Source organism: Bubalus kerabau, chromosome 5 (assembly GCF_029407905.1).
Source record: "Bubalus kerabau isolate K-KA32 ecotype Philippines breed swamp buffalo chromosome 5, PCC_UOA_SB_1v2, whole genome shotgun sequence".
NCBI lineage: Eukaryota > Metazoa > Chordata > Mammalia > Artiodactyla > Bovidae > Bubalus > Bubalus kerabau.
In genome coordinates this window covers 56,759,331-57,041,938 of record NC_073628.1, presented here as the reverse complement: position 1 = coordinate 57,041,938, position 282,608 = coordinate 56,759,331, and the positions used below count along the sequence as shown (strand labels likewise).

At 48.4% G+C, this 282,608-nt stretch overlaps 7 protein-coding genes and 2 non-coding genes across 16 annotated transcripts; 7 read left to right on the top strand and 2 right to left on the bottom strand.

Annotated features, from left to right (window-relative positions):
- Positions 1-6,039: 6,039 nt before the first annotated feature.
- KLHDC8A (kelch domain containing 8A) lies at positions 6,040-12,269 on the top strand. Its single transcript, XM_055583541.1, has 5 exons — positions 6,040-6,415; positions 9,023-9,187; positions 9,425-9,640; positions 10,212-10,313; positions 11,259-12,269. The coding sequence occupies exons 1-5, from the start codon at positions 6,040-6,042 to the stop codon at positions 11,450-11,452; spliced, it is 1,053 nt and encodes a 350-aa protein (XP_055439516.1). The 3' UTR covers positions 11,453-12,269.
- Positions 12,270-31,761: 19,492 nt separating this feature from the next.
- On the top strand, positions 31,762-50,963 carry NUAK2 (NUAK family kinase 2). The gene is made up of 7 exons (XM_055581741.1): positions 31,762-32,115; positions 41,077-41,197; positions 43,629-43,780; positions 44,076-44,141; positions 46,058-46,177; positions 46,624-46,756; positions 47,571-50,963. The coding sequence occupies exons 1-7, from the start codon at positions 31,870-31,872 to the stop codon at positions 48,665-48,667; spliced, it is 1,935 nt and encodes a 644-aa protein (XP_055437716.1). The 5' UTR covers positions 31,762-31,869; the 3' UTR covers positions 48,668-50,963.
- A 20,454-nt stretch (positions 50,964-71,417) lies between these two features.
- TMCC2 (transmembrane and coiled-coil domain family 2) lies at positions 71,418-109,370 on the bottom strand. 2 transcript variants are annotated; one of them, XM_055581738.1, is made up of 5 exons: positions 108,729-109,370; positions 96,830-97,342; positions 74,467-75,410; positions 73,008-73,143; positions 71,418-72,769 (listed from the first exon to the last, which is right to left on the bottom strand). In XM_055581738.1, exons 1-5 carry the CDS (start codon positions 108,933-108,935, stop codon positions 72,458-72,460), a joined length of 2,112 nt encoding a protein of 703 aa, XP_055437713.1. In that variant the 5' UTR covers positions 108,936-109,370; the 3' UTR covers positions 71,418-72,457. The 2 variants fall into 2 exon arrangements, with proteins under 2 accessions (XP_055437713.1, XP_055437715.1); XM_055581740.1 differs by lacking the exon at positions 108,729-109,370 and adding an exon at positions 107,663-108,171.
- Positions 109,371-129,671: 20,301 nt separating this feature from the next.
- Positions 129,672-187,792, top strand: DSTYK (dual serine/threonine and tyrosine protein kinase). 4 transcript variants are annotated; one of them, XM_055581735.1, is made up of 14 exons: positions 129,673-131,033; positions 152,843-153,228; positions 166,420-166,696; positions 170,504-170,736; positions 171,138-171,221; positions 171,880-172,056; positions 172,928-173,057; positions 173,412-173,568; positions 174,005-174,137; positions 175,745-175,858; positions 177,640-177,754; positions 179,137-179,271; positions 179,706-187,149; positions 187,602-187,792. In XM_055581735.1, exons 1-13 carry the CDS (start codon positions 130,769-130,771, stop codon positions 179,891-179,893), a joined length of 2,394 nt encoding a protein of 797 aa, XP_055437710.1. In that variant the 5' UTR covers positions 129,673-130,768; the 3' UTR covers positions 179,894-187,149; positions 187,602-187,792. The 4 variants fall into 4 exon arrangements, with proteins under 4 accessions (XP_055437712.1, XP_055437711.1, XP_055437710.1 ...); XM_055581734.1 differs by having other exon boundaries at positions 166,027-166,696; XM_055581737.1 differs by lacking the exons at positions 177,640-177,754; positions 179,137-179,271; positions 179,706-187,149; positions 187,602-187,792 and adding an exon at positions 175,048-175,143 and having other exon boundaries at positions 129,672-131,033; positions 166,027-166,696.
- Positions 141,251-141,323, top strand: TRNAC-GCA (transfer RNA cysteine (anticodon GCA)). The gene has a single exon. It is a non-coding gene; the product is annotated as a tRNA-Cys (tRNA).
- Positions 155,125-155,231, top strand: LOC129654432 (U6 spliceosomal RNA). Its single transcript, XR_008715497.1, has one exon. It is a non-coding gene; the product is annotated as a U6 spliceosomal RNA (small nuclear RNA).
- A 23,944-nt stretch (positions 187,793-211,736) lies between the features above and the next one.
- RBBP5 (RB binding protein 5, histone lysine methyltransferase complex subunit) lies at positions 211,737-251,444 on the top strand. 4 transcript variants are annotated; one of them, XM_055581730.1, is made up of 14 exons: positions 211,737-211,926; positions 226,603-226,628; positions 227,461-227,633; positions 233,822-233,962; positions 235,189-235,351; positions 236,485-236,594; positions 237,677-237,796; positions 237,884-238,037; positions 238,133-238,204; positions 239,138-239,255; positions 240,459-240,528; positions 240,900-241,129; positions 242,538-242,729; positions 249,419-251,444. In XM_055581730.1, exons 3-14 carry the CDS (start codon positions 227,491-227,493, stop codon positions 249,445-249,447), a joined length of 1,542 nt encoding a protein of 513 aa, XP_055437705.1. In that variant the 5' UTR covers positions 211,737-211,926; positions 226,603-226,628; positions 227,461-227,490; the 3' UTR covers positions 249,448-251,444. The 4 variants fall into 4 exon arrangements, with proteins under 4 accessions (XP_055437705.1, XP_055437707.1, XP_055437703.1 ...); XM_055581732.1 differs by lacking the exon at positions 211,737-211,926 and adding an exon at positions 212,154-212,317 and having other exon boundaries at positions 242,538-242,615; XM_055581728.1 differs by lacking the exon at positions 211,737-211,926 and adding an exon at positions 212,154-212,317.
- Positions 251,445-251,587: 143 nt separating this feature from the next.
- On the top strand, positions 251,588-254,124 carry TMEM81 (transmembrane protein 81). Its single transcript, XM_055581733.1, has one exon. The coding sequence runs from the start codon at positions 252,923-252,925 to the stop codon at positions 253,751-253,753; it is 831 nt and encodes a 276-aa protein (XP_055437708.1). The 5' UTR covers positions 251,588-252,922; the 3' UTR covers positions 253,754-254,124.
- Positions 254,125-261,572: 7,448 nt separating this feature from the next.
- Positions 261,573-281,982, bottom strand: CNTN2 (contactin 2). Its single transcript, XM_055583540.1, has 22 exons — positions 281,913-281,982; positions 276,300-276,444; positions 276,045-276,220; positions 275,794-275,889; positions 275,217-275,426; positions 274,841-274,940; positions 273,154-273,329; positions 272,749-272,885; positions 272,170-272,299; positions 270,619-270,769; positions 270,366-270,493; positions 269,719-269,894; positions 269,067-269,187; positions 268,296-268,454; positions 267,491-267,640; positions 265,295-265,365; positions 264,770-265,004; positions 264,309-264,421; positions 263,090-263,276; positions 262,675-262,787; positions 262,034-262,202; positions 261,573-261,682 (listed from the first exon to the last, which is right to left on the bottom strand). The coding sequence occupies exons 1-22, from the start codon at positions 281,980-281,982 to the stop codon at positions 261,573-261,575; spliced, it is 3,123 nt and encodes a 1,040-aa protein (XP_055439515.1).
- Between the last annotated feature and the right edge of the window lie 626 nt (positions 281,983-282,608).

Genomic DNA, 282,608 nt, shown 5'->3' with positions numbered 1-282,608 from the left:
GAACAGATGCAGATGATGGTTGTGACTGCTGACCCGGTGCCGCCCTGGCTCCACTCAGGTCCACCTGAGCCCTGAATTCTTCCTCGGGGCTGGGCAGGAGGGGGCTCTAATGAGGCTTTTCCAAGTTGGGGGAGGGATCGACCCTCCCCTTAGTCTGCTGTGGCCTCTGTCCTAATCGGATGAGTCATCCTCGTCCCCGGCTCCCTGAATCCAGCCCAAGTCTCAGATGAGGAATAAGAAGGTGATTATCTAAAGGAAGAGCACCAGCTGTTCTCCTGATCAGAATACTGTTCAGGCTGCAGTGGAAGAGATTCCAGTTAGCTAGGAGGAAATATCCTGTTCAAGACACAGACCCAGAAATGGCTGGATTTCTGGACAGGTGTGGGCTCTGGTGAGGTGCCTCCCTTGTGAGACTGGCGCCTGCTATTCAGGCTCTCTGGCCAGAAGTATGGAAACCTGCAAGGGGAAGAAAGCACACTACGCTTTACAGAGGACCTGCTGCCTGCCCCAGAGCCACGCCTGGCGTCTTGTTCCCCACGTCGTGCTACAAGTAGTTTCCTTCTTCCCTTTCTCACGGATGGGGAGCTGAGATTCAGGACGTCAGGGACTCATTCAAGGTCACACAGCCGGGAGTGGGCAATCCAGGATTCAGCCCTGTCTGTCTGACTCCAAAGTCCACACACCTTCCCAAGGCCACCTGCCTGCGGAGAGAGAACTGCACAGGGACGGAGACCGGCCCCAGGGGGATGCAGGCTGCCGTCCCCCAGCATCGCACCCGGGAGGGTAAACTGCGTTTCTGAAGACGGAGAAAGAAGCTACTGCGGCACGTAAGAGCCACACAACTCTCCTTTCCCCACTCCCACCACAGCTGTGGTCTGCACCCGGCACTCCACCAGCCCCCTGAGGCCCTGCACACACATACGTCACCACAGTATGCCTCGCTGGGACTCTGCCTGCTGTCCTGGGCAGAGACTGTCCCCTCACCAACACCCTCAGCTTCCCCACTACCTACCACAGAGTTCAGTGAAGGCCAGCCCCTGAATATCTAATAAACTCAATTGATGCTGAGTCAGACTGTGCAGTTTCTTGTATGTAAATTAGGCCTTAATAAACCCAAAACCTGGAGAAGGAGATGGCAACACACTGCAGTATTCTTGCCTAGGAAATCCTATGGACAGAGGAGCCTAGGAAATTCCATGGATGACCCCACAGTCCATGGGGTTGTAAAAAAGTCAGACCTGACTCGGCGACTAAACAACACCTGAAAAGAGACTTCTTTAAAAATATACTTAATAAGTATTTCTGAGGCTAAATACGCCTTCAACCAATTTGACTGAGGCATCAATATCACAATAATAAAGGCTCCTGAGTATCAAGGCTTCATGTTTAGAGACTTTCATGAACTTCCTCTCCCCACCTTCCTACCTTTCCAGTGCTACCTTATAACCAAGGCAAAAACTCAAACAGTATCTAAAAATGAAGAGAAACCCAGACCAATGCAACACAAAGTCTGAAAGCAAGAAGGAGTTAGGCTTCTAAATCCTTCCTCTAAAGAGGAAGAGCTTCCTGACAGGTAATGCGGTTACTCACTGGAGTGAGCTGGTGAGGAATCAAAGGGATCACTGGACCCCCACCTCTGCTTGGCACTGCGTAAGCCCCCAGCCTGGTGCACTCAGCCCAGGCATGGAAACGGCAGGTGACTCAGGGAATCCTAAGTGGCTGTTGCTAGGTTACAAGCTTCCTCACTGCGCACTCAGTGGAAGGATAAAGGATGTCACCTGGCTGGGAGGAAGAGCTGTGGGGCAAGGAGCGGGGGCGATGCAGAGAGGCCAGGACTTCCAGAACAAGCAACGAGGCCGTGGCCTGGAAGGCATCCTGCCTTAGTACTTTTCCAAGGGTCTGACTCCCTGGATCCCACAGCCTTCAAAGAGCATTATGCTTGCAGGACATGAACATTAGGTTAGAACTGTCCTATTCTGGGGGCTGACTCTGGTCCTTTCCCAGCTATGCTGCCTGGCCCAGACTGTATGGCAACGGGGAGAGGGTAGTCCCTGAAACCTCTGAGGGCCCCCGCTCCTTCCTTCACTGTAATTGGGCTGAAAGTGAGAGGAGAGAAGTTTGACGCCCTTAGTAATATACAATTCTTTCATTTGTGATTTAACTGGAATACAGTGAAAGGCACTGGATTTGGAATTCACCAACTAGACCCACCCTGAACGGCTCACATGGTCATAAGTCAATTACTTCGTTTCACTAAGGCTCAGAGTCCTCATCTCAAAAAGCAGATACTGATACCTAACTGACAACATTTCCTAGGGTTGTTTTCAAGATTATGGGAAAGCGGATGTGCAAGTTTATTTCAAGTTAGGCAAACATAAAGTAGTATGAGCTTTATATACCTGCTCACTGACCTGTCCCAGCTGGGGTGGGTGGGGCCACAAGAAGCCTTGCCTCACTGCTTTGGTAGAAGGCTCAGTGGGCAAAAGAGGCTGAAAGTGGACCCACCCAACAAACCCCTTTGAGGAATATGTACGGCTTTCTGCTGATCACCGTGTCCAGATCTTGTGCAGACAGTTTAAGTTGATGGTTGAGGGTTTGTTCCCAGTTCCTCTGGGCAGATTGTGACCTCCAGGAAAAAGAGAAATGTTTGTTGCTTCCAGTGAAACTTCATTAATGCAGATCACATTTTTTGGAATTTATGCATTCTTATTAAATAAACAGAACATTACTTTCAGGGAGGGGGAAATATTTCCCTTCCCCATCTTGAGTTCTTTTGGCTGGTCTAATAATTAAAAGGACACAAGATTATCAGCAGGGATAAAAAATTTAACTCACATATCCAGAGATCCCATAGAAATGGGACCCCCAAAGTGACCAGGGCAGGTTGTTTATATATCATTTTTAGACAAAGAAACACTATTTGTGAAAATTTAACAAAGGAATTCATGCCTGGTGTAGCAGACTAATAAAATAACAAAATTTGTTTATACAAATTTCTTAGCCTTGAATTCCCTACCTCTGGTGGTGAGGTTGCTTTCTCTCCTCTTGGTTTGGGTAGGGTACTTTGACATGGAAGATTTATTTCCCACTTTCATGGGTAAAGAAGGAGTTCAGAGTGTTTTCCAACATCAATTTTTTTCCCGCTGGCTGTTTCTTAAATAACTAACTTAAAACAGTCAATATGCCATTGTGGTATATCTCGGGGTGGCCTGCTCTGAGCCCCACCACAACCATCTTCTGTGAGGTTCTAGAGGTGCTTAATATGTAAGTACAGAGAACTCAAACTAAAAAGCAGTGGAATTTCTAAGCCAAGATCTCAAGATGTTAAGATGGGCCTATTGGGAGCTGTGACTTCCGTTTCTCACAGGAAGTCATTTCTCAGTGAGGGGCAAATTTCCTTTTTCTTGGTTTTGTTGACAGTAGTTGTAATAGTTACGGCATTAATGGCGATTTACCAGGCCCTTGCCGTGTGTCAGAAGCTGAACTGAACACTTTACAAATGTCTTCTCTTTTAATCTTTGCAAAAATCTACAGTGATGTATCTATACCATGGAATGCTACTCAGAAAGCAGTGAACTGGTGATACATGCAGCAACTTGGATGAATCTCCTCAGAATTATGCTGGGAGCAAAAAAAAAAAAAAAAAAAAAGCTAATCCCAATAATATTCTTTTTTTTGCAGGAGTTGGGGGTGGTGGTGGTGGACCATCACTGTGGGATCTTAGTTCCCCAACCAAAGACTGAACCCCAGGACCCAGCAGTGAAAGTGCCAAGTCCTAACCACTGGACTGCCAGAGAATTCTCTACATAACATTCTTGAAATGACAAAATTATGGAAATGGAGAATAGATTAGTGGTTGCCAGGGGGTGGAGAGAGAGAGGCAAGAGGGAAGAATGTATGGATATAAGAAGGCAACATGTACACCTGAAACTAACATTGTTGCTGCTGCTAAGTTGCTTCAGTCGTGTCCAACTCTGTGCGACCCTGTAGACGGCAGCCCATCAGGCTCCCCCGTCCCTGGGATTCTCCAGGCAAGAACACTGGAGTGGGTTGCCATTTCCTTCTCCAATGCATGAAAGTGAAAAGTGAAAGTGAAGTCGCTCAGTCGTGTCTGACTCTTAGCGACCCCATGGACTGCAGCCCACCAGGCTCCTCCATCCATGGGATTTTCCAGGCAAGAGTACTGGAGTGGGGTGCCATTGCCTTCTCCGGAAACTAACATGGTGTAAATCAATTATAGCTCAACTTTTTTTAAAAAAGGCAACATGAAGAGTTCTTGTGGTGATGGGAATTTTCTGTATCTTGACTGATAACTTCCATATTCTGGTTAGGATATTATTATACTATACATTTTGCAAGATGTTACCATTGAGGGAAGTTGGGTAAAAGGTGTTATTTCTTACAACCACGAGGGAATCCACAATTTATCTCAAAATACAAAGTTTAATCTAAACAAAATAAGGAAACTGAAGTTCAGAGTAAGTAGTTAAATTCTTTTAGAGTCAGAATTTAAATCCACGTCTGTCAGATTCCCAGGCCTGAGTGTTTCAAGACTTGGCTCTGTTCAGGAGAACTGCATAGGGGGACCCCAGAAGCCTGCAGTTCCTCACACCAGGCGGCTCACCGGCCTCAGGGGCACCTCTGTTACTGCAGACTGCTGTCCTGATAAGGCCATTGCCGGTCTTGAAAGAATTATTTGGCAAGCCCTGTGGGTTGGTGCTTGAGGGCCCAGGTTTGGTACCCAGGTTTTCCCTTCCTAAGGTGTGTGAAGAAGGATGATGTGGAAGGGACCACTCACGTGTTTGCCTTTCCACTTCTGTCTCTGGCTGGCTGTGTGTCCGCCAAACTGTGCATTTGTCAGTTTCTCTGTGGATATGACCATTTCCGGGTGGACGGTGTGGTGGCGATGTGTAAATTATGCATGTGTGCACAGGTTAGCGTGTACATTGTTCGGATGCCCCTGTGTCAGGTCTGGTGGTGTCACACACACATAACACGTTCCTATTAGGTTAAACCATCTGATAATACCTCCCCCATAGCAGAGCCCACTGTTGAGCCAGTCTGTCACGAACTGGGTTTGTGTATTGTAGATAAACCGGGTAATTGGACTCTCCGCCTCCTCACCCAAAACAAACACTCACAAACCGCCCACCCCGCCCTGGAGCGAGTCCCGGCCCGTCATCCGGATACTTGGCTCTAAGGCCCCGCTTTCCCTGAACAGTAGGCAAGGGGGTGCGCGCCTCCCGCCGGGCCCTTTCCCTCCCCCGCGGCCGTAGCACCGAGGCTTATGTAAAGCGGCCGCGGGGCGCACGCGGCTTCTCGCACAGGTGTGGCGGCCGCGGGGAGGCTGTGTGCGGGGCCGCCCCACCCCCGGCGGCGGCTCGGCTTCTCCTCCCGCTGCTCACTTGTTCTCAGCATCCGCCTGGGTGACGGCGGCGCGCGTTGGGCAGGACGGCGCGCCCCCTCCCCTGCGCCCCGCGCCGCTCTCGCGTAATGCGCTTTCCGCGCCCCGCCGCCCGCCGCACCCTCCGGCCTGGCTGTGTGAGCCGCGCGGGGCGGGGGCGGGAGTCGGCGGGCGGGGAGAGCCGCGGGGGACGGGCGGCGGCGCCCGGAGGTGTCAGCTCCTCGCTTCGCCCGCAGGCCGCCCGGCGCCCGGCGCGCAGGGGCCCTCCCGGTCTTCCGCGCGGCCCCAGGGTCTCGGACCCGCGGGGGACAGAGCGGTGCCGTGGAGACCCCGCCGCGTCTTCCCTTGAAAGTTGTCCGGGGCGGGGGGCTGGGAGGCCAGGAGGCCGCGCGCGGGGCCCCCGCCGCCCTTGATTCGCCCGGCTCATCCCGCGGGGCCGAGCGCAGACGTCGCCGGGCGGCCGAGTCTTGAGGGACCGAGAAGCGCTGGCCGGCGTCGGGGCCCTAGCCGGGGGGCGGGCGGCGGCGGACCCTAGCGAGATGGAGACGGCGAGGGGCGGCGCGGAGTAGCTGACCGACTCCCGGGCTCGCTCCGCGCTCCGCTGGGGCGCGGCGGGCGGGGCCCCCGGGGCTGCCATGGAGGTGCCCACCGTCAAGGACTTCCAGTGGAAGCGCCTGGCACCGCTGCCGAGCCGCCGGGTGTACTGCTCCCTGCTGGAAACCGGGGGACAGGTCTATGCCATCGGGGGCTGTGACGACAACGGCGTCCCCATGGACTGCTTCGAGGTCTACTCCCCCGAGGCCGACCAGTGGACCGCCCTGCCCCCGCTGCCCACGGCCCGGGCCGGCGTGGCCGTCACCGCCCTGGGGAAGCGGATCATGGTGATCGGGGGTGTGGGCGCCAGTCAGCTGCCCCTGAAGGTCGTGGAGATGTACAACATCGACGAGGGCAAGTGGAAGAAGAGGAGCGCGCTGCGCGAGGCCGCCATGGGCATTTCGGTCACCGCCAAAGGCGAGTGGGGCCAGGGCTGAGGGCGGGCGGAGGAGGGGTGGGAGGCCCCGGGAAAGGGGTGGAAGCCAGCCCTGGACTGGAGGCCACAGTCACATTACATGGGCACTGAAACTAAAGACCCGCTGGCCTGGTTTCATAGGTGGGAAAATTGCGGCTCAAACAAGTGAAGTGTGTAGTAAATCCACATGATGCCAGAGCTCCACTCCACCCCAGCAGCCTCCTCCCAGCAAGGTGGGCAAGCCTGCCCGAGGGGAGAGCCAAAGGGCACTCTGTCCATATCCCTGTGGATACCTTCATTCAGCAGAATGGTTGGGCCTCCCACCCACAGCAGCAAATCCCTTGAAATCTGCCTTGCAGGTACCACCACCTCCAGACACATATTTGGGGTCCTGGGCCTGTTCATGCCATCTTCATACCATCCCCAGGCCCCACAGGGAGGGTCTTGGGACCTGATTCCAGGACCTTCTCCCTACAGTCTGCCTCGTAATCTCAGAGGTACTGATGAGTGGAGACCAGAACGTTCCTGAGGTTCATGCTCCTGCGGCTTCTTGCCCAGGTTCACTAGGTTCTCAGGGCATGTGTGTGCTCACCACATAGCTTTATGCTTCTTATCTCAGTTTCTCCAAGCCCATCCTGTCTTTCTTTTCCGGCCTGGTATAGCCCAGAGCAGAGAAGGGGCCCTGGAAACTGTTTTTCTAAAACACAATTTTATGGGAAATGGCCCAGTAGGAGTTAGGAAACCCCAAATGTAGATCAGACAGGCTTAGAGGTTTGCAACCTTACCTCCTTCTCTTGCAAAATTATTTCAGCTCCCTGTCAGGTCTACTGTAGGTCAGAAATCAGTATTTCTTGAGCACCTGCCCTGTTCCTGGCACAGTTCTAGGTCCCAGGTGGGAAGGAAAGATGCAGAAGATCCGATCCCTGCCTTTAGGAGCCCAGGTCTTACCAATGAAGATCAGACAGAGAAACTCAAGAAGCCCTCAGGGCAGAGTAGCCAACAGAGCCTCCTGAATTCCCAGTAAGAAAGATGGAAGGCCTGGAGGTCCATGGTGAAATGGAGAGGGAAAGGGGAGCCCTTTATCCCCAGGCCTCAAGAAGTGGTGCTGAACGGTTAAGAACTAACATTTATTGAGTCCTTACCATGGGTGCTTAATAGGTATTAACCCCTTTGACCCTCAGAACTTGTCAGATGAGGCAAGTAGTACCACTGCCCTCATTTTACATCTGTGCTCTTTTAACTATGGCGCTGAACAGGCTCAGCAGTTAGTTTACTAAAAATGTACATGCTCGTGTGCCAGGCTTTATACCAGATTCTGGGGCCACAGATTAACAAATTTTCAGGATCTAACAATCTATTGAAAGAAACATACAAAGGTTATCCCAGTAACAGTGTGGGAAGCAGGGTGATGGCCGAAGGAGCCACCACCTTCAGCCCAGCCTTGCAGTCAGGGACACCAAGGTGATTCTGAAAGGATGAGTAAGAATCGGACGCAGGATTGGTAGTGTGGAGTGGAGGGACAGGTTCCCAGCTTCAGAGATATAGGTGAGAACAGGAATGGGACACGCAGAGTGTGCGTAAGGTGAATGTCTCTTTAGCAAGCCCCATCTCCTAGCCACAGGGTAGGGTTTGGATTTCTTTGTTTCTCTCTTTAGTAAGATTGGAAAGTAGAAAGAAGTACTCATTCCTGTAATTCTATTGAAAAATAAAAGCCTCGTAGAGCCAGAAGTGGTGAGGACTGGCCTCTAGTAGACAGAACCCAGAGCAGGGATGGGTCCCTGGGAGAAGAGGGCCTTGGAGGTTGGGTTGTGTCCTGAGCGGGCTGCCTGAGGTCCTGGGGTGAGGGGAGCTTGGAGGCTCAACGGCCTCCAGGTGTGCTGTGTCACCTGCGGCCACAAGGAGTAGAGAAGCTGTCCTTTCCTCAGAGTGCCCAGCTCGCTGCCTTCTCAGAGCTTCTTTCGTCCAAAGCCTCTCCCTCTTTCACCCCTAGCCCTATCCCATTCAGTGCAAACTGCCTCCTGGAGCCCACAAGCTTTCCTGTATGTCCAGGAGGATGGCCTTCCCCTATCCAGAGAAAGAAAGGGACAGCAGCGGGCCAGTGCCCCACAAGGCCAGTGGCAGCAGGGCTGACCTCATCTCCAGAGGCCCCCTCTAGGTCTCGAGTTCTGGTCTGGGAGTGCGTGGCATCAGGCTGCTCCTGGAGGGCGTCAGGGGAATACTGTCCCTCTTTGGCATCTCTCTGGCTGCCCAGGAAGGAGAACGGGGGGCGGGGGGGGGGGGGGGGGGGGGGACAAGACCTGCAAAGGGTTGTCCAGGCCTGGACTCCACCGCAGTCTACCTCTGGGCATGGCTTGGCATCTTGGGCTTAACCAAGGGCCAGGCACCAAGGAAGGTAAGGCACGTAGGCCTGACGTGGCTTCAAGAAGACCCTGGCTTGAGTGTGGCAGGAGCTTTTACTGGTGCCACCAACCCATTCTCTGGCAGAGCAGTGGTTGGGAACGTGCCCAGGCTTCAGTGCTGGGATTCAAGGGGTTGACAGAGCCTGGCCAAGGTAGCGGCTGAGTGCACAGGCCTGTCTCACGGTGTCTGCCGTGTGCCCTTTCTCCTAGATTACCGCGTGTACGCAGCAGGCGGGATGGGCCTGGACCTCCGTCCGCACAATCACCTCCAACACTATGACATGCTCAAGGACATGTGGGTGTCTCTGGCACACATGCCCACCCCAAGATACGCCGCCACCTCCTTCCTCCGAGGCTCCAAGATCTATGTGCTGGGTAAGGACATAGATGTGCTGTCTGGCCCATGTCCGTCTCTCCTTCCCTCCCGGACCAGTTCCTGTTGGAAGCAGTGTTTGTGTGCCCAGCATCTCCTGGGCACTGGGGGTTAATCACACTGCCCCCCACCCTCAGGGAGCTTCCTATGTGATCGAATAACAGTGAGAAGGGGGAACCCAGCCCCAGTCCCCAGGGGCTTACTCTCCTGCCCAACATGTGCCCTGCCCTGGCCTCCAGGAGGACGGCAGTCCAAGTATGCGGTCAATGCCTTCGAGGTCTTTGACATTGAGACTCGCTCCTGGACCAAGTTCCCCAACATCCCCTGCAAGCGGGCCTTCTCCAGCTTTGTGACCCTGGACGACCGCTTGTATAGCCTGGGGGGCCTGCGGCAGGGCCGGCTGTACCGGCAGCCCAAGTTCCTCCGGACGATGGATGTGTTCGACATGGAGCAAGGTAAGCTGGACACCAGGCCCTAGCAACCCACCTCCCTTCTGCCCTCCTCCCACCTTACACCCATCCCACCCATCTGCCCCGGGCCCGTTTACTCAGCGGCGTGAGCCTTTCAGAAGTCTGAATGCTCCTCTCCATTCAGGGCTACTCTTGGGATCAAATTCTTTCATCTGTCCAGGGCTCCCTCTGATTGGCTGGCTCTTTTTATCAAAGCCTTTCCCAGCTGTTGTTCCTTCTTACAACATCCAGACAGGGCCAGATGAGGGAGGGCTTTGAAACAGAGCATGCTGACTGGGACACTCTCTGCCTTTCCAGCTTAAAGTCCGTGAAAACAGGTGGGGCAAGGTGATTCATGATAAGAGCTGTGGTTCCTTGGCCTGCAGCAGGCATGGAGAGGGTCGGTTGAATGCCATTTCGCACGGCAGGAGGCGTTGTACATGCCCTGAGCATACAGGGCAGATGGAGTCAAGGTGCCGCCCAGGGTGAGAGCAGTTTAGCACTCATGTGTATTTGGCAGGGGCGGTCAGCATCTCATTCTCTCTGTGTTTCTCCTGACATCGCCCACGGCCTGCAGGGGGATGGCTGAAGATGGAGCGTTCCTTTTTCCTCAAGAAGCGGCGGGCAGACTTTGTGGCCGGCTCTCTGAGTGGTCGGGTCATAGTGGCTGGAGGGCTTGGTAAGGAAAGAGCTTCCAGGCTGTGGCCTGGTGCTCCGTGCAGTCTGGACGTGCATGAGCAGGAGAGGGTGCTGGCTCCGGGCACACTGCCTGCCTACCACCTGATTCCAAAGCACTCTCTTCCTCCCAGCCTCGACGTCCTGCCTCCATGGGTGGGCCTCGGATATGGTCTCTCTGTCCTCTTACACGGGGGAAACTGAGGCTCAGAGAGCATAAGGGACATGCTGAGAATCACATGACACAGGCCGGCTGAGCCTAGGTCCCCGGGGCCCTGTACGGGGAGAGCTGGAGGTAGAAGGGATTGGCTTTGGTCCTCTTTATCTTCTCCCTGGACTCTCAGCTCTATCAAGGAGTAGGAAAGCAGTCTGATCAAATCAGCTATTCTGATGAACTCAAGATTTGCTGGATGAGCCCTCCCAGACGTCAGGGAACTTTGATGGTGGGGTCCCACCGTCAACTAGGGAGAGATAAGTGGGCAGTGGGGCTCCTGGGAACCCAGAGTTTACTCAGTGTGGACAGATTCCCCGACTTTACCACGCAGAAAAGGAACTTGACGTGAGCTAGACCGTGTGAGCAGCTTTCTTCGTCACAGGCAGGAGAGAGGCAGTAGTGTCTAGAAACGTGTGGTAAAAGCAGGCAGTGGGGGAAGAAAGCTGAGTCTTTCATCTTGAGGGGATAGAAGGACCGAGATGGCAAGAAGGGCAGAATGGCTGTTTGACAGAGGGTGGGGAAGGCCTGCGGCCCAGGGAGTCCAGGATTCTGGGCTTCTGCCTGTGGTTCCAGAGGGAGGCGGGAGGGGGGTCACCTCCCCCGGGGCGGAGGGAGGGAGGGCGGGCAGTGGGTCACCTTCTGCCTGTGGTTCCAGAGGGAGGGCGGAGGGGGGCCTTTCCCCCGGGCGGGCTGGTGGCTGGACGCTTGGTGAGACCCAGCCCCTCACACTTTCAGGGAACCAGCCCACGGTCCTGGAGACAGCCGAGGCGTTCCACCCGGGGAAGAGCCGCTGGGAGGCCCTCCCCGCCATGCCCACGCCCCGCTGCGCTTGCTCCAGCCTCGTCCTCAGGAACTGTCTGCTGGCCGTGGGCGGCGTCAACCAGGGTCTGAGCGACGCGGTGGAGGCCCTGTGTGTCTCAGACTCCTAGCTGCCTCTGGGCCCGGCCACAGCATCCCGGACCGGACACCCGCTCTGAACAAGAGTTGGGGCCACTTGCCCAGGTACCGGCTCCTGTCCGCAGCCAGTGGGGTCAGGCCCTGGGGCTCTAAGTGATCTCTCCACCTCCAATCCCTACCAACCCGAGGAAGCTGGAAGACGTGTCTGGGATGCGGCCACACCTCCTCCCCACTGGAGCCGAGGTGACCAGGGCGGGGAGTCCTCACTTATGCTCAGGCAGAGAAAGGTACGGGAGCGTCTGCCACCTGCCTGCTGTGGGCTCACCTCTGCCATCTCCTGGGTTCTGACCCAGGGGATGGCTGCTCACTGCTGTCCTCTCCCTGGCTCTGCACCCGTCCGAGGGTCTCCTGGGATGAAGAACAGACATGGGCTGTCCCAAAGCCCTCTTGCCTCCCTTGGTCTCCATCTCTTCCCCGCTGGTGGCCGGCTGTGGGCCTGCCCCAAACCTCATCTGCTCAGCAAGAATGGCCCTGGGGCTGGAGGCGGCTGGATTGGGAGGGAAGTCGGGTTCACGGGGGCTGGCCCAGGTTGGCCACCCTGGCCGGAAAGGACCGGTCCCGCTTGGGGTCCTGGTGGGAATGTAACAATGTGGAAGGGTCAGACTGCCAGCCCAGGGTCTGCTCCCCACCCTTCTCCTCACCCCACTTCTCCTGCGGGCACCCCTCCCCCCGGCCCTTTGTCGCCGATGGGCTGTGTGAAACTCGCTCATTTACACTGTGGCATCCACATCCATGAAGGGTGGATTCGTCGCACTCTGGTTAACAGCAGCAGCACAATGATTAAAACCTATATTCCTATCTTCCGTGGCACCCTCATGCAGGGGCTGGGTGGATGGGGTCTGGCTACGTGGAGGGGACCCCATAAAGCAGTCCCTCTAACGTTCTCAGGCCACACAGGACCCTGAGGGGCCACTCGTTCTTGGCCGCTCACTCTGGGAAGGTTCCTCCTTCCAACCACCTCGCCCCAATCAGTCGCCTCACTCCTAGGAAAACAGCAAGCTTTCGGTCTCTGGAGTGCTGACGCGCCGTGGGCGTGCTGGGAAAAGGTTGTGCTCGTTAGCTGAGCTCTTTGTCAGGTCACTCTCAACCTGACCTTTGTCAGGCCTAGCCTCATTTCGTTCAGCTCATGCTCATTTCTATGGGGTTGCACAGAGTCAGACACAACTGAAGCGACTTAGCAGCAGCAGCAGCAGCATGCTCATTTCTGTTTTGCCCAGAGCAGAAAGAGAACGGCTCACTGGTGTGAAAACGTAAAGGATGGGCCTCCTTTTAGCTGGTACGGCGCCTCTTCCCGATTCCACGTTGTTTTTAAAAGCTGTGCTAACACCAGGACTACAAAGATGAAAAAAATACCTGCCCTGGAGGAGATGTGGGGGTCAGATAGCACTCACTACGCAAGGGTATCGTTATGTCTCTTGAGGCAGGAGCACCTGTCCGAGGGGCCAGGGGAGCCTCCTGGAGGAGGTAACCCCTCCACCAAACCTTCAGAGACAAGAGGAACCAGGTTCTGGACAGGATGGGGTTTTTCTTCCCTTTCTCTGGGCACCTGCTCTTCTTTACTGGGCCCTGGAAGGACACTGCCACCTGCTGACTAAGCTGTTCCTTCCCACCCTAGCATTGCATGGCAGCGGGTGCCGCCTGGTGAGCAGACGGCAGGAGGCCTTCCCCACTGCATCCAGACCCCCGCCCCATTTTAGTTTAGCCCTCTGAAGAGACTGTTAGGAAAGGGGGCTGTGGAAGCCAACACTGTGAGGAATGGATGGTACGTTATGCGGAGCATTGCCAAACCCAGCCCTGGCTGCCTCCTGGCTCTGCCCTGCCTCCTTCCCTCTCACCCCTCCCCAGGAAAGGTATTTACAACTGGGGCCCCTTCACCCTTTCTGATAAGAAGCCTAGCCTGTGTGTAGGGGGCTTTCCAAGCACCCCAAATGGGACCAGATGTGTGGATTGGACTGAGGCATTTCAAATAGTCAGGGTTCCTTGGGGGTACAGCCTGCTCCAAAGGTTCTTCCCATCATGAGAATAGGGGACTGACCGCTGGAATGTGAGGGCCGGCGGACTCAAGCTGGCGTCTGCTAGGACTCACTCACCTGTTGGAGTCCATGCTGGGAGGACTGGGGGAGCTCACTGAGGAGCGAGGAAAATCGGGGGTATCAGGAGCACGCGTCGCAGCTGAGCCCCGTGGAGCTGCAGAGAGCGCTCAGTGTCGGGTCCAGCGGCCTGGCGCCAGGCCTCGCCCGCTGCCCGCCGGAGCCCTTCTCATCCCCATACCTCTCGGGGCCCCTCCACCTGCTTATCTCCACTTCCCAGCCGGTAAAACAACAGCAAGGACAGTGCCATCTCACCGGTGCTTCCGTCCTCAGGTTAACCCTAGAGTAGCCAGTATTTTGCACTTGAGACAACTAAGGCTCCAAGAGGTTACATAAACTTGTCCAAGAGCACAAGCTAGTAAGTGACTGAACCAAGTCTGACTCCAAAAGCTGTGACCGCAGCACTGCGTTGCCTCAAACGGAATAGCACGTAGAAAAGGAAGACAGTCAGCTGCCCTGCACGAGGTAAGGGGTTCAAAATGGCAAATCTGAAAAGATAAAGACTTGGTTTCCTGAGGAATGAGTATTTTCTGTTGTTGGGGGAGAGACAGAAGTGTTCTCAAGCCACGGGGGACAGCGCACACACAGAGAATCCGGGGAGAGGCAGGCAGTGCCGGTCTAGGGGCCTTGCGTGCCTTGCGAAGGACTCTGGACTTGATCCACATGGGACACTGGGAGCAAATGAAGGATTTTGACTGGAGAAGCATCATGGGACCTTCTCCGGAGAAAAATGAAGTGAGTAAAATTACCAGGGCATATCTACAATCGCAGAGGACCCCAGTGGATTTCCCTGGTGGTCCAGTGGTAAAGAATCTGCCTGCCAACACAGGGACATGGATTCAATCCCTGGTCTGGAAAGATTCCACATGCCAAGAGCAGCCAAACCTTCAAGCCACCACTACTGAAGCCCACGCAGCTCAGAGCCCGTGCTGCTCACAGCAACTGGAGAGAGTCTGTGCACAGCCATGAACACACAGCACAGCGAAATGTGAATAATAATAATGTTAGGCAGTTAGAATAGGGAAAAGGAGTCCAAAAGACAAGGAAGAGAAAAGCCCGCGAAGATAGAACAGAGGAAGGTCAAAGGAAGGTCCGAGGACCGGAGTGAGCACTTCATGTAGAACAGCACTCCTGACTAAGCCCAATTTGCATAGTGCAGGCCCAGGGGGAAGGAAAACATAAAAAGAGAAGCCAAAGGGCTCCCCCCCTCACCCTGCAGGGTGCTCTTCTCCTCGTGTCTTTGGGTCGACATGCCTTCATGCCTTGAAGATGAATTTTCCTGCTATCTTCTAAATAAAATTGAGCTGTAACACTGATTTGTCTAAGAGCTATAACAAGGCCCGTTCAAGACCTGAGAGCTGTAACACGGTCTGTCCAAGACCCAAGAGCTGTGACATGCCGAGGGCTTTAATGTCCATCACTCCAAATCTTTGTTGTGACGAGACAGAACTGAGGAGCAATCACTTGCTTGACAATAATAACAATTTAAAAAAAAAAAAAAAGAATGAAGCCCAGTTGGTGTTGGAATCCTCAGAAAAACATGTGGGCCAAACCCTCCAGGCTCCTCTGGAGGGAAGTCTGCCTGCCGTGCAATCAAAGTGGCAGGAGGGTTTGGGACTGTCACGCGAGTGTATGTTCCTCGGTTCTTTGTCTCGTCACAACAAAGAATTGGAGTGATGGGACCACAGGGAGTAGACTAGTCCCTCCTTTCCATTGCTGCTTCTGCCCCAGAATTTCTTTCTAATGATCTCCTGCATTTGATTGAGCTTTCGGGCCCATAGAGACCCTCACAGGAGATGGGGTACCGTCGGCCTTTCCCAACCTCCATCTTGTAGAAGAGACTAAACCAGCAACCCTGTGACTAAATCCAGCGGCACAGCTAACAAGTGATGAACAGCTAACAAGTGACGGGAAGGAGATTCGATTTCAGCTTGGGGGTGGAGGGGCGTGCAGACCTCCGCCCCCACTGCAGGAAGAGATGGCACCCCCATCCCCACCCCCACTCCCAGTGTCTGCAGAGCAGGACCAGTGCTCAGGTCAAAGGCCTCCAACTCCAGAGAGCTGGAGAAATCTGCTTGGTGAGATCAAAGAGTTGCGTGGGCAGGCGCTTCTTGTTGGAATTAAACAACTGCAGAAGCGAAGGCAAGAGGCGGAGCACAGGCAGGAGCTGAAGAGGCGGCTCATAAAAGCACACAGACAGGTCGGGCAGATGAGTTTCCTAGGGCTGCCACAACAAAACACAGCAGACTGGCGGCTTCAAAAACAACAGAAATGTACTGTCCCACAGTTCTGAGGTCCGGAATCGGAGGGGAGGGGGAGTCTCCTTGCCTCTTCCTAAATCAGAGGACTGAGCTGGCCTGGGAAGGCTTCCTGGGGAGCCTGCTGTAGTAACTGGGCCTCAGGGGAAGCGGGGACTTGGTGCCAGAGTGCACAAGGGAGTGGAGAGTGATGTGAGAAAAGATCGGAAGGCAAGCTGGAGCCTATGCTGACCTTGAACGGTGGATGAGTGCCTCAGAAGAAGGGTGATGGTTCAGCCCCTCCAGGTGTGCCCCTCCCAACCCAAGGTCAGGGGGTGGGGGTAGGGGAGGGCCCAGGGGGAGCTGATCTCTGGGCAGGGGCCAGGCCAGCTGGCTTGAGAGCACAGTGTCTCTACAGAGCCTGAATTCTCCCTCGGGGTGTGACCCTTCGATGCTTAAAACTGTAGACTGTTTCTCCAAATATTCCAGTTCATTTGAGCTCAGCAGGCAGGTGTGTGAAGACGCCCGGTGTGAAGATGCCCTGGAGCCCACGCTCCTGACGGCACGGAACGGAGCATGGAGAATCCCCCGGCCGCAGCCCAGAGGCCAGAGTGGCCCTCTTTCCAAGAGCAAGGGAGCCTTTACAGATTGTCTGCACTTGCCATTTCACCCCAGACGAGCTTCCTGTGACCCCAGCCAGCAGGCTCTGGGCCAGCCTGACTCCTGCACACATGCATACTCACAAACATACACACATGCCCAAGCTCATATGCATAGACACACTCACACATACACACATCTTTCTCCCTTTTCCCACCCCTCTCTCTTTCATGCTCACACACACCTCAAACACCCACATACCCCTCACTCTAACACAGACCTTACACACGCACACATATTTACACTCACATAATCACTCATGCTCTTACACTCACATAATCACTCATGCTCACAGACACGGCTCACACACCTCCCTCTTATGCTTCAAGCTTGTCTCATACCCTTACAGTATGGCTCACACTCACCCGTGCCTTAAACTCATACTCACACACCTCAAACACACCTCACACTTTTACACAGTTGCATGCACCTCACATGCTGGTGCACACCTTTTCTCACACGTATTTACACTCTTACACACACCTTGCACTCATACATATAGCCCTCACACTTATGCTATGGTACACACCCTGGGAGCAGGTGGCTGGACTCAGAACCCTTTCCATGTGGATGGTGAGTTGCCAGCGCAGGAGCACCCACTGCTTCGACAGCCACCCTGCGCCCCCTCCAGACCCCCCTGCAAAGTTTGCTGCAAAACAGCCAGAGGAACGTTCACACCCTTGTTTCCCTAGGAGCTTGGGCAAGACTGGGATTCATCAGTTTTCCAGGAACCAGACCCAAAGGAGTCCTGTGACCTCCCCATTTTGTCCCGTGCTCCATAAACAGGGGACCAGGTCTTCCCTGAAGTTGAACGGTTCTATGAAGACCTACAAGACCTCCTAGAACTAACACCCAAAAAAGATGTCCTTTTCATCATAGGGGACGGGAATGCAAAAGTAGGAAGTCAAAAGATACCTGGAGTAACAGGCAAGTTTGACCTTGGAGTACAAAATGAAGCAGGGCAAGGGCTAATAGAGTTTTGCCAAGAGAACACACTGGTCATAGCAAACACCCTCTTCCAACAACACAAGAGAAGACTCTACACATAGACATCACCAGATGGTCAATTCCAAAATCAGATTGATTATATTCTTTGCAGCCAAAGAGGGAGAAACTCTATACAGTCAGCAAAAACAAGACTGGGAGCTGACTGTGGCTCAGATCGTGAACTCCTTATTGCCAAATTCAGACTTAAGTTGAAGAAAGTAGGGAAAACCACTAGGCCATTCAGGTATGACCTAAATCAACTCCCTTGTGATTATACAGTGGAAGTGAGAAATCGATTCAAGGGGTTAGATCTGATAGAGTGCCTGAAGAACTATGGACAGAGGTTCGTGACATTGTATAAGAGGCAGTGATCAAGACCATCCCCAAGAAAAAGAAATGCAAAAAGGCAAAATGGTTGTCTGAGGAGGCCTTATAAATAGCTGTGAATAGAAGAGAAGCAAAAGGCAAAGGAGAAAAGGAAAGATATACCCATTTGAATGCAGAATTCCAAAGAATAGCAAGGAGAGATAAGAAAGCCTTCCTCAGCGATCAATGCAAAGAAATAGAGGAAAACATTAGAATGGGAAAGACTAGAGATCTCTACAATAAAATTAGAGGTAGCAAGGGAACATTTCATCCAAAGATAGGCACAATAAAGGACAGAAATGGTATGGACCTAACAGAAGCAGAAGATATTAAGAAGAGGTGGCAAGAATACACAGAAGAAATATACAAAAAAAGATCTTCATGACCCAGATAATCACAATGGTGTGATCACTCACCTAGAGCCAGACATCTTGGAATGTGAAGTCAAGTGGACCTTAGGAAGCATCACTATGAACAAAGCTAGTGGAGGTGATGGAATTCCAGTTGAGCTATTTTAAATAATAAAAGATGATGCTGTTAAACTGCTGCACTCAATAGGCCAGCAAATTTGGAAAACTCAGCAGTGGCCACAGAACTGGAAAAAGTCAGTGTTCATTCCAATCCCAAAGAAAGGCAATGCCAAAGAATGTTTAAACTATCGCTCAATTGGCATTCATCTCACATGCTAGCAAAGTGATGCTCAAAATCCTCCAAGCCAGGCTTCAACAGTAGGTGAACCGTGAACTTCCAGATGTTCAAGCTGAATTTAGAAAAGGCAGAAGGACCAAATTGCCAACATCCGCTGGATCATTGAAAAGGTTCCTGAAAAACATCTACTACTGCTTTATTGACTATGACAAAACCTTTGACTGTGTGGATCACAACAAACTGTGGAAAATTCCTCAAGAGATGGGAATACCAGGCCACCTGACCTGCCTCCTGAGAAATCTGTATGCAGGTCAAGAAGCAACAGTTAGAACCAGGCATGGAACAACAGACTGGGTTTTAAATCAGGAAAGGAGTACGTCAAGACTATATATTGTTACCCTGCTTATTTAACTTATATGCAGAGTACATCATGCAAAATGCTGGGCTGGATGAAGCACAAGCTGGAATCAAGATTGCCGAGAGAAATATCAATAACCTCTGATATGCAAATGACAGCACCCTGATGGCAGAAAGTGAAGAAGAACTAAAGAGCCTCTTGATGAAAGTGAAAGAGGAGAGAATAAAAGCTTGCTTAAAACTCAACATTCAGAAAACGAAGATCATGGCATCCAGTCCCATCACTTCATGGCAAATAGATGGAGAAACAATGGAAACAGTAACAGACTTTCTTTTCTTGGGCTTCAAAATCATTGCAGATGGTGACTGGAGGTATGAAATTAAAAGATGCTTGCTCCTTGAAAGAAAATCTATAACCAACCTAGACAGCATATTAAAAAGCAGAGACATTACTTTGCCTACAGAATTCCACATAGTAAGAGGTATGGTTTTTCCAGTGGTCATGTATGGATGTGAGAGTTGAAGCATAAAGAAAGCTGAACTTCGAAGAATTGATGCTTCTGAACTGTGGTGTTGGAGAAGACTCTTGAGAGTCCCTTGGACTGCAAGGAGATCCAGCCAGTCCATCCTAAAGGAAATCAAGACTGAATATTCACTGGAGAGACTGATGCTGAAGCTGAAACTCCAATACTTTGGCTACTTGATGTAGCCAAACAGCTGACTCATTAGAAAAGACCCTTATGCTGGGAAAGATTGAAGGCAGGAGGAGAAGTGGATGACAGAGGATGATATGGTTGGATGGCATCACCGACTCGATGGACATGAGTTTGAGCAAGCTCCAGGAGTTGGTGATGGACAGGAAGGCCTGGTGTGCTACAGCCCATGGGGTCGCAAAGAGTCGGACATGACTGAGCAACTGAAATGAACTGAGGTCTTCCCTGCTTACTTCACATGCTCAGCACATGGGCTGAGCAAGTGTATGGAAAGACCCTAATGCCCCAGTCCCAGTTCCTAGTTTGGCCAGACAAGATGCTCCTGGATCCTGAGACTTCTATATTTTTTTTCATGCAAAACCTCCCAGCCACCTACCTCCTCTGAAGAGGAAATATCTGACAGATGACTCAGAAGGTCGGTGGGGTGAGGGGCTGGAGGCCAGAAATGTCTGAAGACTTGATGCCTAAGGCGACACTTTAGAAGTGATGGGTTTTCTGGGTGGCTTCAGGAGAGCTCCGTCTCTCTCAGGCTGGTGGGGTCACTCTCCCTTCCCTGCACCATCCAAGGTGCTGCCCCGAGGTGACGAGGTGGACTGGGAGCTCCAGGCTTGCCGCTGGCGGCCTTCTCACCTGCTGGGGCCCTAACTGGGCCATCCAGACCCTAGCCTGGGTCGGCTGCGGAGGTGCGGCCGTCCCAGGAGGGCAGGGCCCCGAGGCCCATCCACTATCTCCAGGAGTTATCCGCCTTATCTGGAGGGCCCGAGAGAGTGCTGGGGGTCTGGTCTCCCAGAAAGTTTCTCTCAACATAAAGTTGAGTCTGACTCTCTGAGGTCTCAACTCAGGTTAGCAATTCACATTCTTAACAACACATGTTTATCAGGGAAGAACAATTTCCAAAGCCTTTCCCAGCCTCCCCGCTCCGGATCAGCACCCCATCTGTAGAAGCAGGGACTGGATTGGAGCTCCCCTTCCAACCTGGTCTTACCTCAGATTTCAAGCCCCAGCACCTCAGGGAAGTCGACTCAACCCTGGGTGGAAAACGACCACCTCATTGCTTTCTTCCAACCTCCCTCGCCCGCAACAGATCGTGGCTGGATTCCCCTGCCTTTTGGGAAATCGCTCCCGTCTACAAGTTCACCTACATGGTTACAGAGCTTAGACACCATCCCCCAGCCTCCCTGGTCCTCCGGGTGATTCCCGGCCCCGGCTCCTAAGACCCTTCACCAAAGCCCTGCCCTTCCAGCCACCCCTCCTCACCTCTGCCTCGGGTGCCTCGGGTGGCCCCTGGGAGACCACTGGGAGCAGGCAGCTCCCCGGACCACCCCTGCCGTTCGCCTCTGCTCCCATCCCCAGCCCGGCCGCCCCCAGAATATAGAATGCCCCCTCCCTTGTGTACACCCACCTCACCCCCTGCACACAGGTTCCCCTCAGGACATGGCGATATCAGTAACCCTTGTGGGCCCACGATACTCTATGCCTAACCCTCGATAGGCACCCAGAGCCTAAGTGTGTAACTGAATGGAGTAAAAGTGCAGCCAGTGACTGAACTGAATGAACGTCAGACATCCACGAGCTCAGAGAGCACCAGCTTTGAGAATAACCTTTACAAAGCCCCCCAGCCTCTGAGCACAGATATCTGACTGTGCAGCAAGGAACCAGAGCTAGGAAATCAGCAGGATTTCAAATCCTCCTGCTTAGGGCTAGGTTCCCTCTGCCCTTTGCCTCAGGCTCTGACAGGAGTGATTGCCAGCCCGTTAACCCAGGCTGGAGGTAGCAGCCCCAGCGCCAGACTGTACAAGTGCCATTCAGGGCCAAGGGGAGTGGTAGCTGCTGCATCCCTTCCTGGGGGCCAGGGTCTGGTGCCCTGGTGAAAGGATGTGCTTGGCTAGGGGTGTGCATTCCAGGATCAGCTTGGGAGGCAAAGGGCTCAGGCCACGCTTGGGAGCCAAGCACGGGCAGATCCTCCTCCTGGGCACCCCGCCCACCCCTGCCCTGTGTGGACCTCCCGGGACCTCCCTGTGGCACAGGCCAGGAAGAGGGCCTTCAGCCCCTTCAAGGCAACAGCATTTCAGTGGAGCCTGAAATACCAAGTGCTGAGCACAGTAGGCACAGCCGTAAATCCCTGGCCACTGGGAAGCCTTTTCCAGCTGACAGAGAGCATCAGAATTCAGGATCTCCTCTGATGGACAGGAACCTAGCCTCGAGGGGATTGAGTCAACTGCCCCAGTTCACATGGCCAGCATGGGGTGGGGCTCCTCAGTATGGAAACCCATTCTCTGGCTGCCATTCTGAGTCTCATGAACCCCCTGCTTCATCTGGATCAACAGCCCTAGGGTCTAACCCAAGGCTCTGACTTCATAGGGTCAGTGATGGATCAGTCAAATATGGGGTGTGAAAGCATGGACCCCTGTCAAGGTAGGAGTTTATTTTTATTTTGGGTAGGAGTTTATTTTTATTTTCTTATTCTCCATCTCAGTCCATCAAGCATCTCAGTAACACACTAGGGTTGGTTGGTGGGAAGGATTCAAACTTGGTGACTGGATACCCAGCGGATGAATCCCATGAGAGCTTTTGCCCCAGTCATAACCGTAAGTGCCCCCCGCTACTTCCCAACCCCACAGCAATGCGAGTTACACAACCTCAGAGACTGAGAAAAGAACACAGAAGTGAGGGGCAGAAAAAGACCTTCTTATTCAGCCATTAACAAATGAGGTAAGGAGACCCCTTTCCAAAATACTGACTAGAAGTTCTAGACCTAAATCGACACAAATACCTACCCACCCCACCTCCCAGCTCGCAGAAAGAGCCCTTGTCTGCATTAAAAATCAGCAGTGAGAGTAATTCAAGGGCCCTCATTTCCCCCAACCCCAGAAAGGCTGCTCTTTCCCTCCCCCAGCACAGAGCTCCCGCCTCGGGCGGTTTCCAGGACCACTTCCCAGCACTGGGCTTATCTGACAGTTCTTTGTCCCAGATCAGATCAGCTGTAGCTCAGGGAGTCTGGTAAGCTCCCGTGCTGTCCCAGCTCCCATCCACAGAAACACATGCTTGGGTGTCTGCCAGAATGGGGGGTTGGGGAGGAAGGAGATTTGGGAGGACCAGAGTCCAGCAAAACCCCGAGTAGGCTGAAGAAACATCTGTCTGGCAGCTTCACGTCTTGTTTCATCCGACAGCCAGCCCACGAGGAGGTCATGAGGTGCATTTCAGGTTGAATGAACTATAACCTAGCTTAGGCTACTGGAGACTTGAGCCACTCAGGAATCCTCTCCGGGCTTCCCTGGTGGCTCTGCGGTTAGGAATCCACCTGCCAAAGCAGGAGACGCACGTTCAATCCCTGGTCCGGGAAGATCCCACGTGCCGCCGAGCAACTGAGCCCGTGGGTCACAACTGCTGAGCCTGTTCTCTGGAGCCTGGGAACTACTGAAGCCCGCAGGTCCTAGAGCCCAGGCTCAGCAACAGAAGGAGTCACCGCAGTGCGAAGCCCACGTGCCCCAAGAGAGAGCAAGCAGCTCCCGTTCGCTGCAGCTAGAAAAAGCCCGAGCGGCACCGAAGACCCAGCACAGTCAAAAAACAAGTCCATTAAAAAGAATCATCTCTAAGCCAAAGCCTGGTGGCTGAGAGTGCTGTTTTTGGAGCCAGATTGCCTGGGCTCCAATCTGGCTCTACCACTTCCAGCTCTGTAACCCCACAAGGGCAGTTACTTAATTTCTCTATGTCTCAGTTTCTTCATCTGTGCAATGGGGATAAGCATATGTTAGAATCTACATAGAACCGTGATCAGGAGTGAATTCATTCTTATGGTGACTAGGGCACAGTGAGAGTTATCTGTTCAAAGGGAAATAATTCTTTTTTTATATGATGTTATTTATTTTTGGCTACACCAGGTCGTTGCTGCTGCGCGGGCTTTTCTCTAGTCGCAGCAAGCGGGAGCTACTCTTCGTTGTGCTGTGAGGCCTTCTCGCTGCGGTGGCTTCTCTTGTGCCGAGCACCCTCTCTAGGGCGCCCAGGCTTCAGTGGTTGTAGTGGGCTTAGTAGCTGCAGTTCCCAGGCTCCAGAGCTCAGGCTCAATAGTTGTGACTCATGGCCTTAGTTGCTTCAAGGCGTGTGGGATCTTCCCGGATCAGGGATGGAATCTGTGTCTCCTGCACTGGCAGTTTCTTTACTACTGAGCCACCAGGGAAGCCCAAAAGAAAATAATTCTTATCCAGAGAGGTGCCAAGAGATAGGCTATTAGTGGCAGAGTGGAGCTTGGAGTGCAGGGTATCAGACTCCTGAGCCAAAAAATTGTGTCAGGGGTAGCAGAAGGAACAGGGCTCCTGAGTGTCCTGTAGTGAGGCAATCAGTTGCCTGGTGGGCAAAAAAAAAAAAAAAAAGGTGTGACTGAGATTTCTAATATGTTGCTAAATACCACAGGACAAGTTACAGCAGGGTCAAAACGTAACTCAGATTTTTTTCAATCCAAATATCTTGGTATAGATGAAGAAACTGCCCTCCAGAGAGAAAGTCCTCAGCCATGACCATACATGGATAGTGGTAAAAGGGAAGCGGGAATTCAGGACTCCTCCAGTATCCTTGCCTGGAAAATCTCACGGACACAGGAGCCTGGTGAGCTGCAGTCCATGGGGTCGCAAAGAGTCAGGCATGACTGAGCAACTAACACTTTTTTTTTCTGCCCATTCCACACAGCTTGCAAGGTTCCCCAACCAGGGATTGAACCTGGGCCTTGGCAGTGAAAGCGTGGAGTCCTAACCACTGGACGGCCAGGGAATTCCCTGGAACCCAGCGTGGAGTCTGTGCCAAGGCCACAGGTGCAAGACCTTTCACCAAGGCCACAGACACGGAGCCCAGAACCAACATCACCTCCGAAGCTGACTGAGCACCTTTGTAACTGTTGCCAAAAGGGCCTCTGATCATCACCCATCAGCTTCCTGACCCCAGACTCGGCAAAAGTGCCCACATCAGTACTCACCCTCTAGCGCCCTAACCAATCACCTATGCCAACTTTCCAGAGGGAATTATCTTTGTTTTGAGGCTATAAAAATTGACTACTAACCCACGAAGTGTCAGCTCTCTCTTGAGCCAGCTTGCTGTTCTAACTTGTGTCCTGTCGACTTCCCTGGGCTGTTAGGAGGTCAGCTCACCGTGCTCACAGCCCTCGCGTTACCTCTGCTCTTAATAAACCCACTCCTTTCTGCAATACCCGCGTTTGGACTGCCAAAACACCCAGGACTCCTGTTCATCTGTATGTATTTTCCCTGATGCTGCAGGTGGGGGACAGTGCAAGTTGTCTGGCCTGGAGAGAAGAGCTAGCTTCTCCTTGGTCACATCTTTCCTAGGCCTGGCCTGTGAATAACATTAAATTTTACATTTTAATGGATAGCCTGGGGACTGTTTTCAGAGTTGGTAGCACAAAGTTTCCCAGACTCCTGGTAAGGCTTACTAGAATTTAGGTTATAAGTAGCTCATCAGTTCCATCTTGTATTTCCAGAGCCTATTTGGGTCCCACAAGACAACGTGATTCTTAGGGACTTGAGCTGTGATGTCAGACTGATGGGGTTTGCCTCCCAGCTCTGTTACTTCTAGCTAGGGCTGGGTGGTCTTGGACATGATACTATATTGAAGGTGCTTAGAACCAGAACTGGCTCAATAAATGTTATATAGAAAGTAAAGTGAAAGTGAAAGTCACTCAGTCATGTCCGACTCTTTGCGACCCCATGGACTATACAGTCCATTGAATTCTCTAGCCTAGAATACTGGAGTGGGTAGCCTTTCCCTTCTCCAGGGAATCTTCCCAACCCAGGGATCAAACCTAGGTCTCCCGCATTGCAGGCAGATTTCTTACCAGCTAAACCACAAGGGAAGCATAATATTATACCTATTATTGTAGTTGCTCAGTATATATTTGTTGAATGAATGAATGGCTCATTAAATGAGCAAATTGCCTAAGCAGACATATACTTGTGGTCACAGCTTTTAGTTCAGTTGCTCAGTCAAGTTCGACTCTTTGCAACCCCATGGACTGCAGCACGCCAGGCTTCCCTATCCATCACCAACTTCCGGAGCTTGCTCAAACTCACGTCCATTGAGTTGGTGATGCCATCCAACCATCTCATCCTCTGTCGTCCCTTTCTCCTCCTACTTTCAGTCTTTCCCTGCACCAGGGTCTCTTCCAGGGAGTCAGTTCTTCACATCAGGTGGCCAAAGTATTGGAGTTCCACCTTCAGCATCAGTCCTTACAATGAATATTCAGGACTTATTTCCTTTAGGATTGACTGGTTGGGTCTCCTTGCAGTCCAAGGGACTCTCAAGAGTCTTCTCCAACACCACAATTGAAAAGCATCAGTTGTTCAGTGCTCAGCTTTCTAAAGAAATGGTCCAACTCTCACATCCATACATGACTACTGGAAAAAATACAGCTTTGACTAGACAGACCTTTGTTGGCAAAGTAATGTCTTTGCTTTTTAATATACTAGGCTGGTCATAGATTTTCTTCCAAAGAGCAAGCATCTTTTAATTTCATGGCTGCAGTCACCATCTGCAGTGATTTTGGAGAGCCCCCAAATAAACTCCACCTCTGTTTCCACTGTTTCCCCATCTATTTGCCGTGAAGTGATAGGACTGGATGCCATGATCTTAGTTTTTTGAATGTCGAATTTTAAACCAACTTTTTCTCTCTCCTCTTTCACTTTCATCAAGAGGCTCTTCAGTTCTTCTTCACTTTCTGCCATAAAGGTGGTGTCATCTGTATATCTGAGATTATTATTTCTCCCCGCAATCTTGATTCCAGCTTGTGCCTCATCCAGCCTGGCATTTAGCATGATGTACTCTGCATATAAGTTAAATAAGCAGGGTGACAATATACAGCCTTGACGCAGTTTTGAATCAGTCCATTGTTCCATGTTGGTTCTAACTGTTGCTTTTGACCTGCATATGGATTTCTCAGGAGGCAGATCAGGTGGTCTGGTATTCCCATCTCTTGAAGAATTTTCCACAGTTTGTTGTGATCCACACAGTCAAAGGCTTTGTCATAGTCAATAAAACAGAAGTAGATGTTTTTAGGGAACTCTCTTAGTTTTTCTAAGATCCAACAGATGTTGGTCACAGCTTTGGGCATTCCATAAAACATGCTAGGCTTAATTTTGTCAGCAGAAGGCAGCATTGAGTCAAGAATCTCAAATTTGTCAGCAACGAAGAATTCAGTCCCAGTCCTCTTTTGAGAGCCCACCTCCCAGTCTTGGAAGGCCACCACTAATGAGCAGGTTCATAATCAAGCAGTTCCACTAGCCCCTGAAAGAGAAAGGGCTATACTGTCCACCACCGGAGAGCGACAGTTACAGAGGGCTATAACTCAGAGCTCTGAGGAAGGGAAATGCAATGATTGTGGTCTCAGGCAAAGCAGTGGTAAGCTGAGCCCTCCAGCTTGCAGCAGCCCTTTTCCCAGAGGAAAGGAAAGGGGTCCAGATATCTATACCCAGATAAATCCCAAGGCAGGAGATGCTCTAGGGCCTGGGAACCCCCGCAAAGCTCAGCAGATCTACAGAGCGCTCAGCTAGCCCTCATCTACTTTTCTCCCCTACTGCTCTCTCTCACCCCACTACCCTATCCCTGACGTCTTTGATCACAGTTTACTCTCCCTTTGGTCCAACTGGCCTCCTGTGAAGCCTTCCCTCGAACCCCTGAGCCAGAATAAGACCCATCCTTTTAACTGTACATGGCATTTTGTGCCTGTCTCTTAAAAACAATACATACGTAATTTAAATGTATTATAGCTTGTTTTCATCTGTTCAAGAGAATGACAGAATTAACACTATAGATACAGGGATGTGAAATTTGTGATATCAGATGAGGCATAGGGCAACTGATTGCAAGAAGCTGCTTATTTTTTGGTTAACATATAAAAGCTTTTCCTTCATATTTTCTTCAGGCATTTAAGCGCTCCTCTTGTGCCCTAAATTTGTGCTAGTGGCCCAACCACCTATCTAGTTTTCTTATTTTTTATTTTACCTTTCAAAATTTTTATTGGAGTATAATTGATTTACAGTGTTGTGTTATGCACTGGTCTTGAGAGCCTTCCCACTGTCTGCTTTGGATTAGATGGTAAATTGTTTACTTATCTTATATCCCTTGCTAAACTGTAAACTTCCTGAGAGCAAGGAGCTAATTCTCGATCATCCCTCAAGAGTCACCTGAGATATATTTCTTTTCCAGAAGAACTGCTTTCCCACCACTCCCCACCTCACCCCCAAAGCATGGCCTTGATATCTCTCACCAGCCCTCCCACGGGCACCCTGCACTTCACCCATCACGGAGTCCTTACTCTGAGCCGTCTTAACGTCCGCTCCCGCTGATCTGGGCCCACCCAGACACAGGCACAGATTGTGAAGTGTGTCAGGGCTGGGACGGATGTGTGTTTCTAATTGTCTTCCCAGCGAAGCATCTAGCAGGCTCAGTAAACCATTAATCCCAGAGCCCCTCACACCATGATCACCAAGGGTAAGCTCCTGCGTGCCCACCTTCATCCGCGCCCACCTTCAACCGGAGGGCTCAGCTCAGCCCAGCCCAGCCGCCTAGGCACATCCACGCACATGACCCAGGAATTCCCGGCTATCTGCCTCAGCCGAGCTCCCTGACGTAATCCGATCCTCTGTCAGGCCTTCTCACTCTGTGACAGACCAGGTCTCCCTTCCAGGAGTCTGAGCATTGAGTTTCAGCAGTTAGGATCATTTCCGAGTCTCATGCTGTTCCGGCTCTATGTCTGTTTGTCTGCCCCCCAGCCTGTCTGCTGCAGACAGACAGCAGCCACGTGTATTCATGACTAAAGCCCAGCCAGCACCTTGTCTGGAACTGAGGCGGTCTCTTTTCTCTGAAGACTTTGGCTATCACAGCTTGCCGCCTAAAAGGGGATTCACATTCTGATCAAAGGAAGCTGAAGTAGGGGTGGGGAAGGTCCAAGGGGTACAGGGGATCCCCCCGCTATCAACCAGCACCTCATCCCCCACCCCTGCAATAGTCAGTTTAGGTGGGAACAGAGGGAAATCCCTCAAGTCTTTGAATTCCACTGTATATCCATTCTTTTAGTTCATAAACGTTTGCTGAGTGCCTTTTTGTGCCTAGCAATGGGCTATGTATTAGGGATACCTGGAGTCTAGATTAGGTCTAGATTAGTCTGGACTTCTTAGGCGTCTAGATCAAGCTTGAAAGGAAATTTTAGATTCATCTGTACAATTCTTTCACCTTACTTATGAGAAAATATTGATTCATCTGGCTATCTCACATCTTTCAGGTCTAGGCCTAAAATGCTCTGTCTGCAGGAAGCTGCCCAGATCAGGCTCTTCCAGAGAGGGCTAGAGGTGCCCTTCTGAAATACACCCCAAGGGCATTCTGTTCTTCCCCCATCATGGATACATCCACCTCTAGGATTTGCTTATTTCTCACTAGATTGAGAACTCTCTGAGGGCAGAAGCCACCCTGTCACCTTCGGATCCATAGGTAGTACCTAGTAGCCAACTGTATTTGTAGAATGACTAAGTGATGGGATCAAAGGCCACAGACACGGCAGGTATCAGTCAGAACTAGAACTCAGGGGTCCTAACACTCAGCCCTATGGCTGCTCTTATATTACCCATGCTTCCTCTTGAGAGCCCTTATCTATCTAAATGGCCCCAGCCAGCTAGATCCCAGGAATGGATGCTAATCTCATTGCGGAAAGGAAACAGCAGGTCGGGGGAACTTTCACCTGGACCTCATTCTGCTGCTGCTAAGTCACTTCAGTTGTGTCCGACTCTGTGTGACCCCATAGACGGCAGCCCACCAGGCTCCTCCGTCCCTGGGATTCTCCAGGCAAGAACACTGGAGTGGGTTGCCATTTCCTTCTCCAATGCATGAAAGTGAAAAGTGAAAATGAAGTCGCTCAGTTGTATCCAACTCTTAGTGACCCCATGGACTGCAGCCTTCCAGGCTCCTCCACCCATGGGATTTTCCAGGCAAGAGTACTGGAGTGGAGTGGAACCTCATTGTACTTTCAGATAATTCAGACCCAAAGGGGAGGCTGCAGAGAGGAGAATGCCAAACTGGCGACCACCTCCTGTGGCCCTCCAGATTTGGGGTTGGTTTCCTGAATAAGTGGATCCTCTGTAGCTACAAAGGAAGCCAAGGGCCCCCTTCTCCAGCCCTAACTCAGACTAGAAAGGACAGTGGACGTAGGAAAGTGGGCAGAGTAAATACAAAATTCAGTCACTGCGGGTCTAGTCCTTCTTGATCCTCAACCTGCCCTGAATACACAGCTGGAGGCAGCACCCTCTGGGGCTTCTGAATCCAGGCTCTGCCAGTTTCTCACCAGTCGTGTGGCCTTGGACAGAATAATACACCCTTCACAGGACTGGACTACTATGAAGATTCAAGGGGAAATGTTCCTTTCTCCCCATTGCATCCCACATTTAGAGGAAAGAGGAGAGCCTATGGATAGTCTCTTTTCACTCTAAATGACACTCACAATGGGGATTCTGGACTAAGGATTCTGCTCCAGACCTTAAAAACCAGGCTCAAAAACCACAGAATGGAAAACTTGAGCCTTTTCCAGTAAGTGGCCTGAGATGACCCCTAAAAATGGTGCACTATTCACTTAACCCAGAAAACCCCACAAAATCATGCAAATCAAGAGGTTCAAATCTTCGTGTTCACTTTAAGAACATTCGTGAAACTGCCCAGGCCATAAAGGGTATGCATATTTGAAAAGCCACCAAGTATCTGAAGGATGTCACTTTAAGGAAGCAATGTTTGCCACTCCGTCTTTACAACGGTGGAGCTAGTAGGTGTGCATAGGCCAAACAGTGGGGCTGGACGCAGGATCAGTGGCCCAAAAAGAGTGCTGAATTTTTACTGCTGCTGCTGCTAAGTCGCTTCAGTTGTGCCCGACTCTGTGCGACCCCATAGACGGCAGCCCACCAGGCTCCTCCGTCCCTGGGATTCTCCAGGCAAGAACACTGGAGTGGGTTGCCATTTCCTTCTCCAATGCAGGAAAGTGAAAAGTGAAAGTGAAGTCACTCAGTCGTGCCCGACTCTTAGCGACCCCATGGACTGCAGCCTACCAGGCTCCTCCGTCCATGGGATTTTCCAGGCAAGAGTACTGGAGTGGGTTGCCATTGTAATGCTTAACTTAAGGGCTTAGATGTAGATGCTCTGGTCATTGAGCAAATCCAAGTGAACAAAGCCCCCAAGATGCAATGCAGGACTTACAGAGCTCACGGTTGGATCAGCCCCTACATGAGCTCTCCATCCCACACTGAGATGATCCTTACTGAAAAAGAACAGATTGTTCCTAAACCAGAAGAGGAGGTTGCACAGAAGAAAAAGATATCCCAGAAGAAACTGAAGAAACAAAAACTTATGGCCTGGGAATAAATGCCACAAAAAATAAATGCAAATAAAAGTAAAAAAAAAAAAAAAGGAAAACTTGAATGGGCAGCTATTTACAAATTAAATAATAGGAGTGTAATATATTTTTAAATGAATGGATGTTTCCCTTTGCTTCTGCCTCCTTCCCTTTCTTCATCAGTTCTACCACATCCTGAGGAACTCACTCAACCTTAGAAGCCTTATTTGCTGAAGAAGTAGGAACTTCCCAGAACTGCATGTCTGGGATACACTTAAGGTTGATCCGACCGAAGGCAGAAGAACTCAGAACCCTGAAACGGCTCTCCCCTAACCCTCTAACTTGAGAGTTTGCTTCCATTCCAATCCATCCCTTATTCCTCCTTATGGTCACAGAGAAGTGGTCGAGTGACTTTATGGATTTTGACTTGGGAGAAGCAAATTACTCAGGATGGAGAAATCCTTTGGGGAACAGTATCATTGTCAGTATCATTGTCAGTTTGCCTCTTGCTAACTGAGAACAGCTTGGTGAAAGGTCAACAGGTGGCTCTAGGCAGTACCAAGAGCCTCTGAAAGGCACAGAGCAGTGCAGGGGCTCTCGAAGCTTCTTGGTCCCGGCAGCATCAACCGCAGCCCACCCCGCCCCAGCGGCCTCCCCGCGCGCCCCTTCCGCTGCAAGTCATCCTCGGAGCTCGGGTGGGCGGGACTCCACTGTCACTCTCTCCGCCGCGCAGGAGGAGCCAATGCCAGCGGCCCTGGTCACGCGCTCCGGGCAGCCCGGCCAATGGGCGCCGGGGGGCGTGGTCCTCCCGCGGGCTCCGGGCGTTTATAACCGCTTGCAGCCCCGCGCTGGCTCGCGAACGCAGGTGCAACCGTGGGTTCCCGGGCGGGAGCTGCGCAGGTGTCCGGGTCTTCGGGTGTGCTGTGCCGCCGATCCCCCTCCGCCCGCGCCCGCCGTCTGGCCATGGAGTCCTTGCCTTTTCCCCGGCGCCTCGGCCCTGCGCCCTCGGCCACTGCCGCGCTGGCCGCCGAGCTGGTCCGGCCCCTGGCCGACGGGCTCCTCAAGTCGCCCAAGCCCCTGATGAAGAAGCAGGCGGTGAAGCGGCATCACCACAAGCACAACCTGCGACACCGCTACGAGTTCCTGGAGACCCTGGGCAAGGGGACTTACGGGAAGGTGAAGAAGGCGCGGGAGACCTCCGGGCGCCTGGTGAGTGCGGCGCCCTCAGCGGCGCCGGCCGGCGGGCTCCGGGCTCGGCCACGCCTGTGGGGGGGGCGGAGGGTGGGCTGGGGGCCAGTGCCCTGCTCGGTGGGGTTGCCTGCCTTCAGTCTTCATCTTCGTGTGTGTGTGTGTGTGTGTGTGTGTGTGCGCGCGCGCGCGCTGATGGTGTTCTGTGTACATTTGTCTGTCCGTGAGTATAGGGACAATGGTCGTGGACCTGAGAACCCCCCGAACAACTCTTGTCAGCAAGTGATGGTTTCCAAAGTGAGGCAGGGTGAGGAGGCTCCCTAGAGATGAGACTTTAGTGGAATTTTGTTTGTAACAGACTATCCAATGTAGTAAGTAGCATGGGAAGAGGCAGTAGAAGGCACTTGATCTTAGGGGGGTAGTGCGTATGTGTAGCCGAATGAATAAAGGAATGAGGCGTCCAGTTCCTCAGTTCAGTTCTGGGAGTTTGGCAGCCCAGGAGACTATGGAGATATCCCTCCCTCCTGAGGGGCGTGGGTGGGTTTGACATTTAGGTCCTTGCCAGCTCTGACATTCAATCAAAGTTTTATTATGATGTGTTTTTAATTCTGGTAAATGTGAAACCAGGCTCTGGTGAAGGATCCACTGTGCCCCAAGGTGCCTTTGGATTTGGGGCCTTTTCAGGGATGTGTCCTGTTCATTTCGGATGTAGGTGTGTATAGGAGTAGTAATCTGTGGGTTGTTTAGTTGTTCAGTCATGTCCAACTCTTTTGTGGCACTATTGACTGTATAGCCCACCAGGCTCCCCTGTCCATGGGACTGTCCAGGCAAGAATACTGGAATGGTTTGCCATTTCAGTCTCCAGGGAATTTTCCCGACCCAGGGATCAAACCCGCATGTCTTGCATTGCAGATGAATTCTTTACTACCGAGTCACTTTAATGTGTGGGACCTTATGCAGTTTATTTTCTCTGCACTTAGTTTCTCCTTTTGCAAAAATGAAGAAAATATGGGCTCCCTCAGAGTTTCTATGAGGACTGAATGAGGTACAAATATGAATTTAAATTGTTTCCTGACAATAGAACCCGCATTGAGAACTGATTTGGAAAGACCAGCCCTAAAAGGATGGCAAGTTTGCAGAAGTTAACAGTGGTTCCCTAACCTGAGCTTAATGTACATTGGAATCACCTGGGTGCTTATTGAAGCCACTTCTCTGGTTCCGCACCAGGAGGATTTCATTCTGAAGATCTGGGATGGGGCCAAATAATCTGTATTTTTTTTTTTGGCCACACTGTGCAGTATGTGGGATCGGGGATGAACTCGTGTCCCTACAGTGGAAGCATCGAGTCTTAGCCACTGAACCTCCAGAAAGGTCGAAAGTGAAAGTATTAGTGGCTCGGTCGTGTCTGACTCTTCGTGACCCCGTGGACTTGAACCTGCCAAGCTCCTCCGTCCGAGGGATTTTCCAGGCAAGAATACTGGAGTAGGTTGTCATTTCCTTCTCCAGGGGATATTCCCAACCCAGGGATCCAATCCAGGTCTCCTGCATTGCAGGCAGACTCTTTACCATCTGAGCCACCAGACAAGTCCCTAAATAATCTGTATTTTAAGAAGCCTTGTAAAAGCAGGTGGTTTAGGGATTGTTGTACCAAATCCAGTTGGGTGCTGGTTATGAGACGTGCATGTATGCGTGGCCGTGGCTTGCCTATTGGCTGTGGCAGCAAGTCACCTCCCAGATTGTTTGCTTTTGCAGCCAGTAGCTGGTTTGAAATTCAGGAAGTCATTTCATTGGTGAAGGAGAGTGGATGCTGGGGAAAGGGAGTGGATTATGGCCCCATCAATAGAACCGAGTATGTTTTTCCTGCTAACACCTGGCACAGTCCCCAGGTGCCCACTGCCAGGTTACAGCTATTGGGCAATCATGTACTTCCTGACTTTCCTTTTCTTTCTCTTTCTATAAAGTGTGATGGCCCAATAAGCCTCCAGGCTTGAGACTGCTGGACCCAGGCTTTGTTAGGGGCTCAGCTGAAAAATAACTTCTTGTGGCTTGTGGCTCGTACCTCTTGTTGGGGGGCAGACTGGATTGGGGAGGAATGGGGTGGCCCAGAAACTGAGACTGAAATTCAGAAACCCCATTAAGCTCTTGACCTGGGTCACTGCGTGTGTATGGGTGTGTGTGTGTGTGTAAGAGAGAAAGGGAGAGATCATTGATTCTGGAATGAGATAAACCAGCTTTCAGTTTGCAAACCTCAGTGGCTGTAGGCAGAGATTTCAGCTCTTATTACATCAGAACAGAGAATTCAGAGGTGCTCCCTGGCTTCATGTCTCTTGTCTCCAGGGAGCCAAGATGAGTAGGAATGGGACCTGCTCCCTGATCCATAGATCACCCTGTACTTCTGCTGGCAGTTTGCTCAGGGCCTCCGACCTCCTTGGAGAGCAGCTCTACACGCTGCTAAACTCTGGTTTCTCTAAATTCTGGAGGGAAAGCCTCTTCCCCACTGCACCCCACTCCTGCCTCTGCAGTGTCCTCCCTGAAGAAAGACCGACCTGGTGTCCCAGGAGAGGAGTGTGGGAGTAGCCCACGACCTCCCCCAAAATGAACCAAGGTCTTTGGGGAGGAGGATCAGAGGAAAGCCTGCTGGGTGACTTCCGTCCCATTCCCAATTCCCAGCCTGTCTGATCGGATTCTCAGGGCCCGATGGGATTGTCTAGGGGGAGGGGCAGGTGGGCAGGACTAAGGGCTACTCCAGGAGGACATTAAAGGAAAAATAAATATTTGCTTTGGATCTTCTAGCTCTGAGTACATTCCTGGTATCCACATGACATTTCCTCCTGTGACTCTCCTAGCTCTGACGCCCTCCTGGGTGCCTGGAATGGTGGAGTCCACCACAGCTGTTAGGGTGGTCTGCATAGCGTTCTTACCTGCACGAGCAGAGGGGAGTCCCAGGGGAGAGTGATCTGGGCCAGGGGAGCTTCTGTCTCATTTTTATATTGGATTATTGCATGGGATTTCAAAATGTTTGAACACGACCGAGATGGTCTGATCCCTTCACTGACAGATGGGGAAACTGAAGCCCAGGGAGGGCAGGTGATATGTCCTGGGGCTGGTTACTGGCATGCCTGCAACATCGGCTCCTGACTTGACCACCCAGCGCGAGATGACCAGGACTGAGTCTCAGACTGGGAGCTGGCTCTGGGCTGAGCCCGGGCTTGCCTCAGTTTGCTTTGTCATTCCAGCAACTAGCTCCAACTGCCCTTCCCAGAGCTCCAGGCACACTGAGAGTGGGAAGAGTCTTCGGGAACAACCCGCACCCCTGCATCCTCACTGCCTGCGCCCAGGGATCCTGAGTGGGTGAACTACACTACATTCGAGGCTTTTGCTTTGTCAGGAAAACTGCTCAGCTCATCATCAGGGTGCAAGCATTCAAAATCCCGGCTCTGCTGCTTCCGAGCCGTGTGACCTCTCTGCGTCTCAGTTTCCTCATCTGTAAAGTGGGGATTATAATGACTCCTACCTCGTGGGGTTCTCCCAGGGTTAAATAAGGTGATGTGCATGTCAGCTGCCACTCATAGTCGTGTTACCCTAGCAGGGCTGGCTTTGTCACGGTCCTCCTCGCCCTCTCCTGGGGAAGGGGGAGTCCCTCCATCCTGGGTCTGTCCTGCCCTGAGGAGGAGAACGGCATGTGCTTGATTTCCTAAGCCCTTTGGTCTCTGCCTTGTTCAGAGTCCCAGTCTCTCCTTTAGCCCCTGATCCAGAGAAGGGCTGCCACCTGGCCGCGTGCCAGAGGCCTCTTCTGTGTGATGCTGCCCTCCCAGCGCCTGCTGCACCTGCCTGCTAAGGGGCAGGGAGAGAGACTCTGGTTGCAGGCGACTCCTGTTCCTGGGCTTTGGCCAAGCCGTGCAGGAGGGCTGGGCAGGGAAGCGCTTTGTCTGGCAGAGTGGGCCAGAGGGTGGCAAAGAAGGGGTGGGCACAGCATGGGATTTAGGGGAGGCGGCGCCCCCTCCCCTCAGAACCCATTCCTGGTCCCTGCCAGGTTCTCTGGAAGTCTTGGTGGGATGGTGAGCCACCCCAGGCCTATCCCCACTCTGCCAGCCCAGCCCAGCTTCTCCTCTGTAATCTAAATGGGTCATCCTCCAGCTCCTCAACCTGCCTCCCAGAGGCAGCTGCTCCGTGAAAGGCCAAAAAGGAGTCAAAGATCTTGGCTCCAACTCGGGCTGATAGCTATGACCAGAGATGCCCAGCTTGTAGCCTCTCTCTTGTCATCTGCAGCCAGTACCTGTAGGTCATCTTTTTCTAAGATCTTTCTGCCATCCTCTCCTGAATGCATATGATTCTTGATCTGAGTTCCTATGGGAATTAGAAGGAGAGAAGGCAGTGTTTAACCAATTGACCTCAGCACCCATCTGTCCAACATGTTTGTCTATCTGTAAGTGGGTTGATGGTGGCTGGTGGTGTACAGCCCAGCCCAAGCCAGGGTGTGGGGCATTCCCTTCTCCAGGGGTTAGAGGCAGGCCACAACATCTATAAGGACCTTTTGTCTTCTGAGATGGTAGCTTCTCCACGCAGCAACCTTACATCTTGGATCCTGACAGCCTGGCCTTGTTGAGGAATCTGGGAAGAGTCACCTTTCTGGACTTCAGTGTTTGCCTTTGCAAAATGGGATAGGGAATTAGCCATGCTGCCTTTCAGGCAGGCAGAGCCCCAGAGGCAAGAAAACCACTGGGCTGGTATCAATGGGAATTTTGCTCTGCAGGTTAACACGGTTATGGCATGGGGCCTCTGAATAAGCCCATTATAACAATCCTTGGCCAGCACCTTCCTGGCGTGGAAGCAGGTGGTCCATTTCTGAAGAACCTCATCAGAAAATGCTGGAGTTTAGAAGCGCGCTTAGAGATCCTAGTGTGCAAATTCACGAATAGTTCCTATCCTTTCTTTCTGGTGTGTTCTCAAACCTTTCTGTCTGCCTGGAAAGCCCTTGTTGCCCCCCTCCAAAAGCCTATGTGCCTTGGCCTGGTAAACCCTACTCTTCCTTCAAGATCTAAAACAACGTTTTCTCCCAGGGGTGATTGACCTTGCTCCTCCAGGCAAAGCTCTCCAGTGCTCTTGGAGCCCCTGGGCAGGCAGGGATCTCAATCACACTTGACTGGGTCAAGGGCCTTAGTGCAGGGACTGTCCAGTTTTTGTCTGAGTCCAGCACCTACTGTAGTGCCAGACATGTGGTAGGCGTTCAGCAAATGTTTGGAGAATAAATGCCCTTTTATTTTTCAGATGAGGACATTGAAACTAGCCAGACCAGTTAACCAGATCATTTAAGTGACTTGTCTTGAGTTGCATAGCTCCAAAGGGGCAAATAAAGATTAGATACCTGGGCTCTTGGAACCCCTCCACTGATCTAATGTTCACATTTATATTGTCATTATTGTGTTTCAGTTTCCTGGCCCTTCTGAGTAGGGTGGCCACGTAATATAACATCTCAACCTGAATACTTCGGAGAGTAAAAAGGGCGCTGTTAATTACACGGGATGAACCAGGATTGTCCGTACGCAGGTGGCTTTCCTGCTTCTGGGTGATCCATTCAGCGACTATCTTTCTCTTCCTTTACTCTGGTCACTATATTTTAATTCTAGAGAGTGGTTCCTCAACTATCTTGCACATGAGAACAAAGGTCCCTCGAAATGAGTTCTAGTAAACAAGGTTGACTCCACCCATGCCTCACAAAAAGGGCAGAAAATCTTATTTGGGCACTGGTCCCCTCAGTCCCAGGGATCAGCCCAATGACATAACCAATAAATATTTATTTGTGATTTGTGTTCGCCAGTAAACAGTTGTGTTTTCTGTATGCTGAACTCCTTATAAGCCTGAGCTGTTGCTGTAGCTCATATACTTTGACAGGCTCTCCAGCAGTTAGAGGCCTGTCTGGTGGGGCTAGGGTGGGTGGGGGAAGTGCCCAGGCCCACCAGGGCAGTGACACATTGCTCTTCTTATCTGTCACTTGCTTGAGGACTGGTGGGGGCTCAATGACCTAATCTGTTTCCTTCCTGGGAAGTGCCAGCCAAACTGTGGTCTGCTAAGACCTAGCATAGATAATGGGACCAGGGCATGAGCTGGCAGGGGGATGGAGCTGTCCATTGAGGATTAACAACTCTGGTTTTAATCGTAGGCTTCCAGAATGGATTTCAGGGTTCAACTTGTACACCCTCTGCCCATGCAGTGACTCCTCCTAGCACCCTTCAGGGCCCTTTCCTTTTCTGAGACCTCTCTTCTGTTAGGCTTGTCTTTAGAGCTCTGACTCCGCCTACAGTGATTTGCTCATTGTCTATGCCTGTGTGTGCACAGTTGTACATCTGATCTGTGCCTAGGTTTTGCATATGTATCTTAAATTCTCAAATATTTCTGTTTCAGTATCTAAGTATGTGATTTATATGTGATTTTCCTTTTACATAAGTAGATTCAATTTATGGCCCTTTATCTGAAGAGCTCGGGGTATTACCTGATTTTTAAAACAAAGAATTGAAAGAGAAAAGAACTAGTCCATAATATCTGTCCTTCAGGGGGAGAAAAAGGGTATAGGAGAAGTGATCAGGAACCAGGCTGTCGGTCGAAGCCTGTAGTTGGAGGAGGATTTAAGCCCCTCCCCCGTCCCCACCCCCTGTCCAGTTCTAAGCCAGGGATTTTTCGCTTGGCTCGCTCCTTTGGGTCATTTGGAGCGGGAGGGGTGGAGGGTGTGAGGAGACGCCCGGGGCGCAGCCGGCCCTGCAGCTGCAGCGGGGCCCCTGCGGGGGCGTGGGCAGGAGGCGCCATGGGGACCGCCCCTCGCGCCGCCATTGTCCCCCGGCCGCCCCTCTTTCAGGCTCGCCGGCCCTGGCCCGTTGCTGGGGTGACCGGCCCGGGCATTGTGAGCGCTCCTCTGCCGGATTGCGGCGGTTCCGCATTCCTGGCTGAGGGGACACAGGCCCGCGAGCGCGTCGGAAGCAGGAAGCCTTTGTCTGCCCGGAGCCCTGGGAAGGGGTGGGCGGCCCCGCCCCCGGGCTCCTTTTTCCGGCTCCTTTTGAACCTCGAGGGGCGGCAAACCCTCCTGGGAAATGAACTAGGGGCCGTTTTCCTTGGGTTTCTTACAACTCTCCAGGCTCCGGGGAAGGGGAAGTCTTGTGTCTGCCTCCCGTGCCCTCGCACAGGACCTGTCGGGAACGGTTCACCCTCCCCCGCCCGGCCCCGGTGCCCGCGTTGCATCTCCCATGGCCCGTGGCATTTATACAGTCATCTCACAGAGGCAGAGAAGGAGAGCATGGCAGACATACTCCTTAGTCCAGCCCATTGTTCTCACGGAGCTCCGAGGCCGCGGGAGGACAGCAGAGCCTCGAGGGCCGATTCCCCGACTGCCCACGCTCCACACCCGCGTTTCCTCTGTCACCCTGCTCAGTGTGGCAGGACAGAGGCTCGGGACCCGTCTGTGTCTAAGAGCTATGCTTAAGCGGCTTCTTGGCAGTTCTTTCTCCATTTCCTCTGCCTCACTCCACCCTTCCTGAACCCACTGCAGGTACCAGTCAGAGTTTAATCCTTATATGGCATGATCACCTTTACAGACAAGGTGGCAAAGCCCAGAGGACTCGGTTTAACTGTCTGGTTGTTTGGTGCTGGGGGAGAGACCTTACTATTCATAACTTTTTTGAGTGATCTTTTTGTAAGCTGGGACTTCCCTAGTGGCTCAGACAGTAAAGCATCTGCCTACAATGTGGGAGACCTGGGTTCAATCCCTGGGTCGGGAAGATCCCCTGGAGAAGGAAATGGCAGCCCACTCCAGTACTCTTGCCTGGAGAATCCCATGGACCGAGGAACCTGGTGGGCTACAGTCCATGGGGTTGCACAGAGTCAGACACAACTGAGCGACTTCACTTTTGTATATGGGGTAAGACATAAAATTTACCATTGTTATCATTTTAAGTGTACAATTCAGTATATTCATAGTGCTGCACATCATTACCACTATGCATTTCCAAAACCTTTTCATCATCTCAAATGGAAGCTCAGTATCCACTAGGCAATAACTCCCCATCACCTCCGCACCCCCACCCCAGCAACCAGTCTCCTGCTCTCTGTGCAGTGCGTTTGTCTATCCTAGTTACTCAGATAAGTAGAGTTGTGCAGCGTTTGTCCCTGTGTGTCTGGTTTCTTTCACTGAGCATGCTTTCAGGATTCTTCCGTGTTGGGCATGTATCGGTACTTCATTCTCCTTTGTGGCTGAATAATACTCCATTGTGTGAACATAGCATATTTTGTCTGATCAGTCATCCGTTAATGGGCCTTTGGGTTGTTTCCCACCTTTTAGCTAGAGACTGTTTGTAGCAAAGTTGAGGGCTGTGGTGGAAAAAGTATCAGACGTGGGTCAACAGTGCAAGCCAATCTGTGCCAGTGAGTGCCTGTGTGACGTTGAACAGGAAGGAAACTTAGCCTCTAGGAGCGCGCTTCCTCACCTGGAGATGGGGATGGTGGTGCTTTCCGCGCCTGCCTCTCAGGCTGGTTGAGAGGGCCAGCTCAGTGACAGCAGCAACAAATGGCTACTCAGTGCCTACTGCGTGCCAGGCGCCATGCTCGCCACCCAGTGGGGAGCAAAAGAGGCCCAGTCGTTTCCTCGTGGTGGACCAAGATAAATTTGCTTTGAATCACAAAGCATCGGCCTTACAAGTACAGATTGTAACCTACCGTCTTCACCTATCCATACTCTGAGTGAGGTCATTGATTTATCCTCATTCCTGCTACATAAGCCGCACCCAACCCAGGCAAGAATCTTCGCCAGAGAAGGTTCTCTCTAGCCTCCCTGCTGCCTGACCCAGTGAAGGGTGGAGAGGCTTCTCTGGGTGCAACCTATGGCCTTTGTAGCAGCTGGAGGCAGATCAGCAGGGTCAGGGCTCCCCCAGAGTGTCCTCAGGGATGCCTTTGCCTGCCAGGCTTTCCTCCTCACTCTCCTGTACCTTCTGTTCCCAGGTGGCCATCAAGTCAATCCGGAAAGACAAAATCAAAGATGAGCAAGATCTGATGCATATTCGGCGAGAGATTGAGATCATGTCATCACTCAACCACCCCCACATCATTGCCATCCACGAAGGTACAGAGGCAGAGCATTTGAAGCTGAGAGTGTGTGTGTGTGCACACGCGCAGTCGGAACAGATGACACACAGGAGTAGAAAAAGGCATGGGCTTTAGGCTTGGGCAGGAGCTGGATTTGAAGCCCAGCTGCATGACTTTGGGCAAGTAATTTAATGCAGTCTCTGGGTCTCAGTTCCTCTTTTGTAAAATGAGATAATCTCACCTGCGTCACAAGGTTGTTGCAAAGATCAAATTGAACGTCACCAAGTACTCAGCTCAGGAGAGGAACTCCACAGATTGGAGGCATTTTTGTTCTTAGGTTTTTCGTACTTAAACACTGCCTCCCCAAACCCAGTGAGAGCCTTGGCACTGTGGGGGTAGCTGAAACATACGGAGACCTGCACCTGTCTCCGGCGTGTGGGTGCTCTCTTTCTTTGTGCATCTCAAGAGCCAGGCCCCCTGTCCTCTGAATCATTCCCGCCGTGAGGCTGGTTCCTACCCGTCCTCGTATCTCACAGCCTCCTCTTATACTGACATCAGTGCCGGCTCTCCCCTCCAGCTGCCCTGCCCCCTGTGACCCAGACAACAACGTGAGCGAGAGGGAAAGACCGGGAACAGCCTCCCACACACTCCTGTCTGCTGGCAGCCTTTCCATGATATCAGTTAGGCAGGAAGCGAGGAATGGCAGGAGCAGCAGGGGGAGGGGGGGCGGCCTGTGGCTCTGCCCTCAGCCTGAATATTCCTGGTGGGAGGAAGAGAGGGCTCCTCTCTCAAGTTCTATTTAGAAGAAGGCTTAAGAGCAGAACCACTGCCATGGTCCCCTGGCCTGAACCTGTCCCATGAGGAACCCAAGCAAGTGGCTGAGAAGGCTAATTGTATGTCTGTGTATATCCCTCCAGGGGAGAGTGGGCAGATGATAGAGTATTGGTTAAGTCAGGTTAAGCTTGGTGGTTGGTGTGTGTGTGTGTGTATTCTTCCCCCCACCAGTATCCCCCATCCCGTATCTCCAGCTAGGTCTGGGAACTATTCTTTGAAGCTTAGGATGTAACTGCTACATATTGCACCTTCAGATTCAGGGGATGTTGGGGCATCATGGTTACTATGTAACTGGCAGAGCTCTCCCAGATCCATCCCCATCCACAGACTTCAAGAGATAGGGACTAAGGAGAAAGCTCCAGTCCTGGGAACTGACCTCTAACATAGCTACTCTCCAGAATGTGCCCTGGCTGGCTCCTGACCCCCAGTTCCGTGGCACAGAGTTTACACACACCCTGCAGGGTTGTAGAGACCCACAGGGTTGGAGTCTCTAGGCAGGCCCCAGAAGTCTGGGCCACGGTGCTCTCCTGGGAAAAAGCACAGTCTTCCTGGCCAGATACCCAACTGCTTGGGAGCTCAGACTTTCCCTGGGAGTAGCTTCCTCTCTCAACTCCTTCTCCCAGGCTAGACAGGAATCGCTCTGGGGTTGGCTGAGCAAGCCAGACTCATAGGACCCGCTTGACACAAAGATGCAATATCACAGACATGCATGTTTTGACACACACCCAGCTGAAGGGCCAGTTTGATGAACCAGCCGTTCCCTGCTTTTCCAGGAGAACAGACAAGGCCTGTGGTGGCAAGCGGGCCGCTCCCACACGTGGAGATGAGCCAGCTGGAATAGGCTGACCGCCAGGAGCCCAGCCAGTCAATTAATTATCAAATATGTATTGATTGTTTCTGTGTACAAGGCCCAAGCCTGAATACTCTGGACGGGAAATCAAAGAAGTTGAGAGTGATGAGTGTCTCAGCTCTCCATGGATTACACACCACTTTCCTATGCTTTTATCCCTCTTCTGATCTTCTGGGTATTATTTTTCAAGTCTATGCGTGAGGATGCTAGTAATAAATAAACAGTGGATACCGTCTGTGGAGTGCTTGCCTGCTTGTCGGGCTCCGCACCAGCTCGCTCAGCCAGCCTGAGAGCTGCCACTTGTTTGTATCTGTTTCTCGCCCCAGCCCTGTGACATTGCTATCATTATCCCTCTTCATATGAGGAAACTGAGGCGCACTGATTGAATAACTTCCCATGGTCACCCAGCTAGTAAGTGATGGGGCCAGGATTTGAATCCCAAACTTGTGTCCTTCCTGAGGTATCTGAAAGAGATTTGCTGAAGGTCACCAGGCAAAAAAGTACTGAGTTCTGAACCAGGGAGCCTGACTTCTCATTCTTATCCAGTGATGTCCTGGAATTCTTAGGCTAGTTTTAAGAAGGCTCAGAAGCCCGAACTTCCAAGGAGAGGGAGGTGAACCAGTCCTCTTGGCCTGAACTCATTGCTCCTGGAAGGTGCCGGGAGCACCAGCGGGCAGCATCCTACCCCCTTACAGATTCTGGTTTGGGGCCGGGAGGAGGGTGTGGGCCCTGGCGGGAGCGTGCCCTCCGCAGGGCCTGACTCTGCTGCCTCGCTCTGCCCCAGTGTTTGAGAACAGCAGCAGGATTGTGATCGTCATGGAGTACGCCAGCCGGGGCGACCTGTACGACTACCTCAGCGGGCGGCAGCGGCTCAGCGAGCGCGAGGCCAGGCGCTTCTTCCGGCAGATCGTCTCCGCCGTGCGGCACTGCCACCAGGTGAGCCGCGCCGGGCCGGGCTTCCCGACAGGCCCCGCGGCCTGCCAGGACCACACGGGGAGATGGAAGCAAAGGCGAGATGTGCTTCTCCACTCAGGAGTGTTGGCATCTCTGGCTTCATGTCTCTTGGCTGGGGTTGGAAGGACCTGTGGTTTGTTGCACTTGTACCGGTAAAGACGGGCTGCCTGCCTATCTGTGCTTACCCCGCCTTTGCTGCTTCCCCACTGTCTGGACTAGGTCTTCATGTCCGTCTCCCCTGATGGCCTTCCCCTGACCCCTGCCCTCCCTCTTTCAGAACGGGGTTGTCCACCGGGATCTCAAGCTGGAGAATATCCTCTTAGATGCCAATGGAAATATCAAGGTGAGCCTCACTTCTTGTGTAAAACTGCTCCCCCATCCCTCCCCAGACCGTCTACACTGGCCCCAGCTAAGCATCTTTTAGTCTCTAGGAGGTTCCAGGAGGAGCTGAGTCCCGGTAAGGACCTCAGCCATCCTCCATTTCAGCACTTCCTTCTGTGGGTTGAAAACTGCGGCCTCATGATAAGGAGTGTCTTGCACAAGGTCCCATGTCTAGCAAGGTCAGCTGGAACCAGTCTTCTAACTCCCTCAACATCACAGGGTTGAAGGAGTCTAGATCTAGGGTCGGTTGCTGCTCACGGCCTTGGGACTGGCAGGGAGAGGCCGTGGCCTGCGTGTGCCCCAGCTGCACGTGCACACAGAGACGCAGGCACACATACACTCACACGCGTGACGCAGGCACACATACACTCACACGTGTGACGCAGGCACACATACACTCGCACGCGTGTGCACTTTAATCTGCCACCATTAAGGAGCCCTTTGGCACCTTTCACCACAGCAAGCACTCCAGCGCCAGCTTCCTGCTTCCTTCTGCTGCTGAATTCCCATGGCTAAGTAGTTAAATTTAGGTCTGAGAAGTTCATGTTGACGTGATAAGCTCGGATCTCAGGGCTGGAAGGGGCAGACAGCAAGAGCCTGCCCTGCAGACACCTGAGAGGGCTCTGACTCTGCACTTGGACCCTCCTCAGAATCTTCCCGAACTCAGGTCACAGCCTCTTCCCCAGTGGCCCCTGACCTGTCCCTGAGGTGCCCTGAGTTCATTCTCCTTTCCAATTCCCGGAGTAGGTGGGGCTCGCTTTGATGCTGACCAGGGAGGGGGAGGCCAGAGCCAGTAAATGCACACAATCCAGGTAGGCATGAACTTTCCCATCTGTACCAGTCATCTGCCTCGTTATGGGCGTCAGTAGGTAACTGCTTGATAAGAAGCCAATAAAACCCATAAATGAAGGAGCCAGAGTTCATAAACAGCTCCTCCCCACCCTGGGCACACATGACCCTCTGCTGGGGAGGAAGGCTGGGAGCAAAAGGGCATAGGTCTCAGCCTCTGTCTGAGGAGAGCTGGGGGAAGGGTCTCTCTGAGGAGCGAGAAGATGGGCTTGAGGGCCCTCAAACCCTCAGTGTCAGAGGGCTCAGGAGGTCCTGTAAGAAGATTGCTTCTCCTGGGCCATAATGATGGCCCTAATCTTTGCTCTGCCTTCACTGTGGCTTCTCAGATCTCCTGGACTGACCCCAGCCCCACCACCACTTCCCTGCCTGGATGTGGGCCGAGATGAGCCCTTTGCTGGAAAGGCAACCCCAGCCCATGGGGTAACTGTGTTCTGAGGTCCTTGGCATTGACATGAGACGTTGCCTCTCCCCCTCCAACTGAGAGCCGTCTTTCAGTCATTAAGTGGCCGTTAGTCCCATCCATGGGTCACAGCTGTGCGAGGAGCTGCAGAAGGGGTCAGGGCAGGTGGTCCATGTGGGGAGCGTATTGACATGGCAGCATGAGGAGACAGACCTGATGAGCAGGGGCTTCTGTGAGTCATTGGAAATTGTACGGCTTTATGGGAAGAGGAGATCTCAGGGCAATGGAAGGCTTCCAGGAGGAGCCTTCTGGGTTAGTAGAACGTGTGTAGGCAGACTGAGCGTCCCTGGAGTGGAGCGCAGCATGAGCAAAGGGCCTGGGGAACCGTGAGGACTCTGGAGCTCTCCTCACCTCTGCCCAGGCACACCTCATTGACACAGCCTCTGAAGGGCTCTTTCTTCCAGGGCCTGAGCTGTGTTGGTGGTGCCCAGTATGGGGTAGAGGTCATGGGCACTGTTTCCTTCTGGCAGGGCCTGTGTTTCCTTGGAGTCTGGAGAGGGGCAGACCAGGAGCTACAAAACAATCCAGGCCTTGGTGTGACTCTGTCCATGTTTGACCCAATCCTACAGATTGCTGACTTTGGCCTCTCCAACCTCTACCACCAAGGCAAGTTCCTGCAGACGTTCTGTGGGAGCCCCCTCTACGCCTCGCCCGAGATCGTCAATGGAAAGCCCTACACAGGACCAGAGGTGAGTACCTGGCCTCCTCCTAATCTCTTGGCTTAGACCTTGAGAGAGGGATGAGCTGATTTTCTAATGATTCCCTTTCTCAGACTGCAAGACTCACTTCCCCGCCAGAGCAGTGTCCAGCCAGTTCTGTAGCTGGGAGTAGCAAAATTGGCATGAGAGCTTAAGTCCTCTGACCCCTGACAGCGTGGCTCGGTGCTCCTCACCTTCTGCATTCCCGTTGCCTCTGCTAGCCCCCAGCCAGCCTCCCCAAGCAGAGGCAGGTGACACCTCTCTCCGTTACTCCCAGTCCCGTCTACAGTATGGCCCTCTCGGCCCCTGGGTACTAGAAGGAGATGGTCCCTAGATGTTCCGGGCTCTGGGATCCCCTCCGTGGGTACTGAAGGGGAGCCTGGAGCCATTCGCCCTGCAGCATGAGGACCTCCTGGCTGACCCCGTCCCTCCCTCAGGTGGACAGCTGGTCCCTGGGCGTTCTCCTCTACATCCTGGTGCACGGCTCCATGCCTTTTGACGGGCAGGACCACAAGACGCTGGTGAAACAGATCAGCAACGGGGCCTACCGGCAGCCTCCTAAACCCTCTGGTGAGTGAGGGATGTGGGTGTCCTCATCCAGACCCTGGGTGTCCTTTGCTAATTCCTGGTGCAAGAATTAAACAGTGACAGTAAAGTGAAGCTTCCCTGGTGGCTCAGACTGTAAAGAATTTGCCTGCAAAGCTGGAGACTGGGGTTCGATCCCTGGGTCTGAAAGATCCGCTGGAGAAGGGAATGGCAACCCACTCCAGCATTCTTTCCTGGAGAATTCCATGGACTGAGGGAATTATCTGCAATTGCAGCCTGGTGGGCTACAGTCCATGGGGTTGCAAAGAGTCAGACGTGACTGAGCGATTTTCACTTTCACTTTCTAAGTGAAGACGGCAACCCAGTGTAGATGAAGGTGCCTTCCACCCCACCTCCTGCTCTCATCTCTCTGCCTCCTGTGTCTGTGACCTGCAAGGAAGGAAGGGCTGAGTCTTCCTTTACGGGCATGCTTATTTGGGACGTGCGTCCTAAAGCCTAGTTTAGATCCTATCTGCCACAGTTGTCTCATTTCCTACTGCGTTTGTCCTTAGAAATCTTTTTGTCCTTCTGTGTACGATGTATAAGGTGAGAAGAAGGGTGTGAGGGCCTTGGTTTACTCTTGAGCAGCGCAGCCCCACCCCCAGAGGCCTGCATTTCACGGGAGCAAAGGAGCAGACATGTAAACATGGCTGCGGGCCTGGAGACTGGGGAGCCCGCCTGGGGGCACAGCTGACCTGGGGGGGAGCCCCGTCTTAGCATCCATGGGGGGAGCCAGAAGGGACGCTGCGGGTGCCCGAGCTCGTGGCTACGGAGCTGAAGCCTCTCTCTCCCCTTCTAGATGCCTGTGGCCTGATCCGGTGGCTGTTGATGGTGAACCCTACCCGCCGGGCCACCCTGGAGGACGTGGCCAGCCACTGGTGGCTCAACTGGGGCTACACCACCCGTGTCGGGGAGCAGGGGGCCCCGCACGAGGGCGGGCACCCCGGCAGCGACCCCGGCCGGACCTCCGTGGCGCAGTGGCTCTGGCGCTCCTCCCGCCCCCTCCTGGAGAACGGCGCCAAGGTCTGCAGCTTCCTGAAACAGCAGGCGCCGGGCGGCAGGGCCCTCGCCCCTGACCTGGAGCGCCAGCACTCGCTCAAGAAGTCCCGCAAGGAGAACGACATGGCCCAGACCTTCCAGGGGGCCCCGGCCGCTGATGCCTCCCCTCGCCCTGGGAAGGGCGGCCTCAAGCTGCCGAAAAGCATTCTCAAGAAGAAGACGTCAAATCCCGCAGAGGGGGCGAGGCAGGGCCCTGAGCCCGGCCCCAGCCCCGCCAACCCAGGCCAGGCCGGCCCGCTGCTCCCCAAGAAGGGGATCCTCAAGAAGGCGCGCCAGCGGGAGTCCGGCTACTACTCCTCGCCTGAGCCCAGTGAGTCTGGGGAGCTCTTGGATGCGGGGGACGTGTTTGTGAGTGGGGATACGGATGCCGGGAACGTGTTTGTGAGTGGGGATACCGTGGAGCACAAGCCCCCTCCAACCTCGGGGCGGCTGCCGCATCGCAAGGGCATTCTCAAACACAACGGCAAGTTCTCGCACGCGGCTCTGGAGCACACAGCGCCCACCACCTTCGGCTCTTTGGATGAACTGGCCTCCCCACACCCTCCAGCCAGGGCCAGCCGCCCCTCAGGGGCCGTGAGTGAGGATAGCATCCTGTCCTCTGAGTCCTTTGACCAGCTGGACTTGCCCGAACGGCTCCCAGAGCCCCCACTGCGGGGCTCTGTGTCTGTGGACAACCTCCTGGGGCTGGAGGCACCCCCGTCGGAGGGCCCCGGAAGCCGAGGCCTGAGGCGCTGGAGGCAGGACCTGCTGGGGACTAGCTGCTTTTCCCTGCTGGACTGCCCGGAGGGGACAGAGGACGGCCAGCAGGGACTGAGGGTCTGCTCGGAGCTCAGCTGAAGGGGGGTGCATTGCCCATGTGGGCAGGCTTTGAGATGCAGCTGGATGCACCCTGAGGGGGAGACTGCCTTCTTCCCTGCCTCCCAGGACCCGCATCCCAGCCCAGAAGGCTGAGGTGGCTTCAGTTGAGCCCTGGGGAGGGCTGGATGTGGGCAGTGGGCAAGTGAAGTGCGTTGAGGGTTCAATGTCTTCAGCCCCGTGGAACCAAGAAGGTAGCCCTAGAGGGGAAATGAGTAGAGAAGCAGCGAAGAAGGCCCGTGGCCGAGTCTAGGTTGCCTGTTAATTTCCAGGTTGCCTTGCTCATTGCCCCCTCTTAGGGGGTCGATGCCTTCTTCTTGAGAATGCCTTTGGCAGCTTGAGGCCACCCTTACCAGGATGAGGGGCGGCATCCCCCTGGAGGGTCTGGGCTGTGTAGTTCTTACTCCTGGACTTCTTAAACAAAGGCTGGCGCCGCAGCCACTGAGCCACGGAGGCCCAGCCAGGGTTGCTGCCGGGTGCCCACCTGTGTGTGGGCACAGGGTTGCCTGTGCCCTCCCCATAGTAGGGCTGCAGAGAGCTGGAAAGAGCACTCTATTAGTGCCTAGCTCCTGTAAAGAGTAAGTTTGTGTGTGATGCCATCCTGCCAAGGTGGGGCTAGAAGCTCTTCATTCACATACACATTCTCATCTCCACCAACTGTTGCAGGAAGTGGGACCCCTTTCAGGGCTCGAAACTGGGCTCTTGTCTAACACTCGGAAATGAATTGTCCGAGGAGACGCGCTGACAAAGCAAGAGATTTTATTGGGAAAGGGCACCCAGGTGGAGAGCAGGAGGGTAAGGGAACCCAGGAGAGCTGCTCTGCCACGTGGCTCGCAGTCTCGGGTTTTATGGTGATGGGGTTAGTTTCCGGGTTGCCCTTGGCCAATCATTCTGACTCAAGAGTCCTTCCTGGTGGTGCACGTCTTGTTCAGCCAAGGTGGATGCCAGAGAGAAGGATTCTGGGAGGTGGTGGGACAGGTGGTGTCTCCTTTTGACCTTTCCTGAACTCTGCCAGTTGGTGGAGGCTTATTAGCTCCGTGTTCCTTACCAGGACCTCCTGTAAAACAACTCATGCAAATGGTCACTATGGTGCCTGGCCAGGGTGGGGGGGGGGGGTCCTCAGTCAGTGTGCTTCCCCTGACAGAACCACTCAAACTGGAATGTGGCCCTCCCCGCCAGTTTTCCCTGGGGTGTCTTGGGAATGGTCTCCTAGAGTGTGCCCTTCCATACTTACCTGAGCAGTAAGAGAACACAACCTCTGTTTCCTCAAAGGTTCTCTCCCCTTTCCCATCCTCCAAACTTGGAAAGTGAGAGTGAAAATCGCTCAGTCACATCTGACTCATTGCAACCCCATGGACTGTAGCCCACCAGGCTGCAATTGCAGACAATTCACAGTCCACGGAATTCTCCAGGCAAGAATACTGGAGTGGATTGCCATTCCCTTCTCCAGGGGATTTTTTAGACTCAGGGATCAAATCCCACTTTGCTTTGCAGGCAAATTCTTTACCCACCAGGGAAGCTTCACTTTACTGTCACTGTTTAATTCTTGCATCAGGAATTAGCAAAGGACACCCAGGGTCTGTATGAGAACGCCCACATCCCTCACTCACCAGAGGGTTTAGGAGGCTGCCTGTAGGCTCCGTTGCTGATCTGTTTTATCAGTGTTTTGTGGTCCTGCCCATCACCATGATGTAGAGGAGAACGCCCAGGGACCAGCTGTCCACCTGAGGGAGGGTCAGCCAGGAGGTCCTCATGCTGTAGGGTGAATGGAGTCGCTGCTATGAATCTAAAAGACTTGAAAAGGCTCAGGCTGCTAATGGACTTCATCTCAAGGGGCTCAGATTCCCCTGGACCCCACTTTGGACCTCAAGGACTCTGAACTTCTCCAGCCTCCAAGCTGCTCCTGCTATTGAGAATGGATGTATCTGTTTCTCCGGGCCTTTAGGGCCCTAGAAAGTTCTTATTTATTTTAATGTTTTCAGCTCTGTGTTTTTAAAAAAGCAAATCTTACTATTTTCAATAATGTGAATGCTGTGTTCTGGGGAATTCCACTGTGACATCTAAGTATTGTGTACAGGGAGGTATTATTGCAGTGCTTCCCTACTGATTAAAGGCGGGGGTGGGGATCTTTTGTAAATCTACATGTCCCACTGCACTATCTGGAAGGGGTCTCTGGCTCCCTCACTCCACGCCCTGATTCTGTCTACCTGATGGTCCCTCTTCCCTCCTGTGACTAGAAAGAACCACCCCATTAAAAATGAGAATGGTGATTGGCAAATAGCTTCAGTCATTCTGTTTGGGGAGTGGGACACAGATCTTTGAGTTTTCTCCTAACACACACTTCCTTGGAGTCTCTGGGGTGAAAAATGGAGACCCTGCTTAATGAAAGCAAAACACACAATAAAAACCCAGCTCTTGTCTCCCAAAAGTCTCCCGGGTATACCTCCATCAGCAGTTCTGCCCTTGTAAGCGCACAGAGGGGAGAGAGCCCTGGACTGAGCATCCCAACGTGCCCTTTCTGCCTTTAGCACTGAAGAACTGGGTTTGTCAAGTTATATAGCCCTTCCATTCCTCCCCTATCCAGCTCTGTCCCCGGCTGCTTGAAGGCACCCCCGACACCTTTATTCTCTCCTTCCAAAGAAATCCTTTTCCCTTTAGTGCAGGGCAGCTTCTCCTTTCTCTGCGCCCAACCGCCTGGCTCCCTGAGGATGTGAAGAATGCCTGGAATGCCCCCCTCGTTGGCCAGCCCTCTCCACCCCCTGCAGAGCATTCCCCAGACGCCTGTTCCATTGAGAAACTCCCAGGCTCCGAGGGCCAGGATGAAAGGGAGGATAAGCACAAAGTGCAGGCCAGCAACCGGCTGGCTCCGGCTCCAAGCAGACTCCCTCCCCCATGCCTTACCCGCCTCTGCTGTGCACAGGCCCCCAAACAGCCCCAGTCCTGGCCAGCTCCAGCTGCCCGCTCCGTGCACACCTGCTCTCCCGCCAGCCTGCAGTGCCTGCTGGTGTGGACCACCTGCCCTCTCCTCCCCCTCTTGCTTGTGCGAAGCTGGCAAAGTTGCTGAGTCTGGGAAGGAAGTGAGGAGGCCAGGTAATGTGGGGTCAGGACGGGAGAGGAAGCAAACTGTTCAGGCTGCAAATGGGATACTTCAGTCTGATATCTTTGTTTGTGGTCCAAATGGATGCCAGAGCTCTGGGCCAAACTCTGGGTAGACATAGGAAAAGCTTAAGAGAAAATCGTTACCCAAGAAGCAGAGAGTTCAGATGTGGAATCAACTGTGTTCATTTATTCACTGACTCAGGAAAAAAGTGAAAGCTCTGTGAGAGACAGAGGTGATTGCTCTGTTGCTGGTGCGACACAGAAGATTGTAACCTCAAAGAGGGTGCAGACTGAGCAGCAAGCCAGCATGTATTAAAAATAAAGTTCAGTAGAAAAATTGTCAGTTCAGATAATGGTGAAGGGGAAATGGGGTGATGGAAAAGAATAATTGCAATTTAGGAGGTAACTGGCTACCATTTAAGTGCTTATGTATCAAACACTTGGTGATGGTGGTTTAACCACTAAGTCATGTCCAACTCTTGCGACCCCAGGGACTGTGGCCCACCAGGCTTCTCTGTCCATGGGATTCCCAGCAAGAATACTGCAGTGGGTTACCATTCCTACTCCATGGAATCTTCCTGACCCAGAGATCAAACAGTGTCTCCTGCATTGAAAGTGGATTCTTTACCACTGAACCAGCAGGTGAAAGTGAAAAGTGTTAGTTCACTCAGTCATGTCCCGCTCTTTGCGACGCTAGGTTTTCCATGGGATTTCCCAGGCAAGAATACTAGAGTGGATTGCCACTTCCTCCTCCAGGGGATCTTTCCATCCCAGGGATAAAACCACATCTCTTGAAATCCAGGTCTGGGGGAATGCCAAATCTCAGCAGGAGTGGGCGATGTGGGATTTATTTAATCTAGATAGGCTGTGGAGAGTTGGGAGAATACCAGTGTTTATCAGTGAATGGAACTACAAATGTACAGGCCCCGCTCTTGTCTAGGCACAATGGAGGTAGCAGTTATTTCTGCCCCCAAATACCTTCCCCTTCCCTCGAAAGCCTCAAAAGGGAGCTGGAAAAGCAGAGGGTGAGTGAGAACAGGGAGAAGCTGGTGTGGGGAGCCGGGATCGGAGAAGGGACACCACAGCTCCAGCAGCACATCCTACCAGCGCTGCTGGGGGTGGAAAGTCTAAGAAGGGGCTGTGGCTGTGAAAGTCGCTCAGTCGTGTCCAACTCTCTGCAACCCCACGGACTATACAGTCCATGCAATTCTCCAGGATTGAGATCTTTTGTCCTCTTTGAGGTTTGTTTGCTTAATCTCTTTCAATCCAGGGGCTGGGAGGGGTGGGCAGGAGAGAGGGGGAGGTGGGCAGGCCGCTGGGGAAAGAGACTCTGGGGGGAAAAGAGTATCTATTACACCAGCCCCTACGGAGACCCAGGCTCTGGGGATGTGGATTCCATATTGCTGGGCCCTTCCCCTCACCTGCCAGATGCTTCATACCAAAAACATTCCAGAAAGTAGACTCAGAGAGATGACTCTGAGCCCCAGGGGGGAAGTCTGGGGCCCTAGGAATATTTAGTGCCACATCAGCGCTTCCGGAATGTGAATAACCCAGACAACCACCGGGGAGCAACTCTGAGAGACAGGAAAGGGCCTTCAGAAACCAGACCAGAAAGTCTTGGTCAGAATTCTCTCCATGCCCTCAGCCCTTCCCTGGGGCAAGTCCATCCAGGCTGTCCCTGGGTGGAAACCCCCTCGCTGGGGAGCATGGAAGCTCCACTTCATGCAGTGGGGAGACCCCCCCCCCACCCTGGCACATCAGGAGGAGCCGTCCGATCCCCAGGGACCCCATTCAGTTGGGCTGCCTCGGACCCTTCTGGTGGGCTGGTGGGAAGGGGAAATGGCAATTCAGATGGGTGGGGAACAGTAGTCCTCTGCATGAAATAGTGCCCACACCCCACCAGAGCTTCTGCTCAGCTCTGCCAGTCAGAATCTGGAGACTCACTGAGAGCCAGAGCGTCTGAGCTGGGAAGGACCAGGACAAAGGGTTAGCTGAGCAGCCTTGGCATTTATAAGAGACTGGGGCTGGGGCAGGAAGCTAGGGAGCACTTAGATCTCCAGTGGAGATGAACGTTATCTGGAGTCTGGAATTTCGGAAAGACATGTGAGTTGGAGATAAAGACAGGAGTTGTTAGGAAAGAATTTCTGCTTTGGGTGGAAAGTCAGCTTAGTTGATCTCTGAAGTCCCTGAGTTCTAAAGTTCCTGGATTTCATTGACTAGGAAGGACTTCCCAGGTGGCGCTAGTAGTAAAGAACCTGCCTGCCAAAGCAGGAGCTGTGAAAGACACGGGCTCCATCCCCGGTCGGGAAGATGCCCTGGAGAAGGGCATGGAAACCAACTCCAGTATTCTTGCCTGGAGAATCCCCATGGACAAAGAAGCCTGGTGGCCTGTAGACCGTGGGGTCACGCAGGAACAGACACAACTAAAGCGACTTAGCATGCACACACGCATTAACTAGGAAAGCAGTTATTCTGTGGCTGATCAGTTTGTGAAAGCTTGACAGTGGAGGAGATGAGTATTGCTGAGTCAGGAAGGCAGTTTTGCCCGTATGCAACTGACTTTCTCCTCCTGAGGAAGACACAGGCTTCTCCCAGGGATGGAAGGAGAAGACTGCGGGGGATCGTCCTTTGTCTTCCTATACAAGAGGGCTGTGCTAAAAGACCTCTCAAAACCATGCAGCCGTGAAACTTCATGACCGCACATCTTCTAAGGTTTTAGAGATTTTATAAGCACATTGGAAATGTCACTCTTGGGCCAGGGTTCTGCCTCTGACATTGGCAAAGGGGAGGGGAGTTGCCTTGTACAACCCAGGCCCCAGAGAACAAGCCGGCTCCCGGAGTCCCAGTTCTCTTCCGCTGTTTCAGAACTTCCTGCTTCAGATCATGGGCAAGCTTCCACGCAGCCCGCATTTTAACAGGCCTGGTGAGTGGCTCTGATGACACCAGAGTTGGAGGACTGACTCCAAGTGAGGGCTTTTAACCTCTCTCTACAGAGCTGCTGCCTTTAGAGAAATGTCAGGCCACTGGGCAGGCAGCTTCCTCTCTGGGTTGCAAGCTTCTTTATCTCTCTTTTATTCCGCCTGGTTTTGGCTCTAAAATCTTCCTTACTGATTGTGTTTCATAAGAAGGTGGCACTAGTCGTAAAGAACCAGCCGCCAGTGCAGCTTAGACATAAGAGACCCAGATTGGATCCCTGGGTCGGGAAAACCCCCTGGGGGAGGGCACAGCACTCCAGTGTTCTTGCCTGGAGGACCCCACGGACAGAGGCGCCTGGGGGGCTACAGTCCATGGGGTCGCACAGAATCGGACACGACTGAAGCCACTGAGCACAGCACCCCATGCTTCTCAGGCTTTTCCCTCCTCACTCCAGCTAATCCCCTGACTCAATTTCACCCTTTCCCCTCTGGGGATGTTTAGGTTGAGTTGGGGGAATGAGTCATCCTAGAGCTGGGGAGGGGGCTTCAAGTCCATAAATGGGTAAAAACTCTGATTTCAGGTCTCACTCTCCAATTCCTACCCCCACAGGAATTCCCCAGAGAAAAGGAAGCTGTTGGGAGAGGGGAGTACCGGCTTTGACCAATGAAATTCTAGAAACAATAGCTTTTTAGGAGATAGGAGACTGACTCAGCTTCCCTAATAAACAGAAAAGCATAGTGGGATTTTCCCAGCCCGAGAGGCCAAAATCCCATTTCCGGGTGGAAGCGAGGGCCCAGCCGGTTCCACCTACTCCCTGCTCGTCCCTGCTTTCCCCTCCTTGGAGGACACCAGCTCCCGGGGGTGCTGACCCAGCTCCCCAGCAGGGCTGACCACATGCCTTACCCAGCAGCAGGGGGAAGAGTGCAGTGACCTTTCAAGGTTCTCTGGCTGGATTCCGAATCCGCCTCCAGCCTGATCTGCAGTGTCTTCCTGGTCCTTTGGCTTCCTACTGAAGCAGGTCGGCCCCTGGCATGGAGACCCACTTCTGCTGAAGGACCACTGGCTTGGCTCTGTCTCTAAGCGCAGTGCTCTATGAATGGAGAAACTGCGGGCTGGGTGGCACCTGGGGGGAGCTGGCTGGTTCCTCCTCAGAGTCTCACATGGTGGCCAGGTCCCCTTTAAGATGCTTTCTCAATTCAGGGTCTGGGCCTCATATGGCTGCTCAGAAACCTTGCTAGCCAAGGCCGAGGAGACTCAGGGGCAGACTTGCAAAAAATCTCCAGGAGATGAACAGACACAGCCAGAACATCAGTTTGTTGGTTTGTAAACTGCTGTCAAACCAACCAGGCCCTTGGGTTGCTGATGAGCGTGTTCCCCCTTTGCTTCCACATGAGGGGAAGCTGAGATTCAGAGGGAAGCTTACTCAGAGAGCATGGAAACTGGTCAGAGAACACTGTGGCCATGAATGGCCTTCGTGGCGTGGCAGCCTCTCAGCCAGGATGCACCAGGTGGCTGGTTCAGGGCGCCCTCCCCCAGCAGACCTCTGGAGAGCCTCCCACACACACTGCCCCAGAGTCAAGCTCCCTGGCTTAGCACATTCCTCCTGTAGGCAGAGCCCAGTGCAATCACTTAGACAGTCACTTTCCCAGGGCACTCACGTCAGCTCTGCTGCCCCGGGATATCACACGATGACTCCTGAACGTGCTTTGTAAGCAACACCTTCCCAAAGCAAATGAAGGAGTGGGAGAAGGTGCTCAATAAATGTTTAATAAAGGGTCTCCACCTGCTCCCGTGGCCCCAGCCCCTTAGAAAAGGGGATCTGATAGTTCCATCAATGAAAACTCACCCCCTAATAAAGCCGTCAACATGTACTGAGTGGGAGTGGGAGTGGGAGAAGGTGCTCAATAAATGTTTAATAAAGGGCCTCCACCTACTCCCGTGGCCCCAGCCCCTTAGAAAAGGGGATCTGATAGTTCCATCAGTGAAAACTCACCCCCTAATAAACCCGTCAACACGTACCGAGACCTTACTTTGTTGTAGGCGCTATGGAAGACACAGAGGCAGTCAAGACAGGGCTCCCTCCCTCAAGGAATGTGTATATAATAAAGTTGAAGGCATAAAATAACACCCACAGGATGACCGTGAACAGCACAGACGTGAGCGTGCTAAGGCTGTGTGTCTGGTACAGGAAATGTGTCCAGGTTCCCCTGGCTGGCTGGCTGTCTTGGGCCCCCAGGCTTTGGTCACTAGGTTGGTCAGAAAAGGAATAAGCGCCCATAACTAAGGCTCATGGTGTTCCAGCCCCAAGGCAGGGTCTCCCTGAGCCCACTCAGCAGAAATGGGAGGGCCCAGCGGTCCTTCCCCACAGCCACTAGTCATGGCAGGAAATGAGGGTGAGGGCCAGAATGAGCAGCCGGCACTGGGCAAGGACAGCTCCCGCCTCGCCAGCCATGCGTGAGGGCGGGTTGGGGCATCAAACATGCTGGTCACTGACCATGTCCTGAGAAAGGCATCCACTGTTTCCTCCCTGCCTGGAGGAGTTTGCCTTCTTTAGTCTCTCAGAGCCTCAAGATGAAGCAGAATTGTCTCTCTCTCTAAGCCAGCTTGGTCTGCTTCACAGCCTGTGTGCCATTTGCTAGGTCCCTAGGTCCCGAGTCTTTCTAGGCCCATTTTTTTTCATCCCTGCTAGGGCACCAGGCAAGAGCCAGCCTCAGTCTCCTCCCACCCCCGCCGCTTAGCTCAGAAATGAGAACCAGCTTGGAATCACATTCAGCCATGTGTGTGCTGTGCCATACTGCACCCATCCCAGACGGAAGTCCGGTACTGGTCACCACTGAAGGAGCACCAGGTCTCCAGGGGTAGTCAGGGTCTCCTGGGGGATCCCCAAGTCCTTTCACAGGATACACAAGGTCAAACTGTTTTCATCATAATGTGAAAATGTCATTTGGCTTTTTGCTGTCATTCTCTCATGAGTGGACAGTGGAATCTTCCAGAAGCTTCACAGTGTGTGAATTATAGCAAACTGAATGTTGAGGAGGTACAAGAATCCAGTTCTGCACAATGTGAACTACTTAATACTATTGAACTGCACACTTAAGACAGTTAAGATGGTAAATTTTATGTATTTTGTTACTGCAATTAAATTTTTTAATTAAAAAAATCTATCTCTTTTTCATTTAGCCAACCATTAAAAACATTTGCAAAAACGTAGAACAATGCTACTCTTCTCATTAATTTTTTTGTTTTGAAAAATATAGCTTTTTTTGTAAAAAGTGTTTTGTATATATAAACGTGTAGTAAGTTATTATTACCATTGTTTTTTAGACTGTTGTTTTAAAATAAATTAATATTTTAAAATTTATGTTTTAATTGATAATATGGTAAACATCATTTCACCTAGATAAAAGCTCTTTGAGTGTCCTCAATAATTTTTTAGAGTGTAAAGAGACCAAAACATTAAAAACTGCTGCTCTACCAATAAGGAGTATAGCAGGTAGGGTTGCCAGACAAAATACAGGATTCTCTTCTCAGTTAAGTTTGAATTTCAATTAAACAATGAATAATTCTGTAGTGTAATATTACCTAAAACATACTAAACTAAAAGAGTATGTATTATTTATCTGAAATTCAAATTTAAATGGGCATTCTGTATTTTTATTTGCTAATCTGTCAACCCTGACAGTAGGAACGATTTAGGTCAGGCTGAGAACCTGAATCAGATTTTTGGGATCCTAACTCAGAAACAGATGGAGAATTTCTGACAACTTTTAACAAAAACGAATGGGCCTGAGGGCCCTAAATGCTTAAGGTTGGAGGTGCCAACCTGGAGTGGGTATGAGCAGCAAAGATCTTCCCTGGGCTGGCCTGAGGTTCACTTAGCCTCCAGGAGGAAACCCAGGCAGCTGGAGGATGAGCAAAAGCAAAGGAAAGTGAAACTCAGCATCGTGTTGTTGTTAAAAGGAGGACGTGATGCTGGCTGGATGAAGGCTGGGTGGGGGCTGGCGAGGACTGAGGTCTCTGGAGGATGTAAAAACAGGAGGCAGTGAGGTCACTTAGCTCTGCTAAAAATAGCTGTGGCTGCCATAGGGGTGAGTGCGGTCAGGAAGCCAGGGGTGAACCTTCGTGTCTGGGTGGGGCTGTGCAGAGGTGCAGCTGGGGTGGTTGGGGTGTCAGGCCAGGTGGCAGGAAAACCTAAGAGGCATATTTGGGGCTAGAAATAAATAGAAACAAAGAATTAGTCTCAGGAGCAGCCCAGGAGAGAAAGGCCCACCCCTCCAGCTAAGAGAATGAAGACCAGTCACAGGTTCCTCCTCCCATCAGCAGGGGGAAACTTTAAGAAGCTCTTTCCATAAAGAGAAGCAAGGGTACCCCAGAGATAAGACTAGCAGGGAGGTTAAGATGCTTTTTTTTTAATTTTTTTTAATGGCCTTTAACTATGTAACTGAGCATCTACTGTGTACTTGGCATTGTATCCGGCCTTGAGGATCTCAATTTGGATAAAATGTGATTCCTGCCCTCCAAAGCAGTGGAGGAAGTCCAGTAGAGAAGACAGGTGTATAAAACTGACACGAATTTATGAATTCATTGTGCTAAGAGTCACCCACCCACTGCAAACCTGGGCCTCTGCCTCAGCAACCACCAGCCCAGGCCAGGCTGCAACCCAGCTGAGGACGGAGAACCGCCCAGAGGCTTGCAGAGCAACGCTCCAAGTTCCAGACCCTTTCTCTCCCCACACATCTCTGCTGGTTGTTTGGAGCAAAGGAAAATAATCCTAGTTTGGGGAAAGACATAAAAATGACAGTTTTCTTTCTTTAACCTTCTCTCTCACCCCATGCCAGACTGGGAAAAACTGTTAGACGCTTCTTGAGAGGGTTTCTAAAGGCCATTATTGGCTTCTGATTAAAGGGGCGTGTGTGAGCAGGGCTGGCCTTCTTTGACCCTGGAGGTTTAGAACCCAACCTGAAGTCACACAACAGGTCGAGACAAAAGATGGTTCCTTGCTTCTGGTGTCTAGCTTATTGAATAACATGGATTGAGCCCCTGTTGCCAGGGGCCCGGGGAGATGCTGAGTCCAGAGCCCTGGCCTGCTGGGGACAGGCCATTACAGGGATCAGTTAGTGAGCAGACAGTGCCTGAGGAGGGTGTGAACACAGGGCTGGAGCAAGCCCTGCATCACAGGCAAGGGGGGAAAGCTTCTTGGAGGGATTGAGCTGGGTGTTGCAGGCAGAGGAGTTTACTGGGTCAAGTAGAGGTGTTTTACGGGAGCCAAAATTCCTTGACAACTTAAAACTGACCTCAAATAGTTGTCTGGTGCCTATATGCAAACCTTAGTCCCTCGGGTATTCTCTGGGTCCTGACTCCCACTCTTTCCCGGGCCCATTTGATCTGCCCAGGTGTCTGCACCCCAGGGAAAGGCAGGGTCCAAAGGCTCTTTCCCGGTCCACTGGGTTCCTGGGGTTCAGGCTCTAGGCCTGGTTTCTGCCCTTGTCTCTCTTTCTCCCTCAGGCCACAGCCTGGCACTGCTTTGCCAGGATGGAGGCTGTGAGAAGCACAGCTCAGCATGGAGGCAGCTGGGTGTGTCTTCCTGGAGCAGCGGTGGGAGCCCACTGGACCCGTCAGGACCAGTCAGGACCAGTCTCCCCTGTGGCCAAATGCATCCATTCCTCTGTTGTGTCTTCCCTGCTGGCAGACAGACTGTGGGGGCTCTTCTGAGGCCCCGTGTGCGTAGGAGCGTGTTAACTCTGCCCAGATTGTCTACATGACCTTAGTCAAGTCCCTGGACCTTGGCCTCCTATTTGTTCAATTGTAATCTGTACGCTGGGCTTCCCAAGTGGTGCTAGTGGTAAAGAATCCGCCTGCCCATACAGGAGACATGGGACGTGGGTTCGATCCCTGGGTCAGGAATATCCCCTGCAGGAGGAAAAGGCAACCCATACCAGTATTCTTGCCTGGAGAATCCCGTGGACAGAGGAGCCTGGTGGGCTATGGTCCATAGTGTCGCAAAGAACTGGACTTATGGAGAAGGCAATGGCACCCCACTCCAGTACTCTTGCCTGGAAAATCCCATGGATGGAGAAGTCTGGTGGGCTGCAGTCCATGGGATTGCTAAGAGTCGGACACGACTGAGCGACTTCCCTTTCACTTTTCACTTTCATGCATTGGAGAAGGAAATGGCAACCCACTCCAGTGTTCTTGCCTGGAGAATCCCAGGGACGGGGGAGCCTGGTGGGCTGCCGTCTCTGGGGTCGCATCGAGTCGGACACGACTGAAGCGACTTAGCAGCAGCAGCAGCAGAGGCAACTTAGCACGCAGTCTGTACTCTAGGGTCTGTCTGGTGCCATATGCGTAAACATGCTTTGTGAGCTATAAAGTACAGCACTGGTGTGAGAGTCTATTAACTTGTGGGAGCCCTCAGACCCCACAGTTAGAACAGGAAGGCTATCTCAGAGTTTATTTTTCGGGCACCATCTTCCAGCTGGGGATTCCTAACCCAGGATCCAGATGTTCTTCAGGGAGTCCTGGTGTCATCTGCAGGGTTCATTTTCATTTCAGAAGGTACATTTTCTGGGAAGAGGGTGCCGAGTTTTTCATCAGACCCTCAAGAGAGTCCACAATGAAGACCTGTTGAGAGCCATTGCCTGAACCTTGGGCTTCATCTCTGCAGATACTCTGCCAGGGAACCCTGACCCAAGAAGGCAGAGGGGCCTCCAAATTGTTGGAGGCCACAGTCACACAGGCTGGGTGACCTGTGTACCCACTCAACATGGACACGGCTAAACAGCCACGAGTCCAAAATCGCCAAAGAAGTGTCTGCTGACCCCAAGTTCAATGCAGACCAGCAAGACAATAGAGCTCATGGGATCTACATCATGCCAAAATTTAGGAGGCGATGATTCTGTACTATTCTCTGTGCTGGCCTGATTTTGGCTGGAAAGCCAATTCCCATTCTAGAGACCATGTTACAAGAAAAAAGCAGATAAATGGAAATGATTCCAGAGGACATAGGCCAAGGTGTCAAAATGTTTTAAATCCAGTCTCCTAGGAGGAATGACTTTGGAGTAGAGGAAGACTGGGAGTGGATATTAAATTCTTGAAATAGTATCTAGTGGATTCTATAGGGAGGCAGATAGAAACTCAGCAAAAGGGAAATGTTTTTTAACAGTGAGCTCAGTCCTTCAGGGAGTAGACAGACTGGAACTCTCCACTTATTTGGTCTGGCGGAAGGGAATAAATTGTGGGGTCCAAGCTCTATCCCAGAAGAAGAGACAATGACCACTCCTCCTCTGGGATTCAGGGAGAGTTGGTGTCGCCTTGTAGAGGCGAGAAGGGGCAGGGCAGAGAAGAGCAGGCCGGATCTGGGACCCTGTGTCTGCTTTCACAAATGAATTCTCTAACTGCCTGGATCCCCTGCAGTCGAATCCCTCCCTCCTCAAGCCTGATGTTCTGCAGAGGGTGGCACCCAGGGCTGGGTGAGGACAGAGGAAGGGACTAGGCTCCAGCCCCCTTGACAGACAGGCTGGGATGTTCTGGGCCAGGCCGGGGGTGGGGATGGAAGATGGCTCATTGGTGAGTCACCCATGGCTATTGTCTGCTCCCGTTCCCTCTGGGGGAGGGTGGCTGGGACAGACGAGGCCTCTGGCCAGCTGGGCCTGTGAGGACAGGTCTCCCACGCCTGGCCTCACAGCTCCGGGGCCCCTCCTCACCCACCACCCAGCAGGGCAGGGCCCTGGACCGTGTTGAGGGGAGTGTGTCCACCTCCGCCACTCTTCACTAAGGGCGGGGGTCACACAGGGCAGCCCAGGGGCGCAGCCTGTGGGAGAAGCTGCCCGGCCTGTCTGGCACAGCCGAGGAAGCTGGCGGGCGTGCCCCCTCTCTGGTGACCACACCTGAGCCTGCCCGGCGCGCCCTCTCCACCACACCCATCCCAAACCTCCTTCCAAACTTGCTCTCATCAATCAGGCCTGTCGAGCGCCGTGCCCCGCCTCAGGGCCCCAGGGGAGCCTAGGGTGAGCGAGGTAACTGTGGGTCGGCCCCTCATCAGGGCCTGGTCTGCTCTGAGGGGCACGCAGGCCTCCCACCTCCAGGCGAGTCTGAGTCCCTGAAGCCTTGTGGGGTTGTGGAGGTCGCGAAAGCGCAGAATGACGGGCAGTCACGGTTGTTATATGTTCGGAGACACTGAGGCCCTCAGAGAGCAGACGCAAGCAGCAGGCTGCCCAGTCTGCTGCGGGGGGGACTCCTGTCCTCCGGGCCGGGCAGCCTCTGACCGGGGAAAAGCCAGAGGGGTAGGGCCGCTGTACAGCTCTGCTGCTGCCGTCCTTGCTTCTTGGCTTCTCTGTGGGCCCATGTGAAGGTGCTCCAAGGGACAAAAGAGAGGGGTGGCCTGTGGGGACAGCAGCGTGGGCCCGGAGCCAGACACACACAGTCAGAACCCCGGTTCCTGCCACCTCCTACCAGCGGGAACTTGACTGCTGGTCTCATTGAGTCTCAGTTTTGTCACCTGCAAAATGACAACTGCTTAGCCTCTGGAAATGCAGAATGTATTTCAGCACGCATCTAGCGTCTCACGGCGGAGAAGGCAATGGCACCCCACTCCAGTACTCTTGCCTGGAAAATCCCATGGGCGGAGGAGCCTGGTGGGCTGCGGTCCATGGGGTCGCTAAGAGTCGGACACGACTGAACGACTTCACTTTCACTTTTCCCTTTCAGGCATTGGAGAAGGAAATGGCAACCCACTCCAGTGTTCTTGCCTGGAGAATCCCAAGGACGGGGGAGCCTGGTGGGCTGCCGTCTATGGGGTCGCACCGAGTCGGATACGACTGAAGTGACTTAGCAGTGGCAGTAACAGTAGCGTCTCACAGAAACCCTTTGAGGTGAACGCTGTCTCCAACCTTCAGATGAGAAAACAGGCTCAGAGGTCACATCCGCCGTTAGGATCTTGGGAACCCCATGAGCGGTAGAGCTGGGACATCCCCCGCGACAGTCTGATCCCAGGGCCTGCGCTCTGGGCCGCCCCACTATTCTGTGCTTGTCCCCCCAGGATGGCTGGGAGAGATGACGGGTCAAGTAAGGGAAAGGCCGCAGCACCCCCGCCCCAGGCCCTGATGAGGTGTCGCAGGGCGCAGAGCTGGGTGAGGGAAGACGAGAGAGGGGCTTCCGGGTCCAAAGCCGGACCCACTGAAAGGGCGCTGGGTCCAGGGCCCGCAGCACTTCCGGTTAGTGGGAGGCAGGCGCCGGAAGTCCGCTGGAGGCAAAGCCCGCGCAATGGCTGCCCTGTGGTTAAAGCGGCCCCTCCGTGTTCCTGAGCCTGGGGTGGAGCCCAGACTCGGGAGCCACATGTGCCAAGCTGCCCCCAGGGCTTTCCTCCGGCAAGGGACATTTTTACTCTCTCTGCCGTCATACTGTTTGCACTTTTTACACCAACTGTGCATTATTTGAATTTTCTTTTAAAGAAAGAATAAAGGTGGGTGGACGGCATCTTCTGTTTTGGAGTTTTCTCCAATTTTCTACAACAAGCATGTATTAATGATCTTCAGGAAATGCTATTTAAATGAGATTGTACGTGTAGTGTCTAGAGTAGCACCCCTGCCATGATGGAAATGCGCCCCATCCGTGCTGCCCAGTATGGCAGGCACGGTCTGCATGTGGCTCCTGAGACTTGAAATGTGGCCAGTGCCGCTGAGGAAATGAATTTTTAATTTTATCAATTTTTTATTAATTTATATTTAACTTAAATAGGCCTGGCTTTTTTTTTTTTTTTTTTTTGAATTACAAATTTATTCTAACCCCTTTTCCCAAGTCACAAATAGATACAAAATTTTAGCTAGCAGGAAACCAGAGCGATGAGCCATGCTCTGGTCTTGTGCGTTTTGGGGGGATTCTTTCCCCTCACATGCGCTGACCCCACCCGCACACAGTGGGTGAAGCCGCTACATCCCACAACGTCTCGCCGCACGTGAGTATGCGTCAGGGCTGAGTTCTGAGTCCGAGATGCGAGAGCAGCACTATATTAGGGTCAGGGTGGCGCAGGAGGTAGGAGCTCCAACCCAGACTGCCCATCTTCTCATCCCACGTCTGCTTCTTCCCCTCCTGTGTGACCCTGGGTAGGTGACGTTCCCTCTCTGTGCCTCAGTTTCCTCATCAAGGAAACCAAGAAAATAATGTTATGCCAACTATATGAAGCACTTAGAACAGTGTCCTGCGCCTAACTGGAATTCAATAATTAACTCCACCAGAGGCTTCCCTTGTAGCTCAGTTGGTAAAGAATCTGCCTGCAGTGCAGGAGACCCGGATTCGATCCCTGGGTCAGGAAGATCTCCTGAAGAAGGAAACGGCAACCCACTCCAGTATTCTTGCCTAGAGAATCCGATGAAGAGAAGAGCCTAGCAGGCTACAGCCCATGGGGTTGCAAGAGTCGGACATGACCTAGCAACTAAACCACCACCACCACCACTCTGATAATGACTAGGCCTGGCTTTTGAGGGTTCAGTAAGACAGTGGATGATGCTGCAGGGCTTCGGAAGTAAGCTTTCTGCCCTGTCCCCATCTGAACCCCTCCTGACAAGGGCCTTCTTCCCACCTTCCCTCTACTCCCTGTCTGCAGCGCTTCCTCTAGTCAGGGTGGAGTCTGGACCCCCTCTGCCTCCCTCAATCACCTAACCTTCCTTCTCCGACCCTGTACAGAGCACAGGGGCTCCTCAGTCAGTTCCAGGTGTGTGTCATCTGCAGTGAGAGCCCAGACTCAAGCTGCACCTCACTGTGGCCATCTCGAGCAAGTCACTGCCCCCTTCTGGGCCTCAGTTTCCACATCTGTATAATGGGAGCATTGGCTAGAGATTTCATGAAGGCCTCACGGCCCTTCACTTAGCTGCTAAAGTCACAGGCTAGGATAACTGGGCATGGCCAGGAGTACTGGGCACTGCTGAGCAAGAGGGACTTAGGCGACAGAAAGGACTGTCTGGCTGGAAGGCTTTCGAGGCATGGGTGAAACGTATGTGATGAAAGGTGTGTCATCAAGGGACGGGAAATTTGCTAACCCAGCCCTCCTCTGGCAGCTGGATGCTCTTTATATCATGGCTTCATTGTAGCAGTTCCCGAGCTCTATTGTCATTTACCTTATTTTTACCTCCATCTTTCTGGATAGATTTTGAGATGATCAAAGGGAAAGAGTTTGTCTAGTTCACCTCAGTATCTTCCATCTCTGACATAAAGACCTTCGGTGAACAGATGAATACATCGTCTCTTTGGATCTTCCCTAGCCTTTTCCCTCTGGGGTTGGCAATAAGCTCTGTGCCTCAAAGGACTCAAGCTGGGGAAAAATAGAAAGTCAATAAAATTTGTAGAAAAAATTTTTTCCCTTTCTTCCTCCTTGAAAATGTTTTTTCCTCAATCTCTCAAACTCTAACTTTTTTTTCCTCTGGCAGAGTAAATAAAGTGCTCTGAGGGATAAACTAATTCGTACTAACATGTGAAGGGCTCAAGGTTTACTCCTCCTAGGGGCACCTGCATTTGTACATGTAACAAGCAACGCCTGAGCTGACTGTGGGTATCAGGTTTCAGTTACAGGCAGTGGCATTGTCAGCAAGCCTGGGTTTGTCCTGGGGCTGCCGTTCACCAGCTGTGTCCGTGAGTAAGTCCCCCTCACCCTCCTGAGGCTCGGTTTGCTATCTGTAAGTGGAGTCTTATGACATCTCTCTAGTCACCCTCTAGGGTTATGATGGAGATAAAATTAATCCATGCACACAAAAAGCATTGTGAGCTGTGAGTTCCTGGCTAAGAAAAGGGAGTGATATTGCCATGGCTTTGGGCCAGGGTAGGGCCTCCCCACGCCCTCAAAATCATACCTGGGCAGATGACGGCCGTGCATGGAAGCCACCTCCTTTTTGATCTTATAGCTACCAAGCAGAGAAGAAAACCCTGGCACCTCTCTCATCTTTATCCCCACCGCCAGGGGAAGGTAAGAGGGAGGCCAGGAGAGACTTCAGGCCCAACCCGGCTCTCCCACGCACCCTCAGACGCCTCCCACCCACCCTGGGCATCAGCAGTTAGGACCCCAGGGCTGGAGCGCTAGTCTCCTGACTCCTGTCTGCCTGCGTTCCTGCTCACAGACCTCGCCCAACTCAACCCTCCCCTCCATCCCTCGAGTCTGCTTCACAGAGACACATTCTAAATCTCCCAGACTCACCAGCCTTGTCAGTCTCTCCATCCTAAATTCTCCATTTGTGTGAAGATAGGGACCCTAAGGCCCAGAAAGGTTGCGTGATATTCCCAGTACCACACAGCATAGTTAAATGTGAGCCCCCAAGTTCCTAGTTTTCCAGATTGTCCCAGCTCTCCCTGCCTTATCTCCCCAAACTCCCCACGCCTTCCCTCTCACTTCCAAGCACAGACAACCCCTCTGAGACCCCCAAGCCTCAGAAGTTCTGGAGTGGGGTTCCCTTCCCCTCTTTCTGCTCCTTCTCCCTGCAGTGGCCTTAGAAGCCCCTTTCCCAGGTGGTCTGCCCTCTGGGATGAGGGCCGGCAGTATGATGCCTGAAACACTGCATATTCGCACAAGCCTTCCGTGATGCCTCTGCCTCACCTGTGAAACCGGGACCTGACCGAAACCATTTGCTACAGGACACTCCCCCTGCTTGCCTCTTGCCTGGCGGGTGTTCTTGCCTTTTGCTTGTCCTGTGATTGGAGAATCCTCTCCAAAGGTCCCCATCAGAGTAGAGCTCTCACTCCCTGGGCCTCCCCCACCCCCAGCTCTGCTGCAGCGGTTCTCTCTTCCTGCCTCTGTGTGTGTGTGTGTGTGTGTATGCGTGTCCCCACACTAGGCCGTGGGCTCCCTATGGATATGGACCCTATCTTGCTTTCCTTTTTGTCTCCAGTGCCTGGCACAGAGTAGGTGTTCAAAACTGCTCTTCTGAAATTTCACTGAACCCAAGGCTCAGGGAAACTGGGGGCCACCCACCTGGACTCCAGGCTGCCTGACTGTGATAGGAGCTCCAAGACCAGCGAACGAAGAGGAAGGAACAGGAGCCCCGCTCAGCCCCTTCTTTCTCAGCATGCGTGCTGCCGTTTTCCAGGTCTCTCCATCCCTGGCCTGGCCTGGCCTGGCCCTGCCTGGCTGAGAAGATGAGGAGGGGACCAGACTGAGACACACGACAGGTCTGTGCTGGTGACCTGTCTCTTGCATGAGTTTTTTTAAGGCCCAGTTTTGTGGGAAGTCCTCTCCTCCTCACCTCCATCTCAACTCTGAGTGCTAGGCCTGGGCTGGGCTCAACTTGAAAAAGAACAAAGGGACCCAAGAAAGCAGCACCAAGAGAATTCAGCCTTCCTTAGGAGCCCAGAGATCAGAGTGCCCAAGCCAGCCGGAGAGCTAGATCTTTCTAAAGCCTTTACTCTAGTCTTACCAGCAGTACATTGAAATTGCTCTAAGAACAAGGCAATCAAAGAACTTTCTAGCTGGGAAGCTGGTGGGCCACAAGGCAGCTCCCCGTTCCTTTGGGAAGTCGGCTCCAACGCTTCTGCCTGAGGGCCCCCTGCTGCCCCTTCTCAAGCCCTGCCCAGGCCTGTTCCGGAGCAGGTCAGAGCCTTCCTTGGGGACCCCGGGTGGCCTGCTGCCCCAGGGAGACACCCAGAGCTTGTGGAATCTCCTGTGGAAGCAGAGCCAATCAGTGGGTGGCTCCCCAGAGGCAGGGTCATGGCCAGGGTGGCCCGTCCAGCACCCCTGGGCCCAGGACAGTTAGCCTTGGGGGGTGGGGCCCCAGGGATGGGCTGCGGAGGGTGCACGCCTCGGGGAGGACCCACGTTGGGAAGCAGAGCTGGCGTCCCCAGCCTGGACCGTCCTTGCAGCCGGCTGGATGACTCAGGTCCTGCCGGCAGGTCTGGATGTGCTGAGGCAAATCCAGCTCCCCCGCTCCCCTCTCCTGTCTCAGCACTCCAGGTAGAGGCCGGGCCTCCTCCTTCCCGCTCCGCTGGGAGGGTGGCTGCAGTGCGTCAGCCTGAAGGCCGCCGCCGGCCACCCTCTCAAGCCCTGCCCCGGAGCAGGTCAGAGCCCTCCTCCGTGGGGGACCCCAGATGGCCCAGCAGCACCCCGACAGGCGTCTGCCTCAGGGAGAGATTGGGAACCTGGAGGGCGGGCACCCACATTTCACATCTTCTCTGAGCCTCACAAGCACCCTGCCCCTTGGCCAGCCCCGGTGTCCTTATTTCAGATGAGAGGACAGAAGCCCGCGACCTCATAGCTAGTGCTGAGTGGCTGAGTGTCCACTTAAACCTGGGCCTCCAGATGCGGATTCTCAAGTGCACGCCAGGGCCCACGGTCTGGGGGAGGCAGGGCCCCCCACACTCAGAGGACCTGGGCCAGGCAGGCCTCACCTAGTCCTGTCTCAGGCTGGGGCCTGATTCCTCGGGACTGGATTTGTCTGTAGGTCTTAGGGTAAAGGTGTCTGGAATAAGCAGGTTCTCAGCTACCAGGGAAGGGGAGCTGTGAGCTCCCCAACTGGGCCTTCAGGAGTTGAAGGCCACGACCTCCTCAGTCACCCTCGGCCTCGCTTGTATCTGTGGGGTCTGCTGTAGACGTCTCTTGAGCAGTTCTGCACTTGAATATCCCTTGACTTCAAGAAGGAGGAGGAATCATAACTGCCTCGGGTTAGTCCTTGACCATGTTCTAGGCACCAGACTAAGGTTTTGACACACAGAATGTCTTCTCCCCTGCACCCCAAACCTGCAAGCCAGGTATCGTTTGTGTTCCTATGGGCAGAGGAGGAGGCTAACGGAGACACTGGGGACCTGGTCTAACCCGAGCGGTGGTGCTGGATTCGAGCCCAGGTCTGCAGGCGCCAAAGCCCAGGGTCTTACACGGGAAAGCTGACCCCACAAGTGGGGTTGGATCCAGCGGGCGCCCTGGCTAAAGCTCCCCTCCTCCCCCACCCCGGGGCTCCAGGTCTCTTCTCCCCGCCCTGGAATCACCCTTGAGTAACCGTGCGTGGGGAGGGTTAGGTGGCACCCTCTGCCTCCTACCGTTCAAGGCCTTTGGTCTTGGCCCAGGCTGCACCTGCTGCAGCTCCACAGTCTGCACGCGGCTGGCACAGCAAACAGGCCGGCCCCAGGCCGGCCAGCTGCCCGCCAAGTGCTGCTGGAGCCCCGGCCCCAGGCAGTTCTGCCCCCGCCCTGGGTGGCTGAAGCCGCGGGAATGTGCCAGCCAGGCCGAGCCCTCCGAACCCCAGTGTGGGGCTTGGGGCTGAGAGGACACGCGACCTGGGACAAAGGCTGCCTGCTGTTCTGCAGTCCAGAGGACAGCGGGCCCTGATTCAGCGTCTCACCCTGTGAGCCCTGGCGGGTGAGGCAGGTGGGTTCAGACAAGAGCAACTCGTTCACTGTTTACAGAGCGCAGAGAGGCTCAGACATAAACACAGAAGGGCAGTGACTGTCAGAAGAAGGAAACTCAACTCCTGGTCAGCCTAGGCTTTGCGCGAAGGCCTTTGTCACAAAGAGGCCAACATAAGGCCCGCCAGTTCCTCTTTTTTGCAGAAGATGGCTCTGTAGGCGGGTGCCCCCCCTCCTCAGGCTATTTGCTGTGTGGCCTCAGGATCTGCTGAGAATGTCCCCCCCTCCCCCCTCCCGCTCAGTGTGGACTGAGGCTGGCAGTGACATTGAAGAACCAGTGCAGAGAAGGCGCCTGACCTTGGGGAGGAATGTGTGAAATGTTGGCAGCCACCCCCCACCTGGGGCCCAGGAATGCGGGTTCCTGGCCCAGCAGCCCGTGGCCCCCAAGGGAGGTGCATGTGTGGCCGGAAGAGAAGGTGGGTGCGGGGCCCAGGAATGGCATTGTTGGAAGGCCCTGAAAGGTCACGGGGTGAGACTCCAGCCTGGTTATAGAAGGTGAAGCTGAGCCGTCTGGTTGCCCTCCTGGAGGTGCCAGCCCAGCACGCACTCTGATCCAATTAAGGGCACAGTCCCTCACCCCTAAAGGCCTCTGAAGCCCACGGCCATGGGTACAGCTGTGACCTGACTTCTCAGACCTTCAGAACCACAGATGTCAGAGCCCTTCATCCACCCATGTTACAGATGCGGAAACTGAGGCCCAGAGAGACAGGAACTGGCCACAGGAGCACTGACTATGAGCCAGGTCTCAGGGCGGGGGTGCTTTTGCTACACCCCTCCCACTTGCATGAAGCCGGGGGCGTCTCCTGCTCACAAGGGGGTTCAGGTGGGCCCACCAAGCTCCCACAGGTTTCCAGCTGGGAATCCAGAGCTGTCAGGGCAGACTCTGAGGGCTTGGTTTCTATGCTCCAGCTCCTGGTGAGCAGGGGAACCTCAGCTCTGGCTACACAGCATTAACAAGGCCAAGCCAACTCCAGCTGATGCTCCTCTCTGCGACTGAAACCCAAGGAAGTGCGGAGTAAGGACACCGCTGCCCTCTTGTGGCCATGCCTGGGCATGACTGCTGCCCTCCGGGCCTCCAGAGGCTTCTCTCTGATTCCCCTCCTCCTAGAAAGCAGTGGGGGCCAGACAGGGTGGGCACCATCTCTCCCGCCTATCACCAAGGCCAGTGCTTCAGCTGCAGAAAGCAAATGGGAAGGCTGGATCTGTCCGACGTCAGGTCCGAGAGGAAGGAAGAAGGTCTTGGGCCCACAGGTGAGGCCTAGTCTGTGTTACCCAGAATGCTTGAGTGTTGGGAGCAACTCGGTGGTTTCCACGGAAACAGCCTAATCGACCAACACTAGACAGGGTGGTTTGAAAATCTGGAGGATTTATTTCTCGGGAAGGTCCACAGCAACTGGCAGGCACTCCCCTCCCCTGTTTCCAGGAGGTTCTCTCTCCTTTGGTGAGAGATCCCCTCTCTTCTCTGAAGTGCCCCTGGGGAGACTGGGATGTGGAGAGAAACCACACACAACACTCCAGAGCCTTAAAAAATACAGCCACAACGACCTCCCCCACGCAAGGACACACATAGAAAATAAACACGTATAAAAGAGGCCAGCCCCACCCCAGCCGGGACCACCCAGAGCTAAACTGACGGAAGTGCCGATGGCCAAGACGTGGCCCTGGCTTCAGAGAGGGCACCCGGGAGGCGGGCAGGGGACCTCTCCCTGGAGCTCAGGACAAGGTACCAAGGAACAAATAAATAAATAAATAAAGCCCTAAGAGTGTGGGCTGAGGCTTGGGGCCCCCGGGGGCGCCTTCCCTGAAGAGCAGATCCAGTGACCAGCAGAAAGAGAGGAAGAGGGAAAACACAATCACAAAGCCGCACCTGCCCGGCCTACAGAGCCGGCATCCTCAGATCCCAGAAAGGCCCCACCCAGGACCCAGCTCTGGAGGAGGGAGGGGTGAGCTGGGGAGCCTCCTGGGCCAGGGAGGCCACCCGTACTCCTGCCTTCATCCCGACCATCTCCACGAGCCGGGGCTAGAGCTGTCTCCAGCGTGGGCTCCCCCCCAGGAAAGCTCTCTTCGGCCTTCCTGACCCCAGGAGTCTGCTGGGATAAGTTCTGCTGTGACTGTAAACAGTCCATCCGGGTCCTTAGCTCCGCGTGGCCACAGGCATCTCCCCAACCTCCTGCGGGGGCTACACTCAACGCTCCCTTCAGCCCAACAAGGAAAAGGCATCAGACAGAAGAAGCACACACAGAGAAGGGGGCAGAAGTCGCCAGGACAGACAGTTTGGGCAGGAGGTCAAACTGGACACGTGAAGATGCCCCACAGACCCAGGAGCCCCAGGGTCCCCCCTGGAGCAGCAGGGGCCAGCGGGGAGCTGGGGGGAGCACGGGGCCCTCAGCTGGGCAGCAGCACGTGCTCTAGGAGGTAGGTGAGGGAGTCCCAGTGCTTCCAGAGCAGGAGGAGGACGAGGGCCAGGAGGGCGGTACTGGAGACGCGCAGGCGGGTCTTCATGAGCGGTGTGATGAAGCTGGCGACGGTGGACACGAACACCAGCAGCACGGCCATGAGCGCCAGGATCACGTTGATGAACTTGCCCAGCAGGGCCCGCGCATTGGCGTTCTCCACGCCCTCCAGCTGCACCACCTGCTGCTGCTGCTGCTGGAGCTCCAGCTTGGTGACCCGGGTCAGGCAGGACTCCACGGCCTCCTGCAGGGGCACAGGGGCGGGTGAGCTTAGGATGGGGAGACCTCCGGTCCGAACCCCACCTGCCCCTCGGGAGGTGACAATGTCCAGGGCACACCCCTCTGGAGGGTGGTCAGCTGCAGCTAGGGGCCCCGGTCCTTTAATGCTGACTATTTGGAGAGGCTGAGGGGAAGTGGAAGTCTTGATTAAGGGGAAGGGGCGGAAGCAGCCCACTCCCAGCTTCCTCTCGGGGCCGTAGTACCTGGATGTCCCGGGCCCTCTCGTAGGACTGGTAGGCCACCTTCTCCTCCATGCTGGCCAGCTCCTGCTTCAGGTTGGTCATCTCATTCTGGTGAAGTTCGGTCAGGTCATTGAGCTGTTCCTCCAGCCGCTCGTACCTGCAGGAGGAAAAACACATGACACCAGCCCTGGCCCCCCAAGTCTCCCAGCTCCTCCCCCAGGGTCAATGTCACTCATTCTCAACAATGACTCAATCCACCCCATGTGTCCAGCCCCGTCCAATTTTAACAGCAACAAGAAAGCTACTATGTACACAGCGGGCTTCCCAGGTGGTGCTAGTGGTAAAGAACCCGCCTGCCAGTGCAGGAGACATAAGAGACGTGGGTTCAATCCCTGGGTCAGGAAGATCCCCTGGAGAAGGAAATGGCAACCTACTCCTGTACTCTTGCCTGGAGAATCCCATGGACAGAGGAGCCTGGTACCCCGTAAGGTCGCAGAGTTGGGCACAACTGAAGTGACCTAGCACACACATGTATACACACAGCCCTTCTTAGAGGTGGGCTCTGTGGTAGGCACTTTATCCACATTGCCTCCTGGGGTCCTCCTCACAAATCTTTGGATAAGGACTGGAGCCATCTGCATGTTACAGATGAGAAGACTGAGGCCCAGAGGCGCTGGGGACCACCTGAGAGCACGGAGGTCATGGAAGGGGGGTCGGGGCCTGACTGCCCACAGCCTGGGCCCTGGGCCTGGGCTAAGGTGCTCCCCTGGGGACAGGGACACAGACGCACAGTCCCTGTCCCAAAGGCACAGATATCAGAGGACGACTGTTACGTGGGGGCACTGAGTTTTCAGGCAGGTTTCTCCCCCCATTTTCCAAACCTTCTTCAAATATGTCAAGGAGGGAAAGTGCTATCTAAAGCACAACTCTCTAAGGATCCCAAGGAACAAAACCAGAGCCAGCAGAGGCAGGGGGTGGGGCTCCAGCTGATCCCAGGCTGGCTCGCAAGCTCTGGCCTGACGTTCACACGGACCGCACCGGGTACCTGCACAGGGCGCCGTCCTCACAAACCCTGTGAGCTGGGATTCACGTTATTCCCGCTTCACAGATGAGACCCCAGGTGCAGACAGCAAGTACTTTGTCCAAGGTAAAGAGTGGGAAGAGTAGAGCTGGGATCTAAACCCAGGGAACCTGGCTCTGGGGTCAGTGCTCTTAGCCAGAGTCTCTCCAGATAAGCTGGCCCCTGCCTCGGTTTCCCCTTTTGTACAACCACCATGTAATCAAGTACGGATGCCACAACGCTTCTTCCAGAGGCCCCGTCATCCTATCTTCCAATCGCCCTGGAAGTGGGTGGAAGGCTCCTCGGGGGCCTCCTCCTGGCCCCTTCCAGCGGCGCTGGGAGATGCTGCGTCTGCTTCCACCACCGAACCTGAAATCCGGCCCCTCTCGCAGGTGGGGCGGGGCGGGGCGGCGCACGCACCTGTAGCGCTCCTCCTGCAGGCACTGGGTCATGTAGGTGTAGTCCCTCTGCAGCTGCGCCTTCAGGTCCTCCATTGAGTCCTCTAGGTGTGACTGGCCCTCCTTGATCTCCCGCAGCTCTTCCAGCACAGCGTCCACGTTGCCAGGGGCCCCGTACAGCTGGCCGGATTTGGGGCTCCCCGGCGCGGCGGCAGCGGGCCCAGCCCCAGAGTTGCTGCCCGCACCCGCCGAGCTGGCGCTGGCGCTGGAGCACTCGTCGTCGCTGGCGTACTTGGGGCTGGACACGAGCGTGGCGCTGCCGCTCAGCGCCCGGGCCGCCTCCTCGGGAGGCCCGTCGTCCAGGGGGTCCTTCAGGTGCGCGATGTTATCGGCGCTGCCAAACTTGTTCCGGATGAGGCTGGCGAACTCCCGGGGCTTGGATACCACAGCGGAGTGCGTGGCCTGCGAGAGGCCCGAGAGGCTGCCCTTGACGCCCTCCACCACGCCGCCCCCGAAGCCGCTGATGCCCGCGCGCACGTTGGCGCCCACGTCCTTGAGGCCCTGCTGCATGTCCCGCAGCACGTCCTTGGGCTGCCGCGACGGCCCGTTCTGCTCGATCTCCCTCAGGCGCCGGCGGTAGTGCTCCAGCTTCTTGTGCAGCTGGGCGATGGTCTGCGCCGACTTCTGGTTCTTCTTCTCGAACACCTGCTTGATGCGGGATGCCTGCTGCTTGTCGGCGTTGTTGGCCAGCTTCAGGTACTCCGCCACGTTGTCGTCCCGCGCCTCTTGCTCGATCTTGATCTGCTCCGTGATCTTCAGGATCTTCTGGTGCAGGTGCTCGATGGCCGCCTTGGTCCGCTGGGGGTCCGGGGCCCCGTCCGGCACGTCCAAGCTGATGGGGCCATCGGCGTCACCATGGCCGGGGCCGCCAGCAAGGTTCAGGGCCAGGAAGTCCCCCTTGTCGACCTGGGGAGGAAGGCAAAGGAAGCTGCAGTCCATCAGGAAACCGAGGGAAGGGGGCCCCATAGGAGGCTCTCCTGGGTCCCCGGAGCCTCTGGACTTGGTTTCGCTCTCTGGAAAATGGACGCAGGAGGAATAGGAAGTTTTTAAGGAAGGAGTCCAAAAGAGTCCCAGCAGTGACAACAGAATCCCCTCCCGCCGGCATTTATAAAGGGCATGCACACCTGCCCCCTGCCTGATCCCTACAATGTCCCTGCCGTGCAGTTAGGCAGACCTGCGCCTCCTTTGGCACAGACAGTTCAAGCAAGTTGGTTGGGGATAAACAGCTACAGGAAGACAGAACCGGCAGCCCAGGATTCTTGCTGCCCCATCACATGGACCAAGCAGGCCTGAGGTTTCACCGTTATTCCAGGTTATTTCTCAGGCTGCAGACACACCGTTCCTCTGGACTCAAGCGTCCATAAGGCTCCTGCCTGGAGCAGGCCTCCCTCTCAGGCTGACCGGAGCCTCACTCGGGCCCCACGCAGGCCTCTCTCTCAGGGCTGACCAGAGCCTCACTTGGGAAGCAACCACTTTCCCACATGGGCTTCCCCAGTGTGACTCAGCAGGCCGCCCAGCTCTGCCGACACCTCTCCCAGTCCTGCCCTTACCTTGCTGCTCCCTGGAGTCGTCAGCAGCCTCTTGCGCTTCATGGTGGCGGGGGCGCCTGGGCCCGCCCTGTCCTGCAGGAGCAGGCGAGGAGCACACCCCCCTGCCTGCCAATGGGGTCTCAGGGGGCTGGGGTCCCAGAAGGCACCCACAGGGTGAGGGACGCGGGGCCCAGGCGAGGGGCCTGGGGATACCTGCCGCCCAGCGTGGAAGGAGCTGATTGGGCGGCAGGGAGCGGACAGCGCCTTTTCCTCTCCGGCAGGCGGGCTCCCCGGGTGCATCAGGGCAGCACAAAGAGAGGAGCCCAGAGACGGAGACAAGATGGGGAGGTGGAGCAAGGGGCAGGAAGGGGCACAGAGGATGGGCGAGGGGGAGACAGGCTGGATGGAAACAGGCAGGCCTAGAGCCCCACTCTCCAGGGCCGGACCCCCCTCGGTCTGCTGCAGGACCTCGGTCCACAGCCGAGTCCCCAAGTGTCTTATCACCATGCAGCAACGGAAGCAGCAGGAAATGGCTCAACCCCATGTATTTTTACACACAGCACACCCCAGGACGGCGGCCGGGTCAGGTCGTTCACTCTCTATGCGTATGTTGTGGTGGGGGCAGGATGAGGTATACGTGGGGGAAGGGGTTAAACACAAACAAAGCGGCCCCTTCAGCTCATGCAACGGAAGCAGCCCGTGCCAATTACAGGCAGAAGTCACTGGGCTCCATTTCTCGCAAGGTACAAAGTTATTGGAAAACACCATGCAAAACAACAGCCCTGCCAAAGTCAGGAGCCAGGGGAGGGTGGCTCCCCTGTGGGCTTCCTCTCCAGCCTTTCCAGGTCATGGTACCACTGGGGATCCTGGGAACAATACCATCCCTTCCCATCCCTCCTAAGGTTGGGACTTTCCTCATGTCCCCATGCCCTCTGCCAGGTGCTGGTATCTTCATGACTTTGTACACCAGAGGAGCCCACACCGATCCCAAGGACCACTCACTGCATCACACGGACTTCAGACGGCATCCTGCAGTTAAAGCCCTCCCACCTGTGCTGGTCCCTACAGTGATGGCAAACACCCAGCCTCTGGGCTTTCCTGAGCCTCGGTCTTCCCCTCTGTAAAATGGGGACACTCGCATCTCTTCTCAGGCCTCTGGTGAGGGGCATCCCACATGATGTCCAAGGGCACTTGGCACAGTGTGGGCACACAGAGGTACTCATCTGTGCTGGCTGGGTCTGGCAGCACAACTTTGTGTGGTGGAGGAAATGAAGTTAAATTATTTAAAAGATGATACCAAAAAATTCACTCATCATTGAAACTATGAGACAAAATTAAATTCTACATGCAACACAGCTTTTCATACTAACTCGTTATTGATTGGGGGATTTTTGCAGAAACTAATGCCTGTGGCTGGCAATTTGCTGCACAGTGATATTGAAACCTCTCTGGTCAATAACGTTCAGGTAAAAAAGATGTTGAAAGTGTTAGTCACGCAGTTGTGTCCAACTCTTTGCAACCCCACGGACTGTAGCCTGCCAGGCTCCTCTGTCCATGGAATTCTTCAGGCAAGAATACTGGAGAGGGTAGCGATTCCCTTCTCCAGGGGATCTTCCTGACCTAGGGATCAAACCCGGGTCTCCTGTATTGCAGCCAGATTCTTTACCATCTGAGCCACCAGGGAAGACAGCATAGGCAAAGCTGTGGTTTTTCCAGTGGTCATGTATTGATGTGAGAGTTGGACCATAAAGAAGGCTGAGCGCCAAAGAATTGATGCTTTTGAACTGTGGCGTTGGAGAAGACTCTTGAGAGTCCCTTGGACTGCAAGAAGATCCAACCCGTTAATCCTAAAGGAAATCAGTTCTGAATATTCATTGGAAGGACTGATGCTGAAGCTGAAACTCCACTACTTTGGCCACCTGACATGAAGAGCCGACTCATTAGAGAAGACCCTGATGAAAAAAAAAAAAAAAAAAAGACCCTGATGCTGGGAAAGATTCAGGCCAGGAGGAGAAGGGGACGACAGAGGATGAGATGGTTGGATGGCATCACTGTCTCAATGGACATGAGTTTGAGAAAATTTCTGGGAGACAGTGAAGGAGAGGGAAGCCTGGTGTGCTGCAGTCCATGGGACCGCAAAGAGTTGGACACGATGTAGCGACTGAACAAGAGCCAAAGATGTATTCATACGTCTCTGGTCAATAATGTGTTAAAGAACCTGACCCCTTTATAAGGTCACTTTCCACAGGTGCTTTCCAAAAAGACTCAACACTTTTCCTCTCTTCCGCTCTCTTCACAGGAGAAAGAACAGCCAGAAACGATTGTGATCTGGCTGCCTCTCTGGCTGGTGCTCAGCTGGGCACTGGGCTTGTCTTTATAAAGAGGAGCGTGTCAGTCCGCCCACTGGAGGAGTGTGGGAAGACCTAATGAGACAGGGACTCAAAAAGCCTGCGAGAAGCAGAAGTTCTTGGGATTACAAGGGAGTGTAAGACAGCAAATTCCCTGCCTGTCCTGGCTCCAGCCTGGCAGCTCTGAGCCTTTTACCCCTCGATCTGGCGGCTGTCTAGCTTACAAGTAGAAAAGCAGAGTTGAAACTGGCTGTGAAATCCCCATGAATGAGAACAGACACTCCAGGAAACCAGCAGGGCTTGGTGGTAAGCTCCTCCTCACCAGCCAGCCCTCTTCTCTGCCATGGGGCTCAGACTCAAGCCTGGGGGTCCTGCAGCAGGGCCCCAGCTCCCTCCTGCCCCTCCACTGAGGTCTACAATGCCTGCAGCCTCTGGTCACCTCAGGTTACAGAACACCCCACTTTCTTCCTCTGTCTCCCCCGAGGGAGGCAAGTAGGGAGTTCTCCACTCCCTCACGTCCCCCAGCACGTCCCCCAAGCCTGAAACACCCTTTTAGAAATAAATAAAAACAGGGTCCCCTGGGAAAGAGAGCCGAGGAGGCTGCAGACAGACGGGCAGAGGCTCAGAGAGGGATTACGGTTTAACAAAGGAAAGAAAATTAGAACATTAGGAGAAAAAGATGAGAAAGCTGTTAAGAGGGTCGCAACAAGCAGCCCCAGAGGAGAATGAGATTTGCCCACAAAAAATGAAGAATGGCAATGAGACAGGATGCAGGACCCATGCGGGGCACTAGAAAGGGCACAAAGAATGCAAGCGGACACCAGCTTAGAGCACTGGCTCTGTCCCCCACCAGCGGTTTGCCTTCGGATATGTCATTAACTTTCCTGGGACTCAGCTTTCTCGTCTAGAAAAGAAGGGGTAATTCTACCCACCTCGACAGATTGTCGGGGGAATGAAACGAGACCGTGAGGACAATGGCCGGGGTACAGCCTTGGGGCACAGAGACAAGCCGCAGGCAACTGACAACGCACAGCTGCCAGGAGAGCTGCAGTTTAAAAAGGGAGATAACAAGGCTTGCCGAGGATGTGGGGAAATCAGAACCTTCGTACCGTGCTGGTAGGAATGCAAAGTGGTGCATCCACTGTGGAACACAGTTTGGAGGTTCCTCAAAAAGTTAAACACAGACTTATCATACGACCCAGCAATTCCACTCCTAGCTACACCTGCAAGGAATTAAAGGTGGGTATTTAAACACGCACTGGTGCACACGGGTTCCCAGCAGCACTGTGTACCATAGCCAGAGGCTGGTGGACACAAGTCAAACGTCCACTGATCACTGGTAAGCAAAACTCGTACAGTCACACCATGGAATATCACTTGATTGTACAAAGAATGAAGAAGGACTGACATACGCCACACCACGGATGAACGTCAAGAACACCAAGTAAAAGGAAATAGGCACTAAGGGTCATATTCCTTTCATATGAAATGTCCAGAATAGTTAAACTCTTCATGACAGAAGGCGGATTAACGGCTGCCAGGGGCTGGGGAAGGGAGAAATGGGGAGCGGCCGCTTAACAGGTCCAGGATTCCTCTGGCGGAGGCTGGGCCCTCAGAGCCCCTGGCACCCCGTCGCCAGCCCGGCTGCGGGAAGCAGTGCCCACACAGGTGAGGCCCTGGCAGGGGCCAGGCGCTAGTGCTCTGGCGCTAGACAGAGGGGACGGGGCGGCACAGCCTGGGTGTGCGAGGCCTGGTCCTAGCCTGCGGCCTGCGCTGCAGGTCCAGCCCATGTCCTGTTACAGAGCGGGTGGCAGGAGGGCGTCAGGCTCCTTCCTCTTACAGCCACATTCTGAACAGGGCAGAAGCTCTAACTCCCTCAAAAGAGGAGCAATACAGATCACTGAGCTCCAGGTCGCTAGCAGGAGAAAACTCCCAGGGCCCACCGGCCCTGGAGCACGGCGCTGGGTGGGCTACACGGGCCCCAGCCCTCTGTCCAGGTCCAGCCACCAGCACCAAGGCCTCCTCTCCCCGCTCTCCCGTCTAAGAGGCCGGACGCTCTGCAGGTACCTGGCCCCGGGATGAATCCCTGAGCGCCGTCGGGTGCGGGGCAAGTTCTAAGAAGAGGCGAACCATAGAGCCTGCTTCTTCCATGACCCCTATCCACACAAGGCGGCCAGGAGGCTACCAGCAGGCAGTGGTGCTCCCTGCTCAGGGTGACCAACAGCAGGGCTGAGGTCACAGACACCAAGGTCCCAGAACTGCTGATGAACGTTCTGGAAGAGCCAAAGTGGGGGCACTGCCTGTGTCTGGGATACAACTCTCCCTGCTCGTCTCCTTGCTCTGGTGAGACCCCCTCCACACGCCCCTGAGAGCACCCTCATACAAGGCTTCACAGCACCTCGGGCTCTCCTCCCTGCCCCCTTCCAGCAGCACCCAGTGAAGCCAGATCAGGTGCTCCGCCAGATTACAGGGCTCCCGGCCCAGGCTCCCCGGGGCCTCCCAAGACTCCCAGCTCCTCCGGGGCCTGAGCTCACATCCTCGGCTTAACCCCACTGGACCCGGGTCTTCCTCCCACACGCTAGCCCGGCAGCCTGGGTCTCTGAGGCTCTCATGAAGCCCGTCCACGCAGACGGAAAGGGCACTAGCGTGTCAGGGGTCAGTTTCCCCAGCAACAGTACATCACGAACATTCTTCAGGATGGACCACATGCAGTCACACCTGCAAGGAGTGTGTGCTCCACACCTGTGCTCCCAGGTTCCCAGGACAGCACAGAGGCTCCCCGCTGCGACTCCTTCTCTGGGGACAACAGCCCTGCCTACATTTACAGAGTGCTCCCTGCTTACAAAGGGGTCCCCAGAGCAGGCTGACACAGAAGTTGGGGCCTTCCTGTTCTAGCTCCCTGTTCAGGAGTCGAAAAGCCAATGCTAAGGTCTCTTTTAGGAAAAAAAAAGGGAGAAAAAAGCATTGGGGCTCCTCTGCTTCCCTTTAGGAGGTCAGGGTGGCCCCGACATCCTGGGCCAGGTGGCCTGTGGTCCCCTTCCAGGGTTGGAGAGCAATGGAGTCAGGCATCCATCCCATCTTGCCCATGGGTCTGGTTGGGCGGGCCGAGCCCACTCAGGGCACTACCTCTGGGCAAGGCCTGGGCAGCAGAGGCCGAGAGCCCTGCAGGCAAGGGTAACGGGGCTGTGGGCCGGGGTGACTCAGCAGAGATGCCTCCATCTGCTGACTTCTGGCCCCGTGACTGTGATCTGAGCACCTTTCTCAGTAGAGCACACGGATTCCTCTTCCACTGCTCCCCAAGGGAAAGGGAGGGGAGTCAGGCCGGGGTGGAGAGGGGCAGTCATGGCCAGCTAACACCCCTCTGCCCAAACAGGCAGGTGCCCCAGTGATGAAGCTGGGAGGGAGGCAACCCGAGGCCTCCCGTCCTGACCTGACTCTCGGGCCAGAACGGGCTGGGAGGAGGACGCCAACCCTGGGCCCTGATTCTTCCGGATCAGCAGGCGTGGCCTGCGGGCTTTCTCCTGCTGCTAGGGACAGGCAGGCGTGTGAGGCCACTCACCTCAGCTCTGGAGCATAATGACTGCCAGCCCAAGCTGGCGGGGGAGGGCTGGGAAGGCGAGAGCGAGGAGGGGAGGGCACCACTTCCGCTGGAGCCTGGGAGCCAAAGCGGCTCCGCTCCCGAGGGCAGGGAGGCCAGTGTTTCGATAAACGGGCACACGTGGAGGAACGCACACGCACCTGGGTCTGGAGAAGAGGAGGATGAAAAACTCCTGCAGTGAGGCCCCAGGGATTCGAGGGCGCACGTCGAGGGGGGCTGGCTCCTGATGCAGCGCCCCGTCCTCCTGACACCCCGCCCTCAGCAGATTAACCAGGAGCTTTACCCTGCCGCCAGGGACTGCAGGGCCAAGTCCACACAGACGGGGAGACTCACTGCCTCCCCGTTCCGTGCAGTGCCCATGGCCTCCAGGCAGCCGGGCATTGAGGCTTCCATCAGCCTTGCCCGGCAGCCCAAGGGCGCCCGCCCACCCTGGTCCTAGGGGCAACTCTGCCTGGCAGAATGTCACGGCTCTCACCCAGCCCTGGGATGCCAGTCCTTTCCTTGAGGTCCACCCCCGCTTCTGGTTGGAACCACACCCTCGGCTTAGCGGCCTCCTTTCGCACTGCTGAGCACAATGGCCTTCTGTCCAGCAGGCGGCCTGCGATCCCCTCTGCCTGCTCACCCCTTCCGCCTAATTTCACGGAGGCTCCTGTGGCCTGAGCGGAGTAACACACGCTGCTGGTTTCTGCAGGGCTCTGTGCCGGAGTCCCCTCCCCCAACCCCGGGGGCCCTGCCAGCGTCCAGCGGCCCAAGCATGGAGGCCTGCTGGTCAGCCTTGTCTCCCTCCCATCTTTCTCACGCAGACACTAGAGGAAAGGGGCTGCACCCCGAGAGAATGTGGGGAACCCGACTCATCTGACAAACTGCGTCTCTCCCGTCCCTGCCCCTGCCAGGGCCTCACCTGTGTGGGCACTGCTTCCCGCAGCCGGGCTGGCGACGGGGTGCCAGGGGCTTTGAGGGCCCAGCCTTCCGCAGGCAGTGCCAGGCCCCCAGGGTCACAGTCCCGGGGCAGCACTGGGCTGGCCAAGGGAAGCCGGGCTCTGCGAGCAGGTGTCCCGGAGCTCCCGGGCTCTGCACCCGCCATCTCCAGTCTGAGGCCAGGCCTGGGGATTAGGGGCGGATTGCTCAGGGACATCCCCCCCGCCCTGGGGCTCATGGCTGCTCCTTCCCATCTGGGAGGAGGAAGGGAGATCACAGAGCAGAGCGGGGGTACCGATCTGATGAGGGGCCTCCTCCACACTGCCTGTCCCGAGGCCAGCTGTTGCCACTCTGAGTCCAATGTGCAGGAGGACATCTGGGTGTGACCCACAGCAACTCCTGCCTGGAGGCAGGTTACAAGAGCACATGGTGACACGGTTCCTGCATCTTTCACCCGCCCAGACGCATGCTCGGCCTCTCCCACCTCTCATGGGAGAGAGACCCTCTCATGGGTGCAGACGCTTCTCGCCCTCAGAAAGCCCTCACAAACAGGCACGGCACCACTGATTCCCTTCATCAGCCTCGGAACAGAAGTGCACCTCCTAGCCAGGCTTCCGGGGTGGAGGCAAGCTCTTCGAAGCCATAAAGGCTGAAGCCTGGAAGGGACTCTCTGACAGATCCCAACACGGCCGGGTCAGCCTGAGGTCCTCTGCCCTTCTCCCTGCGGCCCTGCCCACGGCTGAAGGCACCCTCACTCCCCAGACATCCTTCCTATTCCAGTGGCTGTTTGACTTTCTCTTCTCTGAGATTCTAGAAATCTACTTTCTGCGCTGGACACCACTGGCTTCCGCTTCCCATTCCTCACCCCACCCCCCAGCAAAAGCACCCAAGATAAAAAGATGGATGGCAAACTCACAGCCTTCTCCTCTTCCTTGGACTTCATCTTGCCAGTCCCAGCAGGAAATCCTGCAAGTGGCCAGCAGAGGGGGCCAGAGATCCACAGGTAGGGCGCGCACACCGTGAGGAGGGCACGGGGTGGCCGGCAGGGTGCAGGGTCTGCTGGGTCCAAGGACAGCCTCCAACAGCAGGATCACCAGTCAGAGATGACACAGATTCTGTGCCCACTGGGGGCTGACGAAAGACTTGGGGCTTAAATATGAAGGATCGGCATGGATCATGCTGACGGGGCGGTCCCCAGTTCAAGAAGGTGCACCCAGATAAGGGCCCAGTGCTATCTCCAGGCCCCAGTGCCAGGGCCCTCAGCCAAAACACCAAGAGCACGAGTCCCCACACCCCGGGCTGGGGGAAACCTTACGAACATTTGTGGTGGCGATGACCTGGGGTCTGCGAGGACAGGAGCCCAGCGAGGGCACAGCACACAGGTCCCAGTTTGGGGGCCGGCTTAAGTGGGAGACCCAGGTTCGATCCCTGGGTCTGGAAGGTCCCCTCGAGGAGGGCATGGCAACCCACTCCAGTGTTCTTGCCCGGAGAATCCCATAGACAGAGAAGCCTGGTGGGCTACAGTCCATGGGGTTGCAAAGAGATGGACACAACTGAGCAACTAACACTTTACTTTTTTTTTCCAAGCATGTGCGTCGGGGACACATGGGGTCAGGAACACTTTCAGCAGCTCCCCTCATCTGTAAATGACCTCCCGCCTACGGCACTCGATTTTCACTTCATGCTTCTCTGGTGGCTCAGACAGTAAATCCTGCAGTGTGGGACACCCAGGTTCAATCCCTGGATCAGGAAGATCCTCTGGAGAAGGAAATGGCAGCCCACTCCAGTACTGTTGCCTGGAGAATCCCATGGAGAGAGGAGCCTGGCGGGTTAGTCCATGGGGTCGCAGAGTCAGACACGACCCTCTTTCTTTCTTTGGGCACTGTGCGCTGCTCCTCTTGCATAAATGAGTCGTAATGCTCTGAGACAGTCAGGGGTCAGATCTTAACTATATCTGGCCCTTCACTGTGCCTAGCATAAGACGTGTGTATAAGGACCACCTAACCTACCCCACTGAGCAGAGATGGAAGGCACGCCATCTACTGCAGTCCATCCGAGGTAGCCCCGGAGGCAGCCTGGACTTCTCAGTCAAGACATCCCTCCTCTGCCCCCCTCCTTTCTAGGCTCTGCCAAGCTAGTCTTTGTAGCCTTTCCTTACAAGCATTAACAGCAGGAGGGAAAAAGGAGAAGGCAGGAGCCCAGAGGCGAGGAGGGGGCTGAGTCAGCTGAGCGGTGGGGCTCTCACGACACTGTGCAATTTCACTCCTGGCTGCCGGTGTCAGAAAGGCTCAGAAACACCAGGAAGAAGTCCCTTCCAGGCCTCACTGCACCACCAGGAAGATCCCGAGTAGGCGTCTGGCATCCCCCTGATGGGAGGCTCAGCTTGCCTGCAGGGACACCTCACCCACCAGCACAATAACTGGAGAGCAAGAGAAAGGAGGGCGGAGCTCAGGGCAAGAGAAGAGGCAAACAGGAGCCGAGGGTGTCTGCTGGGCAAGCCAGCCGAGCGAGGTCCCTTCTCCTCGAGTGTCGGTTCTTGTCCTTACGTGTCAAGGATGCAGAGCTTCCTGTTCTAGGGGTGAGGAGCAGGAGCCCAGGGCACCGCGATGCGGTGGGGTCCCATACCAGCTATGGGACTTGGGTCAGGTCGGTACAGGTGAGACGCAGTGCCCACAACTGCACTGGGAGAGCAAGTGGAAGTGGTGCTTGGAAAGTCCCAGCAGGAGGGAATGTGTTGCAGGAAGACATGTGGCTCCCTGGGGGGCAGACCTGTCTTTCAGTGGCAAGGCCGAGGGTCAGGTCCGAAGGCCCGATGTAAATCCACACCCCGCCAACTCGCTCCTGCTGTGCCCTCCACAAGCCCTGTTCACACCTCTTCACAATGGCAAGAAGAGGCGGCAGCACCCACAAAGCAGCGGCTTGGAGAAAGAGGCCTCAGGGATGAGACCGGTGGTGTCAGGAGCTAGCAACCTCTGCAGCTGAATCTGTTTTCTCAGCTGCAAAACTGTACATACGACTGTTACCTCCCAGGGCTACACTGGGGATCAAAGGGGAACATGAGTAAAAATACCTGACGCATCTTACGTTTCACTGAAATACAGGAGTCCTGAGGCCCCTTCACACGAGTATGTACACACACCCCCCCCCCAGTCACTCTAGGAGGTGCGTGGAAGCGTGCACTTGGGACAGACAAAGCCAGAAAGTAGCTACACGTGGAGCAAAGATGAGAGAGGGGCAGGCGGACACGGAAGAGTTGCACTAAAGCAACAGGCCCTGAGAAGACAGGAGCCCCTAGCGTCGGTCCTTGCACAGAGAGAAGGTGCCCCGGGTACCTGCCACCAACTTCTGGACACCCTGCCACCTCCCCTCTGGCCTGGCAGAGACGGGCCCCATCTGAGCGGGGCAGGGCAGTCGCTGGCCCTTCGCAGGCGTGCCTGGCTCTGTCCGCTTGCCCGCGTTAGCCCCAGTCCCGAGGCCACTGATGGGCTCCCATCGTCCTGGAAGAGGCCGGCCTTCCTCTGCACGCCCCGCAGGCCTCAGCCCTCTCTTTCCCTGGGTCCCCTTTAGCTTCCTCTTCCTCTCATTTTCACGCTGTGCCCCCTTTTTCCATTTTTTCTTCCTTTGCCCTTACTATTTGGAGAAGGCAATGGCACCCCACTCCAGTACTCTTGCCTGGAAAATCCCATGGACGGAGGAGCCTGGTAGGCTGCAGTCCATGGGGTTGCTAAGAGTCAGACACGACTGAGCGACTTCACTTTCACTTTTCACTTTCATGCATTGGAGAAGGAAATGGCAACCCACTCCAGTGTTCTTGCCTGGAGAATCCCAGGGATGGGGGAGCCTGGTGGGCTGCCATCTGTGGGGTCGCACAGAGTCGGACATGACTGAAGCGATTTAGCAGCAGCAGCAGCAGCCCTTACTATTATTCTTCAGGTTCCCCACCCCTGCCACCCAACACACACATTTTAAACCTTATTTCAAATCTTCCTACTTAGTTTTCTTTCTCTTGGGGGAAAAAACACACACCACACACACATTCTGAAGGGTGGGAAACCTGAGAAGTCATAGGCTTTGGGAGCAAAGACAAATGCTGAAGAGCAGCTAAATTTAGTCATTTCAAATACCAGGTGAGGCCTTAAAAAAAAACTTCAGGCTTCAAATGTGCTGTGAAAATCTCCCAGTTAGGATTCCTCCATAACAGGCGAGCCGCTGCTCCAGGGTCACCTCTCAGAAACGAGGGGCAGGAAGTGGTCAGTCCTTAGCGGTCCCTGCCCTAACTCTCTTACAGCCAGCCAGTCAGTGTGCTTTCTTAGAAACTCAAGTCACCCAGGCGCCCTGCTTCCTCCAGGGAACACACAGCAGAAACGGGCATCTTCTCCAGGGTGAACTGGAACAACCAACGTGGGTGCACTTCCTAGGAGCACGTGGAGAGGCGCGGCCACACGAGCTGGGAAAGCAGACTGGGAAAGCCAGGGTGGACTGCCACTGGGCACGCACTCCACGCCGCCTCGCAGCTGCTTCCAGGGAGGGGGGACCATCGGGGGGACCATCTCTCCCGCCCTCAAGCTCCCGGCCTGTCTAACGCCATGGACACTCATGTTACAGAGTCCTGCTCAGGCACAGTCACGAGCCAGATGCTGGGCAGTGGAGACGACCACACACCTAAGGTCACTTTTAGGAAAATCAGAATTGGTGCCAGGAAAGTAGGAAAAAGGGATGATTCCATGCCTCCTATAGCCGCTCGACTTCCCTGGGGGAGGCGATACCGGGCACAGGCCTGGAAGAAAGTGACCCAGAGAGGAAGCAGCCTCTCCTTCTGGGGGAGTTTTGAGGAAGCAGAGCGCCCTCCACCCCACCCTACTTGCCAAGAAAAATTTAGAATGACCCCTTTCTAGAAGCAGAGGGCTGAAACACAGAACTCTCGGGGCATCCTGTTGACTCAGGGGATCAGAGTTTACCACGAACTGACGGGAATTCAGGGAGAAATGTATGTGGAAGCAAAGCAGTCTGCAAAGTGCAGCGTGTTCCCCAACGCGGTGCCAGTGCCAGGGGGCTCAAAGGGACGCGTCAAAGGCCAGGGCATGGATTGGGGGTGCCCACAAAGCCAGCAGACAGGCACAGTGCCCAGATTATATCTGCGTCTGAAGCCGCCTTCTCAGGCACTGAAGAAACCTTATATAATGAAGTTAACATTACAGAGCACTTTCCTTTCCTGGGCAGGGTTCGCCTTTCTGGCCACCCAAAGGAGGCCTTCTGGTTACAGTATCACCTAGGATCTGGTTTAGCTTCTGCGGAGCACACTGAATTATTCACTAGCTATGGATATTGGCCCAGCTCAGGGTCCCAGTGGTGGGGCACCTGAAGAGGCTGAAGAGGACGCAGTGACCACACTTCCCAAATCTTTGGCCTGGAGGAAGGCCAAAGAGACGAAAGACGCAGGCGCAGCAGGCTCAAAGTGTGGAGGACACGGGTATAGGGGCTGCAGCAGTGGAGGGGTAGGGAGGCAGAGAACAGTCGGACCCGCCGCCTGTCACACCCTGGGGCCTGTCACTGGAGAGGGAAGGAGGTCAGAGAAGGCTCCTGTTCCCTGGAACTTCGCTCCCTGCCCCCAGCCCCCGCTGCAGCTCGGGGGAGCCCTGGGTTCCTCGGAGCCTGGAAGGAATGCAGTGCGGTGTGTGCAGCCTCCCTGCTCCCGTTTCAGGGTCCTCTGCCCTGCAGCACAGGTAGAAAGCCTAAGCTGTGCCTTTGAAGAGCAAGAAGAGGCGGAGCAGGGATCGGCTAAACAATACTGTATTTCCATTGCCTCATCTGGCACCAGAGGGGACCAGGGTCAGGTTTCACATTCCAGGGATGGGCTGGATTCAGAGGAATGTGCCTGGTGGCGGGGGAGACCCGGGCCAGCTCCCGTGACCCGGCCCACGCCGCCAGTGCCGGCTCCCCGTCAGCGGGAGCCGAAGGCACAGCCTCCCTTGCCGCTGTCACCAGCGCGGGCGTTGGGGGCTGACACCCAAGCCCTGGGCACACCGCCCCCTGGGCACTGGGCCGGCTGCAAGGGGCTGAGGCTCCTGAGGGGAAGGCTGGGCCTGACGGGGCCTCCGGCCTGTATCTGAGCTGGAAGCACCTCACCCTCCTGGGGCAGGGCTTGGAGTCAGGTGCGGTGGGAAGGCATGCCATCTAGGCCTTGCCAGGTAAGCTGGACGTTATCTAGCTTCACCTCCGTACCCAGGGGGGATGCTGTATTTCCAGAAGCCAGAGCTAACCTGGGGAGCGCTGGGTACTTTCTATCTGGAAAGAGTTGTGGATGTCAGCGCGGAAAAGATGACTAAAGGCTAGTCCCAGAGGCCGGCAGCCTCCTGGGCCAACTGAGCCCCAAATCCTGCTCTAAAGAGGCTGCTGCTTACAACCTCTGCTGTCAGAGCGGGGAGTACGGGGCAAAGTCCTCCGTTTTCTTGACCCCTCTCCTGACTGTAGAGGACCCCTACAGGGCACAGGGATTTCACCTGAACATGAGGCACTCAAATCAGACTAAAGGAAGAATGTCTCAACTCTCCAGATACCACAAACACACTGGGAGACAGGGGCTTTTAATCACTGGGACTGGAGAAGGCAATGGCACCCCACTCCAGCACTCTTGCCTGGAAAATCCCATGGACGGAGGAGCCTGGTGGGCTGCAGTCCATGGGGTCACTAACAGTCGGAAGCAACTGAACGACTTCACTTTCACTTTTCACTTTCATGCATTGGAGAAGGAAATGGCAACCCACTCCAGTGTTCTTGCCTGGAGAATCCCAGGGACTGGGGGGTCTGGTGGGCTGCCATCTATGGGGTCGCACAGAATCGGACACGACTGAAGTGACTTAGCAGCAGCATGGAGGCACCCGCCTGGACCTGGCGAGTGGCCGGCAGCCAGAGGCCGCCGGGCTGGGCTGGGTGCCCCCCATCTGAGGAGCCTCCCCACACACAGAGGAAGCAAGGAGGGAAGAGGAGGCGACGGAGAGGGCAGCTGTCCTCTCAGGCACCGGTGGCGAGCTTGGGCTGGCAGACCCCGTGTGCACGCAGGGACTCTGATGCGGCTCTGAAGGTGGACACTCTGGTGTGGACAGGCAGGCAGGCGGGGACCTCGGCCTCTCAGGGAACCTGGCCGCTCACACACATCAGCAGACCTTGCCGACGAACAGGCCAGCCTCCCCGCGCTTGAGGGGCATGTTGGGAAACCTCTCTCAGCAGAGCGGGCCCCACCCACCTCCGAACCAGCTCCCAGCCATAAATAAACCAGGCCCCTCGACGCCTGCCAAAATCTGTCTACTTGGCAGCAGCCTAGGCCTGAGGGCGGCCCCTCACTTGGCATTCCTGCCAGTAAACAGGGGTGCTTGTTTATGCCCCTTATTTACCATGGCAGAGCGGAAATTTTGTTGTTGGATAAATCTGGCCGGAGTGTACCAAACAGGCTGTCCAGAGCTCTGGTTTACTCGATGGGCGGACCCCCCCAGCCTCCCCATCTGGGACCTGGAGATAACACCTCGGTGAGGTCACGGCGGACGTCCATGACGACATCATCTCCACGCCCTCCCCGCAGCGCTGGGCCTCTCTCCCACCCCGCCTGCCCTGAAAGCCAGGGGCCACAGACTGGCCTGTTGCTAAAGTCCTCCAGCCAATCTGTGCCAGTCTCCTAAGGCTCTCACACCCTCTGTGAGCTTCGGACACCCACCCCCCAACCCGTGCCGTGCCTTGTCCTTAGGGGGACCAGCCTCTCTGCATAGACGGGGCAGGATGACCAGGGCAAGGTCAGGGCCAGGCTGGCAGAGCCGGCTGTGAGCTGTGAGCACGCCAGGCTCTGCCTCTCCAGAGACCCTCCCACCGCAGCACCCAGCTCAAGCCTTCTCTGAAGCAACAGCTACGGAGAGCTTCTGAACAAGGCCAAGAGGGAAGCCATGACCCAGCCCAGCTTGGGAGAAAGGGAAAACAAGTCTCTGAGCCCTGCGACGACGAATCCACTCTCTGAAAGCCTGGGAGCAGGTTATCAAGGCAGGACAGAAGAGTTGCTGGGCTTTCCTGACAGTACAGTACGTTTTCTAAGAACTGCTGCTCAGCAAAAGAGAGACTGGGGAGAGGGGTGAGACTTCTCTGCCGAGGAATCAAGCGGCCTAACTACTGCCACTGCATATACCACCGGCGGTTCCTGCTGAAACCGCCAGGGCCCGGGTTTCCAGAGGTTAAGCCCACATGCAAACGGGGAACCCGGATGTCACTGCCTGCTCATCTGCCGGTGGACCAGTGCACCAATGGCGATAACTTCACGTATCTGCTTTCTAGATTAAAAGAGCGGTGATCTTGCTCAGTGTCACACCAATAGTAGAAAGCAGAATGGCGAGGCTGAGGTGACAATCTGTTTCTGTTTTGAAAGGGGAATCATTTAAGACACAATCTCGAAGTGGATCTGGAGGCAAACCATGCCAGGGCTGAGCTGCCTCCTGGGACTACAAATCCCTCTCTGTGCCTCTGCTGCGCCCTGCCTTCCATGGGGCTCCAGGTGCCCCACTTTCCTAGGGAGGGGCTGGGCTGAGCCTCTCAGGACAGCTGAGGAACTGAAGCTGCCTCCAGGGTGTATCGGCAATTCAACCCCTGGCAGGGCTGGCTCTGGGCTGAAAGGCAGCTGCTGGTTTCTAAACAATGGCAAGGGGTGTGGGTAGTGGGGGAGGCTTATGAATTAAAAATAGATGCTAGTAATCACCAGGGAGCTTGCAGAGAGCATGTGGGGCTGTGTTTACTAGAGAGAGAAGAATCCCTTCTATTCACGCCCAGAGACCAGGGCGGGACCACCACCAGCTTCCAACACCAGCCAAGGGCCTCTGGGTTTGAGGGAGTTGGCTGACTACGCAGGGTTCGCTGATGCCTGGAAGACCCCTTTCCACAGGACGTGAAGGCACCCTCTCTTCTCAGCATCCCCCAAGGCCACACCCATTCCTGGGGGACAGTACCAGGTCAGAAGGAATGTACACAGAAGGGGAAATGGCAACCAAGAGATAAAGTCACTGTCCTTGGGAGGAGGCAACCTGCTCACCATGGGTGTTGCATAAAAGGTCCCTGGCGGTATTAGAGACTTCAGATCTCAGTTTGGTCTTGTGGACATGCTAGAAACATAGGGTCTAGTCGCCTCTCTGCCACAGACTAGCCAGGTGCCCTTAGGCAAGCAGCCTCCTGATTCCTCTAGACCTCGGTCTGCTCATTTATAAAATGGAGATAACAGTACTGCTCTGGCAACTTCACAGAGATGCCATCAGGATTCACCAGGCAACAGAATGGGAAAGACTAGAGATCTCTCCAAGAAAATTAGAGATACCAAGGGAACACTTCATGCAAAGATGGGCACAATAAAGGACAGAAATGGTACAGATCTAACAGAAGCAGAAGATATTAGGAAGTGGTGGCAAGAATACACATAAGAGCTATAAAAAAAGATCTTCGCGACCCAGATAACCACGATGGTGTGATCACTCACCTAGAGCCAGACATCCTGGAATGTGAAGTCAAGCAGGCCTGAGGAAGCATCACTACAAACAAAGCTAGTGGAGGTGATGGAATTCCAGTTGAGCTCTTTCAAATCCTAAAAGATGATGCTGTAAAAGTGCTGCACTCAATAGGCCAGAAAATTTGAAAAACTCAGCCGTGGCCACGGGACTGGAAAAGGTCAGTTTTCATTTCAATCCCAAAGAAAGGCAATTCCAAAGACAAACTGCTGCATAACTGCACTCATTTCACACGCTAGTAAAGTAACGCTAAAAATTCTCCAAGCCTGGCTTCAACAGTACATGAACCAAGAACTCCCAGGTGTTCAAGCTGGTTTTAGAAAAGGCAGAGGAACCAGAGATCAAATTGCCAACATCTGTTGGATCATAGAAAAAGCAAGAAAATTCCAGAAAAACATCTACTTCTGCTTCATTGACTACACTAAAACCTCTGACTGTGTGGATCACAACAAACTGTGAAAAATCCTATAGAGATGGGACTACCAGACCACCTTACCTGTCTCCTGCAAAACCTGTTTTCAAGTCAAGAAGCAACAGTTGGAACCAGACATGGAACAACAGACTAGTTCCAAATTGAGAAAGGGAGTACATCAAGGCTGTATATTGTCACCTTGCTTATTGAACTTATATGCAGAGTACATCACGAGAAATACCAGGCTGGATGAACCACAAGCTGGAATCAAGATTGCTGGGAGAAATATCAACAACCTCAGATATGCAGATGACACCACCCTTATGACAGAAATCAAAGAGGAACTAAAGAACCTCTTGATGAAAGTGAAAGAGGAGAGTGAAAAAGCTGGCTTAAAACTCAACATTCAAAAAACTAATATCATGGCATCCAGTCCCATCACTTCATGAGAAACAGATGGGGAAACAATGGAAACGGTTGACAGACTTCATTTTCTTGGGCTCCAAAATCACTGCAGATGGTGACTGCAGCCTTGAAATTAAAAGACGCTTGCTCCTTGGAAGAAAAGCTATGACCAATCTAGACAGCATATTAAAAAGCAGAGACATTAGTTTGCCAACAAAGGTCTGTATAGTCAAAGCTATGGTTTTTCCAGTAGTCATGTATGGATGTGAGAGTTGGACCCTAAAGAAGGCTGAGCGCCGAAGAATTGATGCTTTTGAACTGTGGTGTTCAAAAGAAGATTCTTGAGAGTCCCTTGGACTTCAAGGAGATCCAACCAGTCCATCTTAAAGGAAATCAGTCCTGAATATTCATTGGAAGTTCTGATGTTGAAGCTGAAACTCCAATACTTGGGCACTTGACGCCAAGAGTTGACTCATTAGGAAAGACCCTGATGCTGGGAAAGATTGAGGGCGGGAGGGGAAGGGGACGACAGAGGATGAGATGGTTGGATGGCATCACCGACTCAGCGGGCATGAGTTTGACCAAGCTCTAGGGGATGGTAAAGGACGGGGAAGCCTGGCGTGCTGTAGTCCATGGGGTCACAAAGAGCTGGACGTGGCTGAGCAACTGAACAACACAGGTGACGAAGCTTTGGAAAGATGAACCTTCTAAATAAGGATACAAAACAGTCACAGGAATAACCATTTTCCCCATTTCCACCCTGCACATAGGGAACCACCCCACAGTGAGCTCACCCAAGAGTCTGCAGTCATGTCTTCCACGAGCAACAAAGAATAGAACCCTGTCTGCCTCCTGGATATCTTGGGGGCAGTGTGAAGACCAAACATGAACCTCGTGGAAAAACTACCCAGTTGATGCCCTCCCGTCCCCCCAGCCCCCTGCATTCCCACTCAGCAAACAGCAACAAACATTGCCAGCCTCCAAAAGTGCCCGCTGTGTACCCACTCCATCTGCTCAGACAGCTTCAGGACTACAATGCCCACGTTCTCTCTCCTCGTGAAATGGCTCCAGGACCAGAGACCCTGTTTTAGGATTGTTCTAAAGGTATCCACTGACTCAGCAGCAGCAAGAGGCGGGCCTGGTGGCTGCTGCAAATAAAATACTTGCTCACTGGGAATTCTGTAGCAGTCCAGTGGTTAGGGCGAGGCACTTTCACTGCCAGGTTCAAGCCCCGGTGGGGGAACTAAGATACTGTAAGCTGTGCTGCATGGCCAAAAATAACCCAAAACAAACAAACAAAAAACTTGCTCATGAAGGGCTGAACAACTTGGTTCCTGTTGCTAGTTCCCTCTCGGTCTCCCTTCCTTCCACAAAGCCACGTTTTCCTTTCAGCCGACACATCCAGATCTCGTTCTTGGCACAGACGTCTCTGCAGTTGAAACTAAGCTTGCAGATGGTTCAGGGCCATCGTTTTAAATACTCTATATGCTGACAACCCCTAAACGTCTGTCTCCAGCCTGGGTCTCTTCCCAAGACTACAGACTCCAACATCTGACTGTTTATTTGGCATGTGCACATGGATGTTTAACAATCATCTCAAACGGAACATGTCCAAAGACGGGCTCTGATTTCTGCCCCACAGTCCGTCTAGCTGTGCTGCTCCAACTCAGCGGACGGCAATTTCGTCTTCTGAGCTCCCAGGCCAAGACTTGTGAGCCCTCTCTGCCTGCTGCCTTTCTGCCCTGCCCCGCATCCTTCAGGAACCATTGTTGTTTGATCTCTGAGAGGAGTCCAGAATCCAGCCCTCCCCCGACTCTCACCCTGCAGCAATCTCTGGCATCTCACCTCTGGGGGCTTCCAACAGCTTCCTAGCCTCCCTGCTCACAGCCTGGCCTCCACACAGCACCCAGATCCGTCTCCTTAAAGGGTGTCCCTCATCTGTCCAAAACTTAACGGCTTCCCATTTCACTGAGCAAAGAAGTCAAAAGCCTTTTTCCTGACCCACTAAGTGATCTGTAGCCCTCCCTGCTCGTCTTTTAAAAACGAACACAAGCCAGACTGCCTCAACCAATTCTGTCCTTTCTCCCCCCAGAAAAGCTGCCCCTCCACTTCTACCATCTCCACAGTCTACTAAAACCGGTTTCTCGCCACAGTTATCAGTGACCCTCACTGCTTGATACCATCTACATACGTGTCCAAATCCAGATCTGACCTTTCACTCTCACCGCATTTCACTTTGTTGAAAACCTCCTCCCTCTGAAAACTCCTCTGTCATGCTTCGACATCATCCCTCCCCAGGTGCACTCCTACAGACCTGCTGCTGTCCCTTATGTGTCAGCTCTCGGTCTCCATCGTCCTTAACACTTGCTTCAAAGTCTCATCCACACCCAGCTCAGTTCCACCTTCCACGTCCACCTTCTTGCCTAGGGCCATTGATGAGAACTGCCAGAGGCCCTCTGAGTCTGACTCTGCCCTCCCATCCTCACGGATGCGGCCTAGGCTCCAGCGACAGCTCTGATAATGCTTCTTTGACTCCATTCCTGCCCCTTCCTAACCTACTGTCTACACTGAGACCCAGCGGGGCCTCCTCTGGCCAGTTTCCTGCCTAACACCCTCTGACAACGTCACACTCCCCCAGGCTCCACATGGCAAGACCTGGTGCGATCTAACCTCTGCCTACCTGTCAGTCCCCAAAAGCGCTGGACACGCCAACCGCAGTGAATCCGAGGCAGTCCCTAGCAGCGGCCTGTTTGTCTGTACACTATACCCTTCCGGCCCCCATGCTTGCCCCCAGTCCTCTGGCTAAATTGTACTCCTTCTTCAAGATTCAGCTCAGTGGCTTCCTCCAGAAGGTCCTCCCCGACAAGTTCTCACATCCTCTGTCACACCCTCATCACCCCATTCTGCCTGCTCACCCGTCTGTCTCCCTTCTATTCAGTGAGGACAGCCCTACCCCCACTTATTCCCTCCAGCTCATTCCTTCTTACAGCGCATAATAAGTATGCATGAAATACTTAGTATATGAATGAAAATGTGAACATAGAAATTCAGAAATATCTAATTAGATTTTCTCCCTTCCAAACAGCCCTTCATGGATTCTTCCTCTGTCATCTTGGGCTGGCAATAATAAAAACTATACCACACCAGACTCTATTCCAAAAAAGTGACATATACGAACCTATTTAATCCTAAAGCAATTCTACTACTATTATTTCTATTTTTAATTGAGAAAAACTAAAGTGCAAAAAAATTGAGTTGACTCAGGCAGAAAGTGGCACAACCATGGTTGATGCTAGTCCAAACTACCACATGTATTGTTTCTTGAGAGCACGCTTAAGGAAAACACACCAAAATTACTATCAGTCCGATCAAAAGATAATTTTGCAAAACTAAATTCCTAAGCAAACAAAAATCGGCTTTGGGGGGCTCGCCCCTTGCTTCTGGCTTGGTCCTCTCTCTGGCTCCTTCCATGAAACAGACAGCTCCCCAGAGGAGGTGTGTCCGCACCCACCAGGCCAGGCCCCAGCTCAGGTCCTCGAGGCCTGAGGCCCCCTGCACGGCGGCCCCTGCCCGGAAGGCCAGCCTCACCTTGTCACCGAGACCCTCGGCCTCCTCCGCCAGGAGAGAGCCGCCGTCGGGGAGCAGCAGGGCCGTGTCGGTGGTGGAGGAGGAGCGGGGGCGGCCCTGGTGCTGGTGCAGGATGGCGGCCAGGCCGCTGTCCTGGGGGGCCTTGCGCAGCAGGTGGGGGCTGCCGCGCTGCGGCTCCAGGGAGCTGCTCTTGGCGCGCCGGCTGCCGCCCCCGCCGCCGCCGTGCAGGCTGGCGCCCCGCTTGATGGAGGGCCGCGCACGGATCTGCTGCAGCACGCGGTTGAAGGCGGTGGGCCGGGCGGGCAGGTCGTGCAGGGACATGGCGTAGGACACGCGGTGCATCTCTGGGGAGCGCTCCTTCTCGTCCGGGGACTCGTGGTCGGACATGCCCTGCTGCTGCTGCTGGGGGTCCTGAGACGACGGGTGCTCCCTTTCCCGCGACCGGCGGCGGCTGTGGAACAGGTGCTTCAGGCCGTGGCCAAACATGGAGCCCTCTGAGAGCTGCTGGATTTTCTGAAGGGAGAAGGACGAAGAACCCTGTGAGTGCAAAGCTGGTTGGGGGCAGAGGTAAGGGGTCTGTTCCTGGGATACTAGCGCAGCTCCTGCAGCCACCTGAAACTGGAAGATCCCCTTGAACGGCTGTGGGAAGGGGGGAACCCAGACCCACTCCTCTCCTTCCCAGATATATGTATCCCCATGGCTTCCCTCAGGACACTCCTAATCCACACGTGGTTCAGGGTTCCTGGTCACGGTATCCTTGTGGCTACAGTCTGGGGCTCAGTGGCACAAGCTGGCAGCACTTGGCTCATGAGTTTTATCCCTCTGGATGGATTCTCCCTCCACCCCTGAGACCTCCCTCCTTCTAAATCAGATCCTTCCTCAGGATCCTCTTTTGGCCCAAAAGATGCCTCATTGCAATGCTCCTTGGGAAAATCAGGGTCATGCAATCAGATTATACTATGTAGCAGATATTGTTAATCCCCTACCCAATATCTATTTTCCTTTCTTTCTTCCCAAATTGCATGGCCTTACTGCACCACACTAAAAATTCATGCTTCATCAGAGGCCGCAGGAGCCTGGGGTAGCTACATGACACAGTCTTGGCCAATGAAAAGCAGATGAGCTTTCTGGAGGAACTTTTGCTTTCCTAATAAAGGCACTAGCCCTTCTTGCTTCTTCCCACCTGGAATGTGGAGGTAATGCCTGGATCATGCTTTACCAACAGCCATCTTGGTAAAGCCCCCAGGGATATGCTTGGGAACCTGATGACCCCGTGGAGTCACCAAACCGGGTGTGGATGCCTACCCTGGGATTCTTGGTTCATGAAATAAACAAGTCTATCATTACCTATACAACTTTAGAATAATTTTCTCTTATTTATAGCCAATCTCATTTCTGACATAACAATAAATTTTACTGAAGCTTCCAGGTTGATGAATACTTCCACATGCCAGGAGGGTACCACATCCCAGTTCCAGGGCAACAGAAACTCCTGTACCCAAGACCCTTCCAAACATCTTCACTGGAGGTTAGTCGCTCAGGGCCTAACCTGTGCACTCAGGTTAATCGCACCCATGAAGTGTGCCTCTTCGTTTGGCTGTTCATTTGTATCTGGCATAATAACCTGGTAAATGTAAAAAAGCCCACAAACTGCGTCTACGGGCACACCTTGAATTGCAGGCAGTAAAGTGACAACTTCCTCAGCTCACACATCAGAACCAGCTGTCCACAGGCTGGAGCAGACCAAGGGGGCGCTGGAGCCCAGTGCTGCCCTGGCCCCAGGCTTTCACAGTCCTGCCCCTGAGGTGCTCCACCTGCTCCCCAGGCAGAAGTGCTCAGAGAGGGGCAGCCTACTGCCTGGCCAGGGCGAGGCCACGTGCGGGATAACTCCAGACCACTGCTTCTGCATGGGGGCTGGCTCACGTGGTGGAGCCGACCCTCAGCAGAGAACTTCAGGGCCAGCAGGCAGAGGGCTGGGACTTGGAGGGCCAGCGGAACCCTTAACTCCTGAGAGGGGAACTCAGAACCAAACGACCCGGGGCTCCGTGAGCTACAGGACGTCTTCATCCGTAAGCAACGGCCTTGGGAGGCAGCCTGTCAGCTAGGAAACCTTCCAAAGGATTACAAGTACTGGATTTTCTTTTTTTCTAGAAACAAACTTACAGAGGAGAAAACTTGAACCATGCAGACACCAAGAGAAAACCATCTTCAGATCTGAATTAGCCGACCCCACTCTCACGGTAGGCTACCCACTCCAGTATTCCTGGGCTTCCCTTGTGGCTCAGCTGGTAAAGAATCTGCTTGCAATGCAGGAGACCTGGGTTTGATCCCTGGGTTGGGAAGATCCCCTGGAGAAAAGCTACCCACTCCAGTATTTCTGGCCAGAATTCCATGGACTAGGAGCCTGGCAGGCTACAGTCCATGGGGTCGCAAAGAGTTTGACACAACTTAGCGACTCTCACTTTCACTCTGTTAGGGCTTCCCGGGTGGTTCAGCTGGTAAAGACTCCGCCTACAATGCAGACCCCAGTTTGATTTCTGGGTTGGGAAGATACCCAGGAAGAGGGCACGGCAACCCACTCCAATCTTCCTGCCTGGAGAATTCCCATGGACAGAGGAGCCTGGCGGGCTGTAGTCCGTGTAATTGCAAAGAGCTGGACGCGACAGAGCGACTAAGCACAGCGCAGCAGCACTCTCACTGCTACTTGACACCTCAGCGTGCTTTGTGCAGACAGCTGCACTTACATCTGATGTCAGGAACTACGCACACTGCTGTGGATTTGTGTCAAAGTGGAGGATTTTCACTTTTCACCCCGTTTGAATAGTCCCACCATCCTCAAAGTAGGCGGGGCCTTTATAACACCCATTTTACAGACCAGATAAGTTTTATCACCACAGCTCACTGTGAACTTCTGGTTTACAGTTTTCAACATGCTCTTTCTCCTGCATGATCTCACTTGACTTTCCCAGAAACTAATAAAAGCAACAGCAGCAACATTTCCATTCTTAGGTGTGGAGATGAAGGTGACCACCACTGCTTCTTAAGAATTTAATCCTGGGGCAGCCCTGGAGGTGCTGAGTCTCTCCATGGAGCCACCATCTCCAGGGCCAGCCCGGGGCAGCGTCGGCTCAGGTAAAACCACCACGTTCAAGGAAGGCCGGACTGAGGCGTGCATTCTGCCAGACTTGGAAACCGCCAGATCCTGCGGCCTCTGGACCAGAGACAGGCGGGGACACCCTCCCCCTCCTCGGGCCCAGGCTGATACCAGACCTTCCTGCAGACATCACGGATGGGGCCAGCTGGCTCTGGCACTTGCCCAGCAACTTCTGCCAAGTGGTCACATTACATATTACAAACGGTCTTTCTAGCATTCTACTCCAGACCTCTTCCTTCCCTCCCTGGCACTCCCAGCCTAGCTTCTCCAACACTGAGGCCCCTCTTCCACATTGACTCAGACACAGACTTCCTTCAAAAGACGGCACTAGAGTTCTGAGGCATCTCCTCTCCCTGAGCCCCGGGAGGTAGGGGTAGGCGCTGGGGACAGCAGTCACCACTGTCTGCCATATTGCTCTGCATCCAAAATACCTTGGTCAGATTATTTTAAACATCATATGACAGCATTTTTCAAGGTGCTTTCCGATGTGTGCTGTCCTTCTCGCCTGATACGAGTGCAAGCCTGGGAGGCAGAATGTGTCTCCATCTTACAGATGAAGAAACGTAAGCAGAGCACAGCTAAGTGGCTCGTTCCATTCCCGGAGAAGAGTCTCCAACTTCTACTCAAGTGAGCCTCTACTGGCTCACACACCGATTCTGAGACTAAAGCAGACACAGTATTTACACAGGTCCCAGAAGAATATCGGCATCACTGACTCAATGGACATGAGTTTGAGCAAGATCTGGAGATGGTGAAGGACAGGGAAGCCTGGTGTGCTGCAGTTCATAGGGTCGCAAAGAGCTGGACACGACTTAGCAGCTGAACAACAACAATGGAACAGCATCACAGGCAGGATGAAAACAGGACAAAGTGCCTGAGTCGTGGGGAGCTCAGTCCCCTGAACTGCGGCGGTGGATCTTCTCGTGTTACGTTGTAGGACGTGGGCAAGAGCTGTAACCGGTGCAGGTCTTCCTTGCCCACCCTGCCCTCCGTTCTGCAGGTCAAGGAGAGACAGGGTGGCCCAAGAACCTCTGTCCCAGCAGCACAGAGGAGTGTGCTAAAGTCCATGGTGGGGAGGAAGAAAAAGAACAAAACAAAGAACACAAAGAATGATGGGCGGAGGGAGGTGGCTCCATACAAAGGGGTTTATCCTCACAAAGTGCAAGGCAAGAAAGCCGAGTGTTACATGCATGTGGGTGTCAGAGAGGAGATGGTTAAGGAGTTTTGACGTAACATGGTAAGTATTTAAAAAAACAAAACAAAAAACCCGGCACACACACATAACCAGCCATGAGTTTTGGAAATGAGGAAAACCATGGTGACTAGCTTGAGGGAACTCAGCCACCAACGCAGCAGAAAGCACCACCTGCTCTGACTAACAGGTTCCAGCTACTAAATGTCACTTGCTTCTCCACACTGACTCCTGCTTTTCCCCAGCTGCCAGGAGCCATTTTGGTGGCCGAACGCAGCCATGTATTTATTAGGAGGAGAGAGCTGAGCTGCTTCGGAGTGAGAGGAGGGACACAAACAGCTATCCCAATCCACGAGAAGGAGCACAAACTGTCCCACAACTGCCCAGAGGCTAGAAGGGAGGCAGAATGCAGAGAGCCCCAGGGCCAGGTGCCCACGCCTGCAGAGGGAAATGAGGGACGTTTGCTACCCTCCCCTGAATCGTCTTTAAGGGCAGGAAGGGCCCCGCCTCCTTGGGGTGCCATCATCCTCTCAGGAAGAAAGGGTGGACTAAATGGTTTCCGAAAGATCCTTCCTGAGAAGGCTGTGGTCTCCGAACAGTTAGGCTTCATCTGTTCTCCTCCCTGGGTGTAGGTCCCCAAAAGGGGAAGTTTGCTCTAAAAGCTGCAAACACAGCTGCCTGAGATCAAGCAAAATGCTTTGGGGTGCAGTGACTTTGGTACCATCTGGTTAAAAACAGCCAAAAGAGGCTCCTAATTCTTCCAAGTCCCTGTGTTCTTAATAACTCCCATTAATGCTGAAAGGATCTTTAAAAGTGATGCTGACCTATAGCTAATTACCCCACCTGGCAGCTGACTGCATCTCCCCTCCTCCCAGCTGGGTTTGAAATGCCCTCTGCCCCACCACTGGTTCGGCGGGTAGGGCTCAGTGAGGTGACTGGGTCACCGTGAGCCTCAGCAAGCCTAGGTCGCCAACGTTCCTCTATTTATAGGGTCTCTATGGAAACAGGGCCAGCATTAAAGAGCTAATCACTGTAAAAACCCACAGAGTCCTACTCTCAAGATAAAAAGTGCATTGCAGAAGTCTCCGATTGCCCTTAAGAAGCCTTGGGTGGGGAGCCTGGGGCTGGAGCAGGAGAGGAGCAGTCACCCCAGGTCTGGCGCTCATGGCCATAGTGATGGAGAAGAGTGAGCGGCTGCAACTGTCTCTCTTAGAAACACAGTGATGAAAGACTTTCGGAATCATTTTTTTCTCCCCTAGCAACCCAGCTGACATTAAAAAAAAAAAAGAACAGATTTCAACTTAGGGGCAAATGATTTTCCCATTCTCAATTTTATTTAAACTTCTTATTCCTTTATTGCTCAGAGAATTCTGGAGTCAATGCAAGTCAGGTCAAGTGACCTCATACAATGGGTCTTTAGGCAGAATTGGCTCAACATATACCAGCATAAAAGATTCTGATTAAAGTTATCTTCCTGGTATGCCCTCTCTCTGCCTCTTCTTGTCCTACCCACCCTTTACCACCCACCTCCCCTGCTCCATACAGTCCTCTCGTACCACGCCAGTCTAAAGAGATCTCACCACCCTGCTCTGAACTCCAGAGAGCTCGTTATCTACACCATTCATCTTGCCATTAATCACGTTCTGCCTTGTGACATGGCTCTCTCAAACTGTTATCCAACTTTTCCCTAGCTTCTGGATGGAATCCTCAATGAGTACATGGAGGGCAGGAGCTATATCATCTATTATCTCTGTGCCTCCAATGGTAGCAGGCAGAGACCTTCACACCAATATGGCCATTGAAAGTGAAAGTGTTGGTTGCTCAGTCATGTCTGACTCTTTGTAACCCCATGAACTGCAGCCTGCCAGGCTCCTCTGTCCATGAAATTCTCCAGGCAAGCATACTGGAGTGAACAGCCAATCCCTTCTCCAGGGGATCTTCCCGACCCAGGGATCGAACCCAGGTCTCCCGCATTGCAGGCAGATTCTTTATCATTTGAGCCCCATCGCTGCTTAATACATTTCTGAGAGGAAACTATGCACATCTACAAGATCATCTTAAAAAGGAGATCTAATCCTTAGACAATTACCTTTTCCAAAGATTTAAAAGCTCAGCTGCACAACTTTTTCTCATGTCTAGCCCAGATCTCTCCTGCTGCAGTTTAAACCTCATCTCAGTCTGTCATCTCAGTAACTGCCAAGATCGGGCTTCCTGGGGAAAGATGAACAGAGACCCAGGAGCCTGGATGTGTTGACTGTCCTCACAAATGGCTTAGGTCAAGGCCCATTTTCTCCCAGCCAGCTTTGTTTTCCAAGTGGACATCATTCAGCTAAACTGGCTGGACGCCTTTAGCCAATAGGTATGAAAAATCAAATATTATCTTTTTCATAAGTCACAAAACATACCTGTGATCCCTCAAACAGCTTTGTTAAGTTCTTAACAGAGAGAGAGGCTTAAGTGTTTGGTTGATAAAGGTGGACCCTACCAGTGTGGCCTCGTTCTAAGAATGTATTCATTCTTAACTATGAGGATTTCAAAGCCCATTTCTTAGAGGAGAAATGAAGTCAGACATGAGTTTTGAGTTGGCCTCCAAGACCACCACTGAGAAGCCACCTGAGATTTTTTTTTTCCCCAACCCTGACACGTATTTTTTAAAACTTCAACCTCCCAATTCAGGTCCTATCAGATGTTCCAATTCCTCGCTGAGGGAGACATTCTTATTAATGGGATTGGCAGTGAAGACAATTAAATACACAAAAAACAGCACATTCTGTAGATGCCAAGCCTGCAAGACAGTTCTCACTGGGACAAGGGCAGCTGGGGATTCATCTAGAACGCAATATGCGGCAGAACAGACAGCTTCATTTGGCATGTGCTTTCCCACTGGCCACCAGTTCCTCCCGAGTCCATATCCAGAACGTCTCTGAAAATTCCTGAACGCAGAGGGGGTGGGGGAGGGGCAACCCCAGGCCCAAGGACCCTCTATGCTCCTCCCGTTAGGTCCAGGTGGGACAAAAACAGACACCCTCTGCATCCTTCATCACCCTCCACTGAGCCTGACTACTTACAGGGCTGGGGAGCTGCATCTAGTCAATGGCCTTACACGGGACCTGACACTTGCCCTCTCACGTAGAAAGTGCTCTCCTCTTCTTTGGTAATTAAAGTTCCACCCTTTACAACTTGCTCTAAGCACACCTCTTCTGATCAACCTCATATGTTTCTGATTTCATCAGTGATGCTTGAAGCACCCTTAAACTTAGGTGTGCTTTGATGATGACTTTCTTGCAAGTGTTTCAGCCTGTTTGTCTGGAGGCCGAGGCAGCACCTGCTGCCAAAGAACTGATTCCCCATTTCCTTATTCTTGGCCCTACCTCAACTGTACCTCTCCAGATGAAACCTCTCCTAGGGTCCCGCTCCCACCTGAGACTGCAGAAATCGTCACGCTGGAACAGGTCCCTTCTGCTGGAACAGGTCCCTTCTGCAGGACAGCTGGGGGCCCCCTGCTGCAGAAAGCCACAGAGAGCCCTGCCTACTGCCGGAACCCTTCCCCAGGCCCTAGAGCACAGGCACCTTTCCACCTCACCAGCATTCCCTGAAGCTGCTGATCTTCTCCGTTGAAAACGTAGAGAAACTGAGGCCCATAAATTTTATCAAAACCCAGGGCCTTAAAAATCAACAAAAGAACAGAAAAATAAGCAGAAGCTTCTTGGGAATATACATGTTCCCCCTCTCGGGTAGCAGGTAGCTGGGGTATCTATTTTGCCCCTGTTATTTAAAGAGTACACATACTCTCAGACACTTTTACATATATGGCATGTTTCACAACCTAAAACAGGTTTTCCCACGAAAGGTCAGTATCTGCTGCCCCGTGAAGCCTTCGCCAGCGGGCGCTCCAGGAGCGGCGAGGAACGTGGTGCACCCGAGCTCAGCACAGGCTGCGAGCCAGCAAGCACAGTCCTACGGGATTCAGCTGTGACTCCCTCAGCTCTTTGGTTCCGAATCGCACTTCACTCCGAGCAGACAGGAAGACCAGTGAATGGTACAGATGAAGGCACCCAAGTGAATCCTGAGTTAGAAGCACTTCGAACCAGGACTGGGATGATGCACTTCAGAACACCCCCTTCTTCTTCTTGGAAAAAATATTAATACTGTTCAGAACTCTCTGGGGAAATGAATCGCAGAGACATCTGTGAAAGGAAAGAGAAGCTCAGGGAAAGTCTAGGGGATGGTTTCTGGCCAGCACACCCAGAGCCTTCCTTTCAGGAGAGGCACAAGTCCTCCAGTTGCTCAGGGATGGGAGAGATGGCAAGGCTGGCGATTTCCTCCCCTGCCCTCGGGCTTCTAAAAGGCTTCAGGGCAGAGCCAGCTGACTCTCGTGCTTAGCCACCCATCCCGGGCCTCAGCGACATCTACCACATGTTGTGTTTCTAACAGGAACATGTGCTCCATGTCCCTTTCTGCAGTTTTCCCCTGAGCTCCTCCCACTCCCGCTCTCACTAGCAGTGGGTTTACTTGCTGGAAAATCTCAGTGTACTTTTGGTCAGCCAACACTGTCTGTAAGCAGCAATCTAGCGTGTCCTCCCAGCTAGTAAGGAAACTGGCAGGAGCAAAGGCCTGGATAATGACCACAAATGAATCCAAGACATGAACTCGGGTGCTTCAACGGAGTCCAAGCCACAAGCCAAGGGGGAAGGCGATGTGACTCTGAATTTGGGGTCTCCTGTTGCAGGAGTGTCTGGTGACATTGCCCCTGAAGGTCACATCAAGTGTGCAGAGTAGCTGAGAAGCCTCCAAAGCACCTGCATAAGCTGCCTGTGGGGCAATGTACTTTTTCAGGCTATTTTTCAGTTAGAGTTTTAAAATTGCTGCTTAACTATTTTTCCTTCTCACTGGTCCTCCATGGCCCCCAATCTCAGATCCCAGGCCACCACAGGAGAAATCTACAGTGCAGTCCTCCACGACACTGAAGGACAAGAAGGGAGACCACCGGAGCCCGTGCTCTGGGGCTGCTCGACAACCTTGGCCATCGGGGCACAAGTGGATCATTCTGTCCTCTCCTTTCGCCCAACTTCCACGAGGTGCTTCAGACAAAACCTTTTTTTTTTTTTCTCAAGATGATTTCCTCCACTGCACCTAATCCATCACAACACCTGGAGCTATTACAAGAAAACAGCAGTGGACTAAGGGACCAAAAATTCCTATTTCCAAAGTTTAAAATGAAAACAGAACTGCAGGTTGCTCCAGGCCAGACACAGGTAGGGGACAGAGGGTGTTAAAAAATCACTTACCCTATTCCAGTACCACCATCACATCTAAAACAAGTTAGCTTATACGTAGCGCTAGAGCCAAAGATGGGATTTTTCCATTGCTGGAAAACTATGCCAGTGCTGGAAAACAAGTTTGGACAGACTTCAAAATTCCTAGTCCCTTTCCCCAGAAAAAGGCTCAGAAGAGTTGAGTGACTTGCTTGAGATCACACAGCAAATTAAACTGCTATAGCCCCCAAGTTCGTGTCTGTCTCTGAAGTCCCTACTTTGTAAACACGTGATAAAGCAGATGGAGACAAACAGGAAAAGGCCCTGCTTGTCTCCCTGAGCTCTCACGGAGCAGGCAGCAGCTAGGTTTTCCCTGAGCTGCCAGCCTGGGTTCACACGGCTGTGGTCAGCTCAGAAATATGTTTTCTGATGGGGGTGGAAGACAACTTGGAAGGACAAGAAAAGAAGGTGTCCTTTTCTCACACCTAATCTCAACTTTGGTTCAGGGACGGCCCGCATTTATTATCAAGTGTAGAGCTGTTGTTCCTGCGTCTGCCCCAACCAGAACCCGAGTGTCAACCACCACCACCACCCCCCAAAAAGGAGAGAGAGTATAAAAGGTAAGTGGGTGGAGATGAATGAGCTTCTTTCAGCAGCTTTATCTACAGAGACAAAGACACTGCAGCCCCCACACCACAAGCCCACCTTCCCTCCTGAAGGCAGCGGGGGAAATGAACGGAGCCGGTGGTTTTCACTGCGGCCGGAGCTGAATCGTGGGGGAGTTTCAAAGGCTGTTTTTCACGGACTTGGGGTGAGGATCCCACCTCGCCAAGGAATCAGGGTGTGCTGGCCAGACCCATCTGGATCAGCCCAGAAGGAAGCTGAAGTTTGCAGCAGAAGGCTGCCCCCGCCCCGTGTCAGCACTAAGGGCAGCCCTTTTGCTTCACCATCTCATTGAAAATAGGAACCATGGCTCCTGACCACTCAGGTGGGCTCAGAGGTGGCAGGCAGGCCAGGTACCAAGGACTCTCCCTGCACTGCCTACCCAGTGGAGCTCATCTTACACATAAAGCTAGCCCCGATCCTCTGAAAAAGGGCAGCAGCAAAATCAGAGGTTACGTTCAAATATCTGCCACCAATTTTTAAGATACACACATGGAGGCAGAAGTCACCTTCTTACCTCTCCCCAAGAAATACAGACAGGTAACATACATAGGTAAGAGCACACTCACCTGCGCTCTGACTTCCTGACTCTGTGCCGCTCACGCCAAACGAGGAATGTCATTGGTTTATTCTGGCGAGCTCCTTAGTGGCTGCTGCCATAGGAGACAGGCTTTATTTAACATAATGGAGTCCTTTTGCTCCCCTAGCCAAGACCTTGCACCCCCTCTGGAGAAAATCTCCCCAAGGCATCAATCTCCAAGGCATCTAAGTTCCTTCCTTGGGCTGACATCTCTCTCAGCCCGGCGGTGAGCTTGCTTGAGAAGCCTGAGCCTGCAATTCCTGTGGCAGCTCCAGCAAAGGTGCATTATTTATCACAGCTGCTGTTTTAGTTAATATAGAGACATATCCAGTACAGCTCAATAATTGTCTCCGCAACCTCAGGCTGGAAAATAAAGGACTCCCAGCTGCATGCGGCCGCCTCTTTCGGATCCTGGTTCTCCCTGCCGGCTCAGCTTGTGTGCAACTTAAACCGAGGCCCCAAACCAGCGCAAGCACCAAGCGGCCACCTGTCAGTTCTCCACCCTGGGGGCTGGTTTAGGAAACCAGCCCGGATCTCCAAGCACTAGCTTAACCTCTGGCTCCACCTAACGGCAGGAAGCCCACACTCCCCTTTCACAGATGGACAAACTGAGCTTCAATCCAGGAAGGTCCCAGAAGGAGGGAACTAATTCAGCAAAGGAGCTAATGGTCCTTTGCTTGGGTTCCCACCCCTGTCATTTTCTTGCCCTTCCAGGGAGGGGAAGGGATGTCAACTTTTTAGTTAGCATTTCGGATTTCTCCAGCTCTTTGTCTGCGAATAGCGCTTCACACACATTATTCAAACAACCTCGGATGCGTGAGTCACTAGAACGTCTGCTGAATAATGAGGAACAAACACAGAGGCCTGAAATAAGCTGAAAGACAGAGGCACAAATGGTACCCGAGATCTAGCCCAGGGTCTGGCTGAACATCTGACCATCCTCTCTGACCTCTGTCTGGCTTCCCCATCACTTTTAGCCTGTTACAGCGCTTCTGCGTGGGGCGGAGAAAGCTAAGTCGCCGGTTAGGCTCTCAAGGGGAGGGTCTGCGGCTCACCTTTAAATCGGGAGGCTTGCTTCGGGGACCCGGGTTGGGCGCCGCGGCAGCGCCCGCATCCGAAGTTGGCCCGCCAGCAGAGTTAGCACCCGCGGCCTCCCCAGGCCGGATGTCCGCACCCGGCAGGTGGCAAGCAGCATCTTCCAGCCCGGCTCCATCCTCCTCGCCCTGCTGTTGATGCAGCTCGTCCGATTTGCACCTCTTCATGGTGTAGATGGGTCGGCAAGGGGAATCTGTCCTTCCAGCGCGCCGTCCTGGAGGGAGACCGCACCCCCTCTTACACTCAGAAACGAGGCTCGGGGTCTAAATTATTAACGAGAAGGGGAGTCGAGCGGATCACAATCTCTTGAATTGAAAAAATAAACCTTTTCAAGGGAGGGTGAGGGAAGGGCGAGGAGCGGGGAGCCTTGGTTACAGCTTGGAATAGTTCATCGCCACCCGGGGAGCGAAGGCAGGTCACAGTCGAGGCTGGGCAGCAGGAGTCCTTGGGCAGTCATTGGAGCGGGAGGAGGAAGACAGCCCCCGGCCTCCAAACTTTCTGCTTCAGGGCAAGCGCAGGGCTGAGGAGAACCGGGCGGCACCGCGCATCCCTCCCGGCGGGCCGGGCTGCTGGGCGCGGCAGGCATGGGGCGGCCGGCCGGGCAGGTCCTCGTCTGCCGCCCTTGGCGGCGACTGCGGCCCCCCGGCCCGGCGCGGGCCCCCGGCCCGCACCTGCCGGCGGAGGATCCCGCAGCGCGCCCCCGCCCCGCCCGCGCGCCCGGCCCCCGACCGCCGCACCGCCTGCTGCAAAGCCGCCGCCGCGGCCTGAGCCCGCGGCCAGCGTGCAACCTAGCCGGCCGGTGCGGCGGCCGGGCGGGGGGAGGCGAGGCGAGGAGGGCGTGACGACGGCCGCGGGCCAATAGGGAGACCCGAGGGCCGGGGGGGCGTCGCGGCCGCGTCCTTGGGGTTGGTTGCACCGCGCGATCCCCCAGGAGCAATCGGGAGGGCTGGAGTGCTGCGTCTTAGCATTGCGGACAGCGGGCTGCGGAGTTGAGATCAGGGGCGTCGGGCCACCGAGGCGCGATTTTAGCAGAAGCACCCGAGGGACCCTTCCAGGAAACACTCGACATGTCGGGGTGTCCCCCACCCACTCATTTTATTTGGCTTAGAGAAGGCGCCGTAGGGATGCTTATCATCACGCCTTTTTTGCTCTAACTTCGCACATTATAGCATCTCTTCGGTGAGGAAGACGCAGATCCTAAGACCCTTGATCTGAAACGCGGACAGATTGCTACCTTCAGAGCTGCAAATGCAAAGGGAAGGAAGAGATCGGGTGTTCTGCCCCATCGCCTCCTCCCCTAATTTTCTAAAGAGTCTCAGCTTTGTGCTCAGAAATGAGAAAGTATCTCATTTTTGAACACAATAATGTATGTGAGAGTTTTTGCAAACTGTGAAGCAGCTTTTAAATAAGAAGGGGTTTTAATGGCAGGAGGTTGAAACATGGAAGAGAGGAAAGGAATTCAATCTTTTCCCCCCATAAATCTCAGCAAAACTGCGCTGAGTAATCTGGAGGCAGAAGAGAGCAAATATTGGGGTTACCAAGAGATGGAGCTGGGTAATAATAACAACCCCATCCGAGTAGCTACCTTGTGGTTACTGTGGATACCATGGATTTTGCCCACCCAGCAGCCTAAATGAACAGTTCTGGAAGTAGGTCCCAGGACCAGCAGCATCAGCATCACCTAGAAACTTGATAGAAATGCAGATTATTGGACACCATCCAGACCTATTGAATCAGAAATAGTGGGTCCCAAGTTCTGTTTCAACAAGTCTTTCAGGTCATTCTGATGCATACTAACGTCTGAGAACCTCTGGCCTAGACCGTAATGAAGGGGCCACTTAGTGTGTGAGTCACAGTGATCTCTAAAGCGTTTCACAGTTTCCCAAGCTCTCTCACACCCATGGTACCATTCTAGCCTCACTTCACTTACCCTTTCAGTCCTGCTAGTCTGTGAGTTTCCTGACTCTGTTCTTTTTCCATTCCAACCACTTGTTTTAGTGCGTGTCCTAGAAGAGCCTAAGTTGTTTTTACTTCAGCCAAGCAGCTACTTTCTAAACAAGGCAGCTCCATTTTTAGAACACAGAAATTTAGAATGGGCTAGAAATGTAAAGCCCCCTCCACCTCCACTACTCAGTGTCAGGCACAACGTGGAAAACGAGGCCACAAGCCTCTAGCATTTTCAGTGGTGAGGGAAAAGCAGAATACCAGTGAAGTCTGTGACAGGACAAAGCAGAACCAGCCGGGGCCGATGACCCTGGTGCACGAAGTCGCTGTCCCCTGATGGCTCACCCCAGGGAAGTGCAGGGGTCCCACAGACCCTGGACAAGTCTTGGGTGGCAAATGGTGAGTGCATATGGATGTACGTTCATGACCTGACTCTAGGCCTAAGAAAAGTGGAGGCTGTCAGTGTGAAGCTTTAAGGAAGCAGAGACCATTATCATCCTGAATTACATCTCCTTTCCATACTAGGTTGAAGCTGACTTTGAATTTTATATTTATATTTTCATGTACACATAGCATGATGTCCAGATTTCCTGTTTGTGCCCATATTTTCCGAGGAGTGATGCAGGTCAATATAAAAGTGGTGTGTTTCATGAAATCAGCCAGTACTTTACATTCCCTCTTGGAGAGACAGTGTTGAGAGGTTAAGAGCTCAGACTCTGCAGCCAGTCTGCTTGCGGACAAATCCTGGCTCTGCTGTCCACTGACCGTGGGATTGGAGGCAAGTTGTCTAACCTCCTTAAGCCCCAGTTTCCTCATTTAGAAGTGGGGATACCAACCTTATAGGGTGTTGGGTAACATAGGGTGTTATATATATAATATATATAAAGCACTTAAACATTGCCTGGCAGAGTGAGGGCCATCGCTTTAAACAGAAATGTCATCCAGCTTTAAAAGTTGAACATTCCACTCCAGTGATTCTATCCTTGGGAGTTCAAATGTGTCTCACCCATTTCTGACTTACATTGAGCGTCATATTATGCTGCCAAAGAAGTTTGGGTGAGAAGTTGTGTAAAGGGCTGTGTGACATGCAACCACCAGTTGGAAGACGATGACAAATTTTCATTAGCCACAGTCAATTATTGAGTGCCTAAAATAAAGAGAACTTGAAAATACTTGGATTGAAATTTTATTTAAAAGACTACATTATTCTATTAAAGGTTTCTTGGGAAAATGTAGGCACATGCTATATTTTGATGTTCACAGTAAGATAAAAATGTGTAAGTTTACAATACAAGAGATTATATTCAGTATGTAGGAGTAGCATTTTCCAGTTTACTTTGGTTCCACTGGTTAATTATAAATAAATAACATGATGTAGTGGGAAGAACACTTGTCTTGGCATTAGAAAATTCATGTAAGAATCCTGGTTTTGTTACTCTCTGCATGTTTTGGGGCAACCAAATCCCTTAACCTCTCTTATCCTTGGTTGTCTCTTCTGTAAACAGGAGCTAATAATATCTATCCTCACATGGTTATTGTAAGGATTAAACTGAAAACGCTTGTTGAAAAACGAGCGTGAAAACACTTGACACACAGTATGTGCTCAGCGAGCCTGAATGAAACAAAAATAATTAACAAACTCGTCTAAACCCACTGTCCGCCACATGGAAGAGGTGGGATTATCCCACTAAGCTTAATGCTTCTTGTGAAAGGAAATCCCAATTAGGCTGCTGAAAGGGAACACTCCTGGTAATAGCAAATTTGCTAAACTAGTAAGTGTATAAACAAGGAGGATAAAGATTAGGCTTGTAGAACCCTGTTTTCTTTGTCAACAGCCAGTTCATTTACCTTGAAAATGATGAAGCCTTAAGTGTTGAAGATAAGGTGTCAAGATCAACAGGTAAGCATAAAGTTGTTTCTTTTTGTAAATGCAATAAATTCTAAGAAATAAAAGACTTCTCTTTTCCCAATAGCAAGAGGCAGGAAATTGTTTCCTATTCTGTGGGAATTCATAAAAAAATGTTTAAACATCAAGTGGGTTGTCAGAGAGCTATTTTAAGATTTAGCATACTAACTAGAGTGCTTTGCTTAGAAGGTAAAAGTACTCTCTTCAGGCACTAAATGTAATAATTTTAATCACTGTATCTTGATACCAACATCATTACAAGTATTCCTTTGTTATTGTAATTTTCTTCCCTTTCTTTTGGAGATTTTCACTTTCACTCAGTGCTCTCCCTAAAAGAAACTGGGTTCTGTTGGCAATAGGAGGTGTAAACTATGCAAATAACCATCAGGGAGATTGGCTGAATAGTTGCTGATGTCACAGTCCCACCACCTAAGTACACACTGTTTATTGGCTATCATAAGAGGCAGGCAGTTCTGGGAAGGCTCTGCATCACTTGTGAATTGGAGAAAGCTCTTAAGTCGAAACTAAATTTTATTCTGTTTTTTTAGTTAAAATGTGCTCAGAAGCATTTTCCAATATGTTATTACATTTTCCCATGTTATTCCAGACGTTATTATTTCAACATATCTCTGTATGTCTAGGTAAACATTTAAAATGATTGTCTACCATTCTATCAAGTGACTATATCATGGTTTATTTAACCTCTATCCACCTTATTCTCAGCTATTCATTTCAGTTTTTTGCCTTCAGGTATAAAACTGTAATTACCGTTTATATTGAGAAATTATGTTTATTGTTTCCTCCATTGCACAGAACCTCTGATACCTAACTAGCAATGCTTTAAAGGAGTAAACAGGCCTGGTTTGTTACTTTTGTAAACATTTTTCTCCCAGCTTTCCTAAAACCTGCATGGGAAATCCAAAGTCTATCTCATCCCTGGGAGTAGTGAATCTCCTATCTGTAATACAAAAAGGGGACCTTCTAATTTCGGGTCGGATGCATATTCTTCACTCTGGGTGATTGTTGCTTCTTAGTAATGGGAGAAAAGTCACAAGAATCACGGCTGGAACAGAGGAGGTTTGTGAAGCATGAACTTAAACCCTGATTGTCCTGCTCTGTGTGAGAGCCTGGGGCTGGTAAAATGGCTGCTTTGTGTCCTTTCCCATCCCCATAGGGAATCCATACAAATCCCTGGACAATCTGTTACTTAAAGCTGAAAATGCTAGACCTTAAAATATCAGAAATAAAGAAGAGAAAAGAAAGAGAAAATATCAGCTTTGCTCCGAGAGTATCAGTTGTTTATTATTTTACATCTGAAGATAAATATCTGTGGCAGGTCCATCTATTGTTCTATGTGGTACTTTTAAATATAACAGTAAGAGCAAGGGGTTAGGCATTTGCTTGGAACCCTATGAATTCTCTCTTAATCTGCATGTCCAGTCCGCGAGGTGAGTGTTACCCTGCAAATGAGAAAACAGGCTTACAGAAATTATAGCACTTTCATAGGCCTGAGAGCTACACTTTGCTCTGTTTGGCTCCAAACCTAAAAGCCTGATAGTCTTTTCCTAACTGTAATTTTGAGCCATTCTTGGGGTTAAGAATTTATCAGTGATTATTAAGCTACAGTCAGATGCATCTCCATTCACTCAAATATATTTATGAAATAAATATGATTTATAAAGGCTTTGCAAGATGCTTGTGGGAGATAGAAAACAAAAAAAGACATTGGTCCCTGCCTTTGGACTTAAAGTCCAGTTGGAGAAATGAGACACAAATGAAATGTAAAACAACCACCTAAGATTTAAGTGGCAATGTCTGTCAATATTCCTAGGGGGAGATAATTAACTGCCACAGTCCAGAGAGAGAGAGATCTCCATGAGGGGTCAAGATGACTCCAAGTAAGAGTCATTCATCCATGAGTGTTAAAAGGATAAAATGTCACTTTAGGATGATTCTGAAGCCTTTAAGTAGGTGAGAACTCTATAAATCTTCCTGAATATAGAATCACTCACTATTTGGATCTATTTAATTTTATATCTGCATGCTTTCGAGTTTTTATGGCATATTAGTGATGGGAAAAACTTTTTTTTTCCCTCTCTCTTTATTGCCTGAGACCACAGAGCAGTGTTTCTCAAAGTATGGTTTATGGATTACCAGCAACATAAATTACCTTGAAATTGAGTGGCACATGTCGATTTCTGTGCCCCATCCTAAACTAATGGAAACAGAATTTCTGGGGTGGAGCCTGAAAATCTGCACTTTAACCAAATAACCTAGATGGTTCTTATGCTCACTAAGTTTGAGAACCACAGATGTAGGGGAAGACTTAGTGGACACACTTATTGATAGATTTGTGAATTAGTAGTAGCTCTGGTTCAATTCCTGGGTCAGGAAGATCTCCTGGATAAGGGATAGGCTATCCACTCCAGTATTCTTGCCTGGAAAATCCCCATGGACAGAGGAGCCTGGCAGGCTTCAGTCCATGGGGTGGCGAAGAGTAGGACACGACTGAGTGACTAAGCACAGTACAGCACCTTTTTATCAAGCTTTATATGTTTGGCATACACTCCCACTTAGTATGTAAGACAAACTTTGTGTATAAGTATCATAATCTCCATTTTACAGAAGAGGAAAATGAAGCTCAAAGAGAATTAAAGATTTGCCCTAGGTCACCTGGCTAGAAAGAGCTAGCTAGACCAGTTCTGCTTGTCTTCAGTGTTTATGCTTTTCCCACAATGCCTACTGTGCCTTGTGCCTTGGGATTGAATGCCTATTATATGTCATATAATTTCAGGCTAAATCTTTTAGTACCTTCCAGTGGCTGGTACTCTTGTCATGTAAGATAACTAGGATTTAGAGATATTAATATATATATCCCCAAATTACCTTCCACCAGTTGGAATGGAGCTTCTTATTCTAGTATGAACATGAAATTGCAAGTTGATCAGTCATGTCCAACTCTTTGCGACCCCATGGACTGTAGCCTGCCAGGCTCCTCTGTCCATGGGATTGTCCAGGCAAGAATACTGGAGTGGGTTGCCATTTCCTTCTCCAGGGGATCTTCCCAACCCAAGGATCAAACGCCGGCCTCCTGCACTGAAGGCGGATTCTTTACCCTCTGAGCCACCAGGGGAGCCTGGTGGCTTTTCCTCAATTTTCTCATATGACTTTCCCAATTTTACTTCCTCCTGAAATTCCTAAAACATTTTCCACCTGCTATTGGGGCCTCCTTCCTCTGGTGTTATTCATCCCGACCCTCTGCAGCTAGTTTGGAATAGAAAACCGTTAAGTGAAGTCCAGGCTTGTTTCTAACAGCTACCACACCTCTTTCCAACACAGAAATGAAGAGCTCAGTCTGCCTGAATCAAGATGGAAATGTCAGCTGCTTGAAATATCTTCTGCTGATCTTGTGACTACAAAGAGAAAAAGACAACTTAATCAAGGAAAACTTTCCTGGGAAGAGGGAGTCACATTATCCCACGTGAGATCTTATTCAAGAGTATTCATACTTATGCTATGAAGTGTTTTCAGGGAGTCTAATACACCCCTAGGGCACATCTAAGCAGATAGAGGGACAAAGGGTTGTTTTCATTGGTAAATCTCCCAGGCTTGCCTTAAACCTCTCACAGGGCCCTGGGAAAGAAGACAGTATATCTGTGTCTCTTTTGCTGTCTCGCATACAGGGTTACGGTATGGGCAGGGAGGTGGGAGGGGGGTTCAGGATTGGGAACATGTGTACACCCGTGGTGGATTCATGTTGAGGTATGGCAAAACCAATACAATATTGTAAAGTAATTAGCCTCTAATTAAAATAAACAAATTTAAATTAAAAAAAAAAGAAGACAGTACTCTCTTTCAAGATGCAATGACGTGGCATAATTCAGTAATATAGAGCTAGAGCCATATAAATGTCTGTACCCTCCAGGAAAACCGTCCTGGGAATTATCCTGGGAAATAATTCAAAAGAACAGAGGCAACATCACAACAACAAAAAAATGTTTGTAACAATGAAAAACCCGAAACCACCTAAGTGCCCAAGAATAGGGAGTGGGTGAATAACAGTGGTATAAACGTACAATGGAATGTCAGGCTGTTATTAAAAGACGTAAATATGGAGAATATCTAGACACAAAAAGCCTTCTTTAAATAATACAAAAGGAAAGCATTAGAAAGCAAATTGTGTTGAGCTAGAATAAGGGTTTTGGAGTCATATGAATGTGTTTGAACTTAGACAAATCACTTAACCAGAGTCTCAATTTCTTCATCTATAAAATAGGGTTAGAAATATATAACTTTCCAGGATTGTCATAAGAATTAAAGATGATATCAACTAAATGATAAAATTTGGATAAAGCCTGTGTAAGGATAGAAGGGGAGTGCTAAGAAGTAATCCTAAATTTTATGCCAAGATTTGAGACTATTGAAAATTTATTTGAAATGAATTATTTTTTATATTTTAAAGTTAAAACTATTTTTCTTTTATTCCTTCTCACCCTTAAAAAAATGTCATACTCCTTATGTAGGAGATGTGTGTCCATGTCATCTGAAAACCTGCTTATGGATCAGTTCAGTTCAGTTGCTCAGTCGTGTCTGACTCTTTGCAACCCCAGGAACCGCAGCACGCCAGGCCTCCTTGTCCATCACCAACTCCTGGAGTTTACCCAAACCCATGTCCATTGAGTTGGTGATGCTATCCAACCATCTCATCTTCTATTGTCCTCTTCTCCTGCCCTCAATCTTTCCCAGCTTCAGGGTCTTTTCCAATGAGTCAGCTCTTAGCATCAGGTGACCAAAGTATTGGAGTTTCAGCTTCAACATCAATCCTTCCAATGAACACCCAGGACTGATCTCCTTTAGGATTGACTGGTTGGATCTCCTTGCAGTCCAAGGGACTCTCAAGAGTCTTCTCCAACACCACAGTTCAAAAGCATCAATTCTTCGGTGCTCAGCTTTCTTTATGGTCCAACTCTCACATCCATACATGACCACTGGAAAAACCATAGCCTTGACTAGACAGGCCTTTGTTGGCAAAGTAATATCTCTGCTTTTGAATATGCTATCTAGGTTGGTCATAACTTTCCTTCCAAGGAGTAAGCGTCTTTTAATTTCATGGCTGTAATCACCATCTGCAGTGATTTTGGAGCCCAGAAAAATAAAGTCAGCCATTGTTTCCACTGTTTCCCCATCTGCTTGCCATGAAGTGATGGGATTGGATGCCATGATCTTCGTTTTCTGAACGTTGAGCTTTAAGCCAACTTTTTCACTCTCCTCTTTCACTTTCATCAACTCTAGTTCTTCTTCACTTTCTGCCGTAAGGGTGGTGTCATCTGCATATCTGAGGTTATTGATATTTCTCCCGGCAATCTTGATTCCAGCTTGTGCTTCCTCCAGCCCAGCATTTTTCTCATGATGTACTCTGCATATAAGTTAAATAAGCAGGGTGACAATATACAGGCTTGACGTACTCCTTTCCCTATTTGGAACCAGTCTGTTGTTCTATGTCCAGTTCTAACTGTTGTTTCCTGATCTGCATACAGGTTTCTCAAGAGGCAGGTCAGGTGGTCTGGTATTCCCATCTCTTTCAGAATTTTCCACAGTTTATTGTGATCCACACAGTCAAAGGCTTTGGCATAGTCAATAAACAGAAATAGATGTTTTTCTGGAACTCTCTTGCTTTTTCAATGATCCAGTGGATGTTGGCAATTTGATCTTTGGTTCCTCTGCCTTTTCTAAAACCAGTTTGAACATCTGGAAGTTCATGGTTCACGTATTGCTGAAGCCTGGGTTGGAGAATTTTGAGCATTACTTTACTAGCATGGGAGATGAGTGCAATTGTGCAGTAGTTTGAGCATTCTTTGGCATTACCTTTCTTTGGGATTGGAATGAAAACTGACCTTTTCTGGTCCTGTGGCCACTGCTGAGTTTTCCGGATTTGCTGACATATCGAGTGCAGCACTTTCACTGAGCCCTATTTTGAGAAGGGTTCTAGATCAGAGCTTCTGAAATCAGCTCCAGGGAAATGACAGGGGCCCTAAACACTGACACGCAGGAAAGTTGCTCAGCTAGGTTCAAGACCTACTTTCCAGGTACTTAGAGATCTGTGTGAGGGTTGTTGGGCAGTGCTCCCTCTTTCCACTACAGTTTGAGGATGGGGAATGTTCTCATATGACCAGAATGACATCCATTCATCTTTGCTCCAGCATCCTAACCCTCACCTCCATTAAACCACCTCCCTGCAGAGCTTGATTCATGAGAAATGGGGTAGGCAGGAAGATGATATGAAATATTTTCTTTTGGCTAAAATATATAGAACATTTTTTGGGGGGGGAAGCATATTCTTTATGTCAGGCATTGTATTTGGCACATATTAATAGATACATACTAAGCCAGTTGGAATATGTTTTGGAACTCAGGTTTCAGAATCTTCCAGAAACCCTCCACGAAGATAACATAGACAAAGGAAAGGGTATTATTGATAGGTTTTCAATTCTCCATCTTTCTTCATGCAGATCAGCCCAGAAAGATAAAAATATAACATGTTACAAGGTCTTAGGCTGGGCAAGCAAAGAAATTAACCAAAAGGAGTTGCACCAGAATGGCAGGTAACATAGTGAAAAAAGCATCAAAAACATTTGGATGTGGAAAAGCATTACCAATCTTCCAGTCTTATTGATGAGAAGTGAATTGTAGCAAAACAATGTTCAGGGCTTCTTCTGGAAAGCTTTGAGTCAGTTACTCTAAAAAACTTCTGGAAACTTTGTTCTTCTACTTGTCAGTAAAACAGATGACCTCCGTTTGGGCTTATCCTAAATTTCTTTTGATTGTTTTTCCTTCCCATGCTCTGCACCCTAACAGCCAGGAATGCCACTGATGAAATATTTAGCATTGGAATGATACTTGATGTATAATTAAATAGAATGCATTTAGCAATTCAGTTTTTAGACCTTTAATCTTCAAGTTAATGAAACTTCATGTAGAGAATCTCCAAGTAAAATCAAAATATTCTTGGAAATACATGATTTTCCTTGGAAGAATATATAATCCTGAATGTATTTACTGTAGGTAGGAAAGAAACATTTATTAAGCATTCTTAATAAATGTTGAGAATTAAGCAGGTAAAGTACTAACTGCTTTATACATTCTCATTTCTTCTTCCCAATTCTGTGAGATAAGTATCAGTAACTGAGACTCCAAGAAGTTAAGTGATTCCAAATCACCAAGCAGCAGAGTAAATCACAAAGTTAATCATAGCTCAGACCAGAACTCAGGTCAGATTCTGACTCCTGTGCTTTTTCCTTAATTTTTACATTTCATTTCCAAAGCATTTTCTCTTCCTGTGAAGAGGGGATGGACTCACTCCATCCTCCCCAAACAGAGCGATGTTAAGCACAATCAGAGCACTCTCCCTTTTACAAGGCACAGATACAGGAGTAGAGCCCAGGCTTGTAACGGTCATCGTCATCTCCATTATCTGTTACTGAATATTTTCTGTGTGCAAGGCTCTGTACTAAGCATTTTAAATCCTTTTCCCCCTATTTCAATTCTCATTATAACCTTATAAGGTGGTCATAATTATTATCCCATTTGATGACTGAAAACAAAGATGCAGAGGAGCCAATAACTTGTCCAAGATTATGCAGTAGCAAGTCAGGACTAGAATTTAGGTTTGTAAAGATGATCACACAATTGATAAGTAGCAGTTGTCATTTATAAATACTTATGTGTTAGGTACTGCTTGTTGTTGTTTGGGCTGCCCTGGGTCCTCGCTGTGGCGTGCGGGCTTTCTCTAGCTGTGGCGTGCGGGCTTCTCTTGTTCTGCAGCACAGGCTCTAGCGTGCAGGCTCAGTAGCTGTGGCTCGCGGGCTTAGCTGCCTGACCAGGGATTGGACTCATGTCCCCTGCATTGGAAGATGGATTCTTAACCACTGGACCACAAGGGAAGCCCCCAGAAACTGCTTTTTAAAAAGACTTTTTATTTCTACATACTTAGAGATTTATAATCGCATTGTTCTTTTTAATGCTCCCAAGAACCCTATGAAGAAGGTACCATTATTCCCATCTTATGGATGAGGAACTAAGACTTACAGAAAATAAGTAATGTCTCCAACAGCATACAGATGGGACGGGGTAGAGCTAGGATTTGAACTCAAGTATCTTTGGCTGCAGTTCTATTTTCTTAATCCCGAGGCTTTGCTGATTCCTGGTCTGTCTCTGTGCACCTTTTCTACTCAAAGTGTGGTCCACAGGCCGGCAGCGTTGGCATCACCTGCGAGCTTGTTATAAAGGTGGAACCCCAAACCCACCCCAGATGTGCTGAATCAGATGTGTATTTTAATAAGACGCCCACATGTGTCTTGTGCACATTAAAGTTTGGGAAGACTGCTCTGCAACACGCCAGCAATGTACAAGATAAGCAGAGAAGGTAGCAAGATTGTCTAGAATAGGGATTCTCAAACAGGTTCCCTTGGAGCTCAGTTTTGAACTAAACGGAGATATGTTCTACTGCTCAACTTGATAATGGTGATCTTTCCCCTAATTCATAGATAAAATTAAGTTAATGAATTGTATTTTCTCACCTTCCATAATCCTTCCTCTCTTCTTTGGAGTCAAATATCACTTGCCTTTTAGTAACTTTAGAAGATGACAACAGTTGAACAAGCAGTAAATACCTAGGGAAAACTCAAAAACATTGTTGTATTTTTTCTTTAACTTTTAGGTGTTTTAAAAAAACACCTACAAAAATATCTATTTATTTATTTATGGCTGTGCTGGGTCTTCGCTGCTGTGCACAGGCTTTCCCTAGTTGCAAAGAAGGGGACTACTCTCTAGTTTCAATGCATGGGCTTCTCATTGCGGTGGCTTCGCTTGCTGTGGAGCAGAGGCTCTAGGGCACGAGGGCTTCAGTACTTGTGGCACATGGGCTTACTTGCTCCACGGCATGTAGGATCTTCCTGGAGCAGGGATCAAATCCACGTGCCCTGCATTGGCAGGCGGATTCTCCATCACTGGACCACCAGGGAAGCCCTGTGGGTTTTTTAATTCTTGGACTTGTGATTGTGATTTTATGTTGAATAGTTGAGAATAGTCATATCTTTTGTTAGTAAACTTGTTCCAAATTCACATTACAGAATTCAATATTAATGTCTGTTGGTGTTGCACAAAAAGCACTGATTTCCACCTATATGAACATGAGGATCAGGTCCAGGATCTCTCTAGCGATCATCTAACCTATGATTAAAACTTAACATTCAGAAAACTAAGATCATGGCATCCGGTCCCATCACTTCATGGCCACAGAGAAAACTTGCCACAGAAAAGTTAGAAAAAGTAACATGTGCTGTGCTGTGCTTAGTCAATCAGTTGGGTCCGACTCTTTGTGACCCCATGGATTACAGGCCACCAGGCTTCTTTGTCCATGGGGATTCTCCAGGCAAGAATACTGGAGTGGGCTGCCATGCCCCCCTCCAGGGGATCGTCCCGACCCAGGGATCAAACCCTGGTCTCCTGCATTGCGGGCAGACTCTTTACCAACTGAGCCACCAGGGAAGCCCAACATTTCTTATCTATTCCTCTTCTTCCCAAGAGGATCAATATTAATAGATACAAACATAAGCTACTGGTTCTTTCTGGATAGAAATATGCATGGTTTTAAAACATGTTCTCTTTTGAGTTTTTCTGGATATTCAAAAATATCTACAGTGAACATCCAGCAAATATCTAATGAACATTTATTAGGTGACAGGCACTGTTTTAGGTGCTGGGACACAGCAATAAGCAAGCCAGATAAAAATCTCTCTTCTGGATTGGTGGTTGTCAAAAGCTGAGGTGAGGATGAGGATGCCATAAACTTCCAGTTATAAAATAGTCATGGGCATGTAATGTACAGCATGTCAACTAGAGTTAATGATACTGTAACTGCATATTTGAAAGTTGCTAAGAGAGTAAATCTTAAAAAGTTCTCATAAGAAAAAAACCTTTATGTATGGTATGTATGTTGACTTATTGTGGTGATCATTTTGTGATATATACAAATATCAAATCATTGTGTTGTATACCCAAAACTAATGTCCAACTCTTTCAGACCCCACGGACTGCAGCACGCCAGGCTTCCCTATCTTTCACCATCTCCCAGAGCTTGCTCAAACTCATGTCCATTGAGTCGGTGATGCCATTCAACCATCTCATCCTCTGTCATCCCCTTCTCTTCCTGCCTTCAATCTTTCTCAGCATCAGGGTCTTTTCCAATGAGTCTGCTCTTCCCATCAGGTGACCAAAGTATTGGAGCTTCAGCCTCAGCATCAGTCCCTCCAATGAATATTCAGGGTTGATTTCCTTTAGGATTGACTGGTTTGATCTCCTTGATGTCCAAGGGACTCACTCTCAAGAGTTTTCTCCAACACCACAGTTCAAAAAGCATCAATTCTTTGGCACTCAGCCTCCTTTATGGTCCAACTCTCACATCTGTACATGACTACTGGAAAAACCATAGCTTTAACTATATGGACCTTTGTCAGCAAAGTAATGTCTCTGCTTTTTATATGCTGTGTAGGTTTGTCATAGCTTTCTTCCAAGGAGCAAGCATCTTTAGTTTCACGGCTGTAGTCACCATCTGTAGTGATTTTGGGGCCCAAAAATATAAAGTCTGTCACTGTTTCCATTGTTTCCCCATCTATTTGCCATGAAGTGATGGGACCGGATGCCATGATCTTAGTTTTCTGAATGTTGAGTTTTAAACCAGCTTTTTCACTCTCCTCTTTCACTTTCATCAAGAGGCTTTTTAGTTCTTCTTCACTTTCTGCCATCAGGGTGCTGTCATTGGCATATCAGAGGTTATTGATATTTCTCTCGGCAATCTTAATTCCAGCTTGTGCTTCACCCAGCCTGGTATTTCTCATGATGTACTCTGCATTGAAGTTAAATAAGCAGGGTGATAATATACAGCCACGACGTACTCCTTTCCCAATTTTGAACCAGTCTGTTGTTCCATGTCCAGTTTTAACTGTTGTTTCTTGACCTGCATACAGTTTTCTCAGGAGGCAGGTAAGGTGGTCTGGTATTCCCATCTCTTGAAGAATTTTCCACAGTTTATTGTGATCCACACAGTTAAAGCTTTAGCGTAGTCAATGAAGCAGAAGTAGATGTTTTTCTGGAATTCTCTTGTTTTTTCTATGATCCAGTGGATGTTGGCAATTTGATCTCTGGTTCCTCTGCCTTTTCTAAATCCAACTTGAACATCTGGAAGTTCTCAGTTCACGTACTGTGAAACTAATATAATGTTGTATATCAATTATACCTTAATAAAAACCAGAATCTTGGTCCTGATATCAGTATCTTTGGGCCTTTCCTCTTGGGCTGCTCAGATTCCTTGAAGAAGACACTGCATGTTTCCTCTCTGAAGAATAAACATAACCAGAGATCCAGGAATTAAATGGAGGAGGAGAGTTGGGAATCTTCATATCCAAAATCCATTAGTTCATTTAATCTTCATTTTTATACAGAGATCTCTGAGTCAGCCCTCTCTGGAGAATAAGTACTTCACTCTTCTGAGGAGTGGGGTCAGGGGGACAGTTGAATAAAGGGAAGGTGACTTGGAGATCTGACTGCTCTTAAACAGCTTCCAGACTCCTTTTTAAAATCCCTGCCCAGGGTACAACCTGTACATGGCAGCCCTATTGTCCTCTACCCCCACGGCAGCTAGTGGAGGTGGGGGGACCTACCGTTACCAGCTCCTGAGACTTGAGGTATTCTGCAGTATAGATCAGGTTGGGTCTCAGCTTTTCCCACTTTGGGTTTCAGATTCAGGTTTTTCCAGGCTGGTAACTTTATTAACACTTGTCCATTTGCTGTTCAGCTTCTACTTTGTTTTCTGGTTTTGCTACTGGCTCCTCTCATTATTGCAGGCTTATGATTTGAAAAAATTCCATTACTATCATTTTAGTTGTGTTCTAGGAGGGAACAAAAGTAGATCTGTGTATTTATTTTCATTAAGTGTTTAACACTCATAACTTTCAGGAAACACTATCCTATACTAACATAAACCCTCTCTTGTTATCATTCAACCGTTATTCTCTCTCATTTGTCCTTAGATATTTGAAAAAAAATTTTTTTTACTTGTAGATGATTGTAATTTAGAAAGAGTTCACGGTCATTTACATCCTTTAAAGTTTTAAACAGCAGGAAACAGAGCTTCCCTGGTGGCTCAGTGGTAACGAATCTGCCTGCCAATGCGGGAGACACAGGTTCAATCCCTGATTACAGAAGACCCTACACGCTGTGGAACAGCTAAGCCAGTGTACCACAACTGCTGAGCTTGTGCTCTGGAGCCCAGCGGCTGCGACCACTGAGACCATGTGCTGTAACTGCTGAAAGCCCGAACTCCCTAGAGCCTGTGTTCTGCACCAACAGACACCACCGCAGTGAGAAGCCCGCACACCACAACTACACAGTAGCCCCCTCGCTGCAACTGGAGAAAAGCCTGCGAAGCAAAGAAGACCCAGCGCTGCCAAAAATAGATAAATAAATAGCAGGAAACAATTGACCACTTTCCCCGGCAGATCAAAAATGGAGATGGGAATACAGATATTAAAAATTATGTATCTAAAACGTTAGTTACTGCTGCATTGTTCATAATATCAAAAGACTGCACACAGCCTAAAGGTTCATCGACAGAGGACGTGTTAAATAAAACATCTTAATCCGTATCTTTTTTTTTTTTCCCAATATTGGCTATATTCTCTGTGCTGTACAAAATATTCCTGTAGCTTATTTTTCTTAAGGTTTTTTGGCTGTGCTAGGTTTTCCCTGCGGCTCACGGGCTTTCTCTGGTTGCGGTGTGCGGACTTACTGTGACAGCCTGTCTGCTGCACAGCACAGGGTCTAGGGTGTGTGGCCTTCCGTAGTTGTGCCTGTGGGTTCCACTGCCCCAAGGCACGTGAGATCTTCCCAGACCAGGGATCGAACCATTGTCTCTTGCAGTGCAAGGAGGATTCTTAACCACTGGACCGCCAGGGAAGCCCAAGGCAGATCTTTATGTTCTGGTGTGGAGAAGTCTGTAAGGGCAGAATAGAGTAAGTATGTGAAAGTGAAAGTGTTAGTTGCTCAGTCCTGTCTGGCTCTTTGAAACCCCAAGGACTGTAGCCCACCAGGCTCCTCTGTCCATGGAATTATCCAGACAAGAATACTGGAGTAGGTAGTCATTCCCTTCTCTAGCGGATCTTCCCAACCCAGGGATCAAACCTGGGCCTTCTGCATTGCAGGCAGATTCTTTACCATCTGAACCACCAGGGAAGTCCAGAGAATAAGTATGGTATGCTATAGTTGGAGTTTTAAAAATATATTTATATAGTATCTACATTTGCAACAGTACTTACCTCTCGGGAGAGGAACTAAGTGACCGGGAGAAAGGCAGTAGAAAGAAGACTTAGTTTTCCCTTTCATACCTTTTGCACTATTTGCATTTTGCACCACAGTCCTAAACTACTTACTTTAGAAATAAATACAGAACTAATGAATAGTTTTTAAAAGGATATGCTCTATGACCTTTACCTGACAGAATGCCTCTCCTTGACTACTTCTATCTAGCCACATTTCACTCTTTCTTCAAGATGTTAATTCCAATTCCCTTTCTGGACAACTCCAGCTCAACTACTCTCTCATAGGATCTCCTTTGCTAGAAATTATCGTATGTGGCAAATCACCACACATTGCTTTGTTACAGCACTTCTTCTTTTAAGTAGTATCGGCCATTTTATATTAAACTTTTCATTTTGTATTTTCATTTCTGTTTCACTGAGCCTTTTAGGGATTGCATGGGGATCTTCAAAAATAAAGAATGATCAGTGGAGAATACGTGAGCAAGTAAAAGTGAGGGAGAACATGACAAGGAATGGGAATATCCTCCTTAGGGGCAGACTTCACATGCATTTACCAAGTAGAGATTCATGTGAAGCAGTGCCCCTTTTCATACAATGCTAAGAGCCCCTGATGGAGTAGCCATCATGGTCAACAAGAGAGTCCAAAATGCAGTACTTGGATGCAATCTCAAAAATGACAGAATGATCTCTGTTCGTTTCCAAAGCAAACCATTCAATATCACAGTAATCCAAGTCTATGCCCCAACCAGTAACGCTGAAGAAGCTGAAGTTGAACGGTTCTATGAAGACCTACAAGACCTTTGAGAACTAACACCCCAAAAAGATGTTCTTTTCATTATAGGGGACTGGAATAAAAAAGTAGGAAGTCAAGAAACACCTGGGGTAACAGGCAAATTTGGCCTTGGAATATGGAATGAAGCAGGGTAAAGGCTAATAGAGTTTTGCCAAGAGAACACACTGGTCATAGCAAACACCCTCTTCCAACAACACAAGAGAAGACTCTACACATGGACATCACCAGAAGGTCAACACCAAAATCAGACTGATTATATTCTTTGCAGCCAAAGATGGAGAAGCTCTATACAGTCAGCAAAAACAAGACCGGGAGCTGACTGTGGCTCAGACCATGAACTCCTTATTGCCAAATTCAGACTTAAATTGAAGAAAGTAGGGAAAACCACTAGACCATTCAGGTATGACCTAAATCAAATTTCTTATGATTATACAGAGGAAGTGAGAAATAGATTTAACGGACTAGATCAGATAGATAGAGTGCCTGATAACTATGGACAGAGATTCGTGACATTGTACAGGAGACAGGGATCAAGACCATCCCCATGGAAGAGAAATGCAAAAAAGCAAAATGGCTGCCTGGGGAGGCCTTACAAATAGCTGTGAAGAGAAGAGAAGCAAAAAGCAAAGGAGAAAAGGAAAGATATAAGCATCTGAATGCAGAGTTCCAAAGAATAGCAAGGAGAGATAAGAAAGCCTTCCTCAGTGATCAATGCAAAGAAGTAGAGGAAAACAACAGAATGGGAAAGACTAGAGATCTCTTCAAGAAAATTAGAGATACCAAGGGAACATTTCATGCAAAGATGGGCTTGATAAAGGACAGAAATGGTATGGACCTAACAGAAGCAGAAGATTCTAAGAAGAGATGGCAAGAATACACAGGAGAACTGTACAAAAAAGAACTTCACGACCCAGACAATCACGATGGTGTGATCACTCAGCTAGAGCCAGACATCCTGGAATGTGAAGTCAAATGGGCCTTAGAAAGCATCATTATGAACAAAGCTAGTGGAGGTGATGGAATTCCAGTTTAGCTATTTCAAATCCTGGAAGATGATGCTGTGAAAGTGCTGCACTCAACATGCCAGCAAATCTGGAAAACTCAGCAGTGGTCACAGTACTGGAAAAGGTCAGTTTTCATTTCAATCCCAAAGAAAGGCAATGCCAAAGAATGCTCAAACTACCGCACAATTGCACTCATCTCACACACTAGTAAAGTAATGCTCAAAATTCTCCAACCCAGGCTTTAGCAATATGTGAACCGTGAACTTCCAGATGTTCAAGCTGGTTTTAGAAAAGGCAGAGGAACCAGAGATCAAATTGCCAACATCTGCTGGATCATGGAAAAAGCAAAAGAGTTCCAGAAAAACATCTATTTCTGCTTTATTGACTATGCCAAAACCTTTGACTGTGTGGATCACAATGAACTGTGGAAAATTCTGAAAGAGATGGGAATACCAGACCACCTGACCTGCCTCTTGAGAAACCTATATGCAGGTCAGGAAGCAACAGTTAGAACTGGACATGGAACAACAGACTGGTTCCAAATAGGGAAAGGAGTACGTCAAGCCTGTATATTGTCACCCTGCTTATTTAACTTCTATGCAGAGTACATCATGAGAAACGCTGGGCTGGAAGAAGCACAAGCTGGATTTATGATTGCTGGGAGAAATATCAATAAACTCAGACATGCAGATGACACCACCCTTATGGCAGAAAGTGAAGAGGAACTAAAAAGCCTCTTGATGAAAGTGAAAGAGAGTGAAAAAGTTGGCTTAAAGCTCAGCATTCAGAAAACGAAGATCATGGCATCTGGTCCCACCACTTCATGGGAAATAGGTGGGGAAACAATGGAAACAGTGTCAGCCTTTATTTTTTTGGGCTCCAAAAACACTGCAGATGGTGATTGCAGCCATGAAGTTAAAAGATGCTTACTCCTTGGAAGGAAAGTCATGACCAACCTAGATAGCATATTCAAAAGCAGAGACATTACTTTACCAACAAAGGTCCGTCTAGTCAAGGCTATGGTTTTTCCAGTGGTCATGTATGGATGTGAAAGTTGGACTGTGAAGAAAGCTGAGCGCTGAAGAATTGATGCTTTTGAACTGTGGTGTTGGAGAAGACTCTTGAGAGTCCCTTGGACTGCAAGGAGATCCAACCAATCCATTCTAAAGGAGATCAGTCCTGGGATTTCTTTGGAAGGAATGCTGCTGAAGCTGAAGCTCCAGTATTTTGGCCACCTCATGCGAAGAGCTGACTCACTGGAAAAAACTCCGATGCTGGGAGGGATTGGGGGCAGGAGGAGAAGGGGACGACGGAGGATGAGATGGCTGGATGGCATCACCGACTCGATGGATAAGAGTTTGGATGAACTCTGGGAGTTGGTGATGGACAGGGAGGCCTGGCATGCTGCAATTCATGGGGTCGCAAAGAGTCAGACACGACTGAGCGACTGAACTGAATTGAAGAGCCCCTGATTGAAAAGTGAAACTCGCTCAGTTGTGTCAACTCTTTGCAGCCCCATGAACTACACAGTCCATGGAGTGGGTAGCCTATCTCTTCTCCGGGGGATTTTCCTGACCCAGGAATTGAACCAGGGTCTCCTGCATTGCAGGCAGATTCTTTACTAACATCAGGGAAGCCCCCAAACTCCTGATTTGGGTAAAGCCTTCCCATTTCACATGGACTTCATCCAATTATCACAACATCACTTAGTGACAAGTGCTAAGAGCACTTATACAAGGAATGAGAGGTTGGGAGACCAAAGCTAACATTTTTGAAGCAAAACTCACGAAATTTTAGAGGGCATAAAGATCGACTAGCCCAAATTCTTACTTCATTGATCTCAAGGTAAGGCATTGGGGAAGTTCAGACTCAGTCTCAAGTCACCTCTTAAATTTAGTTGAGGACCTACACTATCCAGACTGTCTGAAAAGATACCTGGCCTGGATAGAATATTGGGGCTTGACACAGCAAGAAAGATAGGAGGGATCCGTGTCTGGAGAAGAGGAGAAAAAAAGCAGGAAGAGAAAAACAGGTGGCTGTCAAGTTCTGTGTTCTTCCTAATTGTGTCCTGAGCTCCATGACAGTCTGTGTCATTAGAATTCTAGTCTTCCATATTAGCAGAAGGCAAGTTAAGATAATCAGAACTGGGTCCATATTAGCAGAAGCCAAATTAAGATAATCAAAACTGGGTTGGAAGGCTACTAACCTCAACTTCCCCTTACCCGACCAAGTGAACTTCAGCTTATGGCTCTTTAACGACCCAAACACACACGCACCACCACCGTCGCCCCCAACTTTCTACCCCTGGAAAAGGAAAGTCAAAAGGACAATGCAATGCAAATATAGGAGTTTTCCTATTTCCATGAAATTTTCAGCCGGTTCCCCAGTATCTACTGTACCGGAAAGCGAGAGCCATTTAGGGTATAGTACTAGCCTCAGTCTTATTTCCTTCCTTTCCTTTGCTATTATAATCTTTCGCTCTGATTTCAGTAAGGCACTCCCCTTCTGCAGGAGTTCTGGTTCTGCAGAAGCTGTCTCACTCTAGAGACACTTTTGTAGGAAGGAGGAACATGTTTTTAAACCGGGGAGAGCGTGAGAACTCTGGGTGAGACTGGGGTAGAGTTATACCGGGTGTGTGCGGGTGTGTGTGTGTGTGTGGCGGGGGGGTCGCCTCCACAGTCTCCAGGTTTTGGAATTCGGCCCTGGCGCAGACTACAAGTCCCAGAAACCTCCGCAGTGACCCGGTGCGCCACCGATCCTTCCCCTCACTCTTCCAGACAGTTGAGATAAAGGTTCCATTCAGGGCCCGCTGCGGGTTGGTTTGTTTTGAACGGCGGTGACGGCGGCTGGGAGCCCGGCCGACTGCAGGCGGGGGCGTCAGGAGGCGGATTCCAGCCGTCTTAAGCACGGGGGCGCGGGAGGAGGGGAGCCGGGCCTGAGGGCCGGGGACCGAACTGCGGAGACAGAGCAGGCTGAGGCGATGGAGGGCGACGGGGTGCCGTGGGGCAGCGAGCCGGAGTCGGGTCCCGGCCCGGGAGGCGGCGGAGTGATCCGCGAGCTGTGCCGGGGCTTTGGTCGCTACCGCCGCTACCTGGGGCGGCTGCGGCAGAACCTGCGCGACACGCAGAAGTTCTTCCGCGACCTCAGGGGCTCGCAGCCCCGCGGCTGTCCCTCCTCCCCTGCGGAGGGCGGCGAGGCCGGGCGCGGCCCTGCCGGCGACGTCGCCGCGACCGGGCTGCCGGCGGGTAAGGAGGGCAAGCGGTGACAGAGACGGGGCCGGAGAGGCGAGCCCGGGGGGCGGGCCGCGCCCCTGTCCCAAAGAAACAGGCCCGGGAAGGGGCGGAAAGTGGGAGGAGGGCGGCGTGGCCGGGCCGGGGCCCGGCGGACCGGCTCTCTGAGGTGCCGTGGGAAGGCGTCTCGGGTTGGGGGAGGGGGCGCTGGGGACCGGCTGGCGGGGCGGGGGGCGAGGGGCGCCCGAGGCGGGGGTTTCAGGAGCGGGCTCGGAGGGACCGGCGGCGGGGGCGGGAGCTGGGGGCCCCCGTTTGGAGGCTGCAGAGGTGGCGCCTAGGAAAGTTACTCTAAGTTCGGAGGTGAGCAGTTGTGCTTAGAGTCCCAGTTCAGGGATGGTGGAGTGGGCGGGGGGTGGGGGTGGGGGGGATGCAGGATGGGCGGTAGGCAGGGACCCTCAGTACCCAAGGAGGCCAGGGGACTGTAGTGGAGGTTATGTGTGTCCGCTGTGTGTGCGCGTGTGTGTGCAGGCTTGATTTTGTATGTGAAATATACATCAATCATGAGGCAACTCTGAAGAAGTAAAGAATATAACTCTAAATGAGGCTGGAATCGCTAAAAGGGTATCTTATGTCTGCCACGGTATTTCCAGAGATGGCGGCTTGCGCTTATAGTAAAGTTAGAGAGGGGAAGGATCTCTCTCTTTTTTTTGTCTTGAAACTTGACTTGATTCTCTCTGGCATGTGTTAGAGACCTTAAAGCACTTAAAATCGTCCAGCGTCTTTGATCTTGCCTAATTTCTTGCTTCCTCTTAAACTGCTCTTAGTGGGAACAGGAGGGTTTGTTAACCACTTGGTCTAATTAGGAAATAACAGGTTGGATGGGAGAAAGGACTGGCGTCCCATGTATTTAGATACATTGGGATAACACAGCAATGAGCCAGTGGATTTCATTCAGTGATTCTCCAGCGAAAATGTGTGCTAAAACTAAAGTAAAAAACATCTATCCCACAGATGGATTGAGTAGGTCTAGTGGGTGGGTCCTAAGAATCTAAACGCAAGCCATCCCAAAGGGATTCTGATGCAGGTGGGCCACAAACACTTTGAGAAACACTGATTTAGAGGCTGACAGCAAATTTGAATAGCAGGTGTAGAATGCGTTGAATTCTTAAACTCTTCAGAGTTTCTGTGTCAGGCCCTGTGTTTCCAAAGTTGCATGTTTAATATCCTAAATTTGTCTGAGACTCCAAAAATGGTGATAAAAATCAGATTCTGATTAATGATATTTCACGTAATTGGCCTGGATGTAGATAAAAGCTTTTATTTATCTCATAGGATACGTGGGAGGAGAGGGATGACTAGCTTTTCTGAAGTTGTGGTTTTGACATATGCCCAGAGATTTGCTGTGGTAAAATGGACCCATAAAGGGGATTGATTTCTGTGAAGCTATTAAAAAACTGATTTGGGTGAGAAGGGCCGATGTTTTCAGAGATGAGCCCCAGAATGGGTACTTTTACCCTCTTCCTCAGCAGTGCTTGCCAGAAACTTTCCCTGCTCAGTTTTTCTTTTATCTTAAAAAACCCTCTATTGCTGTAATTTTACAGCAACTCTTTATTTTAGAATTACTATTGAAAAAAAAGAGTAGATTCACCTCAGGGAGATGGAGGTTTTCAAGGCACATTGGTTGGCTCTTGTTTTCATTCTTTAAACGCCAACTTAAGAAATGCAAATGCACCTTTGTATTTTGCTTCGTTGGCTTTTCTAGTTGACTGCGTCATGAACTCATCTTTGCGAATTTAACTGTGTACACCCTCTGGAGTCTGTTCATCCAAAGTAAAAAGTAGGGAAGCGTACAGATGACAGGACAGGGAGCCTTTTGATTTTGTTCCATAAAGTGCTTCCATTAGTTTAGAGTGGAGAGTTTTATCTTTGGAGGTGAAAAGGAGAAATTAGAGAGGTGTCACCTACTATGTATATTTTGGAGGATCTGATTTTCCCTGCTGTTTAAATGATTGTGTTAGAAAGTAGAAACCATTCCTTAAACGACAACTAGTTCTTGTTCTCTCCCTTTACAGACCATCTCTTTACAAGGTCATGTTCGTTCAAAGATTCTCAACTTTCTTCTGTGAATATTGGTTTCTGATTAATAGGAACTTGAAATGTCAAGGAAAGGAACACTCCTTGCTTAACCTCATAAACCTCCTGAAAGTTTTAATCATTGTTTCTGAATGGAAGTGTCTTCTCGGTTGGAATGTAGTATGGTATTTGAGCAATTGAAGATCAGAGACTAAATTTTCATTATTTCACTTTTAACCACAAAAGAGATGGGGAGAAAAAAAAAAAGAGAGAGATGGGGAGAACCCCCCAAATAATTCTTCCTTCTTAATTTTGACAGTTTTTAATTCACTGGGGCAGTGTAAAGAGCATATAACGTATATATACTTAGATGTTTTAGAAGTTGAAAAGTAGGTAGAATAAAACTGAAATGAGAGTTGCTTAGCCTGTACAGGAAAAACTGAATTATAAATTGCTTTGATTCAGTTCCTCCTTTTAAAAAAAAAAAAAGCTTTATTTTTTATTTATTTGTTTTTGACTGCACTGGGTCTTCATGGTGATGCCCGGACCTCTGGTTGCGGCGGTGGCTTGTGTCATGGAGCACGGGCTCTAGGGCACTCGGACTTCAGTGGTTGCGGCACCTAGGCTCAGTTGTGATGCACAGGCTTAGTTGTCCCATGGCAGGTGGAGTCCTTCCAGGCCAGGAATTGAACCCTAGCATTGGCAGGTGGATTCTTAACCACTGGGCCAACAGGGAAGTCCCAGCTCCTCTTTTCTTCCCAAATCATTGGCCTTCTTTTCACTTAACTATGGGGGCTGAGAGCCTGTCTGTTGATTTAGCTCTGTAACAGGGGGTTCAAAGGTAGTGAGATAAAGGCTTTGAGCACTTCTGAAGATAGGCAGAGTGGAGTATTACAAAGTAGCAGAGGGAGAAGTATTTTTCTTATTTTCTGGTCCAGTAGAGTTCCAAGCTGTTGCAGTGTATCATAAACCTCTGGATTTTAAGAAGTTGCAATGACTCGAATATATTTAGTTGGAATGCTCTAGTCTGTGCTATATCCTTTCCTCCTGGTTCTGGTCCTTACTGAGTGACCTTACTGTGATTTGCTACAATGTCCTCATCTGAACATGGGGATTATAATAATAGTAGTTGCCTCTGGGGTTGTTGGGAGTTAATATATGTGCTTAGAACAGTTCCTGGTAAGGTGCTGTGTAAGTATTAGCTATTAAAGATGGCGCAGTAAGGGAGAGAAATGGTACGGACCTGACAGAAGCAGAAGATACTAAGAGGTGGCAAGGATACACAGAAGAACTATTCAAAAAAAATCTTCATGACACAGATAACCACGATGGTGTGATCACCCACCTAGAGCCAGACATCCTGGAATGTGAAGTCAAGTGGGCCTTAGGAAGCATCACTACGAACAAAGCTAGTGGAGGTGATGGAATTCCAGTTGAGCTCTTTCAAATCCTGAAGGATGATGCTGTGAAAGTGCTGCACTCAATATGCCAGCAAATTTGGAAAACTCAGCAGTGGCCACAGGACTGGAAAAGGTCAGTTTTCATTCCAGTCCCAAAGAAACACAGTGCCAAAGAATGTTCGAACTACCGCACAGTTGCACTCATTTCACACACTAGTAAAGTAATGCTTAAAATTCTCCAAGCCAGGCTTTAACAGTACATGAACTGTGAACTTCCAGATGTTTAAGCTGGGTTTAGAAAAGGCAGAGGAAGCAGAGATCAAATTGCCAATATTCTTTGGATCATAGAAAAAGCAAAAGAGTTACAGAAAAACATCTGCTTTATTGGTTATGCCAAAACCTTTGACTCTGCAGTTCACAACAAACTGTGGAAAATTCTTAAAGAGATGGGAATACCTGCCTCCTGAGAAATCTGTATGCAGGTCAAGAAGCAACAGTTAAAACTGGACATGGAACAATAGACTGGTTCCAGATTGGGAAATAAGTATGTCGAGGCTGTATATTGTCATCCTGCTTGTTTAACTTATATGCAGAGTACATCATGAGAAACGCTGGGCTGGAGGAAGCACAAGCTGGAATCAAGATTGCCGAGAGAAATATTAATAACCTCAGATATACACAGATGACAGCACCCTTATGACAGAAAGTGAAGAGAAACTAAAGAGCGTCTTGATGAAAGTGAAAGAGGAGAGTGAAAAAACTGGCTTAAAACTCAACAATCAGAAAACTAAGATTATGGCATCCAGTCCCATCACTCCATGGAAAATAGATGGGGAAACAATGGAAACAGTGACAGACTTTATTTTCTTGGGCTCCAAAATCACTGCAGATGGTGAGTGCAGCCATGAAATTAAAAGATGCTTGCTCCTTGGAAGAAAAGCAATGACCAACCTAGACAGCATATTAAAAAGCAGAGACATTACTTTGCTGACAAAGGTATGTCTAGTCAAAGCTATGGTTTTTCCGGTAGTAATGTACAGACGTGAATGTTGGACCATAAAGGCTGAGCACCGAAGAATTGATGCTTTTGAACTGTGGTGCTGGAGAAGACTCTTGAGAGTCCCTTGGACAGCAAGGAGACCCAACCAGTCAGTCCTAAAGGAAATCAGTCCTGAATATTCATTGAAAGAACTGATGCTGAAGCTGAAACTCCAGTACTTTGGCCACCTGATGCAAAGAACTGACTCATTGGAAAAGACCCTGATTCTGGGAAAAATTGAAGGCAGGAGGAGAAAGGGACGACAGAGGATGAGATGGTTGGATGGCATCAGTGACTCAATGGACATGAGTTTGAGCAAGCTCTGGGAGTTTGTGCTGGACAGGGAAGCCTGGCGTGGTGCAGTCCATGGGATCACAAAGAGTCAGACAAGACTGAGCAACCGAAGTGAACTGATTATTAGTCAATAAACATTTGAGTATCTGGTATGGGGGATAAAGAGTCAAATAAAAACATTGGCCTTGGCTTTGGATTAGTGGAGATCAGTCTTCCCATTCTATATTTTTCTATTAAGAAAGATAAAAATTATAATTATCAATACTGTGCACCTGTTTGTTTATGTTGAATGAGGACAAAAAGGACTAAGAAAATCTGAACTTGTCCCTCTAGAAAGGTATAATCTTATCTCAACCATATACATGTGCAACATATAAAGTGGAAAAATAGCAGAAAGCTAAAGTTAGATTATAAGCCTTTTAAGTGAGTTACAATTCTTAGGCTGTTATAGCTTTTTGCCTTTGGTTCGTGAACAGCTTTGTTTCTGTAGCATCCTTCACCCTCCTTTGGTCACATCTGATGTAAACTGGCTGCCACAATTGAAAGAGAAAAGCCTAGTATACCTATTGATTTAAGAAAAGCTTTTCTTAAGAAACAAAGTTGTTTGTAGTAATTTGTATTGATCTATTTGGAAGAGCTGCCTCAGCATTTCAACATAAGCTTAGCAGAGGTGGTGCTGTAAATGTGATTCTTAATTATATTACCTTAAATGAAGAAAACCCTATTTCCCCAAGTATATCTAAAACTTTCACTTTCTTTGTTTTCTTCTGGCATGGAGGCAATATATAGTAGTCAAAAGTTTCAACCACTGTTGTTTTTTGGTTTAACAAATGGGGGGGAAAAAAAGAGTAGTCAACTGGGACTTCCCTGGTGGTCCAGTGGTTGGGCTTCCTCTATTTCATTGCAGGGGGTAGGGGTTAGATCCCTGATTGGGAACTAAGATCCCATATGCCATGTGGCAGCACTGGAAAAAAAAAAAAAAAAAAGGTAGTCAAAAGCAAGCACAGGCATTTGAATCAGATCTGAGTTCCTCTTCTAGTTCAGCCTTTTATTAACTGTGGGACTTAGAGCAAATTACTCCATGGATAGAGGAGCCTGGTGGGCTACAGTCCATGGGGTCACGAAGAGTCAGACACAACTGAGCGACTTCACGACTTTATTAACTGTGGGACTTAGGGCAAATTACTTAACCTATTACGGGCTTCCCTGGTGGCTCAGATGGTAAAGACTCTGTCTGAAATGTGGGAGACCTGGGTTCCTGGGTCGGGAAGATCTCCTGGAGAAGAAAATGGCAACCCACTCCAGTATCCTTGCCTGGAGAATTCCCATGGACAGAGGAGCCTGGTGGGCGCTACAGTCCATGGGGTCGAAAAGAGTGGGACATGACTGAGTGACTAAGCATAGCACTTAACCTATTGGATTCTTGGTTTCTTCATATGTCACATGGGAGTAATACAGAATGCCACATCTATTTGAAACATCCAGAACAAGAAAATTTGTAAAGACAGAAAGTAGATTAATGATTTTGCCAGGGGATAAGGAGTAACTGCTAATGGGTATGGGATTACTTCCTAGGGAATAAAAATGTTTTGGAATTAGATAGTGGTCATGATTGTACAACTTTGTTAATGTGCTAGAAACCACTAAATTGTATTGGTTTAACAGGGTGAATTTTATGGTATGTAAATTTTATCTAAATAAGTAAATAGAATGGGAATGATAATGTCTACGTCACAAAGTTGTGACATTTAGAGAGCATATAAAGCACATAGCACAGGCATATAGTTAGTACTAAACACGCGATGTTTGAGTGTGTGTGTGTGTATGTGCATGTACGTACTTGGTGAACATTAGATTAGGAGGTTGACACATGGGGATTGAGGGAAGAATAAGAGGAACAGAAGGAAAGAATGAAGGACAGAACAATTTTGAGCTGAAGCCAGATTTAGGCCCAGGTCTCTAAGCTCCCAGTTCAGTTCTGCAACTCCCCTCTTGTTCTTTCCTGCTCTGCCCATGAGACTATAAAATGCACCCTTGCATAGGAGAGATTTTGTTACAAGTGAGTCATAACCCAGGCTCTGTAGCTTGCCATGAAACGGTATTTTACTTCAGTGGGAGATTTTATCTGATTGAGTGAGTATAGTGTGACATTACCTACTTAAGCTTCTTATTCCAGTTTCCAGTTCCTTTTCCCCTTCCTAATCTTCTTTGCTAGGATAATCTATTTTCCATGGAATGGGATAGCCCACTACTAAAAAGGCTTGGATAATTCTGCCTGCTCTTGAAAGAAAAGACATTATTACCTTTAAGTTGGTTATCATTTGCAACATGCTTAGTTTAGTCTTAAAAGTCATTTCTGATTTCCGTATGGTTAGTTCTTCAGCCTTGTGAGTAGCATTTAAATAAAGAATGGGTTTAAAATAAAAATCAGTTCTGGTTTTAAAATTTTATTTTGCTCTGTCCACTTTCCAGCATCAGCATTTCTTTCTCCATGCCTCTCTGTCTCACTAGGTTAAGGCAACAAAGAATCTTCCTGCAATAAATGCACTTCTCGAAAGCAGTCTTTTGAAAGTAAAGCCTCAAAAAATATGTATTGAAGTAAATTTCACCTTAAACCTATTGCTCAGTTCCTATAGGCTCTAGACATATAGATCATGCTTGTATTTATTTATTTGTATAATAACTATGAATATATTTGTCTTATCTCACCTGCTACATTGTGAATTCTTAATGGTAAAGATGTGTTTTATTCATCTTTATTGTATCCCTGCAGTGCCTACCGTAGTACATAACAGACAAATTAGTATCTGTTAAATCGTTTCCGTGTCTGGTAGATTATTGGAATGATGTGTTTTTCCACTTCAGAAGGACATTTTTCCTCCATGAAAGATACACTATTTTGTATATTTGCCCATGTTTTCCTGTCTGGTCCCTAAAAAAGAGCAATAATAAGCATTTGATAGATGACTAGTTAGGCTAGAGCTGCCAGTATCCCAAAGAATGAGTTTCATGTCCCAAATAATGAGTTGCATGCAATATCAGAGCTTCACCATGATATAGGAAATAAATCCTTAGTATTCATTCCCTCGGCAAATCTATATTAATGCCTAACTCTGTACTGGGTTCAGGACACTCAATAGTGAAGCACCGTCCAAGTAACTGATATTTTTATTTTTAAGTTGAGGTTATGAAAGAAAGAAGGGTTAGCGTTTCATTGTGTATCCTCTGAAGGATTTCTTACACATTGGGATTTCCCGCTTAACCATTAGTCTTTGAGGGCATAAGGATAATGCATATGAGAAGTTCTAAGATTAAATGGTATTGACAAAAACAGGAGTTGAGATGCTTCACTAACTTTGTGACAGTACAGGAGAATTAGCCCCAGTGTATCTTCGATGGAATAACTATAATTGTCTTGTTTGCATGGTTCAGAAGAAGAATGCATTCATGAAGGTTGTGGTTAGAGTGTCTTTCATCTTCATCAGAGCTTACTCACAGGGGAGCCAATGTGAAGAGTGTGAGGTGTGTGGGTGGATGTGGTTTTTTCTCTAACAGTTTTAAGATCTGAGGTGAACTTGCTGTTTACTTCTTGTAGGAAAATAGTTCACCTCTAGGGATGGTCCAGGGAATTTGAAAGGCGTCATTCATATTAAAATAACAAGAGAGTAGAGTCCTTGCGAAAGATATAGCTTTTCTTTCATGACTCTCAGATGTCTGGAGTCTCCTGTAGGATTTTTAGTCTAAGCGTAGGCCACCCCATGCTTGAAAATTGACTGCATTCTTTGCCAAGTGGGGAGTCTGGTAATCTTAGGGATCCTGGAACTTGATACTTTAACAGGACAGATGTAGCAGTGATTGAGATAAGTGCTCCCTTGCTTAAATCAGCCTCTATGAGGAGGTCTCCTCCTAATATTCCTCCAAAAGATTGAAGGCAGGAGGAAAAGGGGGCGACAGAGGATGAGATGTTTGGATGTCATCACCAACTCAACGGACATGAGTTTGAGAAAGCTCCGGGAGTTGGTGATGGACAGGGGAGCCTGGCGTGCTGCAGTCCATGGGGTCGCAAAGAATCGGACACAACTGAGCGACTGGACTGCACTGAAGATTCCTCCAAAGGCCACACGAAAACTCTATGAAGGAAGGTTGGTCAAAACATGGGGACTCCATCGCGCGTGATGTGCGGTGCCTTCTTTTGTGGTGTTTAGTAGGCAATGTGAGTGGTTTGGATGTATCCCCAGCCTGGGGGTGCCATGTGGCTGTGGGAACCTTTTGACCACAAGCCTTTGAAGTTGAGCTTTATAATGTGTTTCTGTTCCCTGGGGTGGTGTTCTCTGGGCAGGAAGATGGGGAGTAGAACTTGAGGGATTGTTTTGCTTTTCACTTGTTTTATATAAGGCATCAAAACTATCCCAAAGAATAATGAAGCTTATGTATTCATAAAATTCTTTGATTGTTTTAAAAAAAAAAAGTCTTAAAAAATGCTTTTATCACTTTTATTTTACTCAGATATAAAAAAAGGTCTAATTTTAGCTTTATCAGATTAAAACTTGAGTGTGTTATTTATGCCAGACAGTTTTTACCCTTTCTGGGTCATATAATGGAAGAGAATTACATTTCCCAGGATTGTTTTGGTGAGGCCAAATTTTCCAAACTAGAGAGACTTAAGGCCATATCATAAAAGCAAGTAGGTAGTGAGACTAATTTGAGTAAAAGCTTTGTGTTTATTCAAATTAGAGGGAGAATAACTGAACCAATATGGAATTTACTTTTTAGGAATAGTCTATATGATATACTCTACCAGTAACTTTTAATGGGAGCTTCCCTTGTGGCTCAAGATGGTAGAGAATTTGTCTGCAATGCAGGAGACCCAGGTTTGATCCCTGGGTTGGGAGATCCTCTGGAGAAGAGAATGGCTACCCTCTGCAGTATTCTCGCCTGGAGAATTCCATGAACAGAGGAGCCTGGTGGGCTTCAGTCCATGGGGTCACAAAGAGTCAGACACGACTGAGCGACTAACACATACATAACTTTTAGTATTATGGAGATATGTAGGGGCCAGGAAGGAAGGAAGAACATGGGGGAAACAGCTAGTAGGAGAGAAATCATTCTTTTGACATGTAAGAACTCCCCTGGGAAGACCTATTTCAGTTTCTCCTGATTGAAGAATTGGGCTCCTCTTCTGGCTCTTACTCCATGAAGAGAAATGGAGAAGTTCTGCTACTGCAACTTGGAGACATGGCTTGTTAGTCTAAGATAAAAGTAGTCTGTTGGCATATGATACCGAGGAGGCTGGAGCTGCACTGGAGGTGTGTTCCCTATGCTGAGGAACCAGAAGGCCACTGCAGCCAGTGCAAGCTGGAGCTGCTTCTGGAGGCTTCTTGCTCAGTTAACTGGGTGGTTATAGGTTACTTTCATCAAAGTGGGCTTCCCTGGTAGCTCAGATGGTAGAGTGTCTGCCTGCAGTGCAGGAGACCTGGGTTCGATCCCCAGGTCAGGAAGACCCCTGGAAAAGGAAATGGCAACCACTCCAGTACTCTTGCCTGGAAAATTCCATGGATGGAGGAGCCTGGTAGGTTACAGTCCATGGAGTCGCAAAGAGTCGGACACGACTGAGCAACTTCAGTGGTTCATCAAAGTATCTTGTCCTGGAGTGGGTATTTTGTCTACCCCTGCTTGGTCTTAAAGACTCGGGTTCTAAATCTGATCCTGAACTTAGATACTTACTTAGATGAGTGCCTTGGACTTCCCAGACTCAGAACTGGCATTAGTAAACCATCCCTGGGAGATTGTGGAGACAGGAAGTAATGTACAGGGCAGAAGTGGGGACAGTGAGGAAACTTCTTGTTTAAAGTCTGCTGTTTCTGTATATAATGGACTTTCTCCTGCTGGGTTTTTTTTTGATGAGTAGAATTCTGTCTCTTAATCTCTTTTGTCTGAGATCCAGACCTGGATATATTTTGCTGGTTATCCTTTTGGCTTATTTTTTTAATTATTTTGGAATAATTTCAAGTTTGTGTAAATGTCACCAGAACTACTACAAAGAGCTCTCATACCCATGCCATGCAGGCTCCCCAGTTGTTAAGATTTTACTGCATTTGCCCCATCACCCAGTCTCTCTCTGTTTCTATTATATGTATATATTTTTGTGAACCTTGTGAAAATGAGCTCTTGATAGGTAGATAGCTCTTATCTCCTCTGAACACTTCCAGTGTACATTTCTCCCAAACAAGGACATACTTTTACATATTAGCATTTGCTGTTGTTCAACTGCTTGGTTGTGTCCCACTGTTTGCGACCCCATGGACTGAAGCACTCCAAGCCTCCCTGTCCTTCAGTATTTCCCAGAGTTTGCTCAGACTCACATCCATTAAGTCGATGAAGCTATCCAACCATCTCATCTTCTCTCACCCTCTTCTCTTGCCCTCAATCTTTCCCAGCATCAGGGTCTTTTCCAGTGAGTAGGCTTTTCACGTCAGGTGGCCAAAGTATTGGAGCTTCAGCTTCAGCATCAGTCCTTCCAATGAATATTCAGGATTAATTTCCTTTAGGATTGACTGGGTTTGATCTCTTTGCTGTCCAAGGAACTCTCAAGAGTCTTCTCCAATGCAATTCAAAAGCATCAGTTCTTCAGCACTCAGCCTTCTTTATGGTCCAACTCTCACATCCGTACATGACTACTGGAAAAACCATAGCTTTGATTATATGGACCTTTGTCAGCAAAGTGATATCTCTGCTTTTTAATACTCTTTCTAGGTTTGTTACAGCTTTCCTTCCAAGAAGCAAGTGTCCTTTAATTTCATGGCTGCAGTGATTTTGGAGCCCGTGAAAAAAATCTTGCATTTTTTCCCCATCTATTTGCTATGAAGTGATGGAACCAGATGCCATGATCTTTGCTTTTTGAATGTTGAGTTTTAAGCCAGCTTTTTCACTCTCCTCTTTCACCTTCATCAAGAGGCTCTTTAGTTCCTCTTCAGTTTCTGCCATTAGAGTGGTATCATATGCATATTTGAGGTTGTTGATATTTCTCCCAGCTTATCTTGATTCCAGTTTGTGATTCCTCGAACCTGGCATTTTGCTTGATGTACTCTGCCTATAAGTTAAATAAGCAGAGTGACAATATACAGCCTTGTCGTACTCCTTTCCTAATTTTGAACAAGTCCTTCCTTCCATGTCCTATTCTAACTATTGGTTCCTGACCAGCATACAGGTTTCTCAGGAAACAGATAAGGTGGTCTGGTATTCCCATCTCTTCAAGAATTTTCCACAGTTTGTTGTGATCCACCTAGTCAGAGGCTTTCACTGTGATCCAACGAATGTTGGCAATTTGATCTCTGGTTCCTCTGCCTTTTCTAAATCCAGCTTATATGTCTGGAAGTTTTCGGTTCATGTGCTGCTGAAGCCTAACTTGAAGGATTTTGAGCATAATCTTGTATTTCAGCCTGCAGCTCCCTAAATCAGGAAATCAACAATGAGTCAGTAGTACCATTCAGTGTACAGACCCCATTTAAGTTTTGCCAACTTTTCCAATAATCTCTTTTTCTTTTTTTATGTTCAAAAAGTTGGATTTTCTTTTATTTTCATAAATGTGTTAATTTTTATTTTTTTTCCCCCTTTTTTTTTATTAAATTTATTTATTTTAATTGGAGGTTAATTACTTTACAATATTGTATTGGTTTTGCCATACATCAACATGAATCCGCCACAGGTGTACACGTGCTCCCCTTCCTGAACCCCCCTACCACCTCCCTCCCCGTACCATCCCTCTGGGTCATCCCCGTGCACCAGCCCCGAGCATCCTGTATCCTGCATCAAACCTGGACTGGCGATTTGTTTCTTATATGATATTATACATGTTTCAATGCCATTCTCCCAAATCGTCCCGCCCTCTCCCTCTCCCACAGAGTCCAAAAGACTGTTCTATACATCTGTGTCTCTTTTGCTGTCTCACATACAGAGTTATCATTACCATCTTTCTAAATTCCATATATATGTGTTAGTATACTGTATTGGTGTTTTTCTTTCTGGCTTACTTCACTCTGTATAATCGGCTCCAGTTTCATTTTTCTTTTTCTTTTTTATCCAGGATCCTGTCCAGGAGCACGTTGCATTTAGCTGTTAATGTCTCTTCAGACTCACTGTGGACAGTCTTTCGGCCTTTCCCTGGCATTTATATCTTTGACAGGTTTAAAGAGCAGGCTTTACATTCTATGGGGTGACCCTTAGCCTGGATTGAGCTGTTCCGTGAGTAAACTCGGGTCATGAGCTCTCAGCAGGATCAGGCACAGAAATGATGTGATGTATAGTCATTACCAAGGGGTACATGATGTCTATCATCCACCGTTTTTAGATGTTAAACTTGATATCTGGTCATGTCAGTGCCCTTTACATTTCTTTATCTTCAAGTCACTGTTCTTCCTTTTCCAGTTGCTTAGTCTTTTGTGGGAAGGTATTCTAAGATTTCAGTGATAATCTTGCTCCTGAAGGTGCCTCCTACTACTGGACCTAATGTCCATTGACAACCCACTTGCCTCAGTTGAAGGAAATGGCAGTCCACGCCAGTACTCTTGCCTGGAAAGTCCAATGGACAGAGGAGCCTGTTGGGCTCCAGTCCGTGGGGTTGCAAAGAGTGGACACGACCGGGCCCAGGCCGTACACCTGCCTCAGTGGTGATTTCCCTGGCCTGTGTTTCTTCTGTGTGTCTTAGTGTTTGGGATGGAAGAGCTTTCCTTTGCCACTGTTTGTTTATTGTTTATACCAATATGGACTTCTGAAGTTTTTCAATGGACTTTAATTTCTTATTATTATTTAACAGATGTTTTCATGCGTAAATTGTCCCCAGTCTGGTCAGTAAGCCCTGCTTTGGGCTGATTCCTCTGTCTCTGTAACACATTCCCACCATTGGATCATTCTTAATGGTTGGTAGTTGAGAGATACTGCCTTCCCTTAGTGAAGCGTGGGATTGGCTTCCTAGGGGGCTGTTTCTGCCTCTGCATCCCATGAATCACAGCTCCAGCTGCCTTTTTGCTCCCTCTGCAGCATGGCCAGCCTCAGGAGCACTTTCTCCTGGAATGGAGCTTGTCAGCAGGCTGCTGAGTGTGCTCTCTGGGCTTCGCGTAGCTCCCAGGAGATCCAAGTCTTCGGCAGGGCGGTGGGAGGTGTTGCGTCCCTCTTTCCAGGTGCAGTCGGGTCTGCTTTTCACACTATTCAGGATCTCCACGTGGCCACCAGGTAGGATGACTTGACGGCGTTTCTGCCTGCTTGACTCTCAGCTGCCAGGAGCTTTGGCTGCTTGAGCACGTTTCCGTCACCCATCCACAGAAACCGTCCCTTTCAAGCAAAATGCCGTGTATTACTTGATCCTGACAATTCTGAAACCCAGACTACCTAAGCATGTGTTTTCCTTAAATGGGAATACCTCCTCTGTAACTCAGAATCCTTTAAATTTAGCTGAAGGTCAGAGAGCTTGTTTGGAAATAATAAATGTTTCTTGGCAGAATTATTTCTCTCTCAACTCCTGGGGTTTTTTTTGTAGCTCAGTACTTTGAAGCTTGTAGTAGAATTGACTGTAGTAGAAGGACCGATTCATTTCTCGACTTAGGATTTGTCCTTTACTCTTGGCGCGTGTAGTTAATAAGAAATAAAACATTACTACTTATTTGTGTAAATGCAAATTTGTGTCACTGATTACTTCAGTGACTTATAAAATCTTTTGTATTTCAGTCACTTACAGAGAGGACTTCAAGTTCAGTATTAAAGGTGACATAAAAAAATTTTACCAAAGGAGGGAAATCCTTGGATATCAGGGACAAGTATTGCAGTTGTAATTCTGCTGAGACCTGAATTGACGCTGAAGCCCTGGCAACCTTAGAGTTGCAAGAATAGGAAGCAAAGATAGAGTTCCACTTCATTCACTCCATACGGCCGCCCCTCTTTGGCCGTGGACTGTGCCTTACTCTGGCCTTCACTCATATCATTGATTGGGGTAGAACACAGGCAGGAAGGAGAATGTGTTGCTCTAAATCCACTACGGTAAGTCCCCTCCCTACACATTCTGTTCTGAGAGTGCGTTCGTAGTCCAGTCTATTTGTAAGTCCAACAAAGTTAGCCTAGGTACCCAACTAACACAATTGGCTATATAGTACTTTAATACATCTATATAATACTTTTCACACAATACATAAAAAACAAACACAAAAAATAAGTCATTTTTGACAATTAAAAACCATTCAGTTTTATTAATATATATTCATTTCACATATAGTTAAAATCTTTTACAGTTCATTGTGTTGATTAAAATGCAAATTACAGGCTCTCAGAAACATGTGACCTAATGACGGTTATGATTTCTGTGATTTACAAAATGGAGGCTAATCATTTAGTAAGCATGGATGTACATGAACTGTAAGTAAAAAAGTCATTTTTAATGTTACAGTACGGCATATTGAAAAGTATGGTACAACAGCTGGCATACGGGCTGGCGTCGAGTGAACAGGTGAAAAGAGTTGCTGACTGGAGGAGGGACGGGGTGGGGGAGATGGTAGAGCTGAAGGGTCGTCAGCCACCGGAGACAGAACGAGCTGCGGTTTCGTCACGCCTGACGATCGTGGCTCAGGTTCTGGTTTCTTGCTGGATTCTATTCTATCTACCCTCTTGAAAACACGACCCAGTGGTGTCTGGATAGTGGCTCTCCTTTTTTTCTCATCATAGATGACACAGTGGCAGTGGTTTGCGTTCTGAAGGGCTGCTGCGGTCTTCGTGTACCGATACTTTCTGGCTCCCATGCCTCAGAAACTGACCGTGCCTCCTCAGACAGAGCTAACCTAGGCGGCCGGGCACGCGGATGCGCGTTGTCTCGGACAGTTTGCGGCTGTACTCCAAAACCAATTTTAAACGAAGTATCTCCGCTAATGGATCTCTAGGTACATCAGTTTTTACTAGCATTACTTCCCCACTCTACCTTAACTTCAACCCAAAGGGTAATACAGACTAACTGATGAGAGGACTAATAAAAGTTTCTCTGAAAAGTACCTACTTTTTTTTTTTTTTTTTTTTTTTAAGGAAAGGGACCCTAAGAGCTCTTAGGTAGAATAACAACATTTTAAAAAAGCGTTCACCACCGAGTGGTCATACTGTCTTTTTCCTCCAAGCTTTGTTCCTCATGGTCTTGGGCAGTTTTCATAAGGAATCTCTCAGTCTGTTTTTAATTGGGGTCCTGCAGCTACTAAGTTCTGTTTGGCCCCACAGAGGGAGAAAGTGTGGTGTAGGGGAGGGGTGTAGGGGGGGAGGAATTTCTCCTCTACCCTCTTATCTCCACCTGGGCCTAAGAATTAAACTGACATTAAACAGATAAGCAGGAGAAGAGCGTAAATACACTGTTAAATCTTATCTGTACGTGGGAGTCCTCAGAAAAGAATGAAGACCCAAAGAAGCAGAGTTGTGCTTTTATATACTGAAATTGGACAAAGAGAAGTAAATTACGAGAGGTGACAAGACATAGGGGCTTGGGCTAGGGCAGTTAATGGTGGGAAAGTAAGTAGAAAGACACTGGTTAGTTTAACAAGACTTATTTGTACAGACTTTTCTTGACCTCGACTCCGGTAATAAGAATGTTGCTTTCCTCTGTTATAGGGAGGACATCTTCCCAGTGAGTTTATTTCTGGCTTTCAGGAAGATAAAAGGGAGGTCAGAGTGCCCTTCTCATACCTGCTGTTTGTTCAGTGCCTTTAGCTCAAAATCATCCTTATGCTAAAGAGGCCTTTTGGGGGATGGTATATTCTGCCACCCTTCACAGACATTGTTTACCATGAGGTATTCACCTGGCCCCCTGAGACCTAAAAAAACAGCTCCTGCTCCGTTCTAAATAAATAGAGAAACATGGCTTCTTTTTTGTTCTGTTTTACCTTTTAAGTTACTGCTTCCTCTTCTGTAAATGAGGATAGTAATAGTTTGTCTCTGGTAGGATTATGAGCATTAAATGAGCTGAGGCAAATAAAATGATGTACTTAGAAAGGGCTCAGTAAATATTGTGGGGGAGGAAAAATATTTTCCCTCTACCCTTCTAGATTTTTGTCTTTTATAAAAAGACAGACTAATGAGGGGAAAACGACAGATGTGTACACATAGGAGCTACTCAGGAAAAACTAAGTAACTCCGAAATGGCGCAAGCCAATACCTTAAATACTGTCTCTAGCTAAAGATGAAACACGCTGGGGTGGGGTGAGGTGGGGGGAGTCAGTTATCGGTGGTTATCAGGAAAAGCACACTAAACAAGGGTAAGGTTATTAGGCAGTTTAAAGTGGTTGCCTTCTGCATTGATAAGAGTTTCTAGACATTTCGAGTCTTCCTCCTATTCGTGAAACTGGAGGAATATACCCTTACAAATGGGAGATTTCCCTTTTAAGTATAAATATCTCTTACAAAAAGTAACTTCTCAGTTTTCGGAGCTTAACCTGTGTCTGCTAGTTCTTAAAAATAACCTCAAAATAGTATGTCAAAGAGGCATATTTTGGGATGATATATTTTGTTCCCCTTCATTATCTGACACATAAACAAAATGCATTACTGCTTAGCTGCTCCTTCTTGTATTTGAAACATTTGTTAACCAAGATAATCTGTATTTAAGAATCATAAAGGGAAAAAAAAATGTTTTGGCTTTTAAGTTAAGACAATTTGCTTTGAATTTTCCTGCAGTCAGAGTCGGCAGGGTTAATGTGTTCCAGCTGAGAAGCCATGCTGTTACCTTCTGGCAGTCCCATATGCAGATGCCGTTATATTAATTACAGTAGAAAACATGATTAACTCAAAAGTCCTTAACTGTCAGTGAAGCAGCTGCTTTAGCTCTGAAGCAGGTTTTCTTCCTCCTTCCTCCTGTCGGTCTCCCGTTTTTCATCTCTTTATTAGAGAGCCGCTGAGACTGCCCAGGAGGCCCCCAGAGCCCCGGCTTGCTCCGTCACCTTTTGATCTGCAGCTGTAGCAGTCCAGGGGAGCTCTCGTAATGAACTTCACGTCTCGTTGAAAAACAACCAGACACTGCCTAGCCCCCTCGGTTATTTTTCTTTCAATAGTTAAAACCTGATGGAATCCTGGAATTTTAGAACTGGAAAGGATGTTAAAGATGACCTAATCCAGCTCCCTAGTTCACAGATGAGAAATCCGAGGCCGAGAGAAACAAGTGGATTGCCAGAGTCACAGGGCCAGTCGGCGGTGAGGCCCCGGGTCAGAGCGCCGCCCCGCCCGTGCTCTGCCCACCGCCCTGCTGTGCTCCACCCTCACCAGACCATTTGCCAAGGGGAGCGAGGAGTGGAACCCTCTAGTTTCAGCTTCATTTTTCTCCATGCTCTCTTTCAAATCTTGTAGACACATTGAAGAGCAATGAAAAAAACCTAAAGATTAGTGGGAGAAGCGAAGAGCTTGGATAATGATATATTGAAAACCAGATGGAGATATCCATATTGAAGACTTTTTCTCTGTCTAGTAAGTTGCACACACAACCCTAGCAAAGCGCCTGGAAACGAAAATTCGAACTGGACTCACTGTCAGCCCCCTCTCCCATTGCACTGGCTGACGGTTGTTTGACTCCAGCGAGTTTATTTATAGTGACTGTTTCTGTCACTGCAGAGATGGGGTTGTGATACTTTGGGTCAGATGAATAATGGGTGTGTCTGCTGTGGGTTTGGCCAGTGCCACATGGTTTACTGGTTTTCCTATAGTCTCCGAGGTGTTGAGATCTCTCCCTTTGGTCCTGAAAAATGGTTGGTTAGTTTTCATTCTCTGTTACCCACTCTCCTGGCAGCAGCAGTAGTCACAAAACTCATTTAGACGCACTGTTGTTACTATGGACCAGCTTTTCTTGTGGGCCCTATGAAGGGTGTTGCTATGAGCTTACTTAGACAGCCACCTGAGCTCTGAGGAGGACTGGGAGGAGAGAAAGGAAGTAAGGTGAGAGCGGATCTAGCAGGAGCCCTCGTGCTCAGGCAGAGCCTGGGGGGTAAATCCTGCAGCTGAATGGGGAAGTCCTTTTCTGCTGTCCGCCTCTGCTCTCCATGTTGAGATGAAGGGCGTTTTTAGGAATGACGGTTGCTCCTATACTATTCATGGTACTGGATTGGTCATCATATTACTGGATTTTTCTGAGTACTTAGTAGAGCCACTTACGGCTTTCTGTAGACAGTTCTCAATGAGCAAACAAATAACAAAACATTTTTTAGTCATTGCGTTGGGTATTGAGGATACAGAGAGAAATACAGTGGTTCTTCCTGCCTTTGATAATTATAAACGTACGACTAGAATAGTCTGAAGAGGTGAGCAAGATTTGCCGTCCCAAAATGTGTCTCTTTGGTATGAGAATTAGTTTAGGCTTGGCTGTTTTAAAGAAACAAAAAGCTCACCAAGAGTTGTTATCTTCCTCACCTTAACTGCCTAAATGAATTTGTATAGAGGGCCTATCACCAGAGCTAGCTACAGTGTAGGTATGAACTCGGTGTGATAGTTGGGGGTCAGAATCTTCTCTATGTCCGGTTGTTTCTGGATGGCCCAGCAAACATTTGTTTACCAAACGTTTACTCTTCCGTGAATTGCCTTGTTTCTCTTTGAAGACCCAGCCCCCTGCCCCCTCTCTTTGTTCCAGGATAACGTATGTATCTCATTTAACCTGTCTTTTGAAACGCTCATGTTCAGATTCCTCATGTGTATGTAATTAAATTTCATTTTCTACTGTTAATGTCAATTTAATTCTTAGCCCCAGCCAGAGGAAACTAAAAGGGTAGAGGAAAATTGTTTTTCCTCCCCGACAACTGTAGTAAATGCTGTTTAGTTGTCAGTGAGGTGTGGAGGGACTCAGGACTCCCTACTTGCTGAGTGGTCACACACGCAGGGGCTGTGTCCCCTTGCTTTTAGTTAGTAAGTCAGAAATTAGACCAGTTGTCTGGTGTTTTTCCCTCGTGCTTAATAAATGCCTTGCATAGAGTTGGGCCCTCAGTTACCGTTTTGCTTTCTCATCTCTCCCAGGAGAATAGATTTCCGTGTTTCAGTGTCTCGTATTGCTGGTGTGCTTCTGCTGACCAGGTGACGTACTTAACAGGCAGACATGAAAGGAAGAGCGTAATGAAACGCGTAAAGGGGTCTGAGTGAAAGCCAGCTTCTTTAAACCTTTTGCTGCCATTTGTTGGAGAGAAGATTTAAAATAGTTTGTAGCAGGATAGGTAGAGTTGAGGGGCTTCCCTGGTGGCTCAGTCAATAAAGAGACCACTTGCAATGCAGGAAACCTGGGTTTAATCCCTGTGTTGGGAAGATCCCTTGGAGAAGGGATAGGCTACCCACTCCAGTATTCTTGGGCTTCCCTGGTGACTCAGATGGTAAAGAATCTTCCTGCAATGTGGGAGACCTGGGTTCGATCCCTGGGTTGGGAAGATCCCCTGGATGAGGGCATGGCAGTCCCCTCCAGTATTCTTGGCTGGAGAATCCCATGGACAGAGGAGCCTGGCGGGCTGCAGTCCATGGGGTTGTAGAGTTGGACACGACTGAAGGGACGCGTGCAGGTAGAGCCAGAAGTGGGACAACCTTTTAAATGAATCTGGCCTCTCTTGCTTCAATTACATAAAATAAATAGCTTATGAATGGTTTAATGCAGCTCATGGTTACATGACTAAAGCAAATACTGTTTCAGTTGGTGCCACCCTAAATTTTAATGAAGATGTATGTATTTGGCTTCAAATACAGATCGGCTTTCTAACAGCCTAAGAACTGTGTGTCTGTGCCTTTCTGAACAAACACGAAGTTGCCTGAATCTTAGAATTGGGCAGGCACTGTCACTGAACAAGTTGGGGAGTGATTGAGTTTGGAATCGGAGAGTTCCAGTCAACAAATTTCTGGTTCCTTTTCCCAAATAGAAGTTCTCATACTTTAGGAAGCCTTTTTTTTCTCCTGAGTATTATTTGATCTGTTTTGTGGAAGCTTGCAGTATAGATGAGTGTATCCTGGAAAGATATTTCTGAGATAGATCAAATCTTCCTTGATTTGCTTGGATTTTATCCTAACAGGTAGTCCTTTCCCCTTTGTCTTACTTGGGGTCTTGTCTTCCAAAAACTGAAAGAATATGATTTGATTAGAGATACTGATCTTAATTAAGCATTCAGTGTTTTAAGAAAACAAATGACTTGGCAGCTGGGATGCTGTTACCAGCTATCAGAGAAATGAACTGGAAAAGATTCTATGCTTATGCACACTCAAATAACATTTTATTTCAATGTATGTGTGTTAAAAGACTACACACATTTAGTTACAATAAAATATGTTATAAATAAGGAAAATAAACTAAAACTGCATGTGGTAGAGTCATTTTAAAGAACCTTTCTGTGTTCAAGTATTAGGTTTTGTGTCACAAGGAAGGTTTTTATTTTGATTTGTGTTCAGTCCTTGTGGGCTTCCGAGGTAGCGCAGTGGTAAAGAATCACCCTCTCAGTGCAGGAGACACAGGATATGTGGGTTCTATCCCTGGGTTGGAAAGATCCCCTGGAGTAGGAAATGGCGACCCACTCTGGTATTCTTGCCTGGAAAAGTCCATGGATGAGGAGCCTGACAAGCTACAGTCCATGATGTCGCAAAGAGTCGTACGTGTCTGAGCATTAATGCACACATTCAGTCCTTGGACTCACGTCCCAATAGCATAGTCTTTTCTGGTTTTGTCAGTTTAATGTCCTTTGATTGAGTCCTTGTAAACTCCTTAGGCTGTCCCTCCACTGATTGAAACCGGGTCAGGAAGGGGAGATTAGGTCACTGCCACGAAATTTCTGGAAAGAAAGAACTGCTCTGGGGGCGAGCCAGAGAAGGGACTCCTGTGTGATATTTGAGAAACTTTTCCTGACTGGGATGTTTTTCTAGTATCTCCTTCCACCAAGAGCTTCCTAGAAGTTTCTTTTCTAGGAGGCTGCCATCTAATGGGATCTCTGTGTCAGTCTCTGTCTGCCCCTCCTCACTCTTCTCTCTGTACTCCTTTCTCCTTCCACCCCGTCCCTGCCCAGGCCAGCTGAGCTGCATTTCCTTCCCACCCAAGGAAGAGAAGCGCCTCCAGCAGATGGTGGACTGCCTGCCCTGCATCTTGATCCTCGGCCAGGACTGCAGTGTCAAGTGCCAGCTGCTGAACCTGCTCTTGGGGGTGCAGGTGCTTCCCACCAACAAGCTGGGCGGTGAGAACTGTAAGCTTCGGCGCCTCCGCTTCACCTATGGGACTCAGACTCGGGTCAGCCTGGCGCTCCCTGACCAGTACGAACTAGTGCACACGCTGGCTGCTCACCAGGGCACCTGGGAGACCGTCCCTGAGGAGGACCTGGAGGTGCGGGAGGACAGTGAGGACGCTGCCCGCGTTCTAGCCGAACTGGAGGTGACGATGCGCCATGCTCTCTTACAGGTACCGGTCCCGTCCTTACACGGGTGCACTCGTAGGCACCAGCTTCATTGTACCTGAGCTTTCTCAGAAAGTAGTTTGGCAGTGTGTACTGTGGGCTCTGAGCATCAGCAGATAGAGTCAAAAGAACGTGATCTGGGAAGGTGAAAACCAGACAAGGCTGTAGCAGTGCCCGTCCCTGCCTCTACTGCTGTGCTGCAAGGCCCTGGGCAGTTTGTCTAATCCCTTTCTAAAACTGAAGAATATGATACTTACATCTCAGCCTGCCTTTACAGAAAGAAGATCAGGGTTAGAAATCCTTTTTCATTTCTTAGCAGGAAGGTGTGGCTAGAATTGTCTCTAGCCATCCCTTTCTAAAAGGAACATATGATTGACGTTCTTACAGAATTGAAAACAAGTGAAGAACTTTTGAGTTTTTCCTTAGATCTGCCATCAGTTCAGAGAAGGCAATGGCACCCCACTCCAGTACTCTTGCCTGGAAAATCCCATGGACGGAGGAACCTGGTAGGCTGCAGTCCATGGGGTCGCTAAGAGTAGGACACAACTGAGCGACTTCACTTTGACTTTTCACTTTCATGCACTGGAGAAGGAAATGGCAACCCATTCCAGTGTTCTTGCCTGGGGAATCCCAGGGATGGGGGAGCCTGGTGGGCTGCCATCTATGGGGTCGCACAGAGTCGGACACGACTGAAGCGACTTGGCAGCAGCAGCAGCAGCCATCATTTACTAAGTGAGCCAGGTCATGTCTCCTACTTTCTAAGGGACTTCAGAACATGAGGACAGATCTGGCTCAAATAAAGAGATCCTATCAACTGAAGAATATGTCTGTTTCTCTCTTGAAGTAAACTCCCGAAGAGGACACAAGTCTTATGGCATTTCCTAAAAGATAATATTATCTGTCTGGTATTTATATCTCTACCTAGGAAGGACTTGTCTCTTGTGCAAGACTTTCCTTGCTACTGTATAGCTAGGACTAGACTATTTTATTAGACCAAAAGGTGACAGGCACAGCATGTGAATGTGTCAGGAGCATGGGATTGGGCAGAGAAGGTGCCTATGTCAAGGATCAGGAGCTGGCAGGAATAAAAGAAGCAGACATTCTCAGAGAGTTTGTCACCTTGATTAGCTGTGCCAGGAAGGAGGGGCTCATTTGGCAGGACTTGGAGAGTACTATCTTCTTCGCTTCACCTACTCCTGTTCTAGAAGGCTTGGTCTCTCAGTCAGTGCAGTGAGGCCTTTGATTGTCGCTTTGGCTTATGATTCTCTGGAAGTAGAAACTGTCATCTCGTTTCTTTCCAGAGTCCAGTTATCTTTTATCTCAATAAATGCTAGAGGGATTTAGTATACAAGCCAGCATTTTCTCTCAGCTCAGTTTCACTGGTGGCTTTCCTCTGTGTTCAGACTGAGAGCGTGCACTTCTTAGCTCCAAGACAACGCGAGAGTTCTCGAGTGACTCTGGCTGTGACCCTTGTTTATTGACTGAGCCTGCTCGGTTGGCTCATAAGCTTTGTAAGTGTATGATCCAAGCACAGTCTATAGTATTCTGTTCTGGTCTAGTTACTTCAGTTTCCAAGAGCTCAGTGGTTTTCAAACTTGTTTAGATTTTAATTCATGCTCAGAAATAGCATTTTATTATTAGGACCGACTACATATATACATGTGTGCATTTGGAATAAAATTCCATGAAACAGAACTTTCGCTTCTTGCAAAATACACTGATATTTTCTTCTCTATTCTATTTGACTTCATTTTTTTGAAAAATGATAGCAACCCACTAAATTGTTGATCTGACAATGTATTCTGACCTACAGCTTAAAAAACCCTGTTAAATAGCTGAAATGACTGCTCTTGGTTGGGTGGTGATTTTTCCTGTTCTTGAGTTTTAAAAACAGTCTTGGAGTGCTCGCTTCGGCAGCACATATACTAAAATTGGAACGATACAGAGAAGATTAGCATGGCCCCTGCGCAAGGATGACACGCAAATTCGTGAAGCGTTCCATATTTAAACAAAACAAAACAAAACAAAACAAAAACAGTCTTGGAGTGTGAACAAAGCCATCTGTAGGACAGGTGCAGTATTTGATTGATTTCTCTGTGTCCCTTCATTTTGTTGGTTTTGATTTTTAATGCTCATTTACTTTTGTCCCATGAGCTAGGCTGATAAAATAAAGTCACAGAAGAGAAAGTGAGAGCTATTTCCCAAGTGTGTGTGTGTGAGTCACTCAGTCATGTCTGTGTGTCTGTGTGAGTCGCTCAGTCATGTCTGACTCTTTGCGACCCCATAGATTGTAGCCTGCAAGGCTCCTCTGCCCATGAGATTCTCGAGGCAAGAATACTGGAGTGGGTTGCCATTTCCTTCTCCAGGGGATCTTCCTGACCCAGGGATCGAACCCTGGTCTCCTGCATTACAGGCAGATCTTTTACCATCTGAGCCACCAGGGAAGCCATGAGCGCATGTCTTACTGGTGAGAGTTCCCAGCGATGCTCAAGGAATACATTGTTGTTGTTTAGTCGTTCAGTTGTGTCCGATTCTGGGACCCCATGGACTATAGCCCACAAGGCTCCTCTGTCCATGGAATTTCCCAGGCAAGAATACTGGAGTGAGTTCCCATTTCCTTCTCCAGGGGATCTTCCCGACCCAGAGATTGAATCCCCATCTCCTGCATTGGCAGGCAGATTCTTTACCACTGAGCCACGAGGGAAACCCCCGTGTATATATAGTAAGCACTCAAACTGAGTTAACAATTAAGAAGGCTACTTGGCTGGGAGGGAAGTTAAGATACCTAACCAGTTTTCTCTGCATGGTTGAAATATGTATAGATTCCCTTTCATGAGAAATATCCTTCTCTTTTCTTGAAGAACTTTCTAGCCTCCCGTGTTCTGTTTATGTGGTTTGTGAGGCTTCTATAGTAATGTTTCTTTGGATCTGCTTTATACGGCAGTGATTTTGATGTGGAAACAGCCACGGACCCCCGCATTTCTAACTTTAGAACCCCCCTGATGGTGGCCTCAGAGGGGCCTTAGCCTCTGCGGCCTCAGGCTCTGCTCTGCCACCGTCGTCAGACTCCTGTCTCCATTGGCTTACTGCTGGGAGCATTTCCTAAGCTACCTTGAAGATTTTTCTTGCCAGTGAGAAAGATCTTTTTTTTAGCTCCAGTTATATTTAGAACCAGAGAATTAGCTCTAAACAGCCCTTCAATTTGGTTCCTAAAAGGGGTCGTAAAGAAAGGAAACGTTTAGCTAAAGGAAACCAAGATTGAATTAGGGGAAATGTGATGTTCATTTTTAACTGTCAAATTACTTAAGCAGAATTTCCCCTTACCCTCTTACACAATGGTCATTCTTCTAATATGTTACTTTAAAGTCCTCATAAATTAGCCATTTTCAATTTGTTTCAGAGTAGGGCAACTCACATGGAACCCATACCACATGGTACCCACATGAAATACTACAGTATTCCCAGTTTTTGAGCTCTGGGTCCCCTGAGATTCTCAGTTCATAATTCAATAATAGAGGAATACTGTCAAGCCATTAGTTCCTGAAACCTCATTTAGTGTCAAAACATGGTCATTTTCCAGTTGGCAGTACATTTCACCCTTCTCCATGTTCATTAGTTTTGTCTTCATGTACATCCTTCCCCATCCTAACCTTCACCCCCTTTCTGGTGTATATCTCAGCTCCTTTTCTTTTTTGTTCCATTTACAAGTCCAGTGGCACACAGTCGTCTGCCTTAGAATTGCCTCAGTCTGATGTATGTGAGCCTAGCTGTGTTTTTCCCTATGAACACCTATAAGAGAAGGAATAAAAGGAAACGAGGTGGTTGCGCGTCCTCGGCCTGAGATGGGACTCCTGCGGCCCAGCGGCGGCTTCTCCCCTTTGACGGCTGTTGCTCAGCCCTCAGCACTCTGCTCTCGCCGGTCGCGTGTGTGCCCTCCCAGGTGTCCTGGCCCCGCGGGAAGACACGTGTGTCGCGTGGCCGCGGGGCTGTCACGTCATGGTGCCTGGCTCCTGGTGATGTCTGGGAAGGGGTACTTCAGGGAACGGAAGTACACTGATGTTTCCAAGAAAGGTCTAATGACTTGCAAATAAACTTATTTTTTTTCTTTGCTACTTTGAACTCTAATGAGTTGAAATAGTTAAATTTTCTCTTTATAACCCTCAGTAGCCATCAATGGAAGTAATCTATTTGTCATTTCATAGTGACATTGATATTTTTACTTTTTAATCTTTAAAAATTAAAAGCTGTTTTATTTGGTATATAATTTTTTAGTTGATTTGCAGTGTTGTACAGCAAAGTGATTCAGTCCTATATGTATGTATGTATCTGTCTGTATATATGTTCTTTTTCAAACTCTTTTCCGTTATGGTTTTCTGCAGGATGTTGAATGTAGTTCTCGGTGCTATACAGTAGAAGCCTCTTGTTTCTCTGTTTTACATATAGTAGTTTGTGTCTGCTCATCCCAAACTCTCACTTAGTTTATTCCTCCTCACCCACTTTCCTCTTTGGTGACCAGAAGTTTGTTTTCTTTGTCTGTGAGTCTGTTTATGTTTCATAAATAAGTTTATCTGTATCATATCTTAGATTCTACATATAAGTGACACCATATGGCATTTATCTTTCTGATTTCTTTCACTTGGTGTGATGCTCTCTAGCTCCATCCATGTTGCTGCCAATGGCACTATTCCATTCTTTTTTATGGCCGAGGAGAAGTGTACGTTGTGTATATGTACCACATCTTTATCTATTCCTCTGTGGGTGGACGCTTGGGTTGCTCCTGTGTCTTGGCTTTTGTAAATAGTGCTACTGTGAACACTAGGGTGCCTGTGTCTTTTCAGATCAGAGTTTTCTCTGGACATATGCCCAGCAGTGGGACTGCTGAATCATAGGGCAACTCTATTTTTGGTTTTTTAAGGAACTTCCATACTGTTCTCCATAGTGGCTATACTAATTTACATTCCTACCAAGAGTGTAGGAGGCTTCTCCACACCGTCTTCACCATTTGTTATTTGTAGAGTTTTTAATGATGGCCCTTCTGACTGGTGTGCGATGGTACCTTACTGTAGTTTTATTCTGCTGTTGTGATCTATTTTTTAAAAAATTTTTATTGGCGTATAGGTGATGTATAATGTTGTGTTAGTTTCGGAGTACAGCAAAGTGAATCAGTTATACGTATAACCATTCTTTAGATTCTTTTCCCATACAGGTCCTTACAGAGTGCTGAGTAGAGCTCCCTGTGCTGTAATATGTGATAGTAGGTCCTGTGATGTGTGTGTCAGTCACAGTCTCTCAGTTTATCCCTCCCCCTGTTTTCCTCTCTGGTAATCCTAAATTTGTTTTCTACATCTGTGACTCCATTTCTGTTCTGTAAATAAGTTTATTTGTACCATTTTTGTTTAGATTCCACACATAAGCAATATATATGATATTTGTCTTTCCCTACCCGACTTACTTCACTCAGTATGACAATCTCTAGGTCCATCCATGTTGCTGCAAATGGTAATGTTTTATTCTTTCTTAAGGCTGAGTGATATTCCACTGTATGAGTGTACTGTATCCTCTTTATCCATTCCTCTGTCATCTCCTTATAGTTTTGATTTGCACCTCTCTAATAATTAGCGATGTTGAGCATCTTTTCATGTGTCTATTGGCCATCTATATCTCTTCTTTGGAGAAACCTGTATTTACGTCTTCTCATTTTTTGATTGGGTCATTTGTATTTTTGGTTATTGAGTTATGTGAGCTATATGTGTATTTTGGACATTAAACCCTTGTCAGTCACATCATTTGCAAATATTTTCTCTCAGTCTGTATATTGTCTTTTCATTTTGATTATTGATTATTCATATTGATTATTCTTTTCATTTTGCTGTGGAAAAGCTTATAGGTTTGATTAGGTCCCATCTGTTTATTTTTGCTTTTATTTCTATTGCCTTGGGATTCTGACTCATGAGCTTTCAGGACACTACTTTGCTGAAGAGACAGTCTTTCTCCATTGTATATCTTGCTTCCTTTGTTGGAAATTAATTGACCATAGGTGTGTGGGTCTGTTTCTAAGCTCTCTGTTCTGTCCATACAGACACTGTTTTTTGTTTTTTTTTTAATTTCTCATCAGTTAATACTTTCACAACCCCAAATCAAAGTAAAAATGACAAGTTTATGCAAAATTTAAACCCCCAAATTCATTAAACATTGTTGCTAGAAAACCGTCTTCTTTCAAGTTTTGTTTAATTTTTGGCATTTGTTTTGGTGCCTTATGAAACTAAATTTGTTAAGTGTTGCTTACTAAGTTAGATACTATGTCTTCTCTGGAATGTATCTCGATTGAAAGGTAAACCATATGAAAGAAGTTTGGGTGATAGTCTTTTATCTGACAGTAAGTGGGTACTTTTGGAAAAGAGAGTATATGGAATTAGGTCAAAGATGGCCATTTCCAAGGGAAAAAGAACAAAGTTGGAGTAATATGTATAAGAGAAATAAAGAATGGTATTCTAAAAATATATATTAAAATAAAGAAACCATTATTTTATGGGGCAAAAAGAAAGGGGAACTAAAAGTAATGTGTTAAAAAAGGATTTGGGAAGTTCAGGCAAATGCTGAATATAAGTTCCTTCTAGGCAGTAATTCTATGTTCTTTGAATTCAGCATCTCTCTGCCTTCCCTTAACACACACTAACATACATAGTGAAATACAACCAATACATTGCTCTTTGTTAACAAACCTGGTAATAACTTACTATAGGTTAATTTACCTATTAAGGATATGTATGCTTTAAAGGCACGATTCTTTTTAAAATCCCATGCTCGCTGTAGTAGCCTTGATCCCTCTTAAAAAGACTAGCTTAAAGGGCTATTTTCTCAATTCACCACCACTTGTTCACTTTTGGCCTTCCAAGGTTAGCTCTTTGGGAGAAAATCTGGCAGAGATTATGGTCTTAATCTTCCTTTTTTGAGCAGAGCAGGGCTTTTTACTTGTTGCCAACATATACTTTTAACACAGAAAGCTAGGACTGTTAGAGTCCCTGAAATCATCTTGTCCATCCTTTATTCTTCTCTCAGAACTTCCCTAACATCAGGCCAGACAATTCCTGACACAGTGGACCTCAGTCACTGTTTATACACGGTCTTTGTAGTCAGGTGAGCCTGGATTTACATCCTGGCTTTGTTACTTAACTGTGTGACTGTGGTCCTAGGGCATCCCCCATTTGTAAAACCGAAGTAGTAATCCATGTGTTTTAGCGCTGGTGTGAGGCTAGGTGTAAAGCATCTAGCACAGTGTCTGGCCCATAGTAAGCCTCCCTTTGAATGAATTGAGAGGAGGATTTCCTCTCTCAGCCACCCATATGTTCCCTGACAGCCATCCATATTGGGTCTCCTTCCATTGTGAGACTTAAGTCCTTCTGGTTCCTACTTACCTAGACTTATTATTGTGCTCCATTTAGAAGCAAAGTTCTTCATAATTATTATGAAGTACTTTTGTAATAAAATGAAAGAAGAGAGAGATGTTATAAAAGTAAAAAAAAATACAGAAGTTAAAGTTATAAAGTTAAAAGGTAACTTTTAACTTTCTTCAGACATTTCTTTCTTCTCCATTCTTCTGTTGTCTTTCTTGATGAGTCTAGTAAATGGTGAGAGAATTCACATTCCTAATTTTGTATCTGTGGGCACCTGGATGTTTGAATATCCACACAGTAGGAGGCTATTCAGTACCTTCTTGTCAACTTGTGTGTTATCTGATTCATCACAATATGAAATCAGATAGTTTTGATCCTGGAGGGCTTCATGCTTGTGAGTTGAGATGCACATCTAAAGCCTTTGCTTTGATGTGTTTGGGATCATAAACACACTTCCGCTTTTAGCATGATGGTCTCATGCTTTCTGTGGCTAGTTGAGGGCTTTGGTTGGGATTATGGTTTTTCTCAAGTCTTGTTCTGATCTGTAAGTTACCACTCCCTACTTTTACTGGCTAGGGAGATGAGCTAGTATCCATTTTATGTGGACTGCTAGGGTGAAGCCCTGGGTTGGCACAGCTGCTTGTGGCCTATTATATTCTAGAAAGCAGCTCAGTCACAGCTCCCCACTGGAGAGAGTTCAGATCAAGAGTCAGGGTATTTTCTACAGTGTAACAGGAAGAGGGGGTATGCATGGACTGTGTGTGCTCAGTGGTGTGACTCTCTGCAACACTGTGGAGGAATGTATTTGCCTTACTGTATAATTGACGTTTAAGAGTGATAGTGATTTCAGAGAACTGTACACAAATGAGGAAGAATCAACCCTGTGTAAAATGGGGAAAACCTCCTATTGTTCTGTGATAGTGGGCATGGGAGGAGAATTGATGGTGATGGTTGATAGAATATGGAGACAGGGACTGGAGTCCGGGATGTGTCCGTTGTTATGCAAGGGGTAGGACCTAGTTATGTGCTGCTTTTCTGTGTGATGGAATGAGGTTGCAGAGCTGTAGGCAAAGACACTCATGACCTATCTGAGTGTATGATCGTCTTCTGTTTGAACTGTTGGTTAAGACGACCATCCTTAGCAATCGCTGAGGGTGTAATGTACTGTGAGCCATAGAGTAAGAGTCCTCACCAGTCAGAGCCAGTATTCTTAGGAAGTGGTCAGGCTTCAGTGACTGAACCATTTCTTCTTGGCATTTATGATACTGTAATTGTATATTAAAAAAAAACAACCAAAGAGGAAAATCCTGGTGTTTGCAGAGTAGCAGTTTGCTTTTTTATTATATTCTCTTAATCTTGCCAAGAGAATTGATGGTAATATATCAGCTTCTGTAGATTCCACAGATTTGTGCAGATATATTATAAAAGAGACATCTCTTTAGGAATTTTCTGCAACTCAAAACGGGAATTATGGCGTACTCTTCTGATTCCCTGGATTCTTCTTCTGTGACTGATTTCAGAGCAAAATGCTTCCTCATTGCTTCATTCTTAGAGTAGACGCAAACAGCAGTTCCAGATAAATGTGTGAGATATGGGTTAAAAAATAGACAGTTTTACATATGATGATTGAAAATGGTTTTGAGCAAATAGTAAAGGCATCATTCATTCATCCAGTAATTACACATTTATTTATTGAATGCTCAGTAAGTGCAAACACTGTTCTAAGTGCCAGGAAGGAGTACAGCCTTCCATGAAATAGTCTGAGGTCAGTCTTCTCTCTCAGGTGGCTGTAATATATGGGCCAAGAACAGGGCTCATCCTCTCTGTGAATTTTTTTCACTCCCTGTCTCCAGGAGACAGTGCGGCTTCCCTTTTTGTTTATAACTGTCAGGCATGAGTCATCTCTTTGCCGTGAGTATTGCAGAATCATGTATCACATTCCAGTCTAGTTTGTACTGTTGCCAGGGTCTCAGCAGCAGCTCTTTTTGCCTGTCTTCCAACAGTCAAGATAGTCAGAACAATGAGACCGGCTACACAAATTAATTAACTGGGGAATGGAGAAGAGAGAGCATGGTACTTGTTTTCTATCCATTTTTGTTTGTACAAGATACATTTAGGAGTAGTACTTTCCCTCTAGGTGCCAATGCACCAGGCAGTATCTGCCATCAGAGTTCATTTTAGGGGGATTTTTAAAGCTTGATGTACAGCTGATGTATAGTATTATGTAAGTTACAGGTAGAAAACGTAGTGGTTCACAATTTTTAAAGGTTATATTCCATTTATAGTTATTTATAAAATATGGGCTATATTCCCTGAAGCTTATTATTTTATACACAGAAGTTTGTACCTCATAATCCCCTACCCCAATCTTTCCCATCTCTCCTTCCTTGTCCGCACTGGTAACCACTAGTTTTTTCTCGGTACCTGTGTATCTGTTTCCTTTTTGTTATAATCACTAGCTTGTTTTATTTCTTAAATGCCGCATGTACGTGAGATCATACAGTGTTTGTCTTTCTGTGTCCGTTTCACTTAGCACAGTGCCCTCCAGGTCCATCCATGTTGCTGCAGATGGCCAAATTTCATTCTTTTTATGGCTGAGTAGTATTCCACTGTATGTGTATGTGTGTGTGTGTGTATTATGTAGTGAAAGTGTTAGTTGCTCAGTCATCTAACTCTTTGTGACCCCATAAACTGTAGCCCACCAGGTTCCTCCGTCCGTGTAATTCTCCGGGCAAGAATACTGGAGTGGGTAGCCATTCCCTTCTCCAGGGGGTCTTCCAGTCCCATGGATCGAACCCAGGTCCTCCTGCATTGCAGACAGATTTTTTTACCATCTGAACCACCAGGGAGGTATAGGTAGGGGTGTGTGTGTGTGTACATATATACACCACATCCTCTCTATCCACTGAATCCTTTTTTTTTTTTTCCAAAAATGAATTTGCATTTGTGAGCAAATAAAGTCGGCTCTCCTTTACAAAGGATATTGGTTCTACAAGTGGACTTGGCAGCTTTGGCTGACAGTTCTGTTGCACACATAAAATGGTCCTTTGAGAAAAACCTGGAAATTCACTTTAAAATTTTAAGAAAATCCATCAAATAAACAAGCAGCAAAATTCTTCCTGAAAACTTTCTAAACAATACTTACTTTGGTTTAAATATTTAGACTTTTTTCTCTTAATATTTCTCTAATAAGTTTGATTGATTTATATCTTTAAAAAGATATATTTAAGACAGAAGCCATTTAAAAAAATTTTTTTAAGCCACTGTCACCTATAATTATCTTGTTATAACTTTTCATTTCTTGAAATTCTCTTCTAGTCTGTAATTACTATATGTGATTAGAATGTTGGCATTTAAGCGATTGCATGCTATACTTTGGACCTTAAATGTCCTTATGTACCCTCTTTTTTGAATGTGCCTCATGAAACGATTCATACTCCAGCACTGTGACTCAGGGCAGTGAAACGGCTTGTTTCAAATAGCAGAGTGAGTGTCAGATCAATCTTCCAGTCAGAAAACATTCCATGCAGTTTGAGGCACAGGTGAATCGCAGATTTCTTCTTGGCCTAGGCTTGGCTAGAAAGCAAGTAAATTTATACAGTGTTTGCTCAAATTACAAATGATGAGATGCTAAAAGCACTTTTAGTTTTAGGGAGTTCAAAGTGGCCAGCCAAATGAAAGCTCTGTGGCCTACCTGAGAATAAAATTTATAAATTCTTTGTTGAGGAAGGTGAGACCTTTGTGCTTTGGTGGAAATAAGAGCTTGCTGTCTCTCACTCTCTGTTCTTTAGTACAAGCGCGCGCACACACACACACACACACTACACATAGTACAAGAAACAATAAGCTGGCATTTCCCAGCCCTTTCTCCATTGTCTGGAGAAGGAGATAAAAAAGGAAAACTCTTTAAAACATTTTAGAATTCTGCAAAGGATTGACTTTGAGTCTGCAGACTTAGGGTTGGTGTGCCTGCAGTGGTAATATGGGCCCGAGTCTCTAGATCAGTGCTTAGGTCTGGAGTGCCAGGCAAAGTAGGCAGTTTCAGAGGTTTAGAGGAGCAAAATTTATTTCCCTCCATATTCCCATATGAATGGGAATGTATGCTCTTAAGTGAGTTGAGAGCCTTAGTTAAGAAGTAGAATGATAAGCAGAAACTACTAGCTAGGGAAATGACCTGTTTAGGAGTTGGGTGTATCAGTGATGACTGGGTTCAAACATAGGTAACAATCAGAAAAATAGGGGTTTGCTTAAGCAAGACAGACATTAATATATTTTTCCCTTACATAAGTCCAAAGCTAGGCAGTTGAGAGCTGGTGTGGCAGCTCTGTAGTCATCAGAGATCCAAACTCCCGATTTCTTTTTGCTTCCTCATCCTCAGGCTGGCTTCTACTCTCATGATTGCCCAGGGGCTGTAGGATGACCACTGCTGCTCTGTCTGTCACACCTGTGCTCCAGGCAAGAAGGGCAGGGCCAAAGGGTGTACTTGCTAGCAGATTCAACCCTTTGAAGAGCTTTCTGTTGTCCTACCTATTATTGGCTGCCCCGTCTATAAAAGACATTGCCTTCCCAATGATGCAGAAGTTAAATATTGGGTAGGCACACCTTAGTCTCTGCCAGACCAAGTGATCATGAGCTTAAAGGTATTCCTGAGACCTAGATGGCTGAGACCGTGGGATGTTTGCCAACTCTTAAGATAGGATAGTAATGTTTGACAGATCTAACCTTTAGTTTGCTGCTTGATTGATTGATTCAACAGTGTTAAGGACTTACTCTATACCAGGCACTGGAGTTACAGGAATGAAAAAGATAGACATGTTCCCTCTCTCGGAAGAGTTTATGGGCTAATTGGAAAAAAAAACTTGTTTTTAAATAAATAAATTATAAGTATATAAGTGTATTGACCATTAAGAGAAGGAGAAGTAGCGAGTGCTCCCCTAATAGGGATTTCCTATTAGGAGAGACTCCAGAAGGGTATGACACAGTGTATACACTGAGATTTAAAGGATGCATGGGAGTTAGAAAGTTGAGGATGAAAGTTGAGGTTAGAAAGAGGGGGAGGAATGTTCCAGGCAGATCCACTCCCAGTCTCAGAGTTCTTCACAGAGGGAATCAGCGGGAGTTTCCAAAGCAACAAAAGGGACTCCAGGTTCTTTTTTAATCTAAATGGCTGAAAGGACTGCCATCCTTCCTGCTTACTTGTTTTTTCACTCTCTCTTGATGAGTGCCTGCCTGCTTAGGTGGCAGCAGGGAGTGTTGCTAACCGAGGAAGGAGGGGACAAGTGATTGGGGCATATACTGAAGCCCAGTTGCCCCATCACAGATCTGCATTTTGCTCTCAGTGTGGGACTCTGGGGAGGCAAGGACTGGTTCTGACCCTGAAGTGCTGATATGACCCCCTTCCCCTTCCAGGAAGTGGACATTGTGGTAGCACCGTGCCAAGGCCTCCGGCCCACAGTGGATGTTCTGGGTGACTTGGTGAATGATTTCTTGCCTGTGATAACCTATGCGCTCCACAAAGATGAACTCTCTGAGAGGGATGAGCAAGAGCTTCAGGAAATCCGAAAGTATTTCTCCTTTCCCATATTCTTTTTCAAAGTGCCGAAGCTGGGCTCGGAGATAATTGACTCCTCCACTGAAAGAATGGAGAGTGAAAGATCGCCGCTTCATCGCCAGCTGACTGACCTGGGCTATCTGAGCAGCAGCCAGTGTAACTGTGGGGCCCCTGGCCAGGACACCAAAGCTCAGAGCATGTTGGTGGAGCAAAGTGAGAAGCTGAGACACTTGAACACGTTTTCTCACCAGGTGCTGCAGACGCGCCTGGTGGACGCAGCCAAGGCCCTGAACCTGGTGCACTGCCGCTGCCTCGACATCTTCATTAACCAGGCTTTTGACATGCAGCGGGACCTGCAGATTACGCCCAAACGTCTGGAATACACTCGAAAAAAGGAGAATGAGCTGTATGAATCATTGATGAATATTGCCAACCGGAAGCAAGAGGAAATGAAGGACATGATCGTTGAGACTCTTAACACCATGAAGGAGGAACTTCTGGATGATGCCGCCAACATGGAGTTCAAAGGTGGGTCTTAGAGAGAGCTTGGTAGGGTGCAGGAACTGGGGCATCCTCGAGCCCTTTCCAGCTGGTGTAGAGTTCATCAATTCTGAAGCCCAAAGGAACCTACCCCGATGGGGCTCATTAGCAGCAGCCTACCTGAAATCATTGAGCGAAGTTGGCCTCTCTTCTTCTGAGAGGCCTTCTTGGAAAAGTCTGCCATCATTCCTTCCTATTTGATCAATTCATCCCAATACTGCTGTTTAGTCTCCAGTTCCTATTTGTATCCCCTTGCCTTTTTAAGACTGCAGAAGAGCTGCTTGAAGAATGTCAGAGTCATGCTTTAATCCTGACTCCTTTGTCATGGCCCATGCTGCTTTGTTGGTTCTTTTTTGTGTGTCATGGTCTCATTTTCTTTTCAGGGTGCTCCTGAGACCTAACTCAGAAGGATTTCCCAAAGTAGCAGTTTTAGCTTTTCTGGCATTCCTATACTTCATGAGTGACTGTTAACAAAACTGGGCCAAATGCTTAGTCAGGTCTTTTGGTATCTGAGGTCTGGGTGCTACTGACTTTGTATAGTGACTCCTGCGTGAACATTAGTTCTCAGTTCAGTTCAGTCGCTCAGTCACGTCCAACTCTTTGCAACCCCATGGACTACAGCACACCAGGCCTCCCTGTCCAGCACCAACTCCCGGAACTTTCTCAAACTCATGTCCATTGAGTCAGTGATGCCATCCACCCATCTCATCCTCTGCCATCACCTTCTCCTCCTGCCTTCAGTCTTTCCCAGCATCAGGGTCATTTCTAGTGAGTCAGCTCTTCACATCAAGTGGTCAAAGTATTGGAGCTTCAGCTTCAGCATTAGTCCTTCCAATGAATATTCAGGACTGATTTCCTTTAGGATTGACTGGTTGGATCTCCTTGCAGTCCAAGGGACTCTCAAGAATCTTCTCCAACACCACAGTTCAAAAGCATCAATTCTTTGATGCTAAGCTTTCTTTGTAGTCCAACTCACATCCATACATGACTACTGAAAAAAAACCATAGCTTTGACTAGACGGACCTTTGCCGACACAGTAATGTCTCTGCTTTTTAATATGCTGTCTAGATAGGTCATAGCTTTTTTTCCAAGGAGCAAGCGTCTTTTAATTTCATGGCTCCAGTCACCATCTGCAGTGATTTTGGAGCCCAAGAAAATAAAGTCTGTCACTGTTTGCCCATCTATTTGCCATGAAGTGATGGGACCGGATGCCATGATCTTAGTTTTTTGGATGTTGAGTTTTAAGCCAGCTTTTTCACTCTCCTCTTTCACTTTTATCAAGAGGCTCTTTAGTTCCTCTTTACTTTCTGTCATAAGGGTGATGTCATCTGCATATCTGAGGTTATTGATATTCTCCCGGCAGTCTTGATTCCAGCTTGTGCTTCATCCAGCCAGGTATTTCTCATGATGTACCCTGCATATAAGTTAAATAAATAGGGCAAAAGTATACAGCCTTGATGTACTCCTTTCCCAATTTGAAACCAGTCTGTTGTTCCATGTCCAGTTCTAACTGTTGCTTCTTGACCTGTATACAGATTTCTCGGGAGGCAGGTCAGGTGGTCTGGTATTCCCATCTCTTGAAGAATTTTCCAGTTTGTTGTGATCCACACAGTCAAAGGCTTTGGCATAATCAATAAAGCAGAAGTAGATGTTTTTCTGGAACTCTCTTGCTTTTTCTGTGATCCAAAGGATGTTGGCAATTAGATCTCTGGTTCCTCTGCCTTTTTAAATCCAGCTTGAACATCTGGAAGCTCTCAGTTCATGTACTGTTGAAGCCTGGCTTGGAGAATTTTGAGCATTGCTTTGCTAGCGTGTGAGATGAGTGTAATTGTGTGGTAGTTTGAACATTCTTTGGCATTGCCTTTCTTTGGGACTGGAATGAAAACTGACCTTTTCCAGTCCTGTGGCCACTGCTGATTTTTCCAAATTTGCTGGCATATTGAGTGCAGCACTTTAACAGCACCATCTTTTGGGACTTGAAGTAGCTCAACTGGAATTCCATCACCTCCACCAGCTTTGTTCACTTTAACAGCACCATCTTTTGGGACTTGAAGTAGCTCAACTGGAATTCCATCACCTCCACCAGCTTTGTTCATAGTGATGCTTCCTAAGGCCTTGACTTTGCACTCCAGGATGTCTGGCTCTAGGTGAGTGATCACACCATTATGGTTATCTGAGTCATGAAGATCTTTTTTGAATAGTTCTTCTGTGTATTCTTGCCACCTCTTCTTAATATCTTCTGCTTCTGTTAGGTCCATACCATTTCTGTCCTTTATTGTGCCCATCTTTGTATGAAAGGTTCCCTTGGTAGCTCTGATTTTCTTGAAGAGATCTCTAGTCTTTCCTATTCTGTTGTTTTCCTCATTTCTTTTCATTGATCACTGAGAAAGGCTTTCTTATCTCTCCTTGCTGTTTTTGGAACTGCATTCAGATGGGTAGGTATATCTTTCCTTTTCTCCTTTGCCTTTTGCTTCTTTTCTTTTCTCAGCTATTTGTAAGGCCTTCTCAGACAACCGTTTTGCCTTTTGCATTTCTTTTTCTTAGGGATGGTCTTGATCACTGCCTCCTGTACAATGTCATGAACTTCCGTCCATAGTTCTTAATGTAGTAGAACAGCCTCCATAGGTGGGTTCTGCTTATTACCATTTTCTAAGGCTCAGATCAGAGAAGGCAATGGCAACCCACTCCAGTACTCTTGCCTGGAAAATCCCATGGATGGAGTAGCCTGGTGGGCTGCAGTCCATGGGGTCGCTAGGAGTTGGACATGACTGAGCGACTTCCCTTTCACTTTTCACTTTCATGCATTGGAGGAGGAAATGGCAACCCACTCCAGTGTTCTTGCCTGGAGAATCCCAGGGACGGGGGAGCCTGGTGGGCTGCCGTCTCTGGGGTCGCACAGAGTTGGACACGACTGAAGCGACTTAGCAGCAGCAGCAAGGCTCAGATAGCTTCAGTAATTTGCTGAAGGTCACACAGATACTAAGTAGTAGAGGCAGAACTTGAATCTAGACAGTCTGATTCCTGAGCTCATACTCACAATTTCCACACTTACTGCGTCTTTATCTATTCCTGGTTATTGATGTTACCATCTTCCTGGGAACCAGCTTCAAAACCTCAGCATGAGGACTTTCCTGGCGGTCCAGATGTTCAGACTCTGCACTTCCAATGCAAGGATGCACATTTGTATCCTTGAGGCAATGACAGCATTCCAGTTTTACTTTTTATTTCTCTAGTAATTGATTAGAATTGAATTCTTGACTCTTCGATTTTTCTCATTTATATGCTTGGAAGTGTGAAATATTACAAAGATTAGAGGCTTTGTAATTCATGAGCTTTGCGTTCAAATGCTAGGTATATTATTCCCTAACTCTACCACCCCCCACCCCACCCGGTGCCCAGTTTATTCTTTTTTTGAAGCTTTTTCCTGATGTATCAAATATAACCAGTGATACCCTTCTGACGTTGTTGTTAGGGTTAAATTAGATTAGATATGTAAAATACTTCCTGTGCATTTCAGATAACCTGCACTCAGTGAATGTTGTTCCTTCCCTTCTGTAAATGTGATGTAAGAGCTGACAGAATCAGTAGGTTCATTCTGTACAACAGGTGCTCCTTTAGGACTCTTAGATGCCTGAAATGATTGAGGACTGCGTGGCCCCGCATGCCGAGAGCCCAAGGTAGTCAGCCATGTGTGTTCTGTAGCCATCAGCATGCTAGCTCCTTGGGTCCGACTTTATTCAGTGTACCTGTCCATTCCCCTCACAACCAACTAGCTTTTTGCTGTGCCTCCATAGATGTCATTGTCCCTGAGAATGGAGAACCAGTGGGCACCAGAGAGATCAAATGCTGCATCCGACAGATCCAGGAGCTCATCATTTCCCGGCTTAATCAAGCAGTGGCTAACAAGCTGATAAGCTCCGTGGATTACCTACGTGAGAGCTTCGTTGGAACCCTGGAACGGTGCCTGCAGAGCCTGGAGAAGTCTCAGGATGTCTCAGTTCACATCACCAGTAATTATCTCAAACAGGTACTCAGAGGGTAGTTAAGAGCTGGCCACAGATAACACATGAAACGGAATCCACCCATGAGCCCAGTGTCAAGTTAGCCAAGAATTTCCCTTTCAGTCTTTTTGCCAGTCCAGTTTGAATTTTGTTTTCCTGTCTCATGACCACTGTCTGTGGGAGGTGCTTGTGAACTGTCCAGGTTGCAGTTCAGCCAATGAGCAAGATGATGAAGATGAAGTAGAGGGGTCCCACTGGTCACAAAACAGATGATCGCGCTGCCTTGACTCTGCACATACATTGAGGGGTGGATTTGGCAACCTTGAAACTGGACCATGTTCTTGAAATAAATATCATTTGTTGCATTTTTAAATTATCCACTTTACTCAGGGCATATTGACTTTCTTATTGTGTCTTCTTTTTTCAGATCTTAAATGCTGCCTATCATGTTGAAGTCACATTTCACTCAGGGTCCTCAGTTACAAGGATGCTGTGGGAGCAAATCAAACAGGTAGAGGTTTTTTAGGGAAAGATTTTTCAGCCCCCAATTGGCTCAGATGAATCTTGGTCACTCCAACAGGAACTAATGTCTAGGATGTCTGTCCTAGACAAACTGATATCTGTCAGTATGGGTGGCCATTTGTCCTGATTTTCCTGCCTGGGGAAGTTCTGATTTATGCCTGTTCTGAAATAATTATTAACAGTGTCCCCTTTAACTCTTAGAAGTGATGTATGTATCTAAGTGATATTTTATGGAGCCATAAACCTCTACTTCTCTAGCTGTTTCATGTTCTTTTCCCCAACCTAAGTGTTTTCTCAGAACCAGGCTTTGTTACCAAAGACCATGAGTAGGATTTATTTTCTGGTATTCAGTCTGGTTCTTATATTGAATTATTTGCTGACTTTAGAAAGGGATTTACCAGGCACCCCCAGTACTGACTGTAATGTATTGAGGATTCGTGAACATGCATTCCAAGCCTAGTGTTCTTTGATGCTTTCCGTTGGACTGAGCCCCGATTTTGGGGTAGGTGAAATTGGAGAGGAGTGTTGGACCTCATATAGCTCTTGTCTTAAGTTCCTGGCCTGCTGAATGGGTAATCCAGCGAGGAAGGGGTTCTAGTGGTTCCGGTCTCCACCCCTCAGTGCTCTCACTACCCCTGTTCTGACAGATCATCCAGCGAATCACTTGGGTGAGCCCACCTGCCATCACACTGGAGTGGAAGAGGAAGGTGGCCCAGGAAGCCATCGAGAGCCTTAGTGCCTCCAAGCTGGCCAAAAGCATTTGCAGCCAGTTCAGGACTCGGCTCAACAGTTCTCACGAGGCCTTTGCAGCTTCCTTGCGGCAGGTGAGTCTGTAGGAAAGGGAATGCAACCGGATCAAGCAGAGAGGAGCCTCATTCGCTGTGGAGTGCTTTATCTACTGCCCTCCATATAATTGTTTAAAAAATCGTCAGTATATTTTCTTTCTGTTGTGTTAGAGGATAATACTAAGTTACAGGGTGTTTCATCAATAAATGTTTCGTGTGGATGTTTTTCTATCTCTAGAAAGGAATGGAGAAAACTCAGTTAATTTCTCCTCACTTCACTGAGGAATGAAAATCAAGGGGTAGGAATTTTATATGAGTTTATATAGTATTTTAGGAATGAGTGGCAAAAAGGGATGGCATTTCAGCTTCCATGTGTGTGCTTAGTCACTCAGTCATGTCTGACTCTTTGCAACCCCATGGACTGCAGCCTGCCAGGCTCCTTGGGGATTCTCCAGGCAAGAATACTGGAGTGGGTTACCATGCCCTCCTTCAGAGGATCTTCCCAACCCAGGGATCAAAGCCACGTCTCCTGCACCACAGGCAGATTCTTTACTGTCTGAGCCACCAGGGAAGCCCCCAACTTTCATAGGAGTTTGCAATTATGTGACATTTGCTTGTGCCTTTTGCGGGGTGGGGGGGGGGGTGGGGTGGGCGGTGTGGGTGTGTGCAGTTGCATATGTGTACATGTTTGTGGAGGGGAGGGTGGGTAGTTGTGATTATACATCCAGGAGGAAAAAATTACTACTTAATGAGTGCTCAGTACCTGCCAACCCCTGAGTTGCGTTACATGCATCTTCCTTAATTCTCACAGTTACCCTCATGAGGTGGATATTGTTATCCCTATAATAGGTGAGGAAGCCAAGGCTGGGGACCTGATAAGCCATATTTCTTTCTTCTTTTTCTGTCCCAGCTGGAAGCTGGCCACTCAGGCCGGTTGGAGAAAACTGAAGATCTATGGCTGAAGGTTCGGAAAGATCATGCTCCCCGCCTGGCCCGCCTTTCGCTGGAAAGCCGTTCTCTACAGGATGTCTTACTGCACCGTGAGTCCTCACTTTTTCCCTAGGAAATTGGAGGGGGCTTCTGGATACCTAACATCCTCACACCCAACCTCGGAGAATCCCACTGTCTAAAGCTTGCAAAGCTGTCTAAACATCTACTATTTTTGAGTTTCTGATGAAGTCTGCTTGGTCCTGCTGTTTATATAGTTCCAGTAACACACCCGAAGTTTATTTAAATTAAAGCAGTTAGGTTACTACTGGTTTACAAAACACCCACATTTCTTCCCCTGGCGGAGTTATGACTTCCTGCTTCTAGGCAGGTCCGCGTCTGAGAGTCTTAGGAGTCAGTTGCCCAGCACGTTCACACCCTTCCTGCCTTATCTCTGTCCCTTACAGGTAAACCTAAACTGGGGCAGGAGCTGGGCCGGGGCCAGTACGGCGTGGTGTACCTGTGTGACAGCTGGGGGGGGCACTTCCCTTGTGCCCTCAAGTCGGTTGTCCCTCCAGATGAGAAGCACTGGAATGACCTCGCTTTGGAGTTCCACTATATGAGGTAGGTTCTGGTCTCTGTCAGCTTTGTGGGGAGCAATTCTTCTAGAGAAGAACCTAGAAACCTCGTATAAATTTTGTACCAAGAGATACAGTGTGCCCTGTCTCTCTATTCCATGTCGCACAATGTTGTAGACCAGTATTTCTGTGTCAGGTCCAGAAATGTGCTCTCTTCAAGGCCTTTACTCCTTTCCCTGCCCTTTCCCCCATCCTAATTCTTAGACACATCCTCATATTTGCCTTTCTTCCTTAGTCCTCAAGGCCTGTCCCCTTTCAGATTCCGTAATTCTCTGTCCTTGTTAGAGAGGCCATTCTCTTTGCCCTCCCTCTGTCCTGAGGACCATTACTCTGGGCCTGGACTAAGCACAGGCCCCCGTGGTGGCGTGCTACTCGAGGGTAGCACCTGGTGCTCTAGCCCAGGCCTCTCTGCTCCTCACCAGGTCTCTGCCGAAGCATGAGCGCTTGGTGGATCTGCACGGCTCCGTCATCGACTATAGTTACGGCGGTGGCTCCAGCATCGCCGTGCTGCTCATCATGGAGCGGCTGCACCGGGACCTCTACACGGGACTGAAGGTGGGGGCCCAACAGGGGGTGGCCGGTTGGCAGCCAGGTTCACGGGCTCCTTTCTGGCCTTTCCTCCCTTCTTCCTGATTCAGAGCCTCTAGCTCTCATAAGACATTTTTGGAGTAATCAAACTTGATTACCTTCAGTTCCAAAACCCTAAAAAATGTCTCAGAAGTTGTTTTTTGGCCCCATTTTATATCTAGAATATTGCAATTCACTACTTTTACCTATTGTGGTAATAGTAAAAATCTAGACTACACAGAGGAGCAGAAAAGCTTCCTATAACTACTATTCTTTCTTTTTTTTGTTCTCTGTGAATTAAACCAGTTTTTTTGGTCAACAAATATTTATTAGTGGTTACTTTGTACAAGGCCTTGTATTAAGCAACATAAGAGGATATCAAAAAACATATAATTGGAAAATATATATATATATAATATATATTTTGGCCAGGACTTTAAAAAAAACTGGTCAGTGATCATTTCATGAACAGGTGGCATTTGAGTTTGATAATACCCTGGTGGGTAAAATTTGGGCAGATGTTGGAAAGACGAAGTTATACCAGGGGAAGAAATAGGCTAGTGCCCAGGACGTGTGAAGGACACTATGACTGTGTTGGAGCACGTGGTTCATTTGGGGAATAGAGGGGAAACGATATGCAAGGAAGTGCTGGGAACAAATTATAGAAGACCAAAACTGTTAAGAATTCCATAAAATTCAAATCCTCTTGTAGACAGTGAGAAGCAAAAGATTTTGAACGAAGGTAAAATGTTCTCAGTTGAATGCTGAGTTCCCCTCATCTAAAACAGCCCCCAGCAGAGAAATAGGGAGGTTTCTTTTGTTTGTCCTTTACACGAGCTAGAAAAGCTAACCCCAGAGTGTCTGGTAGGTTTCTTCTGACAGGTGCCTCTTTTCCCAGTTTATATGGAAGCTTTCAGAAGTAAGACAGAAGAATCTTCAGAAATGCTTACAGGAGCCATGAGAAATCAATAAAATGAAGAAAAGGACTCTCCAGGTGGCTTCCCTTCTTCATTTCAGGGGAGTTAGGCTCAGCACCTTGAGGTGCTTTTCCATAAGTGGGTTAGAGAACCATATATGGGCTTCTGGATAAGTGATATAACATTCTCCAGAATTCAGGAGACCCTAAATTGGAACTTTGCCAAAAGTAACATGAATGACTTTGGCATTTGAATCCATAAAACCAAACCTGGACTAACCAGGCCTACAAAGCAACAGAAGTAAATCTGCCTGAGAGTCCTAGAAATACTCACCCTGAGTCTCTAAGGCAGTTCTAGAGTTTATTCAGGTTAGAGATGAGCTCATGCCTTCGGGTGTTTGGTTGTGGCTTTCCTGGTCGCCTTTGGGGCTCGTCCGGCTGCCTGAGTGCTGCCTCCAGGAGGCTTGCTCTGGCCCTTGCAGCTTGCCTCTCCTTGCTTCTCCCTTGTCTCCCTCTCCTGCCTGCCTTCCTCTTCCCTTGTTCTCATCCACTTCTCTGCTCGTGTGCCCTGGTGTGCACAGTCTCTCAGTACCTCACAGAGGAACTCTCAGCTGGTATAAGCTAGTTGGGTTGAGGAGTCGTCCTCTTGGTGACACGTAAACCCTTTTGTCTCCCCAAGGCTGGGCTGGCCCTGGAGACCCGTTTGCAGATAGCCCTAGATGTTGTGGAGGGAATCCGCTTCCTGCACAGCCAGGGACTTGTCCACCGTGATGTCAAACTGAAAAATGTGCTGGTACGTAAGAGCTGTTTCCCCAGGGTAACTCCCTGTCTCTGCGTGTAAGTGACCTTTGGAAGGAGGTACACATACATCAGGGCTTCCCTAGCGGCTCAGATAGTAAAGAATCTGCCTGCAATGGAGGAGACTCGCGTCTAGGAGACGAGCCCTAGGTCGGGAAGACTCTCTAGAGGAGAGAATGGCTATCCACTCCAGTATTCTTGCCTGGAGAATTCCACGGACAGAGGAGCCTGGCTAGCTACAGTCCATAGGGTCTCATTCAGATTCATATTCTCTCTCCTAGTGTAGGCTGTCTTTGTCTCTCTCTTCACCTGCATATGCACACACATTTTTTTACTAAACTATATGAGAGTAAGTTGCAGATAAAGGTCTGCTTCTAGGGAATTCCCTGGTGATTCGTGGCTAAGACTCTGTGCTCCCGATGCAGGAGGCCCAGGTTCAATCCCTGGTCAGGGAACTAGATTCACATAATTGCAACTAAGAGTTCTCACGTTGCAACTAAAGACCCTGCATGCCACAACAAAGATGGAAGCTCCCAAGTGCCACAGCCAAGGCCAGGAGCAGCTAAATTAATTTAAAACAAACTTTGCTCCCAAATACTTCAGCTTGTATCTCTAAGGAAAAGACATTCTTCCACATAATTAAAATGCCATTATCGGGGCTTCCTTGAGGCTCAGTGGTAAAGAATCCACCTGCCAATGCAGGAGACACAAGAGGAGTGGATTTGATCCCTGGGTTGGGAAGATCCCCTGGAGAAGGAAATGGCAACCCACTCCAATATTCTTGCCTGGGAAATTCCATGGACAGAGGAGCCTGGCGGGCTGCAGCCCATGGGGTCAGAAAGAGTTGGACAGGACTGAGCACAGCACGGTTATAGTTACATAAAGATTTATAACATTGTGTTAGTTTCTGGTATTAGCAAAGTGATTCTGTTCTACATATCTGTATTCTTTTATCATATTTTTACCAATTTTATGCCATTACAAGATACTGAATATAGTTCCCTGTGCTATAAACATTGTTGATTATCTGTTTTATATGTATAGTTTGTGTCTGCTAATCCAAAACTCATAGTTTATCCCTCTGCCACCCCTTTCCCCTTTGGTAGCCATAAGTTTGTTTTCCATGTCTATGAGTCTGCTTCTGTTTTGTAAATAAGTTCATTTGTATCATTTTTAGATCCCACATAGAAGTGGTATCATATATTTGTCTTTCTCTGTCTGACTGACTTCTCTTCTTTTGATAATCTTTAGGTCCATCCATGTCACTGCAAATGGCATCATTTTGTTCTTTTTTATGGCTAAGTTATATTCCATTATATATACATACAGTTGCTTCTATATTCCTCTGAGACATAGATATCCTTAGGAAAGGAAACTTGAGGGTGTCAGAAAAGCCCTCAGCTGGCCAAAGGAGCTCAACCTTCTTACCAACTTTCTGCCCTGGGTTCTGGAGGTCAGAGGAGAATAATCAGGAACTGAAATACATTCCTTATGTCCTTCACTTACTCATTCTTCCAAGATTTGCTAAGCTCCTGATGCGTGCCAGGCACTATGTATGTGCTGGGGACGCAAAGATGAAAAAGACAGTCCTTGCTCCAGGTTGCTTACGGTTTAGGGAGAAGAAGGAATGGGAGTGGATCTGGAGGCAGGGAGGCTGGAGGCAGAGCTGATGAAGTGCTGCTCTGAGGTAGATGCCTACTTCTGAGCTTGGGTATGCAGTTGAGCACTGTGTGCAGGACCAGGCATAGGGTGACTGTCATCCTGCTTCGTCGGCAGTTGGACAAGCAGAACCGTGCCAAGATCACGGACTTAGGATTCTGCAAGCCAGAGGCCATGATGTCAGGCAGCATTGTGGGGACGCCAATCCATATGGCCCCTGAGCTTTTCACAGGTAAGCCGGAGGGCGGGGAGTGGGTTTGGGCAGAGCTCTGTATTTTAACCAAGTGCTACCCTTTGGACTAAGTAATACCCACAAGTACTACTGCCAGTTCTGGTACAGGCAGGGGAGGAACCAGAACAGGAGAAACCCAAGACAAGTAGGGAGAAAAGGAAAGAGGTACGGGAGCAAGAAAGACAGTTATAAATGGGAGGCACCAGCTGTCTTCTGGCTGTCTCTCTGGGCTGTTAGTGCCGTAATTGCCATAGTCAACCAATTATTTAATCAGAAAGTATTGATAGAGTGAAGTCAGAAATAGAAAAATATCATATATTAACACATATATTACAGAATCTGGGAAAATGATACTGATGAACCTATTTGAAGGGCAGGAATAGAGATGCAGATGAAGAGAATGGACTTGAGGACACAGCAGGGGAAGGAGAGGGTGGAACGAATTAAGAGAGTTTCACTGACATTATGTACACTGCCACGTGTAAAATAGATGGCTAGTAGGAAGCTGCTCGGGCTTCCCTGGTGGCTCAGTGGTGAAGAATCTGCCTCCCAATGCAGAAAAGTCGAGTTTGCTCCCTGGGTCAGGGAGATCCCCTGAAGAAGGAAATGGCAGCCCACTCCAGTATTCTTGCCTGGAGAATTGCATGGAGCCTGACGTGTTACAGTCCATGGGGTCGCAGAGTCGGCCATGCTGAGCGGCAGCGTTAGGATCGGGAGTTGGCTGGACACACTAACTGCAGTGTGCTCACAGTAGTTAGTAGTAGTGTGCTAACTGTAGTTTTACACACATCGAACACAAGTAGACAGTCATCATTTTTTTTTCCCTGACTTTAAAAAAATTTCTATTCCCACTTCTATTATTTGATTTTGGCTACTTCATATTTAAAGTCCTTTGATCGTTTCTACTGCAGTTCATCCTACTGTTGTAAAAGTAATCTTTCTAAAATATTTTCTTCATGTTACCTCCTGCTCTAAAGCATAAATGACCCCTTCTACCCACCCAGTCCAGACGGTCTGACTTTAAATATCTTTATGTTCTGGTTCCAACCTATTTACCCACCTGTATTTTCCAATTTTATTTCCCTAATATGACCTTTCAGGATTAATCTTCTTGACAGTCCCATTAAAATTAAAGGCCTGTTTTCCTTCTCCTTTGTCAAGTTCTAGTCTTGGTTCTCTTAATCTTTGGCCCTCCCAGTGCCATAATTGTTTATACTATAAAATGGGCATTATAAATGTGTCCTTTCTAACAGGGTTGTTATAAGAGATAATGGATAGTGAAGGCTTTAGAAAAAAGTATGAAAAGGCCTCCACTGATGCAGGTGAGAGTGAGGCTGTTGATTCCGTCCCTGCTCACTACTTGTCACACTTTCTTGCTGCAGGGAAGTATGATAACTCCGTGGATGTCTACGCTTTTGGCATTCTCTTCTGGTATATCTGCTCAGGCTCTGTCAAGCTCCCTGAGGCATTTGAGAGGTGTGCCAGCAAAGACCATCTCTGGAACAATGTGCGGAGAGGTAAGAGCCACGAGCCCTGCTTCACCGACTCCCCTAGCGGGAGCACGCTGAGACCCCCTGCTCCCGCAGCACCTCCCATTCCCTGCTCTGGCCACTTCACATCAGGACCTCATACGCGTTTAAACCATCATGGAATCCAGAAAAGACATTTAAGTCCAACCTTTCCTTCCAGGCCCCATGGTTCTGAATTCTCAGAAAGGCTTTTTTCTTTAAAATGTCTAATTCTTGAACTTCCTATACCGGTATATTCCAGTTTTTCATCACTGTTACTATTAAGTTCTAACCTAGATAAATGCAGCTGAAGCCAAAACTTATTGCATCGTTTAACATCCTGAGCCCACATTGGGCAGTCGGCCTCGGGGCTGATCATGCCTCTTCGTTGTGTCGGTCCCTTCTCGCTGCCTCTGGTCTTATTTTGATGCTCCGTTCTCTAGGGGCCCGTCCAGAACGCCTTCCTGTGTTTGATGAGGAGTGCTGGCAGCTGATGGAAGCCTGTTGGGATGGTGACCCCTCTCAGAGACCTCTCTTGGGCATTGTCCAGCCCATGCTCCAGGGCATCATGGACCGGCTATGCAAGTCACATTCTGAGAGGCCAAACAGAGGACTCGATGATTCTACTTGACAGCAGAGACCTTTCTCTTTCACTCTTTGTTTTTTTTTCCTTCCCCTCACCTTTTGGCTATGGGAAGAATTTGACATTTATTCATTACAGAGAGCTCCCAAGGGGACTGATGCTTGCTGGGAAACTTGAGACCCTCCCAGGCTGAGATGACTCCCAGATGGTGAAGAGTTGGATGGCTGCTTAGGCATATCCAGCAGTCCCCTGTACCCAAGCTATTTCTTTAGCCAAGAAAAAATCAGTATAAATCTCTTCTGTATGAAATTTCAAGAAAAGTCGTACACAGTTCCCTTTTCCAGACTTTTTTAGCTCCAGCTGTAATGGGGACTCTGTGCTTCCATTGTGGAGCCCACATTCCCAACATTCTTAGAAGCCTTAGTAGTCCACACTCCTATTTACACATGGGAGGCTAGGTTTTTCTCTACCCAGAGCCGCTTTTCAGTTTACCCTCTGTGGCCTAGTTTGCTCTCAGACATTAGTTTGCTAGCAGATGCCCCATGTCTCTTGCCTTAGTAGGAAGAAGCAGGGGAGGGGCTAATGCTTAGTAAGGAGATGAGCAGTTACAGTTCATTTTTTAAAAAGTATCAAGAAAAGGTGCAAAATATTCCTGAAAGTCTCCAGGCCAGCCACAGTCCAGATGTAGATATTTGGAAGTGTTATTTAAACACTCAGCAGGCTGAGTACAGGAATACATATGTATAACATGTGTTTATACTTTGCTTTTGTTTAATAACAGTGTCCACTAATTTTGGGTTCTTTATTCCTTGGCACCCATTATTTAAGTGATGGAATGCCATGAAATGTACTGTATTGTATATTACTTGGGAAGACACTAGATATTCAAAGAAGTCTGGCAGTTCTTGGACTGTAGAGGGCTCCACAAGACCAAAGTCTTGAAGATTTTACCTCCTAGCTTTGGTTGTCTGTGCTCCCACGTGATGCGGTGAGATTGTGGCTGGGGTAGGAGGAAGGGTGGAGAGAAGAATTACCCTTACTGTGTTCCCTCCTCCTTACCACCTGAATTAGGGAAATTTACCTCAGCCTGAAATTGATCACCTGGCCACTTTTAATGTGCTTGAAGTCTGGGCCCTTCTGTTGCTTCAGAACTGGCTGAGGAACCTTCCTGCCGAGCAGTCAGGAGACACAGTGTGGTCTGGGGCTCCAGAGTCGCTGCCTTGGCCGAGGGAGCTGGCAGCAAGGTTGGTCTGGGCAGACTGAGGGACGCACGTTGGGGTGGATTTCCCTAGACATGCCCTAGTTCCCTGGATCCTCTGCAGAGAGAGGCTCATTGAGCAAAAGCCTTTCACTTCTCTGGAAAGGAGGGCTGTGCTGGTTCTTCCCAGACCAAAGAAGTCATTTGTGACTCCCATCAGTTTTAAAGGGACAGAGCCTAGGCAGCAGCTTCTCCTAATTTTTAACACTAAAAAGAGTGAAAGGGAAGGCTATATTACTGCCACAGATAGAAACGCGGGACTGTACAACTCTCAGCTCCTACCTGTCAGCTCTCCGTTGCATTTTTGGTGGGTTTTTTTTTTTTTTTTTTTGCATTTTTGCTTGAGCTGCCAAAGAGGCGTCGAGAAAGTTTTTCCCTGATCAGAGAAGTGGTTTGGGGTAGCAGGGCTGCGAAGTGATAACTGCACTGAACGACACTTTATTTTTTGGCTTATTATTTAGCACTGAGAAGCCAAGGGGGTTGGTGATTGTAATGGCACTTTGGGGAGTAGACTCCCCCTGGCCTTGCTTTGGAGAGAAGGCGTGCGTGGTATTCCATCTGACTAGTCAGGAAGTTCGTACTGCATCAGAGTGGGATAAATGGCCCTCCAAGAGTCCATTGCCAAAAGAGTAGTTGCTTTCTTTGAGTTTTCAAAGCTTGATTTTTGGATTTGCTGGATCAAATAACCCACTTTTTCTTTAAAAGAAAAAAAGAGGGTTTATCCTTCTAAATATGAGGGTGGGGTGGGTTAGGACTAGTGGGTGTTTAAGTGGGTTAGGTGGGAGTAACCTTGAGAAACTTGTATGGCAAACTCCCTTGGGGATTTTAAATAGCACTACTGTTCTTAAAAGGGTTTTATTTTTAACTTTATCTGCTTTGTTAACATCCAGTCCAGCTGAGCTGATGGAAAACAGACTGTGTGTGAACACCTGACATTGGAAACCGGTCTGGATAGCTTGTTGTCTTTTGTCTTTACGTAATGTTTTTGTGTGTTTGTTTTAAAGGACTAATGTTTATTATTACAGTGTTAAATAAAAGTGTAATATACTAAGTATGTAGAATAAAAGTGCAATAACAAGAGAAAATTACTCGGACACAAACTGCAGTTCTTACACTCTCTCCCCTCTTGTGCTCCCTTTCTCTATCCATAATATTGTTACAGCAGGACAGTGTTAATTGTGTATATTTTTAAGCCATACAACTATGGGTTGAGTCTTCATTTAGTGTAATTTTGAATGGCTGGACTTGGTTTTATAGAGTGTGCTTCTGGGATGCACACACACCAGATGTGCTGTATAATAAAGATCATATTAACATTTTAGGTTTAGATCTATTTGGCTTTTGTTTTCCCTTCCCTTGCTATGTCTACCGGATGCTCCCTATTCCATTCCATTTCCACTGGGCTCCTAGAGGTCTTTCAGTTTGCCGTAAAGATTGACCGAACATGTTACTCTTCCCCATGGATCACTCCCAGTCCCTGGGCACTTGACATGACTAGAGGGTGGGGCCCGGGAAGGGGAGGTAGGACAGCAGAGGAGAAGGGGGAAAAGTGCAGTGGCAGCAGTTTATTTTTCAGAGCCTCTCCTGGGTTCACACCCTTTGCACCAGCCTCTCTTTAGCAGGAACTTGGAACATTCTAAACTCGTGCACAAGCCTGGCTACTCTTTATTACACTCTTGAGACATTTGGGGCATGGGATACAAATATGGGCCTCTCTGCATTTGGAATATTTGAACTTCTTTTTAGGCTCAAGCTGCTCTTCAGATTTGCTTCCTTGGCAGTGCCCAATGGACACCATCATAGGCCTCTACCAGCAAGCAGCAATATCTGTAACCACCAGGGGCTGTCAGCATGGAGCATGCCTTCTCCCAGGGGCAGGTGTGTGTTGTGTTTTGTTTTGGATTACAACATCAGACTCCATGGCTGCTTCACTTTTTGCTGTAACTGCTTGTGATTTGTTGTTGTTCAGTCACTAAGTGATGTCCAACTCTTTGCAACCCCAAGAACTGCAGCACGCCAGGCTCCTCTGTCCTCCACTGTCCCCTGGGGTTTGCTCAGATTCATGTCCATTAAGTCGGTGATACTGTCTCACCTTCTGCTGCCCCCTTTTCCTTTTCCTTCAGTCTTTCCCAGCATCAGGGTCTTTTCCAGCAAGTTGGCTTTTCGCATCAGGTGACCAAAGTATTGCAGCTTCAGCATCACTCCTTCCAATAAATATTCAGGGTTGATTTCCTTTAGGATTGACTGGTTTGTTCTCCTTGCTGTCCATGGGACTCTCAAGAGTCTTCTCCAGCATCACAATTCAAAAGCATCAATTCTTTGGCACTCAGCCTTCTTTAGGTCCAACTCTTATATTCATACATGACGTGACTACTGGAAAAACCATAGCTTTGACTCTACAGACCTTTACTGGCAAGGTGATGTCTCTGCTTTTTAATACACTGTCTAGGTTTGTCACAGCTTTACTTCCCAGGAGCAAGCATCTTTTAATTTCATGGCTGCAGTCACCATCTGCAGTGATTTTGGAGCCCAAGAAAATAAAGTCTGTCACTGTTTCCATTGTTTGCCCATCTATTTGCCATGAAGTGATGGGACCAGATGTCATGATCTTATTTTTTTGAATGTTGAGTTTTAAACCAGCTTTTTTACTTCCCTCTTTCACCCTTATCAGGAGGCTCTTTAGTTCTTCTTCACTTTCTGCCATTAGAGTGTTATCATCTGCATATCTGAGGTTGTTGTTATTTCTCCCAGAAATCTTGATTCTAGCTTGTGATTCATCCAGCCTGGCATTTTGAATGATGTACTCCGCATATAAGTTAAATAAGCAGGGTCACAATATACAGCCTTGTCATACTCCTTTCCCCATTTTTAATTGGTTGTACCATGTCTGGTTCTAATTGTTGCTTCTTGAACTGTATACAGATTTCTCAGGAGACGGTAAGGTGGTCTGGTACTCCCATCTCTCTAAATATTCCACAGCATAGTCAGTGATGCTGAAGCAGATGTTTTTCGGGAATTCCCTTCTTTTTCTGTGATCCAGCAAATGTTGGCAATTTGATCTCTGGTTCTTTTGCCTCTTCGAAACCCAGCTTGTACATTTGGAAGTTCTTGGTTCACGTACTGCTGAAGCCTAGCTTGAAGGATTTTGAGCATAACTTTACTAGCATGTGAAATGAACACACTTGTACAATAGAGAACATTGTTTGGCATTGCCCTTCTTTGGGATTGGAATGAAAACTGACCTTTTCCAATCCTGTGGCCACTGCTGAGTTTTCCAAATTTGCTGACATATTGAGTGCAACGCTTTAACAGCAGTGTCTTTGAGGATTTTAAATAGCTCAGCTGGCATTCTGACACCTCCACTAGCTTTGTTTGTAGTGATGCTTCCTAAGGCCACTCGACCTCACGTTCCAGGATGCCCCGCTCTAGACCTTTTTTGTACAATTCTTCTGTGTATTCTTGCCACCTTTTCTTAATCTCTTCTGCTTCTGTTAGGTCCTTACTGTTTCTACCCTTTATCATGCTCATCCTTGCATGAAAATTTCCCTTAATATCTCCCAATTTTCTTGGAAAGAACCCTAGTCTTTCCCATTCCATTGTTTTCCTCTGTTTCTTTGCATTGCTCATTTAGGTAAACCTTATCTCTCCTTGCTCTTCTCTGGAGCTCTGCATTCAGTAGGGTGTATCTTTCCCTTTCTCCCATGCCTTTTGCTTCTCTTCTTTCCTCAGCTATTTACAAAGCTTCCTCAGACAACCACTTTGCCTTTTTGCATTTCTTTTTCTTTGGGATGGTTCTGGACCATAACATTGCCTCCTGTACAATGTTATGAACCTCTGTCCACAGTTCTTCAGGCACTCTGTCTACCAGATCTAATCCCTTGAATCTATTCATCATCTCCACTGTATAATCATAAGGAATTTGACTTAGGTCATTCCTGAATGGCCTAATGGTTTTCCTTACTTTCTTCAATTTAAGCCTGAATTTTTCAATAAGGAGCTCATGATCTGAGCCACAGTCAGCTCCAGGTCTGTTTTTTGCTGATTTATAGAGCTTCTCCATCTTCAGCTGCAAAAAACATAATCAACATGATTTCAAATTGACCATCTGGTGATGTCCATGTGTAAAGTCATCTCTTTAAGTTGTTGGAAAAGGGTATTTGCTAAGACCAACATGTTCTCTGGACAAAACTGTTAGGCTTTGCTCTGCTTCATTTTTCTGTACTCCAGCATCACACTTACCTGGGTATCTCTTTATGACTTCCTACTTTTGCATTCCAATCCCGTATAATGAAAAGGACATCTTTTTTTTGGTGTTAGTTCTACAAGTTTGTGTAGATCTTCATAGAACTGGTCAACTTCAGCTTTTTTGGTGTGCCTGGTTGGGGCATAGACTTGGATTACTGTGATGTTGAATGGTTTGCCTTAGAAATGAGATCATCCTGTTATTTTTGAGGTTGCACCGAAGTACTGTATTTTGGACTCTTGTTAACTGTGAAGGCTACTTCATTTCTTCTAAGGGATTCTTGCCCACAGTAGTAGGTATGATGGTCATCTGAATTAAGTTCGACCATCCTGTCCATTTTAGTTCACCAATTCCTAAGATGTCAGTGTTCAATCTTGCCTTCTCCTGTTTAACCACGTCCAACTCATGGACCTAAAGTTACAGGTTCCTATGCAATATTGTTCTTTACAGCATCCGATTTTCCTTTCACCACCAGACACATCCACAGCTGATGTGTTGTTTCTACTTTGCCCAAACGCTTCATTCTTTCTGGAGCTATTAGTGTTTGCCCTCTGCTTTTCCTGAGTAGGGGCTTCCCTGGTGGCTCAGTTGGTAAAGAATCTGCCTATAATGCAGGAGACTGGGTTTGATCCCTGGGTCAAGAAGATCCTCTGGAGAAGGAAATGGCAACCCACTCTAGTATCCTTGCCTAGGAAATCCATGGACAGCAGAGCCTAGCTGACTACAGTCCATGGGGTCCCAAGAGTTGGACATGACTTAGCAAGTAAACCACCACCACCCACTTCCCCAGTTACATACTGGACACCTTCCAACCCATGCAGGGGTGGGGGGAAGCTCATCTTCTGGTGTCTTTTTATACTGTTTATCGGGTTCTCGTGGCAAGAATACTGGAGTGGGTTGCCATTTCCTTCTCATTTTGTATCACATTTTGTCCGAACTCTTCACCATGACCCATCCATCTGGGGTAGCCCTGCGTAGCATGAATTATGTAAGCCTCTTTGCCATGACAAGGCTGTGACCCATGAAGGGGTGTGTAAGTATTTATTGCATCATTATTTGTAATACTAAAAAGTATTGGAGGCAGTGTTAATGTATGACAACAGGGGATGATTAAATTCTGGTTCTTACACCATGGATTGCTATGCAGCCACTAAAAGGAATGATGTAAATTTCTCTGTACTGACGAAGGAAGATGTTTATACTGTATCCTATAAAAAATATACATAAGAATATATTTAGTGTGACTTCTTTTTTTGGTAAAACCTCTTCCATTCTCCCATAACTCCAAATTATCTAGAGATCTAGTCCATCTCTCTATATGTACACAGAGAAAAGTTTGTAAGGACATATATCAAAAGGATAACAGCGGCTTTCCTAGGGAGAGAACATCCAACATCTAGTGGATTGAATCTCTGTTATTGTTCATCTACTATGAACATCTATTTTTATCGTCATTTTAGAAAATGAATGAAATGGCTAATTTAGGAAAAAGGAAATATGTGTTGGAAAGACATCAGAGGCTCACAAAATCAATAGGAAACCGTAAAGTCAGACTCATCGAATCAGCCAGTCGGAACCAGAGCAAATTTTCATGGTGGCTGTGAAGAATGGTTTCTGTCCTGATGCGTGTGCTGCCAGGGAGGGTGTTCTCAGCTGGCCCAGCATAGCCCCAGGCCCGTGTCTTCTCTGTACTGGCTCTGGCTTGGAAGACTCTCTCCTCCAGATCCCACGGTGGGAGCCCAGAGCCTCGATCTGCCTGCTCACCAAAACCACATTCAGTGGAGAAGACGTGATTCCTGAAAGGTAATCAAAGAACTGCTAGAAAAGGAACACAGACTCAGGACAGGCTCCAGGTGACAAGCGCCTGCCGTGGGTCACCTCTTGGGCTGCTTGATGTTTATATCCACCCTTCTGGCACTCCTGGGCGGCAAGGTCAGGGAAGGAGGTTTATAGATTGGAGCCTGTGCATGGAGGGGAAATAGCCAGGTTTCCGGGAGGTTCATTTTTCAACCTCTGGGCTTGCTTTCATTGTAAGAAGACCTCCTTGGTTTTTATTCCCATTTCCTTGTTTTCTTAGCAAGGCTTCTCAGTGAGATTAACCATAAAAACACTCAAGCATCCAGCAATGTGCTATACCACAGGCTTTTAAAAAAATCAAAGTGTAGTTGATTTACAATGTTGCATTAGTTTCTGGTGTTCAGAAGTATTTCAGTTATACATACACATATTCTTTTTTATATTCTTTTCCATTACAGTTTATTACAAGAGATTGGATATAGGCGACTTCACTGGTGGTCCAGTGGCGAAGACTCCATGTTCCCTATGCAAGTGGCCCGGGTTTGATTGCTGATCAAGGAGCTCAGATCCCACATCCTGAAACTAAAGACCCTGCACACCACAGCAAAGACAAAATCCTGTGCCACCAGTAAGACCAGCACAGCCAAATAAATGAATAAGTAAAAAATAGTTTTCAGTTCAGTTCAGTCGCTCAGTCGTGTCCAACTCTTTGTGACCCCATGAACCGCAGCACGCCAGGCCTCCCTGTCCATCACCAACTCCCGGAGTCCACCCAAACCCATGTCCATGATGGGTGATGGCATCATGGACATGGGTGATGCCATCCAACCATCTCATCCTCTGTCGTCCCCTTCTCCTCCTGCCCTCAATCTTTCCCAGCATCAGGGTCTAAGATATTAAATATAGCTCTCTACGTTATATAGTAGGACCTTGTTTACCTATTTTATATATAGTAGTTTGTATCTGCTCAGATGGGCTCCAAAATCACTGTGGATGGTGACTGCAGCCATAAAATTAAAAGACGTTTGCTTCTTGGAAGAAAAGTTATGACAAACCTAGACAGTGTATTAAAAAGCAGAGACATCACTTTGCCAACAAAGGTCTATATAGTCAAAGCTATAGTTTTTCCAGTAGTCATGTACAGATGTGAAAGTTGAACCATAAAGAAGGCCTAGCATCAAAGAATTGATGCTTTTCAACCGTGGTGTTGGAGAAGACTCTTGAGAGTCCCTTGGACTGCAAGGAGATCCAACCAGTCAATCCTAAAGGAAATTAACCCTGAATATTCGATGAAAGGACTATTGCTGAAGCTGAAGCCCCAGTACTTTGGCCCCTGATGGTAAAGAGCCATCTCATTGGAAAAGACCCTGATGCTGGGAAAGACTGAAGGCAAAAGGAGAAGAGGGCAGCAGAGGATGAGACGGTTCCAAACTGACACGTACAGAAACGATGCAGTTAGTCTGAGACATTCTACTGACCAGGATTTGCTTACAGTTTTTAAAAATTATTATTAGATACCTGCAAAAAATCATATTTACAAGCATCCTTGTAAATTTGTGGACCAGAACATTCCCATGGTCTTGAGGCCCCTCTGGGCTCTTCCCAGATGCCAGTCCTGATTGTGCTTATCATTCTCTTGCTTTAAAAAAAATTTTTCCCAGATACACCCTGAGTAATACATAACTTGGTTTTACGTGTTCTTGAGCTTTACAAAAACGGTGTTACCTGTATTCAACCTTCTGTAGCTTTTGTTTTCACTCGCAAGCCTCTGATCTCACCCAAGTGGACCTGTTGTCACTGAAGCACAGCCGTCTTACTGCAGTGCATCATTCTGACGTGCACACGTGCTGCAGCTGAGCTGTTTGCCTTTTTTCAGAGAGCCGCCTTTTGGTTTGGTTGTTTCCCCATTGTACCTCTGTTTTCTGTTTCATTAATTTCTGCTCGTCTTAATTGTCTTTTTTGTTCTCCTTTTTAGGGTTTTCCTATTATCCATCCCCCCATCTTCTTAAGTTGGATGCTTAGCTTATGAATTTTCAGCCTTTCTTCTTTTCTAATGTAAGCATTTATGTTCAGAATCTCCCTTTAAATATAAACTATTGCTGTATCCCATAAATTTTAATCTGTAACATTTTTGCCATCATTCAGTTTTAACTGTTTTCTAATTGCCGTTGTGATTTCTTCTTTGCCCCAAGCTTTACAGAGGCATGTTTTTAAAATGCTGACTATGAGGATAAATTCCTTCTTTGTTAATGATTTATAGCAATTACATTGTGGGCAGAGAGCATGGTGCATGTGATGCCAGTTTTAAAAAAGTTGTGGGAACTTACTTTATGACTAGCTCATGGTGAATTTTTAATAAGTGTTTGTTGTGGGCATGAAAGTAGTCGGTATTTCTCTTGCTGTTTATTGGCCTGCTGATGGAGGCCGTTCCCCTCTGAGCCTCTGAGCAGCCTGCAGGCACCGCTGCTCTGTGTTGCTCATGTCGGGTGCAGGGCAGGGATTGCACCGAGTGCTTCCTCGCCCCTCCATATCCACTCTTACCTCTCCACCCAGCTCTGTGGGCCACACCTTTTTCTTTGGGGTTTCCCATTGGGTTCAGCTGTACCACTGGGAGTTTGGAGGGTGGCAGGAGACAGAGATTGGGGGATTTTTCACCGTAGCTCACTTCCAGCTGGGCTGGGTTGGCAAAGGCTATCCACTTCCCAAAAGTCACAGCTCCTGTGTGAGGGCTCTCGTCGGGAGCTACAGCTCTGGCAGTGTGGCTTCCACTAGCCATGCTTCCCGTTTCCCCATCCCGCGAGGAGTGTCCCACTGCTGTTAATCTTAGGGTGCTTTGCTAATTTCCCCCAAATCCTGCTTACATCTTTTAAATAGCCTCTTCATTAAACTTCAGTTCCCCCTTTTGAGTATGCCATCTCTTTCCTGACGGCATCATGACTGATTAGCAGCATAATGAATATTTGTTGAATAAATTATGTGAAAACATGCACAAATTTGCACAATGCAAGAGAGAAAGAACTTGGTTTTGGGGAACTGAGAGTTCAGTGAGGCTGAAGAATAGCGTGCAAGGGGGCCACTGGAAGGAAATAAGACTAGAAAGATTGGCAGAGACCAGATCACAAAGGACCCTGTAGGCCATGAGTTATGTTCCTATAGGTCTAGTTTCCTGAGACGTCTGGGGTCAATATTTATATATAGGAAGCTACTGGGGAGATCTCTAGACCCCTTAGGATCAATACCTTAAAGACGCAAAGGAAGCAAGAGCAAGCAGAGGAGAATGCAAGTTCAGTGAAGCTGCAAAGGCAGCCCCAGCCTATCCATGGGAGCTGTGGACCTTAGACGACTTCAGAAGTGTCTGCCTGGAGTGTGCAGGGCAGGAGCCTGCAGCCTCTGCCACTTTAAATGTCACAGACCTCAGGAGAGGCTGGAGCTGTGAGCTGGCAGACCTTGGGGCCTGTGTTCTCAGCAAAGAGTTACAGCTTTTTCTCCTTCAGCTTCTGGTGCCAGAACCAGATCTGGTCATGCTTCATCATTTAGCATCATGAAGACCTAGAAAGAGTAATGAGAAGCTTGGAAAAAGATCTCTGCTGTTTCCTCTTTTCTTTCCTAAGAGAGGTGATCCCTGGGCAGTAGCCCAGGAGGCTTTCAGAGACAGACTTGGAGTTGGAAAGACTTTCTAAAGCACCCCATTTAAGCCCCTCTCTTACAGCAGAGGACGCTGCAATCCCAAGAGGAAAGGGTGCCACACAGCTAGTTAGAGACCAGTATAAGACTAACACCCATGTCCCTGACCCCCAGGCCAGTTTTCCTTTCTTAATTATTCCCAGTGGCCCTCTGAGCTGAAAGGAGGCTGGGAGATGGGCTCCTTCATCTCTTCCAGCCATGTGGTATGGCATAACCCCACGTATGGGACCCCCATGCAATACCTGGTACTAAGCAGGTGTCTGGTATGTGATATCATCAACCCCATGGGCCTGGGATGCTAGGATGTGAGAACAACTTAAGAAAAAGAGCTTGCTGAACCAGACGCTGAGATGAAGGGTGCAGGCCAGGGCAGGTAAGGATGGAGGCAGCCTGAGGATGTCATCAAGCACTCACAAACTGTGGGTTGAGGAGTGGGGCGCCAGCTGGGCCAGGGTTTCCTTGAGAGGTAACTTCTCCCCTCCCCAGATAGGGGAGGAGGATCTTTGGCTGGACAACACTGCAAGCTAGATCCAGAAGAGCCAACTACAGCAGGAAGAGAAGGGCCTGGCAGAGCAGAGAAGGGCAGCTGCAGAAGGTATCCATTTGTCTTCAGTGGGACTGGTGAGCTAAGCAAGGTTGGAGACCATCTCAGAAGGTAAAGCTGACCCAAGGAGCTGGAAGATTTTTGCCATTTGTTGCTTTCAATTGTCAGCTGTTGGCTCCAGGTCCTGGACTTCTTGAGCTTATTATATTCAGGAGAGCTCTGTGTGCTGTCTTGGTGTGTGTGGTCCTAACAGATGTTTCTGAGTAATGGAGAAGGACCTGTCAGTCATAGACCTGTTCAGTGGGCCAAGCCGCTGGATGAGAGGGACAAAGATTTTCATGGCAGCTTCCGGACAGAGGAAAAGTGTGGGCAGAGGCTAGATGGATGCTGTCCCTGGTGCTGGAACCCTGGGGGGAAAGAGATTGGGATAGCTGTGCACCTACCCGTCAAGCCCGTGACTGCCTGCCCTCCCTCATGAACCTGTACTATGTCCAGACTTGCAGGGCCTGACCATGGAACCTACCAGTATGTCCTTTGAAAACAGGATGCTGATCCTCATGTGCAAGGACAAGGTGGGAGGAGGGGGGTGACTGGTGTGGCGCTGTAATTAAGCGGAAAGTCTGAGTGGTCACTACCTCTTTCCCTTCCCTAGACTGTGAAGCTGGTAGGCAGAAAGGGCAGACCGCCAATACCATGGGAAAGGAGAGCATGGGTGACCGAGCTGTGACACCAGGGCAGGGGTGGGCAGATGGGCAGGGGCTCACGCCACTCACTCTCAGCAGGCTCAGTGGGGTGGTAAGGCACAGGCTTTCTGAGAGATGCTCAGCCCCGTGTCTCACCCTCCCTGGGCACACACAACAAGGAACTCGAGCAAGAGGACTGCACTCTCCACGGGTCCAGGCCGAGTGGCCCCTGTGCCCCAGAGTGTCAAGTATCTCACTGTCCAGAAAACATGCACTTCCTGGTAAGGAGCCCCCAGCTGCCCGCCCACATCCTAGGATTGGGAGGACATACCCATCTCCTTGGAGAAGGCAATGGCACCCCACTCCAGTACTCTTGCCTGGAAAATCCCATGGATGGAGGAGCCTGGTAGGCTGTAGTCCATGAGGTCGCTAAGAGTCGGACACGACTGAGCGACTTCACTTTCACTTTTCACTTTCATGCATTGGAGAAGGAAATGGCAACCCACTCCAGTGTTCTTGCCTGGAGAATCCCAGGGACAGAGGAGCCTGGTAGGAGGCCGTCTATGGGGTCACACAGAGTCGGACACGACTGAAACGACTCAGCAGCAGCAGCAGCAGCAGCAGCAGCCATCTCCTTGGGGCTTCCCAGGTGGCGCTAGAGGTAAAGAACCTGCCTGCCAATGCAGAAGACATAAGAGACATGGGTTTGATCCCTGGGTTGGGAAGGTCCCCTGGAGGTGGGCATGGCAACCCACTCTAGTATTCTTGCCTGGAGAATCCCATGGACAGAGGAGCCTAGCAGGCTACCGTTCATAGGGCCGCACGGAGTCGGACATGACTGAAGCAACTTAGCATGCACGCACGCACCCATCTCAGGGTGAAGTGCTGTTCAGCTGAAAGACGCCCAGTATTGCCACAGTGCTGGGGGCACAGTGGAGTCAGCTGCAGCCCCTATTTGTCTCTAGTTTACAGGAAGAGCATGGCCTTGGGGCTGGACACGCCAAATTCAGACTCTGCCCCTTAGCCAGTCCATGTATCTGGTCATTTCTCTTCTTAGAGCCTTAGCAGCTCATGTGAAAACAGTGATGTCAGTTATTTTCATCATGTTTGCAGAGTTATTGTAAAGTTGTGAGGACTGGTGATATATGAAGAGTTGCTTAGTGTGTGTGTGTAGGGAATATATTTATATAAATATATAGAGAAAAAGCCAGAGAGAGATCAAGCAAACCTGTAGCTGGCCCTGCTCACCTTTTTTACCCTCCTCATCTTTTCTTTCTTCACTCTTTTCTCTTCTCTCCTTCTATTTCAAGTGATCCTTCAAGAAGCCAAAGTAGGAAAATAAAAATCACCAGGAGAAGGAAAGGTGATCTAGACTGACAACCTGCTGCATTTTGATGACTACAGTCAAGGAGGGATTGGCTCCAAGGAGCAGAAGCCACTGTGATGAAAGCGGGCCTGTTACAGAAAAAACTATTCAGTGACACTTGTTAAAGATCTTATTCTGGACCACTGTGACAGGCCCAGGAACCGCCGCAGTGGAATCTTTACAGTAGGGGAGAGAGGTCGGGTTCAGCTCCACATACAGCATGGCCAAGTGGGAACAAAGAGGGCGTCAGTGGGCGGAAAATTACCGACAGGAAACGAGGAGGTAAGAGGAATCCTGGCTAAACTGACCTAACAGGGTTCTTGCTGAAGACAAGGCCAGGGTGATCAGACATCACCTGGGGGGCGACGAACCTGATCAGAAATCAAGGGTGATCAGGTATCGAGAATGGGGATTCTGGTTCAACTAACTCAGCAGAGTTCTTGTTAAAACTAGATTTTACAAGGAAGTACACAGATGAGCCTAGGAAAAGGTTCAGGAGCCTGACTATTGTTTGGTAAAGCAAAGAATCTTTGTCAGGCCCCATTCAGGTAGATTTGAGGACCATATCTGTTGAGGGGTGGCAGGTTTCCTGGGGAGGTCTCTGTGCCTCACCCTGAGGCTGGGGATGTCAGTGAGTTCTTTGGGCTAAAGAGAAGTTCCCATGAGGGAGAAAAGGAGCCTCCTCCTCAGCTTGCCTTCCTCCCATCAGAAGTTTGCTTCACAGAGACCATGAGCATCTGAAAATGGGGAGCAGGGCTGGAGGAAACCAGTGAGGGCAGCTGAAGAGATGGGAGGAGGGAGGCTGAGGGCAGTGAGTACAGGAGGGGTGTTAACAGGCAGCCCTGTGTGCAGCCCTGGAGCAAATCTTCCTACTAGTTGAAGAGGAGCCAGGGCTGCAGGGACTGTTAGGAAAGGCCTGCAGGCTGCAGCAGCTGCTGCCGCTCAAAGACAATGGCTGGATACTGCGCTGGACATGGGTTTGAACACCGTTGGCTAGAAGCTTTGTACCTGCAATCTCCACAATATACAAACAGTTCATGTAGCTCAAAAAAAAAAAAGCAACCCAATCAAAAAGTGGGCAGAAGATCTACATAGACATTTCTTCAAAGAAGACATACAGATGGCCAGGAGGCACATGAAAAGATGCTCAACATCACTAATTATTAGAGAAATGCAAATCAAAACTACAATAAGGTAAGACCTCACACCAGTCAGAATGGCCACCATCAAAAAATCCACAAATAATAAGCGCTAGAGAGGGTATGGAAAAAAGAGAACCCTCTTACATTGTTGGAGGGAATGTAAATTGGTACAGCCACTTTGGAGAACAGTATGGAGGTTCCTTAAAAAACTAAAAATAGAGCTACTATATAATCCAGCAATCCTACTCTTGGACATATACCCAGAGAAAACCGTTACTCCAAAAAATACATGTACCCCAGTGTTCATTGCAGCAGTACATACAATAGCCAGGACACGGAAGCAACCTAGATGTCCGTCGACAGGTGAACGGGTAAGGAAGATGCTGTTCATACACAATGGACTCCTACTCAGCACTGTGCCATCTGCAGAGGCATGGATGGGCCTAGAAACTGTCAGACATGGTGAGGATGAGTCAGAAAGAGAAAGACATCGCATGTTAACACGTGGAATCTAGAAAAATGGTGCTGATGAACCTCTTTGCAAAGCAGAAATAGAGACACAGATGCAGAGGACAAATGTAAAGACACCAAGAGGGCAGCGGGGCTGGGGTACACTGGGAGACTGGGACTGATACATACACACTACCACATATAACAGACGACCAGTGAGAACGTACTGCATAGCACAGGCTTCCCTGGCGGCCCAGGGGTAAAGAATCCTCCTGCCGGTGCAGGAGGCGTGGGATCGATCCCGGGCTGGGGAAGAGTCCCTGAGGAAGGAAATGGCAGCCCACTCCAGCGTCCTTGCCTGGGAAATCCCATGGACAGAGGAGCCTGGCAGGCTACAGTCCATAGGGCCACAAGAGTTGGACACGACTTAGTGACTGAGCAACAACAACTATATAGCATGGGAAAAGAAAGAAGCTACCAAAAAAGGGTATCTGTGGTGCTGCTGCTGCTGCTAAGTCGCTGCAGTCGTGTCCGACTCTGCACGACCCCATAGACGGCAGCCCACTAGGCTCCTCTGTCCCTGGGATTCTCCAGGCAAGAACACTGGAGTGGGTTGCCATTTCCTTCTCCAATGCATGAAAGTGAAAAGTGAAAGTGAAGTCGCTCAGTCGTGCCCGACCCTTAGCGACCCCATGGACTGCAGCCCACCAGGCTCCTCTGTCCATGCGATTTTCCAGGCAAGAGTACTGGAGTGGGGTGCCATTGCCTTCTCCGATATCTGTGGCAACTTTCAGTATTTGTGCCCACCCTGGGCTCATTTGTAATTTGGATTCTTTTTCATTTACTTTATTTATGTCTTGTGGCTTTTGTTTTCTTCATATCACCATATTAACAGATTTCCAGGTTTTCTATAGCATCTTCACAGTTGAAGTCTTACTGTGACCTCTGCTCCCTCCCCCTCTCTTCCTCCCCTCCCTCTTTCTCTCCCTCTCTCCATCCCACCCCACCTCTCTTCTTCCCTTCCTTCCTTCCTTCTTTCTTTTCTCCTATATTAGTGAGTTGCTGCTACTGTCAGGCCCTGTTCTTGATGCTGGGGGATACAATGGTGAATAAGAAAGTCTCTCTTGGAACTGATTTTCCAATGGCACTTGATATAAAATAACATATAAAAACCTAAGAGCATAACTTAATGCCAGAAAGAGGTAAGTGCATGAAAAACAAGATGGAAGACAATGAATGGGAGGTGGCATTTTAATTTAGGTGGTCAGGAAATAACTCTTTGAAGAATAACTCAATGACATTTGAGAAGAAAAATGAATAATAAAGATTTATAAGCTATATACAAAGTTGGAGGGCTAGAGGGAAGGCAAGGGAGATTGGATGTCCTAGGCAGTAGGAGCAGAAAAAGCTCTGAATGGTAACAAACTTGGTGTGTCTATGAAATAAGACAATCAAGGTGGGAGAAGCCCAGAAAGCGAGAGAGAGAGGTCGGGGTTAGGTAGGAGAGGCAGTCAGGACTAATTTATAATCTGCTGTGACGGCCAGGGTTAAGGATTGAAGATTGTTAGTGCAACGAGGAAACATGGAAGCGGTGTCTGCTGGGTAGACAGTGGGTCACAGAGGAGCCATAGAAGCAGCAGAGAGATGTACTGAAGGTTGGTAGTGATACAATAGAGGTGGAGCAGAATAAATGCATTCTGGTTAGATTGCAGAGATTGAGCTCACACAGTTCACTTGTAATTTGGATATGGATCTGCTGAGGAAGGGAGCACTGAGAAGGATCCCCAGGTTTTGGCTTAGGTAACTGGGTCTGTGATGATGCCATTTACATCATTCCCTGATGAATTCTGCTAAACATTTAAGGAAGATATTGTATCAGTTTTCTTCAATCTTTTCCAAGAGACAGAAGCAGACAGAGTGCTTCTCAACTCATTCTACCAGGGCATTTCCCTGATACTAAAACCAGACAAAGATAATACAAGAATATAAGACTACAGATCAGTATTTCTCATGAACAAAGATGCAAAAAATTGTTAATAAAATATTAGCACCAACAACGTCTATGAAGAATTATAGAATTATACCATAATTTAGTGGGATTTATCCCAGATATTCCTCCAGTATTCTTGCCTTGGAGAATTTCATGGACAGTGGAGACTGGTGGGCTATGGTCCGTGGGATTGGAAAGCTTTGGGCACGACTGAGCACACAGCACATCCCAGATATTCAAGGCTGGTTCAACATTCAAAAATCAATTACTGTACAGTCATCCCTTGGAATCCATCAGGTATTGGTCCTAGGACCTCCACTGGCACAAAAACCCTTGGCTGCTCAAATCCCATAGTCAACCCTCTGTATCCATGGGTTCGCCTCTGTGGAATCCATCAACCACACATGGTTGTATTAAGTTTTTGATCTGCCTCTAATACAGAACCCACAGATATCAAGGGCCAACTACATATTTATTGAAAAAAATCCACATACAAGTGGACCCAGGCAGTTTGAACCCAGATTGTTCAGGGGTCAACTGCAATCTATTACATCAACAGGCTAATGAAGAAAAATCACATGATCATATCAACAGATATAGGAAAAACATGACAAAACCCAACATCCATTTCTGATAAAAACTCTGAGACTGAAAATAGAGAGGAACTTCCTCAACTTGATACAGAATATCTACAAAAATCCTACATTCAACATCATCCTTAATGGTGATAAAATAGAAGCTTTCTCATTAAGATCAGGAACAAGGCAAGGAAGTGCCCTCTCACCATTCCTTTTCAACATCATACTGGAAGTCCTAGCTAATGCAGTAATAGAAGAATGGGAAGGAAGAAATAAAACTGTTTCCAAAGACCTCCTGGAACTGGTAAGTGATTGTAGCAAGGTTGCAAGCTACAAGGTTAATACACAAAAATCAAATGCTTTCCTAAACATTGGCAATGAACAAGTGGAAAATAAAATATATATATCCAACAAAATATGTATAAATTCTATATGAGAAAAACTACTAAACTCTGATGAAAGAAATCAAGGCAGAACTAAATAAATGGAAAGATACTCCATATTGTTGGGTGCAGTGCTGTGCTTAGTCACTCAGTCGTGTCAGACTCTGTGCGACCCCATGGACTGTAGCCCACCAGGCCCCTCTGTCTACAGGGATTCTCTAGGTAAGAATACTGGAGTGGGTTGCCATGCCCTCCTCCAGGGGATCTTCCCAACCCAGGGCTCGAACGCAGGTCTCCTGCTTTGCAGGTGGATTCTTTACTGTCTGAGCCACCAGGGAAGCCCAGTAGGAAGACTCAATATTATCAAGGTATCAGTTCTTCTCAACATAATTCTACAAAGTCAGTGCATTTCCAATTAAAATCCCAGCAACTTATTTTGTGGATATGGACCAACTGATTCTAAAGTTTATATAGAGAAGCAAAAGCCCAGAACAGCCAACACAATACTGAAGGATAAGAACCAAGTCAGAGGACTGACACTAACTGATTTCAAGACATACTGTAAGGGTACACTAATCAAGACAGTGTGATACTGTTACCCAAAGCGGGGTCCAGCTGCTCGTTGCTCAAAGTCATTAAAGAGTCCAGGCTGATGGAAAGGAAAGTTTGCATTATTTTGGATGCCAGCAATGCCAGGGGTTGGGGTGGGGGTCAGCGAGGGAGACGGATAGAAGTGGACTTCTGTCAAAGGCCGACTCCCGCTGCTGACAATCAGGGGATAATAGCTTTTATAGACAAAGGAGAGGGCTACACGCAGAAACAGTCAGCTCTGACAGTCATCCTCAGATCGGTCATCAGGGGTTTGACCAGCGTCATCTTGGTTACTTTAAATACAGTTAGTCTTCAGTTCCAGGGGCAGTTTGTTTCCATTGCTTTGAGGCCAATTCTCGGAATTGTGGCAGCTTAAGTCATGGGTACAGTCTGGTCATCAGTAGTTAACTTCTACCTGGTGGGAGTTTCAGTATCTATGAGACAACTCACAGGATATGGCTTGGAATATTATCTATAACCCTTAGGAAGGAACTGAAGGTCCTTGACTATGCTTAATGTGTACATTATTATTACTTGGTCTCACTTGATTTTTCCTTTGTTTTTGCATTTGCTCACTTCTCTGATTAAATTTATTCTTTGGCTAAAGGTTTTCCACAGCAGAGCAGGGCAAGGACCATAGGACCCTGCTCCGTTTCAATATTAGTGAAAGAATAGGTAAATAGAACCATATGAATATAGTCACCTGACCTTTGAACAGGAGTAAAGGCAATACAATGGAGAAAAGATAGTCTTTTCAACAAATGGTACTGGAACAGCTAGATATCCACATGCAAAGAAATGAACTTAGATTCAGACATTATACCTTCATAAAATTTAACTCAAAATGGATCACAGAACTCACTGTAAAATGCAAAATTATAAAATTCCTGGAGTATAACAATTTCCTAGGAGAAAAATCTGGCTTAAAACTCAACATTCAAAAAACGAAGATCATGGTATCTGGTCCCATCACTTCATGGCAAATAGATGGGGAAACAATGGAAACAGTGAGAGACTTTATTTTCTTGGGCTCCAAAACCACTGTGGATGGTGACTGCAGCCATGAAATTAAAAGACGCTTGCTACTTGGAAGGAAAGCTATGACAAATCTAGACAGAATATTAAAAAGCAAAGACATCACTTTGCTGACAAAGGTTATAGTCAAAGCTCTGGTTTTTCCAGTAGTCATGTATGGATGTGAGAGTTGGACCTTAAAGAAGGCTGGGACTGAAGAATTGATGTTTTTGAATTGAGGTGCTGGAGAAGATTCTTGAGAGTTCCTTGGATAGCAAGGAGATCAAACTAGTCAATCCTAAAGGAAATCAACCCAGGAGACCCAACCAGTCCATCCTAAAGGAAATATGTTCTGAATATTCATTGGAAGGACTGATGCTGAAGCTCCAGTACTTTGGCCATAGGATGTGAAGAGCCGACTCGTTGGAAAAGACCTTGATGCTGGGAAACATTAAAGGCCAAAGGTGAAGGGGGTGACAGAGGATGAGATGGTTGTATAACACCACCGACTCAATGGACATGTATCTGAACAAACTCCGGGAGATAGCGAAGGACAGGGAAGCCTGGAGTGCTTCAGTCCATGGGGTCACAAAGAGTCAGACACGACTTAGCGACTAAACAATGGCAGGAGAAAATTTAGATGACCTTGTGTATGGTGATGGCTCTTAGATATAATACCAAAAGAAAAAAGGAAAAGAACTCTTAAAACTCAATCTGATTTAAAAATGGGCAAAGTTCTGAACAGACCTCACTGAAGAAGATATGCAGATAGCAAATAAGCATATGAAATGATGCACCACATCACATGTCATCAGGGAAGTGCGAATTAAAACAATGAGATACCGCCTCGCACCAGAAAACTGAGGATGCTAAATGCTAATGAGGCTACGGAGCAACAAGAACTCATTCATTGCTGGCGGGAATGAAAACGGTAGTCAATTGGGAAAGCAGCTTGGTGGTTTCTTACAAAACTAAACATATTCTCACATACATACCAGTAACATGCCCTTATATTTATCCAAAGGAACTGAGAACTTATGTTCACACAGAAACCTGCACACAGATGTTTATAGACGACTCACTGCCAAAACGTGAAAGCAAGCAAGGTGTCCTTCAGCAGGTAAGTGGACAAATAAACACTGCCTGATACATTCAGACAACAGAACGTTATTTAGTGCTAAAATGAAATCAGCTATCAAGCCATGAAAAGACATGGAAGGAACCTAAACACACATTACTAAATAAACGAAGCCAATGTGAAAAGACTACGCACTGTACAATTCCAACTTTATGACATTCTGGAAAAGGCACAACTATGGAGACAGTTCAAAGATCAGTGTTTGCCCGGAGTTGAGCAGAAGGCAAGATGAAAGGAGCACAGAGGGTTTTTAAAGCAATAAAACTACTCCGATACCATAATGACGGGTACATGACATTATAGATTTGTCAAAACCCACAGGATGTATAATCGAGGAGTGAACCCTAGGCAAACTACGGACTCTGAGTGATAATGATATACCATTGTATGTCTACCAGTTGTAAAAAAATTACCACTCTGGTAAGGATGCTGATAATGGGAGAGGCGATGTATGCATGGGGGCAAGGTGTATATGGGAAATTTCTGTACCTTTTGTTCAATATTGCTGTGAACCTAAAACTGCTTTTTAAAAAGTGTATTAAAAATTAATAAAGATATTCACTTCTAACTTAAAAAGAGACTAGGTTCTGGCATGAGGTGGACTTCAGATTCCATTTACAGAGAATTGAGGGTGAAGATACTGGAAAATAAGTTTCTTTTTCCTTCTATAAAGATTTATTGCGAAACAGAGCAATTTTCTATTTTTTGGAGCACGCATAGCTTGAAATCGGACTTCTATAACAAGTTACATAACTTTCCTTGAAAAAAAAAGAAAACGCCCTATTAGACTAAGGGGTACAAAGGTAAATGGGGGAAAAACTGCATTGAAAATCCCATCAGGTTTTGTCTAATGTTCTTGAAGGGCTTTAATTTGAACTTCAAGTATATTAGCATCCAGTCCACAAAAGATGATGGAAATAATCACAGTGAATTGGGGAGTCAGAGAACTGAGGAGGAACTAACCAAGGTTTTAAGTGTTGCTTTTTCCTTTATGCAATGTTTTCTTGTCTTTAAAGAGGAGTAACTGTGGATTTTCTCTAGTAAAGTGATTTTTTGAATGTCTGGGTTTGGTTTTAGAAATAGTTTTGTAAGTCTCTGCAGTTTGAAATGATACTTCCTACCTTAAAACCTTTCCAACACAACAGGGGGTTTGAACACTCTCCATTGCTGAGGAGTGGAATTAGTTAGGACTCTTGTAATCAATAAAAATATTTTGGGATAGCACAAACCAAAAGGCTGTCTTTGGGGCTTCTCTGGCAGTTTAATGGTTAAGACTCATACCTTCCAAATACAGGGGGCCTGGTTGGGGAAATAAGATCCTGAATGCCATGTGGCACGCCCGCCCCCCCACCCCCCCAAAAAAAACACCAAAAGGTTATCTTTTACAAAGGTCCAAGGATATCTAACAGAATGAGAGGAAATTAACACAGTATCTTCTTGGAGACAAATTGGGGGCAGAAACTATCATCTTTGACTTGTTTCTGAAGCTCTTTATTATTCAATCTGTGGCCAACTATCATGGTTTAGGAGCAAATGGCCCTCTAACACGTCTATTCTCTTCACTAGATGTGTCAGACTATGGAGGCCAATTAGAAGTGAGAAGTGAAGTTGCTCAGTTGTGTGCGACTCTTTGCAATCCCATAGACTGTAGCTTACCAGACTCCTCCATCCATGGAATTTTCCTGGAGTCCTGGAGTGGGTTGCCATTTCCTTCTCCAGGGGAACTTCCCCACCTGAGGATCAAACCCAGGTCTCCCATGTGGCAGACAGACTAACCCACTGAGCCACTAGGGAAGCCAGCCCGGAGGCCAATTAGTTCCTACTTCAAATTCTGGGGTAAGAAGTCTCCTTGAGTACAGTTTGAATTAGGGTCCTACCCACAGAGCAATCAACTGGGGCGGGGGATACTGTGCACCATGTGCCCGAGGTCCTCTCTCTGCACAGTTGTGGTTAACAAGCAGAGACAGACTGGACAAGCTATGTAATTTGCAGGGCCCTGTGCAAAATTCTGAAAGAGATGGGAATACCAGACCACCTGACCTGCCTCTTGAGAAACCTATATGCAGGTCAGGAAGCAACAGTTAGAACTAGACATGGAACAACAGACTGGTTCCAAATAGGAAAAGGAGTACGTCAAGCCTGTATATTGTCATCCTGCTTATTTAACTTCTGTGCAGAGTACATCATGAGAAACGCTGGGCTGGAAGAAGCACAGGCTGGAATCAAGATTGCCGGGAGAAATATCAATAACCTCAGATATGCAGATGACACCACCCTTATGGCAGAAAGTGAAGAGGAACTAAAAAGCCTCTTGATGAAAGTGGAAGTGGAGAGTGAAAAAGTTGGCTTGAAGCTCAACATTCAGAAAACTAAGATCATGGCATCCGGTCCCATCACTTCATGGGAAATGGATGGGGAAACAGTGGAAACAGTGTCAGACTTTATTTTTCTGGGCTCTAAAATCACTACAGATGGTGATTGCAGCCATGAAATTAAAAGACACTTACTCCTTGAAAGGAAAGTTATGACCAACCTAGATAGCATATTAAAAAGCAGAGACATTACTTTGCCAACAAAGGTCCGTCTAGTCAAGGCTATGGTTTTTCCCACTGGTCATGTATGGATGTGAGAGTTGGACTGTGAAGAAAGCTGAGCACCGAAGAATTGATGCTTTTGAACTGTGGTGTTGGAGAAGACTCTCGAGAGTCCCTTGGACTGCAAAGAGATCCAACCAGTCCATTCTAAAGGAGATCAGTCCTGGGTGTTCATTGGAAGGACTGATGCTAAAGCTGAAACTCCAATACTTTGGCCACCTCATGCGAAGAGTTGACTCCTTGGAAAAGACTGATGCTGGGAGGGATTGGGGGCAGGAGGAGAAGGGGACGACAGAGGATGAGATGGCTGGATGGCATCACCGACTCGATGCACATGAGTTTGGGTGAACTGCGGGAGTTGGTGATGGACGGGGAGGCCTGGCGTCCTGAGATTCATGGGGACGCAGAGTCAGACACAACTGAGCGACTGAACTGACTGACTGACTGACTGTACAAAATGAAAATGCAGGGCTTCCTTGTTCAAAAATTAAGACTTTCAAGATGACAACAGCAGAACATTAAACCAAACATGTGGCCCTTCCAAGTGTGGGGTCTTATGTGACCACACAGGTCTCATGCCCTGAAGCTGCTTCACTCTGTGGACCTGGATGAAGAGCCTCCAAAAGGAGTTTCTAGATTCTGTGTGTTGGAATTGGAACCAGTGTTTCCTGTTTTTTTTTTTTTTTTAATTTATAACTTTAGATTGACATGTTTTCCACCATTATTGGGCTTTCTTATCAGACCCAGTAATTTATGAGGAATTGCTTGAATTATTTACATTAATTATCACTGGACCACCCATTTATTTTTAAAAGTTTTGTGCCTTCATTTTATTGTTAGGCAAAATCGATTTGCATGAACCACTCTCATGAGAAGAGCTGAAGATAATGTCTTTTTCTTTTTTGGTGGCACCAAGCCCCATGCAGGACCTTAGTTTCCCCACCAGGGATTGAACCCATGTCCCTGCAGTGGAAGCATGGAGTATTTATTTTTGGCTGCATCAATTTTTAATTGTGGCACATGAGATCTTCTTTAAGGTGCATGGGCTTCTCTCTAGTTGTGGCCCTTGGGTTTAGTTGCCCCATGGCATGTGGGATCTTAGTTCCTGGACCAGGGATGGAACCCATGTCCCCTGCCCTGGAAGGCTGATTCTTGATCACTGAACCACCAGGGGAGCCCCTGTCCTTTTTCTTTTTAACTTGGATTAATTTTAGACTTACAGAAAAGTTGCAAAGATAGGCTTACCAGTTTCCATATATCCCCCTTCCATTTTCCCCTAATGTTACCATCTGTACCATAACTCCAGTACAATTATCAGAACCCCCAAAATTAACATTGTTGCAATACTACTAACTAAAGACCTAACAGTGAACAGTGAAGGGACTCAGCCATACATATACATGTATCCATTCTCCCCCAAACCCCTGCCTCCCATCCAGGCTGGAACCTAACTTTGAGCAGAGTTCCATGTGCTATACAATAGGTTTTTGTAGGTTATCCATTTTAAATATAGCAGTGTGTACATGACCTTCCCCAAGTCCTTAACTATCCCTCCCCTCCCCGCCCCACACACCCTACAACCATGAGTTTGTTTTCTAAGTCTGTATTTTCCTGTTAAGAAAGTTCATTTGTATCATTTCTTTTTAGGATGTCATATATTTTTCCTTCTCTGTCTGACTCACTTCACTCAGTATGATGCTCCATCCCTAATGTCTTTTTCTTATTTTAGGATCCTGTCCAGGACCCCACATTGCACTTGGTTCTTTCTCCCTGTGCAGTCTAGTGCAGTCTGTAAAAGCTCCTTAGTCTTTCCTCATTTCTCATCATTGACTTTTTTGAAGAGTACTAGTTAGTTCTGTTGTCAAAGGCGCCTCAATTTGAGTTTGATGTTTTAGCATAAGTAGACTGAATATTACAGGTATGATGTGTACCCTCAGTGAATTATATCACAGGTTCCTGATGTTATGCAGCTTATTACTGGTGATGTTGACATTTATCACTTAAGGTGATTTCTACTGAGCTTCTCACTGTAAAATCACTCCTTCATTGTTAATAAGCATCTTAAGGTAGACATTTTGAGAGTATGCAAATGCCGTTTCTTCTCAAACTTCTGCCCATATCACTCATTAAAGGAACTAGTCTGCACCAACTACCAGTGTCTACCTAATGGTGATAGTTTCTTTACTTCTTTTTAAGACTGTATTTATTTATTGGCTGCACTGGGTCTTTGTTGCTTCGTGGGCTTTCCCTAGGTGTGGCGAGCAGGGGCCACTCTCCAGCTGTGGTGCTCGAGCCTCTTACTTGGGCGGCTTCTCTCGTTGAGGAGCCGGCCCTCAGTAGTTTCGATCATGGGCTGAGTTGCCCCCAGGCACGTGGAACCTTCTCGGGCCAGGACCAGGGATCGAACCTATGTCCCCTGCATTAAGGTGGATTCTTAACCACTGGATCACCAGGAAAGTTCTATAGTTCTTTTTGTCTCAGGCTTCTGGTATCCAATCAAGATGCTGTTTCCCAGAATTCATGTTAGTTCTTGTCTTCCCACCCTTTTTAGTGTGGCTGTTACTGCTTTATGATAGGGTCATTGTTAGTACTTTTATTCCACTTGGGTTCTCTCCACCTCCTAGTTGGCTTGTTTATTTTGGGGGTATGTGATATACAACTGTGGTTCTAAGGGTCAGAGTCATACAAAAAATACACCATCACTACTTCCTCACGTCTGTTACTCATTCACGTTTACCTCCCCCCAACTTCTTCCATTCTCTTCACACCTGCTCCCTATAGGTAACCAGTCTCCTTAGATTCTGATTTATCTTTTCTGTATTTCTTTTACCCACGGATGGGCAAATGTAGAATGTTCTCTCCAATTCCTTTCTTTCTTAGGGCAGCATCCTCAAGATAAACCTTTTGTGCTTTGCGTTTTTCTTTTAGCAGTATGTTTTGGCAACTGTGTTGTGTGTGTGTGTGTGTGTGTGTGTGTGTGTTAGTCGCTCAGTCGTGTCCGGCTCTTTGAGATCCCATAGACTGTAGCTCGCCAGGCTCCTCTGTCCAAGGGGATTCGCCAGGCAAGAACACTGGAGTGGGTTGCCATGCCCTCCTCCAGGGGATCTTCCCAGCCCAGGGATAGAACCCAGGTTTCCTGCATAGCAGGCAGATTCTTTATTAGCTGAGCTACCAGGGTAGCCCATTTTGGCAACTATTTTATATCAATTCACAGAGTTCTTTCTCATTTTTAAAAATTAAAGTGTTATCTACTTGTTTTTGTCTGTGCTGGGTCTTCACTGCTGCGTGGGCTTTTCTCTGGTTGGCAATTGGGGGCTTCCCTCGTGCTGGCTCCTCTTGTTGCTGAGTACCCTCTCCAGGGCGCTGGGGCCTCAGCAGTGCATGTGGGCTCAGCAGCTGTGGTGCACAGGATCAGCTGCTCCATGGCATGCGGGATCTGCCTGGATCAGGGATTGAACCCGTGTCTCCTGTATTGGCAGGTGGATTCTTCACCACTGAGTCACCAGGGAAGTCTCATTTATTTTTTTTTATTTTATCCACACCATGAACTATGTAGAATCAAGGATTGAAACTGTGCCCCCTGGAAGTGCAGTCTTAGCCACTGGACCGCCAGGAAGTCCTCTTCCTCATTTTTAAAAGTAGCTGCTGAGTATGCCATTGCATAGTATGCCATGAATGTATGAGCACTTATGCGCTTAGTGACTCAATCGTGTCCAGTTCTTTGCAACTTATGGACTGTAGCCCGCCAGGCTCCTCTGTCCATGGGATTCTCCAGACAAGAATACTGGAGTGGGCTGCCATTCCCTTCTCCAGTGGATCTTCCCAACCTGGGGATTGAACCCAGGTCTCCTGTATTGCAGGCGGATTCTTTGCCACCTGAGTTATCAGGGAAGCCAATGAAGACTTGGGTGGTTTCCAATATTTTGCAATTACACACAGTATGTGTATGTGTATTTTTCCATTGTCAGAGGTTCGTCACAGATCACTCTCCTCTTCCAATCCTTTAGGAAGGATTGGAAGTTTCTTTAGGAACTGGGAGCTGTGCTAATGTTACTGTCCATAAAATGTTTTCTTTCTTAGCTCTCCCTTTGAAGTCTGTAATCTCTGACAATAAGCATGGATTGTGATCAGGAGTACTTTCTGAGACTTTCTGAGAAAGTCTTCACTCTTTGTCTCAGCCAATAATTTGGCTGAGCCTTGTACTACCGTAGTGGTTCTCAACTTTGTCTGAACATTAAAATCACCTAGGAGTTTTTTAATATAACATGCCTAGGAGTGTTCCAGGTAGGTTCTGTAATGAATGCAAGATCTCTGGAGTGGGACTCAGGCACCTATATTATTTTGAAGTGCCCAAGAAATTCCAGTGTGTGGCTAAAGTTGAGAACCACTGGTTATATCCTTGAAATGTTACAATATTCTCCCAACCCTCACCATACTCCCTGTGATTTGAGCCAGCTGCAGAACATACTCCGGCTGATCAAGAGGTGCTCCACTCAGAGATTTCCTGATTTTTACCTGGAAAAGAGTTAAACACCTGCTGGCTTAACTTCAGGAGGATCTGTCAAAGCCTTTAATGAGGGCCTAGCTAAAAAAAAGTTCTTTCTTACATACAATCTGAATGACTGGTACAAGTTGCTTCAGGGTGAGAAGGAAGAATATTAAATTTCCCTCTCTGGGTACGTTCCTTTGCAGTTGGTAGTATTAATACGACTTTGTAGGGAATTTCCTGGCAGTCTAGTGGTTGGGACTTTGCACTTACACTGCAGGGGGGCAAAGGTGTGATTCCTGGTTAAGGAATTAGGATTTCGCAGGCTATACAACTTGTCTGGGGGAAAAAAAAAAGATTTTGTAAAGCAAAAGTCTATCAATAACACTTTCATCAAATCAAAGATACTACAAGTATAATACACCTGATTATCCTATCTTAGTTATTCTTAGTGTTAAGAAACAAACCCACTGCTAAATAATTATGAAAGTGAAAGTGAAGTCGCTCGGTCGTGCCCCACTCTTTGCGACCCCATGGACAGTAGCCTGCACCAGGCTCCTCTGTCCATGGGATTTTCTAGGTAAGAGTACTGGAGTGGGTTGCCATTTCCTTCTCCAGGGAATCTTCCCGACCCAGGGATCGAACCCAGGTCTCCCGCATTGTAGACAGACGCTTTACCATCTGAGCCACCAGGGATGAGATACAATCAAATGTAAGAAACATCTCTATTTCAGAGATATTTAAATGTGGGAAAGTATACACATTACCATTCGTGAAATCCAGATCTTTAGCTTAGACTTCTCTGAACTTCATGCCTATAGGATCATTTGAATTTCTCACAGGCTCCTCAAGCTTAACGTGGCCCACTGGGATACTCTTCACCTACATTACCAAAGCTATTCCTTTCCCTACATTCTCTATTTTGGCAAAGCAAACCACCAAATTAGAAACATGTAAGTCATACTGATCTTGGCAAGGCAGCGCCGAGCGGGGGCATGAAGCTGGATCAGGAATCCTAGCCACCAGTGAAAAATGCATTTATTATGGAGGCCGAAACTGTAAATGCAGCTACAGATTTATCATTCGAGACATAGCACAAGTGGGACAACGCTCAGAGAGATGTTTACCGTGGTGACCCAAGGATGAAGGAGCAGACGAAACCCAGGAGGGTCCTGGAATGCAGGATCGGAAAAACCAGACCCTTATCATCTTTCCCTCCCCCATGCTGTGACTATTAATGGATTTCAGGTCCTCCTGAGCAGTATAACCTGTCTCCCTGCCACCCCACAGGGAGGAGGTATCTGCCTTACTCGACCCCCACCCAGTATACAAGCCTCATCCCATCCCCAAATGCCCCGCAAGACCCCTATCCCACTCCCTGTACCCTGGCTATAAAAGTGGACTAAGGACCCTGTTCAACGTCGGTTCTCCCTTGAGCTGGCCCGCTATTCTAACAGCGTCTCCCACTCCAATAAACTTTATTTCCCTCTCATTCTGTCTCATGTCTGGAAATTCTTTTGCAGCCCGAGCCCAGGCCACGACAGTTAAGACAGAAGCAAGGCAGAGACACATACCCAGAGAGAAAGGGTGTGGGCGTCTCCCCTAGTGAGGAGGGGCACGGTAAAGAGGCAGTTAAGTCTTTACACAGGGCAGTTCTGTCGGGTCTTTGTCTTCCTTCTGGGCAATCATCTGGTTTCTCTTCCCACACCTGACCTACCTGGGACCCTCCCCTGGGTACACACGCACCCCTCAGCCAATATGGATCTCGAAGTGCAGGTTTCTGAGAGGAGCAAGGTTCATTATGGCCTGGCAGAATCTCTTGACTTTGGACCCACAAGGAGCCTTTCTGCAAAAGTATAGTTTCTCCCTTGTCCAGAAAGAGCGGGGAGTGGAGATCCCTTAATTCTTTACTCTAACAGGGTTTCGCCCCTCTGGGTCCTTGCCATGACTATTACCTTAAGGTATTTACAAGATACAAACACTGGCTGTTTACCCTGTTTCTGTTGTTACTTCCATTTCGGAGGGCAAACAGGAAGCTGACTGTAAATGCTTTAACTGGAGCCCACCTATCTTTCAGCCCAAGAAATGCTAACAGTTTTAAGTATCCAGCCTGGAGCCCACTTCTTCATGCCCCATGAAATGTAGGCAGGAGGCCAGTTGTAAATGCCTAACCTGGAGCCCATCCATCTCCTACAGCAACACCAGCCTACTGATCTCCTATTACTTTCCACATGCAAGATGTCCTTCCCATTTGGTCAGTTCTGTCTGGTACCTTGCTCTTGAATGCATTGCCTTCTCTTTCCTCCACTGTGACTCTAAGTCTTCCTCATTTCTACAAAATTACTACAGTAATCTCCTGACTACTCTCCACCCCTCTAATCAATCCCTACTCCACACTGTCCTTATTTTCTTTCTTAAACATCAATCTGATCAGATTATTCCTTGCCTAAAAATCCTACAAAATACTCCATCCAAAAAATAGGTGAAGGATATGCACAGGTCACCTCACAGAAGAGGAAAATACACATTTGTACATGTGAAAAACTGATGATCATCGTCATTTAGAAATAAATGTAACCATGACATTTTTTCACCTATCCCCAATTGGCTGAGTTTCAGAGGACAGGTTAATAACATGATTACAAGGGTGTGCAGAAATACTCCTACAGTCATTGTTAATAGTAAAATATTTTGGATGGCATTTGTTTTGGATATGTGAAGGAATGCAATCTGCCTGTTAAAAACCAAAATCCAACCCACTAAATTTGAAGATCTAATTGGCATTATTAAACTAGATGGGTAACATCCCATCTAGTAAACAGAAGGGCACTCCGGAAGACGGTACAGAACAGAAAGAAAGGGAAGTCGCTGAGTTGTGTCCTACTCTTCGCAACCCCATGGACTGTAGCCCATCAGGCTCCTCCATCCCTGAGATTTTCCAGACAAGAGTACTGGAGTGGGTTGCCATTTTAGAAGCTTCTTAGAGGAAGAAGGGTGGGGTAAGGGAGCTATTAGCAGAAGAAAAGAAAGGATTATTTTTAGGCCAAGAAACCTTCTTTCAGGGAGGAAGGAAGTGGCAGGGGTTTTATCATGCATATTGTTCCTTCAGGGGGAGTTTGGGGTGGAGACAGGAGTGGAGAGGGTCCAGGAGAGAATAACCCGGTTGGTGCTAACCAGAAAACTTCAGATAAGCCGATAAAGACTTTATGGGGAAGGCTGAGACAGCACTTAGGTCAGGTATTAGATCTAGATTTGGTTATCTGCGGCTCTAGTGACGCCGTTTTGGGTTCATGGTTTTTTCTTTAACATGTCTAATTTCTTGGCCTCAATTACTGCACTTGGTCAAATGGGACCACTAACTACCTTAGCGGGCTCAAGGAAGTGAGATAATTTAGGGGAAAGTGGTAATAGTTAACATTTAGTAAGCATTTGCTGTTCTAAGTATTTCATATGCGTTAACTCATTTAATCTTCACAATAACCCTGTAAGCACCACCCCCGTGTTACATATAACAAAACTGAGGCACAGAGGACAAAATACTGCCCAAAGGGTAAAGTCAGGACTAAGAGTGAAGCTGGGATGACTGGTTTTAAATCTACTTAAGAGGATCTAGCTTCAGTCCTTTTTTTTTTTTTTTTTTTGCTGCCAACTTATGCCCATCTTTGCTTTTTTTTTTTTTTATGATTGCCCACAGCATCCACAGTCAAAGTTCGTTTATATAGAATTTGCCCGTTCGCTAGTTACATCAACCGTTCTTCTGTCGTTGCTTCGGGTATCTCATTACAGCCTTGCCTGGTTGAGCTCCAGGGAACGCAGTCACCTTTCATTCCCACTCACTTTCGGCGTCCTGGCGAACGCTGGGTACACTGTAGATCCTTGGATAAATGCCAATGGACGTTTCTGTGGGATCGACGACATACCTTTACAAACGTGAAATAACTTTCCCAGACTGAGACAGGTACCCGACAAGCAGCGCGCGCAGGGACTGAGTACCGCCCTGACCGCCGTGAGACCCACCGCAAGCTCTGGGACCGACCTTTCCCGCGGGCTCCTTTACTTCAGCGGCGCCCCAGCCGGAACCTTTCAGCCGCGGCAGAGGTACCCCGCCGGGACGGCGCGCGGAGCACACAGCAAGGACGTGTGAGTCGTCTAAGTCTGTGCCTGAACCCTCTAACTCACTTACCTCGAGCCTCGGGGGGACAGCCCAAAACTCTGGCACGTGGAAAAAACCGAGTGACGACAGCATTTTCGTTCCTTAAAAAAATACCACAGTCAAGTGGTTCCGAAGGCGGTCCGTCTTCTTTTTGGTTAGGCATATTCGTGGACAGCCCGCCGGAAACGAAGGCGGAAGCGAGGGCAGGCGGCGGAAGCCGCGGGGTCCTCTGAGGCAGGGAGTCTCCGGGGCCTGCGCCGGCGCTCTGCGGCGCCCCCAACTCGGACGCGGGCTTCGCGGGCGGGCGCGGGCGCGGGTGTCGTCGCTGAGCTGAGGCCGGGCGGCCGGAGTCCTCAGGCATGAACCTCGAGTTGCTGGGTGAGGAGGGTTGTGGCTGGGTCCTGGGGAAGCTTCGGTCCTGGAAAGGAGGGGCCCAGGCGGAGGGGACGCGCCTGCAGCCTCCGGGACCCGGCTCTGGACGGATCTGTGGGCGCCTCGGTCAGGAGCGGCGACTGGAGCGGGAAGCCGGGCTTCTGCCCGAGCGGAGTGCGTCGCTCTCCTCGATCGCGCTTTGCAGTTCAGTTGTGGAACGACAGGGACAGGTAGTTTGCGAGTTACTTTCGAATACAGGGATCCCAGGTGCTGCAGGAGCCCAGAGCAGGACCAGAGTTACGTTGGGGCGGGAACCTAGGAAGGGAGGTGAGGCTTCTGAGCACTTGTCAGGGTTTGCTGAAACATGGGTGCCTAAGGAGAGGAACTTGTGTGTCTTCTGGTAGCAGTGCCTCATTGAGTAAATGAAAAACTCTCGGAGGCTGTTGACCTGAAGGCGCTAAGCAAGTAAGTGCACAGTTGGCACTGGAGTCCAGCTGTCTATGTTACTTACCAGGGACGTTGTGTAAAACGCTGAGCAGTGAGCTGGAAGGACGTTTTCTTTTGTCACTCTCTCTGATTCATTTCTTCCTTCAATCTGTTTATAAACTGTAGGTCTTTCTGGGTTTTCATCAGCCTTATAGCCGAAAGATGTCAGGTTTTCAAGAACTTCTCAGTGACTTGCTATGTTTGTTTCTGTTTTTAAAAAAATTAAATTCAGAAGATACGCTGACAGTCCTAAAGCGTTTTAAGGAATGGTTTTTGCTTTTAAGGGCTTCCCTGCTGTCTGAGTGGTAAAGAATCCGCCTGCAATGCAGAAGACTCAGGTTTGATCCCTGGGTAGGGAAGATACCCTGGAGAAGGAAATGGCAACACACTTCAGTATTCTTACCTGGGAAGTGCCAGTCCATGGGCTCACGAAAGAGTCAGACACGACTGGCCACTAAACAACAGCAAAAGGCTAAGAACATCTGAAAGAGGGGAGTGAATATCTTTGGGGCAGAGCAAGACAGGTCAGAGAAGGCAATGGCACCCCACTCCAGTACTCTTGCCTGAAAGTCCCATGGACAGAGGAGCCTGGGAGGCTGCAGTCCATGGGGTTGCTAAGAGTCGGACACGACTGAGCGGCTTCACTTTCACTTTTCACTTTCATGCATTGGAGAAGGAAATGGCAACCCACTCCAGTGTTCTTGCCTGGAGAATCCCAGGGACGGGGGAGCCTGGTGGGCTGCCGTCTGTGGGTTCGCACAGAGTCGGACACGACTGAAGTGACTTAGCAGTAGCAAGAAAGGTAATCTAGAAAGAAAAACAAAACCTGTGGAGGATCTGGATATTTAAGACTGGCAAAATGTTGAAAATATTGGGAGGAATGCTTCTTAGGAATATGTTTGAGCTAAGGTGTCAGTGAAATGTATCCCAAAGATATTTTCCTGCTTGGCCAGGTTGTGGATACTGTGAATAACGTGAGAAGGTGAAGAGACCGGGTTGTTGCTATCTGGTCTTTGGAGGCTCTTGAATGCCCAGCTGAGAAGTTTTGCTTTTTAAGGAAAGTAGAGCAGATGCATTAAAAGGTTTTGACCTGCTAAGTAACTCAGTCAGACCTATCTTTAAAAAAAGATTTATCTGGCAACAGTGTGGGGTGGAAGTCTTGGAAGTTGTGAAACTAGCTTGGAGGGCTAGAGTAGATGAGGGATACAGAAGATCTGAACTAGAAAATGGGAAGAAAAGACAGAGAAAGTAGAGTTGACAGTTTGAAAATTGATTGCATATCATGGTGATGGTGGTGCTGGTGGTGAGGAAGAGAGTGAAGTGAAAAGTAATGGGATCGATAGTGGTGCTGTTCATAAACATTTAAGAACATCTGGAAAATACAGTTAACATTGGGTATGTCAAGTGTTGACATGGGATTTAGGAGAGAGGTTTGTACTTAAGAGAGAGATTCATAATACTCCTGCTGCTGCTGCTGCTAAGTCGCTTCAGTCGTGTCCGACTCTGTGCATCCCCATAGACGGCAGCGCACCAGGCTCCCCCATCCCTGGGATTCTCCAGGCAAGAACACTGGAGTGGGTTGCCATTTCCTTCTCCAATGCATGAAAGTGAAAAGTCAAAGGGAAGTCGCTCAGTCGTGTCTGATTCCTAGTGACCCCATGGACTGCAGCCCACCAGACTCCTCTGTCCATGGGATTTTCCAGGCAAGAGTACTGGAATGGGGTGCCATTGCCTTCTCCGATAATACTCCTACGAGTAAGCTAATCAAAACCTTGTGGGTAGATGATAAGACCCAGGGAGAAAGTGGGAGGGGAAGAAAAGGAAACTGCGGAGGACAGATTCTTGGATGGTAATCTATATCTCAAGGAGAAGAGGAGGAATAGATGATAATATATCCGCTAACAGTTACGTACTGCCTACTGTGAGCTCGGCCTCATCTCAAGTGCTTTTCATATATGTATTCATTAAAGGTAAAAGAGAATATGGGTTAGTGTGGCATCTTCCACAGAAGCAATTGTGGAGCAATTGAGGCTCAGAGCTGAGAAAGGGCTACTCACTTTTTGGGCAACTTGGGACTCGTTAGCAACTTGAACAGAAACTAATTACAATTTAGGAAGATGTGGGAGATGGACTGGAGGCAGAGTTGATTCTTGTTTTTAAAAACTCAGGGATGGAGGAGAGGTAGTAGGTGCATACCTTGAAAGAGCAGAGTCATAGGACGGAGTTTTCATGTATGGTGCAGAGGTTTCATGCAGGAAAAGCTTAGGAAGGAGCAGTAGCTTTGGAAGGTTAGACAGTTTAGAAGACTGACTGGACTCAGGATATAATTCTCTATGGGAATGACTGAATTCTTTACAGTGAGAAAGTTAATTATTGCAGATAAAAAGGAGAAAGGAACAGAAGTGATTGTGGGAGCATACTAAAGCATATCTGGCCAGATAAAGGAATGATAATGTGTTCTTAATATGGACTCTCAAATACTTTTACCTCTGCAACCACTTTCTTTCTTTAAAAGGAACGTATTTATTTATTGGGCTCTGCTGGGTCTTAGTTAAAGCGTGTGGGATCTAGTTCCCTGGCCAGGGTTCAAACCCAGGCCCCCTGCATTGGGCGCACTGAGTCTTAGCCACTGAGGCCTTGCAGTGTATTAGGCAGTATGCACTGGAGATAAATTTAAGTAAGAGTTTTTCAAACTTAAGTCAATTCACAGTAAGAAATATATTTTGTCATAAGCCATTATATATACATGTAACTAAGTTTCTCACAGTGATACTGCTTGTTGTTTTGCTCAGTGGCCTCTGGTATCTTCTGTTCTAATCTATTAAAGAACTTGTGTGGCTCACTGAATGGTTCATCCATTTGTGGTGGACTGGGTCCTAATGTCTGATAAACCCTGAAATAAGATACAGTTTCTGCCCTGGATAGATGCGCAGAACTGGGAGGAGAGGACTTCCTTGTGGCTCAAACAGTAAAGAATCAGCCTGTGATGCAGGAGACCAGGGTTCAGTCCCCGAGTTAGGAAGGTCCTATGGAGAAGGGAATGGCAGTCCGCTTCAGCATTCTTGCCTGGAGAAGTCCATGGACAGAGACGCCTGGTGGGCTACAGGGCATGGGACCAGAAACAGTTGGACACGACTGAGCGACTGACATGCACACAGAGGAGAGGGGTGTAAACGAATGACTGTATGATATCAAACCACAATAAATGGTAGGAATCCATTATGGGAATCCAGCTGAAAGAGCAGTTAATTCTGCGTTGTTGCGGCGGCAGTAGAATTTGGGGATGATTTTATAGCAGAAGCATTGTTTAAGTCAGACAGTAAAGATGGAGTAGGATTTTTCCAAAGGGAAAAGATGATGAAGGTGATTACCAGTGCAGAGAGCAGTGGGGGCAAGCTTGAGGCATGGACATGTCATGGATACTCACATGCTGGTAGCTTACAGCTGGTGCTTGGGGTGGGTTATGCCAGATTCTGTCCCAGGTGCTAATGGGGAGTTAAAGATAAAATGCTAAGTACTGGTAGGGGCCAGATTATTGCTTTCTAAAATTATGCTTAGGATTTTAGTATATTGTTTATTTTTGATTGATTCTAACAATCATAAATTGTTTAGATTTTTGAGCAGGTAAGTGATGTGGTGAGATTTGGGGCTTAGAAAACAGGCAGCTTTCTTAAGGATTTGTAAAGGTAGCAGCTTTGTTAAGGATTGATGATGGAGGCCAGACTGGAGCCAGGGAAATGTAGTAATTGCAGCAGCCGTGGTGTCAGATTAGGTTGCGGTAAGATCAGTTATTTAGCCACCTGCAAGTTGCATTTCTCTAAAAAGAAATGGTGCTGACTCTTGTCATCACCTGTTAGATTGAGGAAGTGGAATGGAAACTGCTACTCTGGACCTAACTGTTACAGTAGGGAAGAATTAGTTGGCAAGTCCAAAATACTTCCAGTGGGAGAAAAGGACCATGAAATTTTAGAGTTCCTGATACCAGGATTTTTAAAGAGGAAGGTGTGCAGCAAGTTAGGGAATAGGTATTATTCCATGTCATCAGACTGGGAGAAGGAAGCCTCTAAAGACCTAGAAAGCAAAAAGGCAGTTTGGAGAAAGGATTATAACTAGAAAAAAAAGAGGAGGGCCCTGCAGGAACTGGTGTGCTCACACTGAAAGCAGTCTAAAGTCAGATTCTCAAAAAGAGAAGGGTGTGTTGCTGAAAGTGAGTGTGTGAGGGTGGCACCAGCTTTATTTATTTTTAAATTATTGGCATATAGTTGCTTGGCACCACTTTTAAGAAGCATGCCAGGAGGGACTTCCTGGTGATCCAGTGGTTAAGACTTAACCTTCCAGTGCAGGGGTTACAGGTTCAATCCCTGGTCAGGGAGCTGAGATTCCACACGCCTCTCACCCGAAAACCAAGCAGGAACAATGGTCCACATCAAAAAAAGAAAAAGAATTGTAGTTAATAATTTAAAAAAAAGTTTCAGGAAAGCTGGTGTGATCAAAGGCCAATACTGTAAAAATGAGGCGGCTTCATTATGTGGAGTGTGAAGGCAAGGAGGATGGCAGGCAGTGGGGCAAATGAAGTGATGACTGGACATTGCGAAGGAAAGTCCTTCATAGGGAGAGTTTAGGTAGGTCACTTAGCTCACTCCTCTTGGTTGAATTATTTTCCTTGGGCTTGAAGGAACTTGCATGTGGAATAGTGTTGAGGATCTTTGTGTCTTGGGGAGAGAAAAGATATGCAGAAATAAAGGAGATGGGCAAAATTTTGACTGTTTAGTAAAGGACAGGTGAGTTTTGTAAATCATAGACTAGTAACCTTGAGGTCAAATCTGGGCAAGTTTATAGATTTTAGTGCGCTTACAGTTAAGTACGGTTGCTTGGCCAGGTTCCAGTTTTGCCAGTTTTTCGCTGTCAGTTTGGGAAATGACTTTTAATCTAAGTGTGAAATGGAGTACGATAATGCTCACTTAACAGTGAATGGAGAGGACTGACTGAGACAGCGCACAGAAAATCTCAGTGCAGAGTTTGACACAAGCATTTAGTAAGGGTAGCTGCTCATGATAAATGCAGGTTTGAGCACTTGAAAGCAATAACAAGCCAGCATGAGTTCAAGTCTAGAAAACTCATTAAATTTCTTTATGCATTTCAGATTAACAGGTACAGTAAATATTTATCACAACAGTGCAAACAATGCAAGTGTTGTTTAGTCGCTAAAGCGTGTCTGCCTCTGCGACCCCATGGGCTGTAGCGCACCAGGCTCCTCTGTCCATGGAGTTCTGCAGGCCAGAGTACTAGAAGGGATGGCCACTTCCTTCTCTGGGGCGTCTTGCCAGCCCAGGGGTCAAGTGCACGTGCCCTGCGTTTGCAGGCAGACGCTCTACACTGACCTGCCTGGGAGGCCTATTCCTACACGGCAGGAGGCGGCAGAGCTAATGACTTTTAATGCGCTCGTGTTAGATACACACTCATGGTATAGAATTGTAACTGTAAGTGCTTATTTATTTACTGATGTCTTTATTTGCCATGGCATGCGGGATTTTCATTCCCGACCAGGGATTGAGCTTGTGTCCTCTGCGTGAAGTGTGGAGTCCTAACTGCTGAGCCACCAGAGAATTCACTATAAATGTTTATTGTTTTGAAGTGATCTTTTTCCCCCTGCCTCCTTTCTTTGTTGATAATCCCATGTATCTCCTTCCGTATTTTTCTCTCTGCGTATTCGTGTGTGTGTATATACACATGTTAACAAAAAAATGAGATTGGGTTATATATATATACTTTGTGTCTTTTTTCACTTAAGTAGCACAAATAAAAATTTTCAAGAGAATTAGTGTAATTTATCCATATTTGCCTGGGAAGTCCCATGGACCGAGGAGCCTGGCGGATCACAAAAGAGCTGGACACGACTTAGTGACGACACGACAACAGTCCATGTTTGAATACAGCACTTCATTCATTCCACTAATAATAATAGGCGTTTACCTTGTTTCCAGTTGGCGGGCAGGAGTTGGTTTTTTTGGGTTTTTTTTTTTTGCAATCAAGAGCGATACTTTAAAAACCCTTGTCCTTACGTACATTGTTGTGTTTAGGTTTCCAGTTGTAGGATTATTGAGATGAGGGATATTTTTGCTTCTAATAGATGCTGTCAGATTCCTTTCCAAACTGCTGTAACAATTCCCATTTTTATAGACAGTGACTGAAAATATTCCTTTATTCACATTCTGCCCCCAGCAAGTGCGCTGTCTCTGAATTTTCCTGTCTGATGGATGAAAGTGGCATCTCATTTTTCATTTGATTTACATTTCTCTGAATTTGATGTTTTCCTTTGTTTAGAGGCCATCTTATTTCTTCTTGTTTATTCATATTCTTTAGCCTTTCTTCTTGATTGTTTTTCCTTATTGTTGTATAGACTTGCTTTATAGTATAGATACCAACTCTCATCCGTCATCTGCATTGCCAGTTTTTGTAAGTCTTTTGTTTATGGGAACTTGTGCCATGCAAAATGTTCCAGTTTTTATATAATCAGATGTATTTCTCTCTTTCTTTTGGTTTTCTAATTTTGTTAAGGTCTTCCCCACCCTATATTATACATGGAATCTCTCAAATTTTTTTCTAAGATTTTTGATTTTAAAAATCACTAATTTACCTGAAATTTATTTTTATATGTGATATGAGAGAGGAATCGGAGCTATTTTTTCTTTCAGATGGATAGTTGTCCATCCATATAAAATAAATTCTCTGCTAAATTGAAATGTCATTTTTATCATTTATCAGCAGCCTTGTAGTTCATTTAGAATTGCTTCTACATTTGTCTTTAATCCATCTGGAATTGCATAAAATTTATTAGTTTTTGGTGAAAGCCATTAAGCTTTTCTATCCCGGAATGAATTGTAGATTGCCTTTTCACTTAATTCATATTTTACAGTCTTAACTAAGATTTTATAGTTTTCTTCTCTATACATGGCATGTCTTATTACATTTTCCCTTAAATATTGATGTTTGTAACCACTGTGAATGGAATTTTCCCCTTCATTTTCATTTCTGGATATTAATTGCCAATGTAGAGAAAAGCTATTAATGTTTGAATGTTTTCCTGATATAAAACCACTTTGCCTTATTTTCTTACTAATTTGGTGGTGGTTTTTTAAATTAACATTTCTTCTGTTTTTTAGATAGTGATACCAGAAAAGAGAAATAGTGTTATTTCCTATATTAATGTTTAAACCGATTGTTTCATTTTCTTATTCCATTGGCTGCTATTAGAATGAGCTATTGAGTTTTAGCAAATTTTTTTTCAATATCTCCTCATAGGATTGTATGACTTAAACATTCTTGACCAGGGATATACATTCGAATGCATTGTCCTTTGGAACGAGTTCGGAGTGGGCTTGTTCCTCCCCCTCCCCCCTCCCCTTGCTGTATACCTTCTTATATGCCTTCTTATATGGTAGAATAATAAACTCTAGATTTTTTGTGTTTAGAATTTTATTATAGTTATTTACGTTGCTAGAAACTACTTTTCTGTAGAATTTATAGGTGATTCATAAACCTTGTACCATTTATGTTCTTAAGTGAAAGAGACTTGTTTTCTTTTTCACCCATCTGTATCAGGTTTTGTTATTAGTTGTGTTGGTTTTATAAGACACTATATTTTTTCTGCTTAGAAATGGCTTGAATGACATTATAATTATTTGTGCCTTGAGATTTAGGAGGAATAAACCATTTAAAAAACCATATGGCTCATAAAACCATATGGGCCTGCTGTCCTTTTTTTAATATTAAACATTAAAACATTTTTATTTTAATGACAGGTCTTTAACAACATTTAGGTGTGTTCTTTCCTCTTTGATCCAGTCAGGAATTTTTCTTCTGTAATCAGTTTTGGAAATATGTCTTTTGTTGTAAGAGTCATTCATGGTTTTTGAATTATCAAGTGTATTGTGAAGTTAAACCCAACTAGGGTTTATTTCTCCTTGGCAGCTGTATTTGGGGATCTTTTTTCCTCCACTCCATGGTCTTTAAAACCAAGCCCAGGAATCTAATTGTAACAGAATGTTAAGTGTTAGATGGTGGGAGATGGAGGATGTAAAAACGGCCTTAAACCTCTGGGGGAAGTGGCTTTGTGCTACCATAACCCTATATCACTTTCTCTTTGTGTTCCTTTAGATTCCTTGTTATCGTCCTATTAACTAGGATGACCTTCAAAAAGGCTTCCCAGGTAGTAGTAAAGATAGTAAAGAACTTGCCTGCCAATGCAGTTTTATCCCTGGGCTGGGAAGATCCCCTGGAGAAGGATCCAGTCTTCTTGCCTGGAGAATCCCATGGACGAGAGAGCATCGTGGGCTGCGGTCCATAGGGTTGCAGAGAGTTGGAAATGACTGAAGTGACTTAGCGCACAGCACACAGACCTTCAAAAAAAGGGGAAAAAACCCATCCAGTGCATAAAACAAAAGTACAAAATCAGGAGTAGTCTGTATTGAAGCATAATCATACATTAAAGTGGCCCAAGGATTCTGGGTTCTCTCAGAATCTTTTTTGTTGTTGTTTTTGACCACGCTGCATGGCTTTCAGGATGTCAGTTCCTGGACCAGGGGATGGAACCTATGCCCCCTGCAGTGGAAGCGCTGGGTCAGAATCACTGGGGCCCCAAGGGAAGTCCTTTCAGAATCTTAAATATGGCTTTCCTTTCTCTGAACACAGCAAGTCATGCTCTGCTCCTTCCTGAGGACTTTGTAGTTTAAGATTGTGGTTTTTTTTTGTTTTGTTTTTAATTTTTAAATGAATATTCCTTTTTTCTCTTAATCATGTGAATATAGATCTCTATTATTGCTTTGGAAAGATATATAGGATATTTTGTTCATCAGTTCAGTTCATTCGCTCAGTTGTGTCGGACTCTTTGCAACTCTATGAGCTGCAGCATGCCAGGCCTCCCTGTCCATCACCAGCTCCTGGAGCTTGTTCAAATTCATGTGCATCGAGTCGGTTTTGCCATCCAACCATCTCATTCTCTGTCGTCCCCTTCTCCTCCTGCCCTCAGTCTTTCCCATTATCAGGGTCTTTTCCAATGAGTCAGCTCTTAGCATCAGGTGACCAAAGTATTGGAGTTTCAGCTTCAACATCAGACCTTCCAATGAACACCCAGGACTGATCTCCTTTAGAATGGACTGGTTGGATCTCCTTGCAGTCCAAGGGACTCTCAAGAGTCTTCTCCAACACCACAGTTCAAAAGCATCAATTCTTCAGTGCTCAGCTTTCTTTGTAGTCCAACTCTCACATCCATACATGACCACTGGAAAAACCATAGCCTTGACTAGACGGACCTTTGTCTGCAAAGTAATGTCTCTGCTTTTGAATATGCTATCTAGGTTGGTCATAACTTTCCTTCCAAGGAGTAAGCGTCTTTGAATTTCATGGGTGCAGTCACCATCTGCAGTGATTTTGGAGCCCAAAAAATAACTCTGTCACTGTTTCCACTGTTTCCCCATCTATTTCCCATGAAGTGATGGGACTACATGCCATGATCTTACTTTTCTGAATGTTGAGCTTTAAGCCAACTTTTTCACTCTCCTCTTTCACTTTCATCAAGAGGCTCTTTAGTTCCTCTTCACTTTGTGCCATAAGGGTGGTGTCATCTGTGTATCTGAGGTTATTGATATTTCTCCCGGCAATCTTGATTCCAGCTTGTGCTTCTTCCAGCCCAGTGTTTCTCATGATGTACTCTGCATATAAGTTAAATAAGTAGGGTGACAATATACAGCCTTGACATACTCCTTTTTCTATTTGGAACCAGTCTGTTGTTCCATGTCTAGTTCTAACTGTTGCTTCCTGACCTGTATACAGGTTTTTCAAGAGGCAGGTCAGGTGGTCTGGTATTCCCTTCTCTTTGAGAATTTTCCATGGTTTATTGTGATCCACGCAGTCAAAGGCTTCGGCATAGTCAATAAAGCAGAAATAGATGTTTTTCTGGAACTCTCTTGCTTTTTCAATGATCCAGTGGATGTTGGCAATTTGCTCTCTGGTTTCTCTGCCTTTTCTAAAACCAGCTTGAACATCTGGAAGTTCACGGTTCACGTATTGCTGAGACCTGGCTTGGAGAATTTTGAGCATTACTTTACTAGCGTGTGAGATGAGTGCAATTGTGCGGTAGTTTGAGCATTCTTTGGCATTGCCTTTCTTTGGGATTGGAATGAAAACTGACCTTTTCCAGTCCTGTGGCCACTGCTGAGTTTTCCAAATTTGCTGGCATATTGAGTGCAGCACTTTCACAGCATCATCTTTTAGGATTTGAAATAGCTCAACTGGAATTCCATCACCTCCACTAGCTTTGTTCGTAGTGATGCTTCCTAAAGCCTACTTGACTTCACATTCCAGGATGTCTGGCTCTAGGTGAGTGATCACACCATCGTGATTATCTGGGTCGTGAAGATCTTTTTTGTACAGTTCTTCTGTGTATCCTTGCCACTTCTTAATATCTTCTGCTTCTGTCAGGTCCATACCATTTCTGGCCTTTATCGAGCCCATCTTTGCATGAAATGTTCCCTTGGTATCTCTCGTCTTTCCCATTCTATTGTTTTCCTCTATTTCTTTGCATTGATCCCTGAGGAGGGCTTCCTTATCTCTCTTTGCTATTCTTTGGAACTCTACGTTCAAATTGGTATATCTTTCCTTTTCTCCTTTGCTTTTTGCTTCTCTTCTTTTCACAGCTATTTGTAAGGCCTCCCCAGACAGCCATTTTGCTGTTTTGCATTTCTTTTTCCTGGGGATGGCCGTGATCCCTGTCTCCTGTACAATGTCATGAACCTCTGTCCATAGTTCATCAGGCACTCTGTCTATCAGATCTAGGCCCTTAAATCTATTTCTCACTTCCACTGTATAATCATAAGGGATTTGATTTAGGTCAAACCTGAATGGTTTAGTGGTTTTCCCCACTTTCTTCAATTTAAGTCTGAATTTGGAAATAAGGAGTTCATGATCTGAGCCATAGTCAGCTCCTGGTCTTGTTTTTGCTGACTGTATAGAGCTTCTCCATCTTAGGCTGCAAAGAATATAATGAGTCTGATTTCGGTGTTGGCCATCTGGTGATGTCCATGTGTAAAGTCTTCTCTTGTTCATAATGCATATTAATACAATAACGTATATTATGTGTGTTAGGTTGGTACAAATGTAATTGCGATTTCAGACCATGAATTTTAAATCATTATAACTAGGCTCAAATACATCTTTATTAATCAAAATAGGAACCATTGCAATCACACAGTTTTGCCAATGAGAAAGAAGTAAGTTTGTTTATTCCTGTAGCGTAAAAATCCATGCTTTGGTGTTCGATGGACTCTTGGAAAGCTTTTTGTGCCTCCTGCTGGTTGTGGAAGTGTTTTCCCTGCAAAAAGTTGAGATACTTGAAGAAGTGGTAGTGGGTTGGTGGGAGGTAAGGTGAATATGACTGATGAGGCCAAGCTCTGTAGCCCAGTTCATTCAGCGTTTGAAGCGTTGGTTGTGTGATGTGCGATCAGGCATTGTCACGGAGAAGAATTGGGCCCTTTGTGTTGACCAGTGCCAGCTGCAGGTTTGGAGTTTTTGGTGCATCTCGTGGATTTGCTGAGCGTACTTCTCAGTTGTAATGGTTTCACCAGGATTCAGAAGGCTGTAGTGGATCAGATGGGCAGGAGACAACCAAACAATGACCATGACCTTTTTTGGGTGCAGGTTGGCTTTGGGAAGTGCTTTGGAGCTTCTCAGTCCAGTCACTGCACTGAGCTGATCATTGCCCGTTGTCTTATGAAATCCACTTTTTATCGACATCACTCTTTGAGAAATGGTTTGTTGTTGTGTAGAGTAAGAGAAGACAGTTCAAAACAATTGTTTTTTATTTGCAGTCCTCTTAGGCTGCAAAAAGCTTGTCAAGCTTTTTTATCTTTCCTATTTGCTTCAAATGCTGGACAGCTGTCATTGTCAAGCGTTGAGCAAACTTCGGCCTCGATGACCCTCTGAATTGGCGCTTGTCCGCTTGCGATGGCCCGCCACTGTGCTCCTCTTGGTCAAGGCGCTCATCTTCCTTTGCAGAGCTTCTTGAACCACCGCTGGCATTGTATGTCCACTGGCAGTTCCTGGGCCAAATGGACTGTTGATGTTGTGAGTTGTCTTTACTGCTTTATGAATTTGAGAAAATTGCTAGAATTTACTTTTTGTCTAGCATCATTTCCCAGGCTTAAAAAAATATAAAATAAACAGCAGGTAATAAGTCATTAGCAACAAACAAAACAAGAAATGTGCATTAAAATGATGTATAACATAACCATATTTAAGAATGCATTCCAGTATCGAATGCGAAGTTCAGCAGTTCTAAACTGCAGTTACTTTTGCACCAACCTAATAGTATTTTATTTAGGAAACAAACCTTAAATATGTTAATGTTTCTATAAGCATAGAGAAACATATCGTCAAAAACTAAAAATAGTAGTCTTATTTTTTTAAATGGAATCTTATTTGGATATCCTAAATGTAAACAGCTTTCTTGGAGCTGTAGTTCTAAGAGTATAGTTTAAGTATCACTGTAATAAAATATTTAGGTAATAACATAAGTAAATATTGATCAAGTTGTTGCTGCATTAAACAGACTTCTGACAAGCAGGCAGTATCATCATACTGTAGCTCAACATGTTCATCCAGTCCAGTCCAGTCACTCAGTCGCGTCCGGCTCTTTGCGACCCCATGGACCGCAGCATGCCAGGCCTCCCTGTCCATCACCAACTCCCAGAGTTTACTCAGACTTAAGTCCATTGAGTCTGTGATGCCACCCAACCATCCTCTTGTTGTCCCCTTCTCCTCCCACCTTCAATCTTTCCCAGCATTAGGGTCTTTTCAAATGAGTCAGTTCTTCGCATCAGGTGTCCAAAGTATTGGAGTTTCAGCTTCAGCATCAGTCCTTCCAATGAATATTCAGGGTTGATTTCCTTTAGGATTGACTGGTTTGGTCTCATTTCAGTCCAAGGGACTCTCAAGAGTCTTCTCCAACACCACAGTTCAAAAGCATCAGTTCTTTGACGCTCAGCTTTCTTTATAGTGCCACTCTCACATCCATTCATGACTACTGGAAAAACCATAGCAAATGTAATTTTGGCATTTACACATTAGTAATAAACATTTTTAAGAGAAAATTTACACTAATGTGTAAATGCCAAATTTAATATAGGAAAGAAGACAATAAGAGATGTGTGTATAAAAATGTTATTTGCTGAAGAAGTTAATATAGAGAATTATGTGTTTAACCAACTACCAAATTGTGTTATAGCCTAAGTGCTATTGTTTGGACTGGAGATGAATCCTGTTGGTTGACTGCTGTTAGTGAAGGGTTTAAGAGAGTAGTTGGGATTTAAGATAACTTGACTGATTTGAGCTTTTAAAGTTATATAAAAGTAACTGTAAAACACACTGTTATATGTTTACATTAAAAACATTTTAATGAAAAATAACTATTTTCAAAAGAAAAAATATTCAGTGAGAAGAGAGGTATTGTTTTGCATTTTTACAAACCTGTTTAATGTTTGCCCAGATAGAAGTTGGCTGGATTCTGTATTCACAGTGTTTCACAGCTTGAATAGCATCAGTAGAACTTATTTGTAAACTTAAGAGATAATGAGAGTAAAGGGCAAGTGCCATGTTGGTATGATAACAAAAATCAGTGTGACCTCATGGAGTCCCTGCACAAGCCCCAGTTCCCCACCCACACTTTGCAGGCCATTCTGTACACGGTGCGCTGGACGATTCCTGGTATGTTGCACATGTTCCATCAACTCTCTTTCTTTGTTTTGTTGCAGAGTCCTTTGGGCAGAATTATCCAGAGGTAAGAGTGTAATATTGTGATTTTAGAAACATGGTAACTCGCTAGCTTTTATGTTTGAGTAGAGTGAAAACTACATTTTCATCTTTTTTTCTTTGATAATAGAAGCATTAAGTGTGATGATCTTTTGCTATAAAAATAACTAAAATTTAATTTTGAACAGGGTGGAAAGTAGACAGTCCATATTGGTTGGAAATCTCAATGTTGTAAATCTTATAGTTCATGTCCCTTTAAATTTAAAAAGACTTTGATTAAAGCATTTTTCACAAACCATACTATCACCTGTATGAAAATGTGTTTTTTTGTATATTTTTATAGTTTTGATTAGTGTTTTTACATAATTTAGTGTTTTTACGTAATAATATGTATACTGTAAGTGTGCTTTACTTTTTAAAATGTAGAAATATTTTGTAATACTTGGAGTGTTTACATGGCTTGATATTAATATAAATTTATTTGATTCTCCTAGGGGTTTTGTTTTATTAATAGATTATCTTTCTTGGAATAAATTTCAAGAACTATGATTGCTTGATCAATAAGATGACTCTTAGTGAATCCTGGTTTATTTTGCCTAATTGCCTTGTGGAGAATTTGTATAAAGTCGTAGTAGTAATATAAAGGATTGGTCACATCTGTTTGTAATAATTCTTTTAGTTTTTATAAATATTTCTCCATTTTGGTTAGTTTAATAAATAAAAGAACACACATAGATTATTTTGGTATGTATCATAGTTTAAATTCAAAAGAAGTATCATAGATGTTAGAGAAACTTCTAAGAAATGATTTGGATATCTGGGTATTATTGTCTGTTTCTTACCTTCATTTTAATTTTTAGGAAGCTGATGGAACTTTGGATTGTATCAGCATGGCCCTGACTTGCACCTTTAACAGGTGGGGCACGCTGCTTGCAGTCGGCTGCAATGACGGTCGAATCGTCATCTGGGATTTCTTGACGAGAGGCATTGCTAAAATAATTAGTGCACACATTCATCCAGTCTGTTCTTTATGGTAAGGCGTTTTAAAGTTTAATGTATTAAATATGAATTAAATTGGGATGAATTGTAACTGTATAATTGCCAATCTCACTAGATAAATTTCAATATTTAAAGTTCTGAGTCTTTGGCCATTAGTAACGTAATTTCTCATAGCTTGTAGAAAGATTGACGCATGCTGATGTTGAGCACTTGTGGGGAGAAATTCATTGCAGTATGGATCAGTGTCAGGCTCTGTCTGAGAATCTCACAGTACTGAAATGAGACATTTGCAGATTGCAGCAGATGGCAGGTCTTATTTGTGATACTGACCTTTTCATTAGAAGAGAAAAATCTTGGTTAGGAGGGAAGCTTGAATGTTCAGGTGTCCAGCCTTGTCCTGTTCCTCAATTACAGCAGTTGTAGTGATCACAGACATGCCTGTTCCTTCATTGAATTGTAGTTATTAAGGCTTTTTATCAAAAATATTGACCTGAAATCTGATATTAAATAAATTCCCTTTGATTTTATTCTTACTCTCAGGGACTGTTTCTTTCCGAACATTTTATTTTGGGGCAACACTTCTTTTAAATGAGCTTGGGATCAAAAACCCCTTCTCCGGTCTAGATTTATTAAGTAACATACTTCCTTTGGCCTAAATATAAGCAGCTGTGGTATTATAAAGCACTGGTTTGCGGGGAGGCCTGAATCCCAGCCTAGGATTGGCCACTTATGAACCAGCAGCTTTGGCCAGAACTTTTCTCTAAAATGTAAAATGAGAGAACTGGCCTATATAATTTCTTAGGCCCTTTCTAGTTCTTTTGCATTTTATTTCTTTTTGATTATTATGCTTTTGCAATGAAGATTTAAGTAGACACGTACATTTTGTCAGCCTTGCTGACGTGTAGCTCACGTGCTGCAGCGCGCACCCAGCTAGGCGCACGCTCACCTTATCCTCAGAGCTGTGCAGCTGTCACCACCGTCCAGCTCTACACGCTGCCACTTAAATCACTCGCATTTTCTATTATAGAATATAATATTTAGAAAATTAAAGTACAAATGCAATACAAAGAGAAAGACTATCTTCCATAGTCTTACCACACAGATATAACTACTATGAATATTTTGATTTGTTACTATATATTTTTTAAAAGCAAAGTTTGTATGCCGTGTTTTATATTTTGCTTTTTTCCTCATTAACACCAGACATTTTCCTGCTTGTGTAGCCTTTAAAAACTTTTTTTAATGGCTATGTATCTTCTGGTAGATAAACCATAATTTGCTTGATTATTTTTTGTTTCTCTGCTACGTAGTGTTTAGTCAGTGTCTTTGCACATAAAAGTTTTTCTCTCATACAATCATTTCTTCAGCAAACATTGAACATGAATTATGTGCCAGATATTGTTTTAAGCATTTAGGGTAAAAGTTAGGGTTTGGGGGAGACAAAAACAAGTACTAAATGTTCGTAGGTCCTACATAAGAACTACATTTGAAATTTAGTGGAGGCAAAAGTGCAAAGGAGGAAATGATGAATTGTATTGGAGAAGAATAGCGGTCAGAAAAGGTTTCAAAGATAAGGTGATTTCTGACCTCAGACTTGTAAGATGAGTGGGTGTTTCCCAGTTGTATCCCAAGCAGACAGCTCTGCAGAGACAAAAGCACGTCAGCTTGGTACGAGCATGGGAACAGGAGGAACCGCAGCGGTTCAGATTCGCTGGACTGTGCTGTGGACGATGTGGTAGGGCAGCTGCCAAGGTAAACCACGCTCCGAGGAGCATGGTAGGTGCTGCCCTGTAAGTTGAAGTCTTATCCGGGTGGTACTGTGCAGCCGTTAAAGCTCTGTAGGAAGAAAGGTGACACGGTGCGCCTTTCATTTTAGAAGAATCTCTAGAGCAGCGTGTGGGAAAGAGGATGGCAAATGAAAACAGGAGTGCAGAGGTCTGGGTTAGAGAGGGTGAGGACGGATGCGATAGGAGTGCAGCTGGATGGTGCAGATGTGAGAGACGGTAGAAATTAGAGGGCATAGGCGTTGATTAGGTAAAGGGTGTGAGTGAAGTAGAGAAGTTGCAGTGACGGCCCTTAGGTCTCCCGCTTGGATGAAGATGTTAATGTAAGATCTGAGGGAGATGCAGGGAATCGCAGTGTGTGTCTCCTGCTGTGCGTTGTTGCACGCAGCTGTTTTGTGAATATCTGCCCTGGCGTATGGTAAGGGGTGTGGACAGTGAACCTCGTCTGCCATTTTACTGCTGTGTTCCCCGCTTCTAGCATTATACCTGGGGTACAATAGACACATGTGTACTTGTTTGGTGAGTGGGGTATCTTAGTGAAGATTTTTTGTCACAGAACTTGATTATTAAGAACTTTAAAACATGCAAACAATATATGAGTATATAGAGTAAAAAATGAAAGCCCCTTGTCTACTCCTTGAGGTATCCCCAGGCAAGAATACTGGAGTGGGTCGCCATGCTCTCCTCCAGGGCATCTTCCCAACCCAGGAATCAAACCCAGGTTTCCCGCATTGCGGGCAGATTCTGTGCCATCTGAGCCACCAGGGAAGCCCAAATTAGAGAATGAAATATATCTTTTATCTGTAAGATCTATCTGTATCTCTCACATATATAAAAATATACATAGACAAGTAAATGTGCATTTTTTTAAAATGGAAACATTGTTTTATAGCTTCCTCTTCCACTTAATATATGGGAGATGTTTTTCTGTATTGATATATATGTGTGTGTGTACATAGGTATAGTATTACTTGGTATGTGTGCATTGTAACTGTTCCTGATTTTTGTTAAATATATTTATATGTGAGAGTTAAGGTCAGTAATTACACACATCTTGCATTTTTCTTTGATCCAGCCTCACTTAGAGTATGACTTTATGTATTAATTGTTGTATAATATTTGTATATATTAAGGACTAAGAAAATTTCACCAAGAGGAGTTTCGGATAGGTATAATAGTTGTCTTCAACTATTACAGAACTGACATATGCCACACAGAAATTGACCTAAGGAGAAGCAGCAGGACTCGTAGATAGTGAGTGGAATTTATGGGGAAACAAATGTTAGCTTAGAATAGAGACGAGCTCCCAAGCAGAGTGCCCGTGGATGGGGTGGACTGCCCAGGGAAGAACTTACCAGTGGGACTGGCCCTTCTTGGGCTTGTTGTCTCTTCTTACAGTTGCTGCAGAAGATATTCAAGCACTGGATGGGGGCCACGGGATAGGTAGAAAAAATGATATTTAAGACTCCAAGACCTGTCTGTCTTTTGGAAAGAAACAGTATTATCAGATGTGAGAATGTATGAGAATCCCTCGTTCTTGAACTTACGGAATTTGGAACTGAAGAATGTATTGTTAATTCCCTCTACTATAACAGAAACACAAGCCTGCTGTAAAACAAAAAGTTATTAAGATGCGGAGGGTCTAAAGGAAAAGTGGAGTCCCAGCTGGCGTTCCGCTGTGCCGTGAGATTGCCTGCAGTGTAGGAGCCGCAGAAGCGGTCCCTTGTTTCTCCCTTTCCCGGTTTCCCAGCTTTCTCCCATTCCCAGTGTACTTCCATTCTTTTGGCTTGTTTCTCTTGATATTTGTCTTAATATTTCTAAAGTACTTATGCATATTCTTCTTAGTTTAATTTCAAGAACTTACTTGTGACTTCTTACTACAGTGTATGTGAGTCTTGGCTCACCCTCTTACCCTCTCTTCACCCACTGAAATTGGGTGGACCATTGACCTCTTTGTTATCAACCCTCAAGTTACAGCATTTGTAGGCACCTTCCTTTTTAGGTTGGCCTTCCCAGAAAGATCCTCTCGTTGCCTGGGAGTGTTCCAGAGGTGGTGGGAGAGGCGCTGAGTCCTTCGTGTGCACACGTGAGCTCAGTCCCACCACACGCGCTTCCTCAGCTCACTCCTGCCTTTCTCTGCATTGAGTGTCAAGTCTGGGAATACATTTATCTTGTCTCTGATATAAATAATGGTTTTTGAGCACAGTAAGTGCTAAGAGTTTTATGTGCATTAATTTTAATTCTCTCGTCTGCAGATACTGTTATTATTTCCATGTTATAAATGAGAAAGTTGAAGCTCAGAAAGATTATATAACTTGCGCAAGACCACACAGCTAGAAGGTCATAATGTCTAGGCTTGAGTATAAATCTGACTTGAGCCTGTGTTCTTAACCATGGAACTGTGTTACCTCCTATAAGTTCCTAAGTAGCAAATCCTATTCATTGCAAAATTTGAATTAAGACTCATTTAGGGTTTCTTTTTCTGTTTGTTTGTTCTTTGTTTCTCTGTTTTCTTTCCCTTGTTTTTTTTTTTTTGGCTTTCTGTAGGTTACTGAACTATTTTTAGAATTTCGTCTTGACTTATCTATATTATTTTTGAGTTTATTTCTTTGTCCAGCTTGTATAGCTTTTTAATGGTTGCTAGATATTACATTATATGTACATAACTTATCACAGTCTACTCACGTTGACGTTTCACTAGTTTAAGAGCGGCATAGAAACTTTACCTCTCTTTCCCTTCCTTGTTTATAATTGTTTTAAACATTTCCTGTATGTATATTGATACCTACCTAAGACAGTGTTAGGATATTTGTTTCAAACATCAGACCTTGAGAAAAAGTATTTAATTTTTTAAACACTTTTCATTATTCTTTCTTCCTGATGTTCTAAGATTCCTTCTTTCCTGATGATCTGAGATTTCTTCTCTGCTTAGAGAACCTCCATGAGCCATTCTTTTAGGGTAGGTCTGCTGGTGACAGAGGTCTTGATTTACCTCTTTGTTTCTGAAGGTTGCTGTCTGGATGTAGAATTGGGGACGGCAAGTCTTTTCTTCTAGCACTTGACAACATGTCACTTCCTTTTGGTCTCCATGGTTTCTGATGCAAAACTTGCTGTCATGTGAATTGTTGTTCCTCACAGGTAAGATGTCATTCCTCTTGCTGCTTTCAAGGTCTTTTTTCTTTGCCATTAGTTTTCAGAAATTTGTGTCTTGGAGTGGATTTCTTTGAATTCATCTTCTTTGAGGTTTGCTTAGCTTCTTGAATCTGTATGTTTTATATCTTTTGTCAAATTTGAAAAAATTTCAGTCATTATTTCTTCAAATACTTTTAAGCCTTACGCTCTTTATTTTCTCCTTAGAACTCTGATGCCATGGATATTAGATATTAGATCTTTTGTTATAGTCGCACAGGTCCCAGAGGCTCAGTTCATTTTTTTCATGGCATTTTTTTCTGTTTTGTTAAGATTGGGGATTTTATATTCTGTCTTCCAGTTTACTGATTCTTTCCTCTTTTCCACTGGCTGCTGAACCCGTCTTTTGAATTTTTTTTTTTTAATTTCAGTTTTTATATTTTTCAGTTCTGAGATTCCCATTTGGTCATCTTCTGTTTCTTTGCTGAGATTTCTTTTCTCCCCTATTTGTTCCAAGCATGTTTGTAATTGCGTGATGAAGCATTTTAATGGTGGCTGCATTGACATGTTTGTTAGGTTCGAATACCTGTGCTATCTCTATGGCAGTGTCCGTTGGTTGTCCTGACTCTCCGGGAGGGCGTGTGCTCAGTGTGTGTGCCCATTGAGCTGCTCGGTTGCTGACATCTCCATCACCTGGCCCAGGACATAGGAGGCAAAGAGAAAACCCAAGGATCTCACAGCTGTGTTGTTCCTCCGATCCTACCGTACCCAGCCAGTCTGGCTCTTCTTTACCTTTGTTTTCTGTATAATGTCCAGGATGTTTAACTATACTTAGCAGGAGGAATTAATTTCTTTCTTAATTCTTTTAAATAACAGATACCTATCTCTATTGTTTAGCTTATACTATGATGGTGCTACTGCAGGGCCAAATTCAGAAAATTCAACTACTCCTCCTGCCTTCAAGAGGAAGAAAACTTGCTTTTGTTAAATCAACGCTTAAGGGCCTGCTGATTTTTACACTCTTCTAAAATGTTTGAGTCTCTTTTTTCACTGAGCCATCTAAATTGTTATCTTGAACTGTTAAGAGCTTCTGTTGCTAGATATGAAGATATCTTGTCATGAAAACATTTATTGCTTAGTGTTAGGAAAGCTTATAGATTTGAGTATATGTTTAAAAAATGAAGAAGAAGAAACATTGGTGACCCATACAGTTAGGGCGATAAGTGTGACTCATGCATTTTTATCTGTAAGGGTGATACGGTATTTTTAACTTAGAATATGTGCTAAGTTACCCTTTTTTCCTTCTCAGCTGGAGTCGAGATGGTCATAAGCTTGTGAGCGCTTCCACTGATAACATAGTGTCACAGTGGGATGTCCTGTCAGGCGACTGCGACCAGAGGTTTCGATTCCCTTCACCCATCTTAAAAGTCCAGTATCATCCGCGAGATCAGTATGTTTAATCTGAGCTATTCTTTCCTGGGGTGGGTCTGATTCTGTCTGAATTATCTCTAAGCTCATGGTAATTTCAGTTTAAGGTTTCAGGAGACAAAAGCACACATCTCTTCAAACCTCTTCTACATGAATGAATTTTTCTGTCTTGGTTGGTTCTGAATCGATTTCAAAGATATTGTGGTAGTAGTTTACAATTAAAAACTGGCCTATAATAATTAAAACTTTGAAATGGGCAAAGATAGAAATAAGTATAATAACTGTTCTTGACCTGGGGTTTTCCCCCAATTGTTTGAATTTCTTTAGTACCGGAAATAGTTCATTATGAAAACTACATTTAAGGAACTTCCCTGGAAACCCAGTGGCTAGTACCGTGTCCTCCCAGTGCCAGGGGTCCTGGGTTTGGGGAGCTGGATCCCACATGCAGCAGCTAAGATCCAGCACAGCCAAATAAATAAAATATTTTTAAAAATTATATTTATGTAGCTGCTGCTGCTGCTAAGTCGCTTTAGTTGTGTCCGACTCTGTGCAACCCCATAGACAACAGCCTACCAGGTTCTGCCATCCCTGGGATTCTCCAGGCAAGAACACTGGAGTGGGTTGCCATTGCCTTCTCCGGTGCATGAAAGTGAAGTCACTCACTTGTGTCCGACTCTTCGCGACCCCATGGACTGCAGCCTACCAGGCCCCTCTGTCCGTGGGATTTTCCAGGCAAGAGTACTGGAGTGGGGTGCCATCGCCTTCTCCTGTTTATGTAGAGTTACCCACCATTCAGTTACTGAGATACAACTATTTTCATTTCTCTAGGTTCTCTTTTAGTTAAGTTCTCATTAAGTTTAAAGCTTATTATATAGTGCTGCATAGCTCACAAAGCACTTACTAGCTCACAAAGCATTTGTCTGTGTTAGCTGTACACAAATATGTATTTTTACATAGTTTTAACTGATGTTTTGCTTTTTCATTTTCATGCATATTTTACCAGTTTGCTACATCTTCATATTTATTTTTAATGATTACATTTTGTTTTGTCAAGGTAGGATCCCATAACTTTACTCAGTCATTTCCCTATTATTAGAAATTTAGAGTGTGGTCTTTTTCAACTATTTTAAATATCCTTGGGCTGGATAGGTTGATGAGGGTAGTGGATAGGAATTAGGGAAAAAGGGCAGAGAGTCAGCTTTCTGATACCATAGCAACTGCCAATGTGCTATTCATATTTTTAAACAGGAACAAGGTTCTCGTGTGTCCCATGAAATCTGCTCCTGTCATGTTGACCCTTTCAGATTCCAAACATGTCGTTCTGCCCGTAGACGATGACTCCGATTTGAACGTGGTTGCATCTTTTGATAGGCGAGGAGAATATATCTATACAGGAAATGCAAAAGGCAAGGTAAGCCTGGAAGCTTAGGAGCTGGTGAAATAAGTAAGCATCACTCATCCTGCATGTTGGCTCATTTCATGTTTACTTGTTCTCTTTTCTTTGAAATTTCTTCTATCCCTTCTATCCCTGAGTGTGCTTCCTGCCTGTGGCAAATACAGCCTGTTCTGACATGCCTTAATAATTTCTGTTCTTTGGATTTAGAGTGGTCAGAGACTATTCAATCTAGAAGAGGATGGAGGGCCTTTACTGGGTGCTAGCAATAAAGGGCCATTACTAAATTATAAAATTTAAAAATCATCAATGGAATATTGCTAACAAGATGTCTGATATCTTGGTCTGAAAATATTGTATAATTTAGGCCACGTCAGTCTGTTGTTTTGTGTAGTAAGAAGTTAGGTTAAAAAAAAAGGTTAAGTTTTAGGATCCTTTTCAAACTTGTTAGAGTTTGAGTTCCATTGCATTTTTTTTTTTTCCTTTTTGACTGGGTCATATCAGTTAGTATGGCTACCTAAGAGAGTGGCAGGGTTGTGGGTACTTTTGTGGTAAAATGCACCTACAGTGTACTGTCTTGACCACCCTTAAGCGTGCGGCTCAGTAGTGTAAAGTACATCGGTATTGTGCAGCCGTCACCGCCATTTATCTCCAGAGCTCTTTTCATCTCACACTTACCTTGTATTTATTAAATGACTTGCTGTTCCTTACTCCCTTTCAGCCCCTGGAAACCATCATTCTCCTTTCTGTTTCTATGAATTTGGAACTCATCCAGTATTTTTTGCGTGTGACTGGCTTATTTCACTTAGCATAATGCTCTTAAAGATTCATTCATGTTGTAGCACATGTCTTCAAAATTTCTTTCCTTCTCAAATCCAAGTAATATTCCATTGTATGTGTATGTCACATTCTGTTTATCTGTTGATGGATACTTGGGTTGCTTCCACTTTCTGTCTCTTGTGGATAATGTTAAACACCGTCTTTTAAACATAAGTTAAGACATTGTCTTTAATTGAAAGGGGTAAAAGCAAGTTGAATAGAGATACTTAGGTTTTCACCCAGTCTTTGCCCAGTTTTAAAAACAGAACCCGTATCTAATAACTGTAAATTATCAGAATATTTACTTACTTTTTTTCTCTGTTAAACTTTAGATTTTGGTCCTAAAAACCGATTCTCAGGATCTTGTTGCTTCCTTCAGAGTAACAACTGGAACAAGCAATACCACAGCCATTAAGTCAATAGAATTTGCCCGGAAGGGGAGGTGAGTGCCCGGAAGGGGAGGTGAGTGCGGCCTGTCTCTTTAGAGACGGTCTTAAAAGTGAGCAGAACGCAAAATACATTGAGAGTCATAGTTTTTGTGTATATTATACTTAAAGTTTTTAAGAGTTTATTTAAAAAATATTTATAGAAACGGTTACTGTCTGGTTCTTAAGTTTGTAAAATTTACTGCATTGAGCCAGCAGACACATCTTACCGGAGGTTCACAGGCAGTTGCTTTACAGAAAAGATGTCTGAGTGGTCTGTGCATAGAACCAAAATGCCTGGCACATGGTAAGCACTGGGCAGAGATGAACTATTTATTATATTGTAATCAGAATTGATACCACAGAATTCACATAGTAATTGAATATGCAGTTTACTTACGTGAAACTTATTTATCCTCTTACTTTCAGATGTTTTTCTTAGTAAGTTTGGTTACCCAACTAGAAGTAGATATCAACAGAAACAAGAAGAAAATAGGTTGTCAACAAGAGAAATTGTCAGTAAGAGAAGGGATGGTCACTTTAGTTTGTATAGAAATCACCGTTCACACTTAGAAGACATTCATGTTCAATTTCTTTTGAATTCAGAAAAAGTTAGTGAAGTCTGTAAGAAAGTGGCAAAATAAGTTGTATTTTAGACAGATTTCCAACACTTCCAATGTTAAAAATTTGGGCAATCCAAATGATATATTATTAACTCATTAAGAAGAATATATTGTACTGTAACTAAAATAAGCCAGAGGAATGAAGTGTTTATATATATTTAACTGTAAACTTGTAAATTTGGGAAACTGGTTTCAATATATAGGTTTTGGATTTTAGTCAAATACTGGTACATATAGGGTTCAGGGATTACACAGGAAGTACTGATATAAAGCATTTTCTCACTTCACATTATATTTTAGCTTGAAAGGTGACAAGTAGATACATAAGTAGTCTGGTCCATTATTTTAGATTTTCACTCAGTCTCTTCCTTATTTGTTTGTTGTCTTGTGGTATTCTTAGTAACTGGTAGCCATGGAAAATGTTAACAGGAACAGATTTCTGACCTCTGGTGTTGATATTTTTATCGTTTCTGTAGTTGCTTTTTAATTAACACAGCGGATCGAATAATCAGAGTTTATGACGGTAGAGAAATCTTAACCTGTGGAAGAGATGGAGAGCCTGAACCCATGCAGAAATTGCAGGACTTGGTGAATAGGTACGTGCCATAACCCGGATGAATGTGTGCTCATTCAGTACCTGGGGTCCGGTTCTGGTTCTCCTTGGGTACTTTCTTTGTCCTTAGGACCCCGTGGAAGAAATGCTGTTTCTCTGGGGATGGGGAGTACATAGTGGCAGGGTCAGCCCGGCAGCATGCCCTGTACATCTGGGAGAAGAGCATTGGCAACCTGGTGAAGATTCTCCACGGGACCAGAGGAGAGCTCCTCCTGGATGTAGCTGTAAGTAGGATGAGAGGTTGCTGCTGTTACTTACGTAACACAGAAAACTGGATTCACTCTTAGAACTGACTTTTCTTTGCTTCATTAAAATTTAGTGGCATCCTGTTCGACCCATCATAGCATCCATTTCTAGTGGAGTGGTATCTATCTGGGCACAAAATCAAGTAGTAAGTATTTTTCTAGTTATGCTTTGAAACTAGATACTCTCTCTGTATCAATGACCCTTGCAAATAGTAAGACAAAAGTTACTTTAATGACTTTCTTTTCCACGTGATTCTTCTAACCTGATCAGATAGCTCTCTGCAGCTAGTTTTACTTTACTAGGAGGGTCTTGGTCCAAAGCCAGTTTACTAGCTCTGTTTTCAGGGAGAAAGTCTAGGGTACTTCCTGGTATATTTTTCTGTTGCTTATTAAGATAGAGCTTTCTTGTGCTTTTCCTATTTTCAGCTCAGTTAGATTCTGTTTTGCATTTGATTTTATTTTGAAAATTTTAATTATATTTTTAATCCATGTAGTCATAAGAAAACTTAACATTTTACCTCAGAATTACATCTTAAAAAGATTAAGGACATCCCTGGTGGTCCAGTGATTAAGAATCCACCTGCTAATGCAGGGGCCACTGGTTCGATCCCTGGTCCGGGAAGATCCCCCATGCTGTGGGACAGCTAAGCCCCTGTGCCGCAACTCTGAGCCCGAGCTCTAGAGCCAGTGCTCCGCAACAGGAGAAGCCGGTACGTTGAGAAGGCCATGCACAGCAGTGAAGAGTAGCCCCACTTGCCACAACTAGAGAAAGCCCATGTGCCGCAGTGAGGACCCAGCACAGCCAAATAAAGAAGTAAAATCATTTTTTAAATCCTTAAAATGTTTTAAAGAAGACAGTTGTTCATGAAAGAATTGCAGTTAATAATATGGCATGTTTAAGATAGGAAATGCCTTAAGATAGTAAAACCTATAGATATCTAATTTTTATTATCTGCCAAATTTGATCTCAGAATTTTGAGTCTCTCATGCCCAAGCCTTTCATTTATGTCATTAATGTCTAGAATTACAGACTGTTGCTTTCTTCTATGGTTAAGTAGTGTATTTTGTTTGTGGCATAGGAAAACTGGAGTGCATTTGCGCCAGACTTCAAAGAATTGGATGAAAATGTAGAATATGAAGAAAGGGAATCAGAGTTTGATATTGAAGATGAAGATAAGAGTGAACCTGAACAGACAGGTAATATTTCTCAATTGCAGATAGTATTTCCCAAAGGAAAAATGATTGTTTTAACTCAGTACTCATTGTTAATTTGTGCTGAAAATTCATTTCAGCACTTAGTCTAATTTTTTTCTCTAAGCTTGCACTTTTAATAGTGCTTTTAGAATCTTTATTTGTAAGGCATTGACTCAGAGCTTATATGGGCATTACTAGGGCTTGAGCAGCTCTCTAATGAGGATTTGCATACAGCACCTAGCAAAGCCACCCACACATGCTGGGTGCTGAGCTGCTGTTGGGTATTGTCATTCCTTTGTCAGTAACAGGAGGTAAATAGCATGGACTTGAGTCAGACTGCCTTAGACAGAATACTTATTCTTTAAACCTGAACTTCCTTATCTGTAAAAACTCTGCCTTTTAGGGTTGTGGGAAATAAATGAAACAGTTCGTGTAGAGGGCTCACGATAGTAGCTAGGTCATAATGAGCATTCAGATGTTCTCTTCTAATAGATCATGATCGTTGTTATTTTCATCTCTTGGCTTCTGAACTTCTAAATAGGAAACACCTTGAGAATAAATACCTCACTTTATAGCCCCCTAGTGTGTAAGCACAGGGCTTTGCGTCTGGCGGGGTTTGTGTGTATGAATGCGCAGTGTGCCCCGCTGGCACTGTCACTGACTGCTGGGCTTCTTTATGGTGCCAGGAATCAAGGAATTGGCGTTCAGGTTAGTTCTCTCCAGCCTGAAGGTGCCAGTCCTCACTTCTGTGACATAAGATATCTTGTATGCCTCAGGAATCTTAGGAAGACTGTCAGGACTATAGGATGTTTTGGATTGTATTGGTGTTATTGGATTGTGTTGCATGGAAAGCTTCTCAAACTTGTGCGTAAGTTGTTTCTTCTTCCCATCTCCTTGGCACATTGCACATGCCTTTATTGTAGCACTCACGTTGTGGAACTGAAATTATCCGTTTCTGTGTCTCCCCAATTAGACTACTGGGGCTTTTACACAAAAACTGTTCCCGACTTTCTGGGGCAGTGCTGTATCCCCCGTGTCTAGCATATGGTGGAAGTTCAGCACGAATTTGCCAGACGACTAAGTTAAATGTGTGCCTGATTTTCCTCCTTTGTTTCTCCTGGATTTCAGTTTATGAACATCGTAAGCTGCATGTAAGCAGCAGTCTTCCACTTCTTCTCACAGCCCTACTGTGTTTCTGCCCTGCAGGGGCTGACGCCGCAGAGGACGAGGAAGTGGATGTCACCAGCGTGGACCCTATCGCGGCCTTCTGTAGCAGGTGAGCTGGAGGCCAGGCCTCAGGGTGCGCCTCCTCTTCAGTCTCTGGGTGTGCTGCTCAGTCCCCACTGTTCCTCAGTCCCGTCTGCCTTTAGGCTCAAAGAGTTAACTCCTGTGATGTGCAAGAGGTCCCTTCCATTCTCCCTTGATAGAAAATCTTAAGGAAGTGAAGTAATTAATTTTATGCCATTTATTTTTACTACTCATTTTATCATATTGTCTGATTTTCTTTTATCCATCTTGGCTTTTGTCAAATTTTAGGTCCGTACCTGTTGCTTATGGTTAGATGATTCTGCCCTAGAGGAAGGGTTCATGGTTTAAGCAACTTTCTCCTCTTTTTTCCTATCCCTTTTCTGATCCTGTTCCAAATAGTGATGAAGAACTGGAAGATTCAAAGGCTCTATTATATTTACCCATTGCCCCTGAGGTAGAAGACCCAGAAGAAAATCCTTATGGCCCCCCACCGGATGCAGTCCAAACCTCCCTGATGGACGAAGGGGCTAGTTCAGAGAAGAAGAGGCAGTCTTCAGCAGACGGGTCCCAGCCACCTAAGAAGAAACCCAAAACAACCAATATTGAACTACAAGGAGTACCAAATGATGGTAAGGGCCGTATTTCCTCTCTCTCACCTGATAGACCCGCTCTCCAGCACAACCTGTAATATCCTTTCTGGCTGATATTCCCTTAAAGGAAGTTTTCCATGAGTCTTTTTTGTAGTGTTTTATAGCTTTGTAACAATTTTATCTGCTTTCACTTCTCTTTTAAAATGGGGGAGATTCTGCCCTCAGTACTTTTCCTATGATAACACGCTTTAAGTCTTCTGACGTCTGGATCAGTTTGTTTAAGTCTCAGGCTTCCTCTACCTCTCCTCCCACATTCTCATTAGGTGGTAAAGTATAATACTGGTCAGACCTGGACAGTCTTAATTCTGGAAGCCTTGTTAGTCATATGGTAGAGCCTGGATTCTTGCCTGGTCTGCTGAGTTCCAGAGCCCGTTCACTTCCTGCTTCCACATGCCAGTGCGTGCATGTGCACTCCTGTTCTGACCTGTGCCATAGAGTATCAGTGGGTCTTTGATATCCCTTTTCTATTTAGAGCTGCTGTCAGTCAGTTCAGTCGCTCAGTCGTGTCCGACTCTTTGTGACCCCATGAATCACAGCACGCCAGGCCTCCCTGTCCATCACCAACTCCCGGAGTTCACCCAAACTCATGTGTGTCGAGTTGGTGATGCCATCCGGCCATCTCATCCTCTGTCGTCCCCTTCTCCTCCTGCCCCCAATCCCTCCCAGCATCAGAGTCTTTTCCAATGAGTCAACTCTTCGCATGAGGTGGCCAAAGTACTGGAGTTTCAGCTTTAGCATCATTCCTTCCAATGAAATCCCAGGACTGATCTCCTTCAGAATGGACTGGTTGGATCTCCTTGCAGTCCAAGGGACTCTCAAGAGTCTTCTGCAACACCACAGTTCAAAAGCGGCACTCAGCTTTCTTCCCAGTCCAACTCTCACATCCACACATGACCACTGGAAAAACCATAGCCTTGACTAGATGGACCTTTGTTGGCAAAGTAATGTCTCTGCTTTTCAATATGCTGTCTAGGCTGGTTATAACTTTCTTCCAAGGAGTAAGCATCTTTTAATTTCATGGCTGCAGTCACCATCTGCAGTGATTTTGGAGCCCCCAAAAATAGTCTGACACTGTTTCCCCATCTGTTTCCCATGAAATGATAGGACCGGATTCCATGATCTTAGTTTTCTGAATGTTGAGCTTTAAGAGAGCTGCTATAGCTTGGTGTGAACCATATAGGCTATGTGTGCCTTTTGGCCAAGCAACTATTTCTCATGTAATGGCTGCTCTTTTGTAGTATTATAATTAATAACAAAACAAACTTTTCTTCTTGTGTTAGTGGACTTGGGACACAAACAAAACTCTTTGCTCATGGGTAGGCGGCATGCATGTGCTTGCTTGGGGAGACGTGTGGATTCCTTTCCAAGCCTATCTGTCCTTTTACAGAAGTCCATCCACTACTGGGTGTGAAGGGGGATGGCAAATCCAAGAAGAAGCAAGCAGGCCGGCCTAAAGGATCAAAAGGTAAAGAGAAAGATTCTCCATTTAAACCGAAACTCTACAAAGGGGACAGAGGTTTACCTCTGGAAGGATCAGCGAAGGGTAAAGTGCAGGCGGAGCTCAGCCAGCCCTTGACAGGTAAGGACACATTGGGAGCACTGTCTGGCTTTCTTCGTGGCCTTGCTTTGTACAGCCCCTGACTCCGTTTAACTGCAACATTTTTTTCCTTCCTTCCCTCCTTTTCCCCAGTGGCAGATAATTCTCTGAGTTTTAAGCTGCTCCCAAGGGCAGCTCAACCAGATTTGGCTTCATTCAGTGGCTGTTAACCTTGGGTCCATAACTAGGTTTCAAGGATCTGCATTCCCTTGATCTCCGCCCCCCCCCCCCCCCCTCAAAAATTCTTTTTAACAGCATTAACTACCTGCTACACTTGAATAATTTCTAAATGTTGATGCCTGGTCTAGCTCTCTCTTACATCCCAAAGTCCTACTGTGCCTAACTACTTCCCAAATTAAGCTGCTGCCAAGGGCAGGCTAAACCAGATTTGGCTTAATTCAGTGGCTCTTAACCTTGGGTCTGCAACTATATTTCAGGGGCTCTCCATTCCCTTGATCTTATGTGCAAAATATTGTGTGAATATTTTTGTGGGGGAGATGCTTATACATTTCACAGGATTCCTTTAAGAATCCATGACCCCAAAAAGGGTAAGAACCCCTCGTTTAATTAATATTTTCATCTATGTTTGCCTCTATGTTTTTTGTTTTGTTTTGTCTCAAAGATCCACAGATAACCAAAAATATGAGCTTCTTTATACAGCCCCTGACTGTTTAACTGTATCATCTTTTTTCTCTCTCTTCAAATTGTGCAAATCCCAGAGGTGGTGGTTTTCTCTCTCTCAGTATTCTAGAAACAATGATGGAGTTGTTAGTAGTACTGTCATGTTAAGGAAGAAGATGGGGTTTGTTTTTTTTTTAAAAAAAAAAAAACAAAACACAAGATATTATCCAAAAGACAAACTTTGTAGCTTCTTAATACCTAAGCTTCTTGATACTTACCGAGTTTTCGCAGTTTTCTAGGTTTGAGGGATTTTTATTGGAGGACGGAGAACAGTTTCAGTTTCCTATCAAATACTTGTGAATCTAGGCTAAAGGGTCTTTTGTTTGGAAAACAGTAATCAATTTAGCATTTAATTCTACTGAAACATTGTTGGGTTTTGGAAACTTTTCTTTCAGGCACTGCTTTAGTTAGCACAGTAGTCTCAGTTTTCTGTGGCTAGGTCTATAAATTTGGAGGCAGGACTAACAATGTATCAGTGGTTATATTTGAGGGGATTTTCCCACCATATTAAAAGTTTTAATTGTGTTAATCCAAATGTGAGGATATGCACTAGAATGCAAACCAGAGCTCCTCAAGCCCAGTGCACATTGTGAGCATCAGTTCTCTCCCACAGAGAAGCCGGAGTGCACTCAGTGCCTCCTCGTTTTGAGTATTCCCCCTCAAATTCACTAGATTTTCACAGTCTTAAACCGTACCACGAGGGCACTAGCATTTCCCCCCCAATAACGGTATTTATGGTACTCCACTGATTTATCACCTCCGCATTCAGTTCATTTAGGGCCATGTCTATGTATTTTAAAAAATGCCCTAGAACAAGTTATATGGGTATTGCTAACAAAGACTTCAGGTCAGTAATTGACTAATGTAAATAAAAAATGATCCTTCCATAACCCATTTCTTGCATAAGCTGATGCTACTACAGGAGAAACTATTTAAATTTCAAACCAATTTCCCTGACCTCAAATGCTAAATTGCTTCAGGATGATTTAAAATGTTGGCAAACATGTTGAATTAATTTACTTACTCTGACATAGTTTCCCAGTATCTTCAGAATCTGTATGTAATTAACCATTTGCTCTTTTAATACTAAGTATATGGTAAATAAACCATTTAAAATTTTTAAAAACCAGATTTTTCTTATGGCCATTAATAGTAACTAAATATTTTTGGCACTTGCCAAATTGGGCTTTTGTCAAAGGTCCCATGAAGTACTCTATGTTTTATGGCTCAGCGTATAAGAGCAGTGGTGTTTTTTAGCTATGCTTCAAAAACATCTAAATAACACTGAAAATCAGAATGTTGCAAAGTTTACTTAGCCCTAAATGAACGGGTTCTTTTATTCCCTTAAGTTCTCAAAATACTGCATTGAAATGTTGAGGCAGGTGTAAAATACATGGTGTGTGTACATGTCAGCATTTCAGAGCTCCTTCTAGCAGAGTGGTTATCACTATCAAGGCCTGTTAGGAGTTTATTCCCACTCACTTAGCTGACAAGGTTAAAAGAGGGTTAAAACCTCCTTAAAGGCTAAAACTTGTGTCTTGAAATAGCAGGCTGCTTCAGACTGGATTTTTATTTTCTACATTATTGTTATTAGGCATTTCAGTTGGTCAGCCTTAAATAGAGGCAGCTATTTTAATGACTTCATCCTTTAAAAGGACTAGGGGAGACTTGTACATAACAAGGCCAGAGTGAGGACGTGCTTTCTTATAACACAGACAAAAGAACTGCCTCAATTACTGCAAACATTTTACCAGTTTTTCATGATCATACTGTTTGGGGTTCGCAAGGGAAGAATGCTGAAGTGGTTTGCCATTCCCTTCTCCAGTGGACCAGGTTTTGTCAGAACTCTCCACCCTGACCCCCCGGTCTTGGGTGGCCCTGCACGGCATGGCTCGTGGCTTCACTGAGTTACACAAGGCTGTGGTCCATGTGATCATTTTGGTTAGTTTTCTGTGATGGTGGTTCTCTGTGGGCCATGGTATTAAAGTTCTTGTTTCTTCTGTCTGCCCTCTGATGAATGAGGATAAGAGACTTGTGCAGGATTCCTGATGGGAGGGACTGACTGTGGGGGAAACTGCTTCTTGCTCTGGTGGGCACTTGAGAGTGAAAAAACTGGCTTTTAAAACTCAGCATTCAAAAAACTAAGATCATGGCATCTGGTGCCGTCACTTCACGGCAAACAGATGGGAAACAATGGAAACAGTGACAGACTTTATATTTTTTGGCTCCAGAATCACTGCAGACAGTGAATGCAGCCATGAAATTAAGACACTTGGTCCTTGGAAGAAAAACTGTGACAAACCTAGGCAGTGTATTAAAAAGCAGAGACATCACTTTGCAGACAAAGGTCTGTATAGTCAAAGCTATGGTTTTTCCAGTAATCATATATAGATTTGAACCATAAAGAAGGCTGCATGCCAAAGAATTGATGCTTTCAAACTGTGGTACTGGAGAAGACTCTCGAGAGTCCCTTGGATGGCAAGGAGATCAAACCAGTCAATGCTAAAGGAAATCAGTCCTGAATATTCATTGGAAGGACTGATGCTGAAGCTCCAATACTTTTGTCACCTGGTGTGAAGAGCCGACTCATTGGAAAAGAACCTGATGCGGGAACGATTGAGGGCGAGAGAAAAAGGGGATGACAGGATGCGATGGTCGGATGGCATCATTGACTCAATGGACAAGAGCAAACTCTGGGAGATAGTGAAGGACAGGAAGCCTGGCATGCTGCAGTCCGTGGGGTTGTAAAGAGTCAGACAGGACTAAGCAACTGAAGAACGACATGATTGTGTACATTGCATACTTGCCTGTATAATCTGTACTTCCTTCTTCCCATCTTGTTCTCTTACCTTGGTTCCTTGCCCTTTTCCTATATGGATCTCCGAAATGGCCAGATGAAACCCCAGAGTGTGCGGAGGAGCAGGATCGTCAAAAAGGCCCAAAGGGGTGATGTGGTTGAGTGCCAGCCCTTCCTTAGAGGGCCTTAGCCACTAGCTGCCGTGTGGGATCTTCGTGAAAACCGTGACTCTCGGGGAGAGTGCTGACGCTGAGTATCGTAGTGGGCCGTCAGAGGTCTCCATTTCGAGACAACCTATCGTATCTTTTGTGTGGATTTCTTTGGGTGGGGCTTCATCCAGTACCATTTTGGAGGGCCCAGAGGCTGGCTAACACATGTTGTTGATTTTCGCTTGGCTCCCCAGGGTCTTTGAGGTAATAAACAGTCATGTCTCACATTCTTCCACATCTTGGAGGTTTTCAGTGAAGCAGCAGCTGCTGTCATTGTGTGTTTTCCACCAGATATTAAGAAATGAAGCTTGATCCTCAGTGGCTGAGGTGGAACCATCCTCAAAGATCAGTCGGACGGGTGTACAGTATCTGCATGTTCAGTGCTTTGTGGACTTTACTTCCCCATAAATGCCCTAGTTTTGCACTAGAGCCAAATTGTTTGAAGGCAGGATTATAGGTGTAGGCTACTGCTCAAGTTGATAAATGCCAGCTGTTTGTTACTATGTATAATTGATCAGTTAACTGAAGAAACTGTTCAGTAAGCCCCGATTAGTCTTGACAAAGCTGCTATAGTCTGTTGCATGTTGCAACAGGAGATTATGCATTTCAGGGGACACTTGGAAGACTAATAGAGCACCAATAGAAGTAATCTAGCCATCTGGAATCTGGGGCTCGAAAATTCTTCCCTGTCAAACAGCTCATCAGTATTGGATAGGACCAGTGGACCCACGTCCATGACGACGCACTTTCTGTGGTAGGGCCCGTCAGTGAAGCTTGAGGGAAACTCTGAACTGGGGACTTCTCAGAAAGTCTGTATCAGCATTGCTCCATCTGTCAGATTCCCCCTAGTTACCTTACACTTTCCAGAGGACAGTCTTCAGGATCAACACTGAGATGTGAGCAGAACCACCAGAGTCCCTGTTGCCCTGTGACCACTCAAGGATTGCCCAAGAAGTAGGGCTCCTTGGCAGTGAGCGCCGTCAGTAGGAAGGGTCTAAAGGCCTTGTGGGACGGTGGGCCTGAAGGGCGCGGGGGGTGGTGGACGGCGGGCCTGAAGGGCGCGGTGGCGCTCCTTCTCGAGGGCGGCAGGGGCCAGGCCGAGTGGAGGTGTCGCCTCAGGCCCCCTGCGCCGCCGCGCTCCTGGTTCTGGCCCCGCACCTTGGGCCTCTGAACCATTTCCTGTTCATTTAGTGAGTCTGATGGTTTTAAATGATTGGTAGGGGCTTTGCCCCAGTCCCTTTCCTTTAAAAACATGATCAGTCTCTCAAAGACTAATCTATGAATTCCTGCTAAGATCAGGTTTTTAGATGGCTAGTTGGGTATTGTCATTCTGTGTGGTCTTATTATCTGACTAAGGTAATGCTTGAAAATTAATATCCAGTGTTTTCTAGGCTACCCTGGCTTAGCTGCTTTGGGGAGGTAACAATAGCAGCTGTTCACTATGAGCTGAATTTTTCTTAATTTTCTATCGCTGGAGGTTTCTGTTGTTATGTTGCAGCTGAATAACACTCGGGGCAGATTTTAACTCGCCTGGAGATCTGCTTTTCGCTGCTCTGTGTGTCTTGTCCTCCTCGCAGAGGTGCTGCTCTGGTGCTGGTTTGTTGCCTGACGCCTCATCAAGCTTTGTTTTTGGTCTGTTCACAGGAAAGAGGGCAATAAGAAAAAACACTAACTGACCTCAGATGAGCGGTACAATGTAGCTTATTAATCATCTTGAGTGCCGTTATAAAATGCACACCACTTTTCCTCTCATGATTTAGGTTTAAAATGTCAGTGTTGTGTCCTGTTTTTAAACTTAGATTGGTCAGAGTTCTTGTGGGAATGATCGTGAAAGCTACCTTAAAAGTATTTAAAGTCCTGTGGAGTAGATTCTTTTATCTCAGATTATTTTACAAATCAAGAGGTTAATCATTACATTTTATGTTGAAATATCTGAAAAGCTTAAGTACACTTCTGGGGCTTCCCAGGTGGCTCAATGCTAACAATCGACTTGCCAATGCAGAAGACATGGGTTCGATCCCAGATGTGGAAAGATCCCTTGGAGAAGGAAATGGCGACCTACTCCAGTATTCCTGCCTGGAAATATTTTTAACATGTAGCACCCAGGAGAGTTTCAGTCTGTTCTCAGGCAAATTGGAATTTATTTTTATTGCCAGTTTTCATATGTGCTTGTACTTTAAAAATCGGGTTAAAAGCAAATTATAAGTGGGTACTCTTTTTTTTTTTAATAGCTTGGGCAATTATTTTAAACCATTTTTCCCTTCAAGTAGCATGTTCTTCTCCATTCCAGATAACACTGGGAGGACTTTTCTTCACCTTGTTCTCTTTTTCCACTTCTTAGTTAGTATTTCACAGCAGCCCATTTCAGGATGTCCTTCAGAGATTAAACAGCTTCTGTGGAGTGACCAGGGAAGTGTTCATTTCACTATTTAGGGTTTTATTTATTAATCAGCTGGTGCACAGAAATGCCAGCAGTGGTTTTATTCACATTCCACCATATCCTGCATTCTGAGGAGTTGAGGGTATCACTTAAGGAACAGGGGTGTTTGAACAAGGGTGTTTTGTTCATCGTTAATCATTTAGTGGTGAATTAGTCTAATGTATGAAAGATTGAAAGATGCAGTACCCTAGAATTTCCTATCCTTTGCTTGCTTCTCTTTTTGAAATATGAAGCATTGTTAACACCTGGGAGAATAGTTAGCAGCTTGAAATGTGTAGAAGTCTGATCATTTTGCCATTTTTCTCCCTTTGGGGGCAACACTGAGAAAAGGCCTGGGGGCATGGTTTGGGATTTGAATTATTTGTTGCTTCGGTAAAGGGTACTTGGGAGTTGGAGTTGGTTTCAACTTAAGGTGGAGGGGTGGGGAGTTCTTAGCTCATGTTTGCTTGGAATGCCTCTTTTAGCATCTATCAGTATTTCTGTTCTTGAAAGTAACTGGTCTAAGTTGATACTAAATAAATCTTTTTATTTCTAATCTCTTTAGCAGGAGGAGCAATCTCAGAACTGTTATGAAGACCCTTGAAGTTCTTCATTCTTCCCTACTTTGCCATCATGTGGCCTCTGGACACTGTGGTCAGTCATCTGAGATTGACTTTAATTTAAAACAAAGGCCTCTGTCTTCCACCCAGGAGGTGGAAGGAGTGAATTTTATGTTTGAATGAAGAAGTGAATTATGGAAGAAGAGTATATGTCCCTTCCCTTTCAAGCATAAGTCCAAATAGACTCTCAGGAATGAGGATTTGTGAAGACATCAAACAGGAGTTTTGACTCTTTAAAAATGCTCGTTATGTTGCTGGAGGAGATTGCTGGTCTGCTCGTCTGTCTTCCCTGTACCCAGCACCATTTCGGCTTCTCACTTCCTATCTCCTACTTGCCTTTGCTCCTCAGTGCATGTCCTTGAGTGACTGACTTTTACCTGAAATTTTGCTGCCTGTATCCTAGAAAAAACTTCGGTTTGCACATTCTTTCTTCCATTTTAAAGTTACCTACTCACCAGATGCCTCCTATATTTCCATAGTCTGTTACAAAGGATGGGCAGGAAAGAAAGTGCTTGGAAGATTTCAGATTTTCTGAGAGAGAGATAGGAAAGGCCTCCTCTTTTTAACATTCTGTAACATTTTGCTCAAGCTGGGCTGTAAGAGGGTCAGGGTTTTTCTTGGTTTTCTTCTCATTGCATGTTTCTCTCCAGTATTGGTTCATTCAATCATGGTTTATGAAGATAGCTAGTTTCATTTGGTCTCCAGCAAAGAATCATTAGTAGTTTATATTGCTTTACCTGTACTGGCTTCCAGAGACAAAAACAAACCGGGGTGTCTCTGAACAAGCTTATTTTCTACTGGGGTGGGGGAATCTATGCAAGGACTAAATAAAACCGTCCATAATCAAAGCAGCAACAACACAATTCAAATAAAAAATCAAGGAACCTTTTTTTTTTATCATTGCTTGTGGACATCTGTCCTTCCCATCAGTCATCGTGTTTCCCCACGCTCCTTTTCCTTCCTATGTGTTTCCAGTCACTTCCTTTCTGTGAAAGGTTGCTTAGCTTTTAAAATTTTTTAATTTTTGCTTTTGCTGTTCTTTGTATAAAAACTAGCAGATTGGATGGCTGTGGCCCCCAGGTGTTTGAAATTCTCTGAAAATCCAGAGTGAAGAAACGAGGTGTGCAGAAGGCTCTCTAGCCCCTCTGAGTAGAGCTTGAGCTGACTGGAAGTGCTCAGTCTGGATCATCATTTCACGGTATTTTCAAAGGAGAGTTAAACACTGTGCTTATTGGGAAATCTCTGTTGGTTGGTGGTTGCTTCAGTAGGTAGCTAAACAAGTTGATTGCTTTTTGGATTTTAGCATAGAAATCAAAGTAGAACACATCGGCAAGAGTCTCTTCCATTCCGTCTCTAGAACCAAAATGTTCAGTAGTTGAAGAGCTCTCCCTGAACCAGTGGCCAAATGTCTATATTTTTAGATGCCACTGCCTTTTCCTCAGATGCTCCTTTTGTGAATTTCATTTCCTATTTCATATCAGACCAGTGGTTGAAATTGGTAGGTGGGTCACTAGGCATGTTTTTGTTTTGCGGACATTATTTCCATTTCATTTCTCTCTCTACTGTACACTGCAACAGTATGCAAACTGTGTGATACAGGCGGCCTCTGCCTTATTTCTGCAAAGTAGCCGGGTGTCCTCTGCCTGAGCATTTGGGTGTTCAGCCTCTGTCCGCCTCCTAAACTGGCTCCTGAGAAAATCAATGTCAGCCCTGCCAGGGTGTCTGGTAGCAGCTCCTAATAATTATTTATGCTTCTGGAATTGTTTGCAGCTCCTGAAATCTTGTGTCCGTTTCAGTTTGATTCTCTCGATTTGTACAATATATGCATATTCTTTTTTCCCTTCTGTCACCCTCCCCTCCCCTCGGCATTTTTTAATGTCCTGTAGTTTTGTATGAGAGGAGACTTAGCCTCGGGTACTTCTTGCTGAAGCTTTAATGCTTTGTAAATAAAATCGGATGTTTATTAAAGAACAGGTGTAGGTGTTTGCTTGTAGACAACTGATCACTTCTGAAAGTCACCAGCCTCTTCACTCTGTGCAACAGAAAATACAGCTTACTTGGTTAATGTTATTAATAGATCTTCTCTATATGGAAGTACAGAGCTGGAAGGGCTGAGAGGTGGCCTGGTAGTCTAGATATCTGCCTCTGGAAAATATTATATTAAATAAACAAAGCAAATTTGTGTTAGATCATTTAGGAGTGACCTCTCTCCAAATTCTTTTGCTCAGTAGGTGTGACTGCACTGTGGAGGCCGCAGCGCTAGGAGACATCCCAGAGCTCACAGAAACACTTGCGGGGTGCCTCCTGCCTCCCAGGGGCCTTTCTTAAAGTGTAACTACAGATAAATTCCTCTTCATGAGCACTTTTTCTGCCTAAATTAAATAGCTTTGAAATCCACTGACTACTTAACTGTCTCTAAAGAATAAGAATATTTAAGTCTTTGATTTTAATCGTCTCTAAATCTGAGTGTCTGTTTACAAATCTTCCCTGTTATGTGACTGAGAATCTTTCTGACATCACAGCTGTTTCCTAGCAACCTTGACCCAAGTGGATTATGAGCTCCTTCCGTGTTTCGTGGGGTGGAGGGACTAGACTGAGAGGCAGGGAGATTTAGGTATTCTCTCCCCCAGAATATATCTTTTGTTACCTTGGGAAGGAAGAGTGCCTACAAGTGAGAAACTGTATTTAATATTGCCTATCCTGCTAAGCATTGATTCTAGAAGACCTCGTGGCCCTTGCCTTCATGAATTTTCATTTCTCTTTAAAATTCCTTACACATGAAGAGTGTTTCACACTTTACAAAGTGTTTTCATGTACAGTTTATCATATGATGCTCAAAGTGACTTTCCTGAAATAGGCAAGGAGTTGTTAATTTACAAAGGAGAAAACAAATTTAGGAAGAGGAAGTCACTTGCATCTTAGTCCAGAGTCCTTAATCCTTTTAATAGAAGGTTTAGGAGCATTTAAAGGTGATGATAGCTTAATTCAAATTAACCCTCTCTTTTTAGAGTAAGTATTTGGTCAGATTTAACGGGGATTTTGGAACGTTTGAATTCAGATTCCACAATTTGGGAAGGGTGAGGAACAGTATAGCCTCAGTGGGCATTGAGGTTATTTGGAAATTCACTTCAGCTTCTGAAGCCTTTTCATCTGTCTTCCCAAGAGGTGGATTTAAATTCATTAGAAAGATGTGAAAAGAGTGAAGACTTTGGGAAGGTGGTCGTTAGCAAACAGATAGTAAAGCAGCAGTATTGTGCCTTTTGTCTGCCTGTGGCCTCACCTGTTAATAAGGACTAGACTTTAATTGTAATTTTTTATCGACAATGCATGCATCATATCTTTTGACTTTGAAGGCTATCTTATGTCAAAGGAATTGAGTTATGACGTGGTGGTGGATTTAGCTGGAACACCTCAGGTATTGGCTGCGGGTAGTGAAATGCCTCTAAGACATGAAGACTTCGGCCACTGGTTTCATCCCTGGGAGCCTGGTGTTGGCCTTCTGTCTACCTGTGGTGGTGACTTCACCTAAAACGCTGGCCATCCCTGAGAAACTGCAGGAAGCTGTGGGCAAAGTTACTGTCAACGCCACGACCTGTACTGTCACCTGTGGCCTTGGCTTTAAGGAAGAGACTGTCTGTGAGGTGGGCCCCGATGGAGTGAGAAGGAAGTGTAAGTCTCAGCGCCTGGAATGTCTGACCAACTGGCTCTGTGGAATGCTCCATTTCACCCTTCTCATAGGGAAGGAATTTAAGCTGAGCTGTCTGAGTCCAGACATCCTGGAGATCGGGCAGGAAGCTTTCCGATTCACCTGGAGACTTGCTCGGGGAATCATCTCAACTGATGATGAAGTCTTCAAACCCTTCCGAGCCAGTTCCTACTTTATAAAGTTTCAGTCCATTCAAGAGTATGACTCTGGGACCTACCGGTGTGACGTGCAGCTGTTAAAAAACTTGAGACTTGTCAAGAGGCTCTATTTTGGGCTGAGGGTCCTTCCTCCTAATTTGGTGAACCTGAATTTCCATCAGTCCCTTACCGAGGATCAGAAGTTAGTGGACGAAGGCCTGGAAGTGAATCTGGACAACTACTCCAGGCCTCAGCACCCACCGTGGAAAAAGAAGGTGGCCATAGCTGTGGGAATAGGAGTTGCCGGTGGCGTGACTGGTGGTGTGCTGGTGAGCATCGTGCTGTGCGGCAGGCTGAGCGTGATCCACAGCAGTGCCAGCCTTGAGACCTTACAGGCCTTGCTGCCAAAGGGCGGGATGCTCAGGAAGCCAGACTAGGTTTTCAGGGGAGTGTTCTGGCTGCCCGCTTGTGAGCTGGCTAAGAGGGAGACTTCCATTACCAAAGAACTGAGCGGAGCGTGTGGGACAGGCAGCATGATGGTAGCTGTGGGCAAGTCTAACTGTGTCCCGGGTGGACCCCTTCCAGCTGTTCCCTGCCCACCAGGTACCCAGGAACCCTGACTGCAGGCATCTCCCTACTCCTGGGACAAGTTGTGTCTTCCACATTTGCATTAATTTTCTGCACTTTACAGCTTGTATGCCTCCTACCGTGATCTCCCTTCCGAGCAGCATAATCATGTAGAAGGATATGACAGCTTTTCTAGTGAAAGCAGTTTTTTCCTCTTTATTAAAATAATTCACAATAACTATACGGAGACCTAACCTTTTCTGCTCTTTAGTGTAAAATTTCTTGTCAGTCGTTTAAATTGTCCGACCATAATCAGTGTGGTTTTGGGTTAAACTCACACCAGAGTTTTTAGAACAGACATTGAACAAACTGCTTTGTTCGCGGCATATGCCCATTTGTGGCAGAGCCGAGGGTGATGCAGACTCGAGTGTGTAAGAGACAGTCAATGAATGTTAGTAAGTCATTTGCCACCCTTAGACCTCCCAGGCGAAGCCTCCGTGCTTAGGGCTAAATTGAATTCCTGGTGAAACATTGGATTTTTCTGCTGGTAGATTTCCCCTGAATGGTTTCTTGGCTTGCTTCCTGATCCTATCCTTCTAGCAACTTCAGTGCCCTGAAGCTTATGTTGCTGGAGAGGTCAGGTTGGTTTCTTAGAGCAGTCAGGGCCCCCCGAGGGAGGGCTAGTACCTCCCTTCCTCAACAGGAAATCCAGTCTTAAGAGGTCATTCAGGCTGTGTCTGAGATAATGGGCTTGGCTTGTGGAACCCTCAGGGAAATGGCTCTTGGGCCACCAACTGAGCTGATTCTGTTTGAGAGAATTAGCTTTTCTTCCCTTCCCTTTGCTGTCAGTACAGATGAAGTAGCAGAAATAAGACTGGGACCAGTGGTTATCTTCTCTGGCCGTATGTCCGAGTCACCCAGATAAGGTTTTGAAAAATAAGATTCCTGAGTCCCAACCTGAGGATGCTAACTCAGTTTAAATCGTGACCAGTGGATCTCTGTTATTTCTTCTGTTTTAAATAAAAACCTCAAGCCCATAAAAAAGTTGAAAGTTTTGATGGCACCCATAGACCCTTTAACTGGATTCACTGATTGCAAAACATTTTGCTCCAACTCTCTTCCTCTCTAAATACATACTGATTTTACATAAAACACTTGGAAGTGAGTCACGGAGAGCGACCTTTCACCCTTAGTCATGTCTCTCAATCAGGACATCATCTGTGTGACCAACAACTCCCTGATCTTATGTGTAGTTGGTACCTCGCTTCTCCCAACTTACAAACTCCTGGAGCTTTTCAAGCTTGATCCAGGGTCAAGTGAAGCTTCATGTATTACATTTGATTATTTCTCCTAAGTCTTATTTTACAACAGATCCCCTACATTTTTTTCATGACATTCATATTGAAGAGGTACTGGTCTTGCATACATGTCCCACAGTTAATTCCTCATGATTCGATTCCTGAGGAATGAATCCTAAACATTTCTGACAAGAGCCCAGCAATATGGTATGTACTTATCGCACGACCTCGGGAGGCCCAGTGTCAGGGTGGCCGCTGTTGGCTGAGCTTGATCATTCGGTTAAGGCGGTGACTGCCAGGTCTCTGCAGTGGTGTACCTGTGATTGTTTTCCTGTTGTAATCTGTGGGGTGATGCCTTGTGATGACCTGGTTTCTAAAAAAACATTCACAGGTGTTTTGGAATCCATAATCTTTGCCTTATTACATGTTAGGGATTGAAAAATGATGGATTTTTAAATTCATTTTTCTATCTATTGCACTGCATTTTTCTCTTAAGCGCTGTTTTTATTCTTCTGAGATTTCAGTGGATTCTCCTTTTTATTCAGTGAATTATATATAACCCATTACTGTTGTCATATTTTTGATGTTCAAATTATTCCCTTTTGGCCAGGAGTCCCTTCAGGCCAGCTCTTTTGTCCTTTTGGTGTGTCCCATTTGACTTTGAGCATGTCCTTGCAACAGTAGGACGCCTCAGAGGCACTCCAAACCTGAGCCTCCAAGGGGCTCTGGTTCCTTTTAGTGTGGGAAGTAGTGTCGAGAAACCACGGCGCGGGTGCCACATGCGCTTATTGCCACTGGAAGGTCACTGCCTCTAGGCCGTTTGTGTGCCCTATGTACATATAAATCATGTGTTCAAAAGCATCTTTGTTTTTCAGAAGTTTTCTCGATAATTCTGGTATATAGCAAAGGTTGAGAACCACTGGCCTTCACGCATGCATAGGGAGTCTTTAACTATTGCTCTTATTTTGAAAAGACCTTAAACTTTCCACACACCCTCTCTCCCATTCTCTACCTCAGATGGGATGTTACGCAGAAGACCTGGGCTGGTCCTCTTTCTGTGTAATGGAGCAAGCTAACTGCCCCTTCGCAGTCCTCATCCTTGAAGCACATGACTGTGAGGATCAGGTGAGATCCTGTGAGTCAAACTGCTCTAAGCTGGGAGGCTCAGACACGCACAGAGTTGGGGAATGTCACCAATGAAGCCCGTCACTTCAGTCCTGGACACTTTGCTGAAGCATTCAGGAGAGAGCTTGCTCTGCTTTGAAAGAGGACCGTAAAACATAAATATTACATTGATGAGGGGGGTTGAGGGGTGCAGTGTGTTCTGATTTTACAGATGGAAGACAGACCTAAGAAGAACTAAAGAACTTCTCCAGCATTCTATTGTAAGCCAGTAGTCAAACATGAGATGGAATATCTTACAGCTCTAGCTTTAGAGCATTCTGCATTAGTTTGAAGATGTGAGGGTACTGAATTGGGAAGAGAACAAAACCCAATTAAATGCATTAGTGCAGCCTCAAACCCAACTTAGTTCTTTGAATTCTGTGCATGTGGTCTGTCTCTAAAGGATCAAGGAGATGCTGCCTGACTCAGATTTGGGCTCCGGAGTGGCCAGTGCTTCCAGCATCCCTTTGGGTGCAAAGTAGCAGGAATGAAGCTGTGTGGCCCTTCGGGGGCTCACGGTCAGCCTCGGCTTCCTGTGCCCGGCAGGCCAGGGGCAGGCCTCCACTCACCTTGTTTTCCCTGATGGAAGCTGTCAGGCGCAATCAGCACAGGGCCCTACCTGCTTCACGCTGAAAGAGTGAACACTCACACAGCTGCCTGCGTGTGTCCTGTGTCTCAGGTGTAATAGATGTTGTGGAGAATGCTGAATGCAGAATAGTGTTGTAGTTGGAAAATGTTGGCTAGAAATTCAAATCCTTTAGGCTGCTGCGAGCCAAGGCTGGAGGCACCCACTTCCCAGAAGGGGGTCACTCTGTCTCTGCAGGGAGACGACTTTGGTACTGTTGAGTTGATACAGGTATCTCCTGCTTTTTGAAAGGTCACTTTCCACCACTTTGGAGTTATGAGAAACCTACATTAGTACCTGTTCTCACTAACTGAAAGATATCTGAAGAGGGTTTTCCCTTAAAAAAAAAAAAGTAATTGCTTCTTTGCTTTACACCATTTCGGCTTAAGAGTTCATAGGAACACTTGACGCTTGAGCAGCAGGAGAGGTTGTACCTCAAATGCCTTAAAAAGCAGGGGAGCGGAGAACAGCATCGTTAGACGAACACGGTTTCCTGCCCGCCTGGCAGGGAGAGCCAGCTGGGCAGGGAGCTCTGCTCTGTTCCGCGGAGCCTGCCTTAAGGCCGCTCGGCCTGATTTTTCTCCCCTCACAGTACGGGGTACAGCCGCACACACCACGTGCCGCCTCCTTAGAGCTGGCTGTGCGGAAGGTTGCCTGGCGTTAGAGAACAGGACAAGGAGATACGCTTTAGTCTGAGGATAAAAATGCCCACGGCTGGTGGCAGCTGCCTCACCAGGTTGAGAAACCATCTTTATTTAAGAACTGCCCGCTACCAGAGTCAATAAATAACTACCATTACAAGAAGTGTGAGAGAGGCAGGTAATAACAGATCAGTGGGAGCGGGTCCATTTTAACAAAAGCCGAGTTGACAGTGGTCCAATGAAGCCCCAACCCTTGCCCTTGCAAGCTTTTCTAAGCTATGCAGACCCCGAAGAGGGTGTGTCGGTTGGAGTCGGGGTCAGAGCAGGGTGGACCCCATCTGAAGGTATGAGGCTTCCTAGCACTGGGAGAAGCTATCTGACCCATCTTTTTTCCCTCTTCATTCTCCTTTATTGTCCTGCCTTCCCAAAGCCTATACATACAGCTGGTTCCTGGGCGCTTCTTTCTGTGGAGCTCTCCGTGAAGCTCCTTAAGTGCCCATCTTACCCCTTGTGCCACTCCAGGGGCCTCTCCGGCCACCTCACTCGTCTCCAGGATGAAGCCTGGTCTGACCTGAGCCAGGGAAAGAGGGCGCCAACCCTGTGCTGCAGACACAGGCATGAGCACCCTGCTGCCCCTCCATAAAGAGGAGCCAGCAGGCGGTCACACTCTGAGACCAGGACGAGCAGAGTCCTCCAGCGGGGAAGACGCAAAGGGGTGAGGCACTCTGGAGTCAGCCCAGGCTCTTGCCCAGAGACCAGACCACTTCCAGGACTGCCAAGAGGCAGTGGTGTGTGCTGGGCAGAGAATGCCTGGGGTGCGCCTCCCCCGCAGTGCAGGGGCCCCCGCACTGATTTTGATTCCAAGAATGCCAGTCCTGAGGGACACTTAGAGCGTCCCCTCCAGTCATCACCTAACCTAGACCCCAAGACACAGCAGTCATAATTCCCCAGAGCCCCCTAGGAAAGGTCTTGCAGACGTCTTCTCTGGCGTCTGTTGCTGTTTTATCGAAGAGCCCCTGGTCCACAGCCCTCCTGTTCTCTGGCAGCGCCTGTGCCATCTGAGGCCCAGCGGGGGTACTGACATTGCTGGGCCCTGAGGCTGCATCTGGAGAGAGCGCTCCCAGCTGAGGCACACATCGGGGCTGTGGGGCAAACAGCACGGCGGGGCCAGGACCGGGGCAGGGGCCCCAGGCAGAGCTTGGAGTGCCGAGCAGAGGTTCTCCCAGGCCGTGAGGCACGCTCTGCCCTCAGTCCTCAGGCACTCACTGGCCACTGAGCTGCAGAGGGAAGTGCTCGCTTGTGGCTGTTCCCCCTTGGTTGCCGGCCCGGGGCTCGGCATGACCACAGCAGGAGGGAGCCTCGGCCCATCCAAGCAGAGGTGGTGGCAGGCCGGCCTCGGGCAGGGAGGGACTCAGAAGTTGCCTCATCTTGCCTTCCGCCTCCACGCAAGCTCCTGTGCAGCCACCGCCCCAAGAGGCTGTTCTGTTTTACACGCCTGCGTGCCCTCAGGTCACCTGTCTCATTCGGTCTGAATCGGCTCTCAGCCTGAAGTCTCGGCCTGCAGGAACATCTGTTTTTGTCTAGTTCTGAGTCCCCCCAAATGAGTCCTCCCTACACAGGGCTCAGGTGTTCCTGAGGCTGAGTTTTCCTAGTTACTAATAAAAAATCCTTCCTGGGTTTCCAAGAGGGTTGGTCTGCCCCCCTCAGAACTAAGACTCTTGGTTGTGTCTCTGGCTTCAAGCAAGCCGAGGGCCGCAGCTGCAGCCACACAGGTCCTGCGCCAACGCAGCTCGGCCCTCTGGGCTGGCATCTGGACACCTGTCCTGCTTTTGCCGCAGCTAAGGCAACGAAGAAAGAACGAGACCTTGGGAAGAGGTTTCCTCCTTTCAGATTCCCCTTTCCAAGAGCAGGGTACAGGCCACCTCACAGCGATGCAGGGCCAGGCTGGGCGCGAGGCGGGTTTGGGTCTCTGCAGTGGCAGAGCGGTCACGGAGCTGAGCCCCCAGCACCGCACGGGGATGAAGGACGGGCAGGTGAGGAGGGTTTGATCGGACGGCCCAGGGGGGCAATCCCCCGGGCCAGGGCCAGGGCGGTGGGCACTGTGGTGGCAGAGAGAAGGCATGTGAACTTACATTGTTAAAACCTGTAGTGGGTAAACATCAACATAAACCTGCCCAGAACAATAGAGCAGGACTTAAAAATTTTAAAAACCATAACAAAATAGAGCTCTGACTGTAAACTACAGAAACCAGGCTCAGGGGGCCTGTCCCCCGCACAATGCCTGTCCTGCTGCTCCCGTACGTGAAGGGCCACCTGTCACAACATAGGCTTGGGAGTCTCCTGGTTATGCCTCCCCTGCGGCCTGGATTTGGGGAATCCCTGTCCTTGCTTTGGCCTCTCTTCTTGAAGCAAGGGTAAGTAAGGGGCGCAGGGGGCTCCAAGCCAGCACTGCGTGTTGAGGGCCCAGCAGAAGCCAGCTCAAGAGGCAAAGGAAGACGGGACCTCTGGCACTCTGCACATGCCGTGGGCGGAAGCCAGCCCTGCCGATCACCCCACCATCACCCACCGGAGCCTCCTGAGCAGGATCTTCACAGCCCCCTCTGCCCTTCTTGACCACCTTAACCAGGTCATGGCCGTTCAGCATGGCCCCCTTCCTCGGCAGACAATGGGCCTGGGACCGGTGGGAGAAGAGGGCCATTTGCGCCCCATCCCTGGCGGGCTGTGTGACCGGAGGCAGGCCCTGCTCCTCCCAACCTCTGCTTCCTCCCGGTAGAGCAGGGGCCTGGGCAAGCTGAGGGGCCTGGGCACGCTGAGGTCTAAGCCTCTTCCAGCTCCGATGTGCCAGGACTGGCACCACAGCCCAAGAGCAGGCCAGGGGGCCCCATTTACTTGCCCCCTCATCTTCAGGGGAAATGCAGAGCAGCACCCGAGGCCGCGTGGGGGCCCGGGGCGTTCCTGGGAGCGGGCAGGGCCGCATTTATCCTCTGGGCTTCTCAGAAGGTGCCTGGCTGCAGACACAGGATGCCTGCTCTCGTTCTGTGGGACGAAGCCGGTGGGTCACAAAGGCTGTCCCACCTCCTGCCCAGACCCTGGCAGGACCATGCAGGATGGGTCTTGGTGTGGTAGGGGACCTCCCCAAGACGAGCCCTTTAGTCACCAGCCACCTGTCGTGGCTTCTGTCACTCGGGGTGACAGGGTCGGGTTGGCAGTGTTGGCTACGAGGGTGGCAACACCTAAGGTGTGACTGCGCCTCAGGCCAAGTCCGGTGCAGCTTTCCAGCAGGAGGCCCAGCCTCTCAGCCCTTCGGAGCTCCCACCCAGCAGTTGGGAGCACGGCCACCCAGAGCTGCGGGGCTCAGGCTGCCGGGCTGACACCAGGACACTGGTTCTCAGCTGTGCGGGCGGGTGGCGGGAGCCTCCAGGGAGTCCTCAGGGACAATGTCAGGGTCCAGCCACGCTGCCCTGTCAGAGGAGAAAGAAGAGTCCCAGTCTTCAGGTTGGGACTGCTCCTTAGACTGAGCGACACTCCGGTTGATGCTTTGGCCCACTTCAGCCTGTTCCTGTCCAGTGTTCCCGGGCTTAGGATTCTGCCGTCTGGGCCGGAGTCCATATGCGGTCCCAGAGTGCCATCTCCGCTGATACACAGATACACGTTTAACCCCCTTCTTCCTGCCTTCCATGCAGGCACCCTAGAGGGCCCAGGCCTAGGGTTCAGTATCATCATGGAAGTTACTGCCTGGTGCCTCTCGATTAAAAAAAAAATCCTTACATGGGTTCTATCCTGTGGCAGAATATGACATATCCTACCTCCTACGAAAAGGGCTCTGTAATACAGTCAGTGTTTGAAACCAGCCATTCTCAGGCACAGCGCTGGGCCACCTTGGCATCGGGAAGGGACTGGGGCCAGCTGGCTGTCCATCGAGGTGGGTGCCCAGCTGTGGCGGGGAGGCAGGGCGCCAAGATCAGAGCTGCAGGTAGCCTAAGAGGACAAGCGCTGCCACGGAGTGGGTGAGGGCGGTGTCTAGATGTGGGGCTGGACAGACCGCGGAGTTCTCCACCATCATGCTGGTGCCTGAAACCAACAGGCGGATGGGCTGGAGGGGCTCATCCCCGCCCCTCCCCCAGGACAGAGTCCAGACCTTCCCTAAGGAGACTCTCAGAGCGCTGCGTTCAGGACGGGGAGGCGCTCTCAGCCCTTCTCGGGCAGGGTTTTGTAGGACCTTTGCCCTTATTCCCTCACAAGGAGCGCACTCAGCCCTCAGGGATGTTTGGGGAGGAGGGAGGAGGCAAGGGCGGGTCCAGGGCTACTCTGCACGAGGTTCCTGACGCCACCTTTTGTCTCCCTGGGGACTGGCTTGGGCTGGGATGATCCCTGCGTCTGGATGGACCCTGATCTTCCTGGGGGAGACGGGGGATACAGCACCTCCGTTCCGCACGATGTGAACCTCTGCCGGGACCCCGTCGCCTCCTGGCCCTGTGGTCCGAATCTGCACCAGGGCGTGGCCAATGTCCTCGGGAACTGTGATTTCTATCCAGTTCTTGCTGGTGAGGTGCAGCGTGGGAGTCGGGTGTAGGTCGTTCTGGTACAGCATCTGTGGGAAGGGGTTGGCCAGCGGGGTTTCCCGACAGCAGGGCTGATCCTTCCCTTCCCTGGCCCCAGAACGGGAGGAGCCCACGTGGCTCTGTGACCTTGAGGTCCTGCCCCCTCACCCCTCCTGTTGCCCGTTGACCAGGACCAGGCTCTTGAATAAGCTCCTCCCTGGAGCCACTTTCCTGTTCCCAGCAGCTGAACTGATCTTGTATGCTCCTCAGACCAGAAGAGCCCCAAACATCACCCAGTCTGTCGCCGCCCTCGTGAACCCTGCGTTTCCGCAGTCACACCTCTTTCCTCTGTGCAGTCTCTATTGCATGCTCCCCGGAGAATCCCTCACGTAGTCATGCCTCTCACGGTCCCAGACGCTCTGCTTACATCTGACTCAGACATAGGAACTGAAGCTCCTTTTGTTTACGGGGCACACAAATGCCCTGTCCCTCAGCGTTCAGTGCCTGCTCACCCCTCCTTACCTTGTAGCCGGTGACTGCAGACTCATTACCCAGCGGGACTACAGGGTCCCACTTGATACTCAGGCTGGAGCTTGAGAAAGTCCAGGAGATGTTGCCAGGGGGTCGCCGTGGAGCTGCCAGAGCGAGGAGAGAGTCAGGAGGAGTCTTCCTGATGTTTCCCCACCACGCGCCCCCTTGCTTTCAGCCGGCCACTTTCTAGATAATCTGCCCATCACAGCTGTGCCCGGAACGTTCTGTTACCGCTGCCTGAGAAACAAACTCCAACAGAGACTGCAGAAGAGCGGCGCCGCAGAGGCTGTGAGCCCCGCTCCCTTCTCACCGTTAGATGAGCGGCCTTGGGGGCTGGAGCCCTGTCTGTCCAGGAGGGTGATCCGAGAGCCCCCCACCCCTCCCACACCCAGGCTGCCAGACTCACGCGGCTTCATGGTCGTGGCGTTGGCAGAGGGGCTGGCGGGCCCGGTGCCGGCCCGGTTGTAGGCCCGCACAGTCACGTGGTACTTGGTGCTGGCGTGCAGGCCTGTGACCAGGGCGCTGGTGTCCAGCCCTGCAGTCCTCACTCGCTCAGCGGCCGCTGCTTTGGCGCCGGCCTTCCAGTAGCGGATCTGAAGGAAGCGGGCGTAGCCAGGGGTCAGTGGACACGCCCCGGGCCTCAGCACTGCACCGCCCCGGCTCTATCTGGCCCCTCCGTCTCAGGCTCGGAGCCTAGACACTCGACCATGAGGCCCACGAAAGAGACAAGCGGGTGTGATTTGATGCTCCCTTCTTGATCCCCAGTGGAGGGCCCAGTCCAAGGAGAGAGCTTAGTACCTGGGCTGGATGTGGGAGCAGGTGGGTGAGTACAGACTCCACCAAGAGATGGCCTGCAGAAACCCAGCCCCAATCAATGAACTCGGGAGTCCTGTGGGGACTCTTCAAGGCCACGGAATGCGTATTTGCAAAACAGTGCCCCAGCCCCCACGCCAGCAAGCTTATGATGGCTCCCCAGTAAATGCAAACCCTTCAGCATAGTCCTCGTGATATCAAGACCTTCTAGATATTCTTCCGAATCAGGGCAGGGTTTGAAGCTCTCTCCCCAGTGGTCTCACCTGGCATATTTGCTGAAGCCCAGAGCCGACTCTACTGGGCTAGGATTTACAGCATCACTAGTATGATGGTTCCCCCTCAGACAACAACATTTTCTGCTGGTCCTTCTTTCCCTTCCTCTTGCTCCGTCTCACTCTCCATGTACCCCCACATGGACCCCAATGGGCTCAAGGCTTGGGTCAGAAACCACTAGGCCAGAGTTCCTCGGGGACAGGATGATCAGCTGGTACACAGAGGGGGCTGTACTGTTCTCTGCCACCATGAGCATGCCCAGGACAGCTGGGCTCTGGCATGGCAGGCCATGCCCCTTCTGGATCTCCTCCTCCAGGCTCCCACAGTGTCCAGGTGGCCAGCCGGGCAGTAACGTCAAGGCTGTCCACAGGCACCGGCCAGAGGGCTGAGCTGAGGCTGCGAACGCGGTGCTGCAGAGACTGCATGCGGTGTGCCGGGTGAGGGCAGCAGAGCTTCTGGGAGGAAGACTGCTGAGCTGCGAGGTGGCCCTGCGCCTGACCCCAAGCTCCCTTCCCCTCCCAGTCCCGGCCGGCACTCACCTCGTACCCCAGGAGGATACCGTTCATGTCTTGCTGCACGGGTTCCCAGCTCACGTTCATCTCCGAGGACGAGACCGCTTTGGCCCAGACCTTGGGAGGGGCCACCCTGGGCTCTAGAGACCAACACGGAATGGGTGTGGATTCCCCGGGCCTCCCTGTGTCCTGCAGAGCGGCCGCCAACTGGGACTGCTCTTGCGCAGGACTTTAAAAAGACCGAGGTGTAGGGTAGGGGCCTGGTGGGGGTTCCCAGAGCACCCCCCACCCCTGGGGCCCACTTCTCTCCCAGAGGGCCTTCCTCCTTCAGGCCTGAGCGGGGTGGAGGCTGCCAGGGCTGGAAAGGCAGCCAGGGGTCTCCCCTGCCCCGCCTGTGGAGCCCAGCCGGGGTAAGGGGTCCCTCCCCCACCCTACACCCCGCAGACAAGCAGCAGGGGTGGGGGCGCCTGGCGGCCCCGGCGGCCCACCTTCCTCGGCCGAGTACACGACGGCCACGAGGCTCTCGGGCCCGTCCCCGCGGCGGTTGTAGCTGCGGATCTTGACTTCAAAGGGCGTGTAGGGCCGGACGCTGTCGTTGCTGTAGACGAAGTACTGGGCGTCGGCGCCGGGCACCCTCGCGGTCTGCCAGCTGGTGCCGCCCTGCCTGCGGAAGGACACCAGGTAGCCGAAGCCGCCTCCGTGCTGGTACTCCCGGGACATGGGCTGGGGGCGAGAGAGGGCGTGGGCGAGGGGCAGCGGCCGCCTGCCCCGCCCGTTCTCCGCCCCCGGCTTCCCCGGAACTGGGTGCCCCCGGACTGCGGCTTCCCCCTGCAGCGGGGGCACGGCCCCGCGTTCGCTCCGGAGTCAGGACCCCGCAGTGGCCCTGTCGGGCCCTCTCTGCACGCTGCGCCCCTCCGGAGATGAGTCCCAGGGGCGGGGTGCGCCGCAGGTCGGGGAGAACCGCCCTCCCAGAGCAGCGCAGGCATGTTCCTGCCTCTGTCCTCGCTGCTTACCGTCCAGGTCACGGTGAGCTCTCCCGGCGCTCCACCACCTCCGCTGAGACCCGACGGGGCTACCGAGGGGGCTGTCGGGGCCAAGGGACAGACAGTTAGTGGAGACGGGCCTGCGGCTGCGCTGAGAAGCATCGCAGGGTCAGGACTCCCTTCCAGTGGGCCCTGGCTACACGCCCACAGAATGGACCACCTGGAAGGAATGGACAAACTCTTAGAAATGTGCAGTCTCCCGAGACCAAACCAGAACCAGGAAGAAAACGGAAATAGGAACAGACCAATTACCAGTACTGGCATGGAATCAGTAATTTGAAACTCCCCAAGACACAGACGTCCAGGATCAGCTGGCTTCACAGGTAAATTCTACCAAACAATTAGAGTTTACATCTGTTCTTCTGAAACTATTCCAATGAGCCCTGGTTTTGTCTGCAGGGTCCCTCTGGATGTGGGCTCAGGAGTCAGGTGGATCTGAGATCAAATTGCACCCCTGCCACTTACTAGCTGTGTTTCTCTGGACAAGTTATTTAACCTCTCCGAGCCTCTGATTCCCCTCTCCATAAGATAAGGATAATAACGTTTCTCTCAAAGGCTGTAAGAAAAACAGAGTTAAACAAGACAGTGGCTGGCATATACATAGAGCATACACTCTATAAATGAGCGTTAGCCTCATTCCTCTAGTTGGTGTAAACTCAATAACAACAGACCAACTCCAGTTTTCTTTAAGGGGAATAAATAATCCAGAAGTGCAGTTAATCCAAAAAACATTTCTTCTGGGTTACAGGGTGTTTTTTGGTGTGTGTGTATGGCAGATTTAATTTCCTAATTTTCTCTAGTATTCAAAAAGGCTGCTATTAAAACAATGTATTTAATTAGATTGTGAAACTTGGCAGGGAGTAAGTTGGCTTAAGGTCAAAATATTTCTGCAGATGACACAGCAAATGGAGACTTATCACTTGGTTCTGATGAGAGTCGAGGGCCTTCTCATTTGCAAAGGGTACTTAAACACCTATTACCCTTTTCGGAGTGGAAAGGTTGAGGCCCAGAGCAGTTAAGTGACTTGCTTAAAGTCACACAGCTAATAAATGTCACAGTTTGAATTTGAACTCAGGTCTTCTGATTGGAAAGCTCACCATCTTTCTTCTGCATCATGGCTTTGTGCTCAACTCCTGGATACTACGGTGGAGGAGACCACTTCTCAACCTTTGACTCTCCAAGTTCAGTCAAAGAAAATGCTCCTTCTGGAATTCTTACTCAGGAGAGGTACCAGTTAAAAATGTTGACTGATTCCATAAGGAGCCTGGAGAGTCAGCCTGGGGTACATAGGAAACGTGTTTCAGGGACACAAAAAGGCAGACCTTTGTCCCACAGCCGGTGGGGCGGCCCTAGGTGGGTGGGGAAGGGGAGGCAGGTCCTGACTCCACGCTGCTGGCCTTGAGAGCCCAGGGCTGTGGTCCTGGGCTTCACCTTCACCTCTTCCTTCCCCATCTGCCTGTAAGGGAGGGGTGTGGGCAGGTTGTCCATCCCTTCAGCTGCCAAAGAAACCATCTAAAGAAGGACTTAGAGACGCTGGCTGCTCACCTAGTGTCCCGCACAGCACACATGTTCCTCATTACCTGATTCCTGCAGCTCGTGTCTGTCCAAGGAAGAGAGCTGCCCATTACCCCCATGGTCCTGGGTTTGAGTCCCTGCTCTGACAGTGTGACCCTTCCTTCCTTCAGCTTTGGTTTTTCCATTTTTTTTAAAAAATTAAACTTTTAGGAGCTCCCCTGGCGGTCCAGTGGCTAAGACTCTTGATCTCTCAATGCTGGGGTCCTGGGTTTGATGCCTGGTTGGGAAAGTAGATCCCACATCCCACAACTAAGACCCTGTGCAGCCAAATAAATATTTTTTTAAAATAAAATAAAAATTAAACTTTTAGATAATTGTAGATTCACATGCAATGGTAAGGTTAGCCTGTTTCTTTGGGTGAACAGTTTGGACTGGAGGGCTTCCAGCCCCGACCACCTGGGGACCGAGGCACAGCGCGTTGTGCAGTGTGGCCGCCTTGCCCTGGCTTAGGTTCCTTCCGCATTTGTTCTGTTCGAGTCCGAAGTCTGGTGAGCAGGGTTGCAGCTCCATGTAACTGCTGTTGGCTTGGAGCACCCTTTAAGGACAGCTGGTGTCTGTGCCCTGACACTACTTCTCACCCAGGGCTCTGACCTGCTTCCTTGGTCTGGATTTTGCTGGAGGGTCCACTGGGCTCCCCAGTGCCCAGGATGTTGCTGGCTAAGACCCGGAACTCGTAGTCCATCCAGGGCGTAAGGCCCAGCACCTGGGCAGTCTCAGCGTTTCCCTCGATGTTGGCGGGATCTGCAAGGCACAGGGAGTCAGTGTCTCACAGGTCTGGATGCAAAGGGCAGGGACTGGGTGCGCATCACGTGCTTATACCCAGATCTCACACTGGTGCCTGCTGTTTACTAAAAGTCACTGCCTCTTCTATCAGTGACTGGGAAGTAGGAGGCAGACCTCCCCACCTTGGAACCTTTGTAAGATGTTGTGAGCACTCCGTACCCCAGTAACCATCATCGCACCAGTAACAGTCCTGCCAGGGCTTCAAGGGTGCAGAATGAGCCTCCTCCTCCAACTCTCACCCCGTTCTCCTGCTCCCTGTGTGGCCCTCTTCTCTAATGGCCTGGGAGCTCCTCCAGGCAGAGGGGCCTACACCTGTCCCCCTTGGAAGCTCCAGGCTCAGCCTTGGCCCCTAAACCCCACCCCCTCCAGCACTCGTGCATGCGTGCTGGTTGCTCAGTCATGTTCAACTCTGCAACCCCATGGACCGTAGCCCACCAGGCTACTCTGTCCATGGGATTCTCTAGGCAAGAATACTGCAGTGGGTTGTCATGACTTCCTCCGGGGGATCTTCCCAACCCAGGATCGAACCCAGGTGTCCCACATTGCAGGTGGATTCTTTACCATCTGAACACCAGGCTAACCAGTACTGACCTAGGTAGGACCTCACACTTACTAGTCCGAACCTGCTTCCACTTCCCTGAAGGCAGAGTGCGAGCTTGCAGGGTGTACTTGGCAATGGGGCTGTGGTTGTCAAAGCCACGGCTCCAGCTGAGCTGGACAGAGGTGTCGCTAATGTCTCTCACCACCACGCCTCCTGGGGCACCTGGCGGACCTACACCAAGACGTCAGAGCAAAGTGGGTCAGAATTGCAAAGTTTCCAATAGGAGCCAATCTCCTTCAGGCCTGCGTGGGCCGCTGCAGTACCAGAGGGGAGCAGCAGAGGGCGCAGCAAACACACCCTTGGTGGGAGGGCAAGGAACGCGCGGAGTGACGGGGGGCTTTCCCGGAGGAAGGACGTGTCCCAGGCTGGAGGAGTCACAGAAGCGTGAACAGATTTCCCAGCATGAGCCTCTGACACTCCAGTGAAAGTGTCAGTCACTCAGTCGTGTCCGACTCTGCGAACTTATGGCCTCCTAATGCGCCCGCCAGGCTCCCTCTGTCCATGGAATTCCCCAGGTAAGAACACTGGAGTGGATTGCCATCCCCATTCTCCAGCCTCAGGACATTTCTCCAGGCTTGGAATGTGTTTAGAAGTAGATTTTTATAATTTTGGCTTTGGAGGAAAAGTATTCTATTCATTCAGTACCTGCAAAGGCCCTCAGGATGAGTTCAGCTCAACAGACTTGTTAGACGCCCATCATGGTGGGGGTGGGGTGGGAACCCCGTACCTCGGACCAGCACCGTGGCCTCCCTAGACGCACAGTCCACCACCGCCTGGCCTTACCTCGGACCAGGACCGTGGCCTCCTTAGACGCGCTGTCCACCACTGTCTGGGCCGTGCATGTGTACTTCCCGCCGTGGCGCAGCTGGGCATTCAGGATGGTCAGATCCCCAACCGTCTCCTTCTGCACACGAGGGACAGGGCGCGGGGTAGGTCAGAGGGCCCTCCCCTGCAGTAAGTCAGGGAACAGGAGGTGCGGCTCACGGTCCCCTGCTCCGATACGCCCACAGACCTCTTCACCTCACTGTTCCTCTCTGCTTCGTGGGAGGAATCAGCTACTTTCTACTTGGTACCACTGGGGATTAAACAGCAGTTTTTTGTTGTTGTTGTTGTTTTTAGAGAAGACAGTCAATGTTGGTTCAGGTTAATGATATCATCTGCCTTGGGGGAGGGGCAGCAGGATAGCAGTGGGAATTCATTCTTGCTGGATGCTGGGAATCCAGGCTTGCCCCTAACCTTTTCCTGCATGCACAGACTTTGGGTGGAACCCAGGGAGCTGCCTGTCTAAGGGAGGGTGTTTATGGACCCAGAGATGGGCTTGCCAGCATTCCTGGGGGAAGGGGAAAGGCTTTGGGGTGGTGATGATTAAGGACATCTTGGGTCCCCTGTCTACCAAGGAGGGAGAAGCCCTGAGTTCTCTGGCCTCAGGCCTTACCATGCTGGCCCTTTGGTAATGACCCCCAGGCTTGTCAGAGTCGATGGGGAAGTCGTCCAGGGTCCAGATGAAGGTGAGGTCCATGGTGGGGTCGTGGGAGGCGTGGCACTGCAGGGTCAGGTTGTCACCTAAGTTGATGTCGGCACTCGAGGGGGCTAGCGTGATTTTGGTTGCATCTGCCAAGACAAAGGGCCCCTGAGTGCAGCAGGAGGAGGCAGGCTGCGGTGGGGCAGCAGGCCAGGGAGAGAGGGTTTGCCTTGAACCCCAGAAAAAAGAGAACAGGCCGCATGGGAACAGTACCCTGACCTGCCAGCAGCCCCCTGAATGTGTGGGAGGGATGGAGGCGCATATCCTGGATGGTGGTCCCCACTGAGACCAAACCCCGGGGTAGCCTCGAAACGGAACTGGTGAACACGTGTCCCCCATCCTGAACCCCCTCCCACCTCCCTCCCTCCCCATCCCATCACCCGAGGCTGATTCGAAAGCCACTACAATATTGTAAAGTAATTAGCCTCCAATTAAAATAAGTTAAATAAAAAAAAAAAACAGAGCTGGGAGGAACACAGGAACACAAGAGCCAGATGGTGGGGAGGGAGGGCGTCCTGCGGAGCCCGAGCCCCTGACCGCAGCCAAACCGCAGCCCTCACCTCGCACAGACAGGGTGCCTGTGCTGTTGGCTTTCCCCATGAAGTTCTCAGCAAAGCAGGTGTATTTGCCTTCATCGGACCGACTGACGTTTCTTATGATCAAGGTGCCATCCGGAGTCACAGTCACTCTGCAGCAAGGATGGAGCAGAGCTGGCTGACCCAGGTACACCCTGTGGTCCTGTGACGGGGGTGGGAATCCAAGGAGAGGGAGTGGAGCTGGAATCGCTGGGGGCGGAGGGGGCTGGGCTCGTACCTGCTGCTGTTGACCAAAATCTCAGTGCCTTTGCTCCAGAGCACCACGGCCTTGGGAGCGGCCCGGGGCTGACAGGGGATCACGACCTCTCCTCCTCGGGCTGCAGGGATCAGACGCCTTACGGGGTTCAGTCTGAAGTCGGGGGCAAGCGCTGGAAGAAGGGGAGAGCCCTGCAGTCACCCGGGGAATCAAAAGAGTGCCCCTTTGCGCTTGATTAAGACGTCACCTGGCTACACGCTAAACATCTGATAGGCCCTCTACAGCCAATCCTTGAGTGACTCCCAGCAGCACCACTTGTAAAACAGCCAGGACCCAGCCCCTTCTCCTCACCCCCCACAACCTCAACTACCACCAAATCTCCGCTGGACTACCAAGACCCCTTATTTGGTCTTCCTGTTTTTGCATTTTCTTTCTACAGTCTTCTCCACACAGCTGCCAGGAACATCTTTTTAAACACACAAGTCAGACACTTAGAATGAAGCCCAACACCTCCCAAGGGCTCACAAAGCCGTCTCCACTCTGATTGCATTTTGCTCCTTCCCGCACTCACTGTGCTCCAATCACCTGGGCCATTTTTCCTTTTTCTTTTCTGTCCCATGAAGATGCCATGGTTTTTCCTGCCTCAGGACCTTTGCACTTACCATGGATTTTGCTTCAAAATGCCCAGATCTCACATGATTGATTCACATCCCAAATGTGACTTCCTCAGAGAGGTCTTCCCTGACCATTCCCTCTAACTGACCCACCTTACCCCCACCACTCTGAGGGATTTTCTTTATACTGTATTTTTTATGACTATCTGAAATTATCCTTTTAAATTATTTGATTTTCTGTTTATTTGTCCCTCTCCACTGGATTGTAAGATACTTGAAGGCAGAGACCTTATCTTTCATACTGACTTCTTAGGACGTGTTGAAGAAATACTGGTTGAATGAATGAGTGAGTCTTAGTTAAGCCTCACTACAACTTGATGAGGTAGGTACCATTCTGTCCAATTTACAGATGAGGACACGGACGGCAAGCTCAAGTCACACAACTAAGGCTGCTGGACCAGCTGACATTTGTAGGCACCTGTTACGTGATGGGCAGGTTCTCTGTGCTTTAGCTCTATCATCTCCTTTAACCCCACAGCCTGTATGAGGGCTGGATGATGATTTCTTGATTTTATTAATCAAGAAACTGAGCCACAAAGAGGTTAATAACTTGCCAAAGGTCACATAAGCAAAGGGGCTGCATTAAACCCAAGTCTAGTTGATTTGGTTTCCAGTGACTTTTGTCACTTTTTTTTTTTTACAGCAGTAGACATTTACTTTCAGATGTGGGTCAAGCCAGAGACCCTGTCCTCTGGGAGCTTTCTGTCTAGTGCCTCAGCTCCTGTCTTCAATCTCTGAGTTCTACTTAGAAGCTGTTGGAAAACTGCCAGGTGAGTGTGTGAATGTAGACATGCTGCTGCTCAGAATTCCTGACCCCCGACCACCCCCCCACCCCCCCCACCCCCGCCACCCCGCCCCGCGTGTCCCTGGGGACATCCTCTCTCCCTGGGCCCTTTACCTTGCACCGCCAGCTCGGCGCTGGCATAAATGGTACCGTGCTTGTTCTCTGCCACGCACTGGTACATGCCAGAGTCCTCCAGGCTCAGCTTGGAGAACCGCAAGTCCCCGGCCAGCACTTCTACCCGGGCCTGTGCAGAAACGCCCGCCCCGGGCAGGGGAGGGGCATCAGGACCCCTGGAGTGCCCGCGTGGGCGCTCACAGCGGGGCGCAGTGGAGAGGGTGCTGCCTGGACAAAGCCCCCATGTGCAGTCCTCTCCAGGGCCTCCTGGATCCCAGGCTGCAGAGGTTCCCCAGCCCGCACGCACGTCGGCACGTGGAAGCCAGGGGGCTGAGGGACCCACTCAGGACCACCGGTGCGTTTGTGGCTGAGGTGTGCCTGGACCCAAGTCCCGGGACCCTCCAGTCAGGATTCTCTCCGGCTGACCAGGAGGACGTGGCTCTGGGATGTACAGAAGCACCTAGAACTACCCTCCGGCACCCTTACTGGCCCAGAGGGCCCCCGGGGGTGTGGGGGAGGGGACCAGGGAGCAGACCGCAGTGCGCTGGGTGGGGGGGACGGACGGCCCAGGTCTCCTACCTGGGAGGTCAGAGGCTCCCCGTTCCGCAGCCAGCGCACTGCCGGCCGGGGCTTGCCGGCGGCCGCGCACGCCCAGTGGAGATCGGAACCGATGTCAGCCTCCCTGTCTGAGATCACGCGGAGCCACTCGGGCTGAGCTGTGGAGACCAAAGGGAGCGTCTGCAGCGGAGCCGGGCAGGGCCTTGGGGCTAAGTCCCCGGACGGTCGAACAGCAGAGGGCGGAGGGATCCGGGAGCGGGGTGGGGGTGGCGGGCGGTGGGGAGAAGCAGTTCACGAAAACTGGCACTTGGCGCCTCTGCCAGTAACTTTTAGGGACTTAAATCTTCTAGCGCGTTCGTGCGCTCTGCAGCTCAGGGGCTGCCTCTCGGGACCGGGAAGGCGGGGCCGCGGGCGCCGGCCCCGTACCCTGCACGATGATGCGACCCTGGACGGTGTCGCGGCCCTTGGTGTTCTCCGCCTCACACTCGTAGGTGCCCTCGTCCTCGAAGCCCACGCTGGGGATCTGCAGGGTAGGCTCGGCCGTGGCCCACTGCGGGGACAGGGAGCCGTCCACTTTGCGCCATTTGATCCTGGGGACGGGGCTGCGGGGAGACAGAGCCAGAGGGCTGGGTGGGGCTGGGCAGATGCCCGGGGCCTCCCGCCCCTCACCCCGACCCGGCCCTCCTGGGACGCTGGGCAGGTAGGGAAGGGAAGGGGGGTCCAGGAGAGACGGAGAGAGCGGCAGGGAGAAACTGCTCCCGGGGGCTCAGTGCGCAGGGGGTCTGCACCCCGAAGCTGGCTTGCCCTCCCCCCACCCCGCAGCGGCCTCTCCTGGGCCCCACCTCCTCAGCAGCGGCCTGAGACCAGGGTCTCTACCGGTCCCTCTCCCTTCTCCCCAGCGGGGCCTGGCCTCTACTTTTCAAAGGGGATTTAGCTGTTAGTAATCTGTGTACTAAATTGACTGAGGAAATCAGTGACTCTTATGTGCTTTAAATATGGGTTTTCTGGAAGCCCAATCACTTTCCACAAAGCAGGGGGCATCCTGGGTAATCCAGGAGATATAGGAGGGAGGAGGGGACCAATGGTCAAGTCACATTCTTTCTTTCATTCTATGGACATTTATCCAGCACCTGCTAGCAGCTTAGCACTGGTCCAGTGAGTTCTTCTCCCGAGAGGGGAAGATTTCTGTTACAAACTTTCTATCTTAAAAGGTAACTGTTAGCATCCATAGAATACTTATTCAATGCCAGATACTGTTCTAAGCACTGTATGTATATTAGTTCATGCAAACCTCATAACAACCCCAGGAGGTAGGTACTATTATTAACGCTAGGTACAAGTAGGGAATGTGAGAGCTAGATTATAAAGAAAGCTGAGCGCCAAAGAATTGATGCTTTTGAACTGTGGTGTTGGAGAAGGCTCTTGAGAGTCCCTTGGACTGCAAGGAGATCCAACCAGTCCATTCTAAAGGAGATCAGTCCTAGGTGTTCATTGGAAGGACGGATGGTAAAGCTGAAATTCTAATACTTTGGCCACCTGAAGTGAAGAGATGACTCATTTGAAAAGACTCTGATGCTGGGAAAGATTGAGGGCAGGAGGAGAAAGGGATGACAGAGGATGAGATGGCTGGATGGCATCACTGACTCAATGGAAATGGGTTTGGGTGGACTCCGGGAGTTGGTGATGGACAGGGAGGCCTGGCGTGCTGCGGTTCATGGGGTCGCAAAGAGTCGGACACGACTGAGCGACTGAACTGAACAAATAGGGAAACTGAGGCTCAGAGAGGTTAAGTGATTTTCCCAAGGTCTCCGTGTCAGCAAGTGACAGAGCTGGGGTTTGAATAAGGCAGGCCAGCTTGGGTCCACGCACCACGTTACCTGCCTCCAGCCTGGGGTGCTACATAAGCTGCCTGAGCCAGTCATGGGCTGGGAAGACCAAGTGAGCCGACATGTGTTGGGGCCCTGGCATGTGCGATGCCTCATTTACGGACTCAGTGCCCACTGAGGGCCCAGCATTCTGCTAGACCCTGCAGGGGCACCAAGATGACTGAGAGCTGGCCCTGCTCTTTCCCTGGGGGCTCGGAGGGGCTGTGCCCTCCCTCCCCACTACTCACTTCCCGAAGGCGAAGCACTCCAGGGTGACCTGCTGTCCCACCAGCGCGTAGGTCTCTGCTGGGAACCGGGCCTTGATGCTGGGAGCAAAAAGCCTGGTGTCTGCGGAGAGGGGGAGTGTGCGCATCAGACAAATGTTCTAGGTCAGGGCTCCTATGCCTGTGACCTTAGCGCAGCTCAGAGCCTGTGTTTCTTGATTTCCTTTCCCATTGGCGGCTGGGGCAAGGCTCTGAGGCTGGGCCGCAGGAGGGCCCTGGGGTCCAGGCCCGGACCCTGTGCCGTCTGAGCTGCTCTTTACAGCTTCAGACGGAAAATCTGTGTTCCCAACGCCCTTGAGCCTTCAGTCCCCTCCCCCCGGCCCTGCGCACCAACCCTGACCTTCTGCGGCCAGGTTGAGCTGAGCAAACTTGCTGAAGACGCTCTTGGTGGAGAAGTCCATGTGGCTGGTGGCCAGGCAGGAGTAGTTGCCCAGGTCCGAGGCATTGGTCCGGGCGATGTACAGGTTCCCTGTGGTCTGGGACACGAAGTGCCGCCCATCCGTCGGGATAAAGTTGGGGAACTCATTGAGGAGCCAGCGGTAGGACAAGCCTGCGAAGGGGGCATGTGAGGGACCTGGGTCGCTGGTCAATGGAGCAGCTCTGCTGGGACCCCACTGTGTGCTGGGGACCTGTAGACCCGGTCCTGAGAGCCACGGGGCCCTGAACTGGGGCTGGGGGGAGACCCAGAGGGAAGTCGCGTCTTTAGCTCCACTCTCAGGGAGTGCGGTCTGCTGGAGAGACAGCCTGCAGTGGTTGGGGGACACTCCCAGTCTGGGGTGCTGGGGGCACAGAATCATCTGGAGCTGGGGACCCAGGGATCTGCGCTCCAGGGCCTCTCACCACCGCTTACTCCTCCCTCTTCTGTGAGTGACCGGACGCCTCCTGTACCCTCCCGCATCGCCCGGGGCCTGGCTCACCTGGGTAGTGGGCGGGCGGGTTACAGGGCAGCATCACCCCCCAGCCTTCGTGGGTCTTCACTGGGTCTCGCTCCTCCTTGGAGAATTCCTGCAGAACTGGAGGTGGAAACCAGGCCCTCAGGCGCTGGCCTTCAAGCCTGCGGGCCCTGCCCCGTCAGCCTCCATGGGGCGGGAGTCACTCGCCCCTTCTGGACACCTCCCAGCACCCTCTTTGCCACCCCCACAGTGTCTCAGCCCCCCATGGGGCTCACAGCCGAAGCGGAGGACAGCCTCTCTGCTGACGACAGTGCCCACGGGGTTGGAGGCCAGGCACTGGTAGACGCCAGCATCCTGGGCCTTGCTGGGGTTCATGATGACCAGGTTGCCTCCAACCAGCTGCTGGCGGGAGCCTGGCTCCAGCTTCATCTCGGTGCCGTTCATCTTCCACCTGCAGTCGGGGTGGCGGGGCTGATGTGAGGACAGCCTGCCGCCGCCCAGGGCCTCCCGGCACCACCGCGGGGCCTCACCTATAGGTGGCCGGAGGGCTGGCCCGCGCGCGGCACGCCAGCGTCACCTTCTCCTCTGTGGACTCCTCTGGGAATAGCAGGCCAAGGGGCTGCTCTTCAAAGACAGGCCCAAAGGTAGCTGGGGATCCCCAAGCCGAGCTCCAAGCTGCAGGTGGGGGACATCACCAGAGGTCTCAGGGCCTCGGGGCCAGCTGGAGCCTGGTCTCCGATAGAACTTTCTGCAGTGATGGGAAGGTTCCATTTTTTGAACTGTCCAGTAGGCACTGGCCACTGTGCCCCTGAAATATAGCTGGTGCAGCTGAGTAACCAGATTTTTAATTTTATTTAATTATAATTAATTAAAATTTCAATTTCAATAAGTTAGGCAGACCACAAATTTGGAAAACTCAGCAGTGGCCACAAGACTGGAAAAGGTCACTTTTCATTCACATCCCAAAGAAAGACAGTGCCAAAGAATGTTCAGCCTACTATACAATTGCACTTATTTCATATGCTAGCAAAGTAATGCTCAAAATTCTTCAAGCTAGGTTTCAACAGTACGTGAACTGAGAACTTCCAGATGTAAAAGCTGGATTTAGAAAAGGCAGAGGAACCAGAGATCAAAATGCCAACATCTGTTGGATCATAGAAAAAGCAAGAGAATTCCAAAAACATCTGCCTCATTGACTATGAGAAAGCCTTTGACTGTGTGAATCACAATAAACTGGAAAATTCTTAAAGAGATGGGAATATCAGGCCACCTTTCCTGTCTCCTGAGAAACCTGTATGCAGGTCAAGAAGCAACAGTTAGAACAGGACATGGAACAATGGACTGGTTCAAAATTGGGAAAGGTACGTCAAGGCTGTATATTGTCACCCTGCTTATTAAACTCATATGCAGAGTACCTCATACAAAACACCAGATGAATCACAAGCTGGGATAAAGATTGGCAGGAGAAATAAATATCAACAACTTCAGATATTCAGGTGATACCACCCTCATGGCAGAAAGTGAAGAGAAACTAAAGAGCCTCTTGATGAGAGTGAAAGAGGAGAGTGAAAATGCTGGCTTAAAACTCATGTGGGAATATGTGTACACCCGTGGCGGATTCATGTTGATGTATGGCAAAACCAATACAATATTGTAAAGTAATTAGCCTCTAATTAAAATAAATAAATTTAAATTAAAAACAACCCTCAACTTTCAAAAAACTAAGATCATGGCATCCGGTCCCATTGCTTCATGGCAAATAGATGGGGAAACAATGGAAACAGTGACAGACTTTATTTTCTTGGGCTCCAAAATCACTGCAGACAGGGACTGCAGCCATGAAATTAAAAGATGCTTGCTCCTTGGCAGACAAGTCATGACAAACCTAGACAGCGTATTAAAAAGCAGAGACATCACTTTGCTGACAAAGGTCCATGTAGTCAAAGCTCTGGTTTTTCCAGTAGTGATGTATGGATGTGAGAGTTGGACCGTAAAGATGGCTGAGTGCCGAAGAATTGATGCTTTCAAACTGTGAAGCTGGAGAAGGCTCTTGAGAATCCTTTGGACAGCAAGATCAAACCAGTTTATCCTAAAGGAAATCAACCCTGAATACTCATTGGAAGCTCCAATACTTGACCATCTGATGCAAAGAGCCGACTTTTTGGGAAAGAGCCTGAAAGACTGAAGGCAAGAGGAGGAAGCAGTAGAGATTGAGATGGTGAGATGGCATCACCAACTCAATGCACGTGAGTTTGAGCAAACTCCAGGAGATGGTGAGGACAGGGAAGCCTGGCGTGCTGCAGTCCATGCAGTTCCAAAGAGTTAGACATGACTTAATGACTGAACAACAAGGCAGACTCCATCTCGTCAAGTTCAGTCAATCACCCCTCCCTCGCAGGTACTGAGTACCTGCTGTATACTTAGCACTGGGCTAGGGACTGAGTAGCACAGTGACTCCTTCCATCACACGGAGCCTGAGGTCCAGGAAGGAAGGCAGAAAGCTGACAGTGCGAGGAGGCAAGGACCGTGAAAGGGGTTGAGGTTCACGTGCAGGGACCCTTGGAGTGGAAGTGGCCGGAGGACTCACGGGAGAGCTGGCCTGTGGGGTGTGAGAGGGGCCTGGAGAGACGCCTGGAAGCCACTGGCCAAGCAGCAGGGAGAGGACGCGTGGCCCTGGGCCGTGCTCCTTCTGGGGTGCGTCCCCAGGGAATGTGCTGGGGCTCGGGCCTGTGTGGGCTGCCACAGGGCCCTCGGCCTCAGCTTCCTCACCTGGGAAATGGAGAGATGAACGCCCCTCCCGAGGCCCACAGCAGGGCCAGCCCGGCACGGCTGTGCGCTCAGTGCCTGCTCCTGGACCCAAGTGAGGCGCGGGGCGGGGACCAGGGGAAGGCAGGCTCAGGGGCCGGTGGATGCTGTACAGGTGGCTTTGGGGCATTTTTATAAAATTTCCGTGTGACAATTCAACAAAGAGAGGCCCAGAAAGGGGAACGGCTTGCCCATCGTCACAGGGCAAGCCTGGGGCACACGTAGGTCTGGACCTTGGGCTCCTGGGTTTGCTGAGCGGATGGGCATCCCACATGCAAACGGCGTTTCTCTGCCCAGCCCCTCCCAGAGCAGATGCCTTGCTCTTCCAGGCGCGGGTCCGGGCTCCCTGTGCGGGGATGTGAGGCAAAGGGCAGGGTCCCACACCTGCCTCGATGTGCTGACCGGGTGGCCGGGCATGCCTTGGCTTTGTGGTGTCAGGCGGGAGCCACGCCACCCCTAGTTGGCTCCTGTCCCTCAGTGAAGCTGATTTTAGCCTCCTTGGAGGGTCCTGGGGTGGGGTCCCCATTAACTAATTAGCGCCTACTCGCCTGGTTCATCCAGCTGTCAGCCTTAGTCCAGGGGCGGGGGTGGACCCCGTGCCACAGCTGAGGCCCGGCTCCAGACCCCCGGGAATGACAGCAGCTGCTGAGCAGCTCTCAGAATGGAGGGGGAGGCAGGGCTTCCTGAAACGGCAGCCTGCCCCCCCACCCCCGGCCATCTCTCTCCCTCATGGCTGCCCCGGGCCTCAGAGATGGCCCAGCTTAATCCCGAGTTAATGATGGTGGTGGAGGGGAGGGACCCCTGCCCCAGCTGGGACTGTGCGGAGGGGCGGGGGAGGCAGCCAGGCTGCTGGGAACAGCCCTGCATAATCGCAGCTTCCAGGAAGTCTGTCTGCATGGTGGGGGTGGGTGGCTGAGTGGGCCCGGGGCACGCTGATGCTTCAAGACTGGTTTCCTTCTGCACTTGATCCCAAGCTTGACCCCCTGCACTAGGCCATATACACACCCTCACCCCAACATCCGCACATGCACACTTTCCACACCTGTCATGTATGCTCACTTCCTCACGTGCACACAGACATCCACATATATACATACCTGACTCTCTAAGCTACTCCAGGAGTCAGATATATACGTTTATACACACATCAGTTTCCACACACAGGCGGCTACAAATGTCCACATATACTTGTATATGTGTAGACATATACAAAATGGGCGTTCATAATATCCAGGCATTAATAATCACAAAATAGATGCTATCTTTTGAGGGCTTACTCTTGATCAAATATCATGCTCCACATTTCTTTTTTGTAACCTCTTTACGAGATAGGTACCCCCATTTTATTGTTTGGCTAATCTGAAAACTGAGACTTAGAGGTTAAAAAACTGGCCCCAAATCACACAGTGAGAAGGAGCAGATCTGGGGTGTGGACGCTGGCCAGCCTCCCCCAGAGCCACGTCCTCAGCCACAGGGCTCAGGATCCTTGACCTGTTTCCCAACAGCAGCGTCAGAGGTGCTGGTCCATCCTGAAGGTACTGAATCGGCATCTCTAGGAGGGAGGCCAAAGAATCTAGATTTTAAAGGCGCTGCATGGACGTTCTGAAGGGCAGTTAGAGTTGCGAGCCACTGCACCGTGTAAGGACTTCTATACACGTTTGTCATCCCCTCAAATGCAGCATGTCCTCCGTGCAATAACTCACATCTCCACCCTCCCAAACATCCACAGGCACACACTCACTCACCCCATGCCTCCCTATGAGGCTCCACACACATCCACACACACACACACACACACACAGACTCCCAGGCAAATCCGCCCCCTCCATGCTCTCCTTGTTTGACAACCTCTCTGATTCTCTCCTGATTCCCTGTCCTGACAACCCTGCTCCTCAATGCACAGGCTTCGGGGCCTCACAGAGGAAGCAGAGAGGGAGCTGGGAGCGTGCAGGGGAAGCCGCACTGTGCGGCTTTGCACTGGGGCGCAGGAGTCCAAGGTTGTGTCCCCAGGGTGGGTGCACAGAGACAGCTAAGAGCCGAGGCCCCTTCTGAGACGAACAGCCATGGGACACTCCACTTTTCCCTCTGCCGCTCCGCCAGGAGGCCGACCAGGTCCCACCTCCCCGGGCCTTCCTGCCTCTCAGGGTCTAAGGACTCCGGAGGCTGCCCACGATGTTTGCCCAGGACTGAGCTGCCCCTGAGGGTCGGGAATGTGGAGGAGCCCAGGCACCCCTCCTCTGCTTTCTCTGGGCTAGATGTCTCCTGCTCCATGAAGCCTGGGCTACCTAGCCCAGCAGCACCTCCAGGCCTGGGAGCCCCGGCACCAGGAGCTAGGCTTGGGCTGGGCGCCTGGGAGGCTCCCTTACTTCCTAGCAGCCTCACTGACCTGGGTGCAGGGCTGGGAGGCGGTCAGAACATAATGAGGACATCTGACAGTATACCAGTGGGGTCCCTCCCTGCCAAGACAAGGAATTTAAGGTGCGCAGCCCTGCAGGGGACCGTGGGGTGGGGAGGTGGAGTCTGAAGCGGTTAGGGCTCCAGAAGGACATCAGACAATGGGCACGCTTTCTCCTGTGGCAATCTTGAAAGGGAAAGGACATGTCTGTGGGTCTAGGCTGGGGGTCAGGGAGGAGAGACCAAGCAGCGGTCCCAGCAGGTACTTGAGCGGCAGAGGCTGCTGGAGACACTCCGGCTCTGCCAGCCTGGCCTCGGAGCCTGTGGCTCGCTCCGCCCCACCCCTTCCCCTTCTGCTAGCCCCCCACCCGGGATCCCCGGCTTGAGAACCTTGCCTTGGGCCTCTCCTGCCTGCTTCCTGGGCACCCTCTGCTCTGCCTCATCTCTGCGCAGACCCTGTTCCACATTTGGTCCACTTGCCAGGGCTCAGCATTACCCTGAGGAGCCCTCCCTCCCAGGGTTTTGTGGTCAGGGGACCCTAGAGCGGTCCTATCCAACAGAGCATTATGTGAGGATGGAAATATTCTATAATCTGTGCCGGCCAATACGGCCATGTGGCCTTGAAGTGCGGCTAGGACAGTTAAGCAGCTAATTTTTAATTTCATCTTGCAGCCTTAAGGGCTACAACCCTGCGCTAATGTGGTGCTCTGGCTGTGCCGTAGTCTTGCTGTGTGACCCAGGGCAAGCCACTCACCCTCTCTGGATCATGTTTCTTTCATCTACAATGAGACAAAGACTCGTCCCCTCTCCTCCTAATCTCAGGAAAAGTAAAATCCACAGACACGAAAATTCCAGAAGGAAATGGCCTCACGCTGAAGTGCAACTAGTCATCCCTAACATCCCGACACATCGCTGCCGGCTCCGGAGCCCGGACAAGCCCTTACCTGGCGTGGAGACGAGGCCCACAGCTACCAGCATCAGCAGGTGTGCTTTCCTCCCGAGGGGCGTCCCCATGGTGGGCACTACAGGTTGGGGCGGGCAGCGGAGACGAGCCTCAGCCCAGCACAGGGAGCATCCGGCTGGAGGCCGAGAGGGACCTGGGGAGGCAGAGGGATGGGGAGGCCTCGGAGCTAAGCAGCGCCCCTCCTGGCTCCGGGCACAGGGGCCGGCAATGCTTCTGCCTCAGCCCGAGGAGAGGCTGGAGTCGCTCCCACCCTCCCCAGGGCCCCGGGGAAGAGCCTGGCTATTGCCCAGCAGCTCTTCCCGGGCTGAGTGCCTCCTGCTGGCCCCCTGGGGGTCTGGCCCTGCCCTGGGCCCCCTCCCCTCCTCCTGCCGCCTGCTGGGTGGTGCTGCTCGGGAACTGAAGGCAGTGACTAATCGGGAGGCAAGAAGGAAGAGCTCTCCTGGAGGGCTGGAGGGGCCGGGCCTGAGCCCCAGCTCCATCTTCTCAGGCCCACTCTCCCCGGTCCCACTCCCCAAGTGGCTGGGTTGGAGGGTAATGAGGGCCTCTGTGAGCTGCCTCTAGTCTCCAGGACCCAGCCTTATTTTCTAGCAGTGGGGAGGAGTTTCACTGATTCATCCCTCCCCTCTCGCCCTTATGTGCAGTGCATGATGGAGCCATAACTGTGGCCCCCTTAGCA

Excerpts from the sequence above, each read along its gene's own strand:
- NUAK2 (XM_055581741.1), top strand. The coding sequence starts at position 31,870 with ATGGAGTCCTTGCCTTTTCCCCGGCGCCTCGGCCCTGCGCCCTCGGCC. Across the intron at positions 43,781-44,075 it reads CCGTGCGGCACTGCCACCAG|AACGGGGTTGTCCACCGGGA; the intron begins GTGAGCCGCGCC and ends TCCCTCTTTCAG. Across the intron at positions 44,142-46,057 it reads ATGCCAATGGAAATATCAAG|ATTGCTGACTTTGGCCTCTC; the intron begins GTGAGCCTCACT and ends CCAATCCTACAG.
- KLHDC8A (XM_055583541.1), top strand. The coding sequence starts at position 6,040 with ATGGAGGTGCCCACCGTCAAGGACTTCCAGTGGAAGCGCCTGGCACCG. Across the intron at positions 6,416-9,022 it reads CATTTCGGTCACCGCCAAAG|ATTACCGCGTGTACGCAGCA; the intron begins GCGAGTGGGGCC and ends CCTTTCTCCTAG. Across the intron at positions 9,188-9,424 it reads CTCCAAGATCTATGTGCTGG|GAGGACGGCAGTCCAAGTAT; the intron begins GTAAGGACATAG and ends CCTGGCCTCCAG.
- TMEM81 (XM_055581733.1), top strand. The coding sequence starts at position 252,923 with ATGAAGACTTCGGCCACTGGTTTCATCCCTGGGAGCCTGGTGTTGGCC.
- CNTN2 (XM_055583540.1), bottom strand. The coding sequence starts at position 281,982 with ATGGGGACGCCCCTCGGGAGGAAAGCACACCTGCTGATGCTGGTAGCT. Across the intron at positions 276,445-281,912 it reads GGGCCTCGTCTCCACGCCAG|CTTGGAGCTCGGCTTGGGGA; the intron begins GTAAGGGCTTGT and ends CCCCACCTGCAG. Across the intron at positions 272,300-272,748 it reads GGGAGCCTCTGACCTCCCAG|GCCCGGGTAGAAGTGCTGGC; the intron begins GTAGGAGACCTG and ends GTTTCTGCACAG.
- TMCC2 (XM_055581738.1), bottom strand. The coding sequence starts at position 108,935 with ATGAAGAGGTGCAAATCGGACGAGCTGCATCAACAGCAGGGCGAGGAG. Across the intron at positions 75,411-96,829 it reads CCGAGGGTCTCGGTGACAAG|GTCGACAAGGGGGACTTCCT; the intron begins GTGAGGCTGGCC and ends CTTCCTCCCCAG. Across the intron at positions 72,770-73,007 it reads AGAGGGCCCGGGACATCCAG|GAGGCCGTGGAGTCCTGCCT; the intron begins GTACTACGGCCC and ends GTGCCCCTGCAG.
- RBBP5 (XM_055581728.1), top strand. Across the intron at positions 237,797-237,883 it reads TTGCAGGACTTGGTGAATAG|GACCCCGTGGAAGAAATGCT; the intron begins GTACGTGCCATA and ends CTTTGTCCTTAG. Across the intron at positions 240,529-240,899 it reads ATCGCGGCCTTCTGTAGCAG|TGATGAAGAACTGGAAGATT; the intron begins GTGAGCTGGAGG and ends TGTTCCAAATAG.
- DSTYK (XM_055581734.1), top strand. The coding sequence starts at position 130,769 with ATGGAGGGCGACGGGGTGCCGTGGGGCAGCGAGCCGGAGTCGGGTCCC. Across the intron at positions 166,697-170,503 it reads CGCCAACATGGAGTTCAAAG|ATGTCATTGTCCCTGAGAAT; the intron begins GTGGGTCTTAGA and ends GTGCCTCCATAG. Across the intron at positions 172,057-172,927 it reads TTGCAGCTTCCTTGCGGCAG|CTGGAAGCTGGCCACTCAGG; the intron begins GTGAGTCTGTAG and ends TTTCTGTCCCAG.